The sequence below is a fragment of the Augochlora pura genome, chromosome 3, assembly GCF_028453695.1.
Source record: "Augochlora pura isolate Apur16 chromosome 3, APUR_v2.2.1, whole genome shotgun sequence".
NCBI classification, from domain to species: domain Eukaryota; kingdom Metazoa; phylum Arthropoda; class Insecta; order Hymenoptera; family Halictidae; genus Augochlora; species Augochlora pura.
Window position 1 is genome coordinate 31,228,262 of NC_135774.1, and position 288,358 is coordinate 31,516,619.

General features: G+C 47.4%; 9 protein-coding genes across 26 annotated transcripts in view; 4 read left to right on the top strand and 5 right to left on the bottom strand.

The window, feature by feature from the left end:
- Ercc1 (DNA excision repair protein Ercc1) overlaps positions 1–533 on the bottom strand; it is a 1,261-nt gene extending 728 nt beyond the window's left edge. The window contains exons 1-3 of the mRNA XM_078177152.1: positions 334–533; positions 147–262; positions 1–73 (exon numbers count right to left, since the gene is read on the bottom strand). The exon at positions 1–73 is cut by the window's left edge and continues 122 nt beyond it. Of these exons, the coding sequence (XP_078033278.1) occupies positions 1–73; positions 147–262; positions 334–415 (271 nt within the window). The 5' untranslated portion in view covers positions 416–533. The remainder of the gene's footprint in view (positions 74–146; positions 263–333) is intronic.
- Positions 534–1,056: 523 nt separating this feature from the next.
- On the top strand, positions 1,057–3,526 carry LOC144468031 (STAM-binding protein-like A). Of its 3 annotated transcripts, none has more exons than XM_078177146.1 (8): positions 1,057–1,200; positions 1,333–1,431; positions 1,492–1,713; positions 1,799–1,981; positions 2,048–2,363; positions 2,484–2,596; positions 2,671–2,773; positions 2,860–3,526. In XM_078177146.1, the coding sequence occupies exons 1-8, from the start codon at positions 1,058–1,060 to the stop codon at positions 2,923–2,925; spliced, it is 1,245 nt and encodes a 414-aa protein (XP_078033272.1). In that variant the 5' UTR covers position 1,057; the 3' UTR covers positions 2,926–3,526. The 3 variants fall into 3 exon arrangements, with proteins under 3 accessions (XP_078033272.1, XP_078033273.1, XP_078033275.1); XM_078177147.1 differs by having other exon boundaries at positions 2,057–2,363; XM_078177149.1 differs by having other exon boundaries at positions 2,060–2,363.
- A 4,362-nt stretch (positions 3,527–7,888) lies between these two features.
- LOC144468032 (uncharacterized) lies at positions 7,889–14,441 on the top strand. 2 transcript variants are annotated; one of them, XM_078177150.1, is made up of 8 exons: positions 7,889–8,217; positions 11,931–12,103; positions 12,312–12,467; positions 12,653–12,859; positions 12,939–13,196; positions 13,415–13,670; positions 13,748–13,820; positions 13,888–14,441. In XM_078177150.1, exons 2-8 carry the CDS (start codon positions 12,058–12,060, stop codon positions 13,891–13,893), a joined length of 1,002 nt encoding a protein of 333 aa, XP_078033276.1. In that variant the 5' UTR covers positions 7,889–8,217; positions 11,931–12,057; the 3' UTR covers positions 13,894–14,441. The 2 variants fall into 2 exon arrangements, with proteins under 2 accessions (XP_078033276.1, XP_078033277.1); XM_078177151.1 differs by lacking the exon at positions 7,889–8,217 and adding an exon at positions 8,243–9,211.
- A 161-nt stretch (positions 14,442–14,602) lies between these two features.
- On the bottom strand, positions 14,603–15,968 carry Cisd2 (CDGSH iron sulfur domain 2). Of its 2 annotated transcripts, none has more exons than XM_078177153.1 (4): positions 15,810–15,968; positions 15,543–15,637; positions 15,175–15,291; positions 14,603–14,953 (listed from the first exon to the last, which is right to left on the bottom strand). In XM_078177153.1, exons 1-4 carry the CDS (start codon positions 15,904–15,906, stop codon positions 14,864–14,866), a joined length of 399 nt encoding a protein of 132 aa, XP_078033279.1. In that variant the 5' UTR covers positions 15,907–15,968; the 3' UTR covers positions 14,603–14,863. The 2 variants fall into 2 exon arrangements, with proteins under 2 accessions (XP_078033279.1, XP_078033280.1); XM_078177154.1 differs by having other exon boundaries at positions 15,880–15,949.
- A 1,690-nt stretch (positions 15,969–17,658) lies between these two features.
- Efa6 (Exchange factor for Arf 6) lies at positions 17,659–78,792 on the top strand. Of its 5 annotated transcripts, XM_078197151.1 has the most exons (14): positions 17,659–18,336; positions 54,916–54,982; positions 58,766–58,819; positions 67,122–67,491; positions 68,031–69,216; positions 69,496–69,728; positions 69,825–70,018; positions 70,100–70,292; positions 70,378–70,547; positions 70,619–70,835; positions 70,987–71,131; positions 71,458–71,601; positions 72,154–72,329; positions 77,216–78,792. In XM_078197151.1, the coding sequence occupies exons 1-14, from the start codon at positions 18,202–18,204 to the stop codon at positions 77,235–77,237; spliced, it is 3,306 nt and encodes a 1,101-aa protein (XP_078053277.1). In that variant the 5' UTR covers positions 17,659–18,201; the 3' UTR covers positions 77,238–78,792. The 5 variants fall into 5 exon arrangements, with proteins under 5 accessions (XP_078053277.1, XP_078053275.1, XP_078053279.1 ...); XM_078197149.1 differs by lacking the exon at positions 77,216–78,792 and having other exon boundaries at positions 72,154–75,850; XM_078197152.1 differs by lacking the exons at positions 17,659–18,336; positions 77,216–78,792 and adding an exon at positions 47,956–47,988 and having other exon boundaries at positions 72,154–75,850.
- On the bottom strand, positions 36,507–40,147 carry LOC144467560 (putative tubulin polyglutamylase TTLL9). Its single transcript, XM_078176418.1, has 4 exons — positions 39,956–40,147; positions 38,468–38,930; positions 37,622–37,912; positions 36,507–36,955 (listed from the first exon to the last, which is right to left on the bottom strand). The coding sequence occupies exons 1-4, from the start codon at positions 40,145–40,147 to the stop codon at positions 36,507–36,509; spliced, it is 1,395 nt and encodes a 464-aa protein (XP_078032544.1).
- A 190-nt stretch (positions 78,793–78,982) lies between the features above and the next one.
- On the bottom strand, positions 78,983–104,867 carry LOC144468178 (uncharacterized). Of its 10 annotated transcripts, XM_078177456.1 has the most exons (35): positions 104,720–104,867; positions 103,240–103,427; positions 102,912–103,119; positions 102,649–102,822; positions 102,312–102,536; positions 101,987–102,230; positions 101,786–101,903; positions 100,772–101,697; positions 98,763–100,665; positions 98,547–98,673; positions 98,251–98,465; positions 98,027–98,151; positions 97,147–97,389; positions 95,041–95,176; positions 94,861–94,964; positions 94,096–94,777; positions 93,852–94,031; positions 93,547–93,759; positions 93,181–93,459; positions 92,557–93,102; positions 92,306–92,472; positions 91,596–91,748; positions 90,756–90,915; positions 90,531–90,692; positions 90,176–90,363; positions 83,600–90,080; positions 83,081–83,521; positions 82,730–83,003; positions 82,409–82,632; positions 82,118–82,335; positions 81,662–82,042; positions 81,231–81,581; positions 80,194–81,159; positions 79,862–80,044; positions 78,983–79,774 (listed from the first exon to the last, which is right to left on the bottom strand). In XM_078177456.1, the coding sequence occupies exons 2-35, from the start codon at positions 103,391–103,393 to the stop codon at positions 79,682–79,684; spliced, it is 17,244 nt and encodes a 5,747-aa protein (XP_078033582.1). In that variant the 5' UTR covers positions 103,394–103,427; positions 104,720–104,867; the 3' UTR covers positions 78,983–79,681. The 10 variants fall into 10 exon arrangements, with proteins under 10 accessions (XP_078033582.1, XP_078033580.1, XP_078033581.1 ...); XM_078177454.1 differs by having other exon boundaries at positions 90,531–90,903; XM_078177455.1 differs by having other exon boundaries at positions 90,203–90,363; positions 90,531–90,915.
- A 1,097-nt stretch (positions 104,868–105,964) lies between these two features.
- Positions 105,965–109,586, bottom strand: Spag1 (Spag1 axonemal dynein assembly factor). Its single transcript, XM_078176388.1, has 11 exons — positions 109,561–109,586; positions 108,781–108,951; positions 108,286–108,562; positions 107,945–108,158; positions 107,648–107,809; positions 107,439–107,566; positions 107,259–107,362; positions 106,570–107,194; positions 106,390–106,510; positions 106,137–106,307; positions 105,965–106,044 (listed from the first exon to the last, which is right to left on the bottom strand). Exons 1-11 carry the CDS (start codon positions 109,584–109,586, stop codon positions 105,965–105,967), a joined length of 2,079 nt encoding a protein of 692 aa, XP_078032514.1.
- Positions 109,587–109,630: 44 nt separating this feature from the next.
- Positions 109,631–181,366, top strand: LOC144467584 (ras-related and estrogen-regulated growth inhibitor). Its single transcript, XM_078176449.1, has 6 exons — positions 109,631–109,998; positions 111,246–112,424; positions 126,159–126,215; positions 137,227–137,303; positions 168,476–168,657; positions 180,807–181,366. Exons 2-6 carry the CDS (start codon positions 112,364–112,366, stop codon positions 181,063–181,065), a joined length of 636 nt encoding a protein of 211 aa, XP_078032575.1. The 5' UTR covers positions 109,631–109,998; positions 111,246–112,363; the 3' UTR covers positions 181,066–181,366.
- The last annotated feature ends 106,992 nt before the right edge of the window (positions 181,367–288,358 follow it).

The window sequence follows — 288,358 nt, forward strand, 5'->3', positions numbered from 1 at the left end:
TTACATAGTCTGGTACGATATCAGCATATTCCCATGGGACATTATCTATAGCTTTCAACAATGGATTTCCTTTCTGTAAATAATTCACTTGTATACTAAAATAAAACGGATTATATTGCACTGAAACACTAATTATGTTGTCATACCTGTTTCGTGCTGACTAAAAGTGTACTAAAGTTTAATGATTCCTTAGGAGCTTCTTTCGAAGTTCCTGGTACTGCTGCATCATAAAATTCTGACTTCTTTAGATTATTAAATGCAGCTGCAAGTGAAAAGTAAAATATGAATTAAAATATAAAATTGCCAAAAGTCTTTGCATAAAATGAAATATACCTCCAAAGGAAGATTCAACTTTTGTCCGTTTAGTGGGAGAAGCACCATCATCCTTTCCATTTTTCTCATTATTAGTTTCCATGTCTGAACAAACGTTCGTTTATAATCCGCCGAAACGTTGTTATGTTGTTAGTTATAACATACTAATGATACATTGATTGAAACAAATATTTTACAAGTTCAAGGCATCTAAGCGTGTAACGAGAACGTCGGCGGTCGCGACCTTCATTAAAAAGCAACAAGTAGAATCGATTCAGGACAAATGAATTTGTTGATAAATACATGCGTACGTAAAGAGGTTAAAATAGTTATCGTGAAGAATAATTCATTCATTCAGTTATATAACTTGGGCCGTAAACACATGAATTGCGTTCATTGTTTATGCATCCGTTTCTGAAATTTCGTTGTGCACAAATCGGCTACAATATATAATCATCGTTTATTATGAAATATTTCACCGTGTAACACATAGAACTTTTCATATTTCCATTGGTAACACTGGCAATTGATAATACTCGATGACACATAGACTTGACATATTTTTCTATTCAACAGAATCGTCGATATCAATATAAAGTTTCGCTGATGTTGCGTAGTTAAAATGAGAGAAACAAATGAGATGACAATTATAGAAATGTCAGAAATCAGAAACTGCAGATTTTTGTAACTGTAATAGAGAATATATATATATACGTATTCGCAAAACATAACCTACGACTTTTAAATGAATAAAGAAAGGGTGGAGACTAAAACTGTCAAACATCCTATTTTAAAGGATGTTGACATATCGGATCCACATGGACGATTAAAAGCTATAGCAGACTGTGCCTCGGCTGTAGAAATAGATCCTGATACTCCACCACAAAGGTAACAAATTCTACAATCATGATCTGTCATTGTAAATTTACATATTATTGTCACATATCTCATACACAATTTTTTGAATATAACACATTAAGAAATCATGCTCATTCTCTTGGTTCCTTTCATATGTTTCAGATATTATCGTTCGGGTGTGCAGATGATCAGATATGCAGACATGAGTATGAAGGATAATAATCTTCGACACGCATATCATTTATATGTGAAATTTATAACGTAAGATTTGTCTATAAGGTCTGATAAAAACTAATTACTTTAACAAATACATCTTTGTAGGATATTTGTGGAGAAAATAAGAAATCATCCGCAATTTCATGAGGTCCCAGTGAAAGTTAAACAGCTGAATCAACAAAAATTACGCGAAGTCATGACCAAGGCTGAGGAATTAAAAAAGCAATTATTAGAACAATTTAAGGCAGAATATGAGAGATATTTAGAAGAAGTAAGAGAGAGGGAAAAGATCGCGAGAGAGAGGTTGAAACAGGAGGAACAAGAAAAGTACTTTGAAAAGAATAATTCTACAAATAGATAAATGATATCAGTTTCAAACAGTTCGATTAATCGAGTTGTAATATTTACTTAGATTGCGGGGGGAGGAAGAGAGGAAGAACAAACTGGCTACGTTAGCAGTTGCTAGAGCAGAAAAAGCTTTGAGCACTAGTGTTGTGACTCCTGAGGAAAACAAGTTGAAAAAAGTTCCTAGTATTATACCTAAACCACTGATAAGCCCATCTTCTGATATAGTTGCACAGACATCTAAAGACAAGTAAGGAAAAAGTAATATTTTGCATTATTTACAGATAACTGTACGAAAATTATTTAATGGAACAAGATTTTTCAGAAGGACACCAACTATAGATCGTTCAACAAAACCGTCTGTGCTTATGAGCGACAATCATACTTTACGGGACATAGTGTTGCCGACGAAATTAATGCATAATTTTCTCAAGTTGGCTTATACTAATACAATGAACAATAAAGAAACCTGTGGTATTTTAGCAGGCAAATTAGAAAGAAATAAATTGTTAGTCACTCATCTACTAATTCCCGAACAAATTGGGTCTCCGGATTCTTGTTTAACACATAATGAGGAAGACATATTCGATTACCAGGATCAACATAACTTAATCACTCTTGGTTGGATACATGTACGTACATCTTTTTACATATTTCCATTTATTTGTTAGCAGCAGTTATTATTAATTTAAAATGTTATGTAAATTAATCTAATCACTTTATCATATTAAAATGCTAATTATAATTTGCAGACACATCCTACACAAACTGCGTTTCTATCTAGTGTCGATCTCCATACTCATTGTTCATACCAACTTATGATGGCAGAAGCAATTGCAATTGTCTGTGCTCCGAAATACGACGAGTATGTATAAATTATAAATTTGCGAAATCTTCTAATATACTGGTGCATAAAATATAGTGTCTTTTTTTTTATAGGACGGGATTTTTTATTTTAACTCCAGAGTATGGATTAGATTTTATTGCAAATTGTAGAGAAACAGGATTTCATCCGCATCCAGCCGAACCACCGCTGTACACGGTAATTACAAAAAAAAAATATACATAATGTCGATGCATACAATAAATTGCACTTCGAATGTTCGTATTAACAAACGTTCTTTTCAGAAAGCAAAACATTGCAAATTAGATGCAACAGCGATGATAGAAGTAGTAGACTTGAGAAGAAAATGACATCGTTCAACGGTAACGTTGCTTACTTGATATAACAGATTATTAATTGTCATAAAAAATTGAAAATACTTTTGCTTACCTAATTCAAAAATCTAGAGGGAATGTTGCAAATTAAAATTTTGCAAAGCTTTCAATATTTTTATGATAAAGTATTTAAGAAGTATTTGACGTATTTAATATAAATGATTGCATTTAAAGCTGTATTAAAGTTTTTAGTGAAAACAAATTTATCGATAATACAAAATAAATTATAGCAAGTGGCACGAGACAACAAATTTGTGTGTAACTTCGCAAGTTATATTTATTAAGTAATAATTAAATTAGCCGATAATAATGAAGCTTTATAATAGGTAAACAGCAATTTAGCAAACAGCAATCCGTAATATAATGTCTTTCGTGCGTATTTACTTTTTAACTCTGTCACATGATTTAATTTCTCTTAACGAAGTTAATGACCTGTCTGTATTCTATATACATATTATAAAGAGAAAGGAAGGAGTGGATACGTCTAAAGTTACAAAACACGAATGTGCTTCTATTATTTTTCCATGGTACTCGTATTTATCCGTACGGATGATAATGTTAGAAAGTAAATGTACAAGTTCAACCAAAATTGTTATGAATGTTAGTGATGTGCAAAATCTGTCTATAAGTTTATGTGCCTTTTTGAGAAAACTGGTGTTCAAGCATGCTGATTACGTGGAGGCTGTACAATATTTTCCAAGATCGCTGAGCTGCCTAAGACCGTTAAGATTGAAGAGTCAATAAAGGCGTTGACATTATATGTATGCTAGTCATAACTAATCTACAGAGAGCTTGCTGTAAGACACTCTATTATATCGAAAATTGGTATGTTGTCGATGTATCCGCTTATGCAATGCGTCGTTGTAATTCTCATTAGAAACATTGTATATACCAAATTGTAACAGGCAATGTGTTAATGAGCTCGGAAAAATTCGTATTAGTAAGGTAGCCGATGCAGGATTCGTGTACTTGTACATTCGATGGCGCGCTTACGTTTTCCTTTTACTAAGTTTCTTGTTCCTTCATAAATATGCAGCTCCTCGTATGTAAATACAACCATTCAATTTTCTTAAGCGACGTAAGGTACAAAGATTAATTTTCGTCGTAGGAAAACTCGATTTCAATGCCGAAACGCGTTTAACTCTACCGATACGCTGCTACAGAATGTAAATCTTATTTAATTTGAAAACATATCAACGTGAGAGATAATTTATTGTAACTTAGCTGGCCTAATTTCTGCGTGTATCACGTGAGACGATGTTAGCAAAGAATTTATATTTCTTGAGAGGAAAAATAAATTGTGGAGTAATTTAACGAAGACAAAATATCTTTTTGTTATTTATTACGGAATAAATGTGCGACTTGTTAAACAGAGAAAATGTATGTACGCGATATGCGGTGCGACCATTGTGATTTCTCCAACGGGCTCTACTGAATGAGCTTGTTCGGTGGCCGAGGGCGCTGAATAAAACAACGTGGTTCATAAGAAAGAAATTATTCAGACCCAGGATACGGAGTTCTAAAGGGAATCCATTGTAGGCAGACGCGCGTAGCCCGTGAGAGAATGCTTCCCGCCATTCACATCTCCTTGCGTATATCGAATTACCCGCGTTGAAGGGTTTCGCGCTTTGCAGGGTTTTATTGACGGCAGGGTCAATCTATTTTTACGTGGTAGCTTACCTTACCTACGTGTTCGCCCGTTTCAGTGCTTGCACACCGAGCGTAAATCACTCTACGCGAAAGTATTCTCCTTGTGCATGATCCCTTACCCTTGCCAACTTCACCTTTACCTCTCCCTCTCTCTCTCTCTCTCTCTCTCCATCTTCTCCTAATTGTCTTTACTTATTGACGCGTCTCTGCGCCTTTTCAATTGCACTGACAAAGGAAACGTACGAACCCCTCGCTAGCAGACAAGAATAATTTAAACTACTAACACCCAAAAAAAAAGATATAAATTAAAAAGTCTTCCATTGTCAATTTCTATTTTTACTACTGCCGAATATTTTCTTTTCTTTCTTCGACAAATTCGATTGAAAAGTAAAACTGAAACGCTGCGACAGTAAATGCAATCGTCGCGATAGGATGACAGGTAGTTTTCGAAAATGATTCGCCACCGGTGATGGAATGCCTGTCGCTTCTAACGGAAGAATATTATGTAAAGCGCTTGACGTAAAACGGAAAGTGATAGTATTCGATTTACCACCGACGCTGAAAAATGGCAACATGTGCGGCTGGCCTATCGAAACAAGCTTGACATAATTGGAAAATTGAATTTATCTATCGATTGTTAGCCGCGGTGACGCGCGTATCGCAACCGAGACCTGATGCAGATCTTCTTCTTCCTGCGAAAATGTTACGAGCCAAGATGCGATCTAGCGACGCATTAATTGTTGCACACGTGATTCGAATTACCATCATTTAAACATCGTTTACACATGATTATACACCTGCGTTCACTATCCTGTTTGCTTTATTCGCGATTACCTATGACATATCAATTTTTCTCGACAACGAAGAAAAGATTGTTTTCGCGAAACAGGTTTCGAACGTTCCGCGCGGCGCGTCGAGGTTTTCAACGAACCTTACCGAGCAATAAGGTCGACTGAATAAACGATTAACCGTTTAAAAAAATATACGATTAAACTGTTTCAGCCTTCGAGGTTACTTTGATTTCCGTATTTAATGCTAACACTTCGAAAATATTCTCGAATCGCTTCACCAGTCCAGCCTTGTACTATTCTACGCGAAAACCTTGCCGATCGATCTTGGAAGATCTTCGAGTCAACTTGGACGACGAGTAGAACCTGAACAGGTAGACGTAAATCGCGTAGAATCGAATGGCAATGCCGCGAACGTATCATTCTATTAGGCTGCCTTTAATCTTGTTTTTACTGGTTCTTGCTGTCTGATATCGACCAGGCACAGCCTATACAGTGAGAATTTCAGCATACGTGGATCTATTCTAAGAACCTGGACGAGGTTTACACTGTGGTATGGATAAAAGTCAACGTGATTATCCTTAATAGTCGTGCGATCCATTCGGTATTCAGTAATTACGTAATAACGATGATTAGCCTGTACAAAAGCCTCAATAATGGAATAATGCACGCGAAATCCATTTCAGAAGGAGTTGTTTATCGGAAGCTCGCATTTTTGCAATTTATACGTGTACGCGAGCATCTGATAATTTTGCGACAGTGTCGTCTATGGTTAACACAGGGAATTGAACGCGCGGTCTCCTTGCGTCGTAACGGGGTAGCCTTAACACTAGGTTTAAACATTATTTTAAACATTAAAAATTAGATTATCCATATTTTTAGATCCAGGATGAATTGGAGGATAATGATATCGCGGAATTAATTTAACAACTGTTGTACGAAAAATCAAAAAATTAATTGTAGAGAAATGATTAAACTTAGAGAATAATTTCAAGTTAAAATTTGAAAGGTGTTTTTTGACACCTCTTGGTAGAAATAGTGTTAAGTATACCTATTTCTGCCGAGACCAGTCAGAATGATTGGTCTTCAGAAGAGGAGCTTAGCGGTGTTTCCAATCTTTATTTACTTTTAAAAAAAGTTAAAAAGCTGAATAAAAATAATTGTAATACAAAATAGATTTATAGACATTATCGATTAATCAAACGCTTAATTGTTTGTAGAAACCCGGAGCGTCGAGTTCGCACTTGCAGATAATATAAAGTTCATAAAGCTGATTCTTTAATTATAGCTATAAAAGTCGTGATATCATTTCGGAAATAAAATGTCACGTGCAGTAGGAATTGTCAATTGAAATTGCAAAACCAGTCATTCTGGCTAGCTTGGTAAATCTAGTGTTAAAGTAGGACGAACAGATCCTCGCTACTGTATTAAACATTGCGTTAGCCGATTAATAATAATGAGAATTTCATAGAAAAGATCCGCGGGAAGATAGAGTATCGATCGGTGGCTCGTTTCCATTAATTGTTGAACATAATATTGAGTAAGGTCAGGTATTGCGCTGCAATCGGGCTGGCGATAGATCCTGAAATATAAAGCAGGCTCGTAAGGTAGTAGCCAAGTTCTATGCTCATCTGTGTACAAGGTATATTCTAGCGAAGCTGTGTTTATTAAACCACGCCCGATAAGGAAATAATCTTATCAAATCGTGCGAGCCTCTAACAAATTGACTTTAGCGAAAATGCAGTAGTCGATAAATGCAACACGGTTAAAATATGTTGCCTCGTTGCATTTAAAATCATTGTGTGCGTACAAAATTAAAAAATTTCCACAGAATTTCGATTTTTCTTGTTTAATAACACTGGGTAACAATTGCAAGATTCTTGTGCAAGATATTAAAAATCTTACCACATTAGAAATATTATAAAAGCTTAATTAAAATTATTTAATCTCCCAGTAACGCGCGAAACTTACAATCAGTTTGCATTGTTTTTTGTGGATATTAGAGTCGTCAATCTGTCGCAACTCCTGACGCTTAATCAGAGATATTAAACGATTTCTAATATGCTTAGGGTCATTTAGAATTTTCTTCAGCGATTCTTTTTCAATGTACTGCCTCTAGACTCGGCATATAAAGCGTAATGGAATGGTTGACCGTTCCAATGAACCGTCAGAAATATTGATGCTTTGCGCCCGAATGACCGACCGATTATTAAAAAGTATAATCTAAAGTAGAAAAGAAGCGACGACCCGGTCAAGCTTCAGATACAAACACCGGTGATTTGTAATTCGAATAATGCGCCGCGAAGTCGTTAAATCTCATATCATCTAATGCCCAGCACTTATCCAAATAATACTGAATTTGAAATGAATCGTACGTCTGCCGAGCGAGCGTGTCTCGTGACGCGTTTGCACATGCGACGCATTGCCTTAGCCCTCTCCTCGTTGCCTCTCCGTATGTGCCTCACGGAACGCGAGTGGAACGCACAGTATGCTGTTGCTCCCGAAGGAAGAAAGAACCGACGACGGTGCGGACGGTGTGATTCGGTTCGTCCACGTACTCGCCGATACTGTCAACGTGTGCACACGCTCGTCCTGCAACATGGAATAATATATCGACCCGGGCGACGATCGATAAAACTCATTTAACAACAGGGAACTTTATTCGTCTGCCGCGGCGCCTATCCCGGCAAAAGTTTACCGCAGTTCCATTGCACGTGAAAAAAGGGCGCAGCTGCCGTTCGATCATTGATAAAAGGCACGACAGCTCGCCAACAGCTACACGTCGCCGGTTTACGAAGCTATTCTTACGGAAGGCATCGCACAGCTCTGGGTAAAACAACAAATGGCAAATTGTTCGCTTCGCTTTCGTGTCTCGGTTTCAAATGTCCCCGTTCTGCTCTAGCGTGTCGCGTACAGTTTGATTCGCGGCGGTTCGACGCGTTCGAAGCTACGCGGACACCGCGAACCGAGAAACGCGGCGTTTCGCTCGGAATCGGAGCCGTAAAACGGAATTTGGTGAATGGCAACCAGTTTGTGCAACTATTTCTGGACGGTCGAGGATTTTGCGTGTGTCGCAAAGCCGCGGTTTCTCGGAATCTCGGTCGAGAGCGGAAGTATTGTTTGGACGGAGTGGCGCACGGTCAGGTGTTAAACGGCACGTGAGCGATTTTTCTCCAAAACATTGCTCAATCCTGGTACCGCGAACCGCGTCACGAGTTTATTTAAAAACGCGGTGACCATCGGCGAGCATCGGCTCGCGTCGCGCGGCTCGCATCCTGGTAACGATTGTGTAATTTACTGGTGCGCGGAACGCTCGCCGATCGGCGCGCGGCGTTTGTTTCCTGAAAACCTGGCGCGAGAGAGCTCGCCGTAGGAAATGTGTACCGAGATATCGGCTCTCTCGCGGCGAGTCCGTTTCCCGAAGTAGCACGTAAAACAGAGCTCCCGGCGAGGTGAAAAGTGAACGGCGAAGTGGCGACGAACAGTGTTCATGTATTTTCTCTCCGGCCGCGAAAGGAGTCGCAGGTCAAATTGTAATGCAATTGATCGTGGGATGCTGTAACTGGTCGTAATATCGGTGTAATAGCGGTCGAACTTTGCCTCGTCGCGTGTGAGACCATCCTACGCCGTCTCATCCGCTGTCAGCTTTAGCACCTGCCGGAGTTGCCAGCGCAGCGCAGCGCAGCGCAGCGTCGCGACGGGCCGCGCGGCGAGACGCGCGACGTCTCCCGCAGCTTTTGCAGACACACCGCATACCGATACCTCGGCCGAACGATTACGAATAGGGAAAAAGTGGAACGTTTTTACTTTCACGTTTCACGAAGGTATGCACTATCAGAGCGTGTATTATGCGCGGCGGACGACCCGCGGGGAATTGGGTTAATCCTCCTCAACTTCGCGCGAACTTTTTTCTTTTTCCCTCGCCATTGATATTATTGGAAACCGTTGCGGCGATCGCGGCACGGGTTTCGTTCAAACGTGACCTCGTCAAAAAATACGTTCACCGGTTACCGTTCTCTATCGGTACGGCCACTCGATACTAACGATAAGCCGTAGCAATGCGATAGTTCGATATCGCAAATATTAGCGATACCGTTGAAATCGTTCTAAGGTAATTATGATAATGCGTCAGTTGCTCTCTCTCTCTTTCTCTCTCTCTCTCTCCCGCTTGCGATAAGCCATGCGGCGCTTCTCGGAATGCCCTGTACGCAGACCGATAGTCCGCTAACGTTTCGACTCTGCAAACAGTTCTATGAACCTTCATCCTCGGGTGTCCATCTATCGCAAGCACGTCAGCATTTTCTGTAACGCAACCCGGTAACAGACGCTCCCAGGGTTTCTGATTTCCTCGACTGCTTTTACAAACTGCGTAGCCTCGATCCTTAACAGTGTTTTACGTCGACGTAACACTTTATAGTTCGAGAAACCGGGACACCTTTGAGTCACTCGAAATGCTTCTGCTTTTGTCGAAGGCTCCGAAGTCGGACTTCTTTCAAGGCGTTCAAGACTTCTTTCAAAAGCCGCGTTATGCAGATTTCTTTCCCGGAAATGCTACAATTGCATTCTATCTCCACGGCCGATCGTTTCCCGCAATTAACGTTCCTATTTCCCGTTCGACGTTCCTCATTAACACGTGCCACACGTAGCGCCGTAAAAAATGTCGGCTGGCCGCCCCGGGGAAGGAGAGACGCGCGCGCGCGCGCGCGCGTAACCTTGCCGTAGAAATCTGGCACGTGTTCATTTCTGAAAGAATTTCCCAAGATCGCCGCCGAAATTGCCGATGATCCCGGTTAACGTCATCGCGGGGGCCGCCATCTTGATCACCGGTAGCCGACGTACGGTTTTTATCTATTTCGCAACATAATCGAAGTCGATCGGCGCTGTGCGCGATAAGTGACAGCCGCTGCGATCGGACGAAACGGAGAACACTGTAAATTTTCTTTCTAAATAATGGAAACGATCTAAAAACGACGTGTCGGAGATCAATTTCCCGGTCGATTGTAGCACCTCTGCGGCGATGCTACTGTGTAGAGTTCAAAGAAATAATTCATGGTGCGGCTTTCGTACGCGAACTGGATTTCATTACTGAGAAAACGGTGTCGCGATAAAAATGCTCTAAAAATTTTCCCTACGAAAACTAGTTTTCTCGGAACGTAGCGCTTGAAAATCCTTCGCTTCGGATCGACGCAAAGAATATTGCATGCGACACTTTAACATTTGGCTTTGTAGCGGACCGTTACCGTCGCTGTGCACGTGTAGTGAGACATGGTAATACTTTGTGTTCGCTACAGTGAGACATTGTATATACTTTATATTTCGGGTCTGCGATGTTCTCGGACCGTTGGCATGCTGGCCCGCGATGCCCCTCGCACCTCCTGTCCAGCGGCACTGCGTTGCCGTTCCAACGGTCAATGCGTTGCCGTTTCCAACGGTCAATGCGTGTCATTTGTTTAACCATCGAAGCTGGATCGATTTGCTCCTAAGACGAGGAGTTTGGTACGAACGATCAAGGCGAGCGGTCGCATCCGCCAAAGCGCAAATTATTGTACTCCCGATCCATCTATAATACATTAACACATAACACCTTGTGTGTATTCAATAAAATACCTTTATTCTTCTCGACGTACACCCTACAGCTTCTTCCGAATTCTAAGTATGGATGAGTCTTTGCATCCACGTTCTTTCACGACATTATTATTAGATTTAGGAGGCAACGCTCGTTGCAAAGCGTCGGCGTGAAACTAGAATTCCATTCTGTTCGTGTTTACGTTGAACATAAACGTCAGGCTTCGGAACGTTTCACCCACTCTTCTTCGTTGCCTCATGTTGCGCTTTTGTGTTCTACGTTGCCCCGTGCCTCGACATCATGTTGCACACTTATTTGCATTTCACGATTGTTTCTACTTATGTAAATCGTCGTTACGACCGCGATATAATTTAACGGCCACGAGGAGAATAATCTATAAAGGTAAATCAAAGCCGCTGGAAGTAAACAGAAGATATTCGTGGAAGCAAAGAAGAAGAAGAGTCGTCCGCAGATAAAACGGAGATACCGATGCTGATACTGCGAGAAACAAATTGGAGTCGGAGAGGGGGAATTAATGGGGGGGTGGTACGAGGGATGATTATCTTAGTTCCAAATCTTTGGTCGGGTAATAGCAATGGGGGGAGACATAATAAAACCGTCTCGCAATTTAGGTAATGCGGAGGGATCTGTTTCACCGAAGACAGCTATTGGCCGACTGATATCTTTACCGCTCGGTTTAGTATCGGTGGTGAACTTTCGTCGGTAATCGCGCCGGACGTCTCGATATTTTACGACACGGATGCCATTTTCGCTATTACAAACGATAAAATAATACGAATTAACGAGCGAACGTTCTCCTCGCGTCGCCTTTTTAATATCAGCAGCTCCTAAAAATGCCGAGCTCGATGAGAAAATGTGTTTATTATGTCTGGTTTATCTAAGATAACAGATAGAATGCTACGAGTGGTTTTAGACAACGGTCACGTTGAAATTGATAATTGTCATCTTGATTACAGATTTGATTTCGCTACGCAATTATAGTGGCGAGCGATAAGGCTGGAAAGAGGAGCCAGCGTTGTGCGATAGTGCGGGAGTTGCGAAGGGCTTGATTCTCTGAAGGGACGAGACGAGAGCGCGAACACGATGCTTCGGCTACCTGTAATCTCCGTTGTGATAATTTCGATGCTCGGTAAGGCGGTGCTGCGAAAATATTTATTTATTAAAGATACCGTGAATTGGATGTCTGAACGATATAGCAGGTGACGATGACGTATCGCTGAATCATTAAACGATACTCGTCGCGCAACAAAAATACGAATACTCGAGTCTGTATCATTAAAAAATTAAATTATCTAGTCTGTATATATAATTCGTGAATTTCTGTGCTGTGTTGTTAGTAAGCAGTAACCCAGTGTTACCAAATGCGGTGGGCCAGATTAATGCTATTGAGAATTCGACGACCGTGCCGACGAAGATCGCGGCAACCACTTCATCGGTCAATAATAATAATTCGCTCGCAGTAACTCCGGCTAATCCGGTGGAAAGCCAAAAGGGTGAGTACAATGATACTTTTTTAACTGTTTGGTCCTTAGTGCTCGTGTGTCGGCTCAGCTGACATTTAGATTGCGAGAAGTTAATTACGCCTTTCCACTTTTACGGTTTCATTCGATTTAACTATCGATTATTATTAGAAATTTGCGAACGTGTGACCAGCATTGCATTGTTATTTCATATTTAGAGAGTGCAAATGTTACCAAACCTACTGCATCGCCGAAGGTGGATACCGTAGCCGATACGACGCCGCAGCGCGTAGCGAATTCGAATGAAACAGAGGAGCATAAAAAGTGTAGCTCGACGAAGGAGTCTGAAGACATGCGAAAGTGCTATGCAACACCATCTGACAGCGGGGAGAACGTGGATGACAATGGGAGGGAAAATGCGACAGGTAAATGCTAAGTCGGAAATTTAAGTAGACTAGGTGTAAACGTTGACTGTGTTTTAAGCTATGTTTGACCTTCAATTAGAAACAACAATAGTCGCGAGTGTCGCTACCAAGAAGGCCGAGGTGAATAAAATAGAATCTACAACGCCGAAACCTTCGCCAGAGAAGCCCAAAGAAAAGGAAAATAATAATAATAATAACAAAAAGGAGGTTACCGAAGATAATATCAAAAACACCACCGTCAGTATAGTCCCGCTGATTCCGACCAAATCCACGAATCAAGTGACTTACGATGTTGTGCCTACTGTAGCGAGTCATGAGCAAAACACGAATGTCACAGGTACATGCATACATTCATACATATATAAATACATAAATATACAGGGTTGCGTGTACTACATAAATAGACCGCACATTTTTATGCGCAATAGAAATGGTCTACATCGATTGCAAGATATAGGTGTTCTTTTAAACCATATAGCTTCGTATAAGCCCTCCGCATAAAGAATTAAATAGAATTGATCTTTGAACATCCTGTTAATGAATTGTTTTATCTAGGAAACAATACGAAATCTACTACCGTCGCGCAGCCCGTCGCAGTTGATAACGCGACGGTATCGACTAATACGGTAGAACCGCTGGTAACAGACAAAGGGACGAACGTAGAACCCGAAGATGTTGTAGCACAAGTGAAATCGGCGGATCGAAACAAACATATGCCATCCGGAGTGATAGCGTTGATCACTGCGATGAGTTTTGGGGTCGCAATCGCGATTGTATATATTGGAATGATTGTCTGGAGGCGGTATGTTGAGTAAGTTGATGACATGTTCTGTAAAATGTTGGAATAAATTAACGAAATATTTTATACGTAAAATGAATTGGTTCTAGGTACAGGTATGGTCATCGAGAGTTGCTTGTCAACGAATTAGAGTTCGATACTAATGATTTGCGTCATTTCGAGGTGAGTGGTGTGTTAACGAACGTCGAACGTTCATGTTAATTTGTAAATACATTGTACATTGTTTCAGTTGTAATTTGAGAAATGGAATCGAGAAGGAACTTGGAAAGGAGATACGATTGAGTGACTCACAGCTGAGGCTGGTACCATACACCTATTAAAGATTCATAAATCTGTGATACTAAGGACATGCATTGCGACTGACAGTCAACGAACCAAATATATTTGGATAATGTTATATACATTTCTTGTAAAGTAATTGTTTTATATGTATGTATACAACCCGATTTTTTCAACAAGTTAGTCGTTCATTCCTGCTCCTGTAGACGATTACAATAATGTTACTATTATTTATATTTTTCTCTTTTATTTCACGATGATAATAACAAGCGGATCATCGTATCAACGTGTCCGCATGTTTTCGAAACTGTATGGGTGCTAGAACGAAATGTATCGGTTCCCTAAATAATTCTTATTGTTTTGTAGTACTTCGATTGTTATTTAATACGTATTAAATTTTTGTAATCTAGCATTATCACATTTGCTTTTTATTTTATATTATACCGTATGTGATAAATGTGTATATATTGTTAGTAAAATAAATAAGTGGACTATTTTTTTAAAGATCGAGTATTTATTTTAGCGTTTATTCAATTTAATCGTTGCTAAACCGAATAATATAAACTTTGTAATTATACTAATCGTAAAAATTACCTGTATAAAAAGTGCTACATACGAATACTTCAATGTACTGTTAAAACTTATACAATTACTAAACAATAAAATTTGCGCAACAATATATTTATTTATAAACTTGTTTAAATCACATTCTAAAAAATAGGTACAGGTAACAAATACATATTTCGTATTTGGTAGATCGTGATGTTTCTTTAGTTTCGAAGCTGAGTTAATATGCGTATTCAACACATACCTCCTTCCTCTATGAGATGTCTACAATGTTGGTTGAAGGAATATTTGTGTAAATTATTCATGACATTGTAAATGGCAAGTAAATACAATGACATTTGTGTACCCGGCAATATTCATTAAGCTTTTTTCTTTGCAACTATAAGGGGACCCACATTGTCATTTTGCTGTTCATTATGAGGTCCATGAGAGCCATCACAATATGGCCACTGAAAGAATATGTTATTTATCTGTATATCAACTGTACGAATAATGTAAACAGTAACATATACACAAATATTATTTTCTTGGTCTGAGAAAATCATGATTACATAACACGTAATGTCATACTTATATTCTTGGATAAGGTTTATGTAGGTCAGTAAGCTAGTTCCCCTAAGATCCCATTGTCATATAACTCTGCTGTACAGTGAAATATTATAAAACTTACATTTTTAGATCTCCAACAGCGACAGAACACAGCCTTCTCAGATATATCTTCAATATCAACAGAATCTACTACTTTAGCCACATTTTTCTTAATTGCATGGTTAATACGTCCGCAAGGCTGAAAAATATAATTTTTGCACTTAAGTCGATCTAAATAAAAATACTGGTAGTTTGATGGTGGAATATATACTTTTCATTAATCATAAATATTAGGAAAAAATATAGAATATTATTGAACGGGAGCAAAATATTTGTAATTAAAAGTTATCGATGTGTCACGGTGTTACATAATCCGTGAATGGGAAAGTAAAATATACCGTAATACACTGCTAATGTCCTTGATATTTCGGTAACAGGTAGGTTACTTACCGGTGGTCTTGCTAATGGACAAAATGCTTTGTAGGACATATAACCGATGCCAGCTAGCATGGCAGTAGGTGGAATTAAGGATATCCAGTCTCGCACTAAATTAAAGGACAAAAACCACTTAAGTTCACACGATTGTCAATTTTACGAGGCAAAGTAATAGTTCGCTAATTTGTCGTACATGCTGAAATGAATTGACTTTCTACTGTTATTCCGTTTGATTTTGCGGAACAATTGAATATCTAGAAAATAGAATGTTCAATTACTTACGGCCTAGTCGGAACCATCCTCCTATAGAATCTGGAATCGGTAATCCAGACAAATAATTTGGAATAGATACCTTGACGAGATGTGCAATTGGCTCCATGTTTGCTGATATTTGCTATTCGTACCATCCGAGTCAAATCACGTTCAGGATATGAATACAGGCCAGTCTGGTGATTCGCGATACATAATCACTAGCTTCAAGTTACGGAAGTTTAAATTTTGAAATAAAAATAAAGAATTAAATGTATACCAAATATTTCCAAAATATATGATCTAAAATGAAAAATATACCTACATCATTATTCAACTGAAAAGAAACAAGATTCTATACAATATTGTGACGGACCTTTCTAAATAATATCTGCTAATTATTTCATAATTATATGCTGCATTGCACGCGGTTTTTTAAATTCAAATGTTTGTGGTGTAATTCAAAATAAGTATTCGAAAAACGAAGGAAATGTATTTCTTTGAAAATAAATACAATTAAATCGTTACATACGATATAACAATAAAAAATAAAATGTTTGTAGATGCATTCTTTAATTACTAATGTACGTCTAATTGCATTATTGCTACCAGATTTTGAGTAACGTAGTCCTTCGGGTGAAAGACCGGCAGGGTCCAGTAAACAACTAACGGTTACAACGCAGCTAATGCTTGGATCTAGGAACGCAGGGTGCTTCGACGTTATCTCTGTTCAAAGTTACAACTGTCAATAACGTTTCCTGTAGCTTGAACAAATATTTAAATGCCAAATAATTCTGCCGCTTTAGAACATCGAACATTGCAAAGATCTAGCAGACTGCTGCATTTTGCAGCCATCTAGAGACGATTATCAGAAACCTTGTCACCATGCAGAATTCTTGCGCAAGCGCGGATACGGTAATTTTTTTAGATGTAATTTCCAGAGCGCAAGCGTGTAAAAGTAATCTTCCATGAATCTAATATTAGCATATGATAACGCAAATGTTTGAACATTTGTACAAACACAAGGATAAAATTTCCGACAGTCCACGCGGCATTCAGTCATCTGTGCGATCTGCTGCATCGCGTTCCTATACTTGGGATTCAAATATTCCCGCGCGTCCATACGTACCTAACGAATCGAGTATCGTGGCAACACTGGGTTGCAGTAGCGTTTCAAGGTCGCCTTCAGTAGATGATACACAAAGATCAAAGGTGCCGACAGAAGCATAGAACACTTTTACAAAGACGAAACTCCTACGCTCTTGCAAAATCAATGTTCAATACGCATGCATCCACAAGTAGGAGCGTCTGACAACTAGCGAACAAAGACCACCGCGCATGCGTAGACATTGCTACAAACTCGTAATTATGTACAAGCGGCATCTCACGGCAATATTTGCGTCGTCTCGTTGGAACTCAAACGAGAGTTTTAAATATACAAAAACATTTAGTTAGCTACACGGTGGCATAGAAATCGTATTTCAAGCAACACCCAATCCCCGGAATCTTGAATTTATCGAAAATTGGCTTTCGGTATAGTTTCGCTTTAAATGTTGCCGCGTTTCCCAATGTTTCCAATGTTGCGCACGCACATTCCCTCTCCTCCTTCATTCCGAGGCCGAGAGAAAGGGATGAAAACGTCAAGACCGGAGAAACGACAACGCTGTCCGCATGTGGGGCGTCGAAGTCGCCGATTTCGGGGACACGAGGTATCGGATATTTCGACAGGAGTTTCGCTTCTGGCGCGCCGCGAAACCATGTGAAACGGAACAGTAGTTTCAGCTACGGCTCTGTTAGGCTTAGGCTAGTCCGGGTTAGTCCGTGGTCGCCGGGATGCCTTGTAGGTGGCGCCATCCAGTCAGAAGGTATATGCCGGGCAGGGTGGAGGTGTCTGCGTCGTCCGCAAGGATACGACGTCGGTTGCCGCGACTGGCCGCGACGCCGCCGCGGTTCGCGCAGGCACAGGTACGAAGTGCGCGCGTTTTCGAGGCGGTATCACGGAAAGCGCAGAAGTGGCGTTACCACGTATCGTGTCCGATGTTGCTGGTATCTGGCACCGTTGACGGGCAGTGGCAGTGGTAGTAGCAGGAGGTTCGGCGGCATCGTCGGGTAGAGGTGATCAGGAAAGAAGAGGGAAACCGGGGGAAGGACAGAGATAGAGGCAGTTGTACCGCGCGGTGCAGTGCGAAAAGTGTTCGCGAAGGGGACCCCTGGTTCATCCCGCGAGTGTGTGGGTGGTGCGTGCGTGTGTCAAGCGAGCACGTAGAAACGTTGACTAGTGACGCACCGACACATGCACACACCGTGTTGGGAAAGGGGATAGAGAAAGACGGAAAACACGGGCTGCCGGATAATCGTTGTGCACGGTGTGCGGGTTTCGTGAAGGTGCGTCAAATGACAGTGAGGTGATCAATGTGCTTGAAACATGGCTGAGGAGCTGGTGGTCACCCTGAACCGCGGCGACTCGTCCGGATTCGGGTTTTCGCTCCTCGGCATCGCTGGCCTGCCGCACGTCATTTACGACATTGTCGAGAACTCGCCGGCAGCGAAGAGCGGCAAGGTAAGCCCAAATCCGAATCCCTACCTGTATACGAATCCGTGTCCGAACAGAGAGAGCCCGGTTCGACGATCGCAGAGGCAACCGCGTGCCCCTTACCAGAGGCGGCATCGGTTGCTTTCGAATCCGCCTAAAACACTCGATCGTCGTCCCGGCTACTAATGCCCAGGGACTAAGCAGTCGCTACCGGTTTACGGAAAACATTGCGAGCGGGACTGTTGGACGGCGATCTAGGCGCGACGAGTGTATGCCTGTCGGTACCAGAACTGCTAGAACGGTCAAAGGTGGCATCGCGAACCTGGCAACCCCATGAGATATGCATGCACTTTCAGAATCCTGCAAATGCAAGAGCCTGAAAATAACGCCCGGTGTATATCGACCCGTGTTATTATCACGAGCACCCTCTGTCGCCCCGTCTGTTTCTTCCTCGACCTCCGATTACTTTTTATTCTCACGCTTTGTGAGCGGTGTTGGTGCTTCTTGTATATACACCCGTCTTAACGTCGATGGTACGGCCGGGATGCTGATTGGCTGGGTGGGATCGGTTTAACGGCCACATTCCAGCCTGTCGGTCCCTCTGTCCGTGTGCTTCTCTCCTCTCCCTTTCTCTCTCTCTCTCTCTCTCTCTCTCTCTCTCTCTCTCTCTCTCGTTCCCTTTTTCTCTCTGTCTATCTCTCTCTTCTCTTCTCCTCTCGTCTCTCTTTTTCTCTTTCCTGTTTCCTGGGGAACGTACCCCTTCCCGACGGTCATACAAATTGGAAAATTTGAATCGGGACAGGACAGCCGGACCTTTTGCGCGTACATGCCGCCGGCTGTCTCGTTTTTCAACGGTCCGTCCTCGCGCGTTCACGGCGAAATATTTTTCAATGCAGCCATGTTTACGTGCCGGAATAGCAAATTCTGCTTCTATGACAAGGTAGATATAGATACTATATCGTGCGATGTCCGACTTCCGAGTCGCTCGGAACTACCTTGGCTTCTCTCGCTGCAACACGCGACGATTTATAAATTGTTTACGCGATTATTTCTCGCACTCCTCGCGCCGACTGCTCCCGTCGGTGCTCAAAAATACGTTTAAAAAAATCGTTACCCGCGACAGCCGGCGAATTCATCGAAAAGTAAAGATCAAAGGATCTGATGTACGGCCGTCCGTGTCGGACGATTAACACGATTCCGTCCGATGAATCGACTTTAAGTCATCGAAACTTTTTTCCCCTCCCGGTGCACGCAAGCGCGTCGTTATCCGTTTGCCAATTTTTTTTTTTGCGGCACCGGGTAATCGTCAAATTGAATTTATACCATTTCCCCTCCTGTGTTGCACAGAATAGATCGATTGCTTTCTCGGAACTGGTTCCCAATACCTGCGTCGGGAAGATGCGTGTGTATTTCGAATGGCAGATGTGAAATAGATTAACCGACGTATGCGTACCCGTTTGGAAACAACCATAAGGTGCGACGGAGATGGAAAATGCGTAGATCTGTAGACAGTTGTAGACGGAATATTTGAATGACAATTAGCCGGGGTGTATCGAAAATGGCGAAGTCATTTTATCATCGATTTCTCCACTATTACAGAATGTTACACATCTCCAAATTTCGTCCTACATCCAAAAGATTTTGATTCGAAGTCGTAGCCAGTTCGATGAATGAGTAATATGCTTTGTTAATGACAACAAAATGCTTGGTTTGTTTTAGTTATTATTCTAAGAATCAATAACACGTTCAAGAAGATCGTATCGCGATCATGTTTGTTTGTTTACATTCGCTCTTGACTGATATAAGTATATTTTTGGGCGAGGTGTCTCTCTCTCTCTCTCTCTCTCTCTCTCTCTCTCTCTCTCTCTCTCTGTCTGTCTGTCTGTCTCTCTATTTACGAATCGTGCCACCGACAAGTAATCAAAGCGAGTGTGCCGAAAATTGCGGGCGCGCATGCGCTCAGTTTTTGCACTCTACATAACTGTCATTCGCAAAAAGAATGCGTGCAACAGAGGAGCGTCTAGGCATTACGCGTGATTGGAATCTGCCACTTTGTGTCCAACCGTCCCTCTATATTTTTACTCCCAGAATTCTTAAAGCCTCGCACAGGATACGCGGAAGGTTGTGCTACATTGTATATGTATTACAATGCTGCACCTACTGTTCTGCTTAATGCAACTGTACAAATGATAATCAACTTATTTAGAACATTTATATCGCATCCAACGCGTCACCTGCCCCGTTGGTCGCCAGTGACCGATATTTACACATAGAATGACCTAACAATTTTTACTCTTTATTCGCAACTACAGAATATTCTCGCACCATTACTGTTTTTATCGTTGCACGATGACTGTCCTAACGGTTTCCACGAATCAACGTGTATTCCCATGGAGCACGCCGTAATGCGTCAGCAACTCGCGCGGAATTCAATTGACACACTGATAGAAAATTTACCGGAAGTGTTCGCTTTTCGATCGTTTCTCTGAAATTATTTTCAACAATCTCTGCTCGTACCGTTCGTCGGAATATCACGGAAACGATGTTCTTTCCTTAATTGATGTAACAGCAACGCGCGAGCTTCGCAGGTCGAAAGCAGGTGAGCCGACCATATTGGTAGCAGCTACCCTGGCTGCGTTATTCAACCCATACAGAGTACGCGTAACACATTTCCCGCATTGTTCTGCTGTCCGAGTTTCTCTACGAATTTCAAAAATTGCTTCTCCCCGGTAGAAACTTTTGCACATTAGCTGCCGATATATTCTTTCTAAAGAATTCGATAGAAATTGTAACAGATTGTTCACTCTCAATCCATTACCTCGTGTTACACATTCAAAACTAATCAAAGACCTCTTCGATAAGAATCTCACGAGAAGGTATTAAATACACCGTGGTAAGCAGTGAATCACAGTCTTCGAAATGACTTTTCTGCTTGTAAGAATATTTATTATAGGAAGCGCGCAAGAATAAATAGTAATTACTTGGAAATGGTATCAGAGTGAAGTTGAGACATCAGTTGATTAACCCTTTGCACTCGAAGCTATTTTAATTAGCAATATAAAATAATTTCTCTGACTTCCAGCATTCCTATTTCTTATGACAAGGTTCAGTTTATGAAATTTAATCTTGTGATTCCTAGAAAGTTACAAGTTTAATCATTTTTTAAATTTAAACATCGATAAGGTGTATAGAAATTATTTTAAAACGTGGTATAAGAATTTCAAAGGTACTTCACAGTCACCATTCTAGTGCAGAGAGTTAATAAGCAGGAATAAAATCAATGTTTGACTGAGGTAAGCAGCTTTGTCGACCATCTTGAAAGTGGTTGAAACAACGAATCGGTAACAATTACTAAACAACATTGGCGACTAACGCGCGGATAATTTACCTCGTTATTTCCCCGAGCCATCGCAACGTAGTGCCATACGATTCCGCGAAATGAATGGCTCGCGATTGCCTCGTATCAATTAGGGGAGCACGTAAGGAGTCGATTCGATAAGGAACGCGCGCGCGGGGTAATAGAAGACGGCCGCAATTGCGAAAACACGCGACGAACGCGGCGCCGCCGGGGGGGTTCCCCTCGGTTTCGATTCGCGATCCAGCTTTCGTTGGCCCGGCCAGGTTATGAAATTGCTTTCTTTTCGCTTCTGAAATGATCCCGTTGATCGCCGACTCGCCGCCCGTGTGTTACGTTATGCAACGGCCGTTGCGTGATAACGTAGCCGGAGAGAAGAACTTGAAGTTTCTCGGATGGCAGCGGCGGCACGCGAGCCCGACAATTAGCTGAACGCGCGTAGGTACACGTCCTCGAATTTCTCGAATTTATCGATCGATCGCTTTCTTGATAACCGTAAGACGAATGCGCCTCCCTGGTTTCCATAATTAACGCCCATCGTGTGCGCGCAGGCTCTCTCTCTTTCTCTCTCTCTCTCCCTGTTCCTGTCTCGTCCTCGCTTTCTCCCTCTCCCGCGGTCACTGGGCTCTTTACTCCATTTGAAACGAAAAGGGAGCGAGAAAATTGGATGCGCTAATTAAAGGAGCGAAAATAAGGAAGCGTAGAATATGGTCTGGACGCTCTGCTATTTTTTGGTTATATAGCACTTTGTTACCGAGACAAGTGGATGTTAATTTGCAAACGGGAGATAGTCCATCAGTTGCAGAAGTTTATGAGCTTGCCAGATTGTGCGTTGCTTTTTCTTTACTCGAATTTAAGAGCTGAACGCGTGTAGTTTTCGCAAATAGCTACAGATATACAGCATTCGAAAGATCTACGATTACTTATCTAGCAAAAGAACTCTTCTATTTGTTAAATAACAATAGCGATAACATGTATTTGCAATCAGTATTATCAAATTTAAAACGAGTTTACATAAACTGTCCACCGAAAACATCGATTCGCAGATTCTGGTATTAATATTATTTCTGTTCTTTATCGCAAATATCTCTATATAAATGAACATTCAATATTCCTCATAAGAGAGCGTGTTTTTTTTCGGAAAATTAATGCAGCGTTCTTTCAAATTGCGAACGGCATTTTTCGCATCCGCGAAATGCTCTCCCATTCGATCCGCAATGAATTATTCCGTGAAAGCGAAGGGTTGAATCCGGTGGTGGTCCCTCGGAGCTTGGCGCGGCGATATTGCATCAGGTCACCTGTAAAACCGAACCCGAGACGACTTGCTATTTATCTGACCCTTCTGCAACAGAGGATCGTCGTTACACACCAGGCTGTGTCCGTTGCACCTTGCGTTCACATTTGACGTATTAATTTCCGTAGAACTTGCGCGCGCGGTAATTCGATCCGAATCGATCGCGATCGAAAGTGGGACACGGTACGTGTCCGGTATAGCGTATCAAGGTGCCGGAGTGATACCGTGTGCTGCACGGCACACGGATCAATCACTTCCCCCGGACGTCCACGATATTTCGAGATTAACGAATTCATCTTTAATCGGTGCGCGAAGTTCGGCCCCGGCGATCGCGAGCACGGGATAGTTTCGCGCGGGAAGGACTACCGTTAAAATGGTAATTCCCGCGGTTATCGCGGCTGTTCCCGGGCTGCTGGACCCTTCGCAGTCGGGGGAGCTAATTCGACGATAAAAATGCTAAAGACAGCGGTGGTGGGCGCCAAGTTTTTCTGTGCTTTCACGAGGCTCGTGAAACGAGTTCGAAACTGCCGGTTCCTGCGAAGGTCCCTGGTATCTCGCCCGCGCGAGCGCGTCCATAAGAAGATACGGTTACGCGAGGATGGCCCCGTATAAATCGGGCCGGCGTATTTCACGGGGTTTAAGCGGACATGCCGGACACACCGTCGGCCGTTTCCCTCGTTAAAGAAAATGTAATTTTAGCGATCGGCCAAGGGCGTTTCTTGCGGCCGGTCTCGATTCCGCGGCCGGCACGCGCGAGAATGCATCCGGCGGGAACGCGTCGTGTCTCTCGCCTGCGCTCGCGCCGCGTCGCCGCGTTTTAATGGGTTCTCGTAACTTGCATTTCACTGGCACAGATACCCCGCGTGCCGCACGCGTTCCTTTCTTCGCCCTCTCTCCTATCTCTCTCCCTCTCTTTCTCTCTCTCTCTCTCTCTCTCTCTCTCTCTCTCTCCTCCATTTTTGTTTGTTGTTGTTGGCTGAATTTTTCCGCGAGCAAGTTCCCGGCCGGTACGCTTCCTCTTGTCCGCCGCGACGGAAAGGGGTCAACGACCACCGAAGGGTAGGGGCAGTCTTATTTCGCGTTGTCGCAAGAACGCTCGCGATTCCTTTTTCGGGGCGGCTCGGTCTCAGGGATTCGGGCTTGTCGCGATGCTACGGGATGAGAAATCGCAGAATCGTTTTCTGCGGAGAGGCTCGCCGGGACACGGGAAATCCGGGTGTGTTCGAGGGCGAAAATTCGCAATCATGCCGGAGATGTGAGTGCCGCTCGACCTAAAAATAGCTGTTCTAAACGTGAAACGGGAGATGTATCAGCGGACGACGATGCATTACCGGTCGTTTTGTTTTCCTTTTCCGAGGCTCAACCGGCCGGGAGTAACACAACGGCCCCTTTCGGCGCTGATACCGACGCCCGGGATGCCTTGAGAAATGGTTATATAACACGTATTTCTGGTTGATGGTTAAAAAGCCTCCTCCGTGCTCTGGCCGCGCGAGAGATTGCAACCCCGGTGTTGCACACGTGCCAGGGATCGTGCGACCGAGGGTGCAGCATCATTGACCAGTCAGGGGAGACGCCTCTTTTGTTGTCGTAAACATTTCTAAATTGGTCGGAGTCTTCGAAAAACATAAAAACACCGAAGAGACATCGAAACTTTGGAAGCGCTCGATTATTGGACCGTGAATCGATTGGTTCTCGCGAAGCGATGGGGATTCGAGACTCGATTATTATTACGTCCTCGGGGAGGTGGTATTGGTTACAACAAAGGAACCGCTTCCAAAGTATCGCCGACGACGAGGGATACGCTTATTATATAAACTCTGCCGATACGAAGAGATGGCGGCTCGCAAATGTACACAAGGAAGTCAAATTGTGCCAAGGATGTTACCAGAGACGATGGGAAGAAAGTCATGTCTGCGTGACGTTAACTGTTGGCCTCTGAATCAGCGTAGTTACGCATACGTGACACCGGCCATCAAGGTGTTGAATCGTGTCGAACACGAATTGTCAATTAACCTTTTAATGAACCTAAAGGATTGCTCCGAGTATGCAATTACCTTGCACAGCTGTTTAACGTGCCCTTGTTAGACTCTACGAACATTTTCGACTCAATCTGTCAGCACGTATAATTATACTTATCATTGGAAGAATTAGCATGCTGCGCTTCATTTCTTCGAGAGGTTTTACAAAGAGGAACACGGTCCTCAAAGATATATAAATTGACAACAAAATCCTAACATTCAGAGACATTGTGTTTCAAGGATCAATAGAACAGGATACATTTGCCCCCATTGTAAACTAACCATGAGTTCTCTACGATCAGCGTACCGCGTTGTTCATTGAAGTGTGGCAGCGTAGGAAAGGCTCCGCGCGAAGTTTCTCGCCAGCCGCGTGCGTGCCAAGTTCTCCATTGTAATCGGCATCGAGTTGGGTGGTATTTCCTGCAAGAAGCCAGCCGATCATCGCGGATTAAACGGCGTGCAAGCCGTCCGTATGTTTGAAGCATCGGCGGCGTCTGTGAGCCGTTTCTTCGTATCCCCGCGGAACGGAGAAGAGAGTATGTAGTCGGACGTCGGGCGAGCGGAAGGAAAAGGGGAGTTTACGGCCGAGGAAGAGAGGAAACAAAACACGGCGCGGCGTTCCGTTTCTTGCTCGTCCCGAGCCCCGACTCTCTTCCCCTGTTTGGCACGAGACTCGGCGTGAATAGCGAGCGAACGACATCTGAAAAACGCAACGGGACGCTCGGCTCCGCTCCGCTCCGCGCTCCACGCCGCTCCGGCCCCGCATTCTGAGCGTGACGAGAGCGCTCTCGATCCGCACACCTCTCTCAGTCGCGTGGTGAAGAATCGCTGGCGTAAATATCGTCTTATCTGCGCCTTGAATAGCAACGACCGGCGGGAAAACGAAACCGATCCGCGGCGAACGGGCGGTCGATAGAGACGGCCGCGCCGCGCCGCGCCGCGCCGGAATAATTATCGCGCGGCAGTTTTCCGCGATAACGGGGCGCAGCTGCGATTTTCCTTTTTCACGACGGAACGTGAACCGTTAATCCCGGGGTTCTTAACCTCCCCCAGCCCGCGCGAGCAGCTCGGCTACCCTTTAAGGAAAAAAGCCGGGGTGAAATAAATCCGGTGGATATATCGCCCCGCTGCCCGAGGAGCATTAATCGCTTGTTGTATAGTTGCGCCGAAATGCTAGTTTTCCGCTTCGAGGGTCTGAGAAGAATTCATGCATTCGCGTGTGCGGATTCACGGAAGGAAATGAAAACGGTGCTCTCTCGCAGTGCTTGTCGGCGGCGCCCGGGAATTTTTATCGAACCCCGTACCGTTTTATTTTCCCCGTATTTTTCTTAACGCGCTCGCTCCCGGTTGAATTAAAAGCGTTTCAATTAGAGACGAACGTATCCGCGAATTTTTTGATTCGACAGTGATTCCCTCGGTTACGCGTTCGCGTTCCAATGCAGATTTTTCGTTGCCGGATCCACGGTTCTCGAATGTCCGAGGCTTTTCATTCGAGGTCGACGGCGCGATGGAAATTGAAGCGATGGGGAATTATTCGACAGCCTCGATGATGGTTGTTAACGATAAATTTATCTGACAGGAAAACTGTAAAAATTTACAGCGTTTCAGAGGAACGACGAATAATATGCAAACGAAAAATAATATATGCTCGAGTTGAGAAATTTATATCATTAAGTCAAGAACCAGATATTGGTCATTTTGAATCGCCCTGTGGGGGACGATCCTTAATTTTGCACAGGACTCGGCGTTTCTGGATTATGCACCGAAGACGAAGAAAATGACTGCAGCGAACTTTCCGCGGTGCATTATGCGGACGTTGCTCGGCAGGTGTATTTTTCAGTAAACACGCTCCCGCGGGGAAAATAGAAAAGTTCGGAAAATATTGTCCACTCTGAGCTCGGCGTACAATTTTGTGGCCGCCCGGCTTCAATAAACAACGAAGCCTTAGCACGAAAGGCGGATCGATTAACCATAAAATTCCGGCGCCAAGAAAATCGAAGGAGACGCGTTGGTAGAACCGAGCGACCACGAAACTCGCTTCTACTATAGAAACTGCATACCTTTAGAATCTACGGAGAATATTTGTATAGAGAATCGTTTAAAAGTCACTTTGTAGAATCCGCAAAGAACGTTCATCTTTCATTTATGGTGTACGTAAACGTCGAGCAATCATTGAATAGCATTTTGTCGTAGAATTTGTACAAGCTTGTAGAAACTACAAAGAGTATTCGTTTGTTGATACAAACCGATACGCTTTGAGATCGTATGTGGATTTATAAAATAAAAGTAAACAATTTCGTTCGTACCACAAGCAATCTTTTTCGGTGATCTCGCTCGTCGTAAAACGTAGCTCGGAAATGGAAGCTTGCAAAAAGATCTATTCATAAGGATTACTACGATGTTTGTTGAGTCTAGGATGTCAGAGATTTCTGCAACTAAAAAATACAAAGGAATTGGAGCATCCGATTAGAAAATTCAATAATATCTCAGCTTTGTATTTACCACAACGCTCGAACGAAAGAAAATTCTCTGTTATCTCGTTGTCATTCGAATTCGGTACGAAGCCGGGAACACGCGCGACGATCTAGTCTACACAGAGGCATGTCCGTCGCGTTCGCAGGCTGAAAGTAGGTTGCGGGGGATTAGAAATCATTTTTTAACGGGACTTTTCTGCATCGTTATCGTTTGATCCGGCGATTTAGATAAACCGCGTTGAAAGTAAAATTTACGATGTATCGCGTGCTATCGTTTTATCGACGAGCGGATCGAACGCGCGAGACGAGAGGGCAGGAGGAGAGGCGCGATAAGTTGGTTGTTACGTTACCGAACGCTGGCAAGCAACGCGGAAAAATCGGCCTTTATCCGGTCGCCGGTAGGAAAGCACACGAGCGAGCGAGCGGGGGCCGCGTTTTTCGTCGACTACCGACGAAGAAAAACGATTGACCCGGCGCGGCACATAAATTCGAATCTTCGACCCTTCTTTTCGCGTTAGCTCGATGGCTGCTTTACGAGGTTGAATCGATTCCAATTTGGGTCGGGATATAACGCCGTTTGCGGACTCCGCGACAACCACTCCACCCGGGGCTCCAGAAAAATCGCGTTGGCTTTCATGCGACTTATAGAGAATGAAGAGAAAAAGGGTACGAGATCGCTCGTAAATGGACGGCGATACTTCAAAAATAGACTGCGCCCGCGTCCGTGAATTGAAATTCCTTTTTTTCCAGATTTCACTGATCTGCTGCGGCCTCCGCTCGCGCCCGGTGCTCGAAAGACAATGCGACTTCCTCCTCTTTTTTTTTTTTTTTGTCGGGGACACTGTCTAATGATTCACGCACTAGAAAACTGCGTAAAGTTATGTAACGTCGTATTAGTGTAGACAGTGAAAAGAAAGAGTGCTTCACGATTTGTTACGTAGAAAATGATTTTGCTCGAGTTCTCTTCCAATGTATAATTCGTAGGGTATCCAGCATTAATGACTACCAGGAAATCCTAACTTCTAACAGACTCTGTAATAATTTACTAAAATGCAATGACAAATCCGCATGTGATTTTGCGATCTTCTCTAAAAATTCATTTGTTCTTTCTCTATGGTCCGGATAATTGTTGCGGACAAATTGTCTTTTAAAGGGAACAATTCGTCCGTATCGTTCTATCGTTACAGCCGAGCAGTTTGCCCTCTCTCTCTCTCTCTCGCTCTTGGGCGTGATCGAACGCCAAAATACAGGCAAATAGATGCCCGAATACCTCGGAAGTGTCCCCCATCCACCGTCTCCGATCCACACCGGCTCGAGATTCGCGTCTTATTTTCTTATCCGAAGTGGAGCATCGATTCCGCCCATCGAAAACGATTTATACTTCTAAACCGCGGCAGCCACTGAAAGATGAAGGGCACTTTGGCACCTGGGGGAACATCGCGCGGCGATAACTGTCTTCTTGGCGTCGTCACCCTTCTTAGCGACCCTCGAGCCTTCTCGATACTCGCCGATAAGAATCGACTGCTCCGTCAGGTGCAGCCAATCTCCGTTTCCGCGTCGGCTCGTCTGGACCCGAAACGAGCCCGAACGACGCTATTCTGGTTTAATTGATAATGCATCGACGGGCTAGATGCGAAGTTTTTAATCCAGTAATGGAAGGCTGGCTTCCCAGCGCTGTATGAAAAACGCGAGAAGCATTCCTCGGACGGCGAGAGCGAAGTCTTGGCACGGAGCTTCGGGAGTTCTACTTGAAGAGCACTATTCGAATTTAAAACCCTAACATTTTCCGCCGAGACTCTGAGATATCGCTCGTGCCGCGCCTTCTCGAAGATTCTATGTTACTTCGATGCACAGTTTGCAGACTGTTCGAGGATATATTGAACCTCGAGGGCGTTCGTCAAACTTTGCGTTCGAATGTCTGATGAATCAAATTTAACATTTCTGATAAACTAGCCAACAAACTGCAAAAATAATTTTGATCCTTTGCGAACTAGAATTCCTCCATAAGGTGCCAATAATATATTTCCCATTGTTTCAAAGAAGAAATAACGTGGAATATGGACTTTGCTTGCTTCCCGAGCCGATGGGGAATCTGTCTAGAAAATATTGCGAAACTTCACCGTACGTTCGTACATAGTTTAAGACAACAAGATCCAACCGATCGGAAGATGCTGATCGACACCCGTACATGTAGCAACTGCTGGGGATCGGTACAGGGAGAGATCACTGGATTCACAGACGTCCCCAAGGCCTCATCGGATTAAATCGACCCAATTCCCGGTAGAATATCGCGAGCACCCGGAACTTTAAACAGAGAATTTCGCCATAAATCCCGGCGCTAATCCGCGAAAAGTATTTTCAGGCTGACGATGGCGATATTGCCGCGCGAGCCCTGAAACGCGATAAAAAAGCGTGACGCGGCCGGTCAAATGGATTTCCCCGGGATCGTCGTCGGTTCCGGCGGATCGCTTTTATGTCTGCCGTGCGATCGAACGTGATAATGAGGCTGCGAGGAAAAGTATTAATTAAGGATCAGCGCGACGTAGGCACCACTTTATCAGGGAAAGAGGGCATCGTTAACGTTCCGTTGCGGTTTAACGAATGACGCGGGGCTGGAGAGCGCGGCGCGGGTGGCGAACGAGTCGGAAAGAGAAAGAGAGAGAGAGAGAGGGAGAAAGAGGGGGAGAGGAAGCTAAACCATTATGTTGCGTTAACGTAACGCTGCCGGGAAATGGGTTAAGGACGTTAAGGCCAACCCTCGTCGCTGCCGGGTGAAGAGTGGGAGCAGACGAAGCAGGGTATACCCTATGGCGATGCTCTAGCAAAGAGCGAGCGAGAGAGAGAGAGAGAGAGAGAGAGAGAGAGAGAGAGAGAGAGAGGACTCTGTGGACCGAGCTTTGCTCTCGAATTACCTGTGCTTAGGTCACCTTTGCGCGCGAAGAAATTCGCAATTCCGCTCTGCTCGGTTAAAAAGAGAGTCCGGTCGGCCAGCACCGGGGGAAATGCGAGGATAATCATTCGGGACCATGATCTACCCACTCTTTGATTCACGACATCATAAACCGGGGAATTTCAATCGAAATGCGTACTTTCATGCTTTATGGCTGTGATCCACGAAGCGACGGGATTACTGTATCCCTCGACAAAGTTAACCGATTTTCTCGTCGCTAACGATCACCATCGGAATTAGCTCCGTGCAGTTGTCGACGCTCCTGAATAGAGTACTTCGCGGAATGACCAGGATCTTTTTGTCCTGGAAAAATTTCGACGCTCGTTTCGAACGAATTTACGCGATTGATGCAGTCCTTTAAATTTCTGTTTCTTATAATCTTAATTTTATACAAGAATCCCAAACGAAGACGTTGCTTTGAAATTTGAAATTTTCATTGGAAGGAGGAGTATGTATTTCGACAGTCGATTCGTCATCGATTCCCTTATGGTAATTAAGAGGTCCCCAACTGCTCGAGCGATGGGAGTCTGAATAATGAACGAATTCGCGGAGTCGTGAACACCTGAGGCCCCCTCCGGGCCGAGGGAAGATTGATTAATTAACAAGTGAAAACACGGGGATGCGTATTTATAATGATTAACCCCCGCCAGGTTAGCTCACGGTTCATTGAATAGCTGTTGCATTGCGTAACCGTAAAAATAGCCGCGGTTACGTGTACGCACACGTTGCATCGAGCCGGTGTAAAATTATAAAGCGGACCCGGCCTTTTACTTAAAGTGAAAGTCGTTGCACTGGAACACGTACAAATTGTACCGATCAATTCCGTTCCCCCGTCCCTCGACGCCGAGGTTTTCTGCGTTTCTGAATATCAGAGTTCAGCCGGAGCGGTTTTCGTCGATACGCGGGAACACACACAACACAATTGCTTTCGGTTAGACGGACGCGGCCGAGAAACCGGACGATATCATAATCTATATGCAGATGCCGCGTGCCGCGATCGTCGATCGAACGGCATCCGATAGAAAAATTGAAAGCTATTACACGTTTTTCGAAGCGGTCCGTCGAGGATCGAGTTCTCTCGACGGCCGTTCGAGATTGGAAATTGGAAGGCAGAAATGAAAAACCGAAAGTTCTCGCGTTGATGGCCGGCAATTAATAAATCGCGAGCAGAAAATTGGAACGTCCGCGGAGCGCTTGAAAGTTCGGGACCGAGTGCCTCCGCGATGGAAGTTGCGGATCGTAAATTGATAATCATAAGCTCGGCCGGGTATCATCATCGCGAAGTTGGACATACAAGAATCTCCCTGTTCGCCAGGCCGGACGCGAAAAAAATTCGACGTTGCGAACTCGTTAAAAGTTTTTAAGCCTGAAACCGAAAGTCTGCCGTGGGCCGCGGGAGCGGCGAGGGACGGTCGAAATTTCGCATCGGGGCTGCGAAGAGAGCCGAGACAGCTCGCGGTGGTGGATGGCACGGGGCGAACGGGCGAACGGGCGAACGGGCGGCCTGTAATTTTAAGGAACGACGTTGAAAGATGCGGCGTGATCACCCCGAGGTAAGGCCAGTGGTCGGTCGATCAGCCCCGCGATCCCGATGGTTAAATATAAAACTGTCTGTGTATCTGGTGTGCACTTCGGGCACGGAATTAGCCGCACTTGAACGTAAATTACACGGATTCGGATTGAATCGCGGTTACTCCGACGCAGATTATTTATCGTGCCGTGAAAGCTAACAATATCCGATGCCGAACGCTAAATCGAAGCTCTTCGTAGACGTCTCGCGAGTGTTACGAGCTATTAGTACGCCGTCGCACTCTAATACGGTGTTTGTGCCCAGGTAAAATTACTGTAATTGGCAATCGTTCAATAATCCATACGTTTCATTATGTGATTAAGCGGCCGTTGCTACGCGCAAAGGGCAATAATTGAGCTTTAATTGGCAATCGAATTATCGATGTCGCCTATCGCGGGATATACGTGTGCACGTTGCCGTTCTTCTTTCGGCGCTCCAATTACCGTTCAATCATTCATTATTTTTGCGCAATGCGTCGATCGACTATACAGAATTATTCGCCTCTTCTCTCCTAACGTGCCCGCCATCTTCCCTTCCTCGATTCTCTGCATTTCGAGCGCGAAATTGCGATCTTAAATATGCAACGCATTTCCCTGCAACAAAGAAACGCTCTCTCTCTCTCTCCCTCTCTCGCTCTCGAATGCACTTGCATTATCGCGAACATGGAACTACTGCCAAGCGAAACGGGTTTCTACTTGATTCGCACTCTCTCAGATTATTCAGAAGATATTAAATATTCTAAATAAATCGATTCTACAGAAAGTACAAAATTGTGAGCGAATTTCGAAATATTTTTACACCGATTCTGATCATATCAGCCATCACCTTTGCCTATTGTATTTCTTCTCTTTCGATTTACATATGATCGGCGTTTCATTAGATGATTCTAGTCTCCGTATTATCCTCGTTTATTTTAATTTCCCGATTACGGTGACAGGTGATTCAAATTTCGTTTCGATTTAATAGAAACGATCGGCAAGCCATATTTATCGAACGAGTCCGACTCGTTCTTACAGTCCAAGGGGTTAATGGCTGCGCGGTGTATTTTTATTAAAGAGGCCGCGGACGGCCAATTTATCCTCGAAGCGTTGTCGGCCGGATGAAAGTTAAATATATCCATTTTTCAATCTCGGCGTTTGCTTCCGTTTCCGACGGACCGAATCTCCGGGTAACAAGATCACGGCGATCGAAATACCGGGATTCATAGGATTCCTGTGCTCGTGTCACAAGATTCCCGGCAGCCGTAGGTGCGGTCCCGCGGTGTACACGTGTATATATAGGTGGCATTATACGTTATCGGAAACGTAGATGAACACGTTTCGATGCGGCTCACGGTCCATCTGCCCGGCGGGCGGTGGCCATTTTTATACGCGCCGCGGCCGCCGGGAAAGGTATTTTCCCGTCGAATGGGAACAATTTTTCATCGGTAAGCAAAACTCTCGGGGCGCTGGTATTTTCGCTGGGAAATGAAAAACATCGGTGGAAACGGCATGGGACGCGAATAATCATGGAAAACGGAACCGCTGATGGAACGGTGGTGAAACGAGAAATGGATGGGCATAATCGAACCTTATAAGAGCAGAGAAATGCTCGAAACAAGCGAAGAGAACGATATCCTCGTTTGCGAAAAGGTTAATAGCGGCCGCGTTATAATCGCTTCGGAGACCGCTACATACATATTTTCTCGGCTCCTCAAAATATCGTCGTAAAGCGATCGTTCAGCTGGGAATCAGAGTCAAAGGGACATCAGAAACTCGTTGATGCAACGTCAGCCGCCCGTGAACGCATAAACATGCCGGTTACCGTGCATTCCATTATTTCGAGCAATTTATCGTCGGCGCCCGATGTTCCCGCTGCAATTTTTATGCGAGATCATAACGACTCGGCAAACGGTCGGCAAAGACCGTCGCGCGGCAAGCGGGCTCGCGTAAAAAAGAAGAGTTACGGGAACGGAGTGGCCGGGCGCGACGGGGGCCGGTCGGGGGTGGAGAGGAAATGACAATCGTGAAGTAACATTTTAACGAGTTTACTCGCTCTTGCCTGGAAGAATCAGGATAATACGAGGTCGCTTACCAAGTTATACGGCTCTTTCGCTAAATTTAGCCCCCTCCCTCCCTCCCTCCTTCTCTCTCTCTCTCTCTCTTCCTTTCTCTCTCGGGTACCACCCGCGCTTCCCCCCGCGGGGGCAAAAGAGACGAGAAAACGACGCCGAGGACGGCGATGAGAGGAGAGGAGAGGAGAGAGAAGCCCGCGTAAAAGCGAGAGTGCGCCGGCTCTCCTTCTCTATTCTTTCGCGCCTCGCGACACGGTTTCGCAGAATTTAAGTTCGCCTCGGCGAGAGAGCCCGAAACGACAAATTTTCCCCGGCCTGCCCGGAGGAACGCCTGTTACTTCGGGATTTCTTTATCCACGTAATAACGGAAAATAAAAGCGTGCGGTAAGTGGTCGGAACACATACCGGGGCGGAAGCGCGCGGAATTTACGAGCGTGGAGCACGTATTCATCGGGAGAGAGACTATACCGAGAGAAGAACGCCGTCGTACGGGGAGAATCGGATCGGCCGATCGACCGAGGGAATTCAGAATTCATACAGAAATTGGCGGATTTAATAAAATATTACGAGCCGGTCTCGTTGCGCCCCGCAACTTTGACGTCGCTCGGAAAAACCTGTGAAATATTCATGGTGAACGCCATCGGGCCTTGGCCCGCGACGACTTGCGTGCAGAAAGTTAGCCGGTGCCTGATCAAATTATATTTCTATGGTCGAAGGTGCATCGGTTATGCATTTGTTCGATTCAGTTTCCGAACTCTTTGGTCGTCTAGCTCGTGATCGCAAAAGTCCCGCGTCTATTACCGCAACAGCTTCGCCAGCAAATATTCCACCAACGTCTACCAATTAATCTATTAATTAATTGCTTGTTGCAACGGTACGTGTTAACTCCTCGTAGTATTATTAGAAATGATTAAGTTCGCGCTCCGGCGATTTTAATCAATAGCGCCGACGAAAACACGATCCACCGGAAGTGTGCCCGGTCCAATCTGTGGCCGAGGGAGGAGCACTCGCGTCAATCTAGCTCGATCAAACGGCGTGCATCGTGTCGGCGGCGAAGTATTCCAAGCATTAATAAATCAGACGGGCAATTGAGCGTTAGAGCATCGAGGTCTTAGATCGGCGAGGCCGGAGACGATCCTAGACAATGAACTTGAACGATCCACCGTTCGATGGAGGGAGCAAGGGAGAGATAGAGAGAAAGAGAGATAGAGAGAGACGCAGCCGAGCGCCTGCGATTTCCGCGAAATTCGTGCTACGGATCGGAAAAATTGGGTTCACGGAAGTGGAACGAATCGCAGCCGTAGGATTGCACCGTGCTCCGTGCACGCGACTGTGTGCTTACCGGTGGTGGACCCGCTATGAATATGCATACACGCTTATGCGCAGGCGGCGCACGGCGCGGTGCAACGCGGTGCAGCGCGGTGCAGCGACGAGCGAATTCGTGCTCGTTAGTTTCAGCCAGTTGGTGGCACGGCCGCTGCGTTGCCACGTTGCCGCAATCAAATTAAATCGGACAAGAAAAACGAGATTCCGATTGCTCGGCGTAGACACATTGCGCGCCGATAGATTTGCGAGGGCCGAGAGAGACACACGGGAGAAACTGCCGTGATATTCCAGGTCCGAAGCCGCCGTGACTTTCCATTTCCTCTGTAAGAGCGCGCCGCGGGATTGGAGACCGTACGGAGCACTCAACGCCATTTTGCAAATACCATATAATATCGACCTAATCTCGACGGTGTGCGAAAACAAGGCGTGCCCCATCGATCGCGGCCAATTCCATTCGAAACGATTGTTTCATTTAACTTTTTCACTGACGGGCTGATCGCGTATGCGGTCGAAACGACCCTTCTCCACTTTTAACACGATGCCCGCACGATATCCGAGGGGATCTACAGAATATCATAATTGCATATTACTAAACTTCATGCTAAAATTTGTTGCGTAGCGTCAATGTATCATATTTATCAAGCCTAACGCTCTTGTTCGAGATATCTAGCCAGCTAGACTTTTCCCTATGACTAATCACTCGAATTGCACGCAACATGTTCGCTATCAGCGGCATATACATGCGGCGTTTACAAGCCGGTACTTCATCTAAAAATAGTACGTAGCAAAATAATCGGGAGGCCCATTACTTTCGTTTGCTCGATCATTTTAATATTTTACACGGGGGGCACGCTGCGTTTAACGCCGAACCTACACGTTGTTTTACAATACACGCGATATCCATTTATAACTACCGCTCGAAAAACAGTTGATTTGCCAAATTCTGTATCACGTAACAAGACGATGCTATTTATAATCTATTTACCACTCGAAGAATCTATTCTTTGAGCGATGTTTGACCGTTTGCTGGTCGCGGCGCAGGCGAAGAGCGAATCGTTCCCGATTGAACACCGCAGGAAGGCGGCTCATCGGGGCTGCACGATCTATTATCACGACACGGCGCAAAGAACGGTTTAAACGCACCTCGTTCGTTTCAGTTACCAGCCTCCGCAGCCACTGTGCGCTTTATTGCGTCTTCCGTTCAAACAGTCGCGCAGCTGACGTAACTGTTCGACGCGCTTGTTCGCCGCGCCGAGGAAAATGTTGAGCTTTCGTACGTCGTTCGGCGGCTCGCCGCAGATCGTGGGATTAGGGCAAGTGGTGAAGACCGGGCCGTCGTTCCATAGGAGATCGAAGCCGCCTATCCTGGTCTCCAGGCCCGAGAAACGACCCTCGAGGTCGAGCACGTTCAAGGTGTCGTCGATGAGATCGAACTTCAGTCGATAATCCTCCGTGTCCGTGCCGGTCAACGCCGGGGACGCGTTTATTTCGAGCAGCCACGGCTTCAAGTCCTCGTCGAGCAAGACGTCGTAGCCGTACAGCTCGAACGAGTTCCTGCCCGGCATGATCACCGGCTGCACGGCCAGCAAACTGGCCATTATCACACCTGAAACGTCGCCTTTATCAACATCATTGCGGGTGCCCGCGCGATTCTCGACATTCTACGAGCGTGTAGCCGGCAAATCAACGATTTATCCTGCTGACGAATCTCATCGCCCGGCGACCGGTTATCGCGCAATTAAACGCGGTAGGTTGCCCGCAACTTTTAGAGAAATGATTTCAAGCTTTATCCCCTAGATGCGGGAGAAGAGATTGTGGAAATAAAATATGAGGTTGTCGTGCTGCCACCGAGTGGTTGACGGAGCTCCTACGCCGTCGTGTGCAAGGGTTAGAAGTGGTCTTCCGAGGATGGATTACGGTTAAGAAATTCCATTTCGAACGGATCTCTGGGAGCAGACTACGGGGAACGACGTGTAGGAGGAACGTGACTTCAAGGTTGAGCGCGACAGCGGACACGCGTAACATATTTAATGGTGCGATAAACACGGAATAGGAAGTGTGATTTATTGGCGGCGTGGACGAGAATTGGAGCAGCCGAGTTTATTACCCGTCCGCGATATTTTTCCACTTTCCTAGCTCGCGCGAACATAGGCGTCGCACGATTCAACCAAAGCGAGTTCGAGCAAGAAGAACGAGAAGGGAAAGCTTCTCTGTCGCGCAACTTCCTTCGAACTAGCTAACTTTCCGCGAGCATCTTAACCGGAAGACTGACCCGCGATCCTTTGGAAGAGAGTCTCGACGGCTTCGACCCCGTGCCTGGCGGTCAGATACTCCCTGACCTTAACCAACGCCCACTTGCACCCTTGCTTCGTCTCCTTCCTCGCCTCGGCCCCGTTGCTTTTCAGCTGTATCGCCATGTTGGTCAGATGCACCCTGTTGTCGTCGATGTTGTCCAGATCGAACAGCTCCGTGGACAGCCGGGCGAACCCCTCTCTGGCCAGCCAGGCCCTCAGAGGGTGGAACGAGGTCACCAGTCCGTAAATACGGAGGTCGAACTTCCTCCCTGCAAAGGTTCACACAGAAACTTTCGGCACGTTTGCGCACGGAGAAACGGCCGATAACGCGTCGCGGAGCACCGGCAAGCCTCGGGAAGACCTCCGAAGAAACTGCCTTTGAATCGTTCGACATTCAGCCGCCTTTCTCTTCTTTCGGCATCGCGCGCCCACAAAAGCCCGCGGATTTCAGCTTCAGCCCCCGCTTTCGAGGCCATTGAAGCATCCGTCGCCGCGTTACCGGCATTCTTCGAGGCGATAAGCGGTCCGCAGCCGCGCCGCCGGTCTTTTCCAAATCGCCGATACGTGGTCTAAACCTCGAGCGCGATCGGCGATCGTTCGACCAAGGATTTCCCTCGAAACGCGAATCGGCCGCTTCGATCGCGAGAAGGACTTCCAGATCGTCTCAATCAACTGAAAATTCCAGGGCTTACGGATCTCCCGGTACTTCCAGCTCTCTGCATTAGCGGTTCTCTGAAGATTTTAGCGTGTTTGCGATGAATTACTTGAACCAACCACCTCCGTTTCGAGGTTCCGGCCACGTTTAGGCGATCGGGGCCACGAACCTGCCAGGAGATAAGGATTCTCCACGTATTTCTGCACGATGAAGGTCTCCATCGGGGTCTCTAGCTGCTGGCAATTAAACTCCTTCGCCCTCCACTCGGCCAGGTCCTTCAGCTTTCTGAAGAGGAAGATTCCTTTACCCTGCGATCTCCCGGCCGGCTTCACGATCCACGTAGCCCCCGGTTGCTGATGATACTCCTCGGTGAACAGCAGATAATCGTTGGGCAGCTCGAAAGTCAACGGCATTGCGTCGCACAGTTCCGCTTCCGCGATCTTCTTCGACTTCAGCAACAGCTTCTTGTAGCGTCTCAGGTTCCGATAGAGATAGTTCTTGCGTGTCAGCTCGTAATGGTTCCGAAAGTGGGGGATCTTCTGATGGGGCATCAGCTTCGCGTCCAGTGCCTGGCGGGCGTCGTTGGTCTCGCACCACCACAGATGCCAGCCGAGATCGTTCGGATCGGTGATCTTGAGAACGCGGTTTGCAACGAATGCTATTATCGATTGTTGATTAGATTAGGAATAGTTGCTCTGCCGGGATATAGTTCGGCCGAATATCGGGCAATTTGTTAGGGGGGCGGGGCTGGCTGAATTGCTAGATACTGCTTCGGCATATTTATGAGGTATTAAAGAGGCACGGGAACGGGATCGATATCTCGGGCGCCGGCGATGCCATCGAACATTCGCGCGGGGAATAGCCAAAATTTGATGAAAATTTGCTCGTCGAGGCTACCGGCTCCCGTTTATCTTTCATCTCGAGCACAGAAGAGAATTCAGGAAGCTACATGCTCGAGTTAAGAGAGTAATCTCGTCATCTATTGTGTCCAGCATCGCGCCGGTAGGTTATCAACCCTTTCCACTCGAAGCTATTCCATCTCCGAAACCAGCACATTTTTAACGTTGTTTCAAGCATAACGGAACAATTATTCCGAAACGCGACACAGTTTATTCTCAAGGGGGGTAAAGCAATTTAGTCAAGCAGATACGTTTCGATGGCTCGATTGTATCAATCAGAGTGCTTCTCTATGTACTGAACAGTTTAATGGTAGCTACTCGCCACTCTGCTAAATTACTGGCCGAGGTCTGAGCCGGCCTTTAGATCGAGTGTTGACCCGAACGGGGCGCCACGAATAAATCTAATAAGTGTCCGAGAGAAGGGGGAGACACGTTCAGGTAAAGCCGAGGCGCCGAAAAAAGGCGGAATTACCATCAGCGAAATTAAACGTGTTTCCCCAGAGCCCCCGGGGGGCGGCACTCTATTCACGATCTAGGATCAAGGCTGGCGTTGTTCGCCGGCAGACAATGTGGATTTTCGCATAATCGTGGCCCACGTTCTTCCATACCGGGGAGGATAACCGGGCGGCGGCTTTTAACACGGTTCTGCTCGACCGTGGTAGCCTAAAGGGGGATCTCGGAGGTCCGATTTCCCACCCTCCGGCCACGGATCTCTCCTAGTTAAGGTCGCGGCTCATGAATAAGGGACATTCCATTACCTGGATCCAACCTCTCGCCAGCATCACCTTAACCTGCGTCGACGGAAAGTCGCAGCGAAACTTCACGATCTTCTCCTCCTCGGTCTGCTTCTTTTTCGCGGTCGAATTCCGCAGTTTTCGGTTAGCCGACGGGCTAGGCTTCCCCGTCGCGGTATCCGCGGTTTCCCGGACAGACGGTGCCTGCTTCGACATATTTTTACCCGTGCGGTTTCGTCGGCCCGCACGCGTCTCGCCGGTCCCTCGAAACAATCGAAGAAGAACGCGTTGTTTATCGCGACAAATAAATATCCGTTGCGCAACGCTGCTCGTGTCCGAGCAGCTTCAATTCCTGCGGATTTCGTTCTTCCGCCGCCGTAATTGGATTTACGCGTCCCGGATTACGTCTGACTGGCTGAAATTGCAGCTTTGGTTTGGCGTTCTTCAGTTGGCCGAACGAATTCACCCGGCATATTCCGCGGAAAGAAAAATGCTTTATGTAATGCCTCGATTGGAGGCACGCCTGGCCCCCCCGCACGCTCCCATGGAAATTATTAGAATATCCGGTTACGTAAAGAAACTCGGCTCGCGCGTCGCCTGCCAATTTCGTTCCTCTTCTTTATTGAAATTGTCACCCGGTGCGGGAACACACAATTCGGTGCGCCCCCTCCGGATTTTGACGAGGCGATTGCAGCATCAAATATTATTTATTGGTAGTTCCAGCTTCGGACACAAGGAATGGTCTCGCAATTTCCTATCGCAGTTATCTTCTTCCGGACCGTAACAATCTTCCAACAGGATCCATTACGTAAGCTCGAGTCATCAGACATTCATTTGTTTTTTATTCATCTTGTTCGCCTTATAAAATGTAAATTCCCGTGGTCACACTCGTACACGAGCATCCGGAATAGGCTAAGCAGCTTGAAAGATAGAATATTCCGACAAAATTCATTCAGCAGTTCGAATTTTCCCGTCGGTTTCTTGGTCGCCGACGGACAAACGAAATCTCGCCGAAGAGAGCGCTTTAATTGATAAATCTATCCTGGAAACGCCGCCAGCAGGAAAGCAGAGAAGGATGCTCGGTTTGCAGCGAGTATACATCCTCGATACACGTCCCCATTCCGAGCACGTGCACGATATTATTTGCCTGGAACCATGTATGTTACCGTTAGGCATACACGGGAACGGTCGGAAGTAGCAAAATTTCAGCCCAGTTTTCATCCGCCGCACCTCCCCCTAGAATATTACCGGCAATATCGAGCTGGTAGCAGAGGGTGAAGTGCGGATAAAACGGCGCGATACGGTGTAAGCTTCTTTTCTGTGTTGCGCCGAGCGAAAGGGGGAGCGTGCGAGCGGGTTCCCATGGGTGACCCGACCAATTCTCGTATTAATTTCGCGACTGTGATTACGCCCACGCCGCGACGCACTTGTCGGCGAACAATGCCGAACGGACTGTTTACTGCTTCGAACGTTCTTTTCATCGGGTAATTCGATTCTGTTGTGCGAACGGTTTTAAGGGATGAAAGGGGCGCGAAAGCGAGGGCGGCAACGTGCCATGAAATTTTCCGATCCCGTTCACGCCATTCTGTTTGCTCCCGCTCTGTAATTCTTCTGCGAGCGCCACGCTCGCCCTTGCTACACTTTTTCGCGCAGATTTCAAAGTTACAGTTTCCGTGCAGCTTTAATTCGACTTTTAGTTTCGACAGATTTGCAACAAAAGGAACTAGTTTTGTAAAAATCGAACTAATAAGACGCGTTATATGATCGTACCGTCACGTTTTTCCGTTTGAGTTTAGGCTAACACGAACGTTTACAATATTTTTCTTTCCTACAAATATCTGCGATCTAACGGTTAAACTTTCTGAAAGCAAAAATTACATGTTATTAAAAAAGCTTATCGATGACGATTAAACAGCCAACGTGTCGGAAAATTGCACAAGTGAACAAACTTGTGCCGTTCGTGTGGAAACGCAGACGGAATTTTCCGTCTACATTTTTGCAACCGAACGTAGAGTTCTTTCTCGCAACGAAACTGCCTTGCGGAGCAGCTGCGAATAAAAACAAGAATTCATTCAACGCATCGAGGTCCGCCGAGATAAATAAACCGGAAGAATACCAGTTCGCTCCCTAAATCCTGCGCAGACCCGATCCCCCAAGGGTGGGATACGCACTCGTAAGAATACGCTACGAAATTCCGACGCCGAGTGCAGCGAGACCGTCTTGGCGGAGACGACCCCATCAGTTTACTAATTCCGTCCGCGCCGTTGACAATTGCTGTTCGGAAAAGTAAAGCAGCGCGTGTTGGTGCATCGGCAGGCGACCCAGTGATTTCGTTTAGTTGCTCCAGATAAGAGCGGCGGCGAGAGCGCGATTCGCGGAACGTGTCGCGTTCCGATTCACGGATCGCGTAGGGCGTAGGTGGTGACGTTCAAAGCGGCTGGCGGTGGCACGGTCAAATGCACAGTTATCACGGCGTGACATTGACACAACGTATCAATGATCGTGGTCATGCATCCCCGACGGAATCGGACGTTCCCTTATCTCTGGTTAGGCGCACGGTACGGCACGAACGAGAAGGAAAGCGAAACAGAAGAGCCGCAGAGAAAGAGAGAGAGGGAGAGAGGGAGAACGAGAGGAGGAGGAGGAACGGCAAGAGTCTCGACCGGAAGCAAACGGTGGGCGATAACGCCGATATAAATAGCTATTATTTTCCACCCACGTGGTCTGTATTCTGTACACTCTGTATGCCGTGGCGTGACGATTGACTCTGTCACAGTCACGGTTTCTCAGTTCTCACCGAGAGTCAGTGGCGAGCACGCGACGCCCGGGGACGCGCCGCTTCTGCCCAGCCCCACGTGTTGTCCGACCGTGTCATCGCGATTTCGAAAAGAATTGAACGGGGGGTCCGTTATGCTGAATAGCTGTTTAATTGGTGACCTCGATGGCCGATTCGTGTCGCTCGTGTAACGCTAGGGTAACGATACGTCGCGCCGGCGGCCCGCTTCGCGGCAATAAAACCAACGAGGCCATAAAGAGAGCTTCCACAGCCCGGCCGCGGCGATTAACGTAGGGTATCATAATAGCAGCAAAGTGGCATCGGTGTTCTCCGTGGAAGCGCGCCCTCTCCCATTCTCCGTCTCTTTTAGACCACTTTTGCTCCGTTTCCTTCGAATACCGAACGCGCTCGCGCATCCAAGAAAGGCTCGAGCCTCTGTTTATGGGCTCGCTGAGTTTATTAGCGCGTTACGAGCTGCCGAGGGAATGCCCTGGAACAATTAGCGTTACGTTCGGTTTTTAGACCCGCGGTTTTTCCGAATCTTTCAACTCCCGTTTCATCCGCGTACTCGGCTAGACGCCATTTCTGTCTGCCGCGTTCGTTCTCGTTCCGATAGTCTTGGAACAAGCGCAGAGAGTCCCAGACCAACGATCCACGTTATTCCTTTTTAATGCAACAATTTACTCTGTCTCGCGCTCGACGCGTTCGATCGGCTCGTTCTAGAGACGTTTAGGCTGTCTATAGCTTTGCGCCGCGCACGTTCACGGCTCTATTAGTGACGCAAACTCTTCACCAAATGATAAATTTCGTTGCGGTAGGTCGTCCGGTGCTGATAAGGATTTTTTATGGACGCAGAGCTGTTGCGCATAATGCGATGTTTTATGTGTCTCTCGCGCGTTGCTCGCGATAGCAAATTAACAGCGCGGAACTAGTTACTTTACGATGTGATTTAGTATGACTGGCCCTTGGCAACGCAAATAATTCATTACACGTCCGAGAAAGATATCTCTGTTTTAATAATTGATTCGGGCGTCTGTTTCGTCCAACGTTTGAAAATCTGTTTCGGGATGAGCGTTGAAGCGCTTCATTGTAAAGAGTGCTTGTATTCAACCGTGTGTGTGCCGCTAGTTGGAAGGAAATCGAAGCGGTTTGTTCTGCCTCCTGGTAACGCAACAGCAATCGTCTCGCAAGTCAGCTGTTAAAATGCGCCGCTCTCGACGAGCGGTGAGCTCCGACGTTCCAAATAAATCTCGAGCATCGGTATCTTCTCGCGTTTAGACAAACCGGCGCGCGAGCTTCCGGCCCGGCTGAACGGCTTTCGGGGAGACGGCTGTTTAGCCGACGGGACACGCCCAAAATCCAATTTAGAGGTGAAACAAGCCGGGTGCCAGGGAAAAATCGATGGTAACACGCGTTTCGGGTCAACGAGTGCCGCAGCCGCACGCGATAATTGATGCCGATTGCAGTCACGTGTTGGCAAGGAACACAGTTGTTCATGCGAGAGGGTCCCGCGCACGGCGCACGCGAGTTGCTCGGTGCCTCGCCACTCGCCACTCGCCACTCGCCACTCGCCAGTCGCCACCAACCAGCGAACAGGTCGACGTGTCATTCTCGTCACGCGCTGGTCACCGACCGAACACCATGATACCCGTGTAACCACGCGTGCAGGCGCGCGTGTCGGTGCACCCTCGGATCCGGAGGATGCTTCATCCCCCCATTTAGCTCCGCTTCCGCGAGCCTTACACTGTTTCCCTTCGTGAAATAACTGTTGCGTTCGTTCGAGCTCGTTGTTACGCTGCGCCGCGTCACGCCGCACCGGCGGGAATCATTTCTACTCCCGTCCCCGCCTCCGACCGACGTCGGATTACACCGGAAAAAAACCGAAACGGATATTTGACACTTTTCATATCTCTCATCCGTTGATCAATATTTGATCGGTGATGGAAGCTTTTATATAATTAACAAATCTCTGTCTCGATTGGAACCATTGATTTTCCAGTATCAGGACAGCATCTCCAAAATTTGTTCTGCTTTTTAGTTGGATCGTACGGCAATTAAGTGCGTTGGTACCTGGTTAATTTCACTGCCAAGTTGCGTACACGCGCAGCTTAACAGCAAGAAAATCTAGCAGAGACTCGAACTTATTACAACTACCTGCAGCGGAGATTGCTGTCGCGTCGCTTCGCAAGCCAGCGCGAAATCGCGGACGAGCCGCGAGCGGCTTATGTTTAAATTGGACTAATTACTCGCGAGCATGACATTTTGAAACGAAGTTACCAATTCACGTCGCTCTACTAATGATAGAAAACAGCGGCGAGAAGCTTCAGCTCCTCCAGGCTTTGCCGAGCTCGTCGCAGCGAAGAATCCCCGGCAACGAGAACGCTCCGCCGCGTGAACGAAAGTTCTAATTAACGGCCTCCCCTAAATAAGCGGATTTATCTGACCGATTCGGAGAAATCCTTAACCGAAACCGAGCCTCCGCGCTCCATTAGCCTTCGAGAATCTGGAATCTAATGAGTCGGGGCTGCCGATTAACTTTAATCCATCGGAGCAGCACAGAGAGGAGATAAAAGTCCGTTCGGTAGCCGCTTCCGTGGGAGAGAGAGAGAGAAAGAGAGAGAGAGAGCAGCGTCGCGACGCTCAAAGGGGAGAAAACGAGATAAGAAAAAGAATCGAGATGGGAAGTTGCTTTCATCGGGAAGCCTCGTAGAATCCTTGGCTGCACGGAAAGTGACCAAATCGCGTTTAAAAGTTCCATTTAGTGGCCGTTCTCGGTCGCGCTCCCGTAAACGAAAACATCGGTCTTTATCTTCGGAGGGCAAAGAAGCGGGTGGCTCAAAGAAGACAACGACGGGGGAGAGAAGACCGGTGCTCGAAAGGAAGAAAGCAGCCGGGGAATAATAACGGAGTGTTTACCTTGGCCCTCCACCGCGCCCCTTATTACGATTCGCGACGGGATCCATTTTTGCGGAGCCAAGAAGCTTCTTCGCCCGTTCCGTTCCGTTCCGTTCCCCGACGTTCAAAGCGTCTCCGGTCGTCTCGGCGAGCAGAGCACTCCGCCTCGGCTCGGATACGGTTCCCGGGATGGGATCGATATCGGCGCGTCGCGTCGACAAGAAATATGGAAATCCGTCGGGGCTAGACGGTGGCAAGAAATAATGTAAATTCGATCTCCGCTCCGGTTCGCCCCGCGAGCATGAAAGCGGACCTCGGAGCCCTAACACCCTTAATTTCGCGTGCAAATGCAGCCCGTCGAATGCGAACGGCCCTGCCGGGATCGCGCACCGGGAGGAACCGGTGTCGTCGTCGTCGTCGTCGTCGTTTATGCCGTCTCGGCGACGCTGATTCATTCCGACGAATACCTGAGAGGACCTTATTCAAAATCCAGCCGAAATCAGCCGAGCCCCTCGGAACTTTGCAACGGATCCTCGTTCCACTTTGGTCTCGCCGCCGCGCAAGTAATTCGCGAAAAATGCTCGCGGACCGAACGTTCGCTTTGATCGCACTCCTTCGTCCGTGTCCCTTCCGTCGAACTTCTTTGTCGTTTCGAGTTTCCTCGCGAGAACAAGATTTCATACGTGCGCGGACCTTCTTGCCCACCTTTGGAACGATCGATCCCGCAGCCGCCTTTCGAACGCCGGTTGCGTCGTTCTTGTTGCGTCTCCTAAAATACCTGCTCGAAGCGTAATCTAACTTTGACTGCGATCGTTTCGAGTCGACGACGGATCGGTTCTGAGCGGTACAAAAAATCGCGAACCTACAAATCGTCGTGCTTCAATCCTCTCTGGAAGTTTGAAGCTGTAATTGAATCTGGGTCGTGCAACGCGGACTTTGAACAATGTTCTTTACGATCGAGTCGATTTCACTTCGACTTCGCGATTAAAGGAGCTCCTCGATTGCCCTGGCCGCGCGCGAAACTTCGTTAATTCAACGATCGAAATGACACGAGAACGTTGGTCGGATTGTTCTCGAGGCTGGTCGCGAATTGCGCGAGCGTCGGCGTTACGGCACACCGAGGGGGAGTCGAATGATCACTGACCTTGAACAGTCGGTGCCAGAGACTGAGTTATTCAATGGTCGGAAATGGTTCGTCAATGGTGGTTAACCTAACGGCTCTTATTACGCAAAACAGTCGACGGTTTACGATTACGTTGTTACGTACGAAAATGCTCTTCCTTTCAGTAACAATTCGCAACGGTCGCATGACAATGGCCCCCCCCCCCCCTCCCTCCCCCCGCCGAGAACGTGGTTACGAGAGCCAATTACAGTTCATTGTAACGAAATTATCGATACACTCGCGCTTAATGAAATTTCAACGCGTCCATTGTTTCTTGAATGGCGCCCGGGCCCGATCGGCACCGACGGATAAACGAATAATAATGTCACGCTTCCATTTCTTTCACTTCACCCTCCAATTTATGAATTATTAACGCAATTTAGCTCGCTTGTCCGCCATTGTGACCCGACTTCCTTTCTCGTTCACGTCGCTCAAACGGCATCCTCTAGAAAGGAAACTCCCCCGAAGATTAATAGTTTTCTAATTGTCTATACTTTTGCCGCGAACTTTCGTCGACGGGTCAGGAAACTAGTTCAAATTCGGGATATTCGCTGGCCTATTTCATAGTTTCCGAATCTCTGGCTCGCTATTCTCTCTCTCTCTCTCTCTCTTCTTAGCGTTTCTTCCTCGGTCGCCACCCGGTTCGCCTAAACCATCCCCATTGTGTGGAGGAAGCCAAACAGCAACTTCTTTCCGCAGTCCTGAAAATTCTTAACTTTGGAAACCTTCGGTCAACAAACGTATTTTTTTAATTGCGCGTTTAAAAAGACTCACCTCGGTTTTCACGCTCAGGGACCTACACTGATTGGAGGTTCTACGACTTCCGTGCAATTACAACGACGGGTACGCTTGGGAAATGAAACTCGAGTAGTCCGTATAGATTCTATAAAATGTTTCTCTAGTAGAAATGATAATATTCTATGGTTTCTCATGCAAAATCTATTCGAAATAATATAGAAGATTGACACCCTTAAATATATATATATGTATAATCTTCCTATTGGTTCAGGCTTCGCTAGTCCAATTTCTCCGCGAATGCATAAAATCTAGTTTACCGACAGGCCAGAGAGCTCTGATGGATGCGCGAAAGCTATCCATTGATCTAACGGCGCCCGATTGAGCAACAAACGAATTCGCAGACAGCATTTCACTTTTCTATATCGGCAGGGACGCGGATAATGGCAGAGTGCCACGGCGCGGAGTAGAATGGGCACCACCGAATGGGTACGTCACGATTACTTTTTCTGTTGTTTCTGTTTGGTCTCGGCGCCCAAGGTCCGGAAGCGCATCGGCTTTCTGGGACAGCGACGATGGTCAGCCGTGCGGCGGCAACCTTAGCGGCCGAAAATAAACGGGGGCACAAGGAAGAAGACCGTGTGCCACCGCGATAAATTCTGCGGCGCGGCGCGGCGCGTATCGTGGGGGAACGTCAACAACAGTTAACACGCGATTCCTCGAGTCGCCCATTTGTCCCAGGGTGCGTTACACGTGAGCGTACAGCCAGTTGGACATCGGCCCAGGGAAAGTCAATGTCACGACACGACACGACACGGACACGACAGACAAAAATACGGCGCTGGCTGCCAGCGAGACGTCGCCCGAATTCTAATCCGTGACCGAGATTCCCGATCAGTACGGTCTCGCGTATTTCGCTACGTGGTTGATGTTCCTGGTCCCGGCTGCGTCGCATACCGAGGGAGACGTGCCTTTCGCAAATGCCCAGTTTCGCCTACGGCCTCGGGTGTTGCTGCTGCCGGCCCCTTGATCGATACTTGTCCAGACACACCGACCGATTCGATCGCGTCCACTATACACCCCTCTACCAGGTGAAAACCCCGTGTGTCCGATACTAAAACTTTGCTCATTAGCCGGGACAATCGTCGCGCGTCGGATCACCGGTCCCTTTCACGAAACGGTCAAAGGTTCTTCGCGCTATCCCGTCACCCCCTAACGAGATAGGAGCTCTGTCTTACCAGGTGAGAAACCGTCGCCGACTCGTGGAGACTCGGTGCCGGTGCTGATCTTTGTTCGATTGCTCGAGGATTCCGAGTTTTACGCGTTTATTCGAGTGCGCGCGTTCACAGGACATTCAGGATACAAACTTCTAGGTAACTATTGCTTGAATTGCTTCGAGAAGTTCCGAATTTCCATAAAGATCTGCGATAAAGCCGTCTCTCTCTCTCTCTCTCTCTCTCTCTCTCTCTCTCTCCCTCGAGTTCCCATGCCAACCAAACTCCCGTTGCGAACGGTCCGAGAAGTCATCTTTCAGCTTTCTCATCCGGTGCACGTCTTGCTTTCCAATTAACACGCGTCTTCGCTTGATCGATTATTCGAAGATCTATGGAGCCGTCCGTTTTAATTGAATTGTTGAAGAGGGTAAACCGATTCGGGGGTTGCAAACAATTGTAGCAGTTATTTGCAACCGTATATCGCGACACTGATAAATGTTCCCCCGGGCTGGAGATTTGTTAATGGCCTGGCAGACAGTTTGTTGAACTTCCTCGGCGCTGGAGTTCTCTAGGACGTTCCCCTTTCCGTCTTCGCAAATTCCGCCACTCTGTCACTGTTGGTCCGCCCACGCTGACTTCATTAGAGGGTATCACTTACCACGGCCGAGTGCTTTCGCGTATAAAGCTCGCTAATTTTCCGGGCTACTTTCTTTGAGTCATTTTATCCGTCGAGAGGAAGGTTGTTCCATCGAGGCGTCTCCTGTAAACTTTTCAACTACATCCCTAAAGAGATTTGCTATCCGACAAGGTTTCGACACCTATCCGGTGACAATGGACCTCGCGGAATTCTTCCGGCGCAAACTCCGCAGGTGGAGGACAGCCAAACCGAACAATATCTTTAGATTTCTGGTAAAATTGGAACAATGCTCGCCAGCTAGAAACAAAGGACAATATTTTCGTCTATAGTTTTACGGATGAAAATAAATTCGTAACTTCGCCTGAGAAATCGTTTGCCAGGAACACGCCTTGTTAGTTCGCGCTGCTTCGACGGAACGCGATTACGAACGGCGCGTGTCTCGCTGTTAATCGCCGCGAACACGATCAAACCAGTGAATGAACGTATTCGGAAAAAGTTGGGAAATCCGGCGCGTATAATTGCGCCATTGAAACGCGCGGTAACCGCGTCGCGGCTGCGAACTGGATTTCGTCGTCGCTCTCTACATGACCGGCCAAACTTCTCTCACGAAATTATTTCGTAACTCGCGGCTTGATTCGAGCCCCGACTTTCACGACGTAAATACGTAGGCAAAACTTTCTACGGCGCCCCTCGTCCGACGATATTTTCGTTAAATTTCGCAGAACGAACGTTGAAGCGGCGCCAAACGAGGCCGTGATGAATTAAGCCGATAACGCGAGCTTTCTTCGAACAATAGTGCAATAATGCGATCTTCCCGGGACCGCTTTGGCAACTAAGACGATTAGAACGGCTGATGTCTTGTTCCTCAATTTTAAAAGAAAATCCGAACGCTCTTCGTTACATTAGGGTTTTCCTCGAATGATCTTCCAACATGCATTTTCAAAGTACACGAGTCCGTCGAAGTACTCGCCGTGTTTCCATGACAACTCTGATCCGATTATAGTCTGTGTCGCGGATGTTGCTGCGACGCTGTCCCCACCATGGCGCCATACCACGCCCCCTTGGACGTCGAGCCACGCCCATGAAGATATTCCAGTGTTGTTTACGCATTCCGAATCGTCAATTATTAATATTATTTAACTAAAGTTTTCCTCACTCGTTCGCAACCTTTTAGATGCATCGTTAGCCAGCCGTTATGGAGAAATTAATCAAGTAGGAGAACACCTTTTTCCTTCTGGCTTGATATTCGAATAGAGTCTGTATTTCAATGCAAATTCCGTCGGAATTTGCGATCAGAATCGCGACAGGAACAGTAGAGCTATGAAAAAAGCTGAATTATCCAGGCTGCATATCACGTCCAGGCGCGCAGTCGCCGGAGTTAGATTATGCCCCGGCACGGAACATTGTCATCTGCCAAGCGGAAAATGTAAATCTTTGAAATATACATCTCGGGAGGGCAGGACAGTTTGTCCATAGAACACGAGGGTCCGTTCACGAGTACATTATCCGCGGCACCGGCTAATTCCCTTGGTAATTTAATTGCAATTGCTCGGTGACGTTCGTCGTATCTCCGCGTTCATAGTACATTTAACGGTGCCAGGCGGTCATACGTTTGTGTGTGCCTGTGTGTGTGTGTTCTAAGCGGGTTTCTGGCTGGCGTAATGCAGAGCGTGCATGCATATTTTCCGAGCAATGTTAGGCGTTCGCCGGCATAACTGTTCGCGGGCAGAAATTGCAAATGTTATCGCAATTCTTGCGAATTAATTGGATTTCGTACTTAAGCACAATGGAAAACCAGTGTTGCAAAGATTTACTGCAGATGGACGAGTAACGACTGAATGACTTTATCGCGATGCTATTAAAAACGACCGGGAATAATTTTCCATGAGATCTTTGCGAAACAGATTTAGGTAGGATTTCGTAAAACTTTCCACAGAAATTGCTCGCTGAATATAAACTCGGTGGAAAATGCGATTTTTAAGGACAAAATGTAATCTGTCTTTCGAAGCTTTAGCTTTCGGAATAACTCGCTCGAGAATAAAGGAAGTCGAATTAGCGGAAAATGATATCGGACACCGAACTCTATCCAATAGACCGCGTTAAGCAAACTTTGTAACCGAATTACCTCGAGAACGGAGCCCGGCTGCGAAAAGATTTCGTTCCTCGTTACCAATCTTCTATTTTCCGTGGAATACTGCCCGGAATATATTAGACAATGCGAGATATAAATTCTCGAAGTCATTTTCCCACAATCGCGCGAAGATTGAGATCGCAGGGACAGCGTGTGCTGCGCGATTCTAGCTGCAAGATGTTGGAACAGCAAATAGAACAGACAGTCTCCAAAAATAAATCAAACGCATCCCGCAGACAGCGCAAGGGTTAAACAGCCTAATGGAAGCACTCGAGAGCGCCACACTATGTTGCATTTCGCGATGGCAGGAGAGAGAGCTGGCACGCGATGACCGTGCGCCGAGGCGTCGCGCTTAGCGTCGGGTAAACACGAGCTTGCTCGATATTTAAATTCCCGGCAGCGATTTAAATAGATTTTGTACAGGAATTTACGACGTACGAAGTTGATCGATAGCCGCCGAGCCTGGCCGGAGAACCCGAGGGCCGCGATCTCGCGCATCGATTCGCCGATGGTCTCGGCAAGAAGGTCGGCGTCGGCTGACAAGCCTTTGCTCGTAAATCAATTTCGAGGGTGCAGTTCCCAGTCTCTCTCTCTCTCTCTCTCTCTCTCTCTCTCTCTCTCTCTCTCTCTCTCGCCGCGCTCCGATGCGTTCTGCGATAGATCTCGCCCAAGCGGGTCACTCCTGGATATCCTGGGGACCGAAATTTCGGAGCGGGTCCGTCGAGAGAGAGAGAGAGAGAGAGCCGAGAATCGGAGACAGGGCCGAGCGTCTATGGCCTCGGGAGTAATTGGGCGACGCTCCTCCAACCAGAGAATACCCTTTCAACGAGCGTCGATATTTCTGCGGCGAACAGGGCCCGCTAACAATGACATCAAGATTTCAGGCCGGCTCCAATTGAACGGCTTATTGCGACAAGTTGACTTGCCGCGAGTCGATACTGATCCGGGAGCACCGGTTCTTGGGACGTTCCAAACAGGGATTCGAAACAGTTGCGACTTTAAGCTGTCACAGAGAACCGATCAAATCTCCCAACTGCCTTCAGAGCCGATCTCTAAGTACATAATCATTATTTCTCGGTTCTGACTTGTGGATGTCGACCTAAATCCTATCGATTTGAATCGGCTACCCTGTCTACCAACCGTCTTCCCTAAAAAACAATCGTATTCGACAACCGAGGCTCCACGGTGATCCGACCGGTTCTCCGGCTTTATTCATCCCCGCGACAGATAACTCGGCTCGTAAACAATTTCGTTTTCCTGCGGAGTCCCATTTCCTCGGAGGAGAGCGGAGGCTGGAAAATCGCCGGGAACAGGCGATCGAAAAGAAATACGGGGAAACGGTTTTCCGGTGGAAGTTGCCGCCGCGTGGCGCGTTCGAGCTGTGCCAAGCAACGGTCTGGAACTTACGCGGGGAGACGAGTCATATTTCACTGGCTCGGTTCGGCTCGGCTCGGCGCGGCGCGGCGATTGAAATACGTTCACAGGCTTCCTTATTTCCTCCTTCGATCGCGGGGAGGAGGCAGGGCGAGGAAAGGGGGAGGGGGGGGGCGACGGGGAACTGCCCCGCAAAACGTTGATGATATCGAGTAACCATTAAACCGGGAATAGAAAGTCGTACTTCGAGCGACGATCATTACCGTCGTATTTCTCCGTTGTTCCGTTCGTGAATTCCGAAACCATTGTTGTTATTGGTGAAAGGTGGAAGGAGCAGCCTTTTGTTTCTTCATGATAATTCGTCGCTCGGGGGATCGTCGGCTGTCGCTCCCCGTTTTTTCGCGCGAGACGGTCGCCGCCCGTCGAAAAGGGGAACGAATTTTCTTCTCCTTTTTAGACGGCTCCGAGACGTTTCTTTCGGTCAGGGGAGGCGTTTATGGCAGAGATCCGTGAAGGGGGCGCAAAACAGTGACAGCATCGGTGACGGAGCAGGCTGTGAAATTAGAAATGAGATACTCGTTTCTTGCGATTTATGCCGGAAACTTCTGCGCTGCATAAAGATCCGCAGTTTACGAGTCATTTATTGTGTCGCTGATGCACCGTCGTTGCGTCATTCGAGTGGTGAACGCGTCGGAGAAGCATGTTCCTCGATTTGAATATACAAGCGGAGAGCTATTAATGGATAATAATTGTTTAATAGTTTCGTAATAGCACGTCTTGAAATTCGTTCTATAAGCGGCTGCGTTTCATTCGAGTTCATCTTATTCTCGTTCTGTACCACTTTATTTTAGTCTCTTGTTGCGTTGCACTCGTTTTGTTTCATTTACAAAATGTGTCGAACGCTCGTGGTATACGAAGAGAACAAATTCCCTTATCGACATAGGTCAGGTGGCCACGCGGGGATCACGGGGTTGCATTGTTAATACGGTCGTCGCATCAATCGACTGTTGAATGAACCGGCGAAACAACGAATTCGTCGATTTGAATATGCAAATCGGGATAAAGTAACATGCAAAAAATAAGAGAACGCGCAACTATTTATTAGACGTTTCTCTCCTGGTCTCTCTGTGACGCTGCAACGGAAAAACAACGTGCTCGCGATGGTTTTATTAATAACACGGTTTCAGTTTACGCGAGACCTCTGCCATTGCAATATTTATGCATTCAAATGAAGACGAGGAGCGATTACCGCGCGCATGTTTACGACTCATTGACAGCGAGTTGCAACTGCACATCAACCGGTCGCAGATGACTCTTCGGCTTCCCGGCTCCTTTCGGTCCCGAACGCGACTCTTTTCGCGATCACCGAACGAACACGGCCGATGGCCGTTGAATAACAATTAGACGGCTATTATCGCGGACGGTTTCAACGTTTAATGAAATAGTAATATCCTGTGGACGATAAACTTAAACCGCGAACAGCTGCGATGCTTTATCTGCGTGAATTTTTAAAGCGGATCGATAGCATCGATCCTGAATAAAATTAGTATTGTTTCGAAAGCGAATCGGTAACGCGGTGTCACCAAAACAGTTACAATATTTGCAATATTGTGCTATATTTTTATTATTTCTCGCAACAGATTTCTTTAAATTGCAAAACGAAGTAATGGAATATATCTTTAAAATACAATTTGCCAACTTCGATAGTAAAAGGGGTGAATTGTCGCGCCAGCATCTTTCGCGCAAGCAATTCAGGCTCGCACGAGTGCTGAACAAACGACGAAACGGGCCCGGCGAATTCTTCCGCGTAAATCATCGAACTGCGAGTAGTGTTAACGATCCCGGGTCGAATCGGTTGGAAACGTTCGGCAAACAATCTGTAGAACAATTGCGATAGTTTAAAGGGCCGAATGATTTGCGTACGCGTGCAAGTGTTATTACGCGGCCGAGTCCCCCGGGCCGGAGAACAAACGGTCTCTCCGCGGCAATTCGCCATCTCCGACCAATTGATCCTTCTGCAGAATGCGTTTTCATAGAAACGGTGTCTGTTGGTTTTGCAGGTCGAGGCCGGTGACGTCATACTCAGGGTGAACGAAGTCGATGCCAACCGATTCAGTACTAAAGAAGGTAAGAAGACCGACCTGCTTTAGCGGCACTCGTCTCTCTCTCTCTCTCTCTCTCTATCTCTTTCTCTCTTTCTCTGTCACTCTGCCACTCTGTCACTCTCTGTCACTCGGCTCTTGCTCGGATCGCAAGAGGAGCGACGTCTTTTTATCCGTGGTATCGCGTATCGAACGATTTCGCGACTCTGTTTGATCATCCTGCTTCGAGATTCCTTGAATGGCACTCTTGTACGATAATATTGCCTTACACTGGGCGTGATTCGCCTAACTCGACGTCCAATCGATCGCTCGCTATCATCTTGGATAGACCCTTTCGTTACCTAACATATTTATTCGCGACTAAAAATGATTCTGCCATGTGGGTGCAGATGTTCCTCAGAGAACGAAAATGATCTCAGCTACATTTTATCGTTGCGTAATTGAAAAAATATGGAGTCTGTCGAAGACTTCTTTAACAAGCTCGATTTTCCTGTATCAGATTTATCTATCCATTAATTCGATCTGTTAACCTCACCGGTAGTCGCTTAACTTAGCAATGTAGAATCGTATTAAAAATAAGCGCAGCAAAAATCAGGGTCGAGTAATAATTTACAAGCGATAAATACGGTCTTACTAAAGGTCCATGAAATTTTTACGAGCACCGTTCCTTCTACATTTCAATCGATTATCGTGAAAGATTTATCGGTTTTAGCCTGCAACTTTAAACGCGTTCATCAACGTTTAATTAAAACAAAAAAGATCGCTATCGATTTCAAGCTAACCGGTGGAAGTCAATTGTCCGCCGCAAAGGAAAAAGTTTATCGCAGGTCGACGTAGAAATATTACGGCGGCCCAGATAATGCTGCACACAATATCAGAACTTCTACGTGCTAACAATAACTCCGAAGTGGAACAGAAAATAATTTCAATTGTTGCACCGCCTTGTATCATGATCTATGGTCTCCGCTGTCATCGCTTCTGCGAGCAATATTGTTTCGCGGCTGTAACAAAGAAACGGCAGGAAATGAAGTGACGGAAGGTTGTGCAGTATTTTCTGGGACACCCTAATAACTTCCTCCATAGACGGTAAATGATCAATGAATATTAATTAACGAGTGGCGGCGCAGGAAGAACGCGTCCAAAGCGAACACGTCGATAAATAGCGAATCTTTTTATATCCTGGCATTTCTTCCAGAAGATAAGCTCATTGGAAATATAATTGTTAATCGGGATAGAGCACCGGTTTCATCGGTATAGTGGAACATTTTCAACGCAACTGCGAAAACACTTCATTACCATTTGAAATGCATACTTCGAACTTTAGCGCAACAGTGCGCACGCACGTGTTTATGAGCGAGGGATCATGCAATTAACAGAATACGGTCCCGGGTTGTTTGTGCGGAAACTTTTGCGTCGAACCGGCGTATTTTATCGTTGTTGCCCATCGCTTGTACAAAACTGGATATAACTTATATCGGACGGTTAAATTAAATTATAAGACGTATCGCTTCGTTCAACGGCAGGATTTCTCAGCGTAATGCATCAAACTAGTTAGAGTAAATCCTCCCCAATTGTCCTTCAGTTTCTGAACAAAAATGAACAATTGGGGAAGAGAAGATACGGTTATTCGAGCTGCTCATTTTGGTAGTTTCCGATTGTTAACAATTATAAAATCGAGTGGAAGTTTTTCGAGTAAAGAGTCAAAGGTCGAATAATAGTGTCTCCTTTTCCAAAATTGTCGATTTTTGTTTCGAAGTCGAAGGACAATTGGTTAGAATTCATTGGACGCGCAGCGATTCGCTATCGCTCGCCGCAATTTTTTCGGCGCAAGAAATTACCATTACCTTTCACTTTTAGCCGCGCAGAAATATATTTCTCGTATGAAATCATTTCCCCGTCGGATAACAAGATTTCGACAGGTCGTTGCAATTAACCTTCTCATAATTACCGTTTTATCCCTGTAATCGCGATCGATTCACAGAATGGAATCGGCTCGCGGCCCGGCCGGGTGAAAGTCGATCCCGTTCATGCTTTAATCTCCAATCGAGAGGAGGCCGATTTTACCGAAGGCCAATCAAAAGTCCCGATCGGACGTGAAAAACGGCACGCGGAACCGCAAACGTGTACCGAGTTCCGTGGCGGCGATCGCCGGATCGCGGCGCGTGTCGCACAAAAGCGGCAATAATTCGCGGACAAGTGTCCAATTTATCGGGACCCATTGATATATTTGCCAGGCCGCGGTATCTCTCGCGAGTCGCACGCGCTAAACTGCCGCGAGGCCATTCCGCGAAAAGAGCTCGACACGATCGGAGGCAACAATTCATTTCGGTTCCACTGATATTCAAGGCGGGTCCATCTCGACCCGGAGTTGACAAATTCTTATTCCATTGTCAAGTTCCTATTTTCACACGTTTCATTGCCGTCCGGTCGAAAATCAGCCTCCTCATATTCTTCATTTCGATATTGCTGAAATTATAATTTGAAATTTCACGGGAGATTTGAATAGAATTTTGATAGAATATAAATTAATGAATTCCAGCGCGTCGCAGCACCGACGCGGAGCAACGTCGATTTTGCTGGATCCGAAGCAGGAAATTTTTAGCCGACGCGAGCGAAAGTTAATGGACGCGGCCAGAAATCTCTGCGCATTAAAGTCACGTAACACAATGTAGATGAAATTTTTCAAAATCATTTTCGCGATCGTGATATAATTTCCGCGATGCGATGCTCGTTTCGTCTCGATCGCCTTTTGCCGGCTAATGAAATTCCGCATTTTTCTCGATCGAATCAACGAGCTCATCGAGCAATATTAATTAACGGAGGATGGCCGTCGAAATCGAATTGGAGAACACAAAGGAGCATCGCATACGTGAGCAAAACAATACGCGAATCTTCGCGGAGATCCGTTCCCCGCCGGCCCGAGAACGGCTTACGTAACCTGCATGCTCAATTGATAACCTTTCGATCTATCAATCCTCCATTTGTCACGGGAATCACGATGTGCAAAGAAAAGGCGATTCATTTAAATTGCAAACAACCGGAATCGCATGAAATACAATCGCCGCGGGTTCTTCGGCGTTCCCAACGATCGTTTTTCGTATTCATCGATGGATAATTTGCAATTTACATTTCTATCGTTACATTACGCCATTCGAAATTTATCTGACGGCTCGATCTACAAGGTGGCGAATCGTGGATCGGACGTAGTTTATCCGTAGCAAAGCCCGCTTGTATAAAATGAAATAATCCAATTCCGTCTCGGTTAATTGACGAAAGCGCGAGAATTCGCGTCTTCGGCGTCGCGAATAACTTGTCGGGATAAAGTTCGCCGGAGAATAATCAGGCGCATTACTAACAGACGATGAAACCCGTGACGCGCGCCGTGAAATTTCCATAATAATTACTGTCTAAAACCGGGGAATTCGTAAACTTCCGGGCCGCATTATCGCTGGCCAGGGGAAAGTCAATTAAGCAGTCCCAGGCGAGTAATTCGTTCCGCGGAATTACATAATAGAATAACGCCTTAATCCAGGACAGTAACCGGCCTGACCTATCTCAACGCCGGCAGAAGAGTCACGAAATTCCTTGGTGAAGAGCACGCGACACCTCGATCCACATAATTCCCATTCCAGTCGGTTTTCCAGCCGCATCCGCGGTGGTTGGTCGGTCGGGGGCCGGTTCTTTCGCGGTCGCATCCCTTCGCTCTCTTCCTCCTCCTCCTCCTCCTCCTCCTTCTCTTCTTCTTCTGCTTCTGCTTTAGCTGCTTCTTCGTCTTCTCTCCATTCCCCTGGCTCGTTTTCTGTTTCAGTACTGAAATGTCTGCGGCTCTCGTCGGACCCCGTCACCCTGAAGCTACGAAGGGGTAAGTGAAGTGCGCCAGCAAATTCTTTTATTCGCGTAAAGACCGGCATTGAGCCGTCCACGCGACTCCGTCCGCCTCCCGTCAGCCCTACAGGCCGGCTAAAAATAATCCCGTCAACTCCATTACGAGATGCGTCCCTTGTCTACCGTCGAACCGAAGACGACACCTTTCGACCAGCCATTAACCCCCTGCCGACGCCGGCGAGCTGCTCCCTCTCACTCTCTCTCGGCCCCTCTTTATATTTCGTTGGACACGATTTCCCTCGCCGCATACATTTTCCATACGGGCTGCCCGAGACGAAATTTCTTTACGCGCCAGATCCTCCGTTGCATAATCTCGTGGCGCGATTTTTACGGAAAATAGAATCGCGAGCGAATAATTTCCAGAATCGTTTTATCGCGGAGGGCGCGGCGGCGGCTTTTCTTTTTGATCGTCCTATATACGCGGCAGGCTTCGCGTGGCGGAGGGGTGCTTTCATACGGTTTAATCCACCGGGGAGCTGATCTCTAAGTGCAGACGTTAATGTCTGCTGTTTAATGTTACCCGAGTTGGCAAAGCTAATTTTCCCGGGATTTCAACCGGAACGTTTCACCAAAATTTTTAAAGGCGCTCAATAAGCTGTATATTCTTCGGTCGATCGGTATTAATTGTTGCAAGCTTAACGACTGCTCGATAGCAGTCGCTAAATTCTAAAAAGCGTTCCTTAAAATCCCAGCTGAATCTCAGGATTTTAAAAACGCGTCGCTGTAGTCGAGAATTTCCAAAAATTTGTTCGCGAGCAGCTCGCGCCCATCGCCGGCACCACCGTGAACGGTGAAAGTACGAAGAGGGAAATCGAAAGAAATATTGGACACGACGAACTGGTGTACCTTGCATTCTTAACGGTGCTTGCATTCCATCGATAAACGTCGTGCAATCAACGCACGCGTAGGTGGAGGATTTCTCAGCCGGTTTTTCGATGGACAGCTTAACGAGCTTATCGCGTAACGGTCAGAGCATTCCGTCGCGTTTCTCGGTATCGGCACTTCTTTCCCTTGTAAACGAGAATATTTTTCGAACCTTATAACCTGTTGGTTAACGCCATAACGAAACCTAATTGATTGTACAATTACGTCGCTGATATGGAAACGAATTCATGACGCTTTCTAAGACGCCGTTAAGACTAGAATCGATAATGTGCAACTTTCGAAGCTACTGCGAGCTAGGCGACCGGACAGCTGCGCGTTACATTAACAAATGTACCTGTTCGATATTCGTTTAGATACCGTTAACGCAAGAAAATATCAAAATCGACTGACACACTGCAACGATACGCGTTCTCGTCGCAAAAATCTTTAATAGAGTTTTTATTGCTCAACGTCTCGTCGTTTTTTCACAGCTACGGTGACTATTCACGTTCGTTTTATCTTATCGCACTTAATCTATTTTCTATTTTCTTCGGAGCTATTATTATGTTCGCCTCGACGGCATTTTCCACATTTTTCTTAGACGTTTGCCATTATAAATCGAGAAGCGAGAATCGGTCGGCGTTCTCACGATCGAAACCACACGTCCGGCGTGTGTTTGGTCGGAGAGATAGGCGCGAAAAACCGTGGATCCGATCGGATCGCTTGGATCGGGATCGAGTGCGTTTGCGAAGTCGTTTAAACAATTCCGTCGGAGCGACAGAGTTTGCGCGGGCCGCGACGCCGTCCGTTGCAGGGTAAATAGGTGAACGGTGTGCGGTATCGGTGGACAGCTGACCGTGTTGCGTGAGTGGAATCATCGTGTAAACTCGGTACGAGGCCAGATACAGCGGCGGTTTACAGAACCGTCGTGTCCGCCCGATTTACACCGGATTATCGTTATCACTGCACGCGCACCTTGAATTCATTCGACGACGCCGGGGGGCTTCCCCCCGTGTACCCGGCTGCAGTCTGTCTCCCTCCCGCCTAATGAAGTGTTTCCCAGCGTTCAACAACGCGACGACCCCTTTAAATAATTACACACGATCTAGTTTAACGAACGGGCCAGTCCGGCTCGACGACGTAATCCGACGCCGTCAGTCAGGTCCGATCCGGGCCGGAGGCCGGGGGATCGCGATCATCTCGCTGCGATTCGAACGCGGCGCCGCGCGACCCGTGTGCAACCCTCGCGTATTTCCGCGAAAATCTCGCCAGGATTCCTCCTCGTTTCGATGACGTTCTCGATCCTCGGTCGACGATACAATCGCACTGCTTATCGATCCTGGAGCTTTCGAGCAATTATAATGACCGGGCTGCGGATCTTCGTGCAAGCGTTCTCTGCCTTCATTGTGGACAGCAATATAGAAGGTTCCGTCTTTGGCTACATTAACCCCTTTGCACTATTGCGTCTCTCGGAGCTACGGTGATTACGACTGTTTCGTCCTTAATTATTTCCTTGATTTGCGTTATCGCGAACATGGAACCTCTGTCAAGTGGAACACGTTTCTATTTGATTCGTGCTCTCTCGAATTATTCAGTAGATATTAAGCATTCTAAATAAATCGATTCTACGGAAAGTACAAAATTGTGACGAATTTAGGAATATTGTTAAACCGATTCCGATCATCGGTCACCACCTTTGCCTGTTGGATTTCTTCTTCCGATTTACATTTGATCGATGTTTCGCCTCGTTATTAATCTCGACTCATCTTTCTCATAAATCCCTGGAATTTATAAACAATCAGTGACTGAAACTGTTGAGGAAGTGCTATATAAAGTTGCCGCTGGTTTTCGATGGTTTCTAAAAATCGTTCGACGAATTTGACACAGTTTTCACGGACGTAGAATATACGGTGTATTCTCTGCACTGTTTTATTAGACAAGAGCTATTTTGAATATAGATTGCACAGCTGGTTGTTCGTGAAAGGCAACTTTCTTCCGGATAATGTTCCCTCCGTATTTCGTTACCGTTGACGCAGTATTTAGTATGCATTCCTTCGTTTTTCGACGAACACGAATTGGCACGCCTCTGATTAGCGTTTCGCAGGTTGTTTCCACGTTTCGTCGCGATAACCGACACGCGTCCGGCTTCAGAGAAGTCCGACTTTCCTGTTTACGATCGCTTTCTTAAGTTTTCTTTTAACAATGGCACACGCTGGGTCTCGATTCGATTCACACGCGGACGGTTTCCGGGTCGCGAACATCGTTTCTCAGAGTTACGAATGTTTGATGATCCGCGATGCGAGACGATATTTAAATCGTTCTCGAAGTTGATTCCTTCCGGAGCAAATCGTCGTCGAGCTTCGTCATTTTTCACAGAGGCGGATCCTGGACGGCGGACTCGTCGAGGCCGAAGTAATCGACCCACTTTCGAAATCAAATTCTTCCGCGATTTCCGGATCGCGTATCGCGCGCGACCATACTTCCTGTTATCATTGTAGAGCACGGGGAAGCGTCGCGCCGTGCGAAACGCCGCCGATTATCGCGAACCAAATCCGTTGCGGCGACCGCGACAAAAATCGTCCGTTCTGTCATGGAAATGGCGCGCGAGAGAGAGAGAGAGAGAGAAAGAGAGAAAGAGAGCTCGCTCGCCGCTTTAGATGCGATGGCGCGCGGCGTGGCGCGTCTAGTTAACATATTATTGATTGTCGGTTTGCTAATCGGCTTTCCTCCGGCAGCGTTCATTGACCGAACGCCGGCTAATTGGCTTTTCTCACTTGTCTACGGAGAACAGATCCGGGGAAAGCGACGTATCGATTCGAAAAACGTGCATCGAATGCGAACGGACCGTGCAAATAAAACGCCTGCGCGGATTTATTTTTCGATTCGGTTCGATCGCGATCGCGATCGCGACACGCCCGTCGCGAATCGAACTCCTCTGTCTGATCGATCGGGTAATTGATTCCATATCGCGGTGCCAGACCTTTCTAATCGCGTACCAAACTCTCACCAACAATAGTCCCATGTGTTGCAGAGTTATACTTGCTGCGTCGCTGGTCATAAACGAATTTGCGTTTATTAGGGGGCTCGGCTAGTTTGTGACAGTTTGCTGGAAATCCCCGGCCTTGCGATAATTGCTTCCAAATGTGGCCTTAAACCTTAATTATTTCGGGTCCGAGCGCTGACCATCTGGGATCGGTAGGCACGCAGTTTTACGTTCGCGACAGTCGAACCATCATTTTTACATTCATTGCTCTAAAGGACCAACAGAAAGTCGGTTGCACCTTTTGCTTCAATTGTGAAGGCATCCCCAAGGAATGGGGGTTGCTTACTTTTTACATTTTAACCTGACTCAAAAATCGTCTATTCTAGCAGTCAGATTGCAGGGTTCTGCTCTCATAGTAAAAACCCAACCTTTACATATATTATTCTAGAATCGTGTGTTTAGCAGTCAGGCTGTAGGGCTCTGTTCTTATAATAGAGATACACCCTCCATTCAACATTCTTTCTTCCATCTTCCAGACATCTCTGTAATTGTTCATAAACTGGCTCACCCCTAACCGCATCCTCGACGCATTAAGTCGCCGCGAGGGCGGCGTTATTTAATCGTCGCGCCGCAACGCAACTACATATTTGTTAGCAACGATTATCGGAGAGGGATCATTCGATATTGGCTTAACGAAATGTGCGCAACGCGGACGTTGCGGACGCGATTTCGACTAATTAGAGAACGCAATAGATCATCTCTGCGTAGCGACATAATATTCGTCGTAAATTCGGATCGCATGAAGTTCCAATGGTAATTGCGTCCCATTGTTAATCGGAGTCTTCAATCTTTGTTTCTGGCCGCGGATATTTCGTTACGGAGGAAATTGATGATCAACGAAGCGACCTGGCGCTCGCGTTTCCGGGTTGATTAATATCACTAGTCCGTGATTTCGGTAACAACTTCTCGTGATAATATCGCGGCATGAAACAGCTTGGAGTGATATCGATCATTTTATTTAACTCTACGTTCGTTCACCAAGTAATACATTTTTCAAGGCGTCTAATTATTTATCAATCCCGTTTTTAGGCAGCTTTGTAGTAGAGACTTCTTTATTTATTTTTACAATATTCTGGCATCCGAGCTGCATTATTTAGATGCATTGTCGTCTATTAGCGAACTCGAATGTAATTGTTAGATAATGGAATGTTTCGGGTTATTAGAAAAATAAAACCTCGACGAATTAACTTCCAAGGCGCGTGAACGCGGAAATTCGAACTTCCTCGTCCCGGGGCAATTTAATTCGCAGACGTGCGAACGCGGCGTTCTATTGGCACTCGAGCCGAGTACACAAGATCGGAGTTTGCAATTGAATCGCGACTAATCAAACGACAGAGGAAACGCGCGCGCGTGTATTATCGAAGCCGGAATAAAGATGCCCGCGTTCTCCTAGACCGCCCGGCAATCAATGAGTCACTCTAATAGAAAATTGTTTGTTATCTGAACGTTTGATCGTTGGCTCGTGCGGTTAATTACGTGGCCCCTCGACGTTCTCTCCCTTTTTTTTATCCAAGCGCGCGTGAACAGCGACGTGCGTCGGGCGTCTCTTTGGCCCCGACCAAGGCGACAGAGAAGAGAGAGAGAGGGAGGGAGAGGGAGAGAGAGAGAGCCGTTTAGATGCACAGAGCCAGACGCGATGGTGTTTTCTACGGGTTATTATCGCATAATTCTATTATTACTATCAGGTTCAAGAGCGCCTATACGCGTCCAGTGCGTTCTATCATTAGATCGGCCGGGAGTTCACTCACCACCGGCTGAACATCGATGCTTTACTAGAGAACCAAGATCAAGTTCAATATCTACTCGCGTGAATCATTGTACAGGCCGTGCAATAATACACCGAATGCCTCGCGACGAACTTATGTACTTCGCGAATCGAACCTGCGACCATTCTTCATTCATGACTTCGTTTCGCGTGTTTACACGCGCGCGTATAGTTGCTCGATCCGCGAGGATCGTGTGTCGTTGCTTCTTGTAAAAGCATCGCGACAGATTAGTTGAGTTCAGTTGAATGAACTTTGACTTAGCGTTGCGATTTATCGCGAGTATAGTTACGATTAGTCTGCAGATTTTGTGCATTCGCGGCGAAAATGACTATTGCGGTCTGGGAAGATAGATTTTTGAAATAGTAAATGGACTATTAATGCTTGTATCTTCTCGGGTAATACAATTAGAAATGGTTACTGAAATTTGTATATAGTTATCGTTTCTTGGGAACTTCCGTACGTTTTACCAACTTGATTAAAGAAACTGAAGCTGGAAAGATAAAATAGGTGGTACTTCCTGCATCCTGAACGGCCGACACACTGCAATGAATTTTGAAAGCTAATCAAAACTTTGCGTCACCCGCCCACGGTGTTAATTATTTTTCTTAGGACCACTCTGAGATGTCAAAGCTGTTTAAAAGTCAGAGATAGGTGTAGATATTTACCCTGCGATGTTCGCAGTCCTCAACCCCTAGGAACGTCCACTACCGAGTCTAACGAAGCGGGTGAACCTTGCGAGTGTACAACTCTGCGAAGGGCGTAATTCTTAGGAATGTCTAGGGAAAATAGGGGTCGGAAGAATCCGTAAAATTCACGCGTCCGTGAAAGCGGGGCCGTCGCGTCGAGACAACTGGACATTCCCAACGTCTTGAGATCATAAAGTCGTCATTGTCCGGTGCTCGGAGGGTAAAGTAACCGTGAACGGGTCGCCCGTTGTCCTCTATGGCCGTTGAACAACGGGATTCCGCGGTGTTCGCCGCGCCTGAATTATTTAAGGGTGACTTCTCCGCGACGGCGGTTGTCCGTCGCTCGTAAATCCCTCGTCCCCGTGGCCGGCCACCCCCCTGGGAATCGAACTTATTTTCCCGTGTCATCCAGGCCGGCCGTTTTTCCCTCGGTGCCCGGCGCGGACACACACACCCTGCCCAGCGTGGCCCCTCGCCGCGGAAACTTTCCTTTGGCGCCGCTGCGACCGGCTTTGAAGTCCTCCACGAGCCGGCAATAAATTTTCTCGCCGCGCCACGACGCGGAGAAACGAAGCAGCCGCGGCTTTTTAATCAGACTTCCCTCGGAACGGAAAGACCTGTCCCAGTTACTGCCTTCAGCCGGCTGGAAATACGCGAGCACGCTCGCGCCGAGCGGAACCGGGCGACGCCACGCGACGCGACGCGAGACCAGATTATGCTCCGCGAAAACGAGGATGCCAGAATCTCCTCCGATGCCCTCTGCGGCTCTCCGGAAGACTTTTGTCGCGCGGAAAATACGCTTCGACGCCTTGCCTCAGCATCGTCGCCACGCCGGAAGCAAATTCTCCAATGCCCGTTTATTGGCAATCGCAATCTTCTCTCGGGTCGTCCCATAAACTCTTGCCGCTTGCTATAACCTATTTAAAAAGCTACTTGCGTCCAGGTGATCTCAAACTTTCAAACATCTTTTCGTCAAATTTAATTGGACGCCCGGAACGTAGTTGATCTTCTTGACAATGTAAATCTTCTCTTTGATCCGTCAAAAAGCGTGCGAATTTTTTGGTGAACCCAATATTTACTCCTAGTAATATATTACCAGTAGCGAGACTTTCTTACGGAACAGGCTGTTGGCAGGAGAAACGTTTTACAGCAATAACACCGAATGAAAGGTAAATCAATTAGTATTCGTTCCACAGATTGCGAGGGTAAGCACCGGAAGTAGACAGCGACCTGCAAGAAAGCTTCTGTACTCCTTCATATCTTCGGTCATTGACTGGGTTTTCTAGCTCGGCAAATAAAACTCTGAAAGAAAGCTATCCCTCGGCTGCTTACGTTTTTATTAGCAATTCGACAGCCAGTAGAAACGAGCGAAATGAGATTCCTTTCTACACACTCGGACCGATTTTCTTCACCGTGTTTGTTAGGATAACGTGGCAGCGCAATATATTATATTTGTTGCGCAGAGCTTTGTTTAATAATCCTTTGAAACACTTCAGAGTTTCCTCGCAATAGTCTCCTCGAAGCTGCAGCGTCCAATGATTTTCCCGAGCTTTTCTTCTCAGTTGACTCAACGTTTCTAATCTTCCTCGTTGAAACTAGAATAGGTCGGTCGCAAGAAGCGAATACATTTCGCAAATCTGGAGACGGCTTTGCCAAGTATCTCTCTCTCTCGCGTAACATTCGCAATTAGTCAGAGTTTCAATGACTTTCGCTATTCGCAGCTCGGTATCTCCCTGACTCAACACCGGCGAGAGTAATTGTGACAGATCAACAGGTCAACTTTCCTCTCGAGATACTGCTTATCGCGATCAGATACCGCCGTATATAACAGCACCCAAAACGGTCGTTTCCTAGAGCCTGCAAACACAGAAGAACGACGTTGACCGAGCCGCAGATAAGATAGCTCTGTTGTTTCTGCAGATCCCGCAATAAAAGCGCACGTGCGTCGCCTGTTATCGCCTGGACAGCCGGCATGCGACGAGACGGACAACTCGAAGATCTCCCACGAGGCGGCGACCATCGCGAACAATCCCCTGACCATATCCTCGGGAAATGGTGAGGACTCGGACGCGCGGAAAACCGGGACGCCGGAGCTGCCCGGAGGGTCGCCCCAAGAGCCGACCGGCGCGACGCAGTACACGACGAGAAGCAACGGTTCCTACAGCGACGCTTCCGATTCCTCCGAGCTGGAAGCGCTGTTCCAGCCGATCGACAGCTTCAAAGAGGAGGAGCGGGCCCAATGGAAGCCTCTGTCTGGAGAGAAGTTCGCCAGACAGAATAATACGCCTAGGTACGTCGCCGTCTATCGGCAGGATCACATGAACTCGATGCCAAAGCGAAGCTTCGTTTTCGCTTCGCGTCGCCCTCCGGGCGTACTCGATTCGACGGCGAAATAGATTTTCTTAGCCGAGAAGTTTCTCCGAGTAGCGCTTCCAGCTTCTAGCGGAGATCAAATTTCAGGTCTCCGAGTGTACCTGCAACGTTAATCGAACTTAGAGTCTCTCCAATTACCTAGATGTTAGAAAATGAACGAACGAGTCGACCCTTTTGCGGACGATAGGCGCGTGCAAGCTGTTGGACCGGCCGTGTCGAATGTCGTGAGGTCTCATTCTCGGGTCGGGGTGCAATCGAGGCGCTCGTTTGGTCTTCGTTTGGCTAGCGTACGAGACGATTATTAGACTAGCGGTCGAACAGCTGGCACGCAACGATTTCGAACGACCGTTGCTGGGAATGAAACTCGGGTGCGGATTCTTCGCTGCGTCCGCAAAAATTAGCAGAGGGAATGAAAGAAAGAGGGAGAGGGTGTAAAAAAGGAGTGTTGTGACGCAGGTTCGAAGCCTACATGATGACCGGTGACCTGATGCTGAATCTGTCGCGAACGCAGCAGAGCAGCGGTCTCTTGCCGAAGCACCAGAAGAAGGTCGACTCGCTGAGGTACAACAATCATCACACCCACCATCACCATAATCACCACAATCACCACCATCATAACTCGGTACCTACCAGTCCTAACGAGATGCTGGGCCACCACCGTGCTTACAAGTGCACCGGCTCGAATTCGGCCAGCACCTCGCCGGTCGGGATCAGCAAACGCGAGAGCGGCCAGTGCCCGGGCCAGAGCGACGCTAGCAAGCCGAACGCCGCGAGTTTCGGCTACTCGAGCGGCTTCGTGCGCACCTCGCGCTCCGAGGACCACTTGCAATTCCAAAAGGACCCGGCGATGAGCGCGGTCGACATTGACATCGACGACGACGTCACGTCCAGCCTGAACACCCTGTTGGACACGCGGCCGGACAGCGGCCAGGGCCTGTCCAGCGAGCGGATCGTCTGGACGTACAACGCGCCGGTCAGCTCGCCGTCCGCCTCGGAGCGCACCTCGTGCTGCCAGAACGGCAGCTCGTCCCAATCCTCGTCGAGTAGCTCCTCGACGGAGGGCACTAGTCCTCAGAGATCCTTATCGCCAGCCTCCCCTACCTCGGTCTCGTCCTCCGTCATGTCCTCCAATTCTGGGTCCCGTAGGTTCCCACCGCCGGTTCCCACGGGCACCACCGCCACCGCCCTGGGCCCCTCCGGCGACGGGACCACCTCCTCGGCCTCCGGCCTTCATCCCACCAACGGTGACCTCAGCCAGTCCGAGGCCATCAGCAACATGTCCAGTCCCGACTACAACGACGAGGAGACTATGGACATTCTCAGTGCTCGCGATATGATGGTCAGTGATCCGAGTGACAGTGACTCGACGATTCTGGCCAGCGAACCGCCCCAGAGACGGCTCAAGACCGCCGCGACCACGCCCACCAGTTACTCGTCCGGCCAGGACAGTTCCGAGCACAGGATAGTGATACAGGTCAAGGGGCCCGACAAGGATGCTCCCACCGCCAGGAACACCAGTCCCAGGCAGAACAGGCGACGCGGAAACCCTACCAATTCCGACCTAGTGCCCACCTCGACCGCCCAAAACACGGTGCAACGATCCTCTGGCGGGAACGTTACGCCCGAGTTTGTTGGATATCAGGTATTCCTTTTTATTTTTAACTGTCCAAACTATCCTCGCCGCAAAATTTGATTCGCTCCTCGAGGACACAAGACATTTACTCCCTCGATATAGACTCGGAACGTGCCCACCGCGCACTGTTCGCCACGCCCGCTCCACGCTGCACCGCCCACAGGGTGCTCGCGACCACGCCTATTCCGTCGATTTGCTCGCGTCCAACAAATATCGTTTTTCAGCTGGACTTTGCTGACTTTGGCGAGTCGCGGGGAAACATGTTTGATTCTTTGACGTTCGTTTCAGGAGCTGAAGGAGAGCGAGGACGAGAAGGAGGCGCTGAATATCGGCATCTTCGACGACAAGCACGGCACGTCGCCGCCTCAATCAGCGGACGAGGAGAGCGACATCGAAAGTTTGCACAGCTTCCATTACAGTCCGAAAGCGGTGGACCTCCCGTCGGCGGTTCGACTGGCCAAGAGGCTATACTCGTTGGACGGTTTCAAAAAGTCTGACGTCTCTAGACACCTTAGCAAAAAGTATGGGACACACGCCGGAACCATAGTTCGAGGCGCACATGCTCCGCGAGGCTTTAAGCAATCCCCTAACTCGGATTCCTCCTTTCTCGGTTCCAGCAACGACTTTAGTAGAGCGGTAGCCGAAGAATACTTGAGATACTTCAACTTCGAACGGGACTCGCTGGACGTGGCTCTCAGAAAGTTCCTTGCCCAGTTCTCTTTAACGGGGGAGACCCAGGAAAGGGAAAGGGTTCTTGTACATTTCTCCAAGAGGTTTCTCGATTGTAACCCTGGCGCCTTCAACTCTCAGGGTAAGTCTTCCCCGGATCGTGTGACAGAGATCGGGAAAAGGGCCGCCTCGAATAATCGTTGGCCGTCTATCGCCTTTTCAGACGCTGTTCACACGCTAACTTGCGCCATAATGCTGCTCAACACGGACCTCCATGGTCAAAATATCGGCAGGAAGATGTCGTGTAACGAATTTATAGAGAACCTCTCGGAACTGAACGATGGCGATAATTTCCCTAGGGAGGTGCTAAAGCAGCTTTACAACGCCATCAAATCGATCCCCTTGGAATGGGCCTTGTAAGTCGATTCAGTAACTGCGCTGCTGCTTCGAACCCGTCTTGCATCCGCGAGTTTTATTGCTAATTATGTCGCTGTTATTCAGGGACGAAGAAGGGGATGAAGCTGCGAACCAGGTGATTCAACAGGGCGATGGTCCAGTGATGCCTGGGACCGGGAATCCGTTCCTCGACGTGCCAAATGTTACGGGTGCTACGGAGTTTAAGAAGGGTTACGTTATGCGGAAATGTTGCTTCGATTCCAATGGAAAGAAAAGTAATTGCAATTATACCCTGTAAGGATTTGACAACGAACAATCCGAACATAAATTCTACGACTTGTTTCAGCTCCGTTCGGTAAACGAGGCTGGAAAATGTATTATTGTACATTGCGAGAACTTGTATTATATTTGCACAAAGACGAGCATGGCTTCCGCAATGATAGTTTGCACAATGCGATACGTATCCATCACGCATTGGCCACAAAGGCGTCGGACTATACGAAAAAGCAACATGTCTTCAGGTTACAGACTGCCGATCAAGCAGAATATCTCTTCCAAACGAGGTAAATTAATAATACTGTATTATTACATAATTACATTTCTCTCGAAAGTGTTTGACCGAGTTTCTTCTTGCTGTCTATTGTTTTCATTGAAGGAGTAGAGACAGCCTATATACTTTTTGCGAATGTATTTCAAGAGCCACGTTGTTTCCAGTGATTCCAAAGAACTGCAGTCGTGGATCGACACTATCAATTTCGTGTGCGCCAGTTTCTCCTGTCAACCGTTAGCTGGGGCCGTGGGTTCCCAACGAAAATTCCAGCGTCCACTGCTACCCTGCAGCCACACGAAACTCTCTCCTGTGAGTAATGTCACGCGCTACAGAACGTTAAGAGACCGTCTTTCTCACCTCGTCCAAGCAACGAATATAATCTGTCTCCGTTGTTTCTTTATTTACAAGCCTTCCTCTACTATCCCTGAAGCCAACTTCGTTCTCTAAGTTCTCATATCTTCAAAACGGAATACAGCCATTGACAAAATGAGATTATCCCTTTCGGACACGAGATTAGAAGCATCAATACAGAATCAGTAGTATATGCGTGTAACTGCCACCATCTGTATTCGCGTGTTTGCTCTCCCAAGTGTTTAACAACTGACAGTTTCTTGGATTTTTGCTCGTGTTCTTAGAGAGAACAGTTACGGGACCACGAGGAAAGGGTTAATAAGTTAGAAGCCGAGCTGGAAGAGCACAGACGGCATCCACCTGAAAGAGGAGCGAAAGCTCTCACTGTACAAAACTATAAGGAAAAGGATTCCTACTTGCATCACGAGGTAACTATGAACGCTGGTAATGCTAGCAAACAATATCACGCCTCGTTTTAATCACAGCCCGAAGTAGTCATTGCTCATGGCATGAAACCATTAAACCGGATACAGTCTAGGGCGGAGTTATGAATTGAGAACAGTCCGAGCCAAGTCGGGGTGTCTGATAACTCCGTGGGCGAGGCATACTGCTTTAATTACAGTTTTTCTATACTTCTCCAGGTTGGAGTACTGCTACTCCACTTGACATTTTCTATCCTTATATTTCAACGATGCTTTCAAGGTTTGAGCAGCTATTAAACGTCATTTGTGTTGAGACCTAGGGGATAAGAGAAATGGAGCGAGCGGGATTCAAATAATTGTTTCAGTAATTATGTTCATAATACAGCTGGGATTCTTGCTAGTTAGATCTGCATTGCAACTGAATGTCCGTTGATCGTGGTCGTTACATTACCCCTTAACTCTCGACAGCCATTAAGCTGCGAACAGGGTGTCGTTACTAAAACAGATAGTACGTGAAAATTGAATCGTTAATTAATTTGTGTGTCTTCTGATTTACAGTTGAAGAGGTACAAGACATACGCGTACTTGCTACGGTCTAGGCTAGCATTTACAGAAGTCGAGCCGTCGTTGGTGGAGAGCAGTATCGGCGAAGTAGACGAAGGGAGCGGCGCTCTGCTGAATTCAGATGTGTCGTTAGTACCGCCGCCTGTTCCCGATCGACCCGCCATAAATAGGTACAGTTACAGGGCTGCCATTTACAACCGTAATCTGCTAAACGATCAGGACTACGGCGGGGACATTGGTTGACGTGTGATGGGTGTCTTTTCAGCATGTGTGGTCTAGTCTGACCTGCTTAAGCAGGCAGAAGCAACAGCTGAAATTTGGAAGACGTATTAACGAAAAAAACCTAACGATGTATTCGACACATCACTTGTTAAGTACTGTACCGTACCGTGTACTCACCCATTCTCTTTTAATATATTTAATCATGATTTATCGGCGGCCATTCAAACCGGTAGTGGTGTAGCATTCGTACGCGGCGCTATTAGCACAGCAGCAATTTTTTTTGTTTGAGAAAAATGTCTTCGCGGAACTGTTCTTCGGTGTCGAGATTACGTTCGATCGTTTCTTTGTAGTCAATTGACACGTCGTCGCTCAAGTATCATTATTTTTTATAAGAATTCATTGTATAAAAACATTTGAACAGGAAGAAAGCTGCTGTCCTAAGCGCATACTCGAGACCGGTTCAACTAACTGGTGGTTGGGTCAGGGTTCACGCCTAACTCAGTATAGTGTAAATGATTCACTAATTATATCTAGTAGATTGTTAAAGATTTACCAAAGACTTGACAAGGCCCGACTCAGACTCGTGCCTTGACTGAAGATAAGACCAGTTTAAGTATAGAACAATTCTAATACCCGGATCGGTGAACGCTGCAAAGAACGGACAACAGTGACTATATTGTTCAATTAATCTCCGTATAAGACTCCTCTACCTGTACAAAACGATGATACGAAACGCGTAAGAGCGTTCGTGAACACGACAAGTACTGTGTCACGCGCGATTGGACCGGTCTTTCTTAAATGTAACGTGAAATTTAATCTACTTTTTTGTGTAATAAGAGAATAGCTGTATAGTAAATATGATTGTGTCGGTGAAAAAGTTGTAAAATCATTAGATCGCATAATAATATATAACGGAGAAATCGTGCGGGACTTTGTTACTATACCAAACTGTGTCTGTCTTCACACGAAATGTCTTATTCAGGCATACCTTCATGCTTCTGGTTTCTGCTTTTGAATTCGCTGCTAACATTTTCTAACATTACTCATCGTCGGGACTAGTTCATGTTGCGATTGGTGGTTGTAACGTAACATCTGCTTCTCTTGCCTACTTTAAGAAATTCGATGGACTGTTATTTGGCGTTTCCGTGAACCAAGCTTTCCGACATGATTTGTCAGTGTCATCCGCGAACTTAGACCAACATTGTCGGCAAAAATGCAATTTCCATGCGGACGGTTTTAGGGTATAAATAGGCTGCCAACGCCGGGCGTCGAGGTGTTACGTCGCAAGCGACGAAAGTGATAGTTCTCAAAATTTATACGACCTATACGAAAAGTGAATTATGTTTATTGTTAAATGTTTATTTAACGGTTATCGAGATCATTGAACTGAGGATCGTTGAAAAAGCGTGTTTATAGTACCTGCAGTCGAATTATCTGAAAGTACATTCGGTCGAAGTCAGAAGAATTTGAAGAAGTCTTGTCGAAAGGGTTCAGCGTGTGTTCTGATGTTTCGGTTTTGATTGTTAGTTTACAACGAAGGTAATTGCGCTACGGGATAAGAGTACAGCTGTGTTGCTGAAGTTGAGCCTGGAGAAAATAAATATAATACGTGTACATTTAACACATTTAGGATGGCAGTCAATTTTTCGTTTCTGAACTGTTAGAAATCCCTCGATGTTAGCGGTTCTAATACATTCAGATCCATTTATTATATAATTTATACTTTGTAACATTAGACTTTACGTGTAGGATTAAGTGATGCGATTTTTGAGACTCTTGTACCTTTAGAAAGAACAATGCAAAGACACGGTGGACACGCGTAGTAGGTTGCACTGTCTGTTTGCTTTTTAATGATTATGTCAAAATGACTGAGTGCGAATCGTGTCACATATTTCCTTCTTGTTAATTATAACAGCTGGGTAACCTACTGCTGGGTGTCGATTTTTGTTAATTATGATATTCTAACAATGCATCATGTTGCTTGTTTAGATTTTGTATCGTTTACCGATGAACTCTGTCATCCTAAATATGTTATACGCTAATTATCACACGGTATAACTGTGTATCAGCCATTTTACAACTGTAAATGTACTATATATTTTTATATTTGGTGTATTTTCGCGAATAATTCTATTTGATCTGCGTCCTCGATTTCTATAATATGTGTTGCGACCCGACGAAAAGAAAAAAAAGTAACAACCACTATTTGGGACAACGGGAACCATTTTTTGGTCGTGTACGTTTCTCTGTGATCGCGGTGTCTTGTGTTCTGTAAATTGGTTGATACGTGAACGAGGGGAAGAAAAAGCGTTCACTCTCGGTAGTAGTTTAGTTGACGAAGAGTAAATTACAAGTGAAAGATCGAATCTTTCGTTTCACGTAAAGAGAATGAAAAATTAAATATCGCAGATAGACTCACGTAGGCCTCACCTTATTCTAATCACTGTTCTGACATTACGTTTAGATGCATAACAGTAGCAACTTATCGAAATTATTCTAGCCTTTCTGAAACGACTATACAGTACCGTATATATATATACATGTATGTATATACCGTGTACATATATACAAATATATGTATATGTATACGAATATTATATTCTTGCATAAAAGTATTACGTAATAAGTCAAATGCTTTATCGAACGTTGTAACTGTAAAAAAGAAGACAAATTTAGTGTTTTTACCGATATGAAGTATTACATCGTTTCATATTGTTCTTTATTAATTCAACGATACTTTTTTTGCCAACGATGCTTTTACGTTTTACATAGAAAAACGTACTGATAGAATTGGATCATCCAAAATATTTCTTAGTACTGCTGCATATATTTGTCAATTATATTTTTACGAATCATTTGACAATTTTGTTCATTGATGCAAAAGCATTTGTAAATATTACATAATTGTTTTATGCCAAAATATTCTGAATCTAATAAGAGAAAAAAAAAGCGACGCTGTATTCTTGGGAATCCAGTATATTAGGACCTTAAATTCTTTTCTCCTTTCAGTTTAAGAATGAATCAAAAGTTGCATTTATTGATGGTTACATTGAACAAGGTTCATCCTAGCGATTTTTTGTATTGATTCTGTATTATAAATTGCAGACATCCTCCTAGAGCAGATATTTAAGAGAATTTGTTAACTAGTCGAATATTAGCGTATCTAGATATGGTTCCTGTAAATTATATTGCTGCTCAGTATCTAAGAAACTATTAATTTAAACGTAGGCTAACAGATATATATTTCATTACTTTTGTATTTTAATTGTAGATAGCTGCTTCGAATTCTTCTTTACCATTTTTTTATTGATATATCATCCTTTTGTATTGTTCTCGAGAAGTCGTTCATTACATCTAATCATAGTGTATACTAGACCCCTTGTACATAAAATTGTATTATATGTGGATAATATAATGATTATTATAAACTATATAATGCTAATGGCAATAAAGATAAACAGTCTCCAGATTATATAGATCCACAAAGTTTCATATGCGATTCCCAGTGTTTCAGATACCATGTAGGTACTTACGTAAGATATACCGCATCTTCACTTCTCTTTTTTTCCTGCATTAAGATTGCATGTAACGCACCGTTATGTGGTATGCAATTTAGTGTCTAGTTAATAGCATGCACTTCTTAAGTTCCGTATACCCGTTTGCATGTAGAACTTATGTTCGATGACAGGTATTTTAGGTAACAATTAGTTGCACGATAAAATTTCATATTATTAACACGATCGGCCGCAGGTTTTAGTTAATTAACACGATTCCGTTGAAATGCATGCACTCCGGACACGGTTCTTGATTAATTTCAATACATCGAGTACCTACACTACGCTGACTTTTTATTGCCAAGTTTTCAGCTGCAGACGAAACTATACATATAAGCATGATTATTCCACTGTCACACGTTAATCACAATTATTCGTATGCAGAAGTTTATGAAATTCAAATATCTTGTATACTTAAAAGAAAAGTCTACTTATACATATAGGACTCGCGGTTAGTCGGCTATACGTCGTAAGAATTTTAAGGGGACATTCTATAGAATAAAATAAGAGATAAATTAAATTTTATTCTTAAACTATTAAGTTTCAATTGTCAAGTTACTTTTAAATTATTTTCCTAACTCACACGGCGTTTTTGCTGCTCTGTTTTTTCATTACCTATTGGTGGATTAGAGAAATTTTAATTATTAATGTCTTGTAAATATAACTAAAATTGTAACATTGTTATACTCAATTTTTGTTCTATTTTAACTTATAAAATTGCCCTTTAACATATTTATAACATATAGTCGAATATTTAACTCTTTTGATAAAACACAGACACAGACTATGATATGATGCTGTTCAAAAGTTTAGGATAACTTATATTTATTGACAATAAACGGTAACGATTTAATGTTGCAGCTTGTTATATAATATCTCTACGATTTTATTGTCGGCGTTAATTAAAAATTACTCTCGTTATCCGAGTGATCCCGAACTTCTGAACATGATTTTTTTAAAAAGTGACGCTAATTAATTTCATTTTTTATCGATGAAAGTATATAAACATCGCGTACCTCGGAAAAGTTAGAATGCAGATACCATTCAGTCGCCAATATAATTAACTCCATTGAACGCGTCGTCATAAAAATTAAATATACTATAAAATATTGTTTTTCGATGTTTTACAATTAAATTAAATGGAAATGGAGTTATTGATGTTGGATGCTGATAAAATGATTTGACGATTTGGAAGCCTAAAGAGAATAGTTTCTTTTCTAATTTATATTGTTTTATGAAATACTTGTATAATGATTGTGTTACTTTATTCCATGCAACAGGATTGAGCCAGTGTCATCGTGAACGAAGTAAGCAAGCGATCAACAAAACGATTTCAACGTGTCCCGAGATTATACCTGTAGTTTTGCAATGAAAGTTCATCAGAGATTTTCATTTCATAGGATATATATACATATATATTTAATTTCATTGCGTTGCATCGCTAAGCATCTATTTCCTGCATCGATTGAGCGAAAGGGCACTGTGCCGCCAACGGAAGTATCGCAAAATAAATCATATAAACGGATGTGAATTTATTTAAATTCGAAAAACTCGTTTGGAGCAGTATCACAAAAATCGTTAAGATACCCAGAATATTTTATATTTTTAGTATGTTCGAGGGCGGAGCTCTTAACATTTTTAATCTTCGTCGCTTTAAAAAAAGAAGAAAAATGAAAAAAATCGCCAGAGATCTTTGTCAGCGAAACAAGTTTGTCGCATTACCATTTTTCGAAGTCTGGCGGAGTTGAAAGAATTCAATCTCTAACTGGTTCTAGTTTCTCGCAAATAATGCCTACTCAACGAACGAAACGAAATTTTCTAGTTGATCTTTTTTGCAATAGAGCAGCTCTGAAAGTGTTTCAAGATATCCAATGATAAGCTACTCGGAGAAAAGAACCTCCTATATTCATCGAAGAAACTGAACGTTACGTTAAGGAGTTTACTTGTAAATATGATTTCGCACGAGCATGCTGTTGCCTACTAAATTCAATGAACGTGTGAAATTGTGATGTAAAAACTGAACTGCATTAAGTGTAGCAATTAAATAAACGAAAAAGGTTTCTCGACGCTGTTTTAGAGGGAGGTCGTGTTCCGGCTGCTTCCCCCTAGAGTATAATAATTGTGTTTAGGAGGAATTATACACTATACACGTATACGTTAGCGACAGTATACCGAATCAATGATAAATTCGTGGATGCTGTTTTTTATAGTGACATTTACAAAAACACGACACCGTTGTCCGTAACACCATCATAGTACACGAAAATCGTTCTCGTTTTTAAGTGTTGTACCTTGTCCTTCGTACTTATTTTACGCTTAAGGTGAAAATTTCTTTATTGTACATATGTTTACTTTGTAACGTGTTAGATCGCCCTTTACAATTACGTCGTGCATAAATGCCAAAGAATCGCATTTAAAATACATTTTTTTTCATTGCAATGTATTTTGTACTCGCATTTACGTTCATATATTCGTCGATCACATTTGCTCGCTTTTGATATTTTTTTTTTCAAGTATTGCTCTCTTTCTCGCGCGGGTTTACACAGTTTATAACAAGTACGCGAAGCTTTTTTAACATATTTTTCCTGTTTCACACTTTCTCTTTTTTGTCCCCCCCCCCTTTCTCGTTTCGATTGCACAATTGTTCTTCGCAAAGACTCGGCTGTATTTGTTCTGTATAAATTAAAACGATCGCGAGGCGTCCTTATAGCAAAATACTCACTGTACATATTGTTTCAATTTCTTGTATTCGTTTTATGCTAACCGAAACTCGATGACTGTGTACTGTCTGTACATGCGAAATATTCCTTTGTAAATATCATTTTACGATTACGAAAATAAAAATTGTGAACATGAATCGCTTCTCTTTTTTGTTTCAATATCCCCCATACACACGAACGCGTTGATATAAAATCAGAGAGAATATAAATTGCAGGGATCTTCGACGGGTTGGTTACATGTTACATATAGGATAAAAAAAAATATCGAAGATTAAAATTTAATTTTAGTCTATTTAAAAAATAATTCTACATCAACATGATTTTGTTTTTTAAGTGTTCGAAAAGTTAAAAAGTGTGTCGGACATTTTCGTTTCGTCTCTGTTTACAATAAGTAGTCATCGGTATAGAATATTACAATTACATTACTGTGTTTGCCGCATACATCGGTACATAATGAGAAGGTATTATATAAAAACAAAATGTATCAGTAGATTTTGTACGGATTTATTATCATATAATGAAATAGTTATAATTGTATATAATTCTAAATTAGATACTGTTACTTTACATAATTCATCTGGTGATTCAAAATAACATGGATCTCTACTTATGTACAGATACAGTGCAATGTATATGCAATAATAATTAATAAACGATTTATATTACAATATCGGTCAACTAAACGTTGACGCTACTCAACATACAAAGATACAAACTTCCTGTATACATACACACGACCCATAAAATTTGTTTCGCAATTATTTCGCGTCGTGTCCTCAATTGTATCCGTAATATACAAGCGATCAATGTTTCTATGTTTTGTAAAGTAAAACTAATATTGTACAACTTTGGAGGAATGTTGTGATGGCATAGCACCAACTTCACTATGAATCAATTAGTCAAACTGCAATGGCACTTTACAAATTAAATAATGTGTCTATCATATATATATATATTTATATATTTTTTTTCTTCATGTAAAACCTACCCAATAACGTAGTAACAATAACAACGGTGGATCGAGCTTTAGTTCATCCACTTGCGGCAGTTAGGCGCGCCACATGCGCATGCTATCTTGTGCTGGTCATCTTCAATGTCAAATTTATAATCATATGCCAGCTGTGAACAAAAAAATTATGTGAATTTTTTGCAACTGCTTTATAGAAAACAAAGAAAAAAGAAATATCACGCGAATGTTTTGCTTACCTCCTCGCCACGTGAGATTCTTCGCTTTGCAAAGATTATGATTCTAAGATCACGCTCAACCTCTACGATTTCAGCGACACAATTTGGGTTACAAGAATGATTGATGTACCTCGCGAGACCTCCACACAATGTCGCATCTACTACTCTCTCCTCGTCCAGGCGAAACATATAAATACCTCGATTCTGTAACAAATAATGTAAAGGTTACAATAAGGTCATCTTTGATACAGTTCCGAACGCAGATTTTTTGTACTGTAGAAATTACAGGTCAAAGAACTGCTGCCGCCCACGTCTATTCTAACAGTGGCTAGTCTACAGATTGAAGAACTTACCCTTGCTTCATACTGCTTCTCCCTTGTTTCAGCCAGTTCAGTACGAATGATTTCTCCGATATACTCGATGACCATAGTGTGTTTCTCTAAGTCGCGTGCAGCATACAGTCCCAAGCCCTGGATTTTCGAGCGCGCCAGGTAGACGTTGTTGCGCCATTCTTGTTTCATCTTCTTGTACTGTGAGCTTTTGGAATGAACGAATTGTTTTGAATAGGGGCAGGCCACCTCGCCCGCAACGGTTGCGGTAGGGACGAAGGTGGCCCGGGCCGAAGATCCTGTGCGCTGTGTGTGCGGCCTCTTCCAGGGAAGCTGATTTCGCAGACGAGCCTCGGTCCTGGCGCTGCCGGTGGGATTAATCGCTAACGGCAATTCTAAGAGGGGGTTCCGACCGTATTTAAATCTGTAATCGGTCAAGGTTTCAATGCCTGGAAGACTTTCGAGAACACGGACGACCGCTGGCTCGGTCAAACCGAACAAATCCTCGCCGGAAACGTAACGCGGGAATAGCTGGACACTGTGCGTCGATCTTCGTAGCTCGGCGAGCGGCTCGAGAATCCGGTTCCAGACAGCGCGAGGCGTGGCATCCCGTAGCTCGACGTCCTCTTGAAGCGGTTCTTGTACCAGCACCCGAAATTCGGGCCGACCGGAGACATCGTGGATGGAACAGACGTATCGACACCTCTTGTTCGGCCTCCTCATACTCCAATAAAATCGGACGATCTTGTAGCCGACTGGGTATATGTAATTCGGCGTGTGAAAGTTGGCGAGCTGATGCGGAAGCAGTTGACCAACGCTTAAGAATATCAGGCTCCCAACTCTCAGAAGGTGGTTGTGTTCCGAATGATGCATCACTGCTGCGACTTGTCTGTTTTCGTCACGATTAACATACACCCTTCTATACACGGACAGTGTTGTCAGTTCATTGTCTTTCTCGTTCTTTTGCACGTGTTGAGAACAATAGGTACTCTAAAGAAGGAAATTGTTTAGTGGTGGTCTTTGATAGAAAGAAAATTGATCGGTCATTTCCAGTTCCTTACCTTATTCTTATAAAAAACACAGCCATCTTTGACAGCGCAGCCAAGGTGGTAAACATTGGTACAGCGCATTTTAAAGCATTTTACTGTCGCTCCGGGTTTCTCGCAAAGAATACAATTTAATACAAGACTATGTTGCAAAGCGGTATCGAGATTCATCAAGGCACCATTTACAGTTTCGTACACATCTTCCGACCACAGGGCACAGTTCAGGTGCACCCATTTGTCGACGTCAAAATTAAGTAGTCTGGCGGGGCCGTCGGCTGTACCATCACCTTGACTGTGACAAAACATACATCGTCGACTGTCTTCCGCTTTAGCAGGCACCACAGTTACCCCCATGCGGAAAAGCATCTAAAAAGAACACAAGTTAATATCGTATTCGAATTGTACCATAAATTTTCGTTATTAAGACTGATAGATCATTTTTATACCTCCGTGATTTCTTTGTCGGTGGGTTTCTTATATTTTGTAGATGGTTGCATCGAGCCGACCGACCAAGTCTTATATCGTAAGCCTCTCCATACTTTCGCAGGCGGTTGTGTCGCCTCCATCGACTCGCTAGAATGTTCCTCCGCAGCCGCATGTTTCTTCGGCCGTTTCTCTTCCATTACGTCTTCCTTCATCTCGGGAACATCTTGATCTTCTTTCTCGGTCTTCACCTTCACTTCCGACTCCTTCTCCGGTTGATCGATATCCATATTTTCGATGGGATCAACAGACGGTTTGACCAAGAACTTCTTTCCTTTTTTGAAATCGTCGTCCAACATCTTATTTTCTACTTTGTGACACAGGTGATCTACTATGGTTGCAGCCTAAAGGTAACGATTAGATATTATACTATAATTCAATTCAATTAAATGTAAACCGATCGAAAATAACAGGATTACCTTATATTGTGTATTGGATGGCGTCCTATGCATAAGGGCAAATTGCATGTAACAAGCCGCCGAGCAGAAACATAACTCGTCACCAGGCTCCGCTTCTTCCTTACTTAAGAATGGTAAGTCTGATACTTTCTTTCTTATTAAACTATTCAATATCACAACCTCGCAATGACGACAGAATTTCGCAGCGCCATTCAAAATACTTTGTATATCAATCGGAGCTGTAAAGTCAACTAATAAAGAAAAGCCTACGTCTACAAAACTAAAATTAGTGCTCGTAAAATAGATACACACCTCCCTCTTTACCATCTTTTCCCTTGGTTCTATAAAGACCTAATTTCTGACTAGGGGGAGTAGTGGTACGTTCTACTATCTGGTAACCAGTGGGAGGAGCTATGTTTAAAATATTAGCCAAGTCTTTAAGTACTCCCATTATGTCGTCTGCGGCCTGACTGTTCAAGGTCAATGTAACTGTTACGTTGCCATCCCTCAGAGGTATTGGAGGTGATTTCCCGAGCCTGCATGAAAAAAAAATCACCACGTAATTCATTACAATTACAAAACGTATCAACTATTCTAATTTTATTTTGTACGACGACCAAATACTCCACACACCTTGGTATTCCTAGATTCTCTTTATCCTGCTTAGCCATATCTCTGGCATAAGCTGGTTTAAGTCTGATCGGTATCGGAGAGATTAAAGGTATTACAGGTGACACTCGCTTCAACCAATCGGACTCTTCATCGGACTCTTCTTCGATCAGTCTTAAACCTGGAAACCGGTGTATGAACTCTGGAATTACACATTCGGGTGAAGACGAACTAACAATTGTATCGGGAGAATCGACATCACGATTTGCTGACAATGAATTTTCTTTCTTTTCATCGGCTGAAAATAAAACATATTTATAGCATTAATGATTCTTTTAAACTGCGACAGATTTATAATATAAAACCGATGCTTACAGTCGTCCAATTTAAGGGGTGGGAACTCTTGATCATAGAATCCTCGCTGAGTCGAAGCAGGTTGTTGAGGTGGTAATGGTTCTAATTCGCCAAACGGCTGAGTGTTATAATGGTCGGATACACCTGGCAACGTAGCAGATCCGTAGGAACCCGCTAAGTCCCCTGTCCTGGTACTGTAGTCCTTCTGACTTCCAATTTTGGTCAAGTCTCCCGAGCCAAAGATAGGACACACGCCGTAGTTCTTGCCTAGACGGGGTTCTAATACTGCCATTGGCTGAAGTTGTCGCAATTGTGTCATCACATTCTCAATGAACGTGTCGAAATCCTCGTCTAAGCGGGACACTTTCCTAGCACGCTTCTTCTGGGGTGCTGCCGCCGCATCTTTTCCCTGGCTTTGTTTCCGTTTTTGTTGATACTGTCGCCTTTTCAACTTCTTGAGATCTGGAATAATAAAACGATCCTTTACATCACCCTCCAAGCACAAAAGGTAAACGTTTTAACCGGGCATGTCAAACGTACCAGTTTTGTCGTCAATCGATCCATCGATAAGCTCCTCTTTGGCAGTAAGAAACTCTTTGGTATCGGTTAATTGGGTAGGTGTACCGCTAGATAGAACTTCATCAAGAACTTCCTTTTTGACTTCCACTAAAGGCACTGCGTGTTGTGCATTTGCACCCTGTGACGCCTGGGCTTGGTGACCCACAGTATGAGACACCGTATGAGGCACTGATGGCGGTATTGTATTTACGTGTGGGGATGGTTGTTGTGACGAAACGATGGGTTTCGGGATGGCTGGTATCTGGGGTTGAGGTTGAGGTTGCGGTTGCGGCTGGGTAGTGGTCGTGACGGTAGTCAATGTCTGTGTCACTTGGATAGCACTCGATGCTTGTTGCGTCGTCGTGGGCTGTATATTTTTACAAGCTACTGTCGTGATTACGGGCTTCGGCTGGGGAACAACTCGCGAGACAGCCATAGAAGCCGTTACACATTGTTGTGAAACTGGAACGGTGTTGTTGATTACAGAGTCATTGGGAGGTTTCGCTTGTGGTTGAGTACCGACTGTCTCCTGCTTCGCAGGAGGCGTGGCGTCGGGGGGTTTCGCCGCTAGCGGTGGTGCTTGTTTGGTGACAGTGGTGGTCGGCTGTTGGTTCCCTTGAGTCGAGATAGGGGTGACCTTCACGGGCTGCTGCGGCGTCAGTTGTTGTTTTGGGAAACTATCGGCCACGCGTTGCTGCGATAAAACCGGCGCGGAGGTCGACAAAGGCTGAGACGGTTTCGATGGTTCTTCTTTGGTCGGAGGACTCTGTACCTTCAATGGTGTCACTGTCTGCGCTAGAAACGACGTCTCCCTAGTGAGAACTTGTTTGTTGGTGGTGACTTTGGGCGCCGGCACTTCGTTCAGCAAGGGTGGTAACACGGAAAACGGTGTAGGCGGCACAGGTCTCGCTAGTTGTGCCTCCAGCGATGGTACCAGTGGCAAGCTAGGACCCTGAGATGAGCCAGAAGATAACGTCGTGGTCGCGCATGCTGTGTTCTGTAGCAACTGCTTCAGCAACACGTTCTGCGACTCTTCCATCCTGTGCGAACCACTGGTAGTTTTGTTGATCTCCAACTCCGATCTGGTAGTCGGAGGCTTCTCGAGGACTGGCTGCGGTTTGCAGTTCGGTTCTTCCTGGTCTTTCTTCGAGGGCGTGCTCTGAGCCAATCTCTCGAGATCGGTGGTCTTGCTGTCCACCGATAAATGTCCAGTCGATTTGTATTGGTTCTGTCCAGAAGTGAGTTGGGAGTGCAGAAGTGTCGGAGTCTGCGACAACGTGGATTGCAGTATGCTGGTGGTGACGTTGATGTTACCGGTGCTTGTAGTAACTATCGGCGGAACGATGGTTCTCACGCACTGCATGGACGTGGTGACTGTCGTCGAAGTGGCGTTAACAACGACGCGCGACGGTGCTGCGCATACCCCCGAGCTCACTTGCAATATCGCTTGCAAGCTCTGGGTGCGCTGCACCGAAGTCGCCATCACCGAGCTCAGCAGATTGCTGGCCTGCGTTGGTGCAGTGTTCGTTCGGTGGCCAGCGATGCTGGGCTTCGCGGAATTGGTGCCGGCAAGCATGGCGTTCAGCATTGCATTCGAAGTAATCGAGATCCCGGAATTGGTCGGCGGTCTAGGGGTGATCACAGACGACGTTTGTAGAGAAAGATTACTGCTAGGTTGCGACTGTATCCCGCTGGAAGTAACTCGTAAAAATGGATCCGAAGGCATGACTTTACACAAAGTAGAAACAACGCTTACTGTAGAATTTGTACTTTCTTTTGTATGTGGAGTATAACTAGATGTGGTAGTCTCTAAGTCGGCTTTGCTCGGCGTCGTCGAATGAGAGGTGGTCATGCACGTCTGCAGACGAACGTTCGCGTTACTATGCAGATTATTTACAGAATTTGGTGGGGTGGACGTGCTCGTCGTCGACAGTATACTTCCTATTTTTGGGCCCGAGAGCGATGACGACACCATCGTTACGATCGCCGCTTGATTCACGGTTGTACAGTTTTGCGAATGATTTGTTTGCAGAGAGGAAAGCAACGTTCGCAGCTGATGCGAGACGTTCGCGACGTTCGAGGTCAGCTCGGTTGGCTTCGAGAGCGGGGAGAGATGCGGCACCGTTGTGGTGCACTTCTGTAATTGCGCTATGGTGCTTACTACCAGAGGAGCGCTTTGATGCGGGACCGGAGAGCTCTTCTTCGGCGCGGGCTCCACAGGTGGAGAATTCGCCTTCCGGGGCTTTGGTCCTTTGCTCTCGTTGGACAACAGGTGTTCGTTGTCCGAAGGCTCCTGCTCTAGATCCATCAAAGAATCCTGAAGGATATTCAAAGGCAAGGTGTCCAACGGTGTTGGCAGCTCATACATCATCGACTTCCTGGAACTGTCCTCCTGAAGGATTTCACTGTTGGCCATTTCCGGCTTCGACGATATTATGTTGTGCAGCATGTCCAATATATCGTCGGACGACTCGTCCATTATGCCCTTCTCCTCGTTCAAGCAGTGCTGTACGTACGGTTTGCTCGGCTCAATGTCTCTACACAATTCATCGTGCTGTTGGTGCTTCTTCTCTTTCTGTGGCATACTCAGGGCGCCCGTGTCCGCTATGCTCGTCTCGATCTCCTTTGGTTTGTTGCTAATCCTTTGCGCTTCGGTGGTTGTCACAGTCTCATCTTTGTTTTCGTTCTCAACAGACTCCGCATCGTTTTCTAAAATATTTACCAACGATAAATCATCCGTCACAGGCGATATCCTCTTTAACGAGACTGCGTCTGTTTTACTGTCCGCGTGGGTCGTCTCCCTGCTGATAGTGTTCTCGGCAGGGTTATGAATCGCTTCCAGCATGCTTTCCAACTCGTCCGTCGTGTTCAAAGGGTCGTTTTTCTTGTCGTCCGACGACGCCGATTCTGGGCCCACCGTCGAGCTCGTGGTAACATTTACGCTCAACGAATCCACGTTGTTCTCGTCTAGACTCTTGCCCGAATGATCGGTCTCGTCCTTCTCGTTCTTCGCCTTTGATATTTTCTCGAAATTCTCCAGCTGATTTTCTTTCGTCGCCACTGTCGAGTTGTTTCCGGTTTCCCTTTTCGGTAGGTCGGGTATAGACATTTTCGGCGTGGACAGCGTAACAGAGGTCGGCTGCACGCTCAGAACTAATTTCGTAGGGTTGCTCAGCGTCCCTAGCGTGGTCGTGATGGTGTTCTGAAGGAAACTCGTGTACTCGTTGTGCAAGCTGGGCGCCGATATCATGAGCTTGTCCGAAGAAGTGATGGGCTTCAAAACCTCGGAACTCGGTGAGCTAACTTTCAGCAGCGATTCCGCCTTGACCGTATTCTGGGCGCTGACAGTGATGTTTTCTAAAGCAGTTTGACTAAGTTTGGCCGCGATTTTTGCGTCAGCGACGATGCTCGCCATGGTCGATGGCAGTTGTTTTTTATTGTTGAACGAAGTAGACACATTGTCTTTTGTGATGCTCAAAGTTGTAAATACCGGGGTAGATTTAACTGCCGTGTCTGTGGCTACCAATACGTTGGCAGACGTGGTAGTTGTATTAACATTGCTGGTACTAATATTTACGTTTCCGAGTGTAGATAAGGAGACTGTCGGCTTGCTCACAGACGAGACGCCGATGTTCGCGTGATGCACACTGGATGGGGGCATTTGATTATACGATACTTTCTCGGCAAACAGAAAGGACGGCGGACTTCTATTTAGCTTTGATTCTTTCTGAGATTTTGATTGAACCTCCGCAACCAATTCGGTAACGGTGCTCTCCTTGGTTGATTCCGGAACACCGATGCTGTCTGCCTTCTCGATTTCCTCCGTGCACGACTCTTTGGACAAATTGTCTTCCGGCGACTTTGTACTAGGATCAATAATTACTACTTCGGATTCACTAACGAAAGAAACCATAAGATCTTGTTCGGGTGATTGGTCCATGTACGATCCAGGCGAGGGATCCACCCGAAGCTCCTCTTGATCAGGTGACTCGGGGGTGTCTGTAACCGCCACCAACCTTTTTCCGGATTGCAACGTCCTCACGATGTCGAGTCTAAGACCCTTCTTGTTCCTCGCGTGAGACGGTACCAAGTCCTCGTCGCTGAGTATCGGTTCATCCGTCTGAGATTCCGAGTTCTCGATTTCCAATATTTGCACTAAATCGTGGCCTTGGCTACCCTCGTTGACCAACGCGTGACAAAGAGAATCGTTGCTATCCGCGGACAGGTCTACAACCATTCCAGGCTCGAATAACACATATTCCTCTGGCATGTCGCCTTCGAGGGGTCCCGATATAACATCGACGAGCTCCGAGTCACCAAACTGGTCTATTACCGTGATGTCGTCGCTGTCCCGTTGCGCGGCAGAACTCAAAGTTACTTCGGTGTTTACTATGGTTTTATCGTCGTCGTAATCCGTTGTGTCAGGAATCGGCTCCATTTTGTTGCTCGGGCTACCCAGGGTCAAAGGCCCGTTATCGGACAACGACGTTGTTTGTTTGTTCTCCAATGTAGTAGGCGGCGTTTGCGGCGGTGTATGCGAGTCATCGTCGAAATCATTGTAATCGGCGCACACTAACGAATTTATCTTCGACTGAGGAATACCCGTCTTTCTGTGCATTACCACAGAAGTGTTAGGTTTCTCGTCGATGTTCAACAAGTGCGACTCGGAGGTCTTTCCTTTGCTGGTTTCAGCCTTTGTTGACCACATAGGGGAACCGCCTCTCAAGCCGAGCTTGAAGTACCCAAATCGTCCGAAGGTGCTGAACAACGGAATCGGATTCATTGGGTTATGTGGATTCCCACCGCCTCTGTTCGAGTGGTCAGTCGATTGAGTTTGTTCTTGCTGAGACTGTTGTTGATGTTGGTGCGATTGCTGTATCTGTTGCTGCTGGTCGCTCGACACCGAGATGTTGCCTGAATTCTGAGTTGTGTAAGTACCATGTGACGTATGCGGTGTGTGCGGTGTATGGGGTGTCCTCGGGGTTCCCGGATTCTCTACGCTTTGTGGTCGATCTGGCATTGCTGGACTATTGCCGGTAGATTGTCTTCTCTGCATTTGCATGGGAGACCCGCCGACCATTGGACTCCTAGGCATCGGCGAGCTAGGTGGCTGAGAGGTTGGTGGATGATGCGCGTTACTTAATTGGTGTTGCAACATCGGTGACGTTGATGGATGATTGCGTGACATGGGACTCGGTGGTTGATACTGCGATATCATTGGTGAACTAGGCGGATGGGTGTGAATCCTGGTGTTCATAGGACTAGGAGGTTGTGAAGTTTGACTCAATTGTTGCTGGAGCATCGGCGAACCCATCGTCTGCTGAACCATTGGACTCCGGGGCATGGGTGAACTCGGTGGTTGTCCATAATTTTGTTGAATCTGTTGGTGGAGCTGCGGACTCGGAGAATTTGCTGGCTGTGAAACCATTGGCGAACTCGGCGGTTTCTGCATGGTGTGTTGTTGCTGTTGTTGCTGCTGCTGTTGCATCTGCAAGAACTGTCTTTGCTGTTGTTGTTGCTGTTGCTGCTGCTGTATCAGTTGTTGCCTCTGCTGTGCCATTTGTAAGGTACGCTGGGTTATAGCGTTCTGACCATCTTGGAGGATCCCAGCATTGTCGTGCTGCTGTTGAATAATTTGTTGTCGCTGCAACATGTGTTGATGCTGCTGGCTCATTAAAGTTTGTTGCGTCGGCTGTGGACTTCCAAGCGGTGAACGTTGCCCGTAGACGATTCCTCCTTGCAATTGCATTCTGGGCCTCTGTCCAGGTTCTCCCACGGCAGGCGGACGGACAAAACGTTGAGTGAGGCCGTGAACTCTGACCCCTTGATCTCCAATAATTTGCTGAGTGTTCCGTGCATCTGGAGTAAACGCGCCCGGGCTTGTTGCAAGTCTTCCGGTAATAATGGCGCGGTGTTGAGGCGACGTCATTCTAGTGGCTGTGGGGCCACACATCCCTGGAGACGGCATAGCACCAGGACTGAAAGGACTTTCTTCGCTCTGTGAGTGTGGAGTTCCAATTCTGGGCGACTGCTGCATGTTGTGAGGAGACATTGTTCCAGGATTTCCGGATTGCGGATTGCCAGGACTGTGTTGAAGCAACGGCGGGTTTGGACTGTGCTGAATGATGGGAGTGGCTGGTGAATGCTGTATCATACTGGTAGCGACATTTCCAGGGCCTGGACTCTGCGAAACGACCGCCGCGGGACTGTGCATCGGTGATTGCTGGGATGGTGACATCAAAGGTGAACATGGCTCGCTGCTCTGTTGTTGCGGCTGTCTCTGTTGCTGCTTGCTCTGGTACTCCTGTATCAGCATCCCGTGTTGCCGGGTTTGCTTGCGACTCGCGTCCAGGTGCTTCTGCAGTATAGCTTGCTCGCTGGAGATCCGTTGAAGTTCGGCTGCATCGTTCTCGGTTAGTTCGTTCCCGGATTTCCGGAGCTGCCGCTGTTTACTATTGAGGGACTGTAAAATTACGGAAGAGTGTAACTGTAATGAATCCGCATCGTGCGAGACTAGAAAACAGAAAACACCGCAACAGAAAAATATTCTATCCTTACTTTTCGTATTTTACGCAGCTTTTGTACCTCAGTTTCGTAATACTTCAGTTGCTGGGTCAACACTTGATGCTGATGGTTCAGCCACTGTTCATACTGCACTTGTGCTTGGCGATCCTGTTCGTTCACGATGGTCTCTGGCGGCGTGGGTGGTGCGGGTATTTGGGAAATGTTGAAGGTTGCAACCCTCGCTGTAACAGGAAGAGAACGAAGACTTTATACCGATATCCAGATACGCTGTTCTCATTTCACTTGTGCCATACGGACGAAATTATTGGTTAGTGTATTGAAAGACCAGATTCCAATTGCGTATGGAACAAGTTAAACGAGGCGAGTATAAAGCCAGTGATATACTGACGTTCAGGCGGTGTTTGCGTAGCTATTGGTTGCCTTGGCACTTGGGTTGTTAGTTTCGAAGCGTCTGGTACCGGTTGCTGCCAACTGGTACCTGGAGCGGATGGTGGTCTTGGGGTGCAAGGTGGCCTAATTACAGGAACTCCTCCAGGTACTGATGTAATTCCTTGTGGAGGAGAAGCAAGAGGTGCAGAACCCAAAACGTCTGCTTTAAATCTTTCAAACTCACTGTCGCTAATTAGAGGTCCTCCAGAACTTGCGTTATCACTCGGATGCTGCTGCTGTTGTTGTTGCTGCTGCTGCTGTTGTTGCTGCTGTTGCTTCTCTTGTTCGCGTTTCTCTTGTTCCAACAGTTCCTCCAGCAACAATGGTTGTTCCTGTGAAAACGACTACTGACAGCTTATCTAACTTTCAACCGTTTTACAAAATATCATAAATTTGAATAGGGTATCGAATCAATAATTTATATATCACAATCTCAGTTTATTATAGATTAAAACAAAGCACACTGATCATTCCGGCTAATTAAAAAATACAAACATGCAAGTGTATTAGCCCTACAATCGCTCCTATTAAAATTCTAGAATTTCATATGTGAACATGAATAGAACTTTAAATTGCATTTAAGCAAGTATAATATAATCTTTCTTTGTTTATAGCATACATGCACACATATAAATGCAACATATTTAATTATTTATCTCATAGAAATAGCAACTATTGACCTATATCCATCGTAATTACAGTCTCTTAGTAATACTCGTACACTTTTCGAATACTGTCTTTATTGAAATTATAAATAACGAATCGATAATATGTTGAAATAAAAATGTACACTGAGAAGATTAAAGTGATATTGATAGAATTATGAAAATCCTTTACTAAGTGGTGAATAGTGTAATCAAATATAATTGACGATTTATTATTTTAACTGCATTTCTTGCAACTATTGATTACTTTAAAGATAGAAGGAGAAAAAGTGGTGCTAAAATATTGATATTCTTGAAATCTTGGTATTGCAGGTGATTACTTTGTGCTGAATGCTGAAAATTCCCCAAGTCTTGCTCACCTGCAGAAGCAAGGGTCTTCGGTGAGGGTGAGGTGTCATTGCGGGTGTACCAGTATGTACCACAGGGGCCATTGGTGGACCCGCCACCGGTACTGGGTGCCCTATATGGACTGGGGGCCGCGTCATACCCCGCCCACCTGGGCACAGTCCCATCTAGACATGCACCAACACCAATGCATTGCAAACACCCAGGCCAAAACACCATTTTACCAGCCAAAATACTCTTATATTAAATAAATTACTTGCCTACACCTACGTTCATAGCAAACTCGAAATCTCCCGTTTTTCATTGCTTGTACTTTCAACAAACAAAACTCGACGCTTTTCATGGAAACAATTATAGAAATTCAGAGCACTATGAAGTTACAAATCTCAAGTATTATCTGACGTTGAATATTACAGAAATATTTCATTACACTGTATTAACGATATAGCAATAAATGTGATACAATCGATATGCGTGTGTGTGCACTAATTCTTGAACCGCACAGAATTTCGTCTATAATTAATAAGGTACTTGGATATCCAAGGTTCACATCTGTCTCTAAGTGAATCATGTTATGTACTTCGTGAAGCGTATTATTACTTGTCAGACTGTGAGAAATATAGTTTCTCATGGTTAGAGGAGAGTGTTAGATATAATTGCATAAAAATACTCAAGATTAAAGCGATGCAAAAATTTCAAAACATCGAAAGTAGCAAGTACGTACCTGTATGGGTCCAGGGTATGGTGGCGGTGGCCCCGGATATGGGGGTGGAGGTGGTGGTGGCGGTGGCGCAAGCGGCATGCGTGGACCAATGTGGTTAACTGCAACTACTCTGCCAGCCACGGTTGGTACACCTGCTACTCTCATACTTAAACGTTGCTGCGGAGATACTATAATAACGAAATACAATTTAAGGTATACTACTTGAACCCGATTCGAATTCATTATTTTCATAGCATTTTTAACATGTTCACCTTGAATATGTGTCTGTGGTATTCTCTGAGGATGTCCGGGGAATGTGGACGGATAGCTGACAGTAACAGTGTTGGTCGACGTAACAACACCGACCGCTCCATCAGGTGATAGTAACCGTGTTCCCGGAGGCATGGGTCTACCCATTGCCGCGGCTTGCTGAACATGTTGGTGCATCTGTTGTTGTACAACAACAGCTTGCGCATGCGACTGAGGCATGATGGTGGATGGTTGTTGTGGTGCTTGTGATGTTGCAGTAATTGGTGGTACAGTCTGTGCTTGTGTCGGCACGTTCGACGTTTCTGTCGGTGCCTGTACCGTAGTTGTTGTACAGGTATCGCTCATATCGGTATGAACTGCACTCGCGGAGCTTAATTCCGTTGACTTCCGTACTTCGTCCTTAACTTCTTTCTTCTGTTTCTCGTCTTTTGTTTCTACTTCGACTTGCTCCAAATCGAGATCAAGTATATTCGTTTTCTCGCCACCGGTTATGTTATCTAGTTCTGGATCAGCATACTCCAAGATATTAAAGTCTGCTCCCATTTCAGCTGTAGATAAAATCAAATATTAAATACTGTTCACAATAGTAGGCATTTTGTAATTAAAAAGAAGAAGAGGTTACTTACCGAGTAGTTCATCATCATCGTCTAGGTCTCCTAATATTGCACTCACTCCCTCGACCTCGACCATCGGTGCTCCTTCTTGTTCCAATTTCTCCAGCTCTGCGGTCACATTATCCGGAATCTCAGACGGCTCTGATGGACTGACAGTAGCTTCGCTGACTGTTGTTGGAATAAGGGGTGCTCGCACCATCCCTTGGGCACTCAACATTCTGATTCCTTGATTCAAATTGTCCTGCGGTGCTCGCACTATACGCGGTCCCATAACTTGTCCTTGATTAGGATCTGGTAAAGCAATTTCCAATAATTAGATATCCATTCTCTTCAACTATACGTTGACAGTTGAAATTATTTCCGAGGAACACGACATACCTGGAAACCTTTGTTGTTGTAAAACATCGAACGGTTCCGTGATAGGATTTCTTACAGCCGGCATACGTGTCTGCAAGTTCTGATTCCCTGGAAAATGTTGTTGAGGTATAGCCGCAGCGACTGGTGGTCTTTGCAACAACATTCTAGTTCGCGGATCTATATTTTGTACCCTGGCATCAACATTTCCCGCCACAGGATGTCTCGCACTTATACCTGTAAAACCGTTGCAATATAAACGTTAATATAATTCTAGCAGAAATAGAAATAGTATAATAATCCATTTAAGTGAAACTACGCAAACGCACCAATTTGATTCCTTATTAAAACATTCGTCTGAATGGGCATCCTGGGTCTCACGATTCCAGGGGGTAGAGGATGTCTGAAAGTACCTTCACCTGTGCTACTAGCCGCCTGAGAGTGTTGCGGAAGTTGTACATGCGTAGCATCGAACTGCTGTTGATTATTTTCTGAATTATTTTGCCCATCTGAAAATACATGCAAAACAATGAAATCTATAATTCACTGAGAAGAATCTTTCGAAAGCTATACCTTGATTCCACGTTGGATTCACAGGCTCCATTTTCTTGTTAAACTGTTGCCGTTGTAGAAGATCCCGCAACTGTCTATTGACTTCCGGCTGTTGATTAAATACTTCTGGCGGTTGCGGTTCCTGCCGAGGCTCTGGCCTCGGTGAGGGATAGTTCGGAGCAGGGGAGGGTGTGGGCGGTTGACTGCTGTACGGATCAGGTGTACGAGATGGAGCGTATACATGTGCGGAAGGGCGAGTAGTAGTAGGAGTATTAAACATAGGCCGCGGTGTACCTGGTGGCTGAGAGAACACGTCGCTTCTGGGGGATGTGGAATAGGAGGGCGTATTAGATATTTGCGACCTTGGTGTTTGAGAGCCTTGGGAATACGCGTCGGCGTTGTCGAAACGTTGAAAATGATCTTGAGATTGCGAGGAGGCTGGAGATTGTGGAAAATCGTGTGGGGATTGTGGAGCTTGCGGAGAAAACGGCGATGGTGGTTGTGTAAAATTATTGGGCATCCCGGGCCTAACCACAGCTCCAACTGGGCGTGTCATTGTTGCACAGGGTTGATTAGGTAAACGCGGTATACTCTGATGGGGACTCTGAGGCGCTAGTCCCCGTGTCACCTTCACAGGAGGAGCGGCGAATGTGTTGCGTGATCCAGGCGATGGTGACGCAAGTGGTCCCATATGATTTCCATCCTGTAATTCCCATAAAATGTACTAAATAAAAGAAATACTTTACACGGCGTATAAAAATCTTCCAAATCATATCAAGCAAATACCTGTGCAGTGGACACTTGTAGTTGTGTTGTTAATCCTGTAGTATTGTCAGTACTCATTTGAGTTGTATTGTCTTCGCTTATTTGTCTATGAACTCTTGCAATAGCTATTACAAAAGAAATTATTAATCAGTAAAAAGTAATTACTTATTACAGCTGTAAAAATAATCGGGTGATGTGTACCGTGTACACGTTGCTCGTGAATAACTTGTTGCTGCATCTGTGCTTGTTGCTGTCGTAATGCTTGCAACTGTTTCCATTGACGTTCCTGTTCTGCTTCTCTGCTGGAACGATCTCTATTGGAAAGTCGCTCTTGTTCCTGTCAAAAACAATTTTGTTAGAACAATGAAGTCGATTACAATATCAGATCATTATATCCTTGTAGCCATTATTATTATTATTAGAGCACATGATATGAATCTTGAAATAGCAATAACATATTAGTTTCTTTAAATATTCAGTTACTTGATTAATCAATTGAAGAATATAATGATCTGTTTCTTTTTTTTTTTAAAGCGATGTAATATACAATAAGGCAAGTTGACAATCAGCCAAAAGTGTACTGTAAGTTCAACATTCAGGTAAAATAATGGCATATTACTAAATTAATACAATTAGCGAAATCTCATTGTTTTGGTATGTGCAACACATTTATAATAATATCCAGCCACCATCTAAAGTAAATATTATATAATCAAAGGTCCATGTAAAAAAACCTGCTTTACCACACAGAACACCCATAGACATCCATCTTAAATTAATTTAGAATAGTCTTCATGCACTGTATCACTGAATATAGAAACGTATATCACTTGTATAATTTTTAGTACACGAACAAGTACTCTTCCTGTTATATATGAGTCGAGTAAAAATAAATAAAATTACATTGTAAAATGCATAAACATGTGTATGCAATATTTTATACAATTTAAGAAACAATACTAGTTATTCATGTTAGCAACTAAAAATTTCGAGAACATTGTCAGACATTAATCAACAGCAGTACTTATTTTGCTACAATGCTATAAATATAATGAGTAACAGTTCATAGTATAAGAAGACGTAAAGCATCTGGAAAAGCAACAAAAGTTAGTCGAACAAATTATAATTTTGTCGTAGATCGGAAGTAAAGTGCTACGTTATAACAAAAATCTACAAAGGAACTCAACACAATTAACAGAAAAGCAATATACTTATTCAAGTATATGGGAAAGAGGGAGGAAATTTTAAACTCGTATAAAACAGTTCTGGAACATTACGGATAAGGAAGAACGAAAAGTGTGTGTATGTGTGTGTGTGCTACCAGTTGTCTTTAACATGCCACATACAGTGTAAGAAAGTACGCAAATAAATAATTCATAATGCTACAGTATAACAAAATATATGCTACCTAATCAAAATAAATGTGTATATCAATATATCAAAAAGTGTCTGATCAATCAAATATCATACATTTCAATATGGTACATATGCAACATTAAATCAGTCACCTATAAAAAGAACCAATGTTCTGAAACACTGTTTAGTAATACAATACTAACTCTGGTTTCTCACAAAACTACGAAAATCACTTTTAATTCCAAGTATTTCAGACCTTTGGTAATCATAACTAGTCTATGACCGAAATTTTGCAAGACACTGATTTATGATAATTCTAATGTTTCGTATTCTAGGTACCAAAAAAAAAAAAAATAGATGAAGGACACTAAAAAAAATGTCGATCAGACACGTGGCACAAGGCAAGACTCTAGAGGCACAGAATAGGTGGCTCACCATAGCCGGGGACTGTACAGGTACAGTGTGAATAATTGCAGTGGGTGGCGGATCGTAGTGCTCCTGGCTGAGGGAAGGGAGGGTGCGCATGATTTCAGATGGGGTGAGCACTCTAATCTGGTGGTCTACCGAGGATAATTGGCGAACAGGACCTACCCCCACCATAACGTTGGCAGTGGGGGATGCCTGAGAGATGGTCAGACTGTTAGCAATTGTACTGGTACTGATCGTAATGTGAGCAGGTGTGGGACGTTGCTGGGATGGTGACGTTTGATGCTGCCCTTCACCGGCGCCCGTGTTGCAGTAAGAAGAAGCAGTTGCTGATGTGCAAGGCGTGGCTGGCGACTGAGCTACTTTAGCCTGGCTACCGGTAATCTCTTGGTGGGCCAGGCTGTTAATGGAATTAATAGAGTTCACAGAACTGGGTCTGGGTGAAGAAGAAGGGGTCGTGGATGTTGGAGAAGGACTTGGGGAAGAAGATGTTAGCTGCTTCTGCGGTCCCTGCACCGCACACACCTCCGCATGATGATTACTGCTAGCTGTTGATACTGTCACTCCAGTCGCAGACACAGTCATTCCGTTCTTATCCTGTGATTTTTCACTGGCCACTGAGGTCAGAAGTCCGATCTGCCTTTGGTTGGAGGCCATAGCTACTACTGGAGAAACTTGAGCTGATGTCATAGTTGTGACGGGTTTGGTGATGATGGTAGGTGCACTTGTTGCAGTGACTGGGGTCGTGCTTGGTATATCCTTGGATATCTGTCGGTTCAAGGGGTGCCTCGTTCACACACTTACGTTATAGTATTTCAAGGCTTACATATTTCCAGAATACATCATACAAAGGTAATTATTCACCAAAGGATTCTAAGGAACTTAGAGGGACGCTATCGGGAGCAACTAGATTCAGATCGATATTCCTATGTATAGTAGCAAGTTAGCATCTACGCTTCTAATGAATCCATGATCCGACGGTATGAATACAGTTAGAAAAATGTGACTTATACTTTTATGTAATTAGAAAATATGTATCTATATATGTACGTCTATAATTAGATAATGGAATTACATTCATAATGATTAAGAACGTTCAATATCGAACAACGAGTAAGTGTATTACTGAGCTATGAGTGGAAGTTAACACGACTTTCTATCGACTTTTTAAAAATTGTGTTCTATACCGTATTCCTGCCATACTCTGTCCGATTTTATAAACGGTACAGGATAATTAAAACCTTAACAGCTTCATGGGTATTGGACACAAAGGACAAGCTGTTAGTTTGACCTGTGTGTTAGCACAAGACATCATTGAAGATGAAAATGGATACATGTCACATAAAAGATTCACGCTTCCTCTAACACCTGTATCTCTAATTAGACCACTAGAAACTAGTCCTACCTGTTGAGTCTTTTTCATACGAATTGCAGCTCTATTGTCCCGTGCAAGTGTTAGATACGGAGCTTTCTTGTCATTGGGTAGTGCACGCCATTTCTTCAATATTTGCTTGCATCTTTCTGACCAAGCTTAAATGATATGGTTAAATATATTAATAACGATTAACTAAATCAAGTATACGTCCTGCAAAATCAATTGAAATATATTAATTAATTTTTTATACACACCTGGGTAATCTGTTTTCCATTCTGGATGATTAATGTTCGCGTAGAGTACGGAAGATATAGTAGCTCCTCCACCTAGAGCTTCATCGGCTTCCATTTTAAGATTACTTCTTTGGTTGTATGATATCGTAGTATTGCCTGCTGGTGCCGAACCTTCGTCATCCGGATTAACCCACGGACTTGGTGGTTCAGAGAAAGCAGGACTGAATTGTGGGCTACTACACAATGCAAAATAAAAATATGTTAATTAAGGAAGTTGTCCACTTTCAGTACAATGATGTGTATAGACGTGAACCTACTTGCTATACTCCGAATGATATGGAGACGGCGGTGGAAAGCTCATCGGAGAATTTAAATTAGATTGACCAACAGAGGGTAGCGTACCAGGTACTTGTGGTCTTGGTATAGGTATTGTCGTTTGTATGCCTGTAATTATACGAATTGATGTAGTAATGCAGATGTTTTATGTACAAAACACTGATATGTAATAATGATATAATTAGACAGACACTTACCAGGATGAGGTGAGGGGGACACAAGAGGTGTGGTGGCGGATGCAGGGTGAGGAGGTTGAGCTTGAACGGAAAACACCGACGATTCTTGAGATTCTTGGGACTCATCAGTTAAAACCCCTTTAAATATCTCTTCGATATCTTTGCTATCCATGTTAGGTAATCCTGTATCTCTGACCATTGATTCTAAATTGAAATGTGGACTTAGAATATCTGTCAGTTCGTCTTTAGTCGTGCCTGGCGTGTCATCCAATTCATCCAACGCTTCACCAGCTTTGGCCAAGTCTTCATCAGGTTCGTTCATAATAGTATTGACAAGGTCGCTATCGAGCAAATCACTTGAAATAGGTAAAATGTCACCAAGAGCTTCCGTATCGCTGCCATCGTCTTCCATAATTTCTTCACGTTTGATGGGAGGTTCCGTAGGTACCTTCTCCTCTTCTTTCTCTTGCTTGGCTTTAACTTGCTCCATCGCTTTCAGTTCATCTTGCGATAGCTGAATGGTGTCCGCGTTTCCAGACACATTCTTTTCACTATCCGACTCACTGCTACTCTCCAGTTCCTTGTCTTTGGTCGTGTCCATAAGATCTTTACCGAAGAATGCTTCTTGCATGTAGAGAGGAAAACATTCAGATAGTTTCGTCTTTGGTTTTCTTCTCTGCGGTTTCCTCCTCGGCTTATCGTCACTCACCCCAACTGTAGAGTCTGATTGCTTTTCGGGATCGCCATCTTCCTCTTTGTCTTTGCGAGTGCCTCTTAATCTGACAATAAAACCTCCAATACCTAACTTCTGCAAGTTACGTTGGCGTTTACGTCGCAATATTGGTATACCATTCTCAGTTGTGTAAATACTAAAGCCTTCGGGTGGTGGTTGGTCGCCACGCGGTGTCCACACCATGCCTTCTTTCAGTACTTCCGTAGGTTCATCCTTCACATCAGTTAGATCTAATTTTGTTCCATTTTCTTCTAAGGAATTATCTAAACTGCCACCAGCAACCACAGACTCTATCGTAGCCATTATGTCGGCTTCTTTGTCTACCAAGGGATGCATTTTTCTTCTTTTCTTCCGTGTCTGTTGATGTTCGGATGTTAATGATTTTATATGATTCATTCCAGCTTCGGATAGGTAAACTCCGTCGACCAAGTACTGTTGAGGTGATGGTTTATATAATTCCGGACTGCGTGATGTGGGCGGTGGAGAACGGGGATATTTGTTTGGTTGTGGTTTTGGTTGATTGCATAAAAGATGTGGCGGTGGAACATCTCTTGGACGACAAAGTATACATATATAACCCTCTTCCGCGCATTTATATGCCTCCGTCTCGCTCTTGATAGAATCGCATGCACAATGCAGCCACCTTTCACATTGGATGCATTGTATAATTAGATCTCCATCGTTGTATGCCTCCTGACAAGATATGCAGACAGTATGAGATGCACAAGGGCCACACTGTGTATAATTCTTCTGCCAACTGCTATTGAATCCTGGATCATTCGAACCACACGTTTGACAGTGTGCACACCATTTGCACTTCCAAGTACCGTGCGGTACGTAATCCAGTGGCGGATCCATGCAGTAAATATGATAACTGATATCACAATCGTCGCATAAAATCAAACGACCCTCGTCATTTCTTTCACCGCAACCTTCGCATACTGTACAATCAAGGCACCGCCAACCCTTTTGCAATATTACCTTAGTAACTTTTACATTAGCGCAATAAGGGTGATAACATTGACCACATTGTGCACAAGCAATTAAGCACCCCTCCTGATCAGTGCCAATTGCACCGCACATGACACAAATATCTTGGGTCAATACGAACTTATCTTTTGCTGAACATAATACAAGTCTATTTTCAATGCCTGGTTCATCTTCCTTCGAAAATGAGTCCGACATTGGTCTCTGAAATATCAAACATTAGTTTCAGGAGATTATTTATTACTAGTATATTTTAAAAATAAGAAAATACGATTAAAAATAATATAAATTTAACAACTCTATGATTTACCTGTAATCCTACACCAGGTACTCCAAAGATGCCTCTCATCTTCGCTTTGGGACCTCTTTTCCTACCAAACTCTGTCATTTTCTGTCGTTTTTGGTATCCAAGCTTACCAATTCCTTTCGGTCGACCAATTAATCCACTTCCGAGTCCTAATCTCTTCTTTGCAATCTTGGATGCGCAGAATGGTTTTCCTTTTCCAAGACCTATAGAATATAGAGCTTCCTCTGATCCACCTTGATAATCAAATTCAGATGAATCTCCGTCACCATATAGACTCTCTTGCGACGCACTTAAACTTAAATCTCCACCATAATCATCAATATTATCCTTCCTTTTTACAAGTGCCATGTTTTTGCAGTGTAGACAAACATATTCATAGTCAGGTTTAGAATCCTTACGATGCTGGTAAGTTAATGGATCAGCCTCAGGGTCACAGGTACCATGAACAAACTTTTTACATGCACTACATTGAACCATTTCTCTATACGCGGCAGCCCGATATGCCTTTCTACAAAGAGGACACGAAAAACCTTTGTTCCTTTGTTGGTAACACGAATCACATACGGTGTAATGAGAATGCCACCGTGATGATAAACCAGCGCCTGGTGTGCGCGAACCACAGTCTGTACATACACGGCAACACTTACACTTCCAACCATATTTAGGTATAGATGTAACAATTGGTCGTAAACAACTAGGATGATACGCTTTTTCACATCGTTCACACAACATTACTTTTGAAACATCTTCTGGTTGACGACACACTTGACATACTCTGCAAGATACACATTGCCAGCCAGCCCTTACACCAGGCAGTAGTGCCAAACCGACACAACTGCCATGGTAATGTTGGCCGCAGATAGAACACATTACTAGGTTGGAAACATCCCCCATTCCACAGCACTGCATACAAGTAACATCACCGTTCACTAAAACGAAACCGACCATGTTAGTATACCCGCTAATTTATTTAACTATAAGGGTTATGAACATACAATTTAAAAAAAAAAAACTTACACAAAAGTGGAACTTGCCCTAGATGTTGACTGCAAAAGAGGGACAAAGTTTTTGTATCCTGGAAACAACTCGAAGCTGCAGCGCATGGTAAATGAAAATAACGATTGCACGATGCCACCTGGTAAAAATAACGTTATAACATATTTTGTTCGACCTTTTTTATTTCAAGAAAACATGAAAGTAGTAAAGAAATTAAATTACTTTGCAAGGAATTCCAGCGCCATAATGAGAACAATAAGCACAACGTCTTGATGAAGCCTGTACTATTGCTGGGCTTAAAATTTCTGTTGTTAAATCTTGGGTATTGCTTGACCATACTGCACATGATTGATGAACATAATAGTGTCCGTTTGATTCAAATAAAGTTCCTATTTCCGGCTCTTCTAAATACCCAACTATAGTTAATTCCTCCACTGGTTCCGTAAAATTTGTTAGACTAGTATTCCTATAAAACATCGTTTTAATTGAGGGATATTGATTGTATAGTCATATACATATATGTAAGAATTTCATGAAATTCAAATACCTGCACTTAGCTAGACTCTTTTGCCTGCGGCAAGTCACAGCCCCAGGACCTGCTGCACGCGGACTTTTGTCTCCAGTAGATATATCAACAAGATGATCAGTTGTTTCGTCACGATTGGTGGACTTCTCGGGAGTAAAACCTTCGGGGCAGGTAAATCTTAACAATTCACCTTGACCTAGTTGACTTCTTTCACCCAAATTACACAGAGCACAGACTTTCCCGGGCCTAATGATATATACACATGTGCGTAAATATAAATATATTGTATATATTTCCTACATATCGTTGTGCATTATTTATTTAAAGAAAATCAAACTAAAAGAGTAAGGTTTCTTGCCATTGTTCTGGAAAATACGGAGGCTCTTCTGGTGCCGGCATACATCTCTCAGTATTAGATGACTCGCCATCAGCATTAGCATCTTCACCAAGACGAAGAGGGCTTTGGGACTCTGAATGCGTGTCATCATCTTTACTTTTAGTACGGCGTGGTATGCCTCTTGCATATCCGAGACTAAATAAAAACATATTCATGTAATGTGCATAAATCATTTACAAATGTATTATGCTTTTGTTTCTTTATAATGCATATGTAACACATACCCTTTGCCCCTTGTAGTTCCTCTTCCAAAAGGTCTACGTGTACCACTTCCACGTGTGATTCCAGGTGGACGTTCTTTTCTAGGTCTACCTGGACCCCTTCTAATATTTAAAGGTTTACCTCCAGGAAGTGGAAATTTCTGGTACCGTAGAGGATCATGAAAAGCTTCATCCGGGGTTACTGCAAGAGAAACAAACTTTTGTGCTTCCTCTGAAATAATTATATAATTTTTAGATAATTAGTGTTTGTGCACAAATTGTTAACAATTGTTATATGACACGACATACGCTATAAATTAATTATAACAGCTAAGAGAACCCGTATACTCACTGTTACCAGAAATTGGTGGTGCAGAGCCAAGCAGTTGATCAGAATTTGCTGGAGACACAGGTATCCCTGTTGTTTCTTCATCTTCATCTTCACCATCAGAAGCTTCATCTAGTTCCATTTCTTCCTCACCCTCAAGACGCTCTTCATCATCCATGGCACCTCTACTAGACCTGTGTTGCTATGTGTTCCTGTAAATATAAAAGAATATTATTTTAATAAATTATCTTTATTAATGTGAATCAAATATCAAGCTTACAATAGAATTTTTAATTTTGTTCATTTTATGTTTGAATATCATAGTATTCTTTTAGGTTTCTATACTATATTATAATCCCATAGAAGATAAATAAAAATCATACTTTCTTAACATAAAATTAATTATCCATTGCAGATTACATTATTTATGTAACAGAAAATTTAACAGCATAATAAGAGCTCATAAACATATGTTATATAAAATCATAAAGTATAGTTTGCTTTCGACCTTGACGACATCCTCAACTTTTAAACCCCATTTCCTTCTGCTTTCAAAATTGGAGCTCAAATATTCCTAATTAGGTGATACTCTAGATACTGGAAAATCACGAGACAATTGGATAGTGTAAGAATTTGCAATAAAATATTCTCTTGTGTTTTATAATTAAATATAACTCACTAAACATAACAGGTATATCTAATTGATTAATACAAAGTGATACTAGCCTAAACTCTTCTGCTACAAATGAATGAAACCTATACTTTCATATATTTTTACGGATATCAACGAAACACGTACATCTTCGTTAACAAAATGATATGATTTTTTATACCGATAAATTTCGATTAGAGTTTTGAAAAAAATTGTAATTATTACGTAAACCATCGTCCAATAGTGGTCCAAGAAAAATCGTACAAAAATATTTGCGAAGGGAAGATCTATTATTTTATTAATTTCACGACAAATAAAACCGCGTACAAACGGTGTACAAAACACATCAATCATTTCTTACGTGTCAATGCTGATTTCTACAGCGGTACTATATATCCCTATAGTAATAATATTTTTCACGGAAAAAGATCTGTTTCGCTTAAAATCTGCGTATCGCCGCTAAATAAAAACATTAACTCGTGTCTCGGTCCGAACTCACATAGCATTTAATCTCTTTACAGTACAGAGCTCAGTCAGCTACAGCAGGATGGCGTGCCGCTCAGCAATCGGCGGTCACTCCACAGTGGGGAAAACCGAGGCACTATAATCACCGAAAAACGCCACTTTTCATCACCGAGAAACACAAATAGTTTTTGTCACCATGAGCCGTAGCACCACATACGAAGCACCGTTTATCCAGTGGATTACCGCGTGCACAATTGACTTACGCTAAATAAGGCAGGGGAGAATTTTGTTGGCACGGCCTTTACGGCGACAGTACGCCATTGCTATGTCAGAGTTTGCAGGCTATAAACATACCCGGGCCGCTCGTAACCACGCCGGATCACGTACCTTCCAGTTACTGTTGTCTCCTTAGCAGTTTCATGGTGGCTTTGCACGCGGAATTATCGGGATCCTCGTTGAAATTCGCACGGCTCATCCAAGTAAACATCTTGTAGTAACAGAAAAAAATGTCACAAGCTGCTTGAACGGAAGAGTACGCAACTGACGAAGAGCTAAAGTCACGGAGTCCGGATGTCGGAAGAAAGCCAGAGCGCGCACTCGCTTCGATAGGTACATGTGCTGCCACCATCGGGTGCTGCACCGGAATCACGGTCGATCATCAACGCGGGGGATCGAAGGAAAAGTCAGCCAATGATATTTCGACGACTGCGCCATCGATATCCAAAGTTGTCTTCATCTTCAACGGTTATCAAAAACGGCGTTCTGGTTTCCACTCCCCACAACGATTCTCCATTGCACGCAGCGAGTGCAACAGATGCCCGCACGTGATTCGAGCCATAACATTTCGGATAAATACAATCCTTCTGTTTTCTACAAATCCATGCACTATTTCTAATAGCCTACTACTTTTGTTTCTACTATTTAGAACAATTACATGCTGTGCTGCAACAGACATACTTAGTTTTTAGTTATTGTTTCAAATAGTACAGAAGCGTTCAACACTAAATGCAAACTGAACAAAAGCCCGATGGTTTTTATTGTTTGACAAGTATTATAATTTAAATTTATTATTTGAATTTAGACTATACCTAGTTCAGTCACTTCCGCGGAGAAAAAAATAAGAAATATACTCCACAAATATGAATTGGGAGTCATGTTGGTAGTGCACGTTTCATAAGCTTTTGTAATTTCGCGCGCTATTTTCACTGCTGACGCGCTAAGGTTACGGAGAAACTTGCTAACTTCGCCCGCTTCGACAAAAGGGCGCGTGAGAGGCTCCTACCGTGGATATTGTACCACCGTTCGTCGTGATATTTTCGGTTTTAATGGGTTTTAATTCCCAAAAGGCCTACCGTCCTGGAGTAGAAGCTAAATTTAGCAGCTCAGGAAAGGTTGGCAGTAATTGGTGACTTGCTCCAAAATACTTTGGTCGCGTATGGAATAATGGGATTATTCTTTGAAATGGTGTCATTATTCGTTCAGAGTAATTATTTTATTGATGTATATGTGTACTGTTACAGATGAAAATGTAAAAGAAACGCAGCCTCACAGTTTGCGAATTAATTCTATGTTATATGAAATTGGTACTTCACGATTAAGTGCCACTACTAAATTCGAAAACGCGTGGTATTGTTAGACGCAATAAATTTTCCGCAGCGAAGACACTCCAGAGGTCCCATGTTCTTCTAAAAAGTTCAACATGTTGCACACAGCTGGGGAACAAATGCAATTATTGTAAGTATAAGAAAAAGAGAATTTTTAAAAATCACTCCTGCCGTTACGCTAGTCTTAATGCAAGCATTACCTTGCTTGTCGTCGGTGTTCATGAACATAATAATGATCGAGAACCGTTTCATTTGACTGAACGATCTTAAAAATTTATTCACCAGTTCCGTGTCGTTGGGCTTGCAAAAATGCTGCTCCATGCAATGCAAAATGGAACTGAACATATTTCCGTCGAGTTCATTACCTAGAACTAATATAATTTGTTAGCAAAAGGGGTTTTAGAATTTGATTTACATATACAGTACCAACTTAGCTCCGTCGCGAATACCAACCTAAAACTAACTTATCGACATTCAATGATCGCAACAACCGGGCGCGCACCTCTAAATCATCGTGTTTCAATGACCGCCATATACGCATGAATTCGTACGCATTTTCAACATTATCGAAGGTCTGTAATATTATTAATATTTATGTATCATATTTTCTCATTTTAGTCACTAGTAACATACCTGTGGAACATGTTTTTCCGGATTACTAGTTTTACTTTCGTATTTATTCGCTACTTCAATATTTTTCGGGGTTGTAATATTCGGTTCGCAATTTTTATTAGGCTTTTTAATAGCTGACTTCTTATCGTCACACATTTTACGGTTATTTGTTAGTTTTGCATCGTAATTATTATTATTTGAGGTTGTTCCGTTAGATATAATTTTGTTTGTCGAAATATTATTGTTGTAAGGTTCGTTGGGCAATTCTTCGATAATGACTGAACTGCTTTGTTTAGAAGGCATTGGACAAGAGAAAATCGACTTTGGATTCTTAAATAAATAAGGACTATTATTTTCTTGCGTAGAATTAGATACATTGGCTACTAAATTTTTCCGCGACTCAGATATTTTTGCAGAGTTATTTGTCACTATTATTTTTGGCTTGTCATTTTGAAGGCAGTAATCGGCTTTGAAATGCGGTCTGGGCCTCAAATTCTGCGATGGCCCCGGGGCCCTATCGCAGAAACATATATTGTTTTCAATATTTAATTTCGATTCAAATTGATTGCTGTAATTGTTATTTGTTTCTGTTTTAGCGACTTGCGGTTCCTCACGTTCGGTTTCACTTTGTTCGACAATAGCCATTCTACGGGTACCAAATCAGGGTTAATTCGAATTAGTCTGACATATATTTCGATATAATTTCGTACCTAACTTTCCTGGATTCACAAGGTTTCCTCAACTTTTTCACCCCAGTTATAGCAGTAGGATTAGTCGGTTCCAGTTTTAGAACAGCTTCGTAGTCAGCTAATGCCTGTATATTAATTAAGTTTCAATGGTAACTGCTATGATATTTGCGTACATGAACAAACCGCACGGTAATTCGATACCTCGGATGACTTTTTAAGATGCTCTAAAGTTACGGCTCGTCGGAGCAGGGCTTTTATGTTTCTGCAATCCGCGTCTAGCACAAAGTTGCAATCTTTAAGAGCGCGTTCGTAGCGTCCGAGTTTGATAACTGAAAACACAAGGATAAATGAGTTTGTTATCGATAGGATGGACACCGTTACCAATTCTAATGGTCAGATAAACGTTTTACATGTTATCGCACGATTATTGTAAGTGGTCGGAGTTGGATCTATTTTTATGCTAGTATTATAATGTTGAAGAGCCTCTTCGTAATCTCCAGCCTTAAAAGCCTCGTTTCCCTTTCCCCTTTCTTGCTCCGCCATGACGCTTAATTCGGTCCCGGTTAATGATGCTAATAAAATCATGCACGTATTTTCTTATACTGTCTAATCCATGAAACCTTATTCAATATCATATACATATATTCTCGTTCCAACGAAGATGAAGTTAAAAGGTTGTCAAAAAATAGCCACTTATCGCAACTCACATTTATTTATAATTGTTTCCTTATTGAGTTTCCGCTTCTCCAAATTCTCCTTTTGCTTTTTCTGTAGCCTTTTAGTTTCAATCTGCTGTTGCTCTTCCCGTATATCGATTTTATTTAATTCAGTATCTACGTCGTATTTATCCCATGCCGCGTAATCGCACGAGGAAATGCGTTTTGCTTTATTAGGATCTTTCGAGCGCCTTACCGTGTTTCTCTGATTAAATTAAATTAGATTTCTAAGTACATGCACGTTCAGAATAATCAAGGTGATACAGTAGAGTAAGGTAGTCGTAGAAGCTAGCATGTAATAATTAACGAAAGGTATACATATATGAAGATACTTTTACGGGCTCTTCCTTAAATTGCCTAATATCAGGTTGAGGAACAGGTTCCGCCATTAAAGTATTTTTGCCTTCTTCAAGATCTTTCTCTCGAGATTGCATTTCGGACGTCCACTGATTAATGTCTGTATCAAGTTCATCGCATTCGGTTGGGTCTAACATGTTTCGCGTTAGAACGGGTTCAGATTTTCTTAGAATTATGCTCGTCGGCTTAACAACGGCTAGACGTTCTTCCGCGTGTCTCGTTAAATCAGGGTAATACCCTTCTTCGCCGGACCTATTTATAAAACACCGCACCTGCACTTACTCGGCGCACTCGTTTAGCGGTCGCTATACATACATCAAACTTTACAATAAAAATCGTACAAACACAGCAACTATTTAAACATTTCGATGGAAATAGGAAGGACGATGATTGCAAGGTGCTGATAGGAATATGAAAAGATTTTGTTTTCGAAAAATCGAAAACCGCGCGGAATTTTAATCTCCACTTACCGCAGTATCGTTACAATGCGCTCCAATGTTTTCCCATTTCTGCATTCGGAGATGTGTTCGTACGAAAGATGCTCGACCGGTATACCGTACCTTTCGAGCAAAGACTTTTTCTCGGGCTTCGCTAGGCGAACAAGCTCCGTATCGTTCTCATCCATGTTGCCAAACAAAATATCGCGTTGGTGGGAAAAGGAATTCCTTCTATTAGAATTTGGTTAATACCGTTGCCATGGTCACCGCGCGGAATTATCAATCTTCTATAGCTTACCACGAGGATACCGACTCGACTGGTAATGCAGGGAGGTTTCCTCATGATGCGTTTCCAACGAAACTTGACCAGACAATACACAGTGGCGTGTGCATACGGCTCGTCCGATTATTCGCAGTGCGCCATTCGAAACGATACCTAATCTTCAGATAGTTCAAGACCATTGTACAAATGCTCGAACAGATGGGTACTAATTAGGTATTCTTATAGATTGCTTGGTATCACGTACGGACATTGCAGCTTAGGAACAACGAGGAACGCGAAAAGTTTCGATAAAAATCAGCAAGGATGCTGTGAACAGGGGCATCGCGGTGTAGCGTATCATTTAGCAGGACAGCCTGTAGACTGTAGATCATCTCTGGCGGGGATGACGGGTTCGACGATTGTTATCTGAAATTATCATCGGTGAAAAGCTTGTTCGATCCGATAACGATAACGCGATAATTCGAGGCACGGTACCTCGGACGGGGCAGAAGTTATTGTGCCCATAAAGAGAAAAGTGTTCCCGTAGTTACCTGTAGCTGCGGACACGCGCTTGCATACTAGCGCTCGCGCATCGGTCTCCGCTTACCTGTTAACACGCCAGTCACCTTGTAGCGTGGAGCGTGGAGCGGTACGCCATGCCGTGGTCGGAGCCTGCAGTGGGCAGACTGGAGAGTGCGAGTGCATATTAGACAGCGCGAGGCGCTCAAGCTCGAGCATTCGCCGGCGAGCGCTCGGTGAGATCGGTGCCAACAGTTGTTTCCGTGTATCGTGCTCGGTCCGCCTCGTTTTCAACCGCGTACACAAGATTTCACCGTGTATTTCCCATTTCGTATTCCGTATTATTCTGTATTCCGTATTTCGTCTCGCTTCGCATTGTTTCCTATACGGTAGAGCGAAAACAATACGTGGGAGTTGTACCGCTGTGGAATTCTTCGTCGAGTGAATTTCTTATCGCTAGTAGATATCAGGTATTTATTTATGCGTGCTTTCGTACGCTCGCTACCTCAAGTCGAATCACATGCTATTATTACGGGCGGGTCGACTTGTGCAAACAGGGGCCATGTACTTCTATGCTGCTCGGTATGTTTGCGCATCACGGTCGACCTTCTGGAGGCCGTATCGATACCAAATCTTCGATGGCCCCCTACCGTACGCTCTCGAATCGATCTCGATAAATGTATCTTCGATCGATTCTTCTCTTACACTCTTCTCGCCTGGCCTGCCTCCGCAGTAATGCGACGTCTATAATTGTCATACGGAGCTACGATAAACCGTGCTGAAGTGTACAACGTGCATAAAAAAAACCCGTCTGCCGCATTGTTCGCGAAGAAAATGTTTAATTGTACGCGTCACGATATTATCATTGATACGTAAACACCGACGTTCCGTGACTACACACGGAAACATTACAACTCCGTGCAGATAACGAAACATCTGTATGAATACGTAGGTTGCGCTTTCAATACAATCCGTGTGATCGAGCGGCAAAATCAATTAACCTTGTCTAATCTCTCGATTCGAATCAGAATAAATGAATCATAGATTATCGACATTGTTGTAAGAATGTCGCACGAATAATGTACTATTGCTTCGCTAATTCAGTTCGAGGAAATCGTGGATAGAATAATGAATAGATATGTTACTTGTCATTTTGTTGCTCCTTCCGATATGTGGTTAAGTACGTGCGCGCGCGCGCGCACGCGAGTAGTTCGGACGGTTCCCGTAAAAAAGTGACATTTCAAGCGAGCGCCGACTCGCGGTGTCTTAATTAACCGCGTTCGCGCGCGAACCAGTGATTTGTCGTCTGTTACGTTCGACAGGAAAAACCCGCGGGTCGGAAAGATCTCCGACAGGGGAAAAAAAATTGGCGCGGCGCGACGCGATGCAGGAATTGCAAGAGAGCACGTGGGCGGTGCTCTCGGAGTCTAGTTCTCCTGCGCCGTTCGCTTCCAGTATTCGTCTGCCCGTCCGAGGGAGCGAGTGGTTCTTCGGCTCGCGAGTCGCGGTCGGCGAGAGAGCGCGCGCGCGCGGGTCTTCTCGCGTACACCAGCACGTCCTAGCCTCCTTTTTTCCCTTTTCGTAATCCGAACGGGGCGACCGACGTCGGCGGCGCCAAGCGAGAAGAGAAGATGAGGAGAGGGAGGCCGTCGACCCGTTATAAATGGAACTAGCAAGACAGCATTTCTTGAATCGTTTCTTGTGTTATTATTCGCAGCGTGTCGGCGCGCGGGCCCGCATGTTTTCCCGCGACGCGACCGGAACGCCGCCGCACGACGACATTTAACTGGCTGTGGCCTGTGTTCAGTTCGGAGAGGTTGCAGATCGCAGTCGACGAGAGCAGTTGCCGGCGGTACGTGGAAAGTGAAGTTTTCGAGGGGAACAAAAAAGAGAAATCGGACGAGCGAGAAATCGAGGGACAGAAAGTGGCGTTTTCAACGACGGGACGCGACGAGGCGCCGCGCGACCAACGGCTCCGTTGTGTGTGACATCGTCGACCGAGAAACTTTCGGACGCGTTCTGCTGTCCAAGTGTTACGGATCCGTTCGCCGAACGGAAATCGGAAGCGCGGCAAGTGTCTCGGGAAGTATTAATGTATCGCGTGTGTCGAACGGCTTCGAACTGCACGGTTGGGAGTCGTTTTAATTTGCTGTGACGATACTAGCGGGGATACTGGATCCCGAGTCGTATCGCGACGGGACTCTGCGACCGTCGAGAAGTGAATCACGATCGAGCGACGTTTCGAAAGATCGACGCGTTGTCGCCTTTAAAAAAGGTGGCTCTTGCTCAACAGAGTTTATCGCGCCATTGAAGAGCGTGCATGGAAGGAGCATCGCGGATTCGTGTGCGCCGCGAAGCTGTCCCTACGGTTCGAGGTGATTAGTGGAAGCGGAACAAGCAACCAACGTTACCGGTGCTACTGGTTGCCTCGCAGTCCGAGCAAATAGAAGCTTGACGGAGGAGCAAATAACACAGTCATCGATCGTAATCGACCTTTTTATCGTCGTTACAAAACCGTTGACTCGCGGCGCGGCATGCATAGGAAGAGGAAGGTACGAAAGTTCCGTCGAGTCTGTTATCTGCCTGGGTAAATATTCGCCTCTGTAGAGAACTGTGCCTCTCCTCGACGTTCGTATTGTGGCGCGCTTGTGTTCGTTTTACCCATAAACCGTCGCGCGTTTTCTGTTCCCGTGTGCGCGTGCGCGATGTAAATGCACATTAACGTCTTTAAAACGAAATGAACGCCGCGTAGAGTGAAAAGCAACCCGAACAGTGTCAATTGGAGAATATATAATGTGCAAGCGAGGCTCGGATGACACCTAACATCCACGTCTGATGACAAACGTCAACAGAATCAGGGTGGTCGTCCTCGGCGGCCCCAGAGTCGGGAAGTCAGGTAATTTCAAACTCGATTCATATTCCTGTTTTTTTAGCGTTCGAAAGAAGGTTAGAAACGTCGCGCGCCCAATGTTGTCACCATTTTTCGAATGTTTTCAATTCTATTCTATATTTTATTATTGCTTTCTCGTACAGCGAACTTTTTTCTTTTTACCGATCTATAAGTATATATAGATATATATGTATATGTATGGAAATAATTCTCTAAGAAACATTTAATACATTCGATCGAGAATGTAATTTTCTCTCGAAGTTTATTCGAACGTATAAACACGCGGTGTACCGTCGCAAATTATGAAAAAGTATGTCCCACGGTACTCGGACAAACGTACATCGTCGAGGTATTAATTATTATGGACGGTACTAATATTGTGTCATGTAAAGCATGTAATTTCTGCACGTTCATCTAATACACCAACGACGGATTGAATGAAAGTGCCGTTAAGATGAATACGTATAGTCTTTGGTATAATACAGTGCATTAGTTAGCTCCGACAGTCGTACGACGCGTACAAAGCGAGTAAATGAAGGCAATAAGATAGTTCACTGACCCCGAATTAATCCTATTAATAAGCCGCGGAACTGATACCATGAATAAACGTGTAATTTCTCCGTTGCTCGGGCCGAGTCACCGTTTTTTTCTCATTTAGATCGCGATTAATTTTCTGTGTATTTTTGCAATTAATGACATGGTATTAAAGCTGCGAACAATTTCTGCAAAGAAATTTCGTAAACGAAAAACACAAGGACGTTGTGTACAGCTCGGAACTTTCATTGGTCAATTATCCAGAATTCTTGAATGCAACAGAAACGATGTAAATATGTTCGTGCACTTTTAGCGCTATATCAATTTACACCATTGCGGAGCACGATAACTATTCGATAGAAGCTCGTTCAAAACTGCAAATTCAGCGGCACACAATTTTACGTATGTTATCTCCGCTTTTATTGCAGCCGTATCAGTGAAACGCTATTATCAGTAACCTGATCTCCGGATTATCTCGAGTCTCAGTCTCGATGATATTTTGATACTTAATGACACGGAAGTGTACTGCTACAAGTGCTTCTAGGTTTCTCCGAGTCCATAGTAATGTTATTAGCGTGTTAACTGCTCGGAAATTAGAAAATTTTACTTTTCTTATAAAATACGAGCATCTATTAAATAGATGATACTAATCTCAACAAGTAGAACGGAACAATCCTTAATGTAGCTTTCGGTACAATGTTTGCCCATTTGATCTACACTTGAACAACATTTACACGCCACGAAAGCTATGTATCTGCATTTTATTTTGATCTTTGACTGATTCGTAATTATAGGCATGCGTCTTAGAAATATCTCGTTCATCCGAATTAAACTCTGTTATAGGAACCCTTATCTGAGCCTCTGTTATACAAATTCATATCTGACTATATCGTACGCACTCTTATCTGAGTCTCTATTGTACGAATTCTTATCTGAGCCTCTGTTAGACGAGCCCTCGATTGAATCTCTATTATGTGAACCCTCGGTTGAATTTCTATTATGTGAACCCTTAGCCGGCTCTCTACTAATACGAGCCCTTACACGAGCCTTTAGTATACGAACACTTATCCGAGTATTTACTATATGAAGCTCTATTCGGGCCTCCATTATACGAACTCGTATCCAAGCCTCTGTTATACAAATCCTTAACTCACCTTGTATTGCAGGAATCACGACCAACAGCCTCTCTGATTGGAACAAATCAAAGCTAGACGTGGGAATAGCTAGCGCTCCTCCATTATTCGAACTGTCTAGTTACCGCGCGCAGTACGGCGCGGTATTAAGAACAACGAATGGAAATAACGAGGCGAGTCTCCACGATCCGGTTGCCAATATCTTGGCAGTATAACTAGAATCAGAAAAGAAAGTCTGTCGAGTCGGTCATAATAATTTGACGATCCGCGTTTCGTTCTCGCACGGCCGCCGCGACGCGACGGTTCTCCGCCGTACCCGGCGCGGCACGGCGCGGAGAGTACGAGGAGCGTTTGATCAGAAAGCGGATATTCCCGGCGCGCGGGGGAATCCGTAAAAGTCGTGAGAGAGCCAGTGTCCTGCTGGGTATAATAAGGACCTCCGTGGACGTTATCGGATATCACATGAGAGTGGTCAGCAGGTCGTTGAGCTACGAAAAATCCCGGCACGGCAGCGGCAGGTTGCGAGATCTGGACATCCGATACATCCGTTCTGTTACCGAGCGCGCTCGCTCGCTCTCCTCTCCCGGCCCTGCATGCCGAATGCCGGGCTCACGCACCGCGCCGATGCTTTCCTACCTTATCGGCTTCCGGGGAATCTGTGTTTCCACAGCTCCCAGCACCGGGAACAACGAATCAACGGCTGCGATCGAATTAGCGGAATCCCTCGCGGTCAGATGGCGACGGATTTTTCGCCGGGATCATCCCGAGACCGGGGCCGAGACCGCCCCGGGCCGCCCCAGCTACCGTCTTCTTTCTAATTGGAATCGCTCGGCACTCTTTGTTCCTCGAATCCTCCCGTCGATCGGACGAGGAATCCTCCGACTACCGTCCGGCAAATTAAACGCCTCGCGCACCGCAGATTTTATTTTTCTTCGCGCCGCGCCGGCTGCGGAGACTTTGGGATCCGGACCTTGGCGAGCCGTTTGATTCGCGCTTGTGGAATTATGCCAGGCTACGTGGTAGTAATCCAAGGTGCTGAGGCGTTAAGGAATGGGTTTAACGATTCCCCAGATGCCGATTTGTTCGGACAATGGTACAATTACGAACAGTAGTTCGACCTCGAGTAGTATAATTGAAAAATTCCTTTGGGATTTTGATTTAGTCGATTATTACTTAATCAGAATACTTAGAGGGGGTTCCGTACATTCCATTTCTGATATGCTTGCAATACTATGATTTATTTAAATCGATGTATCAAAGAAATGAGATACTGCTGCCGATAATGTCTTCCGATCGATGGGTTTGTAATTTCTGCAGAACGATAGTCTTGGCTTGGGTCAGCTGTTGGATGAAATAAATCAATCGATACGTTAAAATGGAGCATCGCGAGCTTTATTAATAGGCTGCTTTCAACGAAGCGTTAAGGGCGAATCGGAGTTTTCTTAGAAATAATTCTCGACTAGATTGAGAAGAGTTATGAAAACGCATCGTAAACGCGTGTATTCCGCAGACTAGTCGCAGCGAGGAACCGCCGCGGAACGGCAATAAAATATAACTGTTCGCGGTTTTAATCCTTTCGGATATGTAAATCGCGTTGTACAGGTAGTTTCCGCTGGAATTAATAAATTTTGAGCAAACCCGTTTAATCGGCGGAATAAATCGTTTAATCCCGCCGCCGTTGCGCGGCTCCGTCCGAACGAAAACGGCGATTGGAATTTTGCATAAAATTTCTTAATCCAGTTTTTTACGTAAAGACGGTAAAGTTCGGGTTGTAAATTCGCGTGGTTGTGGTATCGCGACGACTCGCGATATACACCGTGCCGGTTTTCGGCCGCGAGAGAATACGCTAATAGAAAAGCTCCTGGAAGCGACGAGAATGCCGATGATTATGGTTCGGGTCATTTATCTGCGTTAGCGCCTATTGAAGTGGCAATTGGAAGCCGGTGGCGCATTTCCATGTCGCGCGAAGTATTCATAAATTCATTTCGGCTAAACGGCTCGCTTTATTACCAGCACGGCGAAGAAAAAAGGCACGGCCAGACGGGGAGAAAAAAAAAGAAATAATGCAGCCGACATTTCGTTCTGCGGCCACGTGATTGTTATTTTATGCCGCTCGAACTTTCCGTCCCGTTTAATCTGATTTTTATGGCCGATTCGGAGTCCCCCTTCGCGGCACCGACGAAAAAAGATAGACACCATTAACAAACTTATTTATAGGATCTTAACGGATCCCTTCGTACGCGGATTGGTCAAATTGAAACACTTTTTACGAACATAAATTAGCATGCTGAGAGTCGGCATTGATTTTTTTTTTGTTCGCGACGCATCTCGTAAAGAGTTTCTGCACTTTTCAAGCATTTATAAGTACATTCCTCCATGAAATTGTTAAAGTGATAATAGAAAATTTGCAGATATTTTTTCGAGATACTGGACGCGTTATTAATGCGTTGTAATGTGACAGGTTATTAAGAAACACCTCAATTACATATGCGGGACGGAAATATCGGCACAAAAGCTTCTCAAATTTCGTTTTAGCATCGCGAGTCTCGGAGGACAATCGAAACGCAGCTCGCTCGTAAATACTCCGCCAGTTGTTTCAATATTTTACAAGGGGCGCGCGCGCGAGTCGGCGTGAATTTTTGTTCCGAATGAGAAAGAAATTCGGTGCCGCGTACCAACACGCTCTTACACACGGACGTCCAGCGATTTGAAGAAACGATTGCGCTCGCGCGCATAAATGAGCATATAAGTAAAGAGTGAATCAGCGATTCGCGACGATTTATTATCGTAGCTGAATTCACGGCCCGGAGCCTTGTTCGTGCATCTTGATTCATGCGACCGCGTCGAAGCCCGAAGTTACAAATATGAATAATCAAACAGGATGATGGAGCGACCGAATAAAACGAGCGGCCATATTGTGCGTGTCGGTCTCTTCGAAAAACTTTATATCATTTCGCGGTGTCCCCTTTTATTCGGTCCGGACGTGATTTCGATTGACCTAAGATACGATTGTTCTGCAGATATAAGGACCACGATCGATTCATTTGTTCGTACAATTCGTTCATACACAAAGCTAACGAGGATGACGATTTTCTTGCTAGTTGTTTCACTTTAAGCCGTGTATCAGAAATAGAATGATACTTGCTACATGGAATTAGTCAACTTCGAAGTATAATTAGACTGGTCTTTTAAGATCGAGTTTGTCTGTCGATTTAGTTTTACGTTCTCACAAATTGTAGAGAATCTTGTTCGCCGAGTTTTACCAGAAAGCGCGCAGTATCCGATGAGGCGTGGTACACACACAGAAATTTCTCGATAATGAATTTCGCTGATAATGAACTGCCGATCGATTGCAAAGGCGGGCTCGTGTATCATCGGGGCACGGGCGAAAGGAGAACACGAGAGGAGGCAGAAAAGCGATTAAGTCGCTTGCCGGGGAATCGTGCTTGCCCCTCGGAAGATGCGCGGGTGCACGGGAACGAAATACAGTTGCGGTTGCAAGTTGCATTGCAACTAGAACGGTGTCTCTCGGGGCTGCGCTCAGGAGTGCAGCGGCAATGCCATTCGCTGATGCCGGCGCGATGCTTGTCTGCGAGGCGTACAGTGGTCTATAGATAGATTCACGGAGGATAAAGCTCGGCGCACGTAAGAAAATAGTAATTACGGGCACGATCACCGTGGATAACAGGAGCCAGGCTAAAAAACGGCGATTCACGGCACGGTAAATGCGCCGGGCCGCATACTAGGCGAGGTGCTCTTGTCCTGATCGCGACCGTGGCATCGAAGGTTTCTTGGTCAGGTGTGTAGATCGGGTTTGGTTGTCTTCGACTTTTCGTGATTCTTTTCTGCGGCAGGAGACGCGCGATTTTCATCGTTCGATGTGTAAGCTATTTAGGTAATACCGGTTCACAATGTTGCGAAGATGAGGTTGATTATTTAAATTAATGTTTAAGAGGAAGGCAGCAAGGGCATAACTTCTAAAAGATTCTAAACTTGTACACTTTTGTAAAGGGTTCTTCATCTCTGAAGTGATCTCGCGTCTGGAGGATGTCGTTACTCGCGCATCAAAAAATTCATTTATATTCTCGAAGGATCTACAAAGAGCTCCCTGCAGAGCTTGAACGAGGTGAACGTATTAGCACCGTTAAAAAAACTGTCGAAAGCATATATTTCTCGTCAAAGCAGCGGAGACGGCTAGTCTGGGTTGGGAGTCGAAATGAAAATTCTATAAAATACACAGCTGTCAGTGGGAAATATATTGGACACCGTGGACATAATGTATTCTGATTGCGCGAACATATCCTCGAATCGTAAACATAGAAAACACGTCTGCGTATTGTGACTCCAATCCACGTCTCCAGATCTATCAGTCGACGCGTATCTGCAGCGCTTCCGGTCTGGAGACATCGACGTGTCCACAAGACCGACCATAAATTTCAATCCGCGTCGAGAAAATCAACCTCCCATTGTAAGAAACATTACGGCGAGGAGAAAAAAGTCGACGGGGCCCGGCAGACACACGAGTCTGGATCACGATCCACGGGGCCCAGACGCGCATTACCATGGTGGCGCGCGCGCGCGCGCGCTCGACCGACAACCGCGACGCGATTAAGCCCCCCATAACTCTGATTATCTGGCGTTTTATGAATTTGTTTAATGATATGCATTATCGTGTATCGTCGGCTAATACAACCGTCGTATTTACGAGCGCGCGTACGAGGGCGCGCGTACGTCTCGAGATTCGAGATTCGAGATTCGAGACTCGAGATCAGGCCTCGATAAGCCCGTTGACGCGTTCAATCCAGGACTTATGAACTAGACGAAGGCATTCACGGAGTTTCTTCTCCAAGACACCGGGCCCCGCAACAATGCCCCGGTCGCTTATGGGCCCCATGCCACGGGGTCTCTCTCTCCCTCTCTCTCTCTCTCTCTCTCTCTCTCTCTCTCTCTCTCTCTCTAGCTCGCCGCGATCATGCTCGCACTCGCGCACGGGGATCCGACCGCGGCCAGCCATAAATTTCACGCCGCCGCGCCGCTCCGCTCCGCGGTGAACTTCTACCTATCTTGATACGCGTGTGTCTCGAATTTCCCTCGGCTCTGAACTTTCGTCCGCTAGAGAGTTTACACGTATTTTCGTTCGACACCGCGTACAAATTGCGAACGCTTCAAATGTCAGCCTCCTCCTCCCCCGCCTCCCCCGCCTCCCCCGGTCGCCACGGGAGCGAACGAATATCCGTCCCACTTCGGGCGAGTTTTATTCGACGCCGGCGACAGAGCTTTCTATCCTTCGAAAACAAAAGATATGGAGGACGCTACGAGTGCGTCCTCGATTGCGATCCCGAGCCACTTAGCGCCGTAGATCTCCGCTGAATCGACATCGCGCGACGACGACTCGCGCGGATTCACGCTTCTCTAACAAACAATCTTTATTTATCGCTGGCTTGCTCCCCTTCCGGCGATCTAGCCAATTGGCAACCCGACGTGTTCTTGGAAATAGTGGGACGTTGTTCTCTCATAGGCGTGTTCTTTATAGATCCTCGATCGTTTTGAATCTTCGATGAATGAATTCTTTCAAGCGCGTTTGGCATGGAAATAGACCGATCTGAAACGATTCTAGCGAGAAACACGAGCTAATGATTTTTAGCGCTCGGTAGACTTAATATTTTTCAGCAGGATAAAATCTAACAGCGAACGTTTATGCAAAATAAAGAACTTCTTTTATCAGTTATAGGAGATTGGAGACAGAATTTTAATTGGCTGAAACTAAATGCATCGACCTTTGAAATGCATAAAATCCGTGGTCTACTTATCACTTGTTCGAAAAGCTAAGTGGAGTGTCAGCGACCCGTCCGGACGATGTCGAAACGGACAGCCTCATTAAAACGTAACTCGCAATAAAAGTAGCGAAATCGCCATTAGTTCGCGACGCCCCGCAGCGTCCAAGATCATCCACCTCGGCAATTTAGGGTTAAGAGTGGCTCCGGCTCGCGTGGTCGCGGCCATAAGCCGGCCGACCGGCCGACCGCTTCCCGTCTGACTTCTTCCGACGAGTCTCATCAATTTCCGGCAACCAGTTCACTTCGCCCGGCGAAGTGAGCGAACCAGTTGCAGCACTTCGCGGATCAAGTTCTGCCAACCATCCGGCGAGCGGTCCGGAGAGGTTCCGGGGGCCCGGAGTCGCCTAACCGCCTAACCGCCGCGACGCGACGCGACGCGCCGACAGATTTATAAACAGTGCCCGCGCGCGCGCGCGTGTGTGTGTACGAGAGGACGAGTACGGCTCTCTATGTACTCAATAAGTCTTGAAGGGTCGAACCGGAGGAGAGGATACTATACGTCCGCGACATGTTAAAGTCCTCCGCGTACGATCCGCGGACTAACGAAGAAATTTATGAAGCGACCGTCCTCCGAGCGCGCAAGTGCAGCTCCGCTGCGTCGGACATTCCTCCCGACGACATTTCCTGTATATCGTGGTCATTAATTATTGTTATTACTTATTTCATGCGAAACTGCGCTTCGCTGTTTCGTTCTCCTCTGCGCCGATACCCGATACCCGGCTCGCCTCTATTTTTCCGGCCAGCAATAGCCTAAGCGAGCTCGTTCATTGTTCACAGCTGTGCTAGTACTTTTATTTAATCGTCAGAGTAATTTATCGGATAATCGGAATGCTTTCGTTTCATTTATGCAGGTTTCGTGGGAATCGTTTAACAGGACGTTCTCCTAACAGCATCGGTTTAATCGAAAGAAGAATGCTGCTCGAAGGAGCATTACCGCGATGGAGCTTGGCATTTGCCTTCGACTTGGGTAGATCTTGTTGTTCTTTGGACAGCAATCTCGGAACTCCACAAAGCAAACACTCGAACACAGGCCACGGTAGCTGAATAATTTCGGAGCAAACATTCCCGAAAGTTTTGGCCGCGTTTCGAAGCAAAACGTTCTAAGAACAGGGTGGTGTAATGCCGCGGCAGTCTAGCGTATCGTTGAAAAGAAGATGGAATTATCGAGTCTCGGCCCTCGGGGCAGCAGGGGAATCGGCTTGTAGGCAATTTTTCGAGGCGCTAGGTCGTTATAGCGTGTAATTACGGATCGATAGGATGTCGGGGATCCCGGTGCAGACGAAATTGCAGGGTTAGGTGCAAACGGAACGGTGCGAGCGGTGCGAGCGGCGCGGCGGCGGTTCGCGGATCGCCTAGCGTGTTCCCCTCGCAGCCTCGTCTTTGGCGAGCTGTCGACAGGAGGTGTGGTGTCTGCAACAGAATACTTTTATCGCGGCTAATGACGTACGCCACGTTATTCCACGATTGCTTCCCCCTGCGGTACGGCGTTAACTCGCACGCCCACTTCGGCTGCGGATCGACGAAAATTCAATCAAGTCCCGGACCGAGGATATCGATCCCGTATTTTCAATTAAACCCCGCCCTTTGCGCGCCGAGGAAATTTATCGCGCAGCGGAGACCTGAATTTCCGAGCCGTCGAAATACGTTGCGATCGAGGCGACGCGGATCCTTTTTTTGTTTTTTAATCGCCCTGCTGTCGCCGCGGCGCTCGATTATATTGTAAGCAGTGGTTTGAATCGAAAGGAAACCGTGCGTGGCAGAAAGTTGCAATAAAAACGGCATCGGCCAGATAAGAAGTTACCGCGGTAAGGTGGTAATTACCAGATGAAAAATCGCGGTTGTAATTGCGAAATAAATAGTTACAATATGGCGGTGGCTGCCAATTAAGAAGTTAGAATAAAGTGGTAATTGCCAAATAAGAAGTTACGCCGAGGTGGTAATTGCCAAATAAGAAGTTACAATGAAGTATGTAGCAATTAGGCGTGGAGAAAAACCGTATCGATAAAAAAAGGCCCGACGCGAATGGAAAGTAGTCCGGTTGTCTCGCGAAGCCGAATGTTAATTTCCGAGGTTGTTGCACATCGACCAACTACCGCGTTTCTTCTTCGTCGTACCCGTTAGTTATTTTTTTTCTGCCAACTCGATAGCGAATGTATATGTAAACTCTGTTGTGAGTAACTGCTCGCGCGACCTCAGTCGTACGATAACAAGGTGAAGCAGGTAAAAACTTTTTAAGACGTTGCTGAATTTCTATCGGCCGTTACGAGGACAAAGAACGTGTTTTACAGTTGAGATAAGTTTATATTACGTATTTAACATGGAAAATGATTATACCTTCTTCATCGACTCGGGAAAAATTGAACTGGATGCCTTTCCTGGAACATGGAAACGTTGTTGCCTCTTCGATTAATATTGGTAATATTTTCTGGACTATCTACTGGTCATTGAAACCGAAAATTTGTCCGTTAAAATTAATAACATATATATTATAATGGTGTCTTACCTTTCCACACTCGCGCCCATTGACTTTCCATCGTATCTCTGCCGCATTTCTATCGTACGCAACTATTCCTTAATCACGACAGTGACGCTATTAATCGATAATATATATATATCTATTAATAACGTCACTTATGGGATTACGGAAAACGAAAGAAACGCGATCGCTGTCCATAGCCTCTCGCCTTGTACACCCGGGACGACCATTCCAAAGTAGAAAATTCTGGTTGGAATATAAATTGTTAAACTTTTAAGCGCTTACTTGATCCAGCTAGATGATTGAAACACAATTCCAGACTGCGATCGATCATACGCAGTGTGTAATTGTATTTTCAACATTCCGCCGGTTCACGCGTGCTCCACCATTGTTCACTTGTTCGCAACTCAGTGTTCCGCAGCTAACTGGCACGCAGCCGACCGTTTCAGATTCAACCTATCGACAGCCATACCACAAAAACATTGCTTTACTGCTCGTGGACAAATCGCGGCACCCGAAAGAAAGTTGTTTTTATGATACCGCCAATAACATAGCGCGGAAACAGGCACGTAAAGTCCTCGGCACTAGACACCTGTAGAACGCGATAACATGCTAGGCGTCGGGCAAATTCACGGTTACTTTACGTATCCTTTTTGCACGCATATCATTTTGCTGGGACAATATTTTCGGTTTTTTTTCCAGCACTCGATAATTTAAATAAAATTTTATTAAGGCATCCATGAGATGAAAGTATGGTTTTAAATAATTAGAGTAGCAAATAGATTCAAAGTATTATAAAACGCTGACCTATTATTTTTTATCTGTTTATTCTATTAATTTTTATTTCTCACGATCGACGCGGACAATTTGTTATACTGTCGAAAATTCCGCATTCCCAGAGGCCTTGATCATTGGACGGAAAAGTCAATAAGATTCCGATGTCTGCACGGATCCCGGAGCGTTCGACGCAAACGTTGCGCCGCCGTCGCGCCCGTTGATCGTCGATAAATTCGATAAAAAAGGGGAGCGAAACACCGGAATGCGTGAGTAACGCGAATGGGAACGGGTTATTTTCCAGCAGCTGAGAGACACCTGTCAAACTTATCAATGTCAATTAGCCGGCTGAAATAGGAAAAGCGTGTAAATTATCCGCGATATGTCACCGGCTACACGAATAACCGTGCTACCGTGCATAAATTCACGCTCGCGCGAAACTTAGTCGCTAATTTATTTCTAGGAGCGGGATGTCATCTGAATTAATTACACGAATTTCTAATTTCAGTCGATAAATTATGCTGCTCCCTTTTCGGCAGCCTTTGCAACATTTAACCGCCGTTGAAAATTGAACGGCGCGGTTCGCGCGCGCAGCGTCGAGGGCGATCGACGCCGTCGCGTCGATCTACGCTCACCAATTAGTCTGCGCGGGTTAATTAACCCTCCGATGACCGACAATTTTTTCAACGGTCAAAGCCCGACAAGGTCCCCAGGGACCTTCTCTATTAATATGGCGTGAGATACATATAATAGTTTTTATTGTTAACCGTAATAGTGCTATTTCAATCTTTTGTGTTCCTATGTTTGTTCCTATGTTGCAAAATGTGTATGGATATATATTTGGGCAGATAAGAATAAAATAATAGCAATATTATATTTAATTTATTGGTGTTGCTTCGGTGGCTACTGCGTCTGTAGCGCTAGAAGTATTGCATTTTTTTAAAACAGTGGAATGCTCAACACATACAGGAATTCGGCAAAGAAAGCAGATATAAGCATTCTTGCGTTGCTTATTCGACTCGACGACACAAACGACAAGATGGTCGATTACGACGTAGTGCCAATGGTGGTGCGGTATCTGTATTCGGTGGTGGTACCTGTTCCGATAATAAAGAAAAAGATACAGTCGTTTGTCTGACTGCGAAGTGGTGATCAATTCATCATGGATAATGAATGATGCGAGTGCAGCAATGTCAACGATGTTGTAAAACATGGCTAGTGGCCATCGTTTTGTTGCACGTTTACACGAATATGTACCCAACATTTGGTCCATTGTGTCAACACCGCATTTACTGGCATTGTAGTCGAGAATAGCTTCTGGTTTTTTTTTCGGGTTGATATCCTGAACTCTGGTTGTATAATGCTGAGTTGACAACAACAAAACAGCCTTGTTCTTTTTTGGAACGTAGGAGCACAGTGAAACATCTCCTTGATAGAATCCGAACAGTGTGCTGTATATTTCTCGTGATCTGTGTTTTACAAAAGCAGGTGGCACGCATTTTTTGTTGCTGCCTACGGTGCCAACATAAGCCAACTCTTTTGACTTCAAATACAATGCCAATTCCAAGGTTGAAAAAAAATTATCAGCATAAATGGTACGTCCGCTTTTCTCATACCGCTGCACCAAATTCAAGACAACTCGTTGTCCTTGATTCACTTCACGCTCTTCACCAGGCTGCTTTCCGCCATAAATCATACCCTTCAATGGGTAATATGATTGGGAATCGCAGAGCCACCACACTTTTATACCATATTTTGCAGGAACAATTGTTCGTCAACAGTCATCGATTCATGTGGTATATACGCTTTTTCCAAATTAGCCATCATCATTGTCCATATGTCATCTATAGCAGCCGTCTTACTTTCACGTAGCCATGCTGCGCGGGTATTACTATTATCAAATCGAATAGTTCTGTTGATGGCGTGAAAACGATTTTTACTCATTGCTGCTTTATACAGAGGCAAATGAGCGCATCACCGCCGCGCTGTGCCGATCGTGCACGTGTGTATTCGTTTACAATCACTTATTTTTTCGAAGTGCACCACTTCCTCGACAATCGTCCAAACCATAAAACACGAACAAATTACACGAAAATACCTCCACGACTAAAAGACAAGAACAAATTACATGGAATTACCCACAAGGTCCCTGCGGACCTTGTCGGGCATCGACGCCATAAATGACTTCAACCCGACGGTAATGATGAAAAATTTCACGGAATCGTATCGATGACGATTGTAATCGCTTCCAGACATCCCATTTATAAAAGTCATGAAAGCTGCGGCTGTTCGGACGAACCGTATTAAAATGCCGCATCGTTGAAAACGTCATAGGTCCCCAGGGACCTTGTCGGTCATCGGAGGGTTAATGGTGCACGCGGCGAACAATATTTTTTTCCCTCCGATCGACAGAGACGGATTTTTCTGCTGGCAGGAGATTAACGGATAGTTTACGCAACCCGCCTGATAGATGGATTCGAGGGCCCTCGCGTCCGGCATTATCTGAAAATCAGAAACCGGATTTCTCTACCTGCGGAATTGAAAAGCTCGCGTGGGAGAGAGAGAGAACGAGGGGTGAGGGAGGGTGGGGCGGGGGACGAGGGCGAGGGAGGAGGTTACGTGTGAACAGAGAAATTATATCGATGATTAATTGCTTTTCACTCGCGTGAACCTGTTCCTGCTTAAAATTAAGAAACAAACGAGCGCCACTTTCGTTCTTTCGATCTGATATCGCCGAAGATATTGCCGCAGATACGTTCTGCTTCCCAACGAAATTATCGCATGTATTTATTATAAGTCGGTACTTAACGCGCGTCGGAAGCGAAAAACGCCCACGTCGACGGAAATTTTCACCTTGCGATTTTGCAGGAACGATAAAATCTTTCGGTTCGAGGGCCCCTACCGGTTTTCGTCGCACGTAGAATATATTTCGAATAGAAAACAGCCTCGGCGACAGCTTTTTCATTGTTTCTCGTTTTGCTTTCAGCCGTGGTCGTGCGGTATCTAACCAGACGGTATATCGGCGAGTACAGCTCAACCAGCGGTAAGTTGTTTCACGAATGTTTAACAATTATCTATCCGATAGACGTTCTCTAATTATTCGGGTTAGGCGGTCTAGAAATCTGAAGCGAAAGGAGGCTTGGAATCGACGGGAATTAAACGATCGGCTCGAAAACGCAAAATTCATTGTTCGCGTAACAAGTTATCGAATCGTGGATCTTTTTGCAATGTCAGATATTTTAGGTTTTCGCGGTTTCGTTTTAAAATTTCAGCACGGGACCGGAAACGTTGCTTAATCAAATGCAAGTCAACAGTTTCGAACGACGTTCAACTTTCCATCCGTTGCGCTTAAGCTTTCGACCGGAATTTCTAATCGCTGTTTCAGCTCGATCAGAATTTCAGAAAAGCGATAAAAGCGGCAATTATACGCGGCCGGTGTTCGTGTAAAAGAAACGATTGTAATAGAGACAATTACCGGCGATAAATCAGTAACAAACTGTTGGCTGAACAGCCGGTAACAGGGAACAAAAGAAAAAGTTAATATCGGTGTAAAATCGACGGTGAATTATCCTTTCGATCGTTCTTGGTTCGCGGTAGATCGCGCGACTCATAATATTCCCTCGATCGTCGGACAGTGCGCGGGCACTTGCCGCGCCGGTACAGCTTTTTGCGTTGCTCTAGATCGGCTGATTGCTTTATTACCGGCGTTACTTTGTGCTCTCTAGCCTAAGCCGAACGAAGCGCCACTTTTTCCCCGCATTAATGCCGGATCACGTTTTAACGATATAGAGCGTGTAGCATCCCTCCCGACAAAACACCGATCGGCGACGTTCCTTTCGGTCGAGCCATTTAATGGACGTAATTTTCTGTGGCTAATTGGAAAAAATTGCTCGAAGCGATCGATTATTTCCTCGTTAAACCCGCAGCTTCTATCCGTTTTCTATCTTTATGCAGAAATAGAAATTGTAGCCTCCAATGGACGACAATATGATTGAATTTTAATTGAACGAAGTATCAAGCCTCTTGTAATCATCTCCTATCACAGAAATACTTTCTCCTTGTTTAACAAAATTGTCGAGATTCTATAAAATACAATTTACAGTTTAATTGCTAGCTGCAAGTAAATTCAAGTTGAAAGAAAATTTTGCGTTTTTATATCTAAAAATAGATTACTTACTTGTAGCTGTTTGCAGCTCATTAAAATTATTAGTGCGTCAAGTCACGCAAAGAAAGTGTCATAATCTATCGAACTTCCGGTTCCCCGTCTTTCTTTATCGACTAAATTTAATACAGGTTCGAACGCATGTTTGCGAGGAGAGGACGCGCACTGGTTTTCCGTTCCGTCGCCGTTAATACCGAGTTAATTTACTCTCGGCGATCGGTATCGTATCGGTAACGACCGAGCTTGGACGCGTCCGGCTGCGTTCGAGGAATCACGGGATCACGTGGCCGGCGTTTCCTAGCCTCGAAACAACAGGTCCGGTTCGAAAAGTAATCGTTGCGGTCCGCGGGTACAAATTGAACGATCGCGAGAATGGGCTCGAGAAACCGGCGAACAACTTCTTCCCCGCGGAGTATCGAATTCTCGGAATGCGGACTGCTCGCTGCGATTATCTTGGACTCCTTACTGCGAGTCTCGGTTCCACCCCTCAAGCTATACGCGATGATAATATCCTGGTTGGCGACCAGATTTTCAACATTTCTGCCCTTGCGATCATAAAATAATTCTAGCTTTTTCTAGCCTTTGGCAGATACACGCGGACAAATATATAGGACCGCTGTCGAGTGATTGTCACCGTATTACTCATTTCTGTGTAATTTTACGAAGTCGCTTTCCTAGAGCGACTCATTTGTTTAATTAACAGTTGTCTGGGCTAGAGATTCGTTTCTTCGTTTCGAACCTGTAGAGCGACATTGGATTAGATCGTGGTCCAGCATTCGCAGGGTGGTGGTCGGGTCGGCAAATCAGAAATTTCGAGCAATCATCGAGCTCTCCCACGTGACGGTCGGCGTCCATAAAGCGGCGTCGGACAATCGTCTTATCTATTGCCCGCATTATTTCAATCTACGCGACGCGAATCTCGCGCGCTCGCGCGCGGAGAATTCAATTTTCTCGTCGGAGCGTGCACCGGCCGGTGTCATTCACATCGCGAGACAGTACAATGGTCCATTTCATAGATCGCTTTTGTTAATCGCGCTACCAGCCCGCGCCGGGCTATTATCGTTGCGCCGGGCTGAGCCGAGCCGAGCCGAGCCGCGGAACGCGTCACGGGGGTTACGTGACGGTTTTCATTAGGGCACCGGCCCGTTTCATTGTTTCTGTTCGCCGCAATTTATTTCGCGGACCGTGAGAGTCGAGGCGGAGGGAAAAGCCGCCCGAGATATCATCGAGATCATCGCTGCGCCGGTCCGCGATTCATGGACGCCGATAACTGATAACCTGACAATGGATTTTTACGCGGTATAAAACTGTCTGCAGCACTTGCAACGAATAGAAATTGTACAGAGTCCTTTCTTTCCGTCTTTAATAATTTCACCGGATTACACGTAATATACTGGCATATTTCAAATTATACAATTTTTATAGTATGTGAAATTGTAACTCAATTTTGCCAGAAATGCATCAAACCCGCGGTCTACCGATGACCGATGCGCCAGCTCTGCCGCGTATAATAGACCGCGATTTACAACCGGCCTAGACCCCGTCTCGGTTTTCACTCCGGTAAATAATAGAGATCGCTCGATTTCACCTACTACTGCTCTGACGAATGCGTTAACTTAGGGCTTGCCTACCTGTCGACATTTCCGAAAAAATTCCCTCGTGGGATCGAGGTTTTCTTTCATTTGTTCGAGGACTGGAAAAAAAGGAAAAAAAAGAAATTATCTGCAACCGATCGAAACGACGAAGAAATGAAATAATTATTCACGCGTCTCTCGTATCGTGTATCAGTTCGGGCAATTTTTAATTCGCAAAAAGATCCACGGTCCAGTTATTAGACTCGATGAACAGGCTGCTCTATCTCGGTGTCGAAGAGAATTTATTTAGTAGAAAGCGGGCGCCGTGGTTTCCGGGGCCGGTCCTTTTCGCAGTTTATTATCACCTATCCGTCGTCGCTATATTTTCGCGGTCGCTCTTATTTACTTGTCCCCTTTAACTATTTTACAAGTGACCCCCTTGTCCGTTATTTCTTCCTGTCACACTCTGTTTCTCCCGTATCAATATGCAACGGGAGAATTGGCCACGGGGTAGAAAACCATTGTCTGTTGCGACGCACGAAGGTGCTGCCTTCCAAGACCGACCGATTTGCATAACACTGTAGATAGGATAGTTGCTCGAAACGTTGCTGGTGGAAGCAGCCGCGAAACTTTTTTTAATCGGCGACACGGCTGAATTATAGACTTCAACGGGTTGCTATAAAGCAACACCTCTATTTAGTGGCCGTATGTCCATCGGGTCCCGTGATGAATAGGTAACAAGTAAAAATCGTCGGGATTTAATACGATAGAACTTGCAATAATCTGTCGTAGATCTAGCCCGGGAGAAACAAAAATTCCATTATATCACGGGGAAACCTGTCACGAACTTTTACTCACCGAGCACTATAAATTCTGATATACTTATGACACGGTTTCGCTCCGCTCGGATTTAAGAAATGTCGCGTGTTCCTCGGTTTATGAAACGCCAGACTAAGGTGCATAAACAATTTCTCCTAACGCCACTTAATAGAGACAGTGCTACAGTCTGAATCTTTCCATTCTCTTCTAGAGAACACAAGCATTTTTACAATAATAGGAAATCGACTATTTCACGAATGGAATTATTTAATGTTCTCTATCGTGACCGTATTCTATATAAATAGATTAAATTATCCAATTAAATCAGATAAATTTGAGATTGCGACGCGGCGTTTTAGCGAACATTAAGAAACCCGTTACTTTATTCTCGCGATATTTCAACGATCAAAGTGGAAAAGAATCGCGCAGAATCCTCGTTTCCGCGAATTCTCCCGTGAAAGCGGAGTTCACCGCGAACGGCCGTTATCTGGACGCTTATCGTTGAGTCAATTTACGCCGCGATAAGATCCGGTCAATTCGCAGCTGGGTAAGACAATAGATGCACAATTATCTCATTGTTTGGCGAGCCTATCTGCAACCGAGTTTCACGTGGTTGCAACAGATGGTAGGAGAAGAGAAATCTGGCAGCCGGTTAAACTCGTACGGCCGACCGCTACGTCTCAATCATCGGCGCGTTCTGCTTCGCGCCGTGATTTTTTTCCAGAGCGGCCGCGAAGGCGCGATAAAACTGGACGCGAGTAATCGCCGTGGCGCCGCCGCGCGGGGAAAATCACGGCGGGAAGGAGCACGCGAGTACGCGGAAAGGATTTCCACCGACGGACGATCGAGAGACGCATTTTTATCGGCGCGCTTCGTATAACATAAGCCGGCCCGTCGGTTTCGTATGACCGCTGGAGGGTGTGTTCCACTTCGCGAAGTTGAAACGAGGAGATACTTTCGACGAATTCTTCGGAGACGACCGGATCTCTTACAGGCTCCGTTATTTTTTCTCCGCGATGCGCGCGTTTTTTTTCTGCGTTTTGCTCGATTCCTTTGATTTTTATCTCGTTAGCGAAAAATTCTCGGAAACGTGGAGAAAAGTTAGACGATGGATTGAAAGCGGGTTCGCGGTTCGCGCGATGCGTGCCGGAGGGTTCGGTTCGGCAGAGTGCAGCGCCGAGTGCACGGGCTGCAGAAAGCCGGATAGGAAGGACGAGAAATACGGGGAAAATGGTCGTGGTACCGATAGTCAGGCTCTAATTCAAGGGTTCCCGGAAAAAATGTTAATCATGGCGCCTCGCCGCGATACGATGAGATCTCGAGGGCATTCTAGCGGTTACAGAAATACGCCAAGCGAAAGAAAGAGAGAGCGAGAGGGAGAGAGAGAAAGAGAGAGAGAGAGAGAGACGGGTCGAGACAGGCCGAGAGAAAAAGAATAGCGCGCAGCGCCGGTCTACGAAGAGGGCGGAGATTTAAACACTCGATATGAAATAGAGCCTATGGGGAGGGCCTACAGAATGCAGATCTCTCCCATAACTCATGTAGGCTACCTTGCCATAATAATTGCCGTGCTGGCTCGCGGATGCATAAGCTATGACGCCGCGGCTCGCGGATATCCGCGAGCGGAAAAATCGCAACGCTCGGGCAGGTGTGTCCCAGAGTCTCGCAGCTCGGCGCTCGCCGGTAGCTTTTTCCTGCGCAGATGAAAACAAAGATACTTTAATTAATGTTGCTAGATTATCTGCACGCCTCCTCGCTCGCGGGCTGCAACCGTGCCTCGAACAAATACACTGCAAAGTAGCGGACAATGGACGAAGTTGAAAATATTTGGCAACCATGATTTTTGTTTTTCCTGAAAACCCATAGCTTAGAGATTATTAGACTGTATGGAAATTGCTATTTTTATAGATTATTTTAAAAAGTCGTAATTGGAGGATTTTTGGGATAAGAGATCTTTTGGAAAAAAATTCGCCAGTTCGGATTTTATCGACAATTTTCAGCGCTGCAATCTTAATCTCTCAATAGAATATTATTTTCAGTATTACGAAATGAATACGAACTCGTCGAGACGGTGATTCAAACTTGCCCCCAATTTTACCGAGAGCTATGTTACATTGAATTCTGAAGAAAATCCTCTTAGCACGAATTCGGTGCAGATCGGTCGCGCAATCTATTTACGGTGCACACGATCTCGACCGACTGTAGCGTACCGTTAGACCGGCGCCTCCATATGCGAGGCATCGCGGGAAAGAAAAAGTGCCGTCGACGAAAGGTGTAACCGGAGCTTTATTCGCCGTTTAGGCTTTTCCGGAAATATTATACGTTCAGGTTGTCGGCGATACTGTCGCGTCTAACGAAGAGTAATTCGTCGGCGGACACCGATACGCGTAATGAAGTTAAGTTATCGCGATAGTAACCGGGCCCGGCGATGTTGGCTTTGTGTCAATCCTGTCGAAACGGTGGGTGTTGGGTACAGTTAGATTGGGTGGGTACGGTTTCTAGGATCGAACGGATGGGATAAATAATCGTAAGAATAACAGCACGACTTTATTCGACAGCTAATCATACCCGTACTACGACTGTTCGGCTTATGCAGCAAGTCGTAGGAGACAAAGTTTTCTTGTTGCACATGCAGCTCGTTCTCTGCTCGCTCGGAATCAGTTGAGACGTTTTACGAAGCAACGATGTCGAGCACGGAACGACTAAATAAAATTGTCCAGAGGGAATCATGCTTCGAAGAGACCATTGATATTTTTCCCTTTCTCCTATTCCGGTTAATCTTTAGTATTCTGAAGATTTTTTTTGTTTCAAGTATCTACCATCATATAGTTAGCTTGTAATAAAAATAGGTATAGCTTGAAAGTATCGATTGCAGAACGAAAACGTCGATTAAATAATCATTAACAATGTAATCGAAAGGGCGAAAGTTCGCTAGGATTGCAGACTCTGGAACGCGACACGAGAAGATCGATCGATGAAGGGGCGCGCCGAGGGTAGTCCACGGCAATAAGTATCCCAATCTCGACATTCGAAATCCGTCCGGCGTATAACGGTGGTACGTGATCCATCGATCCGCGGAGTGATCTATCGAGCGATCGGGATGCACGATCTAATCTCTTCCCTGTGTTTCTCGTGGACCGCGGACAAAACGTTCCCATCCACGAAACGACCGACAGTGTACCGGGGGACACGGCGGAGGGCAGGAAGCCCCGCTTTCTAAATCATTGTCTGGAATTATTCCACGCAACGAGCGCCGGTGAAAGAGATTTGCATTGTTAATCGAAAATCGAAAGAATGGCAAAGTGCTCGGGCCGGTACCGGCGCGGCGCGGCGCGGTGGCCGCGTTGGGGAACAGATGAGAAGGAAATATCGATTATTCGGTGCCGCGGCCGCATAAGGGATAGCCGCGCAATCATCCTCGATCCTCGACCGGTCGTCATTACCTATTCACTGCCATAGATCATCGACCTCATTCCTCCCGGCTTCGAGAAATCAAATTTAATTCGCGGGCCTTGGTACCCCTGATTGACCATTACTTTCTACCTCGCGAAGATTGTTGTTCTTCGGGAACGGCAATCAATTGTAGGAAAGCCAGGCCCCGGCTCGGGCTCGGGCTCGGGCTCGGGCTCGGGCCCCGGCCCCGGTCGCGGCCGCGGCGCGCTGCGTTCAACCGCGATTTAAGATAAACCTTTCCTGTGATTGATTGGAAAACGATGGGAATAAGCTTGTATGAAAGGGAATCAGATACGGAATGCTGCTATCTGCTCCATTAGGTGTCGCCGACGATCGATCTCACGATTCTCTAACGTGTCTCCTACTCTTCGACGTTCTCTCCTCCGAGCATCGATCTTCTAGATTATAGATCCTTCGATACGTTATCCGCGTCCGAACGGTGTACCAGTGAAAGAGATGATTAGCGTGTATGTCTTAGAAATGAAATCTTAGTTGCGCTCTTTGTTCCGGGGAACCGGTAATTCGACGCTGACTGATTCGAAATACCGCTGACACGCGTCGAATATCGTCTTATCTTCAATATCAGAACATTATCCTTACTTTTTCTTTTAATTCTTCCGAGACGTTCGAAATAATTGTTGCTCAACCTAGCGACCTACCAATTGTCGATATTTTAAAGAAACGACGAATACGAACGTCCCCTTTATTTATGCCTTACCCGTATCAAGCAAATTCGATTAAAATCAACTAATATTCCAATGCAACGTATTCATCGTCGTTCGCATGACTTCACCCGATTTCCGGAGCCTCGATAGACCAAGCATTAGCAGCGATTGATCGTATCCGATTATCCGACGAAAATTGAATAAGAATTTTTTTCCGAGAAGGAAAATCTCTTCTGTAATAACGTTCTTCCTCGATACGCGTAGATCGTCGGTTTCCCCCCTGTCTTTGATCAGGCATTTTCGATCCCGCCGTAAATGCTTCCTGGCCGGGCTCGCAGCGGCACGACGAGCCAACGCGACGACCGCGGCCTATGTGGAGCAGAAAATAATTGTCGCAATGGACGCGCCTAAGTGAACATTCACGGCGTATCGGTCGCGGTTTGTTCTAGTTTTTCATCGATGGTCACGGAGCATTGGCTCTCTCGCGTTGCGCCGGCGGCGTTGACACCGTCGTCCTCCTCCTCGCGCGTCGTAGTTGACGGGCGGCGGCGGCATCGTCAACCTCCAAGGGCCGATTAAGCAATCATGCCGGCCGCGATTGCCGCGACGCGGCCGATTATCCGCTTCCTGGTTACATTTGCCGGCGATTATCCGCAATTTCCGCTGGAAATTAATTAATGCCCGGCGCCGAGGCGCGGCGTGTACGCGCGCGCGCGACGCGACGCGACGTCTTTGCGTTGGTTCGGCTCGATCGGCCGGATAAGATCGGTGACCGGCGCGACCGTGCAGAGGGGTGTGAAGAATTGAACCAGCAATGCGGCCGGGTGGGGCCCGGCCGCCCTCGCGGCTTTGACACGTCGATCATGCTCGTTACCGGTGTCGCTGCTCGAATAATTCCCGATTAATCGCGTATGCGGCGTTCTAGATGCGTCGCGGGAAAAAGTCGGCGCCACGGCAGAGTCCCAGTCCGACTAACGAGTTCGTTACGGCAAAATGCTGTAGAATGTTTGCCACGCGTTAAGGAAAACTGGTTTGGCGTTTGGTAAAAATAGAAAAAGGGGCGGAGAGGGCCGCTGAAAAATGTGCAGCCCGGCCAATCGGTTAATCCCGGCGGATCGAAGCGTCCAAAGAATTCCGCGGCCCTTGTACGCGTGTCGTTTAAAACGCTTCTCGCCCGCTGAAATTCTTTCCTCACCTGCCGTCTCCCCTCCGCACCCCCTCTCGCCCAGCGAGCACACGATTTTTCAGCGGGAACGCAATAAATTTGCCCGGCGCAACGGTTGCTCAAATCGCTTCCCCATCGGTATTGTCCGGCAATAAAACTTTCTCGAGCGTAACGGCTCGCTAATATAACGAGCATCCTTATTTGCTTGTTTCTGCGGCGCTCGACGAGGTGTTTATGTGTTTATTTATCGTTCCTTTATTGCTTATACTCTCTCTCCCCCGCATTTTTCCATGGCAGCTACCGTGCCGTGGCTCCAATCGCTCGAATCGTTCCCTTTACGGAGCGTGCGTATCTATTTCTTCGGTTTCGGGTTTCCAGGCGTTCAACTATCGTTCAGTCACTCTCTTATCAAATATTTTGCTCCTATTATCTAGCACGTGTTTCACGAGATTTTAAAGGCCAGCTTCTAAAAAAGCTATTTTTAAACAGCGTCGGAAGTTTTATCTCGCATCGGTCGATACGCTTTTACGCAATTTCCCGTAATACGGTATGACATCACGGAGCCCGATTTCAGCCGATTGATAATCGAAGAATTATTATTAGACGGCGGATTTTATGCGGTGACGACAAAATTTAAAAAAAGGATACTATCGCATAGCCCTTAACCTGCTGCAATTATTAAATGAGGTACGAAATTTTTATCTAATTTATATTTGAGGACCAAAGTTTAGTTTTTTATTAAACGAAAATATTTCTTGATTTCTGCATCGAATTTCCAGTCGCGATCATCGTTTTTCTCATTAATTTTCCAACGACGAAGTAGATAGTTTTGGAAACACTGTTTCACTGGAGACGATCTAGGTAAGATTTTGTAAGGTCGCTGGTCTTCGCAGAACGTGCTATCATCATTTAAGAGAAATCCCCGGGACACTTGGCGTATTAATAAATTGATGACCAGGTTCGAACTTAATACATATTAGAACAGGTTGTCTTTCTCGGTTCCCTAAGGGCTGCAGAGTCGCGTAGCGATTCCATTGGCGAAAGTTCTACGTCATTGTCAGTGACCGCGGCGTAATGACAGAGCGGCGCGACGCCCGGCGTCACCGCGTCAAATCGGAATTGTCGTTACTAACTGGTCCAGGACTTTCGCGCATTAGCCGCGTTTTCTAGTCGCGGGAAACTCCGCGGTCGTCATCTCCCGCCGCAATATTCCTTTCCAAAATACTTTCCGCGATAAACGCGATTCGATAATTGCACAGTTTTACTGCTAATACTTCAGTAAATACTGTAATAATATTCTGAAGTCCAAGCAACGTCTTTACATTTTGACGAGTTCGAATCGTCATGGAGAAATGAATACAATGGGAAAGGTTCTAATCACTGTAAACGGCCGCGTTGTTTTATGGTATAAATTGCATCGATTTTGTGGAACATTCGATCGGGAGTGGAAGCGTTGTACAGATCGTTGAGACGGCGATTAGAGAACGAGCTTCGTCGGAAGAACCGGTGTATAGTACACGGTTTGGCGATACGGTCTGCGAAAGACGAAAGGGAAGAGTCTATTTTTCGGAGCCAATCGAAACAACTTTCGCCTGTATCGCGAATTTCAATTTCCATGGTCGGGGAACGCGCGGTCCGGGTCCGGGTCCGGGTCCGGGATCGTTTCGCGCGCAAACCCGGGCCCGAAGACAGCGGACAAATGGCGGGCGTAAATCACGTCGGGGCGCCCGTCTCGGCCCGAAGAGGAAGTCTGGCGTCGCCGGTGCCGGGAAGCGAGCCGAAACGAGAAATCGCGAAAAAGCTTGGACGGAAGAAAGAACGATTTCAAGAATTAACAGGGATTTTCGTGGCGGGCTGGCCGCGCGGCAGCCCGTTCCACCGTCGCGTCGACATTAATATCGGCCGGGTTTGCTCTTAGATCGATCTCGGGCCCGGTATTCAGTTTCAGTTATCGCCGGTTGGATCGGCTGCCGGACCAAGGACGCTAGGCTAGATCCAACCGATTACTCGTCCACCGGCCGGCGAGATCTCTCCCGATCCTCGAAGAGGACTGACGGATCGATTTCATTATCCTTGCCGAGCGAGCTCGTACGTCTTCTCTCGCGGGCCTCCTTTCGCTAGCCCTGTAGACCGTCCGCGGCGATAGCGATTCAGGAATGCTCTCTCGGCTATCGTTCATCAACGCGTCAGTATAATCTCATTCTACTCTGTTACAGATTTCCTGTACCGGCACAGTGTTACCATCGATAACGTTAATACCGAGGTCGAGATACTGGACACTTCCAGGTGCGAGGTAAGTTCTTCCCCGATCTTCGGTCTAGCCACTTGGTTCGTTCGCTCGTTAGTCTGAATTTCGCGTCCCGTACGGTACCGTCTCTCTCTCTATCTCTCTCTCTCTCCTCCTCTTTCTCTTTCTCTTGTCAGGCTAATTTCACTCGGCCGAAACGAGATTATGGTAATGGGAAACGGCCAGGGAGATCCTAACACCAGGCTCTGCTCTTATTGACTTTCTTTCCTGCGAAAGCTACTCGCGGGGTGGCGAGTCCGCTTGAGCGCGACCGACCGACAAGGAATCTCGTCTTCCACGGTCCTGGCGACTGTCTCGGATTCGGTAGACCGTGGCTCTTCTTTCACGCTCGGAAATTAGCACGTCTGTTGAACGAGAGACGGCTGTTTCGCGATCGGCGTCCCCCATTTCGCCGCGCGGCGACCGATTCTCTCAGCGGTGCGCTGCCACGGCTCCAACATTCCGAGAACCACTTTTCGATTCGCGGTTCTTCCTATCAGAGATATTAACAATTTTTGTTGAAATTGATTACTTGAATACGGCACTCCTTTTATTAAGGTTTTTTGTACGTGATCTAATTTTTGCGAGGAATATATAAATCCTCGTTTGCGAAGGATTCGAGTAGCTACACGGAGCGGAAGTGGAATTTTTCCGCAAAAAGGAACGCACGCTCGGCCACAGAGTCAACAGCGCGTTTTTCGCGGTCGGACAGCCGCGAGTGTGAAAACTGAACTGTTAGGTGTATCAATGAATTATCCCGCGGTGTCGAAGAGATTGAAGGCTTTCATTCGGTCGTGACAGCGGCACGGAAAACGAGGAGAGAACTCCGGCGGCTTGTTGCCCGCTGATTATCGCGCGGGCCTTTTTTTCCCGCGGGAACCTCGCCACCTAATGATCCCGGATTATTGATGGATACATGACACAGATTGCCGTTAAAATCTCACTCGGACACGGCCGGCTCGCGCGGCTCGGCGCGGCGCGGCGCGGCGCCGCTCGGTGAAAATGTACATTTACGGCCGCGCGTTTATTTGACAGACTGATTTGCCCGCGTGAGTTATATCTAGTCGCGAGCGTTCCGTACCGGCTGTAAATTATCCACGCTTGCAACGGGATCGTCGGCTTCGATTTCTGTTTCACGCTGCCACGCCGGGCATCGCGCGCTGGCTCCTCCGTCCCGCTCGCAAACTCCTCTCCTCTCCGCTCCCTCTCCCACTTTCCGCCTTTCCAACGAATTTCCAGAGCGCGCCTTCCGTGCGTGTCCGGGTGTACCTGGCGAGGCGCGAGAGACCCCCTCCGTCTAAATATATCTTCTTCGCGTTCGGGCCCCGAGGCGGCCAGTCGATGGGGGCCCTTAAGGGCCACGTCTGTCACACGTCAGCCGTACAGGGAAAATAACAAGCGTGCACACCCCTTCCCTTGCCTCTCCGTCCGGTGCTCTCCTGCCCACCTGGTCCTCGGCTGGTGATTTTTTGGTTATTGATCCCTCGCCAGGGAGACTGTTTTCGTGGAACTTTCGTTTTCGTCTTTCAGCTCCGGAATGCTATTCGACCCGCTCGTAAACAACTTCCGCCGCGTATTGCAAACATTCGCCGTCGAATAATGAGAATCGTTGCACAGCCACAGCGACTGCAGTCGTCCGCTGTCGGATGAAGCGGGGCCGAAACGTAAAGATCGGCTGTACGTTATGCGAAAGAGAAACGTATGCTGCAACTCGGAACTCTGGTATACTTTTTGCAAATCCGGGAAAAGCTTTTCTGCATATTTATTCTTGCGCAGTTCTTGACAAAGATGACAGAATTTGTAACAAATTTTCTAATCGAATTTGAAGAATGCATATATAACAATGGCTTATATTAATCACTGTTAATACAACAATATGATTCTTAAATAAATGACATGAAATATCGGAGAATCGGAGATGATAAAAAGCATGGGGTTTCCGAGTAGTGTGGGACACCGCGCGTCCTGTGCGCGCGTCGAAGTCTCCCCGATCGGCGAGCTGCGGCTCGGCGAGCCGCGGATGGACATCTTCAGCGATCAGTGTCAGGGACAACGCGACCAACAAAATCCGCATTCTAGCCGGTTGCCTTATGTACTCTTGTCCGGCATAATTCTTGCCGTTAGAAACGTATCGAGGCTCCCGGAGGGCGTGCGTCGAACGCGCGCGCGCTCGCGCTCGCGCCTATCCTTCTCTCCGGCATCTCTTTCTTCTGCGTTTCTTCTCGACCGTTTCCTTTTGCATTTTTTCATCGCGCGTAGAAGCGCGCTCGCCGCTGTGTACCGCCTTTTATATTTATCTGCCTCGGACGGCTGTAAACACGACTATTTCAGTTTATGGGCTCGGGGACGCGGACACTAACCGCCGCGAACACCGGGAGACGCTCCTTTTTTCTTCTTCGTCCTTCGTATTCTTCGTCTCCTCTTCGTCCTTCTCTTCTTCTTCTGCTGCTGCTGCTCCTTGTCCCTCTTCCTCTGTTGCCGCTGCTTCTGCTTCTGCTTCTGCCTCGGCTTCTGCTCGAGGCAGGCGTTAGACCGATGTTCATTGTGAAAGTCACGATGAATCATTTGCTCGCCGGGCATGCGACGACGAGACGCGTTTCGCAATCGGTTGCCGTCTCGAAGCCGGCTTTTCGAGGGACCAGACTTTGCTAGCGAACGTTTCAAGGCTCCTCTTGTGGAACCCGCTGCGAAATAACGCATTCTTTTCTCTGTCGTAAGAGAGCTCCACGCGAAAACAGAAGTTTTTGGTGTGATTTCCAGCCCTAGACAAGACACGTCCACGGGTCTCGTATGCAGCGGTTTCATCGAGTCACTCCTGCCCGAGGAAATTCTGCTTTGCCAGAAATTTAGTTCGAACGGTCTTGAAGTCAAATATTTATTGGCGCACCGTAAGATCAATGTTGCCGAATGTTTCGCTCGGATCAATATTTGAAGTTTCCCCGATGCAGAAAGCACGATTCGCACGTTGTTGTTCCCGTGTATTTTGCAAAACCGTGCGTTGGATATTCCCGCGGTGATTCAGGCTTCGAACGCTTCGACAGAGTATAAACAAACTCTGCGTGGTCGAGGGATATTAAAGATTATTTCACTTACCGATGTTGCAACGCTTGTGCACGCCCAGCGAAAATATTATGCTCGTTGCAGGCTTTACGAGTCGCAATCCGATACGCCTTTGACATTGTTGTAAGCGCGTTTGTTTGTAAAACAATTACGTTTTCGTCCCGTCGGAACCCGAGAAGAAGTTCGGCGCGCGGCTGAAACATTAAGTTTTCTAATTTAAATTTATATTAGAACCGCGGCCGGTGTCGGCGTTTGATTTCTATGCGATGCCGGTCCTCATGAATTTTAAACGTCGCTTAACCGATTTTATTAGCTAATCTATACGGTGGGACACGGGCGGCCGGATGTGTCCTTTAATTTAACGTACAAAGAAGCGACCGCCGTTGATCATTTTCATTCATGAAAACGCTCGCAACATGCGAACAATGTCCGACGATTCCCTATGTAAATGTACTTTTTGTTGGATACTGTAAAGCCCCAGAGTTCGTTCGTTCCTCATTGCTGAAACATGCTGCAGCGTTAACGTTTATTCGAATTTATAAAAATCAAAAGTTCGATGCATCGCGTACAATTTTCAGTTTCCTGGTTCGTGACTGGTGCAACCTATCGATTCTCTGATTTTTCAGATAGAGAATATACAGATTTTGAAATTGATGCAATTAAAATTCTGATTATTAAACGCAGCTGAAATTAACCGATTTGCTGCGAGACACGGACGCGGTTCTCCGAGCAACGAAATTAGAAAACAACGATAGTCCGTACGGAGTTCTGCGTTGCACAAATTGCACATATCCCGTCTTATCAAGCAACAAATGCATCGGAGGGAACACCGGTCGAACAATCGTTCCGACGACCTTCTAATACCCGGTGATTTACACAGAGTTTTTGAGCAATTCGACCAGCAACCGTTGCCAATAATTTACGACGGGTAGAACAATGGCCGCCGAGACGGTAATAGAAAAAGACCACGGCAGAATCTCAATGAGGATTCCGCTCTACCTGCGACAGGTGAACACAGCGATCCGTGAACGCGGCCTCAGCCACGATCCTCCGTGTCTCTCTCTCTCCCCTTCTCTTTCTCTGATTCGCTCTCTCGCTCTCTCGCTATCCTCCTCTCGTTCTCTCCGGGTGTCTGTGCACCGGTGTGCGCAAGCGTTCGCGCGTGCAGTCACAGTCGCCTAGATACGAATTTAAAGGCGATCGTTATTCAATTCAAATACGCGCGGCTAACGGGCCGTGTCGTAGGATTTCCGCTTCGACGTTCGCGTGCGGTTCGTAACCGTATTCTAGAAGAATCGGGTTAAGGAAGGTCAGGTCGGGACGATCGGCCTGAAACTGGCCGATTCCGTGGAGATTTGGGTTAAGTAAGGTCAGGCTGGTTCAAATGAGCGACGCCGCGCCGCGTTGCGCCGCGTCTTCGGCTCCGTTCCCGAGGCAGTAGACGCGTCCGACATATTTCCCGGTGCTCCTTTTTCGGGGCTTCTCTCGCACACTTTCGGGTGTCGACGACCTTTAACGCTACCGAGAACAGTCCCGCGGAATGCCTTTGACGCTTTCTTAAGCGAGGATTGATCGGCTTTCGCTCCACCACCGACCCATTCTCCTCTTCTTATCGCTCGCCTCGTTCTTATTCGCATCCTTCGAATTACATCTGCGTTCACACTTTGACCGTTGTGTCGGTCATGCAGGCATAAAGCTGACTCGATTTTCTTATCGAATGTTGAACTCAGTTTCTATCGCTAGAATCTTTATGTAAATTATTTTTCTACTCTGTTCGAGGAAAATTTGAATTAGACGAAGCAAAGGACTCTTCGCTGCGAAAATTTCAAAGCACGCGTTGTTACGGTGATCGTACGAGAATTTGCGGAAATGCATCGCTAAATTGCTGATTTTTGTAGAAAATATACGTCGATAGCGATAAACCGCAGAAATAGGTATATAAATATCACACTCGATGAGAATAGGGTCGAAGTCCTATCAGATTACACCGTGGTACGAGCAAGAGGTGGCGGAAAGTAGAGTAGGAATTGGCTGACGTGTCCGCGTATGACTTACCGTTTCCACTCGGTGCGAATACTAATGGAGTCCTGCTCGACGAACTTTGTAACTCGATTTCCACGTAAACGTTGAATAAGAAAATATTTGCACGCGGCTACCACAACGTACTCAATTAAACAAAAATAAACCGTTCTGATCTATACAATTGTACTTGGCTTTTTACTTTAGCGAGAGAACTAATCGAACAGCCATATTATAGGCTCTCTCTATAGGATAAGTTGTCCAACGAATCCGAGAGTCGGGCGGATCCGCCCGGCGCGTCCCCTTTTAGCCCGATTTTTCGGGAATCGGTTAAGTACCGAGATTCGTTCCAGCTGATTAAACGGGAAGGAAAAAAAGGAACTGAAACGAAAAAAGACGAAAGAAAAACAGGCAGACCAGAAGAAAGAGACAAGAGGAAGAAAAAGTAACAGCATCGGTCGTCCGCCGCGGCTACACCGCGCGCGCGCACCTGTATGCACGGGCCTACATACATTCTCTCGTCTCGAAAAGGAATCCAACCGTATTCCTTATACGCGGCTCGTACTCACGGTACACTGACTCGTCCCGTCTTATTCGGTAGCCCCGCAACAAGACACGATCGAGCCCAGGTTGTTTTTAGCAAACTGGTTTTTCTACCCGGGGCTTACAATTACTGGCTTCCTTTTTTGAGCCGCCCCACCACCCCTACCGAATGTTTGCACCTGTCGCTTAAAAGGCTGCGAACCGCGGACCGGGACGGTTATACCGGGCGTTTCGGATCGGCACGAGGACACAACGTAGGATCGGAAGGATTTTTTTCCACCGCGACTCGGTCGATCCACGATCGTTCATTCACCAACGTTTCCCGGCGCGGCTCCGCGGAATACTCTCGATCGTTATCGTTCCCCTCTGTACCTTCGATCCCCTCCCCCCAAGCATAGTTCGTTCAACTCTTACGCTGACTGTTGACCGTCCGCTTTCAAATTATTTTAAGAAACTGTCCCCTCCGAAGATTTATATTACACGCACACCGCGTCCTCCGTAGCTCGGTTCATTTCCCTTTTGTGCCAATTAGCCAGCGCCTACTTTCAATTTGTCTTTCGAAATTGTTGCCTCCGATGCTCGACGCCCGTGTTCATTCATGAACACGTCCGTTTTGGTAGCTCGTTACAGGCTCTCTCGCTCGGTTATGTTCGATTAATCGGCTGTACACCGTTTAAATCTTGTATCGATAGTCGAACACGTCTACGCGAAATAAATAGCATCGACGGCCGAGAGCGTACGCGTACGACCGCAAAGGGTTAATTTACTCTTCGGGTGCATTAGCGAACGTTGCAGTAAATTTTGAGCATCGATACGAGAATTAACAAGGATTTATGGCACAGCCGGGGAACGAAAGAGAGAGAGAGAGAGAGAATATCGAGTGCCATAATTCTGTCGATGTTATCGGCAGCGGCTGCGGGTGTCTCTGGAAAATAAAAATTCGCGTCCTCTAATTACGAGATACAGTAGCCGCGTGTGACAGCGATTGTGAAAGCACAGACGGAGAAAGGAACGGGAAAGGACAGGCGGGAAAGAATCCGAGGCAGCGGGAGCGCGGCAACGAGCCGGCGCGAAACAATTTGCAGCGGCGCGTCTCGCGCGTCGATTTAGTTGCAACAATCCTCGAATAAAACGGCGTCGCGCCGCTTAACGCGATTCTATTTGTATCGTAGTCGATCCGGTCCCATGCCGCGCGTTTCACAGATTCGTGGAACGCCGTTTCAATGGCTGCGACATGCCCCATACGGCGCGGCACAAGACGCGCGGCTCGGTATAAACAATGGCCGCGCGTCGGGAGACCGTCTCCTCCGGCGCGCAGACACGCCGGGACGCGGGACCCGTGCACCGTTAACCGCATAGATTCAATAAATAACGCGATACAGGAAGCCGGTCGTGCCACCGATTTGTATGTACGCGATCCGCGACCGGTCTCCCCGTGATCCTCGATCGATTGATCGGTCCTCTCCGGCCCCCTCGACTATCCGATCATCGGATCGGCTGATTCTTATCTATTACGCAACTGGCATCGTCCGGCATTCGAGCAAATTTGGCTGGGTTCAGTCGCTAATTTATATAGTCTCTTCTGCGTGTCTCGGAAATGTTGACATGATTGTAAAAATTGTGGCAAAATTTTTGTAAAGCGACTTTTGACACCGTTTCGTAGAAACAGCGCTAAATCCTGGTCCGCGTCAGGACAGGCGACTCAGTATAGTAACGTTTCCGATCTTCTCGTTCGAGCAAACGGCAAAATACGACGGAGGCTGTTAACGCGGAAACGGCACCTGACGAAATCCTGCAGCACGTGCAGGCGATCGGTTAATGAGCCCGCATAGAAAAGGGAAATACGAGTCGCAGCCGAGATTAGGCCACGGTTGTACCGTTTACAATGGGGATTTTGTAGCGGGCGCGCGATATATCGGCGTGGCGCGGCGCGCAAAGGAGTTAAAGTATCGGCTGTCGGATAGCGGGTTTAACGATCTCTGGCCCGTGTATGGCCGTGGCTGGCCGCCTAGCGCACCAATGCCACACTGATCCACATCGATATCGATATCCGTAGATCCTGTTCTTACGCGGACGCCGGTTGGGCGCATTCCCGTGGAACCAGAAATCGCGCTCTGGGATTCGGCACGAGAGAGCCTCTATCCAACTCCTAATGCCTCGCTTCTCTCCGGGACGCGACGGCCAAGATCGATTGCACGGGACAGCGTGGAAATCAATGTAGAACATGGTTTCTCCGCTGCTCTTGATTACTCGGCTCATTCAGTTTGCCGTTCTCACCGCGTTTCTTCGATCCACCTCTTCCCCTTTCTCTCTCCCTCTCTCTCTTTCTTTTTTCTCTTTCTATCGAATATCGGGCGACGACGAATTTTGTACTTTCTCGAAGTGAAAAGTTACTCGCCGCCGATCGAGGATAACGCGAGGACTAACGTTGAACTTCTCGCTGGTCCCGGTTTTATTTCAATCCTTTCCGGTCTAAGACGTCTCATTCCGCGACTTGTCAAACGCAAGGAACTCCTCGTTTTAATTAAATTGTATTTCTTCCAGTGATTTACGAGCGATCGTTCGCGTCGCGGATTCGATAAACCGAGAAACTGTTGCACGCACAGGATGCTATAAAGCGATGGAAGAGTGAGTCGGCTGGAAATGTAAATTATTTCGTCGTCGCGAGTACGGTTCTTGCTACTTTTCTGCAATTGAGAATTGATAAATTTTAAATCGTGAAATATTCTGTTCTATCGTTTTATATTTTATTTAAAGCGTCTCTTGCTGGCAAATAAATACGTCCGTGATTTTAATAGGTGATCAGAGAAAAATCTCAAAGTGCCCAGGGTTAATACGTCCGATCATTGTTTGCCGTTTCTACTTATCATTCTACTTATCAGGCTCCACTTTGCGTCGCATTATCTGCGCGCGTTCTACAGTCCAGCTTATACCGCATTAGCCCTGTTGTGCGCTAGGCAATGCGATTTGAAAGAATCGTTTCATTGAAAGGTTAAACTCAATGGAGAATCGATGTACTGAATTTTAATTCGCCATTCATTATACTCCAAATTAGCCTACAAAGGGAACTCGCAGCGCGCCGAGCGTAATTTCAAGAATTTAAAGGCGCCATTATCCCTGTCAACTGGAAATGTCAGTGAACAACAAGAGCCAATTACCTTTTTATTAATCGGCGACGATCCCCGGTGAATCGACCATAACCTGCTCGTGAAAAACTCGCGGTTACGCCACCGAGCACGCCGCAGCATTGTTTCGACAGTGCTGTTTCATAGATTACAGTGCCTTAGAGGCGGTGGTGTACACTACCAAGCATTAGCGATACACGCGCGCAAAGTTCCTGTTGGAAGAAAAAACCATTGAAATGTTGATTCCTAACCCAAATTCTTTTCGTCGAACTTAAACATTAATCTCTCTTAGAATTCATTAGGAAGACTGAACTTTGCTAGGATCGACGTCAGAAATTCGGTAAAAAATTCAGGAGATCGAGTAGTATTAAATTCGGCAGATGATGGGATCGCGAAGACAGTGGACCGTAGACAGTCCCGGCAGCAGACATAAGCGAAGGCTGCGGGGACTGGCCGAGACAAAGGCATGGGGGGCATAGGAACGGCACAGGCAGCGGGAGCGCTCGAGACGGCCGGTAAAGTGCATAACCCATGCGTCGCGTCGGTTACAATCTTCCCAATTATCCGGCCGCGGCGGGGAACGCATCCATTCATTGGTCGGCGCAGATACGGCCCGCAGATATACGGATTCCCTAGGCGTATCTAGCGGCGCGTAAAGTCCATTCGAAGCGGGCCCCGGCATTTCGACGCGATGTTTATGGGGGAAGTTAGCGGGACGTAACCGCTTAAAGCGCGCATAACCCGTCCGGCCGAACGCGGTCTAATCTACCGAATTATCCATTTCCTAGCGTTTCCACGTAGCGTTTATTTTCGCGAATATCGATTCCGCTGCCAGATGGAAGTCTCACGGTCCGGCATGGCACGGGAGAAGGAAGGAGAGATAGAGAGAGAGATAGAGAGAGAGAGAGAGAGGGAGAGGCGTCGAGCGTGCCGGAGCGTGTCCGTGGGTCGAGGTGAACGCGGAGAGTGCGTTAAATGCGAAGTCAGTGTCGAGATACCGGTGTTCTGCTAAAGTGCCGGAGTCCATTCAGTATTGCTCAATGAGCGTGATGTTGTTAGCGACTTTCCAGCCGGCTGCAGGGTGAGCGGGGTGCGTCTGGTGGGAGTCTTCTCGCTCGAAGGTGTTAAGATAGCCCCTGCGATCGTAGCTTTCCGGTCGGCGCGGTCACCGATCCGGGAAACAAATGTCCAGATAACCAGACTGCCCATTTTTACGCGACTCTGCTCTTCCTGGCCTAATCGAAGCGATAGCACTGTAATTATTATACGTCCCTTGTATAACTTGTTTCAGCAGAATTGTTTTCTGCGGCCAATAGCTTGCCTTTCTTACACCGTCCGAAATGTACTCGTGGAATGTGTATAGCTTTTATTTCGAATCTTTTTGGAACTCGACAAATTTGAAATAGCATTTTGTAATGAACTTTAACTGTTCGCGACGGTGGATCGACTTTAGTTTGCGGGAACTTTTCAGGCAAATTTTAGGCAATTGGAATCGGATATCTATCGATTCGATCGACGCGTAAACGCGCAAAGACGGCGGTGGTTATTCGCGTCGACGACGAATGTCGATCTAACGCGGCAGGCAGTTTCGAGTCACCTCATTACATGTGCTCCTGCGCGGTCCATCGACGGCCATTTTGAAACCACGACCCTCTTCTCTTTCTCCGCGAGCTGATCGAAACCTAACCGCGACGACCTCCTCGGTCCCCGCGGTTTTCTCCGTCGTGATTTCTGCGCGGAAACAAAATAACGCGGTAATAACAAAACGCGGATTGTTTGAGCCGGACGCAGCGCGTACTTTCATCGCGGGACAACGTCCACCTGAACGGCCGCTTTGAACACCGAACGCGAGACTTTCCTCGCCAAAAGCGCGACGCCGCGGTCTTATAGACACTCCTTTCGAACGATCAAACGGCCTTTTTATATTACTCCTTAGCGGTAATTCGATTAATCTTATTAAGTTCGTTAGCTTGATTGATATCTCCTGAATAGAAAGTCAAGCGAAATGGAAATTTGCTCTCTTTAACGATTTCGACAAGCGTTCGCGTGCCTCTGTTTTGTTTGATCCGCCAGCGGAACGTATATTGTTGCAACACGTTGCGCGAACTGCTCGAGAAATTAATTCTTGTTTTTTAGCTGACGTATATTGATAGTTCTTTGCGTGACGGTGTGATAGCCTAAAAAAGTAAGCATTTGCTGGTATGAAAAAATAATGCCTGCTCCATTGACGCAGCGAATCGAGATAACTCGAAGTCTTTGTTCATCGAGACAACAGTCAGTGAGGAACATCTTTATCTGTCACGTGAGTCACCAGTCCTCCCATTTTTACCCGACGGTGAAAACTTTAGCACGAGAAGATTCTTGTCGATTTTTACTGCTGTCTGTCTTTCAGCTTCTAAGTATATCCGGCTCCTTTGTCTTTAGGTCTCGAGTACTCGTCATTAATTCCTGCTATCTAATTGTAGTTTTATCGAGCTATTGATCAACTGTTTTATCAACTGTTTCATGGTTCAACTATCTTAATTTATCACAGGAATCGAAGGAGATTACATGTAACTATTCTGCAGATTTTTATGCACAATAGATAGTTTATTCATCGGATTAGCGTGCGGTAGGAGTCTCAGCTCGGCCACGCTAATCCGTGGAAGTGCGTCAATTCGACGTACCCTTCCTGGTAAGGTATCATCGCGAGACAACCGAACATTTCCTCCGCATAGAATCGCATTCTTCTGTAAATACTCCCCGGATTACACTGTCCACAGGAAGTCTCGCCTCACCCACGCTATAATCCGCGGAGCTATTTCAATTCGCCGTACCTTCGTTCCCACCGAGATTCCTCCGGCCGCGGAGTCTGTTACCAGGTAATGCAAATGTCTCGGGTGGCGAAATAAAAGGCAAAACGGGGCGGGCTTGTTCCTTTTTCCACTGTCTCTCACAATACCGCGCCGCAAAAGGCGAAGAAAAGCGTCGCGTCTGCTCGACCGGCACGTGGTGGATGCTGAAACGAAAGGAGACCGACGCGACGCGACTCTCCCGGCTCGACTCGACGCGACGGAGCACAGCTCTTTTTGTGTCGTTCTGGCGAGCCGTCGCGCGTACCCGCGTACCCGCGTACCCGCGTGCCCGCGTGCCCGCGGAACACCGTGCGGCCGTGCGGCCGCCGCGGCCGCGCGCGATCGTGATGTCAATCACCAATGAAGACAGTCACCGTGCCGGCTGTCACTGCGGCGATCCCCGTGACAGCAGCACGCGCCTTAAGCCGCATTCACAAGCACGCGAGAGGACCCCTCAGCAATAAATTCTCCGCGGATGTTACTCGCATGTTTCTCGCAACGCGTCTCGCTGCCAACCGATGTAAATTCCCGCGCTGTCCCGGCCTCTAGGACTTAATTAATTCTCTTCCGTCGAGCCGCCGGATCATTAATCATCGATTGTGTTCCGCAAACAGTCCAGCGACACAGCCGCCTCGCCGCGCCGCGCCTCGCCTCGCCTCGCCTCGTCGGTCGATCTCGAACCATTCACCCTTCTTTTTTGCACTCGATTAGAAGCCTCCAGGCGAGCCGGAGGTCGCGTTTCTCTCTTTCCTTCGTTGTTTGCTCGCCGCACCGCGCCGTCGCGACCGACCGTAATTTGTAGACCGAGATCGTTGTAGATCTTTCGACGGCTGCGAAAGGATCAAAGGGCGGTTGTAAATTGAACAATGTAGAACGCGGCGGTTCGACCGCTAGACGAGTGATAAGATTTCATTCAACTTTCGTGATCCTCGCGCCTTCTGCCAATTGGCCGCGGCTGCTTTTTGACCCCTTGCTTCTCCGACACGCTATGAAGACCTCTACCAACATCCACCGAATATGAATGCGTTAGACTTTCTTCTCTTATTACAGTTTACTGACGGCGGTAGTGAAAATAGTACACGATTCTCTGAACAAGATAATCTCAGTTTATGGCTCTTCTTCGCTCCTTGATGGAAGAAGAGATAACTTTTGTTTCTTGCATGTCCATAGGCGGATTTAGATTTTGGATTATTTTTAGTAGATCGATTATGTAGAACCAAGGCTTCGTTACAATCTCTGTTCTTCGTACATCGGGCAATGTCCTCCTCGGTCTCACAGTTTCATCCTAGACTCTTAACATTTTAACTCAGCCCCCTCGAAATCGACCATGCTCTTTCAGAGACTGCATCGTTTCCTCGCAAGCCCCGAAGTATCTCTGCAGGTAGGAGAGCTGCTCGAACACGGTTGCGCAATAGTCGCCGGTGGCAGGGATTATTTCATCAGGGTCCGGCAAAAAGTTCGGTTTCCCTCTTCCTCGAGAAGATAAGCGACGTCGGAGCGGTAGGTGGCGGAGTCGCGCCAGTCGCGCTCGCCGGTTCTATTTCCCGGGTCCGCGGCGCAACGATACAAATCGACCTTATAAACGGTTTCCAAAGCCAGGGTCTTATCTCGCCGGGGAGATTTACGTGACGAGGAACAATGCACGATGGAAATATTAATCGTGGCAGGACGAGGTCGGGACCCGAGCCCGGCAGCCACCTACCCATTTGTTGCTCGATTTCCTACGTGCTCGATTCCTCTCGAGTGCGCCTACCTGAACTCTGGGCTGCCCTTGTTAGTCGGTTATTATTATACCGTGGCGCGCGGAACACCTACCGCGATCCTCGTGATCGATCGTGCCAGGCCAGGGGACCCGCGAACGATAGGTCTCCTCCGGGAGGAGGGCCGGCCGGGCGCGCACACATCCGGGCGAGATCCGTGAAACTAGGCAGCACCTAACATCGCGACTAACAACGACACCACCAACGGCAAACGGCAACGGCAAACAGCAACAACGCCGGTGCAACAGCATCTCGATATCGATGGAGCCGGCCTCTCCGGCTTTCGCTGTGTAGGAGCATTGTGCGCGCTACCCAGCCGAGAGGTAGCTTCAACATTTTTCTCGGGCTCCGGCAAAATGTTAGCGACTTTCGCTTCCGCGTTACATCAGCGGCCGTTTGAAAATTGAGTTGACTTTCATAAATATCGCTACCCGCCGGGGAACCCGGCTGTCAACGTGTCGCGGTGGAGAGCATCGGCATCGAGATCTCAACGTCGCCGAGGATTAAAGTCGGAATAAATCATTGCCGAGTCGTCCGCGATCCTCGTCCTATACCTCGTTGTTCGCGATGTTCTCGTTGTCGTTGGGAGCCGGCGATCCCGATCCCCGATCCCCGATTCCCGATTCCCGATGGGAACGGTTCCGCGCGGCGAACGCCGGAGCCGAGCCGAGGCGAGCCGAGCCGATCGGATCCGTCGCCGGCCGAGCAGAGTCGCCCGCGGCCTCCGCTGGTATCCTTCTCGGATGCAAATGAGCGGTAAGAGTGCGTTCACATCATTTATCTCGTCCCGGCACTCACGGGCAAAGACCTAACCCGCCAGGTACCGTATACAAGGGGAGAACCCGGTAAATAAAATTATCGTGTGCCTAATGGTGGCACGTACGGCTTATCAAGTGGACGCGGCGGCGTGTCGGTGCGCTACGTGATCGCATTATGATACCGGGACACTGGGAATGCACTTACGAAATCGGCGACGATTAAAATACAATTGATTAAGGGAATGGGACCTCGTGAGCCGGAGCTCTTTATGCCGCGGATCACCGGCTCGATCCAACCGATCCTTCCCTCTGTGGCGACGTCGATCCGATCCGACACGACTCTGTATCGATAACTGCAGCATGCTAAACGATTCGTCGAAATTCGCTCGCCTCCCGGTCGTCCCATTAAATATCACTGTGTTTGCGTCTCTGCACTGGATGCGCTCGCCTGTGGAACGCGAACTTTGGGAAAGAAATTTTAGATTACTAGATCACCGAGCATCGTTTAGATATTTTCTCAGATCCATCAAACTCTTTTTTGGACAAGGATCGCGTATTCTGCTCTCGTTGCAATTAAAACGAAGCGCTTACTTTTCTACAGGATGTCGTATCGCTGAACATTTTATTGAACGTTAGCCACTGGTTATAAAATTGCGAATAAGATGGTGCCTTGAATTATTATGAGAAATCGTAGTATTATTTATCAGGCATTTCATATTATTAGCATTTCGAAAGGCGTAGCACGCCGAAATGCTGCAGTCGCTCGCTGCGGTCGCCGTGTAGAAATCATTGGCTGTCACGGCGCGGCGCGGCGCAGCGAGGTCCTCTCGGTGCAACTCTCGCGGATGCACCACGCTGCGAGATCCAGGTGCGTTCCGGCGGGCCTTACCAGCCTCTCGTGGCACACTTCCCCAATTCTCGCATTGTTCTTCATCCGCATACATACGCTCGAAATAAATCTTTTTCGGGTAGGGGGCTGTGCGGAGGGGAAGGAGGTGGAGGAGGAGGAGGCGGCGGCTCCAGGCGTGCGCGCACCTCTGGCCTCGTGACCGGACGGTAATTGCAATCGCCTCTTTCGTGGGAGGGCCGTGGGTAATTGATAATTAAGCGGGCGTCGTCTACCGGCCGGAGAACCGAATTTAACGACGTTGTTCCCCCGCCGTGTTAATAATACGATAACTCATCGTAACGGATTAACTTGGCCTGCATCCCCGCGCCGAGTGTCCGTCACCGACCAAACGGTTACCGGAATCGTGACCGAGAATCCTCCGGCGACATTAAACACCTCGGACCCACGCTTCGTCCCAATTGAATCCCCATCCGCCTTATTTATCTCGACTTTTACCTTCGCGATTCCTCGACACCGAATTTCTATTTCACAATTTATCTACGTGAAATTGATGTTTGTTATTCAGAAAATGTTTCTCTTTTTCTCTTCTTTCTTCAAACGCTAATTTTTACTTAATCTGTATTTTCGTAAAAATTTTTTTGAGAAGGTAGAGACGTATAGTTAGAGTCTAGTTACATTGTTAAAGATAATCGCTGATGGAGGTGTAAAGTAGGGACACAAATACTCTATGCTTTGGCTATATCGGTGACTTCGATGACGTGGCTTCGGATTAAATATACTCGAAGAGTCACGCGCACTTTTAAGGCGCCAATTACGAGGAGTTACTCGTCACAAAGAACAACCATTTGCTTAATTGAGAAAACTGTTGTTGATTTCTAATTTCTGAATCAAACTTAAGAGTTGAGCATTTTCTTCAAGGATCCGCAAGTCGAGTCATTAGCATGCGACGCTTTGTCTCGAGTCCGGGCGAAAGAGGTCGCGGCTATTTTTATTCGACTGTATAAAAGTGAAAATGATGTGCCCCTAAAGATCTCGAAGTGCTCGTCGGGCGAAAAAAAAAAAAAACTGTCGAGGGCGTAAAAACGTGGCAATAATTGACAAAAGTTGCCGGGCCGATCGTATCTCGCGCATGTAACGATTACCATGCGACGTTCGAGAGGCGTGGAACGAGCCTCTCGACGCGCTGTTTCGCGTCCCGACTTCCGCGCTGTCGCGTCCACGAGCGACGGAACAACGCGCGGCTGACTTTCCGCGACGCGTTTCGCAACGGCGTAACCCGGGCTTTTGACGAGAAACCGCGCGACGCTCTTCGAAAGTGATCGTCGAAAGCTGGGTAAAAATACGCCGTACCGGCAGAACGAAACGGATGTAAGAATACCGTGGCGCGGCGTCTCCGAAATAGCCTAAGCCGAGTCATTTTCGGAGTCGATGCTTTTTTAAACTTCGCTCGAATCGCGGCTAACGGCTTCAACGTTTCCGAGATTGCTCGTTATCCGGGAAGGAGCGAACGAGATTTAGATTTATGAAGGATCTTGATCGATTTGGTTGAGAATTTGTCGGGTCTTCGGGTATTCGGAGTCTGGAAGGATTAGCTCTTTAGGAAGATCGATGTCTACACGAACGTTCGCTTTCGGAGCGATTCGGGCGAACGTATGAAAAATATTTTATCGTTGCTTGTTTCGTGGACGCTGGCGACGGTAATCATTCTTTAAAGTATTTCTCACAAAACGATGTTTACGTCTTCATGGTACAGCATGCGGATAAATCGTCTTTAAAAATATTCACGGCCGGAGAAGTATCCATCAGAATCGCAAACGACCAACGATTATTACCATTTTGCCTGACCACTTGTTTTCAATGTTTTCGCAAAAATATTATCTTTGTTCTATATTATCGTAGGCGGACAGTCTCGAAGACAAGTTACGGTATGTCTTGAAAATATTCCAGAAAATAGTATTCATCGAGCTCGTGCACGAATAGCTGGCATACTCGAGACTTTTAACTCGTATTTCTCAAATTCAGTTATCGATGTCCGGTTTACTGATTTATTTTCGCCGAAGCAACGCGGGCATCTACAATAAACAGTAGTTGTACTTCATGCATTACCATACCAAGTTCATTGAAATAGGCACTGCACCTGCCTGCAGTTGATGCGCAGATATACCGTGAATATGATAAAATAGTCGGAGTCCATTCAGGATTACACATCTCTAAACGCACAAAGCAGATACTTGATATGCATACAAGATTGAATCGTTGCGAAATATCCTTTGTTAAACCTTTATAATACGCTGGTAGAACACTAGGATGCGATTCGCGCAACGATGATACAACTATATACAAAATAACATAGATTAAATAATTCCATTTTCTAAATTAGCAGTTGCATAGCATAATTCGTCTTACATGAATGTCTCATAATGCAATAATGTTAGAAACGAATATGTAAGCCTTCCGCAAAGGCCTGTTAAATTTTCGTTTCATAAAATCTGCAGCAATAGTATCAGATTACTCGGTTTAAAGCGTCGCTTCGCGAACAAGTATGTCAGAATTTTTTGATGGCCCGAGCGCGATGGGTTCAACGAAATAACGCTTTCCATAACGGTGAGGCGCGCTTCGAGTTTCCGGTGTTCGGTAACAGCATAATAAGGAGATCGTCTCTCTCGGGGACACGATTTGCGGGCGTGGATCTAGCCGGTATCACCCGGACGGAGTACCTGGAGGATAGAGCTCGGCCGCGCACCGTGTGTGGGTGTTCCGCGCGCGAGTTGAAAACTGTTTCGGTCCGGTCACTACCTGACGAAGCCAGACGAATGAAAGTGGTGTGTAACGCGATACACGGGGGAAAGGTGGAATATCTCGGTTACGTTGAACCCGGCCAGGAATCAACGAAACTGGTCAATGGGTCCCCCTCGTCTTGCCCACGGTGTATCGACGGCGGCGACGGCAGGCATATTCTCAGCCGGGTTCGCGACTTCCGCTTCGCGAAAGTCGCCTAACGACGATTTCGATCATCTTTTCTGCGCGGAGACGTTGACTCTAATACTCGCGCGCGCCGCTCCCGAGAAGCCGGCCGTACGTCCACGAGCTAAATCTAGTTTAAGTAACGCAATAAAAGATAGAGGAAAATTCGCTCGGGATCGAGGATTAACCGTTTCTGATACGAGGTTTCTCTCATATCTTCATTCGACGGCGTATACACGGTGGTCCGCAAATCCGCGCGACACTCCTCCGCGCGGCCGGCTTTAAAAGAAACACGGTCGGCGCGCTGGCGCGGCGCGGCGCGGCGTATGCAAATTTTCAGCCGCTATCGAACGCTGGAATTTATTCCCGCGAACCGTCTTCCATCTAAGAGAATCGCCGTGTTAGTTCCAGCATTTTAACCCTTTCAGTGGTTTATCTCGGCCGCGAAACGCGCGCTCGTATGGTTATGTTTATCTTAGAAAGCGGGCGCGTTTGCCGCGAAATTCAAATAAATCATGATAAGGCCAGCCATCATAAAAGCCGTCTCTTTTCGTTACAAGTACGCTCGATGGTAACATCGAAAGGGTTCGATGGCATTGTCTATTCTTTTTTCTTTTTCGGTATTTTCCAATTACCCGGGATTCCTTGACAAAATCAGAACTGTTTCCGAACAAACACGCTTTTTAATCGGGGACAATCGATTTTTAATAGCGCGCCTCGCTGCGCTCAGAACTAATGCAGATTTACGAGCCAACTTGTATATAAATAAATACGGCGACCCTTCCTTTTTTAGACTTTCTAAGCACGTACATCACACTGGTGAAATGGACGGACATTCGTTTTTGCCGATCGCGAAAAAGTGATCGTTCTGCACTGGCGAATGATGCAGAGATATATATATTCTCCGGGGTCGTAAAGTAGAAATAACGTGACACGGTGTATACTAATTGGTTCCAGCTCGAGTGGATCGTTCGTTCGTGAAAATCCGACTTGAAAAAGTTTATGCCAGTTCAAGGGAAAGCCTAGCGGACATTAACAAATTAAGGAATCGCGAGCTTCTATATTTAACCTTGCTTTATATGCCTTCGAATAATGCACCTGGCCAGTTTACTTTTAATCATTGCCTTGGATCTAACAGCCACGAAAATTCCATCTGTTCGAGCAATAGACTTTCGCGCATCTTAATTACAGGCATATTATTATTTTACATAATAAAATACTTACCGAGACAGTTTCGATAATTGTTGCAGGGAACGCTCAAAATATTCGTAGACTCAATGATTCGAACGGATCAATTTTTCTAACATAACAACGCGTTCGCTGTATTAACCCTTTCGCCGATCATCGCAATAACGAAGTCTGTTACGAGAAATATTTTATAGCGTTAAAACAGCGGGTATCTCGTGTCGTTAATATCGCGGATCTCGTCTTTGCCTCTTACGGATCAGCCACTCGGAAGATTAATTAACCCGCGTACGCAGTCTGTCGCGTAAAAGAACTATGAAGGTCCGTGGCAGGTCATACGAAAATTTATCGTCGTTTCGTGAAAGTCGTCGCGGTGTCATCGATGGCAGTTACCGTTGTCCGATCGGGAACGAGAAAATGGAAAAGAAGAGGACGGAGAAGAATAAGAAGTAGAAGAGGACAAAGTAGAAGGAAGAAGAGGAACAAGAAGACGAAGACTGAGACGAGGAAGACGTGTCGAGCGCGTAGAATATACGAGCGGTGGACAGATGATTGCGCTTGCGGATCGGCCGGGTAATTAACAATAAGAGGGAGGCGACCGCACGCGGAAGGAACGGCCGTCGCCGGGCCGCGGCTGGTCCACGGCTGGTCCACGGATGGTCCACGGATGGTCGACGGCTGGTGGGCGGGGATGACTTTCAGAAATTTCGATTTTAGTGTCGGGCAGAGAGGCCTCGGATCGAGTTGTAAACGTCCGGGCGCTGCGATTTTATGAAGAGTCATTCAGCTTTTCCCTCCCGCGGCAATAAAACATTTCCTGAGCGTGAGTATTAACTGCTGGTAATCGGCCCGCCGTAAATCTTCCGACGCCGCGCGCGTCCGCGTCCGCGTCCGCGTCCACGTCCACGTCCGTACGGGCTGCGCCTGTTTAGGAGATCCACCGCGGATCTCCGTCTTTCTTTTGTTGCGCAATCCGCGGTCCGAATAGGCGAACGCAGGTGGATGAAACTGGGACGAGACTGGACGCGACGCTCGTTTCGCGGTTCGCGCCGACTCGCGACGGAGAAATCGGTCTTATTCTGGAATCGAACGATCGGCAGGGACGATGGACGTGTTAATAGTAAACCTAACGACCGGTTTCGCATTTGCGATTTCATAATTGTTGGAGTCGTATAGCTGCTTCCATTAAAAATCGTTGAAGCGTCTTTCTATTTTCGATCAATCAATCCAGTCGATCTTAAACCTCTCGATCGTTAAAGACAGAAAATCGTCGATGAAAACGGATGATCGGTGGTAATCTTTTCGCTCGATTCATCGAAGAGGAATGAGGAAGTGTTCCTTATCGGTCCGAGTTCAACGTTGATACCACGGAATATAACACTTTCGTACGGATCTCTCGTGTAGATATTCGCTTCTGATATTCCAAATTATTTCTGTCGATGACGATTGTGTTCGCTCCGGTGCCTACTCCGCGTCTTGCGAAACAATGTCCGAGCGCCGGAATGAATAACAGAAGATATCCGACCGGGCTTATCGTCAATCCCGTATAGTATTACAATTTAATACAATCCGTGCGTATAGTTTATTGCTGCCACGTTTTCCTCTTCGACGTTGCGCTCGGTCGCCGCAACTTCCACTTAACCAGTTCGCAAAATTACCGGGCCGCGCTCGGTTTAAACTCGGAATGATAATATCGAGTTTCTCTGAAATTTCAAATGGTTTACGCTCGTTAGATCGCGGCGACGCGGTATAATGATAACAATTCGGTCTGTCACCCCGTTTCTCCTCGCGCGCGTCGCATCCATCGCTCGTTACACCGGCGGTGAGTTACTGTTACTGCTTTCGCGAGAGGGAAAGGTAAGGGGAGGAAAGGTGAGCCCCGGTGGAAACGGTATCGCTCTAAAACTAGGAGTAATAACACTGTAACTCATTGTCAGCGGCCGAGTAATAACAGTGGCTTCCCGCGGAGGCGGTGGCGCGCCATTTTCATGGAAACGTGTCTCGGCCAAGCGAAACGAGCGAAAACGAGAGAAACCGCTAATACATCTTATCGATCCTCCGTATATAAACCTATGCGCGTGCTGCGCAAAATCGACCCGTCGATTCGAAAAATATCCATAAACTATGCCAGTGCCTGTTACCAGCTGCTGCGAAGTTCAGAATCAATTTTCTGCACTTCATAGAAACCTTTCGTATTACTTCATTGTTGGAAGAGATTAATGCTATCTTTAAATTCTTTTAACTGTTGATTTAATTCTAATTTTAAATGTAACACAATATTTAACTTCGTATAAATCATATAAATCATATATGGAACATGAATGATCAGTATACTTCGAGTACAGAGTTGACACAGTTTTAGGTCACGTTTTTTTCATTTTCGTGAAAAACGCAGCAAGCAGTCGCCGAGTAGAATGTTTCGTTCGATCACTCGCCACATATTAATACGATGCCCCTTGTCAACTTCATTTCGCGTACGTCTGAAATAGTGCTCGAAACCGACTAACTGTGAACGCGCGCGGTACAGTTATCGCGTCAAACGTTGCGCAAAAATCCCTCGGCGCTCCAAATTGAATGACGTCGAAGCACCGAAGATGGTACGCCAAGGAATCGTTCTCCTAGAGGAACGGGGAATCAATTTTCGTTTTAGACAGCTACCACCAATTACGGTCCCCATTGAAACTTGAGTATCCACTTGGTTCCTGTCGCCGCAGCCGGTCGTTACCGACGGTAGCGTTTTTTTCGTACAGCGCGGCCTGTACTGTGCCCGCTGCACAACCGAGCTACGTGCACTTGGCAGCTACATTGTACGGGTTAGTCAGTTGCATAAGACGACCGAAGAGGAGGCCGTCCGCTGGTATACCATGACGTGGCTCGCCGGCGGATTTTTCTGCTTCCACCGTTGTCCCTGAAAGCTTCTTCCGTAACGAAACAATGCCCCTTTTCAAGGGCGGCCGTCTCACGCTTAGAAATACCAGTCACGTGCTCTATTACACGGCAAGATTCTAATTAGAGGGAGAATGGAGAGAGAGAGAGAGAGTAGCTGGATGTCGGAGAGGAAGAATTTTTCTTGATGACGGTGGGGGGACACGACCGTAGCCCGTCGCCGCTCCTGAGTGGTCTCGGAGCCGTAAGATTCATTCTTCGCTGTAACGTTTCGTCGTTTCATGCGGTCGGAAATTATCGAGAAAATTAACGGTGAATTAGACCGCGAGGATACCACGCTCTAAAATTGTCGAACTTCTGATTGGTCTACTTTGGTTGGACGCGGAACCGGTTAATTGAGTTTCGCTTTTGTCGCGTGTACTTCACGGGATCGCACACTAAGGAACTGCGGTTCTTCATGCAAAATGAAAACGACTGAAATGAATAAAAATTATTGTAGCTGCTGCCCCGATAAAAATTGTCCACTAAATTGCAAGCTAGAAATAATATGTATAGCTGTTATAACATTCTCTCAATAATTTCAATGTTTTAAATCATAGCTACCCATTTTGATTAGAAAACTCGAACCGGTCGAAATCGGATAGAAAAGTCTGCATCGCTCATCGCGGTCGACGATCGTCGCGGGCAACCCTCGTCGACTCGATTTAGACAATGATCTTGCGGCCGAATGGTAAGCAAGCGTTGTTATCCGCGCGACCGAGAGCGGTTATTACGGTTGCCGGTGATGTTGACAGATTTCTATATTCAAGGAGGTTTAGGAGCGGCGCGCACGCCGGCTCGCAAGTCGCAGTAAGAGATAATCACCGCTTCTGTCGTCCCGGCGTATCATTATTTCCCCGCGAGGGTACGCGCGTCCTCTCCTCGAGAGCAATGACAAACAGAAGTAATTTGAATGTAAGCTGGGCGCGATCGTTACACGGGCTTACACAGACCTCAATTTTCCACGGGGCATAGCACGATGTTTAGGGGTAATAAAGGGCGCTATGGGCCGTTTTAATACTGTAACGGGGTGTTGCCAGGCTGTTCCGCTGTCGCGAGCAATTTTATCGCGCCGCTATTCCTCTCTAAAACTCCCATAAATGCTCGCGGACACGCACACGCCGGTCAAATTAATTTCCGCGGCGTGCCTCGCTCGCCCGGATGCGAATTTCTAAGCGCGCTCAGTGTTCCTCGAAACGCTGCGATCGTTCATTAAACACTGTCGTTGTAAATCCAAGCTGAATGTTTCTTGAACTGTCAAGATTTATTCAGCATGTACAGATTTCTCGAATGCCATAAACATGGAAACATAAAAACATGGAAATTACTAGGAATAACAGCATTTTTCTTGTCTTTTTATTAGCAATCTTTCAATCGACGAGACAATTTTTCTATTGGTTCTGAGTTTTGTAAAATTATGAATTCGAAGAACTCGCGGAAAGATCGTTGCCATAATTATTGTAAATTCGCCATGTAATACGTCTCTCGCAATATTTAATTTCCATTTACCGGTCGATTCGCGTAATACTCTCTCATGCTCACGTTTCAACCGAAACGTAAACGAAACTCGAAGTAAATCTAGAAAAGACTAGTTATTGATCCCGATCCAGAGAAGAATGGCCAAAGGGATCGAGTTTCCTGCACAGAATGGGAAACGCGGCCTGGCGTGAATTGAAATAGGACCGGTTACAGGTTGCAATTGGTGTGCACGGCGAACGCGTAAAGATCGGCGGACCAATGGTAGCAAATTAATGAAACGGTCGGTTTAATGGTGGGTCGCACAGGTTGTGTGCAGCGGGAACAATTGGATCGCGGGCGAGCGCGTGTGCGCGCGTGCAACCGCGGAACGGGAAACGCGGAGCGACAAAGCGGGAATCGAGCAATCGTGGGGTCACATTATTAGCAGAGAATATCGGTATCCCGCGAAAGCGAATAGCAGCGGATCGTTATCTGGCGCACGGACACGGTCGAAACATAACTTGACCGAGACGATCGTCGCTTATCCCGTGGGATCGCGTGGGCGTTAAAGCGCGTGGTTCTCGCCCACCTGAATCGATTTCGAATGGACACCACGACCGTCCCGAGGCTCGTTTCGTCCTATCCGAGTGTCCTGTTAACGGTCCCGCCGCTGAAAAAGTACACCCGATCCCTTTTTAACCCCGTCCCCCCTTTTACGGCTTTCCGCGTGTTCGATTCCGAGGCCGCGTCGCGCGTCGCGCTCCGCGCCTGCGTTCACGACGATCATTACCTCGGATATTTGAATCGTTAATTAAAACCGCCGTGCGAATGCTCGCCGAACAGTGGCACGGCTCACGGTAGACCCCAACTTTTTATTTTCAATTATACGGCCCCCGGGGTCGTCGCACCTCGCCGTTCCGGTTGCGGACGGTCCGCCGCGGAACAAGCCTTTTTCGACATTTATTTTTCTTGCCGGACGTTTATCGAGCTGCTCGATAATTATAGTAATCGGAGCGCGACCGAAAAAGGGAACGCCGGATCGGGAATATATTTGCGAACCGTTTGGTGGACCCGCGGTAATTAGTAGACCCGCGGATTTCGTGCCTTCCGCGATGTAATCGAATCTGCGAAATGCCAATCTGTGAAGTAATTGCGAGGACTTCAGAATTTACTTCGCGCTCGTGTTTCCGGGAATTGGGTAACGTGGAACACGGCCACTTGTTTTCTCGATCGAACGAAAATATTAACAAAGCCGACGTCGAGCTGCGCGCGCAAGAATCAATTCGTTATTTACTATTGCTTTCGGGAACCGGTGACGAAACGCGATCACGTTGTTCTAAGTTTCCGAGAATTAACCGTAAACCGAGGCATAGTGTTGCGTGGTTACCGATTAAAGTTGGTCAGCGGAATGCGCGACAATGTTTGTTCTTTCTCGAGCGCGAAACTCCTTGGGGAACAATTGCAAATTTGTCCTATCCTTGGGCTTGTGATAAATTCACATTTGAATTTACGCGGACGGTTCTCTATTTCCTAACGCAACAGCCAACTTTAAACATCAATATTGTTCAACCACTTAGCTGCGTCGATATATTTAGAAGATAAATTTCGTTATGCGTTTTATCAATCATATCGAGTGTAGTTTTCTTGGTAATTGTTCTAAAATTATTCTAAAGTGTGCGAAATTAATGATTATGTTACCGTAAGCATTTTGACATAAATCGTAGAAGACATATTTTTGTTATAAAATTTCAAATTACTATTACCTTATAACGTATATATACATACGTCGTACGCAGCTAACAGGTTAAGAGAAACACGTCTCTATTATCCACAATCGACCTCTAAGTAATTTAGTTGAACAAGACTAGTCGATCCGTCCGGACATTGTCGAGCCGACAGGACAATCGTTGTCGCTTATTGTCAAAACAGTCGTCCAGATGAAGTCATCGTGTAATCAGTTTGTCGGTAATGAGTTGCGCGGCTCTTCCAAGAATTGTTGTGGTATTCGCCGCGCGGAACACGCGTTGCCCCACACACGAGAGCGTTACCTTCGCGCCATTTCATAACACACACGTCTCGGCTCGTCTCGGCTCGGCTCGGCTCGGCTTGGCTTGGCGACGCGGGTTGCCATTACGTCGCGCGCCGGTGCGTGTGGGCCCCGCGTTGCACAATCCGATGCACTCGCGTCTCGTCGCCTCGCGCACGCAATTCCGGCATCGCGAATACAATCGTTCGATAAATATTTATGAACGATCGGAACCGCGTTATCACGCACGCCCCTCGACGACGCCGACCCGCGTCATTGTCATCGCGGATGTCCCGTCACCGAAATCGTCACAATGGCACCGGGTGCCGCCTGCCTCCGCTCGAGAGGAATCGTTAGGCGAACCGACGTCGCGACGGGCCAACGAGGGTCAAACGCGGGGCAGAATTTATGATTCGTTTATGCTGATTTCGTGTCTCGTTGCTCCTTTTCCATCCGCGTCTAGCTCGTTCTATTTCGCTCGTTTGGCCGCCAATTCTGCGGGATCCTTTTACCTGAACTTTGAGAAATGATCTGTCAAGATGGGCGCGTAGAAACGACCCTATCTATGCAGATTATTTTGCCTAGCGAATAATTCATTTATGAAATCGATTAGTTGCTAATAGTACCGTGAGAAGACCATTTTATTTAGCTCGTCTATGGTACCATTTTTGTTTGAAACTCGTAGATCGAATTTTGTTTTACTAAACTGCCTTTTATGAATTTATAACGTTACTTGCAACCAATTTGATGGCGTGATTCAAGTGTCATTAAAACGTCGTCAGGTAGACGCTACCGCGAGCAAGTATATTTCTCTATTAGCATTTTAAAGTTTTGGTTTCGTTCGAGTATTTCGAATGTTTAATGGAGGTTCGAGTAGCCACTCGGGCGATGGTCTCCTCCGTGGCATGGGAGAGAAGACGGTTGGCTCGTGTGCCGCTAGTTTCGGATAGTTGCGCGCGGGTTACCAAGGGATTAATGACGCGGAGATGCCTAAGAAATTGAAACATCGACGCGTATGAAAATGAAGAAGGCGGCTTTCACGCACGGTTTCGCGGTGCCTCGTCGTGTTTCTTTGGCCTTTATTTACGAGCACGTTACACGCAATGTTAATTCGACAGATTTGACCGTAAATAACGACCGTAAATACCTGGCCGACGGAGTATATATTTATCTCCGGCTATAAAATTCAGTCCCGCCGGATGTGCCGTGTGCTTCGCGAAGATGCCTGGAATTTGCCAGCGCGCCTAGCCTAGGGAACAAGATTAACGCGGTGAATTTCGTCTGGACGTTTCTCCTCCGACGCGTGTATCCTGTACTCTGTACTCCGTATTCTGTACTCTGTATTCTGTACTCTGTACTATGTACCACGTGTACCGTGTACCGTTTGCGAACTCGCGAAAATCAGAGCCGTCGATTCTCCATTATCCGTGCCGAAACAAACTGTCTCAAAATGTTCCTAGTTTTCCTATTCGCGTACAGGGACGGTCGCTAGACACTCAATGAAAATCTGACTGTAACCTCGACGCCGTTACGTAACCGGGCCCCGTAGTAGTTGGAACAGTGAACGCGCATGCATCAGCTTTATGCGAACTTTAATTTGTGACTCGTAAATGTACCGTTGTTTCCCGGCTCGCGTAAAAATGACCGTCCGTTGCTTTTTCATCGTCGAATCAACGCTGGATGTTCCATTTTCGAAGTAGAACCATCGTAAATCTAGTCGACCATTAGCTTTTATTACACGCATCATTTTCGTTTTCCTTCTCGAATTTATGCTTCCGCAGACTTCATCTATAGGCAGATTTTTCTATTCGCGAACAGTGGATTCGAGGAATCTTTTCACGGAGCTGCAGCTCCGAGTTTGTAAAATCTGCGAGCTATATTTTCTTCTCATTTCTGGGGTAATTGTTTCATGGACGAAATCAAAAATTTCGTGATACCAAAATGGCGAGAAATCTCTGCTTTCGCGCGTGCTCGTATACGGTCGACTGAAAAATGATTGCTCGAAACTCGACAGTTTTCGCGGCCGCGTTGTCTCTGGTGGGGATTCGCATAATTCTTCCCGACAGTCGACCGTCTCATTTCCCGTATCAATCACACGTGGCTTAGTCACCATGTGGTCCTACGTTCCGTCGTCTCTCCGTCATCGCCCCCCTCCTCTCGCCTCCTCGTCGACGACGACGAAGAAGAAGAGGAGGAAGAAGAAGAAGAGGAAGACGAAGACGGAGAATAAAAATAGATAAATAAGAATCCGTGTCCCGTCGGATGACAGACGTCCGCGACGGGTTTCCATGGACCGATCGCGCCAATTATAGTCACCGTGGATGCCACCCGGCGTTTAGCAGATCGGGAAGGGTTCACGGCCGCGTTCACCTTCGTCGAACCCGCGAGACTAATGCGCTTAGACCTTCCTATATAGCGATCCCGATGATCACGATCCCGTCGATCCTGTTCCCCGGTAATAATTACCGGCTGGCTGTCAGTGCCGGGTCAATGGGAAACCATTGGAACCGCCACGAGAATCGACAGCTTCCGCGGGTCGTTAAACCTGAAACGTTCTCGCCGCGCGCCGCGCGCCGTCGCGGCCGCGGCCGCTCTTTTCGTCGTGATCGATGCATTAGCAATTAGAACTGCCCTTTCAGCCACGGAATCCTTCCTTCGACGATACACCGGCTCTCAAATCTGATCTTTATGGTACGACCGATTATTCCGAAAGCAACCCCGTTAATTATGCTGTTCGATCGTTGGCCAACAGCTCGCGATTATTCCAACGATTTTCATGGAAAAGTATATGCCGCGCTTGAAACGTAGAATTCGAAATTTTATGCAAAATCGAGAATTATAAGGAACAGAAGATAAAGAAAAATGTCAATTTTGATCCATGCAGATTTGCAATTTGCAAATGATTTATTTCCTGTGCCCTTTAAGATCGATTATGCAGACTTGTAAAACGAACAAATTTGAACACCTAATGTCTATAATAATCATCGAATTAATCTTCTCTTTAATTCGAGATAAAATACAAGACTTCTACTGTTTATATAATTACCTGTTCAATCGTAATCCCACGCGTTCCTGAATTCTCACACCGCCATCAGGATTTGCAAAACGCGTGGAAATGGCACGCGAGAACGTTCTCCAGCGATCCTAGCCGCAATTGCGGCTCTCGTTTTCTAAACACATGCAACTTCTCCTGTTTCTAAAACCGACTGAAATGGTCCCAGTGACCTTAATTGAACTCCGATTTGCAAACGGAGATTATGAGAGCTGTAGTTAGCGACCGAACAAGGTACAGGCCAGGCGGCGCGGCGCGGCGCGGCGCTTTGCTCTAAACTCGTAAGAGAGAAATTTCACGATGCCGCGGTATTTTTCGGTGCCCGTGATTTCACCATTAAGGGAAAAACGGCGTATGCGGCAGCCTCCGCGTAAAAGTGCCGATGCCTAACAAGCTCGTTTCCGTTCCGCGTTGTTCACCGCGGCTAATTATCGCGCACATCTTTTTGCACGCTCCGATAGCCGTGAGAACCTGGATACAAAAGTGTCCGGCGGCTGCTCGGCGTTTCAGTATTTCTGAAGTCTTTCAGTGCGATTGAAAATCAGCAGTGTTACGAATATTTTTGATGTTGTATAGAATTTATTATGGAGCATTTAATTGGAAGAATTTAGTATAAAGACTTTTAAATGAAGCATTTTTTTATAAATTTAATGTAGAGTCTTTTAACGAGAGCTATTTGGTATGAAGCATTTAGTACCGTTATGCTGCGTCACCCCTAAGATAAAGATACCCCTATTATATATAAGAGAATAATTTTCTCGATTACCAAAAATTTTATCAAGTCCGAAACAGTACAATGATATCCTCGAATAGCGTTTAACCTCCGTTTGATTGATTTTTCTAATAGATTTCGCGCCGTAAACTTTTGCACGACGAGTTCCGTCTAGCGGGCACGAATAGAAAACTGTTCGAAATTGTCGAAAGTCGGCATCGCTGGGAATCGTCTGAAAAGTGCTGGTTATCCCGGCGCTCGTAGAACGATTAATTACCGAGGTGGCCCAGCATGGAGCCACCGCGCGAGCAGGAAGAAGCGAAACGGTTTTTCCACTTGTACGACCACGGGAAACAATCGAAACCCCTTCTCGGAAGTCTTTTAGCATCGGCGATCGGTCGGAAGGTCAGAGGTGAGGCCGCGAGCGTGCCTCGAAAATAGAACGTATCCACGGCGGTTAGATAGCAGTTTAACCGTTTCTATTTCAATTATCGCGACGGCGGCGGCGGCAGCGGCGGCGGTGGTTCTCGCTCGGCAATTTGCTGGGTTTAATCGTCGCCGGATCGCCGGATCGCCGGCACGAATTTATAATTCGTAATGTCTCGAGCGGAGAGCAAAGTGAAACGTCCGTCAGATCTAGATCGGAACTTTCCAGCCGACCGCTCGTTACTGGAATGTTGATTAACGTGTTAATTAACCGGCGGCGGCGGCGGCGGCGGCGCGGTGCGAGCCGAGTCGAGCCGACCCGAGCCGAGCCGGAAAAGAATCTATACACCACCCCGACGCGGACGCGACGGGACGCGCGTTCTCTTCCGTCGCCGGTGGACAAAATTCCGAATAAAAGGAAATCCCGCGTGGCGCGGCACTCGGCGCGGCGCGGCGTCCACCGGAAACAGGTGGATCGAATTTTGACCCCGAAAGTGAAATCGAACTTCTTCCTCCTTCGGCGCGGGGGAAAACTGGCTCGCGCTGCTCGGCCGACATGCCACTTACGTAAGCCGTAAACCCGGGGAAAAATTCGCTGTAATTATCGGCCATTTTTTTCGGACTTTCTAAAGCGGCTAGGCGTCGCCTCACGGCGCGGCAAGGCGAGGCGAGGCGAGGCGAGGCGAACCGCAACGATGAGCATGGTAATTGAGCAATTTGGTACGGGACCCGGCCGGAACTAAGAAACCCGACTTTTGCTCGCTGAACTACTTCTTTTTCTAGGGCACTCGGAGATCGCCTTCTTTTACTTTCTTTGCCACATAGCATAGAACAGCTTGCTGCTTTCGCGTAGGTCAGCAATCTTTTTAAATAGCTTTTTCGGTCGCCTCTTTCGTAAGATTCTCCGATCCGTCGCGCCGGAGTTTTTGTTCACGTTCGCGGCATTTTTACGGGCGATGCTGTAATCGAAACTCTAACGCGCGCCACGGCAAAACACTTTCCAAAGTGTTGCGTTCTTCTGCGAGAGCGTATCGAAATCTATTTATAATCAGACTATCCGACGAGATTATATAGAAATGCTGCAGCGGTTGCAACAAGTTGACCGTACCTTAGCCACTTTTCACCTTATATAATTTCTCTATTCTCGAAGCCATTGGTACACTTCGTACGATCGCAGATTCTATTAATACGGGAAGTACAATATATCAAGGAACTGATAATAATCTGTTCAACGCTCAAATGGCTAGTACCGGGGTCTTTTTCTGGACTCTGGCGTTACAAACGTTCCATCTAAATTCTAATTTTGTGGCAGTCGCCTCTAATTATTAACTATTATTTGAATTAATAACAGAATTAACTTTGATCGCGATAAATAGGTTTTAATTGCAACGACTCGATTACGTCGCCTTTGTTTTTAAATAATTGGAGCGCGTCAATGTTGCTCGGTTTAATAAAATGGTGTTCGTTGGTTGTTCTTTCAGGAAAATGGTTGTCTTTACTCTCACATCCGGTGGGGCGAGGCATTCGTAGTCGTTTACAGCGTGACGTGTAAGCGAAGCTTTCAGGAAGCCCGTGGACTGCTCAAGCAGCTCGCTGATTTACGTCTACCATCCTATTTCACCGCCCTGTTGCTTGGCAACAAGAGAGATCTGGATCATGCTCGGTGAGTGTTAAATCAAGTTCCTAGGAGATTAGCGAACCGGCCGAATTAAAGGTCACATTCTCCGTGGAAATCGGCGGGATTTGCACGACGGGACCGCAAACGCCGGGTTGATTGGATTATTCGAACGTTTCGCGGAATTCCGCGTCTGCCGTCAAGGTCAAGCGAAGGTCGTCTCGCGCAATTCCGTGGTCTCATTTCACGAGGGGGGGAATTAACGGGAACTCTCGGGTTTCTAATTGAAAACGGCCCCATAGCCGATCGCGAATTCCATTCCGTGCCACTTTCCACGAGAATTTCAGTCGACGGTGTCGCTTTCGTCAAGGTCGCGCGGAATTATCGCTGGTCTAATCTATCTTAACGTCACGTCCGATAAAGCTGCGTCGCCTCGACTAAAACGCTGGCGGCTCCTCGAGGTTTTACGGCAACCCGATATACACCTTTAATAATTAGTCGACGTACATTGCGATGAAATAAAATTAACCTCGACGCTCGCAAATTTGTCCGAACTTCGGCTGTCTCGTCGGACCTGACAAGTAGGTCATCTTGCGAGACTCGACGACCACGAGTCCCTGTCACAGCGGTCGATCAAAGGGTGGAATGTCAACATTGACCATGGCGTCACTCGTTTGGCAAACGCTGGACGCTTCGACTCGGTGCTGCAGCCTTCTTTCACAGAAACCCGTAGCAGTCGTCGATCGAGACAGCGCGATGCGGTACATTGAAATCCGAAGCCCGACAGTCGCCATAAATCATCGATCGCCTCCTTGGATTAAAAAGGAAAGAAGCCTTAAACGCGCCTCGTAAATGTTAATGACGAACTTCCACGGGAAAGCGAGCACGTCGGAAAAGACGACGACGAGCTTCGGCGGGGCAAGCTCTAGGGAGGAGATACTAACGACAAACTTCCACCGGGCAACGACCTCGCCGTAAACGATAACAATGGAGCTCGCGAGGGCAACGACCTCGCCGCGAATCTCGACCTGTCCACTGAGATTCAGCGCGATGGGCCATTTTTCATCTATACTTTAATTCGCTTAAATAAAACTGCGGGTAAACGACCCCAGACTAAATAAAGGACGAACTTCCGCCAGAATTGCCATCGTCCGGGCAACCGATGAAGGATCTCAGGAAAAAGTTCAGATTACCGCGGCTGACGGGCGAAGAAGCGTAATAACCGGAGGGCCTCGTCCATTTCGTCCAAGGACATTTTTCGCCAGAAAAGCATTAGCGGCGCAGCGGGACGGTTCCGGTGCGGTCGAGCCTGCAGCGGGTCTAAAATCGGTCGACGGCCGACGGCCGACGGCCGACGCTCGGCGCTCGGCGACAGCGACGCAAGGATGGCCGGCTCGGAACGTCGCCGTCCGGAGCCAAGTCGGCCAAACGAGGCGCGTAAACAGATCTGTCGGTGCGGCGATCGCGTGAACGGTTTCTAGGTGAGCGACCACTCGACCACTACCGGGTGTCGTGCTCGAAACGGTCTCTGGTGTCGGGGAGTGCGGTCGGTGTGGCGCCTCGTTTCGCGTTTCACGCCGCACTCCGCGCCTCGTCGATCCGATCCGATCGCGATCGCGATCGCGATCGAGCCCGCGTCACGGATCGATCGTTCGTCCCGATCGGCTCGAGCGGATGCGCGGCCGACGGGGGGCAGGTGAGAAGAAAAAACCGGCAGGGACAAGCGGTCGATCGATCGAACGAACGAACGAACGATCGGTGAATCGATCGGTGTCGGCGAGCGGCTGCGAATCGCGTGGCGCACGCGAAATCACGCCTCGCCTGGTCTCGCCGAGAGTCTAGGAAACGTTTCGCGAAGATCCTGTTACCCGGCTGCGACCGATCCGCGTCCGCGCCGCGACCGGGAAAGTGAACCGTCCCGATTAATAGGCCGAACACGCACATGGAAGAAAGTAGATAGATGCACCGCGTGGATCGCGATCCGCGGACCGCGATCGATCGATCGGTCGATCGCTCGCTCGCGCCGCGACACCGTCGATAGTCGAACGGTTGCGCCGGGAGGATGCCGGGAGATGAGTATGCTAAGTGCCATTGATAAGCGGCCCGGAGGAGCCGGCCTAGGAATGCCAATTGACTGGGAGGCTTTCGAAACTGCCGGCGTTTCGAAACGAGACTGATAAACTTGTCCCGTTGCTCGCGTCCCGCCAGCCTCTCCGATCGCTCGCGTTCCGCCCGAAACGAATTGGCCGCGGAAAGAGCCGCTCCCCTTAGGGACGCGTAGTTTCGTTCGAGACTGGCGCGCGCGCGGCTATCTTCGGCCGGGCAACCTCTTCGCCAGGCTTATATTTAACTTCCACCAGGTCGAATACCATGAAATCTAAACTTTTCCATCTAGAAAGAGAAAATCGCAGTAACCGTGGAATCGCGTGGAGAACGTTTCGGACATCCCCCCCTCCCGCCCGTAAGAAGCTACACACGCCGATGAAAGTGGACAGGGTCTAGCAGCGATAAATATCGTCTCATATAGATCGCGATTTCACTGAAAAAGGATTCGTCGTCGCGGATGTTTATTTGCCGCGCGCGAAAGTAGAGTAGAATTTTGTCGGGAATCCGAACGATCCGAACGCGATGTTACATAGTATATATTTAGGACAGTCACGATTGCAGATGCGCAACAAAGTCGGGGCACGAGGCGGAGGAGGAGGATGAGGAGGATGAGGAGGATGAGTAGGGTATCAAGGGATATTGCCAGAGGGGTCCAGGTGAACTCAGCGGTTCGGGACCACCGACGGTATTATGATTCTTCTTTCGTGGTCGCCCGGAACAAGGACCTGCAATTAGATGACAATCAACCTGCGCCGGGGAAAAAGTGGGTCGATGGTGTGGGGAAAAGGGGTCAGCCACGGGACAGCTACAGGCTCGCTCGCCGTTTCGTGTGTTTATTCGTTTGCACGGGGCTTCGTAATTGAGAGATCAACGCGCGCGCTGTGGCTCTTGAATCGGAGCTCGCTGGCTGGATTCGAGTTTGATCGGTAATTCCACGTCTGGATTCTTGCGATTTGCTCGTGGCTACTTTTCAATCGAAGTCCAAAATATAAGAAAATCCTCGATTACTTCGTGGAATAGCGGCGGTCTCGTCACATTTTCGAAATTGATTCGCGCGGCATAACGTTCCCAGTTTTTCCCCTTTCACCGGTCGCGTTCCGACCGATAGATTTAATTTAGATAACCTCCCTTAATTTCTCCGGGTCCGGATGACGGGGAATCGGGACGCGGCACGGCGGACGATGATGATACTTTTTGCAAGCTGTCCGGACGCGGCCCGGCCCGGCCCGGCCCGGCTCGTCGATCGCCGTTGGACTTCGTGCCAATTCGCTCGGCACGAAGTGCATCACCGACGCGTCGTCGTCGCGTTGCGTGATTCGGACAGGAGAAAGCTAGGAAATCGTACGAACCAGTCGCCGGCATTTTCTTCTCCTCCCTCTTCCTGATATTTTTGCCGCGGCGTCGGTTTTTCTCCCGGCCGACCGATAAAGATTGGCCTGCGCGCGGCAGCTTATTAACCTTGTCAAAAGGCGCGCGGTTACGCCGCCTCTGCGCGAGATAGTTAATGGGAGTAAACCCGGGCCCGATAAGAGGCACGACACTGCCCGAGATGCGAGCTACGCTCCGTGTAGCCTGAGTGGACTATAAATAGGTGTAGCAGCGCGATAGAAGCTGCCGAGGAAAGTTCGGTTTCTGGGTGAAATGCTGCTCCTCCTTCTCCTCTCCTTCTCTTCTCCTTCTCTCTTCCTTCGAGGCTGTAGCTTCGGAACATTCGAACGGATTCATCGCCAAATGCAATCTCATTTTGTTATGCTATCTTTGACCCATCACCTCTGGGAGTCTCGTGCGAAAATTCGTGAGATCGAGCAAGTTACGCTCCGCAGTAGGTAACCTACTATTTCATCTCGAGACTGTTTCTCCGACACCGAATCCAGCTGGCAGATTTAATACTCAATTTTTCATACCACATATTCTCAAACATAAAATTCGCTAAATCCTCTAAGCGTATATAAAAATGTAAATATTATATATAAATTGATCCATCCGTACCTCTTTAATCCGGGGCATGGAAATTAGGACAGCCACTGATACTGGGACATCCACTCCAGCTCATCGATACGAACGACGCTTTACGATTCGATATTATCGAACACGGTCGAACAGAACGTTGTCTCGAGATCTTCGATAAAGATCGCAAAAGTAACAGTCGATTTCAGGGAAATTTCTTGGCGCGATTCGAGGAGAGTTTAGCATATCGTCGAAGGTTACGAGGTGCCTCGGCCTAGCGAAATTCCACGGCGAGCAACCACTGATCCGTATTCAGTAGCTGGAACACGTCGACGACAGAGCGAAGATATTGGAATACCGAGCCGATATTGTCGGCGACGGGAAAAAAAGATACGAAGGGGTCCGAGATGACGACGGAGACCGTATAATATCGAAATAACGAGAAACAAGGGAGGAAAATATTATTGGAGTATATAAAACGTCGTAACGACGACATCCGTGCGGCTACTTGATCATTCATCGGATGTTACCCGGGCACGCGGACCTTCGTAAATGAATATAGGAATATAGGAACGTGGAGGAAAAATGGGAAACGTGTCTTCGCTAACGACGATCTGCATTCCTACGGGGATCGCCCAGGAAATTCTTGTTCCAGAGCTGCTGCTTGTAAGGGATATCGATATCCGGTTCACCTACGTGTCACTGGCTCCCCTCTCGTCCGCTGGATTAGCTGGACGATTCGCGTCTAAATCAATTTCGATCCTCCGAGTGGAATATTTACCATTTTCTTTATTTTCTGGGATCGCTAGTTTCGCTTAAACATCTGCCACGTTCTGTAGTGGTGCCGTTGACAAATTATTATTTTTGGAAAATTCTCTGATGTAACAATCTCTATGTAATTAGTATTTTATTTTGCAAAGAGTCTGGCGACGATTTAAGGGAAACAAATCTCTGAGATATCTTGAAGATAAAATACGATTTCGTAGTATTTATTATTCAAAGTGAATTAAAAATAGCAAAAGTATTTTTAGTAGAACTTATTGAATATTGTAGAATCTTAAAACAGGAATAAAATACAAAATTGCCTCTCGGAATGATTTTAATGATTTCGAATTTTTTCGTCGTATTTCCAGCCTGCTGTTTTCGTCTGAAACGCGTGAAATCCGCGATTCGTTTCGAACGAAGCGATCCGCACAGGGAGACGTAGAAACACAGCGCGGGAACGCGTCGGCCATTAGAATCCGGTCATTTACATTTACAGGTTTGGCTGAGTCGAAACGCACGGTGAGAAACAGTTTCAGGAAGTTTGCAACCGCGGCCAACCTTCCACCTTTCATAGACCCCGTCCGGGGCTCTCGTCATCAATCATCGCGGATTATCTTTCGTCACTGTACAACCTTTTGTCCGCAGTTAATCTCGCCGGTAGATTAACGTCCGGTTCGCGCGAAATGCCGTTTCATATTCGTCGGCCGGGCATTTTTATCGCATCAAATATCACTTAGGTCGTGGCGGATTCGTTCGAGAGGCTAGCCGGCTCCGGACGATTTAGCCTCCTGGCTCATTTATCCTGGCCAACGCTTCCGTGCATTATCGATTAGTCTCGCCGAGGCCATCTTCGGGTGCCCGTTCTGTCGATCTCCCAAATAATTGGATCTCGCTCGCGATCATTTTACACACCGAAAACGGAGTCAACGATCGTCGAACCGCGGACGTTTATGCGCGACTAACTATACAGAATCTAGAAAATACTGAATAAAAATAAAGATTTAACAACTATTGTAACAATCAATATTACAATAGTAAACTTCATAATATTCACATCTATTTTATTTTATCGTTATTGTAGCGCAAAGGGTTAAGTATTAAATCAACTATTAAGAGCATATTAGAAGCCGTTCTTCTTTCTATAAATCCAAAGTATGCGTAAGACGTGGGACACGCGAGCTATGCAAAATAAAAGGTATATTTTCGGAGTCAGCCGATCGCGACATAAATTTCCGCGCATGTCTCATTGGTCTACCTATTTTCTAAAAAGGCACGCATTTGCATAAACATCCGCAGTATAGTAACGACCATCGTCGGACGGTCGACGACAAGTTAGAAAGCAGGATTGCAGAAGCCGCAACAAACCCGCAGAAGCCGCGACAAACCCGGCGGAATCGATGCAGTGTTGCAATTCCACGCGACACGGAGTATAGTTATGCACGAGAAATGGAACAGAACCTGGAAAACCATGGAAGTATATACGAGCAAGATAAAATTGCAAACCACGTAGACCGCCGATAATAACGAACTACGGTTACGAGACTGCAAATGGAACTGGCGGCAGTGCTCCGTAATTATTTATAGTATGGTGCTCCGTAATTATTTATAGTATAGTGGTCCGTCAACATTTACAGTATAGTGGTCCATCGTTATTTATATTACAGTGGACCGTAATTATTTATTATAGCGCAGCGGTCCGGATATAATCGAACGCGAAACTTTGACAGGATAAACGATTCTAAAAGTCAAGTTTTGCAATGATTGTCCGACGATAAATGTTGAAGGAACAACGACTGGGTCAAGCCGAGTCTCGAATCCTCGGGAAAGGTGTTTTCATAATTTCGATGAAATCGCAGACCAGTTGCATTAGCGCGTCGATAGTGGCAGCGTTAAGAACGTAGTTACATAAATTCCGTCGAACAAAACAACCGTACTAATGACTAGATTACGGATACTTATGCAGCCGCAGATTTTATGGATCAATTTAGAGATGTAGAAACCAAATGGAAACATATTTCCTGGAGCACGTTTTTTCCCCGTCGCTTCCGTGGAACTGTTACAACTCTTTAGATCGAATCGACGTTTTCTTGCTCGAACAAAAATTCTACAAACACTGGAGACACTTCCGAACAAATCTGCAAGCTACAACCCTTTGCCGTCGGAGCCATCTTAACTGGAAATCAAAAATATTTCTTCAGACTTACAGTGTATCTATTTTATATAATCTAAAGCATTTTATATATTACAAAATTAAATTTTGCGACTCGTGCAACAGTTAACAGCACTTTTCTAAATATAAGTAAATTTGATAAAGATTAGTAGCGTTATCATTTTTAGCGGCGCCTTAGGAGCGCCACTCGACCGCAAAGGGTTAAATATATCGTATCTGGGATAGAATTTTGAGGAAAAGAATGGAATACGGAAGCTGAGGACATCGTTGGGAGAAGAGGAAAATGAAGTAAGCGAGACGAGGAGAAGATCCGTGGACGATCGCGGGACAATGGACTGGCGGATCTTTGATCGACGAGTTTATCCTCCGCCTAGGAACCTAGGAAGAGGGAAAACCGCATGGTAGCCAGCTGGATCTCTCGGGTCCGCTCTAAATGCGGCTTTCCAGCGGTGGGTTTTCAAGCCGCGGCCGAACCAGTTTGTCAGCCGTGGTGGCTCCGAGGGATTCGCCAGCTGATATTTCGCGATAAGTTTATCGATGTACGATATTCGCGGCCGGACGCCGCTTCGGATGTATCTAAAGCGGCGATAACTCGTTCCCGGGAGAGTGGTTTCACCAGCCCCACAGCGGCAGGCCTCGGTCTAATCTTTATGAACTCCATTAAGACGGCCGGAACGGCTACTGGGTAGGAAGGAGGCGAGCTGGAAAGAAGCCGGGGGACCCACGTACTACGGGCGCGAGCGCGCGCGCGCGCGGTCGTGGCCGGGGCCGGGGCACCCGCTCCTGAAAAATGCCCGCGCCACGGCGTAAATTTAATTAGTTGCCGGCAGATTATTGGCAACAGAATGCCGGCGAGCGGCCGACGCCGTGGAAAAACCGGCGGCCGATTTATGCGCGATCCTCCGCGATCTTTTCGATTAGGTCGCCGTCGTCGGCCTACCCCTGCGCTGCTATTCTTTGCTTTCTACGCTTCGTCGTCCCGTGCCGAGCTAGCCGGCTCAATTTCTCCGCGGACTCTTTCGCCAACGAACGCCTGCTTCCGGAACTTGGAATAAAACGCTGGACAATTTCTAAAAAAAAATGTCTATTTCAGCGGACTAGGAATTCTCGCGCGTAGAATTCGCTGTCTCAACGAGCTGCGAGATCAAAAATATTTGCTCCACCGATCTTGATCCGACAACATTCGTTCGTCCTTAATAAATGGCGTAGATACACCGAAGAACATTGATTAATGGGAACAGGAACCTGTTGGGAATCCTTTGCTTTTGTTTTATTAATGTTTAAATCCCCGCAACGCGCGTAGTGCAGATATCGAGAAGATTAATCAACGAAAGCGGCGGTCCACAATTACGCTGATTTCGCCGGTTTCGTTTAACGGGGACTTCTTTCTGGGCGTGTTGCGTATAGGTGACGGCTTGTTTCTAGTTTCCGTGCGAGCGTTTGTTGAAATTGCGGCGCGTGTTAAGCTGGCGCCAAGTAGAAAGCACGTGTCTCGGGCAAATCGAGGAACAAGTCTCGCTGGCATGATATGTAGGTGAACAATGTTTTGATATCGAGGAAAGAGGCCTTTGATCGAGCTGGATTTTCCCCGCGGGAGATTTGTTCGAAGCTGTTCGAGATGGATCCGCGGTAGACGCGGGCCAGAGTTCGAGCAACAGCTTGTTAATGGACCGCCGATTTATTAAACCGGTTTCACAGAAACGAGAATTAGGTGGAAACATTCTTCCGCGCTCCTCCGGAAATTGTTCGACGCCTCGTAGCGTCTTGTAATTGTCTGCACTCGGCTGCGACTGTTCTTAGGGCGCGTTTACATAAATTAATGGGGCAAATGCTGGAACCGTGGAAACAGTTCATTTTTACCGTGGAAAAAATTAATTTGGATTGGACGTGGAAAAATTCATTCTCGGCTACGACTGTTCAAATTAGGGCGCGTTTACATAAATTAATGGGGCAAATACTGGCACCGTGGAAAAATTTATTTTCACCGTGGAAAATTTATTTTCACCGTGGAAAATTTATTTTCACCTGGCCCTCCTTTTCGATCCCTCAGAGCTAATTAATTCCATCGTATAGCCAATTCGTATTTCCTCCTACAAAAGAACACATCTAGCGCCTCCGTAATAAGCGCGTGTCTAACATTATGGTAACGGACATTCGTTTCTTTTCATAAAAACGTGAAACCAGGAAATCCTTCAGTCGGATACACATCATTAGCCTTTAGTATCGAGATTATCGCGAAGGTTTCCTACATAATTTCAGCGGTGAGAGAGACACCGGCAATCTTCTCGATCTTATTTTATTGTTATTTTATTCCGTGGACTTCGCGGCTCCTTAAATAGAAAAGGGAAAGTGGAAAATACTCGTATATTATGCCGTGACCTTAAGATTGTAAGATAAGTTTTGATTAAGTAAACGTTACTTCAGAATTTCCAGCCTCGTTGGTATTCCAGAAACCGACAGGCCAACCAATTTTATCGACCAATAAACAAGCTTCTGTACACGCGCCCGAGACCATCGAGGAAATCATCGAACAATAAATCTATACGATACGCGTGGACCTAGTATTCATAAATAACCCCTCCTATCGATGTCTCAAAGAATTATGTAAATCGTTCGGCTGTGCTAGAAATTTTTATTTTTTTATCGCATAGTACAAACATTGGAATATCTAAGTTATTTTATTGAAAATGTATGAGTTTTTGATATCACGAGCTAGAAGTATTAAAAATACGTCAGCAATATGTTCTTCCTAGTCAGGGCAGATTAATGTCGAGTACTAGATCCTCCGCGGTCCCTGCGCGTATCCGAGTAGACCCCGTGGAGGTCCCCGCGGAGCCGCTCGAAGCCGGCGTGTAATCCGGTGATCCTCGTAGTGGTTTTAAAGGTCGTGGCAGGTATCTCGATCCGGCGTGGAGGCACTGAAATGTCGAGCCTCTCCCTTCGTCCAGCCATCTTTCTTCCAGGAGATATTGAATTTTGTCGGCGGCGGCGGCGGCGTTCGTTGGTTCGTTCGCTCGGGCCGCGTCGTCCTCGGCGGTCGGATCGCGGGAAACGAGGGGCTCGAATCTAACACCGTTCCTCGTAAAGCAACGGATCGCCTCGTATAAAATAAAAGGGGACAGATTAACGGCCGTGGACGCGGTGTCCGCTGACGTGTGCATGCATACGGGACGGGACGGGACGGGACCCGTGCGCGCGCGATTAGAACTCTGCGCCGGGCCCTCCCACGCGCTCTTCTCCACCCCGTCTCTCTTCCCTCCCCCCCTTGCATCACCCCCATCCCCCCGTTCGGTTCGACGCGCTTCGTTCGAGTATCATGTGTTCCCGCTTCCCGCGAATTTAATTGCCACCATAAATATTGCCGGCGTTCTCCGTGCCCGGAGTTGATCGCGGCTAAAATATACACGGAGGGGATCCCGGCCGTCGCCCCTCCCGCCCCCCCCCGTACCTCCGGGGATCGATGATCGATCGCCGAACACGAAAAACTGTAACCCTTGCGGCCGATGCTTTTCGTTTGGCGACGGTCGTCGCCGTTTCGTCGCGCCACGCCATGCGGCGACGATAAATCGGCTGGCAATCTTCCGCGAATACTTTGCTATTCTTCGCACCCTCGTAAACGCCGCAGTTCTAATTCGACTTCGATGTCCACGTTTTTATTGCGGCCCGTCTACTATTTCATTGGATGCGCTTTAAACGGTGTTTCCGCTGGAGTACAAGAATAGTTGTTCGTCTAACTTGTAACAGAGTTAATTGTACGTTTAAACGATCGCGTATGTCTGGAAGGAACTACAGACTTTAGCGGTCCTACGTCGAATCATACACGGCATTGATACCCGACGCTAATAGTTGCTCGTTTTACCGATCTACGTTGCAAAAGTATTTGACGAACGCGGCGCGAGTTGCACGCGAGACAAAGTCGCGTACGAGATAATGAGCGAATAATATAACGTTGCTGCACATTGCTGAAATAAAAGGAAGAAAACGCTTCGAGCGAAGATTCTAATGGAATGATTATTGCTCGGGGTATTTGCGCCCGGACCGTTTAAAAATCGATCTGCCGGTTTAATTCAGCGCGCGCGCCATTTCGGCAACATACAATCTCGCCGATCGACGGCGGGTATCAAAAATGATCCGTCGCCGCCGTGACTTAACGAGCCGTTTTGTAACGTTAATGGCGCAGCTCCTCCGGATCTTATAATCGAGCGTCGACCGGCCGGCCGGCCGGCCGAAGCCGCCGCCAATGGCAATTATAAATATCCAGTGGCGTCCAGGCTGGCGAAATTCCAGTGACTCTTCCATGCGGCGTTCTTCCCGCCTTTATGTCCGCGTTCACTCACCTTCCGCCGTGCCGCCGTGCCGCCGCCGCTCTGCTCCGCGTCGCTTCCGTTCATCCGGAACGGTGTTTGCCAAGAAGTCGTGACCCGTTCCGTTCCTCCGCCCGTGGTGGACCTTCGCAGCTTCCGTTGATCCCCCGTGACGCGTTTTTTCCCCGACGCGAAAATTTACGGTCTCCGCGTGTTGCGAAAGAAGCGGCGCGCGCGCTCGCGCTCGCGCGATTGTCTATTTCTTTCTGCCGGCGCGATCCGCGAGAATCTTGGCGTCGGCTTCTGGCAACGATCGAGAATTCGAGATAGTTCTTTGTACCCTCGTTACCTTTCGCTGTTACGATCATTTATCCGTTTATTACACCGCCGGGACGACGATTCGCCCGCGCGCCTTCAGAATTTCAGACGCGAAATTTATTCGGTCGCGCTCGCCGCGATCATTCCCGGAATGATCGCGATTCGAAGCCCGGCACTGTAAATTCGCCGGTCGCCGGGCCGAGTTTTACAGTCTCGTTTGCGAGCGCGCCGTTCCGGAAAATTGGCTCCTTTGAGCCGGCGCGACTTTTGCAGGCTGCGAAAGGTCGGATAAAATTAATAAGCGTCGTTATCGTTGCACGGCTATTTCTAGAATTGGGGTGCTTTCGCCGAGCTATACATAGGCTCGCAGAGATTTGTAACCCTATAAAGATCACCGCAAATAGATTGTTGTCGTCGAAATGCAACACGCGCGGGTTATTTTTAGGTTCGGCGTTAAATTCGCACTTCAAACTTCGCCAAACGATTCTCAACAGCAACTCGAATTTATTATGTCTCTTTCAACCTCGCCAATTTTCGTTCCAATTAGCCGGGACGAATCTAACCATACTTTTGTTGCTCTGTTTCAGAGAGGTGTGCGTGGACGAGGGCCAGCAGCTGTCCCTGGCCCACGGCTGCCAATTCTACGAAGTCAGCGCGGCGGAGAGTCCCGCGGGGGCCGCGCTGGCGTTCCAGGCGCTGCTCAGGGAGGCCCGGTCGGTGCAGCTGCTGCGGGCGCTGCCGATCCGCCGGAAGCTGGGCGTCCACTCCGTCTCGAGGGTGCTGGGCACGATCTTCGGCAAGAACACCACCAAGGACCGGAAGAAGAGGCCGTCGCTGAGCATATGACGCCTCCTGTGCGCCCTCCTCCTCGGAGGACGTGACGAGCCAGACTTGAGGGCCGACGTGGTGGTTCTGAGCAGCAACGTCTACGCGAACCGCTGACGAGAGGACGCCGATCGGAAGCAGCGATCGGAAGGCGGGGAGGTCGTTTCCACGATCTCCTCATTATTCCTCCTCGTCCTCGCGCGGAGGGAAGAGGACGCGGCCGAGTCTCCATCATCGGAGGACCGTCCTGCACCGGGACCGAGGTCCTCGATGTCTGATCCGGGGACATTGGATCCGAGGATCCACTGATTGGAGGAGGAGGGCGCGCGCAGGATCTCTGGGAAGGCGGCGGAAGGATCGACGACGCGTTGGACGGCAAGGAGACAGACGGCGGCGGCCGTCGTGTCGGGACGGATCGCCTGGCATTTGCGTGAGATCCTAGAGACGTTTCATTTAGTATCCGGCTAAGAAACATTCGTGAGAACAGTGGATTGATCGGGCCGTGTGAAAGACTGCCGCCGCGGCCGTATCGTGGAAACGACGCCGGAATGCCTCGAGTGAAATTCGAAGTGGAAACCGAGAGCGCGCAGGACATGGTTCTCGTTTCGTTATCCTTCGGCTCACGGCTCGCGGCTCGCGGCTCGCGGCGCCCGTGCGTCGGCGTGTAAGTACGGTGCCCCTTTTCTTTTCTCGTTTCAGCGTCCGATCCTGACGACCGGGCCGCGGACCGGGCCGGTGGTTCCTGAACGTTCTAGCTTTAAACGCGTCCGGAATGGCACGATCGCGATGGTAGAAGCCTCTCCTCGCGTGGAATCCCGTTGGCAGCGCAGCGACGAGCTGTCCTTGTTTCTGGTCGGTGGACAGAGCTAGTAAACCTTGCGAAAGCTCCTCCGCTTCGTTTCTTCGGGGAGAACTCGGCACTCTTTGGTCCGTTACCTTGTCTTCGAAAGAATAGAGCGACTGTTTTCTGTATCGTCGTTGATAGACTGCGGATTTTCATACATTTGTCATAATAATGAGTCAAATGAAAATTAAAGCAATAGCAAAATTAAAAGAAATTACAGAGATCGAAATGTGTCGCTTGCAATGAAATTAAATTGATCGACGAAGGGAAGCGATTCGAGTCCGGTGGCTCCTTCGTTTTGCAATCGATGCAGAAAACATTTGTTTTGCGCAGCGATCCGCGGTCTAGTCATCGTTTTAGGAGGTCGGCGCTGAATCTTTGAAGATGACGCGTTTGTTTGCGACTGGACAGGGAGAGCTGATATTTCGCGGAGTCTGTTGTTTTTCGCGACGAGCAAGATAGAGGTAATCGGGACCACCGAATGTCATCACTGCGTCTCGAGACACGTTCGAGATATACGATTACTTCGATCGTAGCAGTGGAATTCGACCGGGGCCTCGGAGTTAGGGGAGTCCGGCACGCGCGATCGTCTGTGCGGGCGTCGAAGTCGCCGCGTTCCCGGCGATCCAGAGGATTCGTTTCCGAAAATAAGCTTTCAGCGGTTCGGATCTTGTTCGTCGCCTAGCTCCCGCTGCGAGCGAGTCGACGGCAGCGGATTTACGCGGACGGATCGCTCGTTCGTGGCCAGGGGACGGGTTACGGTTTTTGGAGATGTCAGAAAGAGACGCGGAAGGAAGTTCGTGCCATCGGAGGTTCTCTCGTCGACTCGTGGAATCCCGGCTCGCCCTGATGCGAGAGGATCGTCCCACCTACGTTTCGCGTGTGATATTATAAGATTTGCTAGTTCCGAGCTCGTTTCGCTGCCCACGAAACTGGAAACGAGTACTCGCGTCGCCTTCGAAACTAAACCCGACAGTCTTTCAAATTTCGCAGCCTCCGGCGAGCGAAGACCGTTCGTTCTGCGAGGAATGCGCTCCGACCGCGATCTTTCCTTTCTGATCGGTGTCGCCTCGAATGTCCGCGATCTACGGTTGACGGAAGCGCGGCGTTCTTCTTTCAATTTTAACAACACGAAGATCTGCGAAGTCCGAGTCCGCAAGTATTAACACGTTCGCTACGGTATTTATCCGACATCGTTGCACGACCTTCTGCAACTCTAATACTTATTTAAAGTTGCAAGGCGCGGTGAAAGAATTAGATAAGAATCGCCCGAACGATAAATGCCAGAACAAAATTTTTATACTATTTTCGATACCGTGAATAGTCAGACAGCAGTTCCGCAGCTAAAGCGAGAAGTTTATCGGACCGGAAATTGTTGCTGGTCGGCCGCTATGGCGTTGCAGCGGGTCAAAAGAAATTACGAGGAGGCGAAGCCATCGATTTGCCAAGCGTTACGCGGCGCGCCGTTAAATAACAATATGTATCTAATTAATTCGACTTTCTTCGCACCAGAGTGCCGAGGATACACACGCGTGTATATGTATATGTATATGGAGGGCCGCAAATACGGCGAGCGTGTTAATTAACTTGCGATCGCGTCCGGCGTCAACTGTGTCATCGTATTCGGGGCGACTCGCGACGATCGTTGTTTTAACGCGCGGGGAGAGGGGCCCGCGCCGAAAGAGATCGCTCGATCGTGAAACGGGAGGAGGAAGCGCGGCTGAAATCGTAACGAACTGGTTGTAACGTCAGGCACGCGGCCGAGTTTTGCTTTCGAGAGTTTATTCTGCGCTCGGGAACGATCGCGGGACGTCGCGTCGCGGACGGACACGCTCCGCGGACCCAGCGTCGTCGCGACGCCGCGTCTCGAAATATTAGCGCTCGGAATTCTGTTCCACGGACACGCCGCCCGCGTTTCTCGTCCGCCGATCGTTCAATTATTTACGAACGGTCGGCCGGCCGGCCGGCTGCAGAAGTTCTTCTTTGCGAATCACGCGCTCGAGGAGATCGAGCTCCACCCGGTCGTATTTTTATGGCGAGCGAATCTCACGCACCGCGCGAAACTACTCGTCCATCGAAACCATTTCTTCGGATTCTTCTTGCTTTATCCTTCGCGTTGCGCCAGCCTTTTACGAGCCATTTGGGAAAGTTCTGACTGATTTTCCATCCGTTGCCGTTAACTTTGCTCGGAACCGTTCGATTCTCAAATTAATTAAATTCTCCCAGGCAGAATCTGATCTCGATTATTTATTACAAAGAATCTCTGTCGCGAGTCAGACTCGTCCAAGCACGGCAAAGCGAGACTTATTTATTAGAACGCGATTTTATATGAAAATTGATGACACGATTATTTCTCGAGCATTTTTAAAATCACGCTCGATAATGTCTTGAAATGTTCTCAGCTGTTGGAAATTGCTCGAAATCGTTTACGGATAAAGAACGAAGGATCCATTTGCGATCTCAATTTGTCATTGTCCGCGTCGACGAGCCAATTATCGTAGAATTTTTGTGGCGGTCGGCACTGCAGCAAACGAGAACGACGCGTCTCGCGAGCGGATCACCGAGCGCGGAGTAATCGATTCGATGACCTTAATGTTCCTACCGAAACTAGCCTAAGTGTACATAGCGCACATTCACTTGCTGAGTAAAACACTACAGAGATTCGAGGAATCGACGAAGCATAGATGGTAAGATTTCAAATGAGAGAGAAAGACAGCGGGAGAGAGAGAGAGAGAGAGAGAGAGAGAGAGAGAGAATTCGGCCATCAAATTTTGTAGATGAGCCGACACGGCCGTGATTTGTCGAGGAGATATTTATCGCGGTTTCGCGTGCACGTTTTCGTTCGTATCGTGTGAATTCGGAATCCTTCGTTTTGTTTCTCGTTTTTCTGTGCTCTTCTTCGTCCACTTCTTCTTCGTCTTCTTCTACTTCTTCTACTTTTTCTTCGTCTTCTTTCCTTGCGTTTTCTCTTGCGCCGATGAGATCACTCTGTGTGACCAGATTCGAGCATTTTCTTCTCTTTCTTTCGTTGTAAAGGATGATCGTTCGTTTTTCTACGGTAACATGCTAACGACCATGGTCGAGTTTAAGGTTCTTGCGTAATGCATATTACGTGTATGTATATTTTCAGTGCCTTCCGTATTGACAGTGACGGGTGTTAGAGATATAGAAAGAGTGAGAAAGTGAGAGAGAGAGAGGGATACATGTAGTTCATCTTTTTCTGAACTCGCGGGGATACCTTTTCTGGGATCGACCATCGATTTTCGTTCGGCTCGAGACGTCGCGGTCGAGAGTCGAGACGAATCGCGGCGTGTTCTCTTCTTCTGCTCTGGCCTGCCATTCTCTTCTTCTCATTGTTTAGAAGAAAATGCCAGCAAAGCTTGTATTTATAAGCGGACGATTTAAATTGAATGAAATGTGATAGAGAGCTTCGGCACTTTTTCGTGGGAAAATTATTCTGAAAATGGCATCCCAGAGCATCTGGATAATAGAAAAATCTTTAAAAATATTAATAATGGTAACCGTAACCGTGTCTAAATTAAAATCAATTTAATCGACTTCTATTTGCCCTGAGAGAATTACCGCACCATCGCAGTGGCAGCAAATCAGTAAAATCGGTAGCCATATATGGAAGGGTTCGAAGAAAGTGCCGGAAGCTGATAGATCAATATCGAAGAGAACGCGTCAATAACATTCGGCCATAAGTCGCATCCTCGACTGTAGATCGACGCGCGTCGAATTTACAGTTTGCGAACGTGTCGCGCGAAGAAAACACTAAATGGAGCAACAGGGTAGTGTCCGCACGGCGGTTGCGGGTGCGGGGGCGGGTGCGGGGGGAGCGGATGCAACGCGTCGACCTCGGGCCGGAAAATCAATTTTCGTCTCGTCTGTAATCCCGTATGTGCTGTGGATATATTTTTCTTTCTCCGCCGCGCGGTCTCTCCGAATTCGTTCGTCTTTCTTTTTATATTTTTGTACCTTCCACCATGGGAAAAGTGGAACGATAAATATTTGTGCAGCATCGATAGTAGCCCGTTGGTACGCGAAAAAAAACTTCTCGCGGGGATCGACGTGCGCGCGGTCGAGAAAAGGTAAACCGACGTGCGAGAGGATATGGTCGAGGGATGAAAGATTGTGCTTCCAGAGCGTGCCTAATCGATACATTCCAACAAACAAACAAACAAAAACAAACAAACAAAAAATGCGTGTGAAAATCGGAGAATCTTGGGGGCGCGTGTGTGTTATGCGGTTTTCGAATTCTGGCCGATATCGATCGCTGTATTTTAAGTGCTAGTCACTTGTTATCGTAAATTGAGAAAGAATAAAATTCTTTTGTTAAAAAAAAAATTGATCAAGGGTGTTCGATTCTTCCGAGACCATCTCTCCTTGGTCCAAATCCATGTTCCTATGTGCAATAATCATTCGTCTAGTTTCATCTTCTTCTTTATTATCCTTCTTTGTCCACTATCGTCTCGTCCTTGTCATAATCAACCAGGGTCGCATCATAACTCCACTCCGATGAAATCTAGATCATCTCTAATCCTGGTCTGTCGATCCTTGTTCAAACTTTGCTTGAGAGTATATTTCCAATGTAACACCTAATGTTCCCATATAAAGCTTAAAATTGCTATTTCGTAGAACGATCCGCAGTCCAACCCTAACAGGATATCCTGTGCGTGGGAGGGGTTAAAATGAAAGTGGCAGCGAGCGTGGCCGAGCGAGTGGTAAATCTGTGTATCGAAGATGAGCGAGGCGAAGCAATTGGCAGCGGTGTCGGATGGCGGAGGACGACGGCCAGCAGCCGGCCAGAGAGATCGAGGGTGCCGTTCGTTATTTTCTCGAAGCTGGTGGTCCCGAATGGAGGGAGCGGCGCGGTCCGAGTCGGAGCCGAGGAGTCACCGGGACCAGCTCTCTCAGGGTTCCCTCGCCGTGGCAAAATTAGACGAGTCGGCGGCGCGGCGGGATGCACATGACACGGCATCGCACGGTAGGGCAGGGCAGAGCAGAGCAGAGCAGGGAGCAGAGCAGGGCGGCGAGTGAATCAACGATGGACTGACCGAATAACTAGCGATTCGGGCCAAGGTTTCGGGTGCAACACGTGTTTGTCAGCCGCGATACAGAAATAAAGCACGGTTCCCTCCTTTCACGGCGTCCGGCTCGCGACGATAACTCGTCGCGGGCAATATCGTTTGTCAATGGGGAGCCAGCCCCGTGGCAGAAGAAGAAACGGCAGCCGGAGCCGAGGGGGGCGCGGCCGGAGCCCGAGGCGAGCTACCATGCGCGTCGCGGGAGATGCGGTAGACGCGGGAGGAGGGCGGTGGCCGCCACGGACAAAAAGAAGGAGCAGAAAGCGCACGCAAAAATAAGCGGGCATTTCGGCATCCCTGCTGCGTGAATCACTGATCGTTAATAAATTTCAGTGGAAAAGGAACACCCGAGAATCCGGCGAGCGGCGGCGGCGGCGGCGGATACGAAATCGACCGGAGAGCGGTGTTCACCTGTGCTCCGGGCCTTAATGGCTCGGTGTTGCTTGATCACCGGCGCGTTATTGTTCGCGTGCTCGCCAGGTGATTTACAGGCTCCGCAGCTAGTCGGAGAACGAGATCGAACGGCGAGGCGTGCTCGAACCGTCCGACTCCCTGCGATCTCGTGCGGGGGTGAGTCGTTTCTTCGAGTCGTTCGTTCGTTCGTTCGTTCGTTCGTTCGTTCGGATGGAATTGGCGACTCCGCTGCGACTTTATGCTTTCGTTTGTAGATATTTTTGGAACGCGATCGATCGTTTATTTGGACCCCCGAGTGTTAATTAACCTTTGGACGACGGATGCTGTTTTATTTCGGCGGCGGGGTAGGAGATCCGGAGGTCGCAGAGGGGAGGTATTACCCTAAATTCCCGAGCCGATGTATGGCGGCATTCATTTCTATGTTTACCTACACGTAGCCACTGTTCGAGGCGTCCTTCTCCGCTTCCATGGCACTTGCGCTCAGCATGGATACGCAAATACATTCGTCCTTCCATCGCGTAAGTACCATAACTTGTTCTACTCGAATGCATTAGTGTCTGTAACCACTACGATTGGATCCTGTCGACTTTTCATTCGAATGCCTTCGCGAAATTAATTTTCTACACGCTGGTTCCCATAGAATATAATAATCATAATCTGCGCGACGCGCAGACAAGAAACGATTGAATTCCAGGCACTACATTATACGACGCTCGACCGCGGAATAGGTGCGTGAAATATAAAACAATCGACAACCGACTGCGCTCGCACATTCCGCAGTCTCTAAAAACGCTGAACAGTGTTGTTCGCATAGATCGCGCTACGATAGCGATTCGTTCCACTGCGAACGCATCGATCGCGCTATACTATCTCTACTCCTCGTGATTTCATCCGACATCGTCGCGATCGCGTCGGAAATACCAGAAGTCCGTTTCACTTTTGCTGGCTCCCCGCGATTCGCCATTTTCCCAGCGAACGTATCGCGAAAAAGCGAACGAAAGCAAAAGAAGATACAATTTCCAAAGAAACAGTCGCGACGACCACAGAGGCGCATTACCCGAAACTTTATCGGCTCGTTCTATCGGCTGGCGAGCTCTCTCGTTCGTCTCCTTTGTCCCCGTCGAACAAAACGAAAGTCACCGGGCGCCGCACGAGGAACAAAACGAGAAGCAACAACCGAGAAAGAGGGAACAACAAATACGAAATAAAAAAAGGGAAACAAAGGAGGACACTTTCTTTCGGTGGGACCCGACATCCACGAACTTTCATCCGCCTCAGAAAGCAACAGGATTTTCCAGGCGGCGCGCGCGCGCGCGAGTGGCGGGCTCCGTTCCGGGCGACGACGTAACGAGGTGACAGGTACAAGGCCTGAAAACGTGACCGGGTTTAGAATTTCCAAAGGGGGTGGCGGCGGCGGACCCCGTAGAAAACTGGCCGTGAGCCCCGGAGGGCCCCCCGGTCGTGTTACCGCGGGCCCTCGCGCCCCGGCCGCCATCTTGTCGGCCGCGGGGAGAAGACAAACGAGCGGTGGCCGCCGATAAAACGATGCTCGGGCCCCGCTCTCGATTTATCGCCGCGAAATGGTGCACCGGCTCCGCGCGTCGCGCGTCGAGCCCTGCGCTCGACGCGCGGTGTCGCGGCTCGCGGCTCGCGGCTCGCGACTCGCGCCGGGCAAACTCCAATTTGCGTATTTCAGCTCGCGAAATTGGAACTTCGCCGGTGCGTGTCGCGTAACCCGATAACGGGGCTAACGTTTCCGACCGTTCCCGACCTCCCCGCCCCGCCCCGCCCCGCCCGTCGCGATATTATCTGCGCGATTTGCATTAATTGCCTTATCGTTCCGGGGCACGCTCGCCAGACGGTATCCTCTTTCTGCCGAGGACAATATAGAGCTCGCCCTTTCGCCGCGACGCGCACCGATCGCCCGAGAATCCGGGAATTCGGCGCTGGAATGCCGAGCGTAGACATTTTTAACCCCGCGCAGGGTTAAGGGGCATTTGCGCCCATCGACGAGGCATCGAAGCGGCGCGCGAGAATTTCGATACGCTGATAGGGGTTTTGCGCTTTCGGAAAGAATGATAAAACCCCATCGATCCGTTAGGCTCGCGCTTCTTGGCTCGTCGAGGTGTACAAACGGACCTTGGAGCGTTGAAGAAAATGAAATGAGAAACAGGAGGAGCCAGCTTTTGGCATAATTCAAGGTAACCCGAGTCGCGGGCCACGGACGGGGTCCCCGGCGAGGTGCTCGGCGCATCGACAATGGCCCGCCCGGCGTGTAACTCTGCGTTTAGACGACACGGGACGATGCGAGGCGCGAAGGAAACGGTATATTCCGTGTCTGCTGCCCGCCTGCAGAAGGGGGCGAACCAGCGAACGCGGAGGCGGGCTAGACGCAACGCGAGGACCGGGGCAAGCAGCCTCGTCGCCGGATGATCCTGGTCGTGGTCGTGGTCGTGGTCGTGACTCGAGACGTGACTGGCAAGGTCGTAGGTCGGCTCGCTGCACCTTGCACCTCCACCTTCCGAGCCAGGAACCAGCCGCACCGTGTCTGGCCTCGGGCGAGAGTTGAAATTTAATACATGCGCATAACTCTCGATACTCTCCGAGTTGTTCCCCCCTTAGGAAAGGGGTACGTCGCAGCGTCGCCTCGCCTCGCCTCGCCTCGCATCGCGTCGCGTCGCCTCGGAGCTCCCCCCCGCCTCGGAGGGAAGACACTGAAATCCAGCTAGGGGAACGCTTTATAGGTTATCGGTCGACGCGACGCGACGCGACGCGACGGGGGGAACAGGGAGGCTCGAAAGGGTCAGCGTGACTACGTGAACCTTGATGGAGAACGATCTACCTGTTGCATCTTGCAACGACGCGACGCTGCGCCGACGTTTTTCTGTGGAATTCAGAGGGTGTCTTCGGCCGTGGCTCCGCGCACGCTGGGATCCGTTCGTCCGTGGGGAATTTCGTACCTCGGGCAGGAATTCTTTCGGGCTCGAAGTCGTTCCTTAACCCTTTCACGCATAAATATCTTCGACGATGGGTTGCCAGAATGATTCCTATTGTTAAACTCGTTTCCAATTGGCGACATTCGATCCGCTCGTCGCAGTTCTCGCGCATGGTCAGAGCATTAAACGTACAGGTACAAAGTTAACTAAACTTTGCAGTATTTATGTTTGGTTGTCGAGCCCGAACTAGAGGCTCGCAGTAGAGTCGAAAGATCGGAGACGCGGCAACCGGACCAGCGGTCGAATCCGGGCCTGAGAGAGGTATCATTAAGATAAATGCTCCCTCGTTTACTTCCACACCACGAGGACCCCTTTTTTCGCGGCAGAAACCCGACGGAACGACGGCCGAGCAGACGGGGATGAGAAACGGCCGGATCGGAGCGTGATAAATCAAGCTCCCGGGTTAACCGTAAACGTCAGAACCAGTGGCCTTCGAATGTGGTCATTTTCAGCAGGTAATCGCCGCTGATGGGCCTACTCAGGATTCACTGAAACGGTAACGGATCCGCGAACGCCCGGCCATCGGCGAGGTAATATATCGAAGGGAGGGGGGGAGGAGTGTGCCGCGATTTGTCGCGGTATTAATGAGCTTGCGGTCTCGACAGAATTTATTGCTCGCCGGGGCCGTCTCTGGAATGTCCGCCAACTTGCTTTTTAACGAAAACCTCCCGCGGACGTGTTTTATTGCAAAGTCTGGCCCCGCTGTAAAATCACGCGCGACGATATCGATCATTAGAACGGACGCGGCAGTTCGGTCGATTTGTTCTCGAATCGGCCGATGATACGGTGTTTCGCGGGGGAATTTATCGCCAAGCGGTTTCCATAAATCGTTCATTTTAATTGTCGATTTTATCGTCGCGAAGTCGCAAAAGCGGTTCCGAGAGTTGACATTTTATTTTCACCGTGGCCGCAACATTATTCATCGCGAGACAAATTAATCCTGGAACAGACGTTGTCACGAGTCGCGGAGTCGTCATTTTCGTGCGACGTCTCGCGGCAACTTTCGAGAGAATGGAAACGTCGAACACGTTTTTCCGTCCCCGCGTTTTCTAAACTCCTTTCGAGGCGAACCGTTCACCTCGGCAATATCGCGGCAATTAATTAACAGTTGTGCAAACAGAGCTCGGACTTTGAAGTTGAAGAGCAGAGAAACGACGGTCGTCGTGCGATAGCTATCTCGGGACAGAGCAAGAGACTCGCCGGCTTCCTATCCCGTCTCTCTGCCAACCTGTCACCGATGAAACATCGCGATACGAGGTCACGTTTAATCGTCGATTGTCTTCGGCGGCCGCATTCCGCGGTGATAAGCACTGTTTACGAAGCTCCGCGCGATGCTCGGGCGCCGCGCGCGGACCGAGTCGGATCGAAAGAATGTCGCGTTAATCCAACGAAAGGTCGTTGCTAAACGGCAGTTGCGTCGATGCGTGCCAGGTGGCTAGCGAGCGTCCTTGTTCGCAAATACATACCAACAATAGGACAATTTTTGATTTTGAAAATAAATGGCCTCCGAACGCGTCGAAGGGAGGGCATTTAGTTTTTAGTCGTAACCTAACTCTGTCTTGTTAGGCCCTGCTACCTACACTATACTTTATCCTGCGGACTCTCAAATTATACCATGCGCTATAATAAATAAAACTCCGTGACCACGAATCGAGAGTGGTAGAAGTGTGTCATATATTAAATTGGAAACTATGAAACGGGCGTCGCAGCTGTCTAAAGCCTAAACAAAAACACCCGTTTCATAGTTTCCAACCAAATATTCCCCCTATTCGCCTCATCTCTAATTTACTAGTTTCGCGAACTGCACGGACACCTCGCGCATCGAACGGCGAACGATGCTCGCCTACGTTTCGCATGATTCCACGCGAGAAACGATCCGCGGGGAAACGGTTCTTCCGAGAAGAATGGATCAGCGGCGAGTATTGCTTAAATATTTATCGCATTCCGGAGGAATCCACGAGGCTGTACATCCTCGGCCGTTAATGATGACTTACATTACGCGTAAATTCGCTTCGTAAATATTTTCGGAAGCTGGAGGAAGCGGCGAGCCGGTTCCAACTATTATTCAACGGGACCATAAATTCCGTCCAATTACCGGCACTCTGTAAATCAATTTGCGAGAATGCTGCCAGATTCTCCAAGTACATACCTACCGCTGTAATCGGAAACGTTGCGAATTTATGCGCGTTTTCGGTAAGCGGCGCGAAACTGCCTCTAATTCGAATCGCAATGAAAATCGAAGACGTTTCTTCTCTTTTATTAGCCAAAATTACGGTAATACTATTTTACGAATATTAGAAAGCGTCAAATATTCTTTAACGATAACGTTATGGAAATATGGAAATGTTGGTAGATTTAATCAGCCTATAATGACGTAGATGTCGTAAAATGTTAATCAGAGTTGTTGAGGTGTGCTGTAAAACTTGTGTAAACAACTATATTTAGAGGAAGATAGAAAGGTGCGCTGGAAAAAATATAATACAATACATATATAGAAATATAATATGGTAAGCAAGGCGACTGTACACATTTTTGTGCCTCGCATATTCCCAGGTATGCCTAAACCCTAATCAAAGTTCCAAACTCCGAACGTAGAGGTTTTCACAAACTACAGAAATTCGTCATTCTGCTTAACAATAGTAAATCCATAAAAAGCTCGGATTCACCGAGAGGCGAACGGCGCGAAAATACTGATTCGCCGAAAGAAATCCGCCTTGCTGCGATTAATTCGGGACGTGACAGTTTCCTCGATCCTTGCCAGATCGAGGGAGAGAGCGCGCGCGTGCCGGAACGATCTCGACCCGATCGCCCGTGAATCATCGAGCAATGACCAAGTTCATCGAATTCCTCGCGAAACCCCTTCCGAAAGAATAACGCCGGAATAACGCGAGGGGCCAACGAACCCGGCCGGCAGGCATTTTACCGTAAAGAAATCGTTAAATTTAGCCGCTCGTGGAAGTATCTGTGCCAAATATACATTTTTTCTCGGGTGTTCGAACGGCCGCGTAGAGACTGAACAGAAAATCGCGCGGCGAACGACACCAAAGGGGGATAGGGAGGAAATTCTTCTCCCCGTGAGTTCGTTAGCGGAAGGATGTTTCCGCGAGAGAGTTCAAAGAGAGATGCACGCGCGGTTCGCTGGCCGACGCTAATAAACACCGCGGGGACAGCGCGACGCTAAATCACCGGCGCGCCGCGCCGCGCCGCGATGCGATGCGCCTGGGACGCGTCGGGCAACGAATATTTCTAATTAACGTAGCATTACCGCATCGGGCCGGGCCCGAGCATAATAAATACGTCGGGGATATTCCCGACCGTGTGTCGCGATAAACGCGCTTTTAATCGTCGGCTTGGAATTACGCGTCGCGCGGATCGCGGACGACATAATTAACGCGGCCGCCGTCGAGCGCGATCCTCCTCCTCCTTCCTCCGTCCCGCCATTCTCCAGAATCTTTCGTCGAAGCATTCGTCGCGTTCGATCTCGCCGCGATAGCGTCGACGAATTCCGACCGCGTCGTTTTTATCGCGCGTCACGCGACTTGCAAATAAAATAGTAGCGCGCGCGCGATGCTTAGACCGCGAAAATAAATGGGAAACAGAGGCCGCGACGCGCGGACGTTGAAAACATTCGCAGCTAGTATCGGGCGTTAAGGCGTTCATATTTTTCTGTCATAAATTCGTGCGAGGTTTGTTGTTCGCACATTTCTCGAGATAGAAAACTCCGCGGCCGGTATTTATTGTCAGTTTTTTTGAAAATATTCCCACCGCTAATAAATTCGGCTGGCGCCAGCGCGCAGCCTCCGCAGCCATCCGATTACGTCAAACGGAAGTAATTCTTTACACCGATACGAAAAGATCTCCAAAATACCGGGCGCGGCGTTTTTGTCATTTCGAGAATATAATCGGCGCGATGCGTTCGGTCGTGGTGCGAGCCTCGCCTCGGCTTCTGTCCGCGGGTACGCGACGCGGTTAAAAATATTATGGGGTCCAGAGGCGAGCGCGGCCGTAGCTAATTTAAAGTCGCCGACACCAGAAGCATCCCCTAAGCTTGGCAGCGACCCTCGCGCGCACAATAGCCGATCGGAGAGAGAGAGAATCCAGCGGTTCATTCCCCTCGCGGCGGACCGCGCCGAAAATACACGCCTCGCGTATCGCGCGGGCCGATTAAAATCGTCAAAAAGCTGTCGCATAAATTCGGCGGCTCGTGTACCGGATCTCGAGAGCACGCTGTAGGGGAGTAAATAATTCAGGCGCGTTCCTGTGCCGGGGCAGGGAGAGATTTAAGCGGCCTCGTTGACGCGAACGCGGAACGGACGTTTCCGGGAGGAGACGGAGGAAAACAAGAGGAGAGAAAAGAAAAGGAAAGAGGGAGAGAGTGTAAGGGATGGGCCGATTTGTTCGGCGTAACCAAGGATCAATCTATTAATCGTTCGTTGATCGCGCTCGGTTTTCATTTCGAGTACGGATCGCGACGCGCCTCTTCTCGAAATACGTATCCGGCCCCCGGAGGCGACGTCCGGCGTCGTTTTACGATCGTAAACGGCTCGCGGCAGAGACAGACAGACAGACAGACAGCCGCACGATCGGCAGAGAGGGGGCGGAAAATACTAGGGCGACGACGAGGAACGTCGAATGCTCGCTGGCTGCCTTCTCCGGCCGGCCAGCGCGCTCGTATTCCTCGATGTAAAATTAGAAACGCCGCGCCGCGCCGCTCCGCGCCGCTCGGCGCCCGGCGAGGCGCCAGTTTCCCGGTGCGCTCCAATTCGCTCTTTGACATTTTCGATGATAACCGCAGGGGTCCCGCGTCTCGCGCGACATTCTTTCACCCTGTTTATGATCGACGCCGCCGTCGTCTTAGGAAATCACGGCGGGCATTTCTGCGGGCCGCGCGAGGCCCGACGCGATTCTAAACACGCTTTACGGCCTCGCTGCGACGCAGCAGTCCGACGGACAAAGGTGAACTATAATAAAAGGCGCGCGCGGTGTCCATCTCGGAGCAAAACACCCGATGCTGTCTAGCCTTCTCTCTCGAGGCTTCGAGTTCATCTGGAAGCGCGGTGTCTGCTTCATAGAGTCGCCTTGTGTCGTAGCTACGAGCTATTGCGTTCTATACCACTAGTTTATTGTTAGATAATTTCATATGAGATAATTTTATTGTTCAAAAAATTTCTTTGTCCGAGGATTAATCAAAGTCCCATGGTACATAAATTTCTGAAAATAGATAACGATTATATCAAAAGGAGTCTTTCAATCGATGCGAGAAAAATAAATCAATTCTAACTATCCTTATTCTCTTATAGAATTAAATATAAAAATCTGGACAGACTCAAAAAAAGACAAACGGTACTAAAAGTGTCCCACAACTGAGTTTTGAATTTTTCTATTGCATGTACCTAATAATCAAGTTCGGTGGTTCAATTTGACACGGGACAGCAAATCATGCAAACAGTGCACAAAGTCGCGGGTCCATCCGGCATTGACAGTTTCTCGCGCGAGCCGTTTTCGCGAGCTCTCGCAAATTGTGCATCCATTCGAGATCAGCCCCGAGTCGTGTTTCCTTCTTCCCGCGACACACCGCACGGCAATGCTCCGCTTTTTGCCGGAGCCCGTGTAGATCCCCGTGTTCGCGTCGAATTAAATAATTGTACGGTGGTAGCGCGTAATTGCGCGACACTTTTGCAATCTCGCGCATTAATTAGACTTGTCCTTCTAATTAAAGTATACGCTGCGGCGTGTCTTGCTCTGGTATACGGCTACGCGACGACGTGTACAACGTTGCGTCTTAATTAACTCGCCTATAGGGCATCGTGATTATAATTCAGAAATCTCTACAACATACTGGAAAGATCTTGCGTCGGCTATTACATAATTATTATGGCGCACCTGTGCGAGCCGAAGTCACTTTTCGCGTAACGAGTAACACGTTACAGAGATTTATTCCAATTTTGCAAAGGTGTTGCAATACGTATTCGCGTAGCATATTTTTGGTAACTGCGACAGAACAAAAATGAGAGATGGATCGAGTTTTATTGTGGAACTATAATAGAAGAATTTACCATAAAAAATAATACATTGTTTGTAGTCCAAGTATAAGAAAACGGCGTGGTTTTTCGCGACGACGAATAAAAAAGCAATGGAGAATTCGCGGCGCGAAAACTAGTTCGACCGGACGAAAAAGAGACCGGCGACCGTGTACCACATCGGGTTTCACCTGGTATTAATTTAGCCAGCGGAACATTCGGCGGAGCCCATAGAAATTTCCGCGATAAATCTCTTATCGCGAGAGACAGGCGAGCCTACCGGGGCGACGACGATCGTCGCCGGTCGCCGGTCGCCGGTCGCCGGTCGCCGGTCGCCGGTTAACCGTGCGCGCGATATCTTAAGAACAGTAATTTTAGCCTCTGCTTTACGATAGTCTTTTGCCTTCTGCATCGTGGCGGCCCACTATTTATCGGGCACCATTGTTCGGCGTAGAAAGTCCCGGCTGCTGGATAATCACCTCTAATTATCACCGGTCCAGAAGCACGATCGCGATAATCGTATTTCCTGAAAATAAACTTGTACGCGCGCTGCCCGCACGTTCGTGGGGCCCGGCGACGGATTTCACCAGGATGCGTTTTTCTCGACGCGATATCGCCGGGTATCATCGGTTTTCTTGGCCACCGTAGGAAAAGGTTAGGCCGCCGGATAGGTTTCGGAATCGGTCTAAATATAATCGGCCTCCTCCTCCTCCGCTTCGCGCCGCTTTATTTCGTCCCCGCCTTCTTTATTCTCGCGTGTCTCTCTGCGACTCTTCCTTTTTTTCCCCTCTGCCGCGATAATTATAATCATCTAATTGTCCTATCCGGTTGGAGCGACTCGATGTTCATCGTCATAAATTATTCATGAACATTCGCGCATTTCTATTTCAGGTAATTACAGAAAAATCCGCGATCGCGTTTACGACTTTTATGCTTCACTTAACCCTTTATAGTTCGCAGATTTCGTTGCTGTAATTGCCAGCCGGTCAGAATAAGAATATTTTCGCTACGGGGACAGCGACCGCAAAGGGTTAATTCTCATTACCGGTAACGTCGCTTAACTTTCTACAATTTCGTTTATTACCGTGCACAGCTAGTTAAGCCGGGAAATCTACTGGGAATATCAGATTTTAGAGACACTGCAGAGAAGCAGATAACGAACCGCTACAGATAGCATTAAATTTTCAATCTAACAGAACGCCGGATAGTACCGTAACGCGTGCGATTCAAAACACGCTCGCCTGTTTGTTAAACGGAGTTCTCCGCGATATTTACCACGCCGGATAATCTCGACTGGTTTTTCCGCATAATTCGATATAGTTTTCTTCTCGTTGCTAATAATTCTTTTTGTACGCGATATGGGTGGAACACTTTGCGCCAGGGTTAGCATAACTGTTATGCCGTGAGGAGGAAAAGGATATCACGAGACTCTATTATAGTCTTCTCTGCTGGACAGTTAGAGTTAAACGGAATAAGTCAGGAATGGAGTTTTACAAAGAGTTTTATTATAAAGTGAAAATCACTCCGAACTGCATGCTACCAAAATGAGCTTCGAGTCATCGGTCACCTAGACCCGATACAGTTTCCAGGCCTGGAGGGCGCAAAGCATGACCATATTTTTGGTGATCAGTGTTTAACAGAAGTTACCACAGGTCAGCCTAATCGGTGACTCACGGAAAATGTTCGCGGCACGATACAACACAACGACGGGCCATCGAAACTCGTTGAAATCGCGAGGCGAGGCACCCGGAGTCTTTTCAACGGTTAATAATTCGAGGCATTGTTTATACACCCCATGTCGCGCATCCGCCTGGTCGCTTCATAAAAATCTCGCTCGCCTCGTAAATTTCCTTTGTTAGTGTTTCTGCGGCGGTTCGTTTCTTTTCTTTTTTTCTCTCTCTCTCTCTCTCTCTCCCTCTCTCTCTCCGTAGACCGGGCGTGATGGCCGGGGCGATCATCGACGCGCGTCGCGCCACAGGGTGGAATCATAATTACGGTGAAATGCAAATCGGTCGCGTGTTACCGGGGGAATGCGAGCGCGGCAATTAGACTCGTGTTTATTGCTACGTCCAGCGGCCGTATTTATCGAGCGCGCGCGCGCGGAGAGCGAGGCGTATAGCTTCGTTAGAGAGGCGAGAGGCGTTTACATAGTTGTTTCTTTAAACCACCCGGGCTAGCAGCCGGCCGCGGCGTTAAGTTCGCCGTTTTAATGCCGCCCCATTTTCGCGGGGCCGCGCGCGCGACCCTGGCTCCCCGTGACAACGATAAAATTAATTGTTAACAAGCGTAACGAGAGAAACTTGATCCGATCGGCGCACGTAACCGTCGTCCCCCCCTTTGCGCGACGCGTGACGCGCGACGCCGAGCTTTCCTGATCGGCCGCCGATTTAGGCGTTCGTTCGACCAACGGTCTGCACGATCCCATTCCACCGACGCGGTCTTCAAACTGTAATTAACAGTAACCCCGGTGTGCTCGTGCCTCCGCACGCCGAATTCAATCGTTTATTTTTCATCTCGCCGGCAATTTGCTGTTGCCGATAGCCGCCTAGAATTTTCGTACCGAATCGATCGCGATCCGTTTCGCAAACAAAGGCAACCGCAATCTCGGCCAATTTCTCGCGCAACAACAGAACCGCGGATCTTTTCGGGAAACGAAAACTTATTCCATCGATTGCGAGAGAAAGGTAGCACGTTCAATTTGTCCTTTAATCGTTTTAACGCAGTCCGGTAGTTGGACGTTATTAGGAATTTAGCGGAGGAAATTGCGACTATCGGGAAATCGTTGACTCGATGGTTTTTCAAATAAATTTCTAGTGTTCCTATGTCCGTCTTAAACGAGCATTACCATCGCGTTTAACGCGTCGTTCGCAATTAAACCCGGCCGTATATTACCGTGGAATCGTAACAGTGGAGTCGAGGACTGTCCGGGAGTCCGCTGGAACAGCCGTGAAACAGATTCCGAGCGGTGCTCGACGCAGCCAAACGAGATTCGATGAAAAATAGAAATTGTAAATTAAACGGTTGCCGTCTGAATGGTAGAACGAGAACGGTTAAGTAATAGTAGGAGATAAAGTAGTATCGGCGGGTGCCCGGTCCCCAGAGGTTTCCGTCTATCAATGGCGGCGCGGCGCGCTCGCGGAACAAGTGTACACGCTGTTTCAGAAATCTTGTTCCCGCGACCTCGTAAATTCGCCGTGTTCCGCGTACGAACTTAATTAGACGGTTTTTCCTCCCCGCTGTTTTACGGCCGGCTTAGATATTAGCCTGGCGCCTGTAGTCGCGTACCTCGGGATCGCGCGCGCGCGCATGCTTAATAGGATCGTTACAGAGAAGTGAATGTTGTTGCCGGTTCGCCGCGAAACGGATTTCGCGTGGCCGGATCCCGCGACGCGTTAGCCGCCGCGGTGATAAGCCGTGTTTTAGATTTTCGCCAGCAACGGGAACACCGCATTGTGACTTTACGTCCAAGGCAGCGCGAGAGAGCCGGCTACTTAGCCGCGTTGCAACTCGCCTCGCCGATAACGCCGGCATTTTTCGCCGCGCCGCGCCGCGCCGCGCCGCGCGGCAGGTTACGGCATACAGGTTCGGCAGCAATTCGCGACGGCGAAAGAAGATTATTCCGCCACCGTCCGCAAAAACGAACGGGATGCTGTGGAATATATTTTATCGGGCTCGCTTCGTTTTCCGAACAAAGTCGAGATAGCGAATTTAACGACGATTATCTATCTATCCGGCGCGATGCTCTATCGCGCGTGTTCCGATCGAACGGGTTGAATCGAGCCCGCGAGAAGCTGTATATTCCCGATAGTTTGTTGAAATTACGACGGGAAAGAAACAAACGCTAAATTCGATTGTTCGTTTTTACGAAGCCGCGAGCCGGATCTCTCGATCGAGTCGGTTTAGTTTTTTGACCACGTTTCTGCCGCATACTCCAGCGAATGAAAATAACCAGCGTCCAACAGAGTGTATTTATACCGACGCGATTCTGCGTCGGAAAAATGGGAGTGCTCGCGTGTTCGCGTTTCGTCCGTTCTAGAGAATCGCCGCGATTTCCTCGGAATCTCTTAAGACGCAGTATATGATCGTCTTTCCGTTTGGGTTTAGGCTACGGTCAATTCGATTCATGCCATTTTTGACAGACGGTTTCTTAGCGTTTATTTAGCTACTTCATTAGTTTACGACACTGGTATTCGCAAATGCTATACTAAATACTGCTACAAAAATCCAAGCCAGTCGAGATCGGTACGCAATTTATGGTCCTATCGCAGACGTTCCAATCAGCGGCAAAATCTGACGGCGTTCGTTGCGTTTATCAGCGAACTATAAAATCGCGGAAAGCCAGCGCTCGCCTTTACCAATTACTTCGAATTGCTGCTTCGATGCTTTCACCCTAATCTCATCTAACAACCCGCGGCCCGCCGTAACTCTGACAGTTCCGCGAACAATAACATAAATAATAAACCGACGGCCGATGCAAAAGATGCGAATAGGAAGACAGCCGGGTAAAGAAATGAATCTCGGAGAGTGACTTAAAGGATCACCGGCAATAGGTAGATCGTCCGGATAATTGGCTTGTATTGTTTCTTCATGGCTGACGGAGTACGTTAACATACCTGGTCGCGGATGATTGGTATGCTTTCACCTACACTTCGGCAACTGCTCATTGTCCGAAGCGTTCGGACCCAGTTTTCCTCATCGATCTTCGAACGACAGCGTTCTCTGTTATTATAGACGGGGGCTTATCGGTCTTGTGGGGAAACTCGACCCGCTCGATTTCTCGTAATTAGGTGAAACGCAAAAAACCCGGCACTTTTCGCCGTTTACATTGTCTTCCCTCCCCACCCTGGCAAAGAAGAACGTTACAGTTGTTTAATGCTCAATTTATGCGAGCAAAGTACCCTTCGAATCGGCACGGTAATGATAGGATAGCTTAAACGACTTGTCACTCGTTGTTACCGTGAAATAAACCTTCCATGGGAGAGACCCGCAACTATTTTCGCAAACCTTGTCAAAGCCTTGCATCTTCGCGATCTATTTCAGTGATAGTTTCAAATAGCAGAATTATATCGCACAATATCATTTTCGCTATAAAACGCACCCTGCCATACTTTCTCGTCACCCAATCGCCGAAATTTAAATGGGACAAGTAGCAAAGTTTTTTTTTAATACTTTCCCGACCTATAAATCGACTTTTACTCCGGATTGATAGACTGCGCGTCGGTTGTCATTTTTCTAAATTTCTTTCGCAATTAATGAAAAAAATAAAATCAAAATAGAGACGAAAATTGAACATTGAGCTAGATTTTCACGACCGGTCGGCAAAGTGTTAATAAAGGAATGTTCTCGGAGCTCGTGATAAATGTGGCGAAGGGTGACGGTTCCGGCGCTTTCCGTTTCCGAAAATCAATCCCGGTTGCGCAACGCCCGCCGCGTGTCAACTGGGCCAAGCAGAGAGTACTTTGACCGTTCGCATTCTTCGTGGTCGGACCGGCTGGCACGACCCAAGTAGCATCTTCCTCCGAGTGTCTCCGAGCGCCCCGATGCGTCATGATAGACTGCCGATGTCTCTGCCGTGAGTAGCCGATAGTAGGAATGATTCTTCAAAACTATGAATAATGCGGCGCGCGCGTCCGACAGGCGACGAAATGTTTCTTCGGGAAGCCGTTACGTCTTCGTCCGTCGCGGTTTTGTTACTCCTTTGAACGGCCGGCCGGCCGGCCGGCGGTTGCGTTATAGTTAGAGGGGACCGCGGATAGCGCCGCAGAGATCGTTTCGCAGATTTTCGCGTGGACGCGCGTGACGTAAACCCTTTTGATTCGACGCAATCGCTCGCAGTTACGTAAGGGCGCTCTTATCTCGACGGGAACGCTCGGATTTTTGGAATTCCATTGTTCCGCGAAAGCGCCGACTTCCTGCATCGTTCGCGCTCGCCGATTTACTGGGAACAATTTTATCGAGATTGGAAGATCAACAATTTATCGAGATTGGAAGATCAACAATTTATCGAGATTAGAAGATCAACGATTTATCGAGATTGGAAGATCGGAAGGTAAGCTTTCGACGTTTAAAATCGAATCTAACATAAGCATCTTTTAAAGTGAAACGCGGGCCGCACTCGGTCAGCGACGCGGATTCTTCGATTGCTACCCGATGCAAAATCGGACAAGATTATTAACCGAATACCACAAATATGCAAACCTGTATTACGGAAAAATCGGCAGATAGTTCAATGCATCGAGAAGCTTTATCTATAACGGTTTCTTCACCGGTAGATACAATTAACCATAACCGGTCCGCCATTGCCGCGCGAACCGACCGGCGGCAATTTTGAAAGACGCGCCCCCGGCGCATTTATCAACTAGAATTTCACCGTTTATTAATTAGAAATTCCTCGGTTCTACAGTTTCGGTTCGTTGGTATTTCTTCCTTGGCGCCTCGCGTAATCTCGACGGGCGAAAGAAAAAGTCTCCGCTCTTTCGGATCGCGATGACGCACGGTGGTCCGGATTGACGTAAGGTGCGCCATTGCCCCATAACTCTTTATTCCTAAAAGATATAAACGCGAAACTTGGATTGGTCAATGAAATAACGTCAGCTTAAGGATTAATTAAGGAATTAATTATCGTTATTAGTATTGTAATTATAATTATAAATATTAGTATTATATTTCTTATCACTTAATTATTGGAAAAGCTTATGGTATATATTCGATACAGATCGATAGGTGAAAGTTGATTTTTTGGTAAAACGTCACACCTTGCTGTGCGACGGCGAGGGAAAAGCGACGGGGCAACAGAACGGCGACAAAAGCAAAAGAGAAGGAGAAGAGACAGATAAAAAAAAAGGCTCGTCAGGCACGGTATCGAGTGGCCCTTTCGCCTACGTTGATCTCATTGTCCCGGCTACGAGTCCCCGGACGTCCCGGTCCCGCGTGTCCCGGTGGGGAACGGCGGCGGGGTTTCTACCCCGCGGCCTCTACGGATAATGCGATTTCCGCATATTGTCTCGCGTCGAGCGGCCATTCTTGCAAAAGCGGCTTTATAAGAGCGGCCCGCTCTCGTGGGATCACGATTATATTGTTACCGCGGCGTTCTGCATACACACGAACTCCGCTATCCATTATGCCCCGACGAATAAAATAGAGATGTATTGTCCTTATATACGCGTGCAAGTTGTACGGCTGCGAGCTACACCGGCCATTTATTATTTGTTAAATAAATATGTACGCCGGGGCACACACCGTACGCCGAGCGTGTCCACTCCGCGTTCGAGGGGCCCCTCTCTCTCTCTCTCTCTCTCTCTCTCTCTCTCTCTCGGGCCTCCCGCGATCGGTAAACCGAGTATCACCGTTATCTCGATCGGCTCGGCGACGATCGCCACGCGTCCGTATCGGTTTCACGGAAGAAAGTGCCCGGGAAAACGGCCAAATTCGCCGCCTTACGGCGAATATCACCGCGTTCGACCAAGTCTAGATTATTTCAGTCTTCTTTAACGTATTCGCATCGGAAAACGAGAATTCTCGTTTTACAGAGAAAAACGTTGTCCCCGGGAAACGAGAATTCTCGTTTTACTAGAAGCGTTACATTGCTAAAATATCCCGATTTGTATGAAAATTTAAGGAAAACTAGCCCGATGCGATTGTGTTAAGAAGCGTGAAATTGTGAAAATAATTCGTCCGTTCCTCGGACATTTCAGCCGCAAACACGGTCGGCGGTTGGTAGGTAAAAACGCGTCCCGGCGCGCAAGTGTTGGCATAATCGAATCGCGTGGGCGCAGCCCGATCGAATTCACCGGGGTCCAATCGCGGGTGAGTGCAAGCAGCCGGAAGGACAATAGCGTTCTAGGGAAGCAGGTACACCTCGCGCTCGATTTAATTACTTTCACCGGCTCGACCCAGCCCCGGGAGAGGAGGTTAATTAATTTTTTCGTTGCCCGGCGGTCGAGCGGCGATCGGGCGAGCCGATCCGTTCGGCGAGCGCACCGTAGACGGCCGAGCCCATCGCGTCGAGGGGATCTAATTCGTTTAGGTTCGGATCCCGACGGAGGACCGTTGCTTCGATCGCGACCGGTCGGCGCAGTCGTCGGTCGTGGACCGGTCGCGGTCGCGGTCGCCGACTTCGATGCACGTGCCCCTTGTTTCTCGCGGTCTAATGGAAAGGCAATTAACGCGGCCTTTTATCGATCGAATCGTTGTCTCGCCGAGCGCGCTCGGTAAATACGGGCAACCGGGAAAAACCGGCGATCGGGGTACGGATCGTTACGGTACACAAGGGGGCATTGCAGCGCGCGCGCGCGGTCTCGATCGCTATTCGGCCCGATAATGCTATCTAGAGGGGGCGGAGAAATTCAATTGGGGGACCGAGTGCTTCCTGATGGATTGACCGACGACCTTTCACTCCTGCCACCAGAAAATCGAGGTTTTCCTTCGAAAAATTGCTGACTCTATGAAAATAGTCCGCATGTTGCAATTTTAACAAAATTTTTATTTTACCGATCGAGATGTTGAATATGGAACTCGGTCGCGAACGACGCTGGAAAGTATTCGTACGATAATGGTAAACGTAATGATAAATTTAGTCACCTATAGAGAGTAGCTTTTTTTAGAAATAATAGGAGAGAGCAATTTTATATAGATTTGAAAAAGAGTTTAACTTTCTCGACGATGTTCGTTTGATTCCGTGGACCAATTATTGGCAGTATTTATCGTAATCTTTATCTCTCAGAGTATTCGAAACTGTGTTAATTTGTATTTGTAGCATTTCCTTGCAATCTCCGCATAAAGATACATAGTTAAATATTCGCTAAAAATTCAGAAGCAGTCGTTGTTCCATTAATATTTTTATAAAGTATCGATTCCCGCGTATCAGGCTCGATAACAGCATTTTTCCCAGCGAGTCTACAGCGAATCGATTAGCGTTGCGAAAAATCGCGGCAGCACAGTGTGCACGCAATTAGAGAAATCAATGGAAATCTTCCCGCGTGGCCGGCGATAATGCGAGAGAGCCTGTTCAGTTCGCGGTGCGAAAGAAATCGGAAGTGAACATAAATAACGTTAATTAGCGTTTCGAAAGCGGCGGACACGCGGCGGGAAAAGAATCGGTTATCACGCCGAAAGCGTTTTATCCGGCGGACGAAATCCGCGATACAGCCCGAGAGACAATTTCCCCCGCGGGATCGCGATAACCGTGTGATAACGCGAGCGTATCGAGTCCCCCGCGAGATTGTCGCCAATTAAGCTCTTTTCCGCGAGCGTGCCCTCGAAAAGCGACGATTAAAAACGCGATCGCGCGATCGCAAGGCGGCTCGAGGCCGGCACGGTGTATCCGAGCTGGATAACGATGAATTTCGAGTAGCAATATCGCTTAACGAGTTCGTTAATGCTGAAACGCGCGACGGGGCTGTGTTCCCGCTCGTTGCAAGATGAAAAATCGATCGGGGATTCACGATTGGTTTTAGAGAAAGGAATGCGCGCGCGCTAGCGAGCGAGCGAACTTACACGGACGGTGAGTGACCTAGAAACACATTATCGCGATATGTTCTGCTCGTCGACCCACTGACGTGACACGCCCAACAATCCGGACCGATGCGATGCATAGCCGATCGAGGAGGTGCCCCGACGATCTATACCTGCTTGGTGCACTCCGGCTGATTGCTGTTTTAACCCTACGCGCGCGGAACGACGACGACGACGAATTTACTGGAGCGCCGCGATCGGCTCCAACGAGGTTTTATTTGAAAGGCGCAACGCGACGAAGCGGCATTTGTCTCGTTATCGCGCGCGTCGTCGACGGATTTCGCAACCGGGTGATCTTGCAAACTGGATCGTGCGGAGAACGATAGAAATATTGCACGTGTTTGCAGACTAAATCGGGCATGAAAGAGTGCTTGGTGTTAACCCTAGATTTGATAGCGATTTAAGTACACTTATTTCTACCAAGACCAGTCATTTTAACCGGTTCTGGTAAATAAAACTAGTGTTAATATTTTGAAAGGCTTTTCTCTAAAGGAAACGCGATCCTTTCGGCGATGCGTCCAACGTGGAAAAATAGGACAATGATGCAGATGCGTCGATTCGACGTGAAAGAGCGACGCGCAGTTGCAGAAGGCCTCCGTGTTCACGGTTTTCGCGGCGCGGCGTCACGTGCGCGCTTCGTGGCCCGCTATTGACACAGAAAATGTTTCTCGTCCTGATCTCGCATCGCAGTGCCGAATATTATTCTGCATCCTCCTAGAGATCCGTTCTATTTCGAAGCGATTTCCGCGCGAAAATAGCCATACCGCGTATTATCGTGGCAGGATGACGGCCCCGCGAGCCAAAAGTCGCGCCGTCCAAACAAACAAACGGATAATTTCGGTGGCCTGGCAACGATTATATCCGATATCGTTCGCTATATCGGGGTCCTCTGCTCCGGCACCGATTCTCTGGAAATAATTTTCATGACTCCCCAACTACGTCGCCGCGAATCTCCTTGAATCGATTCCCAGAAAACCCGGTTTCGCTGCGCCGAAGAATGCCGAGTTTGGTTCGTCTTCGATGCTGGGAGAAATTCTTCCGACGTCCTTCGACACGCTAATGCCGATGCGTCTCGTCATCTCTATTGCTTCAGCTTCTTATCCTTTCGGGCTAGCACCCACTATTTTCGAGGCGTGACCAATCGTTCTGTGTACCGATTCGATTCTCCATTATTTACGGATCACGACGTATTCGATCTTCATTTAATAATTTTCTAAACATAGCTTTCAAGGTATTCTCCGCAGAGTTGGCCTCACCCTTGTTCCTAACGCAACGACAGTTTGTTCTATTTAATTGCCGAAAATTGAGCAATTAAGCGAGCGATTTAAATAGGCCACCGCCTAGCGAGAGAGTTAATGACAGTCCTATGAGACATAAAAGAGGCGATTAACAGGAGAGAATGCTACAATACAGTGTCCGAAGAAGCAGTGAAAGGTGCGGAATAAGTGAATAACGATAAGAAATAAATGCAATGGATGAATGAAAAGAGATGCAGCGTGGTACTAATTAGAAGTCGTAAGAAACTACTTAAACTCCCCTTTTTCGAAGAACACAGGATGTCGGCATCAAATCTGTGTTATCCTGACTCATATGAATATATATAAAAAAATAAAGAAAAGGATCGCGGTTAAAAGCTATTTAGAAAATCGAACGAATATCCAGACGACAATTCGAAGCAAAACAGTTTCAGGAAAATAGAGAAATTAGTGCAGGCGTGTGTATTATTCCCCGGCGCGAGGTGTTGATCCGGCTGACCGGCCGGCGAAGATGAATTATGCCAGCCAGGTAATACGGAATTCAGGCGATTAGTAGATAACGGTCTTGATAATTATCACCGCATAAATCTGTCGACGCGCGGCGCCGTTTCATCGTGGTAGCTAATCTATCGCGGGATGGGAACCCGCGGGAATCATCATCGGGCAAATGACTCAATTCCGCGGCTCCCGAGCTATTCCGCAGCCGCGCGCGTCTCTCTTCTCGCTTCTCGCTTCCAGCTTCGCCGCTCGTCGCGCGCTCCTCGAGTTAATAATAAGTGTACCGATATTTACGTTGGACACCTACCCCGCGGCTCGGCTGGCCCCGACACCGCTGTATTTAGTTGCGCGCTTAGATTTATGAGCGTTGTTTCAACGGGAACGCCGCGCGCCGTGGAAATGGGCGCGCGCGCGCGGTTTACTCGCGGCTTTTCCTCGGCGCTGATATTGGAATTGTCAGCGAAATCGGAGCGGATTTCCATTCCATGTAACAAGGTGCACTTTTATGCACGCGAAATTGATTCTTGTGACTGAAACCAATACTTCCCATTAAATCGCTAACTAAATCTAATTATTCAACAATTTTTGAAATCTGAATTTTGTCTGCATAAAAATTATCTTGAGATTTAATGGAACAGTTTCAGTGGCACCTCGGTGTCTCCATTCGAGTGCAAAGGGTTAATTTCGCAAGTGAACCGTGTAAAGGTTTAGGAATTTTTGTGGGCGCGGCTGAAAAAGCTCGCCGATTCGACGCGAAAGGCTACTTCGGTTCGCGGCCGTTCGGTTGTACAGCCGAAGAAGGGACGGGCCCCGCAAAACATCCTTAACGATTTTAATTAACTCCGTTAGTCCGCGGAGGAGGTCTTGCGTACGCAAATGCGCCGGCAGATTTTACCGTTACACGGCTGATAGAGAATAGACGCGACATTCCTTTTCGTGTACCGTGCGCCAGGACGAAACTCGACGGAAAAAATGTAGAACATTGGTCACGAGAGCCGCGTTTCGTTCTCAACCACCGCGCGACGTGTTTCTCTCTTCTCCTCTAGAAGAATTCTTCCGCGGCGTGCTCGGTCTACGGGGAACCGTCGTCGCGCCATCGAATTTAATGCGGATTTTCATAAAAATTCGGTTTCTGGGAAGCGGTGGCATACCAAGCGCCGACACTACGCCGCGCTGCAAAGATTTACCGCGGTCATTCTCGAAACCTAAAACACACACACACGCCGGTCCTTTAATACACGTACACTCTGTTTCACCTTTCCGTTTTATCTATTTCGAACATCGGATGATTTGTGGATGGTCTTTGTCTTCTTTAAAGAACCATATATTCTCGAGCAGCCGCGATCGTGTCGGACTTGATGGTAATTAAACGATCGTGGTCAATCAAATGATCGCGAGAGATGAAAAAATACAAACGCGTCGAATCGTTTCCCGAAAATTGTGCGCGTCGCTTTCGAAACATAGTTTCCGCGAAGGATATTTTCATAGGCGCCGGACTATTCTTTCGAACGTTTCGCCGGGCCTATAGGGAATGCAGAAACTATCGAAACGTGGGCGAGCGCGTGTAAAAATACTCGCGGCTGCCGATACACCGACTCCACCACTAGCCCGAGTTCGTAAATCCTATTAATAGGACGGTTTGTCTTCTGCCGATTAATTTTTCTCGCGCGCGTACCGGCGTGTCGGGTGCCCCGTAAATCACCTGCCGCGACAGGGCCGATGGAATTTCCGGCAGAAATTTATCGGCCGGATCGAACTTCGATATCGCGGAACACGTCGGACGGAGGGGAGGGGGCGAGGGGGATCGCGTAAATTCGTCGGATGACTGGCGGAGTCCGCTCGAACGTACATATTTTGACTGTTTTTAAACCTTAATCATTTAATAGGGGGAGCGAGACGTCGTGTAAAGCATTGTTCAACGGGGACGGGACCCGTTCCAATTATAACGAACGATGCCGGAAGTTTATTTATATTTTCGATACACCGAATCCACACGGTCCTCTATTGTTCGAGTGAAATATTTATTGCGCGCTCGGTGTCATTAAAACCGGAGAATCATCGCGACAGGTTTCTGTCGCTACCGGAAGTCCGATATCTTGTATTACAAATACTTTAACACGTTCGCCATTGGATCGCCATCCTACACGAGCGAGACACTAAAGAGTCATCGGGATAAAACAAAGGCTAGAATTATGGCAGAAGTAATGCCGTAATGATCGTGATAAATCTCGCCGCTCCGGTTTCGTCTCATTGCACGAATTCCTTAGATTTTTCGGTATTTTTATCGCTGCTTAGTCCGGGTAGTCCAAGTGACAGAGATCGAAACAGTCGATTCATCTTTTTCGTACCTTAATAAACATTGATCGAGAGAGAGAAGGCTGTCCCTCGTGTCTCGAGGAGAGCTTCACCGCGGACAAGCTTACTGAAAGTTATTTAAAACAACGCGCTTGAATTATGATCTCACGCTTCCCTCATTTGTTTTTGCTTTATCACAAACGTATCGAGAATTCGAAATGACAGTATGAATGCTACGACATTCTCTCCCGTTCCAACAGATATAAAAAGGTATTCGTTTCCCTGTAGAAATGGAATGCAATGACTGCACCGATAATTAATGTCCTATCATTACACTAACAATTGAACAAGACCTAAAAAAAAATAAATTTCAAAAATAACTACAAAATTAAAACAGTGCAACCATTTTTTTTCTCTTCTTTTTACTCAGAAATGGTAAGTCACTTTTAGTCGGAAATTGAATAGAAGAGGCTGTTCTAAGGCAACGTAGGTGCGACAGGATCGCATCGGACAGGTGCGCTCGCTGGCATTCCGACTTCGGCCTAGCCGACTCTTCTCTCGTTTGGGTTTCGCCTGGAAAGTAAGCCGATGGTATCGAGGGACCCCCTCGCGATTTCTGCACACCGCGCGGCATGGCACGGATGCGTTCGCAAGTGCGAGCGCTATAAATAATCGGCGTCCTCGCTACCTGGCCTGGCGTCGCTCGCCCGCTCCGATCCGCTGTTAGGCCGCGCGTACACGGTGAACGACCGCTCGTAAATTCGCCTCCTTCCTCGTGAGTTACGTCTTCCGAACCGCCGGAAATTAGGAGGCCTCTCTCTCTCTCTCTCTCTCTCTCTCTCTCTCTCTCTCTCTCTCTCTGCTCCGTAAAAAGCTCTGTTGTTCAATCTTCTGATTACATTTGCCTGAATCGTTAAGATTTAAGATTAACTAAATACTATTATTATAACTATAATATTGCTAGTCTGGGCCCGAGAGCTAAAATGTCCGAAAGGGCGTGGAGGAAGGGGGGGACGCGTGGTACACGAGGGCACGTACCCGGTCCACACCTACCCGACCGCGGCCGTGGTGACCGCGGTGTAAGAGATACGAGAAAATTCGTTATTCGGCCCCGTGTCCGATGTTCCCATCGTCCAGGTCATTACTCATTCCCGCGGCGTGTCCTCGTATCCTCTCGTCGTCCCGTTCTGTCCACCTGAACGTGCCCCGGGCCCCCGACGGGCCCTGCCCCCTTTTATGAGGGCTCTATATTGATTTCACTTGCACTGCCCACGTTCGAATCTCCAGGTGGCGGACTCCTCTCCACGCGCAACCGAAATGGAGAAAAACTCTCGTTCCGGCCCGTCTCGTCTCGTCTCGTTGCGACACACGCCGTGTCCGTCCGCGTTCTTTCGCTTCGTTCTCTTCCTCTTTCTTTTTTTTTCCTTTCGTTGGTCTCACACGAAAACGTTTATTCCCGCCATTACGGCTATAAAGCGGGAGAAAGGGTTCTGCGGCGCGGCGCGGCGCGGCGCGCGGCGCCCGTGTAACATCGGCGATCGTAAAACTTAGAAACTCTCTCGGGATTCTTGTTGCCCATTGAGTGGCTTTCCGTGAAGGGGAGACGCTCCCGGACGATTTTATCTGTCGCGGCCCCACCTCCTCCTTCCCGCCTTCCCTCCTTTCCTCCCCCAACCCCCAAAGTTGTACCGAAGAAATTGTTCGAACGGGCCGAGTGCTTTTAGCAGCGATTCGCCGTTGTTCGTAATTAATTTATTGGGGGGATCGCGGTGGCGCCCGGTTGCAGCAAGCACTGTTTTACATCGCCTACGGTCCTCGATGTAAGTCTCGGATACGAGATAAAAAGTATTTTTAGGTCGCGGCAGATCTCGCTCGGTCTCGGTCTCGTCGAGCTTTACGAGGGCCGTGAAGAATTCGCTGTTGCGTTAGATCTTTGGCATTCGGATGGCTTAGGAGTGCTTCTCCTTGCCAGTAGAATCGGCGAACAGTGGTCAGACGATTAAACTTCGCGATTTGTGCACGAGGTATAGTATTAGATTTAATTTAACGAAATTATTTCCATAGAAATAAACGTTTATTTCCAGGCCTGCCTATTCGATGTTTAATAAAAACTAAATAAATTACTAAAAAAGAAATAACAATTCTACATGATGGAATTAGGCTACGTAGGAAAGAAATAAATAGATATAATGACAATAATAATTTCACGTACAAAATGAAATCCTTGAGACAGCAGCGTGTTCGTGACGCTACTTGATCGTTCGTCGGGTGACCACAGTTGTTAAGAACGCGTAGTAATCGTAACTGTAGTTCGTAACAGTTTCCCGAGGACATCTTCACGGAATTATCTACGAATCGCTATAACTTTGTCGCGCTAAGTGACTCACCCTCCGCGTCGTAGACTAAGAGCACCCGGCCATTAGGGTTATCATTGCTTTCTAAAATTAAACCCGCGATAATCGGTTAATGAAACCACGTTAGAAGAAAAGCTTCGATTACTCCCGGTCGGAGGAAGGTTAAGGTCCCGTTCCCAAACAGTCACCTATCTCGTTCACCGAGATAGAGCTAACTTTCTCACTAAACTATTTAGGAGTCCATTTAACTTGTCGCTCACCCCTTTGGTAGACTTCGAAGACCATTAGAATTTTATCGTTGCTCCGGAAATTAAACCGAGGCACCTGCTTAATAAACGATTCTGGTCTAAATCTAGGTGTTCACCCTCTTTGATATCCATTTTGTTTCCGAAATTATAGTGGAACAATATTAAATAAAATTGTTAGAAAGTTAGAAACTTCGCTCAAAATATTGGAAACTATGAAACGGGCGTTTCTGTTTAGTCTTTAGACAGCTGCGACGCCCGTTTCATAGTTTCCAACCCAATATAAATCGTCTGAATCAATTACAAAACTTAGATAGAAGGCAAGCATAATTACAATAATTTAAAACATTTCAACAGTCACCTAACCACTCGTCTTTCGATGAAAAAAAGTAAAAACAGCAAAGCGTCGTGTAAATTTCTTCCTTCCCCCGTGTTTCCTCCGACAGGAAAATATGGACGCCGTGGAGCGGCGTATTTCATTCGCGTCGCAGATAATTTTTGCTTAATTGGTCCCCGCCGCATTGTTCGTCGCGGGGCAATTGTTTTGCGGCCGGAGAAAAACGCGATCGGCAAGGGTCGAGAGAGGCCGTGTTATCTCGAGGATCCCTTGGCCGGCCGTGTCGCTGCGAGCGGCATAAATAAGTTGAGCGCGGGGACCCTTCATAGATTCCGCGATAAGATCCGGGGCGAACACTTTTTCCCGCGAACGGTAATTCCAGGCGACAACGTTCGAACAATTTCGACAGCTCGGCGTCCATGTTCCCGAGACGACCGGTCGCCGACGCATTAAATTCGCGCGTGTAAGTATCCCAAATTCCGGCGAAATTGCTGCGACCGACACGGTGAAAATTCCACTGAAAACGCTGTCGAGGTGTCACGGCCCAGTCAGTTTTAGTGACTATAGGTGTGGACTATATTGAGCAATAAAGCATTCGTTCTCTCGGCAGGAAAATTAATTTAAATTTAAATTGCATGGCAGATGTTAGCCAAAAGTCCTAAGCCCAAATATAGTCAGCTACTTAGCCGATTCTTGTGATGTAGAATATTAGTGCTGGATACTAACAAACGCTGCACAGAATCCCCCCTGAAGGACATCCTCCGTTGGTGATATCTTCATCCAACACGACGCGTTTACTTCTACCTACGATCCACGATTTTCGAATCCTTCTCGACGTCGCTGCTGCGACGAAAACCGCCTTTCCCGGCAATCTTATTTAATTGTCGAGGCTGTTGAACCTCCGCCACGCCACAAAGCTGCATATTGTAACTATAAATACCCGCCTTAATTAGCTTTCTTCCTGCAGTTAACAAGTTCGAACGATTTCCTCGATCCTGCTATCTGAACTATTTTCAATCCGTCCCGATTTTTCTGAATCCCCACTTTGTTCGCAGTCTGAATGCCAGTCGCAATTACTGGCCTCCTTTTTTTCCCCTCCCCAATTAATGGGACGATAGAGAGAGACGCTTCTTCGTTACGTATCGATTCCGCGTGTCCTCTCGAGGCGTATTGCTTATCTAGCCGGAGCTAAATTATTAAATTGCAGGATGCGGTGTTTTAAAGTGGGATAACGAGAGTCGTTATGTCTATCTGTTAGGACGGGCTCGATGCTAATTGGCAAGAAACCGCGAACGTTAAAATGTTGAATATTAAAGCGGGGCAATCAATATTTCCAGCAATGTATTTATCGGTGCTAAAACCGTTCCAACTCTTTCCCGGGCGAACGATAAAAGTAGTTCAATCGTGCATCGAGGTCGCCGCGTTCCGCGACTTCTATTTTATTAAACGGCTGTAAATTGGACTACGGCCGACGTTTGATTTTGGCAAAAATCGAGTGCTGTTCAATATCGTCCGCGTGATACGCCGATGGACGATTAATTGCTGCACTTTGGCGATAAAATACGGCTGAAAATAATTAAAGTTAAGAGGTATTCCGTGGAATTGTTTCCTGGATCTATTGCACGCGAGAGATCAGATCTAAAACGTGATCCAAGCTTGTCGAGAAGATACCAAAAGCAGCAGGAATTCTAGAAAGACAATTGACAGTTAAATAAATGAAGAGGTCGGTGGTGGGCACGCTTTCTCGATCGTGAAATATTCCTTTCGTTGGATCCGGATGTTCTCCGCGGGATCGCGTTGCGTCACGGAGCATTTCGAGCGGACGAGGCCGAGGACGCAAGCAGGACGCCCACTTTGGGGCGCAGCTCGTCGAACCCGAAGAAACGGAAGATTGATCGCGCTGTTTGGATAATGGCCACCGTCGCAGCCGGCTCCGCGGTTTCTGAATCAAACGGGGAATCGTCCTCCGGCTCGGAAGGCGTGAAAATGGACGCCGGTTGAATAGCCGCCGCGCAAATCGCCGACGAAGCCGCGCGACGCGTCGTTTCAGTCAATGGGAAGAATGACCCCTTTCCGGGTTGCTACCATACACGACGACCGCTCTTGGCACATCTCGCAGGAGATGTCCCTCCCTCCCTCCCTCCTTCCCTCCTACGGTCATTGAAAACGAAACCGGTTACTTTTGTCTCTCCGGCTTCTATGCCTACTCTTAGCACCGACGCGTATCGGCGTCGCCGTCGCCGCCACGAGGCGAAAGTGAGCTTGATTTGGTAATCGAGCGGCGTTAGTGATCGATGCTCTAACACGCCGTTTTCTCGAGTCGCCCGAGAACTCTGGACGTTTGATGTGTGTCACGGAACGGTCCGTTTCTGCGTCCGGTAATGGTACCTGTGGATTCTCGCGGCAACATGCTTCTCGAGGCTTTTCTGACTCAGCCTCGACGAGAACGTAGATCGGTTCCGTTTCAAAATTGTTTGCTATAGATCAAGGTGGTGGTTAAACTTACCTAGGAGAATTTCGCTCGTCCCGATGCGAATTTAATTCCAATTCAAGAGCTTTGAATAAAATATATACTTAATGGATCATGTTCCAAATATCAGTTACAAGTCTGACACGATATCATAGGACAAAGGGTTACTCTCGGAGAGTCTCGTTGTTCAATGGTTGAAGATTTCAAGGGGATTGTCAACGAGCACGAGCCGGCAAGTGTCGATGAAAGACGAAGTAGTAGTCGCAGGTACACGACCGAAAGGAGGTTAAAGGGACCAGAAAAAGTGGCTGTCGAAGGATCGGCGGTCCGGGACAAGACCAAGAGAAAGAGAAAAAGAGAGAGTGAGAGAGAGAGAGGGAGAGAGGGAGGGGGGTCGGCATCACGCCGGAAGAATTTAGTCGTGGTCTCTCGGCGTGGTTATTATGCCTGCCTTAACGTTCCTCACATTCGCGTTCGCCTGCCCACGCAAGGCGACCGCCCCTTTAACATCGTCGGTATTCGCCTGATTTATGAATGCCCCGGCTATATTTAACAGCGTGTTCGCCATTGAAGACATGCCTTAGGCAGCGAGGCGAGCCCGGCGCACCGGCGAGAGGAGATGTCGCTTACGAGGGGACGTTAGGGTAGGTACATCGGCGAGAGGACGTAATCCCACGTAATGCGGTATCCTACGCCGCTCCGCTCCTCTCCTCTCCTCTCCTCTCCTCTCCTCTCCTCTCCTCTCCTCTCCTCTCCTCTCCTCGCCGCGCACCGCCGGCAGGCTATCAGAATGCGCTTCGAAGTTTCGAAGACCGGATACGGGAATCCTCGGCACGTAGGCAGTGCAACGTTTTATCGGCGGATCATCCCGCCGGATCGCTTTATCTGCGCGGAAATTCGATGATTGTGTTGTCACCCGGCTACGGCTCCGGCTCGCGGTCCCATGTCCCGAGGCTTTAGGGGACACTTGCCGGTGGATTCGAACACTGCTCGGATGCTCGCCGAGTTCATTTGCGTCTCGATTATTCGAACCGTGTGTGCCCACTACTCGGGATTCACGGCGGCCGTAAGGTCCGCGGATCTCCGCGACCATTCTCCCGCGGTAAGTCCCCTTCGGATTCGCATTTTTCCGGCGGCCGTCGTCCATCAGGCTCCTCGCTCGAGCTCCACGGTTGGTTGGCTGCGATTTTTACGCCGTCCTCCGCAGCCTTGCTTATATTTAGAACTTTGTGTTAACAATTTATTGCTATGGCTTCGAGTTGTTGGTTATCGAGTCGAAAATAGCCTAGAAATTCTCTCGACCAAATTGATTTATACGATAAGTCGTATTGCGCGCGGATTGCTTTAGATCAAATTGTTTGCGTATGGAAGCATCTTGACATCGAGGATATTTTGTAATAATATATGGTCATAATACTTTTATCGTTTCCACAAGAAATCCGTCTTCCTTGTCGCTTCTTAAAGAGCAGAATTGAAAACAATCTCAATCTACACACGAGTATAATTATTATTATTATTATAATATAATTTTGCTATTTCGTTTGAGATGACGCTTGCAAGAGGGTCTCGCGTTGCTGCAGAATATCCGATCTCCCAATTTCTCCACCTCCAGGAAAAGCGGTAAATCGAAGCTTTTATGTCTGGCCTGCATAGTTGTCTACGATAACCTAACATTACTCGCAATGCCCGCGAATCGGAGACTAATTTGTCCGCGACCGCTCTCGCTCGAGCCGTGCAACTTCATTTCGTCATTACGAACCTATTCTTACCTATCCCGTGGCGTCCCTCTATTCTTAGCACGAATGTTTACCAATTGTCTCAGGCACGGGGTGTAAAACACGAGCGGCTATCTCTCGATTCTAATTTCGCATCACTCGATCCACCCTGAACTACTTCTAGCTCATAGCGATCCTTGCAACTAGACCATAAAGCCGGTCTCAGTTGAAGCCAGACGTCCTCATAGAACAAGGAAAATCGGACGGTCGCGTTCCACGGATGCCCCCGGCCCCTCTCTTCTCGTCCAAGGCTCGCCCTTGATTCCAATTACTTAACACCGATTTCCACCGAAATCGTCGGCGGCGCACTCGCGCTTGTGTCTCTGTTTATACGAATGCGATTGCAGGAGGCCCGAACGCCGACTGATTTATGTTGCTGCGTCGAACGATTCGCATGTCGCGGCCACGCACCGTGCGTCTCTTGTTTCATTCTAACGCGTGTCAATGAAAACAGTTGTCGATTTTCTTTAGAAATGATTTATAAAATTAGACTGCATAATACGAGTCTGTTAGCAGATGTTTGACACCTAGAAAAATACAGGGAAAATTGAAGGTTTTCGAAGCTATAGTTTAAATAAATTTCGAGATACGTTCTCGCGGGGCAATTTCTACGAAACTTAGCTTAAACGAAAGCTGGAAGTGTCCACTTTAACACAAGGTGGATTAGACTGGAATTGTATAACGACGAGCGAACGGTACCATAATTTCTCACAAGATAACGCAAACGGTCTCGTTACGTCTAATAGTTGTACAGCATATTCTATCGTACAACTTGCAGTTCCCAAGTGTTCTAAGTATAGAAGAGATTGTCTAAACTAGTTTATTAGACAGAGAGATCGATGGTCCGAAAAAGGAGCCGGCAGCTAAACCGGCAAAAAAGATCGCGTATCGCGACGCGACGGATGGAAACGGAAGGTGACGTTGGCTCGACCGAAAGACGTTCACGAAAATATTCTCGCGACTCGGCCACGGCAGAAATAAGCTCCGGGGGATTAGGGAACTTTCACCGTGTCTTAATTCACCGGCTCTCCGGCGACGATTTTTCAGCCGGCGTGGAATTCCCGTCCCCTTTTCCAGCTCGGAGCGGAGCGGCGACCAAGGTGAGAGAACACCTTCACGGTCGAACGATTCTAGCAATGCGACGAAAGGAAACGCGCGCGCGCGAAGGCAAAGGACGCGACGATGCGACGATGCGACGAGGCAACGAAGCGACGCGACGCGACGCGACGGGGGTTTATGATTGGATGAGGAACAGCGACAGTAAGGCTGGTGTGCCACGCGTAATAGGATATCTGATACTACTCTTCGATGATCCAGGATAACGCCATCCAGACCGAGTTCGATCCTTATCTCCGCCGATTTAATGTATGCAAATTACCGGGGCTCCGGGTATTACCGGGATTAGAGGAGCGAAATGCAGATTGCGGTAATGTCAGCGAGTGCTGTACAAATCGGTGTCGCGGAATCTGATTATTTCGTCTCCCCGTGGTGCGAGCTCGCTTCTTTTAGCGCTGTCTCCGGGGATACTCCGAGCATCGATCTGCTTCGTGGAAAAACTCGCGGGTTCGAGCCAGGCTTCGAGAACCGCGCTGCTTCGCAGGGATTCGGGTAGCTTCGGCTAGAAAGGGTTAAAGAAGAATCGGTGATGATTAGAATTTTTTCGATCGCCCTAATTTCTTCGAAGAAAAAGGAATTTTATTTGCATCTACTCGAACGTTGAAATATCGGCGACGAGAGAATAAAATTTGGTTCCTACTTGAAGGAACGGAACAGCTTATTATTATAAATCTCCGTCGCGAGTCTGACTCCTTAAAGCACGGCAAAGGGTTAAAAGCGCGTCACAAGGCCCTCGACAGAATTTCATTATGCATCATCACACGGAAGAGTCCCGGCTAATCCCCGAGCCGATATCGCGGCGAGGAAATTCAACTCGGATCTCGCAAAAGCATCGAACGTGGAAGAGAGTTCCCGAGCGGAGTTCTATCTCGGACGCGGCAGTCCCGCCGGTAATTACAATTTCAAGGGACCCCGTTATCAGTGGCAGCGGCGTGTGATTAACACCGGGCCGCTCGGGGACGAACGCGGCGCGAATTATCCGCTCGTTATCGTGCCTCATAGCCGGGAACGAGGCGAGGCGAGGCGAGGCGAGGCGAGCAGCGATCTCGGAGTGCTCGGCGAGGGCCGCTCGCGCTGTGTCATCCGCTGAAAGGGGCTCGCTCGCCTCGGCTCGGCTTCTATCGAGATCTACATAGTTGCATAACTTGAAACGAGCATCGATTCTCGGAGGCCGAGCGAGCCGAAGCTCTCCTCCGGGCCAGGCCGCGCGGCGCGGGGCACAGACCGATCGCAATACGCTCGGCTCGGCTCGGCTCGGCGCGGCGCGAGCGAGGCGTGATGAGGCCGGTGCACCCGACTCGATGTCCGATAACGTACCACCGGCGCGCGGCGCTTACCTGAGAGAACGATGTCGCTCTCCTCTCCTCCGGGGCTCATATAGGTCCTCCTGGCGCTGGAAACTGGTCGCTCTTCGGCCTCCCAGGCCTATGGTTTATTGCTAAATCGGACAGCGAGCAACATCGATTTCTCGCGTGCTAGCTTGCAACTATGTTCTGCACGAGTTGCAGCATTGCGCCAGCTATCCTATAATTTTGTATAATAATATGCAGTCCAGTTGTTAACAAAATCAAATTTTACCTATTTATTGTTTTTTTGATTTCCTGTATATTTAACATTTTTTATTAGAATATTGATTGAATTACATCGAACTCCTTTTGACTTAGTTGAGGGTGAATCTGAGTTAGTATCAGGATTTAATACTGAATATTATAGAAGGTTACTTGCTCTAATTTTTATATCTGAATATTTAAGAATTGTATTTGTAAGATTTTTTAATAACTTTGGCGTTTGGTTTAATAAGAAGGTGTTAATATGTCAGCAAGATCGGCAACTTATCACCAAGCGCTTCGACTTCGCGAAATCGTGAAAATCGCGAAGCACAGAAAGCTCGTACCTGTTCTCTAAGATCGCAGCATCGCCCACGCTCTTCCATCTGAACTCGTTAAACCTCCGTGAACAAGAGCGTAAGGTTGGCACGACTTTCCTCAAAGTCGACCGATCAGATTCCTAGATAAATCGTCTAAATCATTCGGCGATGTTTATTCATAGAAAGGAGCGCGCGCGGGCAAAATACGGAAACTCGTGACGGAGGAGGTGGTGGAGGAGGAGGAGGATGAGGAGGAGGCGTCGGAGTTCTCCCACGATTTCTTCCGGCGAGAGACCGGGAGACAAAAAGAAGAAGTTCGTCTCCCCGGTGGAAGAAGGCATCGCCGCGAAAGCGAGAGTGGTCAGTAGGCAGCGCGCGTGAAAAGGAGTCACGTCCGGGTCCAATTAAAACACTCGGCAGCAAATCATCTGGCGCGTACGTCGCGCGATAAACGAGCCCGCGACAGGAGAGAGACGGAGACGGGCCGCGTCGTAATAAGTCATCCTTCAGAGAACTTTCCACGGCACCAACTTGTCGGGATCTAATTAATAGAAATTAATTGCGCCGCGCTCGGGCAGCGCCGCTTTTCTCTATCCGTCCCTCTCTCACTCTCTCTCTCTCTCTCTCTCTCTCTCTCCTGTTTTTCCGGAACTGGTTGCGATCGAGCGACACCTGGAGCATGTCTCATTAAAATACCCCGATGAAGCCTATCTCTCCTCTGTGAGACTCTTTACGATTTCCATTAATTGTGAGAAAACGTTCCTACACGCGTTGCTCTACCTTCGAGCGGTTCGTCACAATGCGATAGCTCGATTTCGTTTCACTTTTACACCATTCTTTTCCACGTCTGCGTCTTCGGCGCCATTGTTCTCCGGCGAACTCTTTCGCACTTGGTTTCCATTATTAGAATATGTAGATGGAATATATAATTATAAATTAGGTTTTAGACGACTAAACTTTTAGAAATAAATACCTTCTAAATTCGTAAAAAAATATAGAAAATCGCGTGCCAAGGTGTCAGTTAGGTAGCAACGCCGGAGAGGCGCGGTGTGCAACACCCTTAAGCGCGTATCGCGTGCGACCGCGCTTGATTCCGCGCCGCGCGCGTGGGCGCTCCGGTTTTTTCCTTTCGGCGTCGATTTTAATAAGGAACAACGGCGACGAGACGCCGTTATGACGGCTCGGAGGTGGTGCAGTAAAACCGGGTGATATAGATACGTGTTGGCCGGGGCTCGCGCGCGCGCGTATTCGCGAGGCCTCCACGCGGCCAGATACTGTTACTAAACTAAGTGTCGTAAAGTTTATTGCTGCCTGGTGTGAGTCGCGGATGAATTCATTGTTGGTGGCTCGTTTCCAGGACCGTGTTCATCCCTGACCGCGCTTTAACCCCTTTGGCGCTGAAAGAGTGGCTCAATTCTCTGCTGAAAGTATCGTCTCGTTCCCGTGAAAGGATTTTATCAAACTATTATTACTTAATCTATTAAGATACGATTAAAAGAAAAAGGAAGTTATTGCCATCTTCTAATCGTCTTTCAATCGTCGCTAACAATTTTTATTTTACAACAAAACTCCACAGTCTAACAATCGCCTACCGTATTGCCACACCGAACCGCAGCCCCCAGACAATATTTATCGCACTACTCGCCCGCGAATATACCACTAATTAACGCGTATCTTGCACATCGGTCGAACGACCATATTTATGATCTGTAAATCGACGGCGAAGCAGCTCGGTATTCCCGCGGAATTAATTTTCTTTACGGGGGTGATTAACGCCGTGGCTACCGCGAATAAAATGTTCATTACGAAAAAAGGAAAGCTGTTGTTTAACAACAATGCCGAATCTTTCGGCGATTCCCGGCAAGCAGCCTTGGACGACGAAATTTCGCGCGTATCTCAACGCGGCGCTCGCCACGCATCGTAAATGCAAATGAGAGGAGGCGGCGAGGGAGGAGGCCCCCACGATAAATATTTGCACGGGGAGCCGTTCAATTTTTTCGCCAACAATTTCGCAAGCTATTTAATTGTCGTGACCCCAGCTTGTGTTTGATCGCCGAAATTAAACACACCTTGACACAGATGGGGCCCTTCCCCCCTCGACCGTCCTTACATAATATCTCTATAGGAGCGGCGCAGAAAAATCTGGAGTTTGCGGTGTCGATTTAATCTGTCGGCGATATCTTAGCGCCGAAATCTTGTTCACCGGAACGATCGCGAACGCGGCTCGCGCGAAACACTGTGCAAACTTGTAATTACCAACGCAACGCTACCCGCGGTTCAATATTCACTATTTGCTCGTTCGCCTTCGCTACAAATTAATAGCAATTAGATAGTTAACGACGAAGACGCGGTTAGTTTAAATGAAAAGAAAAAGCAACGCGGGAAATTAGTCGAAAGTAAGTTAAATGGAAAATAAATGTAAGCCCGGGTGAACGTGTTTCGATAAAATAATCGAATTCGTATGAAAATTTTTGATCGAAGCGACCGATGATCCCTGATCTCGAAGCCTCAAAGTTCACAGTCGCACGGCTGTGCATCATCGTTAGAATATCCCCGGCGTCGATGATAATTGCAGGAGACGGCCGTGATGGCTGATTGGCACCTTCTTGAATGGTAATGATGCAGCCGGTTCCATCAATCGGCATTCATCCTAATTACGAGCGCGGATATTCCCACATTTTCATCCGCGAAAAACATGATCCCTGTTGGATCTAATGCTTCGGCTAATCGGTCAGGCAGATGTTGTTTGATCCAGTCATCGCGTCGCGTTCCGTACAGCGAGGCGATAGTCATCGTCTCGGGAGTTTCGCGACCGTACAGAGTGATTTTTCAAGCTTTCGTTTCAACGACCGTCGAATCCTCGACAAACTCCATCGAACGATCTCGCTTTGAAATATTATCTCCGTCGAGGGTATCGTCTAACGAACATTTAACGGGGAACATGTGTAACAATCATTGACTCGTTCGAGCGTTATCCGACTCGATCGGTGAACCATTATATCGACGTTTCTAAAATTAACAGTCGCTGGATGGATTGCGAACGCGAGGTAATAAATCCGCTCTGCGCATCATTTATTTGCAGCGATTAGAGCGGCCGCGAGCTTTCTTGGTAACCCGATACAAAATAAAACACGCGGCATCTCCTGTCGGAAGTTCCGCAACAATTTATCGAGGAACGATAGAGAAGAAGGAAAAGGGGGAAACGTTTGGGCCGCGCTGCGATTTTCAAGTGGGCAGGCGAATTTTGCATAACGGTTCGCATCGATGAAATTACGAATTACGCAAGGCGGAGAGATATCCCGAGCGGGTCGGTTCGTCGAAAAATGAAAGCTTAGGAAATACCGTAGGAATGCAAATCGAAATGCAACTTTCGTTTCCTCTCCTTGTTACATCGCGTATAGTAATTCGCGAGATTAGGATCTACCAATGAGTAGAAATGTATAATAAATTGCGGATCGAATGTAGCACGATACCGCTTCCAGCTACGGAACCGGCGAAACGTTCTGGAACGGAGAGCTGAAAAGAAAGAAAAAAAAATGGCGAAGAAAAGCTACAAGATAGAGGCTGAAGATGTTAACACGTATTTCTACACGGTGCTAACCGATCGCGGGATCAACGAAGCGTCGATCGATCGTGTTTGAACAAAGGATTCGGGACCCTCGTAGGCGGTCGAGAGCTGTTCTACACGAAATTAATTTACTGCCACTTAACGGGATACGAGGGGGATCGGAAAGGTCATCGGTGTCGAATCAAAAACGGCCCCGATGATGTGTCCGGGGCATGTTCCGTCGATCAGAGATATATCGATTAGCTTCGCCGGCGATTTCCAGTCGATTTTTCGCCCCGCTCCCCTCCCATGCACTCCCACAGGCACGCTAAACGATACCCGCGATTTTTTACCCGCCTTTCTATTATTATATAACCTTTCTCCATTAACATAACGATCAAACAAGCGATCGCGAGCGATCGAGCCGACGTTTTTTTAGAAAGCGAGAGTTCACGACTTTTCACGCCCTTCTTAGGAATCGCTTAGATCCATGATCGACGCTTGCATAGACGCGCGGATTTCTTCTTGATCATTGTTAGACGATTGTCAATAAATTTGCAAAGACAGTGCAAAGATTTCAAGAAACTCTGAAATTTTTATTCTTTCCAAATGCATTTCTTAAATGCATCAAATTCGCATATCAGATCGCTAATATTTCTCATCGTAATTAATTAGCACCGATACCATAAATAATACTAGTATTACCATAACTATTGAACGAAAATTAATTTTGACACTACGAGGGGTGGTTTAGGAGGGAAACGCGTAAGTGCTAAACGTTCGAGGCAGCTTTTAATCGGCATTTATTTCGTGCCGCTGTTCTAATTACCGTGAATACGATCGACGTTTACGTAACACTTTCTATTCACAATAACTTTCTAAATAATTACTCAAAGTCTTTTGCACTGTTCCAATAGGAAAAAGTTTAACGAACGGCATTAGCGCTATACAATATAATGATTACGTCCCCCGGAGGAAAAAACGCGTTGCGCATTCGAAACCGTGATTTAGAAACGAGCCGGCGCGGGTAAGAAAGCGTTTTAATCGTCAGAATGTGTTCCATCTTAATTTATGGTCGGCTGTCATGGTGCCGCGGACGATTTTGTTTCGCCGATTCGTAAAAAATAATAATGGAGGAGAAAGTGATTGAAGATACGCCATATTTTCTGGGACATCGTTATGTTACGCTGTTAATGACTGTGTTAGAAAATCGAAGTTCTTCGCGGCTTCCGGTATCGTTGCCGGCAACAGTCGAACAGTTTTTCGTTGGCGCTGGCATAAATCAAGACTTATCGAATCACAAATTATCCGACTGTAATCACAAATCCCTGGTTCTTTTGATATCGCTTTTGGGAGATGGTTTTCAGTTGAAAAATATTTATGGGATTTCGATGATTAGACTCTTCGCTTTGCTAGGATGGACCATAGCTAACATTTTTATCATATTCGAAAGCTTTGCGTTGATTAGTACTAATTTATTTTTAATATTTTCTATAATAGGAGCAGCATCATTTTTGTTTGTTCCATTGTCTTTATTTACTTTCGTTTCTAGACTACGATAACCAAGGAATTCAATTTTATTATAGTACAGGGGATTAAGCTTTCCAGTTTCAGTCTCAATAATCGCAAAGCTGAATTTTCGCCGGAATTTATACACTTTCGTCTCAACTTCCTGCCGAGGCGAAAGAAAAGTCCTGCCATAGAGTCGAAAGCGACTCGGCGTCGGCGTCTGTTAAGCGTTTCGGCTCCATTCGAGGGTTAATATAATTTCGAAAGAGCGCTCGGCGTTCGCTGTGAACGTCCTCGGCTGCCCTAAATAGCTGAGGGAAAGGGCGAAGTTCCACGCCGACAAAGAGGCCTGGCGTGACTCGACGCCACGAAAGAAACCTAATTGCTGTTCGTATAATGATTTCCCCGACAATTAAGCGCGCTTAAGAAAGGAGGACGATTACGTAGGGAACGGCGCAGTTTGAACATAATGCACGCGCCTCGCAATCTCCGTGCGGCGTTGTTGTCCTCGCCGAGCCGAGCGGAGCCGAGCGGCGAGCGCCGGCCCCGGCCCGGTAGAAGACGACAACTGTCGTAAATCGGGAAGATCGGCCCGCGCGAGAGAGAGAGAGAGAGAGAGAGAGAGAGAGAGACCCTTTCATGCGGAGCTTATGGCAATCCCGTAGGCGTCTCTCGTGCGGACACGAACGGCTTACTTTATCCAACGCGCTGGAATTTCCTTCCTAGCGATTTACAAGCGGCCACGGCCGCGACCGCGACCTCCGCGATCCTTTTTCGAGAAAACGGAAGCTGTGTCTCCGGCGATCGACGAACCTCGCTGCTTCGTTCGCGTCGCCGGATATTGAACATCGTGGAATTTAATTAAACGTTGACGAATACGTTTCTCGAGCTTCGCAGAATTGCATAAGATGTGTTGTCTGCATTCAGTTTTAATTCAGAATTTAATTTGGCTAATTATGTTTTAGATATACCGTTGCATTATGGCTGAACTATGGATTTTTATTACGAAAGGGGTTAACAAGGTCTAGTAAATCTTGTATATTAATTTTACAACGAGCAGTGTTTCAGTCGACGAAGGAACCCTCTCTTTGATTCTGATTTCTGCGAAATAGCTTGTGAAAATATGCGTGGCTCTAAAATGAATCAACCTGAGGAAGGGTTGACAGCGTAACTGTAAAAGAAGAAGGCGCAATCGAATGAAACAAAAGCCACGAGGAAGCGCGTCTAACGAGCCTGTCTGGAAGGGAGTCCCCGTCTAGCAGCGAGTACGTACCGTCCCGGCGGTCGTCGACCCGACGCAACGCGACTCGGCGGTCGTAAACCGAATAAAATAAAATGTCCATTCCTTTCTATTAAGTTGGAAAAGTTTTAGTGGCGTGTTCCGTGCACTCCGCCGGCCGTAAATCCATGAAATCCTTAGTCTAATAATTGCTTGTCAACAAACGTCCTTTCTATTTTCTGCACCCTCGGCGCGGCGCAACCCAATTGACCCTTCCGCCTACCTCGGCGCCGCGACCTCTTCCTACGGTTAATTTATCGTTCGGACGCTAATTCAGCGCTCACGTGCCGCGTCGGGTCGCCCCGCGTCGCCTCGCGTCGCCTCGCGTCGTCGTCGTCTTTCGTCGTCGAGAAAGTCTGATTACGGAGCATTCGGTCGACGATCGGGAACATCAACGCGACTCGGAGCGCCGCGCCGGGGCATCGCGTCGCATCTAACGACGACGCATTATTCTGGCCGCGGGGAAACGCCATGGATTATTCACGGCGGCTGCATTCGATCTGGCGACCTCCCACCAAGCACAATGCCACATTATTGCTTTCAGGATTTACGACCGCCGCGACCTTAATATTAAAATCGTACGATCGCCGGGTATCTGGCCGGGCCGGGACGAGCCGATCCAGCGACAATAGGCTCGACATTGTTGCCACGAGATTGCGACGTCACGCAACTGTAACCAGAACTTTTATTTCCGCCGTCGCCGACGATTGAACCTCCCTGATGCTTTTAGACCGCCGCGTACATGAGACATGCTGGAGCGAACCGCGTTAGGTCAGGTTCTGATCGAGATCTTCTTCGGGGGCTGCTATTTATCAATCAGCTTGCACTCGCAGTTGCGTTACAATTTTTATTCGCACCATGGATAAATCAATTTTTTAAAATATACTGTAGGCAATATAATGTAGGCAACAAAATCTCGGTCGAAGCGATAAAGAAACAATCCGCGACACGCGCGAAATCTCGCGTCGCTAATTATCCAGTTCGTCCGAGGAGGATCGTTAAATAGCCGTGATCGAAGCGCGAGAACCCGAAACACACTTTTGCAACAATAAACTTTCGAGCGTGCAGCAATTAAAACCAATAAATCCGGTGGTTTTCACCTGCGTCGGAGATGCAAATGGCCGGCCGAAAAATTCGCGCGCGCTTCTCGCACGGTTTCGTAATGCGCCGAGCACATTTTTCTGCACCTTTCACCGGCGCGACGCTGCTCGCCGGCGCGACGCTGCCCGACGCCGTCCAAAGTAAGTCATCATTCGGAGAACCTGTGCTGTCGCGGCAAGCGCTGACATTTCAAGCGCGGGACAAATTGTGCAGCCGATTCTATCGTAGCGTGAGAAACCGCGGATCCCTGCATTGGACGGACTACCGAGAAAAAACGGGGAGAGGGAGAGAGAAAGGGAGAGATCTATTGGGAGATGGGTGGAGAGAAATAGAAAGAGAAAGGGAGAGATATTATTGGGAGATGGATGGGGAGAAATAGAGAGAGAAAGAGAGAGAGATATTGTGAGATAGATGGAGAGAAATAGAGAAAGATATATAGAGATAGAGAGAGAGAGAGAGATATGGAGAGAAATAAAGAGAGAGAGAGATATTGGGAGATAAATGGAGAGAAATAGAGAAAGAAAGAAAGAGCGAGAGACGGAGCTTCACGGGGAGAAACTCGGATCGACGAGGGAAGAGCGAGGCTGCGTTTGGCAGAGCCGGACTGGCGAAACGAGAGAGGCCGACAATTGCCATTCACGTGGTACCGTTACCTGTTTCCACAATTGAATACACCTAGGCCGCGACAGCCGCGTTACGCAACCGGCGAACCAGATTTATAAGCCGAGCTACAGTTTTGGTATGGGCTCCCGTCCGTTGTCCTTTGCTGGAACAGGTTTCCACGACGACTTTTCCGTCGATGAGCAACCGCGACTGGTTCGGATTTACTTTGTCATTTATTAATCGCGCGCGATCGAGACTTTCAACGATCCTTCGACTCGCCTCTGATCGCTTTAACCGGGCTGCGTTAGGCGGAACATGCTAGGCCCTAAACGATTATAGAACATTAGTAGCGAACGCAGAGATAACATGTTGGAGTAGCCAAGTATTACCCAAATATGGATGACAGTAATTTCTGACCAATCTTGAAAAGTCATTTTTATTATAATGTACTCGAAGAAATTAAATTTGACTAGAATGTTTCAAGTGCGAAAGAGTTCTAATGCCATCCTCTATGATAAATATTGACTTCTCAGTTTCGCTTTGATCAATTAAATTGCTTCAACTATGTAAGGATTTTAGTGGTTGATTTGAAGTATGCCGAGCGTGTTAAATCAGCCAAAAGGTAGCAGAGTCGGTTCGCTCGCACGCAGAGACGATTACGGGGGTTCGGTCGGCAAACGTGCATTAGCGAGTAACGGAGAGAACACGTGGAGCATCGGGTCCGTAACATTACGGCATAACGGTACGTAAGGTCGCGGAGGGCTGGTTATGAAGGGAACGAATGTATTGACACGAAGGAAAGCGAGGAAGGGAGACTCGTTAGCGAGGAGCGTCGTCGTTAGATCGTAATGCCGTAACAGCCGACCAATTAAACATTGGCTGTTCGCGGGGACAGGCGGGTTTCAATCGTAACCCACGAAAACAATCAGTTCGTGAGTTACGAGCGCGCAATTAAGCACGTGGACAGAGCGGAACGTGACAGAGCTAGTAACCCGGCGCGGCGCTCAGGTAATTGCCGCGGAGTGAATGAAAGTTGCAACGGCAACCCGCGGTTGCGTAACCGGCGAATTTGAGAAATGTCTTCGCGCCATAAATTACGCGCAGCGCGCAGCGCGCCGCGGCTATTGATACGGCGCGGGCCGATGAAACGATACGGCGATTCATAGTGATCTAGCGATTAGGCGTTCCGCGGCCTGCAATTTCTCAAGAACGCTGCCTCGCTCTGCCTCGCTCCGCCTCGCTCCGCCTCGCCTCGACTCGAACCGACTCGACTCGACTCGAATCGCACGCGAGCGCTGAATTAGTGTCTGCGCGATAAATTAGCGTCCGCGTATAAAGACGTTTCGTTGTCATCGTGATAAACGGAGCGCATCGGTTAGCGCTGCAATTCTCCGGGGCGATGCCACTAAATGATGGCTATGGTCGAGTTACGGTCGAAATGTTGCCGGGGACGTGTTGCAACTCGCAGCTCGCAGCTCGCAGCTCGCAGATCGCGGCTCGGTGTCAGTAGTCGCTGCCAATAAGTCAGCCAGTTCGCACGGCCGTTTCTTTCGGTCGGCGCGTTGCATCGCGCACACCCTCGAGTGTCTCTCGTCTCGAAACCTGGCCAGAGTAGTTTTATTCATTCTCTTAAGAAACGATTTCCTTCAGATTCGATCCAATCGAAATTATTTTCCAATTCTTGTAGAAATGAATTGCCACGCGATCCTCTTTTCAATCGCAAGCAGAAAATCGAAACAACCATTGCGCATCGCTTTGAAACGTAATAAAATTCCGGAGCCGAATATAAATGTATTTTTAACAAGTTGGAACTAACGCGACGATGCTGTTAAGTTCTTCAGCCGTTTCTATCGTTTCGCAACGCGTCGTTTCTATCGTTTTGCATGAAACCCGCGCGGCCTAACGATTACAAATCGGTTCGCCGTGCGCGTCGATGGTGAAACGGAAATCCCGTGTACGGCTACACCGGCCCAGCGCCCGTACAGAAAACTTGGACGGCGCGTTTCGCGCGCGCGTATCGCTCGGGGAATTAAAGTTCCATCAATTTCGTTTCCGGTTAACCGCCGCGATATTACAAGGGAGATACGTCCGTTTCGCGGAATGGCATAATCAAACACTGTTTGTCATCGTGACGGTGGTCGATGTTTCTTGAAGTTTTCCACGGGGTCAATGTTAAACGGTCTTTGTCCTGCGTGGCATTCCCGTGGCCGAGCGCGGGACATTGATTGATGTTGCGTCGGTACACGGTGTGGGTCACTTTGCCGCCATTAGTCTTGACTCTCGTCTTCATTATAATGTCACGGGGCTAATTCCGTCGGCCATTTAAACCTTTTTATACGGTTTCGTCGTGGGTATCGTTCCTTACAATGCTGTTTCTCTTTCGGCGACCCCGTATTCGATTCAATGGGCGGTTCCCTTTTTTCATCGGGCCACAATTATTTTAATTAAAACCCCGCGCGACAGGGTTGGCGACAGGGCCGTCCCGGTCCTATTATCGCGTTGCTCATCGTAGTCGATCATTTTATTTTCTCTTCGAGAGCTCTTCTTTCTTCGTTCGATCACGGAATCGAACGTTCGCGTGCAGAAGGGCCGGACGAGTCCCATTGGAAAATAAAACCAGTCCACGGTGACAGTTCAAGAACCCCTCGGTTCGTTCGTTTATTTCACAATTTTATATTATACATTGTAGATAAATTCAGAAGCGTACTTTTCCAAGGGTATACGAATTTTAAAATTACGTGATATTGAATAACGGGGTTGGCAGAAACATGACATTCGTCGAAACGACGATGTTACGACGGCACGTGCTCGGGGGCTCTCCTTCCTCGTTCCTTTTATTTCCCCCCTCGCGTAGCAAACCGACGCGATCGATTCTCACCGACAAATATTTCCTGCCCGGTCCCGCGCTGCGCGCAGCGCCTTTTGATCATCGAAAATAATGTTTAAGCGCGGCTCGCATCGAACGGGAAGAGGCCCGCGCGTCGTTTCTCCGTAACCTCCGATGAGGATTCTCCTTTAATGTTCATGATTATCCTCGGTACCACTCGGGCATTATACCCCGTGGAATTATAAGGTCGACGCAACGAATCTACGGGCCACGCGAAATTGAACTGCGAGGTTCGAGCATTTCTCTGGATTTTTCTCGATTAATAGGGACCCCTCGACGGAGAAATCCCGTGGCGAGAGATACATATCCGGAGCTCACGAATCTCGCGGAAATGTTGCGCGCGCTTCGCTGCGATGTCCGATTATATTTTTATCTGCGAAGATCGCAGGTTTCCTCTGTGATAAAATTAGAGATTTAAATTAGAATATTTCTTCGTCTGCGATTTTAGTATAATTATAACGTCGCCGTAAAGAAGGGAATTAATCCTTCCATGCGAAATTATTATATTTTATTATTATTATATTCGACGAAAGTTATTTATACAGAAAATTAATTACAGAGCACAGCAGCTGGCGATTCGAGCAGAAATGAACCGACATCGACGTCGTCGTCGGGCAACCTCGGCTCTGCCCGTGTCAAAATCGAGGAGGTTAGCACCGAGGACATAATGATCCCGGAAAAAAGGAGCAGGAGGAAGCCGAATGATAAATGCGCGCGGCTCAGTTCAATCTCTATCTCGATCACGTTCGTTCCCCGGCGATGTAATGTCGCGATAAGTCAGCACAAATGTCCTAATTAGTGTGTACACATGCGAGATATCTCTCTCTCTCTCTCTCTCTCTCTTTCTCTCGCGCTCTCGCAGGCGCCGGGCCCTCTCCTCTCCTCCCGCCTCTCCCTCTGTAACGCGTAATTTGTAACAGCAACGGGCGAGAACGTTTTACACGTTATGCTGTAACGCGTGCAACGTGTCGACGAGGGCGTAAGGCAACACGACGAGGGCCTTTGAAAGCGGCTTTACACGACCGAGTACCGGTGCTCGATTAATGTAAAGCGATCTATGCGGCGAAGCCGGCGCGGTCCGCCCGCGATCCTCTTCCGGACGTTGCGGTGCCGAGCGGAAATCCGCTCGAAGACTGCTTCCGATCCGTTTCGGCGGCGACGATGCTGTTTGCAGGTACCTCGCTCTTGACTAGAGCTTGTTGGCATTGGGAACACTGTTTCGTTCTAAATAATTATCCGAATGGATTCTGTTTAAGTCGAAAAGTTTATTCGAATAAGAATTATTCGTAAGAAATCGTATTTATTTGAATAAGAATTATTTTTAAGAAATCATATTTATCCGAATAAGAATTATTTATAAGAAATTATATTTATCCGAATAATTCTTTGTTTCATATTTATTCTTCACACATTTTCAAATATATTTGCACGAATGTATTCAGGATCATTTTAATCTCAGCTACTTATACTACAATTATAATATTCGAACAAGTGTTTTTCCCAGATAGCATCGATTGAAATTTAATTCGATATCCTTTATCAGTTATCCGTCGACCGAATAAAAATTTGCCCAACACTGTCAACTATATCGATACCGGTGCTTGTCGTTTCTATCAGGGTTCGGCTATTAAGTGCCAGTTTTTTCCCCCGGTGGCGTTGTTATTAAAATACATAATTAAGACGCAGGGCTCTCCGGGCGAGAAACAGTATTGGCGCAGGTGATAAAACCTCGCTTTGTATTGCACCTTAAATGCTCGTTACCAGTATGTCGTAATTCAATTTCACGCTTTCGTGCTCCCGGTTCGGAATGTTATCTCATTTCCCATCTGGAACCGATAGCGTTCGCGTAGACCGAGCTCGCCACCACTCGATCATACCTATTGTAATTTTCTCCGAGGGTTTGCCGTAACGGTTTCTACGCGGATTTCATTGACGATTGTTCGGACAGGATGCGCCATTAAATCGGAGGATCGACTAATTTCGTGACTCGTCGACCGATGGATTAGGCTGCGGCGAATACTTCAATGACGTCCGGCATTCTGTTTCAGATTAATCGAGTTTCATCGCTCGACGAACGATTCCGCGAGCTCCGGGCAAAATGCGAACACTCTTGTGCTCTGAATCGAATCCAAAGCTGGTTATGTGACTTTCGAATAGTCGAAGCATTCGAAAATTCTAAAATGATAAGAACAATATATAGTCCAATTTTTTATTGATATTTTTCGAGGAAAATATTCTATTCAGAAAACTGCTCCTCAGTGAACGGTAATAATTTATACATAGTAATTAATTTACACCCAATAATGAATTTATATATAATACTTTAATTAATTTCCATACAATAATTATAACACAATTACGATTTATTTATGACTTCCACCTCTTATTTGCGATAACTAATGTTCTAGAATTTCTATTTCAAGCATCGAAAGCGTCGACCACGACGAGCAATTTTTCAAGGACAGTGTCCACAGCCGCGACCGCCATAAAACAGTTTAGCGAACGCCTGCACAAAGTTTCGAGTCGCGGGGCTTTGTGCCGCGAACGTTTCCGAGGATCATCCGCACCTCCGCTTCGCGTCCATTTGCCCGGTTCTTAGGTTTTTTGCCCAGACAGTGCGAACGAGACGGCGCGGGCGCGCGGCGCCAGGGAATTTCTCATGTCGGGGAGCGTGTTTACCGGCAATTAACAGCGATTCCAACGAAATGAGCCGCGTCCAGTGTACCGACTGTAAATTTATTTTCAGCCGGTATCGTTGCCCGCGCGCTCGGCGCACTCTTCGGTGAAACGCAATCTCGGGGGGTTACGTGACGGAAACTTGGATCGCCGTGAATTATGTAACCGAATACTCAATCATGCCTATGCTCTGCATATGCATCATCGCTTTTTCACCGTCGGTTGTATATACTCAGATCGTTTGAATTCGTATGGGTCTTTTTGTATATTTCTTGGTATATTTTTATGTAGGTTACGAGGTAATTATGCGATTATATTGTGAGGGAGTTTAAAGTATTTAGAACTTATAGATTTCTTTTAGAATTTTTCCTTGGTACACTTTTGGTGCGCGATAATTACTCGACGTATTTGTACAAGTGTTCTAGGTAATAATTGTGAGCTTTATCTAGCTAAGAATCGTCGATGCAAGAAAGGGAGCCATAGCGAACACCGCCTTTGTTCTGACTGCCATTTGGGTCTCTATAGCAGCAACCTCCTCGTGGTGAGACCCGGGCAATCGGCATCATCCTCGGTTCATAAAAATGTTAGGAAATGTTAACGTGTTTTGAGTCGAGGATGATGGCGAGCTAATAGCTGCAATATATAAATTTTAACATTATAAAATTGAGTTTAAGGCTGTGATAAAAATCTAAAAAAAACTATTGATATAAAATCGCGAGGAATTAGTTTTTAGGGTGCGCGCCGAGTGGAAGGGTAGCGGCGCGAGTTGAAAGGCGTAGCCCTCGTGGCGTGGAGGTTGCGTGCAGGCTTGTTCCGAGCCCCTGCTGTAGAGAATCTAGAGACGGCGAGCCGAGCCGCCGGGTATTGTGTAAGCGGTGTAATGTTGTCCGTCGCTTCCTTCTTGTTCTTCGACCGAGCGCGGTCGTCGATGACCGCTTGAATAGTTGGCAGAGCAAATAGAGGAGAGATCGGCGGAGGAACGATGAGCTTTCTTGCGGAGCTAATGGGGAACGTGGTCCCTGCCGGTCGTGATATTCGATAGCGAGCGCTTGTACGCTGCGTGAAACGGACGTCTGTTTGGAACGAGAGTGCCTGGCTCCGAACAGGTGGACGATTCTGCTGACTCGACCGCAACCTACGGAGAGACGAGGGCGCGAGTTTTACACACTTGATCGCCGGACCGCGGGTCCCCATGGAAATCCTCTGCTTTCCAGCCCGGCACGCTGACATTGGATCCCCCGTTTTCACTCTTTGGCACGTTCGCTGCTCGGCTCGGCTCGGCTCGGCTCGGCGCCGAACCAATTTTATACGATCCTTTATGCTATCCTTTTTCTGTTCGAAGATTTACGCGAAGTTTTGTTTCGCAATGCAAGAATTGTTACGACTATCGACTTTCTAATCTCGTAGACCCTATCAAACTTTATTATACGAAATATCAGCCCATCGTTTCTGAGCACACAGAATGTTGCGCCGTCTCCCCGCGTCGTCCTTTCGTTAAAAGAGCTCCGTGCCTCGAAAATACAAACACTCTGAAACGATCGCGGGTAAAGACGATTTCGGAGCGAGAATGGAAACACAGCCGTCGCGACGGTGCAGAGGTGAAGCGTCACTCGAGCCAGACGACGGGTGTTTGCCGACGTCCAGCTTTCGAGGAGCCGCGTTACCTGGAAACCTAGACGCGGCTTAATGACGCTCCCTTCTCACGTACTTCACGGAGGATACAAACTTCTCTGCTAACTGTTTAATACCGGGTCCAGGACACGTTCGCCGCGGGTTTATTTGCGCTGCAGAAGTGCGTGTACAGGTGCGCGGCGTATACAGGTGAATTACTCGCGAGAGGCGACCTCCCGAGGCGGCCACGCCGTCTCTCGTGTGTTTGTTTTCCCGCCATTATTTGCCCGAATGATTTCTCTCTTCTTTCTCTATTTCCGTTTGCCTCTTTCTCGCCGTCGGTCTCCCCTTTCTCCCTCTCTTTCTCTTTTTATCCGACTCTCCCTCTGCGGTCAACTCTGCTCGAGATTTTTCTGGATTTCGCGCGGCCGTTTCCACGAAGCCCCCGCGCTAATGGACGAAACCGTCGCGGGCAACGTTTTAACGCTTATTAAAGACGCGATAAAATCGTGGCCCGGCGCTCGTAAAATCTCGCTCGGCTCGTTAACCCTTCCGAAGACCGGTAGTTCTAAGCGCGTGGACGAGCGCGCGCGAAGTGCGTCGGCTCGGCACCGCTTATTTACTCGACGGCGCGTCCGCCGCGACTCGACAGTGAAAGTTTCTGCGCGCCGCTCTAAACTCGGCCGATCTGTTATTCATTGGCTCGGGCCCGATGCTCCTATACTTATTTATGACCGTTCAGGTGCCCGCGGCTCGGTTCATTTCTCATGAATCCGTCCCCGCGGCCTGGACCGATCAGTCATCCGCCGGATTAGAGTCGGACGAGGCGGATCGCCGGCATCGCCGGTCACTCGAATTACGTGGGTCGCTTGATTTCTGTGCCACCCTTTCATCCATTTCGCTCGAACGCTCCTTCTTCCGCCAGCATCCCGGATTCGCCCCGAAGCGGACGCTTCTCGACCGCGCGGATCTAGAATGCCGCAGAATCTAGAATCCAATCCCGCGGGACTCCGCGGAACATCGTCCGCTTCCCTTTGTTGTTTCTCGGGCGGATCGTCGCTGCGGTTTTGCTGGCCCGGCGACAGGTAATTAGCGAAGGAAAAGCGAGGATGCCTGGTCAGAAGCGGACCCCGACTAGGAAGCGGTTGCACACGTTTTGATTAATAGTTTTCAGTACAACGTAACGGTCCCTGACGAATGGATACACCTTGACGAACTTTCATTTAATCGAATTACATATGCACTCTTTCGGCGGACCGTCCAGCACGTGTTATGCAAACACAGTTACTTCGACAACTTTTTCTCAAACGTTTATCTCTACCACCGACAATTGAAACGCGGCGGTAGATAATAGAATGTGGAACGAGGCGAGATTGAATTTTCGAAAGCGGACCAGGATCGAGGCTCGTTCTTATGAATCCTGGGCGCGAATCGCGCTCACCCGGGGTTTTGTAACTGTAATATCTCGTCCGATTTACGTAAACATCCCCCGCGGTGGTTCGTCTATTTACGGACACGATCGACGATTAACGGAGCTCAAATTGAATTTGCGGCCGCGAAAGAACTGCGGAGCCGCCGCGCCGCGATTCCGATTACCGGCCAAGGATTAGCTCGACTCGAAATTGACATTTCCGGCCGCGCCTATTTCCACGGACTCCTATATTCCATCCGTGGTTCGCGCGCGCGCGCGGTGTACACTGACACTGATATCGTGAAAGTAATTCCGTTTACCTGCCGGTGTCGACCGGCGCCGCCGCCGCCGCTTTTCCGTCCGCGTGGAATTCGCTCCTCAATCCTCCTCGAGTTCAGGAAATCGCCAAGCACGATGGCGCCGCGCCGCGCCGCCATTCACGCGTCGCTCGGTTAACTCGGTATTAAGCACACCGAGATCCTCTCGAACGTACCGTTCGAATTTCCGTGGAAGCGTCGATCGTTGCAGTCCTTGTCAAATTACTTTCTACCCTATTTATTCGCGATTATTCAGGAAACGGGCCGCGCTGGAATTTCACCTCGCTGAATTAACTCGCGTACGGTACATTATTCACCGATGATATAATGCATGGAAATTGGCGCAGTCGTAACAGTTACGTGTTAACACTTTGCTAACCGGTAACGAGTTAACTCGTCTTTTCATACCCAAACACGCGTTCTTGACGAGTCGACTTGTCATTGCACTTGCATTATCTAGTTCAATTTATGACACCCAGGGCGTTATTGCAAAAATTTGGCGTATCGTGTTTAGTCGTGTCCGCTATATAACAAAAATTTACTTTTCTTGGTATCTAGGTTTTTATCACAATTTTAGTAAAATTCCAAAAACTTCAACCATGACATTATATCGCGCTGTTTTCTACAAATAATTTCTCTACGAAGTAATTTGTTCAAATGTTCGACTTTAATTATAATTCGTTCTTTTATCAACTGTTTCATTTTTTTACTCGAACCTAAAATGGAATAGTAATCGTAGAGTCGCGCATCGACGGAAACCGAGCGTGTGTTGGTTATCAGCTGGCAGCCTAAAGCGCTGGCACCGTTCGAGGGAAACAGAAGAAGCAGAAAATCAGTGAAACGGTTAAAATTTCGCGCGGAGCGGCAACAGAGACCGGGAACGGAAAAAGGCCGTCGGCGGTCTAAGATCGTGTGCACTCCCCCTCCATTAAGATTATTCGAGGTCGCGTGTTCCCGCGGAGTTATCCGCCGGGTGAATGAAAAAGTCGGAACAGGAATCGGAATATAGAGCCGTGAACACGGCATTTCACTTAGCGAAACAAATATGTAAATAGTGGTTGAAGCATCGGGTTCAGCGTCCTCTTTCCGGCTCGAAAGCGTTCTCTCCCCGGGTCGGTTCGCGGTGAAAACCAAGGTCGCCTAGCCAGCCCGATGGACGCGGGGGCCGACCGCGACCAAGGCGAATCCGAAGTGCGCAAATATTGAATCTTTGCGATCGGTCGATGGCACTCGCGCGAGAGCTCACAAATTGTCGACTTCGCGAGAAGTCTTTTTGGGCCGTGCTCGGGGCCCGCTTTCGGACCAGATCCTGCGGAGGGGCTGGCAAAGGATACCGGGTCGAGTCGCCTTCGTTTGGCAGCACGAGGAACCGATAAGAATAGGAGAACGAGGCGAGCAACCCAATGAAAACACGGAAATGGGACGCTGAGGACGGTCCGGTCCACTTACGGCGGGCAAACTTAATAGTTTCTGGCGAAATAACGCCGTACGTGACCGCGCAGCACAATGCGACGTCGTTTAACCATCAAGTACGGGGAACGCTATGCAATTCAACACGTTCGTTTTATTTCGCGGCATTAGAATGGACGCGCGCTGACGTTCTACGAACGGAGAAAGATATTAAAAGCCGTTTCTTCTCGGAAGATCTTGTCTGAAGTCATCTTGCATATAAAACGTTGTTCCGACCGTGGCAGAAAAATTCACGGAACACGTAACTGGATTTAGACGGTCGCTCGACCTGGAATTTTACCGAACACCTACGTCCTCCATTCCCATTTAATTAAAAGTCGATGTCGCGAATACAGAATTTAATTCCATTCCAAATATGTTCAGTTTACTTCTCGAAACGTTAAAAATTAATTTTCAAAAGGTTTCACCCCTTTGGCGCGCTAGATTTTCAGAGTTTACACGCTCGGCGAAAACGGAATGGAATTTTTTCGCACGGGTTACTCGGGTCAACATCTCCGGAATTAATTATCCGCCGCTTGCTTTCCGCCGATCGTGAGCTAATGTTAGCTGAAGCAACGTTCAAGTTTGATGAGGAACCATTTTGGAGGAAGTCCGCACGGTTTCCTGTTTCTAAAAGTCGTGTCAGAAGCATGCCGTCACATTCGTCGCGGTCCGCCGTGTTAAACGTAGCCGCGGCGAAATCCAATATTTGCTGTCCTGGCGCCAACGGATTCCTAGCCCATGAACGACGAATAAGATCGTGATTCCTGGAACGAACCCATGGATCGATCGATCGTCTCTCGGAACGCGGTCGATAACTACTATCGCGGTCGTTCCGATCTGTTTTGGCTGCCGCGGGAGATAGTCGAATTTCTTAGAAACGAAATTATTATATTTTATGTCGTGTAAAGTCCGTCGTTTGAAAATACTTTTTTATTTCCACCGAGAATTGCTATTACAAATTGCAATGATGTTCAAGCTCCGTTTGGATAAATACGAAAAAACCGCGTCACCGAGGTTAAGTGAAAAATTGACATTATAACACAGATGTCGCATTAACATACAAAAATTCATCGGGGGAAATTTACATAAATCAATATTGGATATTAAAGTTTAATATTTAATGTCTGTCGCTAAGTACTTCCTTGTTGGAAACGTAAAACCATTTTCTAAAAGCAAGCGCACTTTAAACTGGTACATCAGAAGAGTCTCTCATTGTTTTCCAATGGCTGGGAGAATTTGAGAAAAATACGTCTTTTACAGATAGTTAAAAATGCTCAGTCTCTATTCCTACAACATTGCGGTCTTTTATATTATTATTACAGTATACGAAAAATATTTATGTGTTATAATGTATACGATACTCTAGCAGAATACTGTACTTTTTAAGCAGGATGTCCCCATCCGTCGCTTCGGACTATCCCCTTAAAAGGATCGCCGAAAACTCCTTCCTATTTGCTCTGGCCTATTCGAAGGTCCCCGGCCGGCTTCCAATTAACAGATAAAGATCCAGCGAGCCGAACAGAAGCGATTCCCGGTCGACGCCGGCTCGATCGTCGACGACAAAGGACCAGGACGAGCCGGCCGAGGAGTGGTCGACCTAATTTCCATCGGTCCGCGATCACGGCTCGATCGCGAACCGAGCACACGGCGGCGACGGCGACGGCGGCGGCGGCGGACCGAGCATGGTAGTCCGTTCGAATAGGAAGGTCGATTTTCTCGTGTCGGATCCTCGGGGACCCCGAGCGCCGGTTTAGGACCGTTTCCCGCCATAAACATCTCTGTCGCCGATCTATTGTTCGCGACGCGGACGACCGGGGCCGGCCCATAAGTCATTACACGTCGAGAGCTTGATTATGATCTCCATTGTAGCGACTGCGCTCGAGCATTGTTCGCCGAGCCACCTGTATCCAGCCGTGGACCCCTTCCTTGTCCCGGGGACCGACCGGCTCTCCTAGAGAGACGGCATTAGAAAGCCACACGCCTGGTTACCCAGCAGGCCAGGCCAGGCCAGGCCGGGCTAACCAGGCGTTTCCATTATTCAACGAAACCAGAAGGAATCGGGGCTTCTCCCTCTCCCCCCCTCTGGAGGAACCGGGAACAGTATCGCGGGAAACGTGAGAACCTCGGTTTCGGATTAAACCTATCGCCGGATACCATCGAAATGACCTGGAACCGGCGATCCTTTATGCTGCGTGTCGATCCTGCGACGCTCGCGGGAGCCGCGCTCCCGCCTTTCCTTCGGTTCGCACGTTCCTCAACCTGGCCAGGACCCTCCCGACTCGAACGAAATCGGGGCGACGCGTTTCCAGAGGCTAGAGACGGGATTTATTAGGGCAGGATCATTTTCCGAGGCTTTTGTATGCTTAAGGATGTTACGAGATTTAGGCTATTTGATGGATTGCAATACCTAGTTCAGATATTACACTAATATTAATATTAATAATTATTTCGTTTTCTCTCCCTTATTTAGACATGTTCAAAAAATAAGAAAATACAAAATGGGAGAATCTTCACAAGGATCAAGACAATAAGCATTCAGAGACGTCTATAACTCTGGCTTCGAATGTTAGAACGTTTCCTACGGACGCGCAACGGCGAATTGAATAATGGAGAGAAGTCGGCGATACGAGTCGCCGCCGACTCCTGTCGCCATCTTAACGCCCCGCAGATTGAGGAACAGGTCGGTGGTCGTGGTCAATTATAACGGCCCGCACGGAATATGCGGTTTAAATTGCAGGTTCGCGTCACTTCGGCCGCGAAAGACGACGATTTTGGCCACGCGAGTGTTGGTTTCCGCTTCGACGATCAAATCTACAGGGTGTTCGACTGTGCGCTGTGATCTTAAGGGATGATTCCACCGGACGGAATCGAAAGGACATGCGATTTTCGCTTCTGTATCGAAACGTGAGACGAATTTGAGGAGGTAGGATCGCGGAAAACAGCAGACACGCGTTGCACTCAAACGGTTAAAAAAAAAACAAGCACTTATCGGTGCATTGCAGGTATCTGTTACCGTTCCGTAGTATTTCCTAACGATTAGACGTTTTGCCGATTTGCATTTAATTTGCTAATAACGCGGCAATTACCGCGGTATGTAGGCACGCCTTTAGTATCTCTGAACTGTTCTGAATAGGTTGTAAAATCGCGCATGCGAATGGAATTACGCTATGGAAATTCTATGAAGTTTGCGATAGGTTGCAGAGGGTTAAGGTATCGCGAATCAATGTACGATCGAGGGAAGGGGACACCCTGTATACGCTGTAGTACGATTACGAGTACGAGTATCCGTTCGTTTACGCGGCGTGGCGCCCGGGGTCAAACGATGCGAGCGAGCGAGTATGGTTAGCCCGTTATATGCGTCCCGGGCTTGACCCCCAGACGTGTACGGATCGCGAAAAAGGAGAACGGCTGTGGAACGGACACGTGACAGCCGGCCCCGGGGGTGTTGCCGAATTCGCCGGTGAAAAGGAGGAACCGCCCGTGGCACGTCGATTGATCAACGAGGATGCGTGTCCTGTTGCGGGTCCCGTCGGCTACCGGTTTCGACGCCGCTCGGCTCGGCTCGGCTCGGCGCGACGCGACGCGACGAGCCTCGCCGCGCGGATCAACCTTGTCCCGATTAATATTTATGAATCGGCCGGGCTCCGACTCGGAAAGTGGAGTATCGATTAACTCTTTAACAGTATATTAAAAGTAACGCGCGTGTATTATAGCCACCTTCGCGGACGGGATAAGTAGTAATTGTCGGAATTGGTTGTAAAATATTTTATACGCGCTCAGCTTTATTGCTCTTTTACGCGTTGCCCGCCGCTTCGTTTTATTCTGCAGTTTAGGCGTATTATTCGGGGCCAGCTCCCCGGCATAACTCTATTATTTTTATAAATATCGCCGAAGTCGGACAAATTATTTCAGATTTGCAGTTGAGATGGCTTTGAGTGAAAAGGGTTATTATTAAACGCGATCCAACTCGACTATCGACGTCGAGAGAACGGAATTCTTTGCCAATATAACAAACAGCAATAGCGATTAATAAATTCGATTATAATAAATGCTTCATCGTAATTTAAGTCGAGATCTATTCAATCTTCAACGAATAGTTATAGAATATAATATATCAGATAATACTCGAGGGAAAAATCGGGCGAATTGCGAATTGTTTCTCTCGAGCCGAGATTTTGCCGCAGTCGATTTCGAAAGGGATTTCACCGTCGACGGAACCCTTTGTTCGCGAATCCGATCGAATCTCGGCCCCGAAAAGTCTCACGGGAGAGACGGAGTCGTTAATCTCGGATTTGAGAGGTTGCGCGGATCCACGGCGCAATGTCGCGCTCGATCGAGAGCTCGCTCGGCCGTGAACGCTTGGAAAGCTCTCGTCTTCGTTTCCTGGATATCCAGCACGCAACCGAACATTCTATTGAAATCCGCACCGTCGTAACTTTCCTTCGTGTCTCTGTTCCATTTCTGTTCGAGCGTGTCTCTATGATATTCCCGTTTCAGATTCTTCCCCCGCCGCATCTTTCGCGTACTTCATACAATTATTAACCCCTTGTCCTATTACTTCAGAGTTAGTCTTCCAGAGCTACGTTGATTACGACTGTTTCGTCCGTAATTATATCCTTGATGTAATGAGATGATTTTAACGTCGCGATTGTCCTCGTTTACTTTTATTTTCAGATTTCGATGACAGGGAATTCAAATTATGTTTTAATTTGATAGAAACGATTGGCAGTTATATTTATTAAATTATGTACGCAACGTTCGTCACGAGTCTGACTGGTTGTTACAGTGCAAGGGGTTACGCACGCGCGAATATCCGGGCAAGGTCCCAGTCCAGTCGAATCTCCGCGAACGTTATTGCCGGAGCAACAAACGCGGATCAGAAGTGGCCAATTTACGGGAAACTATCGATTTCCGGTCGACTCTATTCGATCCGCGGAACAACGGGCGTAGTTCGCAGTTCGCGCGTCCCGCGGCGCGGCTATTTACGAATTTCGGCCGCGGTCTTTCGTGATTTACGCCACTTAACCGGTGGTTTACGTTCTACCGAACAAATATTAGTCCAGCGATCGGCCGCGTCTGTTGTTCGATCGTTCGATTCGCAACATTGTGGGTGGAAGGAAAATAAACGGGACGGAGCGGCGCGAAAAAAAAGGGAGGGGAGGGGAGGGGAGGGAAGAAGAATGATTTCACGAGTGGCAGCGAATCGTTAGGGGTCCCGTCCATTCTATTCATGGTCCCGTGCTTCTCCATTATTTCTGATCGGGCAACAATAGCGGCGGCCGACCTGGCTTCTGTTTGCAAAACGGCGCGCCGTCCTCGTTCCGCGCCCGGGTTTTCGCCTCTGAACGTTTCTCTCCGGGGAAAGGGTTCATCAATATTAATTGGGATTGGGTTGACCCAAGTTTCCCGATGCGAGACCGACACGGTTTCGCATTATTTTTATCGAAGCTCTTCGAGAAAAGAAAATCGAAACATTCGCGCGCACGTGGTCGAGCAAGTTCGTGAATTGTTATTTAACCGTCGGCGGTAATCGTATCAAAATACGTCGGGCATTCGTTAAGAGGACAAAGGCTACGCTCGAGAACAAAGAGACCGAGAGAGAGATCCGAGCACTGCGCAGCGCAATTTCTAGCACAAAGCGAGAATGAACGAGACGAGATTGCTCCAAACATTTTGATAGCTCGCGCGCCCCCTATCCTTCGCGATCTTCTTCTGTGAAAGTCGCGGACAAAGCGAAGAGCAGCCTAGAAGCTTTCTGCGAACGATATTCGCGTTCCATTCGCGGTATGCAGATTCACTGGAATGGATCGCGTTCGCGGAACGAAATTAGGAGCATACCTGGTGGAGCTGATAGAGAGAGAGACCATTTCCTAGGAGCGAGGCTCGCCGGGAACCCCGGGATTGCCCTGGAAGGCGAGATTTAATTACGGCGGGCCGCGATGGGCTCCCGTATCTGTCCACGGGAAATTATAAATTACGGGAGGCATATTGCTTCTCGGCTCTCGGTCGAGGGCACCGAGAACAAAAAGGTTCGCTCTGTATGCATTAGAATAGGCGACGCATCCTGCCCGCTGATCGCGCATCTTCTAATTCGAGGAGCTATGGGAGGCTGCTGCGCCTATCGTTCTCATCGATGCTTCTCTCTCTCCCTCTCTCTCTCTCTCTCGCTCCTCTCTCTGCTTTTTTGCACAACGGAACCCAATCGTGATCCATTTCACAATGAAGTGGAAGGTCTCGATATCATAGTCAGGTATAACGTCTCACAAAAGTTTATACTCGAGGACAGAAAATCGTCGCCTCTGTCGACGAATAATTCAATTTTATTGCATTATAGCTTTGTGTATTGTATACTAGCTTTGTAATATTGTACTACAAGATATCCTCGCGCGTTTAATCGATTAACGCGATAATCCGTAAAAGCCGGCACATCTCGACCGGATCCTCCCGCGATCTCGTATCCAGCCGATGGCTAATTCCGCGTGAAAGTCGATCTTCGTAAGCTCGTGCAGCGTCGCGAGTTAAGCCGCGCCACGTGTATCGCATTATTATTGCAGAAAGCCGGATTCCAGGTACACATGCGCGGCGGCGGCGGCTTAATAAACGAGCGGCAGAGTGAAATCTCCGTGGCCGGCGTTGGCCCCCAACGAACGGCAGGGAGTGTCTCACGATGTTGAACAAGGGGGGTTCCCCGTCTAACGAACGAACGAACGAACGAACAACCGGTGCTCGGAGCGTCTTAATGTCCCTCTTAACGATCGTTAGAGACCTCGGAAATTAAAGCGGCCCCGCGAAAGGGGGTCCGGATGCGCGCGCGCGCGCGCGGCCCCTTCGCAGTTCTCGCGGGACGCGTGCCCGGTCCCTGAAATATCGTCGCCGGCGCGCGGGCCCGAGAAAAAGTGGCTTCATAAGTGTCAAACCTCTGCTTTCCCTGTCCGGCTCGCGGGACATTAATGGTGATAAATAATTCGCCGAGGTGGGGCACGAATGGGAGGCTTAGGCGTGAGTTACGACGACGACGACGACGGTCGGGTCCTCTTAATGTTCCTCGGGATCGCGCCTCTGCCCGACGAGCGACGCGACCCGACGCTATCCGACGCGACTCGGCGCGACGTCTCACCAAGGACAAAAGGAACGCGATCCTAGCGAGCTGCCTCGTATTTTTTCCAGCGTTTTCGGGGTTCCTTGAATTTTGTTCCTCGGAACGACAACCCCCGGCGCAACGCCGAAAAAAAGATGTCGCGCGTCGTTCGCGGCCCTTTCGTAGGAGCTTGCTAATGGAAAGGGACGATTTATGCCGGCTGTTCTACAAATAGTAGGACCGCCGCGTTCGTTTGTTCCGCTTCGTGCCGGGCCCTGGACTCGCTGCGGTTTTTGATTGCTTTTTCCCCTGGCTGGTGTTTTAAACGGGCTACCGAGGGACCCTTCTACGAAAGGTGGTAGCTCCGCGATGTATATTAGCGGTTAGTAAAATTGCGGTTCTTCGTTCCTGCGAATCTTTATGCTTATATTCTCGGACGCCGTGGCTGGACTGAATTATTTTAATGGGGGTTTTTAGCAGCTGCGAGCAGCAGGCGCGCTGTGAAATTGGATACTGTTTGTTGTTCGTCCGGTGGTCTATGTCGAGGCAATGATCTTAGGAAAGTTGTTTCGTTCTCTTCTATTTCATACGTTTGTTAATGGAATGCAATTTTTATTCGCAAAGGTCCGTCGTAGAATTTTGAAAATTCTAGGATCATAAATTATAGGATAATTCGCACGCGACGAAGTCTACGCGTTAACAGCGAGAAATATCCGCGGTCGATTTCCAATCTCTCGATAATCGTTGCAAAAACCATTTATTAAACAAGGAGCGAAAACGGCGAATCGGATGACGCATTGCCGAAAAAATTGACGACGCGTCGCTAGCAATTCCAAAGCACTTTCTTCCCGAATTTATAACCCTGCTTCACCTGGTCCAGAAATAACAACGATACTCTCGGCGCGGCCTTAACATTGTAAAGCGGCCGCGGCGGTATAAAACGTGTATAAACCGCATAAAGAATCTCGCATCAAGAAAAACTGTCGTTTAAACTCCGGTTCGTTTTTTGTCGACGGATGACATTAATTCACCGACGTCCAATGGAAGCGAATAAATCACGCGGCGGCGGCGGCCTGCCGCCCCCCCCCCCCCGAAGGGCCACGAAAAAATGATGCGACTGTCAAATCTCTGCTTTCACTGCATTTGTACATGACCCATAAACAGTTCCGGATGGTGTGCGTCGGTGTGCGGCTCGGGCCAAGCACGGGTCTCTCCCGGGCTGTGTGTGATTTACCGTCGAAAGAATAAATTGGCCGCGCGGAAATTTCGATCGGTCTTTAGTGGTAATCTCGCGGATCGAACGACGATCTCGCGGAACGTCGCGTCGCAGAGACGGAAAGAGAGATCGCGAGAACGAGAGAGAGATGGAGGAGCGTTACGACTGACAAATTGCGCAATCGAACGCAACCCGAGGATCGATTGACGATAAAAGCGATTATGTGAAAGTCGAATACACGAAGAGCCTGGTTATTTCAGATGGCGGACCGTATACCCGATAGAAACTAGGCACTCTGCTCCCTATATCGAGCTGCAGGTGCTCCGCATCTATCAGGTGCATTTGTGCTCGGCTCTCTCTATTCTTCGCTTTCTTCGAGGTGCTACCAAACGATTGAAGCAGATGAAAATATTTTGCAAAACAGTTTCCAATATTTTAGTTTTCAGTTAGATTTACTCGTCTCTCTTTAATTGACATTTTAGCCACTTGTACAGCAATTTCTTTCACAGTTGCGTGATTAACGCTTTCTAAAGTGCGCGAATAATGTCCACATTTAATAATTAATCGTGTCCAAAATCATAGTATCCAAAACTATTTTTCAATCTTGTCAGACGTAATTTTTCTCGATATTTTTTTAAGAAATTACAGCGACATTGAGAACAATGAAATACCAAGAATATTCTCGTCTAAAGGCGCCCTTAAGGTTCGCAATGGTCTGTCTTCAGAAAAAGGCGCGGTAGTTTCCATCACGCTCGATAAGGAGACAGGTTTCCGGGAGGCGTGAAATATATTTGATTATCGGTGCCGGATGAAAAAGAATGATAGGAGTGTCAAATCTCCGGTTTCGCTGCGTTTGTATATGACCCAGAAAAAGATTTGCATACGGCCGTAGCCGGCCGGCGCGGTGTGGGCCGTGCAGCAGCGCACAAAGGTTCGGCCGTGAATTATCGGCGCTGATGGGGACCAGTGGGACCAGTGGGACACCGGGATCGAGCACGCGCTCGTGCGCTACCGAATGCTCATTACCGGGCGAGGGTCGTCGAGCGTCGGGCGTCGGGCGTCGGGCGACGGGCGACGGGCGACGGGCGACGCTCGTCGAGCGGGCAATATCGCTCGTGATTCGTGACTCGTGACTCATGCCACGCGAGTAAAAGCCCCGGCCCCGAGTAATGAAGCCCCGCGAGTCCGCTCGGCGAAAAAGAAGGATTCAGGCTTCCAGAATCGGACCACCGGGTTCGAGGGTGGCTCGAAATCCGCCGCCACTTCCGTCGCGAGTCGCCCGTGTTTCCTGAAAACTCTCCAGACGGACGCTCTATTATTCTTTCTTTTATTCTGCAAATTTCTACTCGCGTCTTTTAACAGGTTGAGCGCCGCGTCACACAAATATAGGTGACACCAATTTCTGACCAATCTTGAAAATTCATTTCTATTGTAATACATTTCGAACACGAAAGAGTTCTAATGCCAGCCCCTGCAATAAATATCAACTTTCTAGTTTCTCTTTAATTAATTAAATTGCTTCAACTGCGCGGGGATTTTAGTGGTCGATTGTCGGCGCTCGATGTGTTAATTAGACTTCCTGGAATATAAAGGAGCATTTATTTACCATGGAAACGTTTATTGCTGCGTAGCCAGTGATAAGGAGCACGCGTCGACGAATCGAGTCCGAGGTCTCGAAAGAGAGCAACTAAAAGCACCGGAGCGGCTCTAATGTCTCAATTCCGAGTTTCCCTCGGCGAGCGGAAGGCCGCGCGCGAGGCGCGAGGCGCGCAAAAGCGAACTATGTAAATCAATTTGAATTTCATTCTTTCTCCCCGGCCGAATGAAACGCTCGTCGGACGCGGCCTCGGCTGGCGACCCCTTAATTAAAACGATCAAGTCGAGCCCGTGAAGCGACGTCACCGGCGCGGCGCCGTGCCGCGGCGGGTCGCGCCGTAACGCGGAACACGAGGCGCATCAATTTCAACTGAAAGCTAAAGTGATTTCATTCGTTGATACATCATACGCGGAGTCGTTCGTGGGAGTGAGAAAGAGAGAGAGAGAGAGAGAGGAGAGGAGAGAAAGGCCGGCGCGCGGCAGCGGGACGTCGGGACGGGACACGAAATACGGAAGTAATCGAACGAGAACGACCAAGCGGATTCCTGAAGGTAACCGGCCACGAATCCATCTCCGCCTTTCGCTCGCGCTATTCCCTTAACCGCGCGCTGGCATCTTAATTAATTATTTTCGGCCGCGTACGGCGCCCAGAAAAATTACTCGGACACTTTGTGCAACAGTTTGCTCGATACCCGGCTCGCTTCGAGCGATCGTTTCGCCGCTCGGGATATCGTTCCTTTTTCAATTACCGTCCTCTCAATTTCGCCCGCGCATTAATTACCCGAAAGAAATTTCAATTTCGCGTTTCCGCGGACTATAAGAGCGAAACGCTCGGCATCGATGGTCGGTGCGCTCGCGGTCTCGAGAACGTCCGCGAACAGGTCCGGATAAAACGATTAATAAGATCGGCGCAACGGTACTTTAACAACGGCTAAACCGACGAACGAGACCTGTAACTTTCGAACGCGCGTGTTTGTCATCCGTAGCGACACGGAAAACGCGCGGCCCGGCCGCCGATAGAAACGCGAATGGGGGCATCTCCCTCGGCATCCTGAATTCCAGCAGGACGCATAAATTCGATCGTTTAAGGACAACCGTAAAGCGGGGCGCAGCAACGTAGGATTACTATAAATAAACCAGACCGGCGAGAGAATAGGCCGAGTCTCGAAAGGACGCTCGACGCGAAACAGCGACGAGGAGCAAACGAACAGAGCGCGGCTCTCCCGTTGCTGAAAATCCCCCGACCAGGGGGGGGGGGGGGGGGATATCTCTTTGTTCGCCGGATTGTCAGCGAGGATCTTTGTCCGGCCGTGTGCCGTACAATCGCGTTTAATTGTCGCGGAGTCGAAGCCGAGGCGGCGCGGCGCGGCGCGGCGCGAGCATAAAATCGCGGCGATCTCCTTGGCGTCTCGTTCGCGCCGGTCCTTGAGGCGGAAAAGAAAGAAAGGATCCACCGCTTCGTGGCGCTACGCATTTTTCCTGGCGCCTTAGTGCCCGGTCAGCCTTGCACCGGGACTCTTACGGTGGCGCCGAGAAATTTATCGAGGCGACCGGTACCCTTTTCGGACGTCCTCCAAGCCGGACTTTTTCGCGAACCTGGAAGTGCCAGTCCACGTTTTATGGCACCGCTATAATTCCATCTTCCCGGTGTCTCGTGGCTTTTCGGTCCACCAAATCTGTGCCTCGAAGTTCACTGCCACTTATGCGCTTATCGCCCGTTCAGCATTTATTCAATAATACCGGCAACGAGACTTAATGGTGCTGTTCAACCGGAATGATAATTCTTTGATCTTTCCGCGAAATCTGGGAGCTGGAGATCGTTGCTCCTATCGCATCAGGGGACTTAACTCGTTCGTCGTTTACTTAGCAAATACCTACGACAGAATTGCGCAGGTTTGTTTCATTGAATCGAGATAAATAATGATAGACAATTATAAATAATTCGACAAGATCCGAGCTGGAAGATCACGATGCGTCGTAGCTTTTCAATTTATGGCATTGAAAGAGTTAATAAGACGGATGACGTCGACGCCTCTTTATTTGCTCCCCGGTGCTAAAACGTCCTCGAAAAGGCGAAAACTTGCGCCTTTTCAAGAGTGAAAGTAGAGTCTTCGCGCTTTGGGAAGAGATCGAATTCATGGCTGTCCGATTCGTTTGACGAAGTTTTATTAATACGAATTCCTTGCGATTATCGCAATTGAATTTTCATTTTGGATAAGTGCATTATTAACGATAGACCAAACTTTATGCACTCGGTTGAATATTTTACATTCTGAAAAGTCTCGAAGCTGTACGGCCAACAGCCTGCAGTGCAGAAGTATAAATCCTCGTGGCCATTTTCCCAGCGAGATTCTTCGACAAACGTATCGCCGGAGTAATTGCGAATGATTGGTCTTCGGTCGCGCGGAAAAAGTCGGGTTTCCCATGCGGATCAGGGTTTATCGCGATCTGCTATCAAGCAACTCCTCCGCGCTCGCCGTTGAACCTGTCGGACCCCCACTAACCTATCGCTAATTAATAATTATCCGTGGGCAATTGCAGCGCCTGCACACCGAGCCAGCCGCGTAGGTGGAAGACTCCGGAAAATTCCTCCGGTGGACGTTAATCATTCTATTCATCGATCCAGACGAGATCGATGGCAACCAGGTTCCGGCGACCTTTCGACTCTCCCTCGAGAGGCACGGCCGCCATAGCCGTGGCCGTAGCCAAAGCCATAGCCGTCGCCGTCGTCGTCGCCGTCGCCGTCGCCCGTCGTCGGAACGATTTCGCCGCGAAAATCGATGCAAAAGCGCCAACTTATTATCGATTCCGTCTTCCGTTATTAATGGCGAACGCGGCAATGGGCGCGGGAGCGCACCCACCCGACGCGCTTAGCCGGGGGAAAAATAAAAAAAAGTAGCATCCAATTAATGCGGTAATGAAACATGCGCCGCGCGCAACCGCAGAGAAAGGCGGACTTTCGATGCCGATTTTTTCAGCAACGAGGAGTACGATTGAACAAATCGAGTGCCAGGTGGTTTGATGGTGATTTATTTGATCGCTTGATCCTCGAGCGGGATCCACGCACCGGTGGTTTCTTTGGGATCGGGGGTTACCGGCCTCCGGTGGTTGTTTTCTGCCAGGGAGAAATGGCCTTTTTCAGACGTCGCTTGATTCAACCTTTTAATGAGCCGATCCGTTTGCCTTTCTTTTCCAGCCGACTGGTCCTAGCAATCCCGAGATCTTTCAACTCGTATCCTAGAAAATTGTTAAAGCACTTTTGACCAGATAAAATTTTATTACCGGGTCTTGTAAGTTCGATATTTCTCTCGACAACAACTTTCTACTAAATTATAGCATCTGTAATTTATTTTTCCTAGGACGATTCCACGAGCCCGGAAAACGATATTGTCAGCCCAATCAAAAGAACTCGCGTCAATTTCGTTCGAGGAAAGCAGAGAGTCGCATACTGCCGGGACTGTTAGAGGACGTGGAAATCGTCCGGAATGAGTTGAAATTGATTGGCCGAGTGCAGATTTTATGGACTCGATTATTCGACGCTGGACAGAGTCGGTCGATCGGTAAGCCTTTTAAACGAGATTTTTCCTCGGACACGGGGCACCGATAAAACTCGGACCGAAGAAAAACGGACTGCCGTCTGGTTTTAATTTCCGCGAGTCGGTCGACAGAAATTTGTATTAGCATAAATATCTCGGCTCTATTAATTTCTTGCAGCTACGAGTATATTACCGTGTGCCAGGCCATTTTCTATCGGTTGACAGAGATGGTTATCTAATGGCGCCTTCGTTCGCGGCGCATGCCGAGCGTTAATAAACGTTAAATAATGTAGTATAAATAGTACGGCGAACGGCTGAGTAATGAAAAGTCGCGGGATTCGGTCGACTCTTCATTCCGGTCAATTGAAGCTTTAAAAATCAATATATTATGTTTATTTATGAATTATTGTCAAAATTACTACGAAGCAGACTTATCATGGATCTATTCTTTCACTGTAAAAGTCGGTCAACTGTTAGCCCGGAGATCGATGGCTGACGGCCCCGCGGATTCTCGTCCGCGACTTCCGGCTTCTGGGGAACCGTGAAACGCGTCCTCTCGTTTTACGAGCCGCAATTACGAGATCGAGAAATTTCGCGGGAGTACGAATTCGGAGTGTCCCGCTCGTTTTTACGAGATTCCAGGCATTTCTCGGCGGTCGTTTCGCGAAGGACAAACGAAACTTGAGATATTAAATTTTATCGGCCCCCTCCCCCGGCACCGATGTTTGCACAACTCGCGCGGCGTTTTGCAAGTCTCGGGAACGCGGCGAGGCATGCGGCGTGCGTGCACTCGCGCCGCAAAGAACGCGTTGGAATCGCGCGGATCCTCGGAAAAAGGATTTTTTTTTTCGCGTCGCGCCGCGGCGAACACGGAATTCAGTTACCGCGATCGATCATAAAATTTGTAATGGCGAAACGCTGGATACGCCGACGGTCGTACGGACGTCATTGTTATGCCCCGTAAAATTCATTTCGACGCGAATGCTCGCGCGAAATCCCGCGGACGCGCCGTAATTCACGCAATCGCGCGGCAGTTTCCAGGAGGGAAAAAGTTGGAACGTATTATATTTCACCGGTTTTTACGGACGGTTCTTTTAACGTTCCTGATCTCAACGTTGAATTTATTTATCGTCGATATCCGATCGGTGGCAACGTTGAAGGTAACTGTTGGGAATAGGTCGGAACGGATACGATAAGCGGAGACAATAAAACACGTGCGCACACCTTTACAGCCGGATCGGAACGAAGAACGACGAAAACGCCACCCTCATTTATTTGGCAAAAATACTAATCACAGATCATCGCGTGCGGGGCGCCCTCTGACGTAGCGATCTCCAACAGTAACGAACGCATTGCTGCCAACACCTTCGAGCGAGTGAGAAATGTGTGTTTCATATTTAATTCCGTGTTGCACGTGGCATTTTTATAACGTTCGGTCGGTGGAATTTATTCATCGGTTGATCAATCACGAAAGCGGACAGGAAAACTCGGATTCGCCATTTTCCGGTAAGAAGGTATCATTTGTTGTCGTGCGGCGGGGCTTAATTGCCGTTTTTCTAATTGCAATCTGTAGGAGGTGCAGCCAATTTCGGCCCCACAAATCTTCCGCTATATCCGACTGTTTCCCCGGCGCGGCGCGGCGCGTAATCCGCCGCGGACGCCGACGAATAAAGAGCTAAACATTGGACACGAGCTCGGCGGTCCGGTTATCGTTGCTGGGCGGTCGAGGAGCAGTTAAACAACCGCAGAAATTACCCGGCCGGCCGTTTCCGTCGTTATTTCACCACCGTGCTGGTAAGTGGTGCATTATGGTCCCAATTTCTAAATTGTGATATTAGGTTCTCGCCGTTCGTTCGAACGGCCGATGATCGTTCCGATGGAAATCGTTTGACTTTCCAAGTGAAACCTTCTGGCGCGCGAGTGTCATAGCCGGTGAAAACGCGAATAAAATGGATTTACATAATTCAGCCCGGGACGTTACCCGGCCCCGCCATTGTACGATTGCCGAGCTCCGGCTAAATTTCCTGCTGCTCGAACGTCAGACAGAACCTTTTACACCGTGCACAGCACTTGCAATTCTCCGGCTGTCCCTGTCCCTGTCGCGTCGCGCCTGGACGCGCCGCCATCTTGCTGTACCAACTAATAATCCTCTTCCCTCCTCGCGTGACCATCGATCGTTCCGTGCTTTGTTTTGCTTGGCGCCAATAAACGATAAAATAGAATTATTGTTGGCTCCGACGCCGCGATCATGCTTGAAATATTGCTATTGATGTTGCTATTTATTACCGTTGATTACCATTGCTATCTGCCTGACGAAAATATTACCGCGGAAACTGACTTCTACGGTGTAATAACTTCCCTCGAGCCTTTATTTTCCGACGCGCACATAATGCGCCGGTACCAGCCACGTTTCTTCACGACTTTGACAAGCTTTGCGAAACTGGTGGAAATTATATTGGGCAATTTGCAATAACGTCCTAGTTCTCTTCGTTTATCTATGAATCGAATACGATTTCATCAGGGTACAGCCAGCAGAAATTCATAAAACTGTGTACAATTCGAAAGCAATTTCTCACAGAAATCTATAAATGCAATGCAAATCAGAAAATTTTCAAGAGGTTATCTCAACGAGCTTTCTTTCAATCAGCAGAAATTCGTAAATGAAATAATTTAAAGGGGACATTTTTTAATAAAACCGTTCAAGAAGCGACAAACGAAACCACGTTCAAAACTAACAGGACAAACTATCGGACACTCGTTCTCCCCCAAGGAATCGATAAACAACGACGATAAATAATATCTATCCCGACGAACAGTCGCGAGAGCCGTGGAGGAAATATTCGCCGGTGAGACACGTCTGGAAAAATCACGTTTATCGGGGCAATAAATAATTGTTGTCTTATCGCGAAGGAGGCTAACACGCACCGATAAACTTTTTCGATTATGGTCGAGATTTTTCGCGACGCCCGGGTTCCCCGGGTTCCCCGGGCGACGATAAAATCCGATTTCGTCGATAGCGTCGATTAATCTTGGCAGCGATTGACAAAGCGAGCCTGGCAGGAGCCGATCGGGCACACGTCGATTTTTCAAACAAAGACCGACCACGCAGCCGCGGCGCGCCGCGCGGCGCCGGCGAACGCGTCCAAGTATTCCTGGTTTAACGGTGCTTCCGCGTAACTGGCTCCCGGATAACACATATTAAAATATGGAGCAGATATCCGTGATTAATCGTGCCCGGCCAACTAACAAATTAACACCGGCGGATAACTTATTTCTAACAAATAATGAATTCGACGGGCCCTATTAATCAGCCGTCGCGAGCGTATTAGCTCGGCGAAGTTCAACGGCGCGCATTGTAATTATCTGCGATCGCCGGTCAAGCGTGCGTCTCTTCTCTCCTCTTGTCTTCTCTTCTCTTCCCTTCTCTTCTCTTCTTTTCCCTTCTCTTCTCTTCTGTTCGCGGCGCGGCTCGCCGCAGAGGCGCTTCGACTTCCCTCTTTGATAAGTCTTCCTCGATCGGATAAATTCGGAAGTGCTCAGCAAATACAGTTAGGTAGAGTACTTTCGAAAGCAGTCCCGCGACCGATCGGAATCTTATAAAACGCGGCCGTATCTCGTGTAGCGATCGGACCGAGGAGCAGCGGACTCTCGAAAGCGAGCGTCTGCCGAAAATATAAAAACCAAAACGGCCGGGGATCTGCCACGACTCGAGCTGCAATTGCAAACGGAGTTACAATCGATTCGTAACTTTAAGGACCGCGAGTAAAGAGGAGGAACGTTCCAGCGCGTTTAAGCTTCGATAAGACGAAACGTAAAATTCTGGCAAGTGAAAGTTTCCTGAAAACGTGAAATCCAAAATTGTTCGAGAGCCGTGCAAGATTCCGTGCGCAGAGTTAATCACGGATTTATTTACGCGCGTCGCGCGTAATTTTGCCAGCACTGTTTCCCACGAATTAAATTGAATTCTACGCCTAATAATTACATCGAAGTCCACAGGGCTCGGCAATCGTGGCGTCGCCCGGGCGTATTTCAAATTAGAGCTACTTATGCTCACCCGGTGATATATATTTAGCAAAGTGTCAGCGTTTCGCTGGGAATGCCGCTTAATGTCCGCGAGACCGCGCGTCTGCGATTACGGGTTAACGATCGTTAATAAGATCCTTAACCGCCATAGAAAAGCGCGCGCGGATTGTAAGTTAGCCGCTCGAGGCACGCGAGATATACGAAAGGGCCCGGCCGTTGGCGCAGCCGGCCCTTCTCCTTTTTTTCTTTTTCTTGATAAATCCGCAGGGCCCGATGAAATTCTGCCGGGCTAGCCGCGCGGGGATGGAGATAAGCGTATAATTAGCCAATAAATTCAGGCGAGAGCTTATTTTATTATTACCATAACGCACGGGATACCGCGGAGGTTATACGGGGCCCCGTACGAACTATCGCGCAAATAACAGCTGATATACTCGCGTGATTATCTACACGGCTGATTCATCGCGTCGATTCGAGGATCTCGTTATAATTCATCGGTCCCGGGAAATTAAGAGTGACTCCTCCGACCGCTCCGCGGCGTTTACTTAGAACGAAAGATGTGGGGAATTGTTCAAACCGATGGAGCAATATGCATCGATTGAACTAAATAATAATAGAAATCAGGTACAAATGACAGCGCCACGGGGTATAAACGTTAATTAATTAATCGAAAACAGTGTCCAGAAATTAATATAAACGATGCCATATTTTCTCAGACATGAACGAGATATGTACGATGAATTTTTAAAAATTGTTTCGCTACGTCTATACTAAATTATATCGATAAGAGATGGATACATTTGAAATCGTAATATCCGCAAATAGGAAAGTAGTAGATAATAGAATAGTGTCCACCGGAGGCTCCGCTAGGGACCGACTATTTCGATGATTACGATAAAACACGTTTCCATTTACGTTCCTCGGCATAAATAAATCACGGCCTGCTCCTCGGAGAATCGAGGAGCGTTTCTCACCAGAGAGGAGACGACGACGACGACGACGACGGAGCGTATCGATCGGCCGAAGCCGGCCGGGAGTGCTTTATATACTTTGAATAAATTCAGTCGCGAGGGGGGACGGGTAATTATCTCTTGGCCTGATTTATCGCGCTAACTCGAGGAGATCCCTTAATGTTTAAAGTACTTTGCTTCTTAAAACGAGCGAGGCAAGTGTCCTGCCGCTGCGAACGCGACGGCGACGACGACGACGACGACGACGACGCTGCGAACGCGGCCACGAAAGAGGTACGAAAGAGGTACGACGATGGGGAGGGCGGAAAGGGGGGAGCAGCAGAATGGAAGAAGGGGGCAACGGAGAGGAGCAAGGAGCAGGAACAAAAAGTATCCTTGATGTCTTTGCTTCGCGGTAGCATTGGTGCATTAACCGGGACCGGCGCGGTAACATTTGCTCGCGAGGCAAATTGACGCAAAAAGCGCGCGATTATTCCTCCGAACGGAGCTTAACACGGCGGCGACCACCGCGAGCCTCCGCTGAAAATCCTTAATCGGCCTCGGAATTTCGTGATCCATTACCGGCGGAATCGTCCAACTGTTCTCCCGGCGCGCCGCGCCGCGCCGTGGTGCTCCCTCGAATCGAGCTAACGGATCACCGGATTGCGGATGTTCATGCAAATTCATGACGTTTAATGGCCATTTTCGATAGAGCGCGAATACTTTTTCGCCTCTCGTTCGGCTGTATATAGAAATCAATTCCGTCGGGCGAACTTTTAGCAGCCGCCACGCGGCACGGATAGTGGTTACTCGCTTGTTACATTGTGTACGAATTTACCGTATCGGCTTTGTACCCGCTATTAAAGGGCTACTTAATCCTTTTACGGTGTCCACGAGAAAACTTACGCCGATACTTGCGGTCCCCGAGAAATACCAATGGCAATACCCATGGAGGCGGCAATATTTGCAAGTTTACTACAGGGTACGGTAATTAATATAAAAATGCAGGGGATATAAAAATTGCTATTCGAACGAGGTGGCGATTAAACGAATCATGCAAGCTTAAACGACACGCCTTGGGACTATGTCTTTTGACTGTGTCGGCGCGACGATTTGTCGAACGCTGGCTTTAAGTGTCTGTACATGACGTTCGCTGAAGTTTGCGATTTCATGGGCGTAATGCGGTCTTTTTAAACATATCCTTTAGTGTTACAGCGCGCGCTATAGAATAACGCGTGGAACGCAACTATGGCGCCACGCGTTGAAATCTCCGAATCTAGCTGTTCCCTAGCGCGACGCTACGTTCTTCGTATAAACGAAAATTAGCTGCACGCTCGCGCAATTAACGTGCAAATTATAGCGACGTTTACTTGATCGGCTCTATACAGCTATTACGATTATTGTGGTCAATATGCAATAATATACATACGATTGAATCGGCAGGCCTCTTGTTCGCAGGTAAGAGTCGACAGAGCATTCTGTCCCACGGTGTTCACGTGTCCGCGCAGTGCACAGACATAGATTATCCAGGCCTCGAAATTTGCATTCCCGTCCGTGGTCAGCCAGGAATTTGGTTTTCCAATCATCGGCTGGTGGTGCAATTGTGCAACGCCTAATTGCGCCCAGGTCTTCCTACATGCCGTTCGAGAAACTCGTAATTATGTTTCTGTCGGAGCGTGCATCGTTCCCGGGATGAAAAGATCACGTGCATCATTACGACAAGGAATTTATACTCGTACGCGTGCCACGTGGTACCTGGCAGAGAGAAACAGTCGGAGAGAGAAAGAGAGAGAGAGAGAGAGAGAGAGAGAGAAAAGAGTCACCGATTTCGGTTAATTAGAAATGTAATGAGGAAGTCGAATTATTTGATCGATGCAATTTGTGACCGACCTAGCCAGAACGCTTTATCCATTTTCGTGCCGCGTCCCGTTCACCCGACCCACTGGACCCAGAAAATATTGAAGCAATTGATTAGGCTACCTTACCGCGTTTATTTAAACAGCTTCTCTCCGGATCGTTAGCGTGTTTCGTTATGCAACTCAATTCGTCGAGTTCCATGCTGCAAGACGTTTAGGGTTCTAGGATAATTGAACCATTAAATTAGAAATATGAATGTAGTTTATTAATCGTTTAAACAAACCGCTTATGGTAACTATAAAGAAATCTGCGACGAATATTTAATTGATTTCTCAAGTATAATATTGAAATATAGATACTTCTAAATTAATTTCACGCACAGTGTTTTACACTGCGCGGAAAATCAGCTCTCAATTTTTTTGCATTATTCGATTATTTAATTATACCAACTTGATGTAGCAAATCGCGCGTATGCAATGGAAGCATGCAATTCCAGTGTATCAACTTATGCTAGAAACATGTATGCATAAGAAAGGATACGAGCGGAGCTCGTATCAATTGTTGCAAACTTGTATTGCTACACGCCAGAGGCGAGCATCGCGTGCACGATCTGCAACAAAGAGCTAAAAAAAAAGTGCAACGCAACTGTCCCGATAATTTCTCGAAGGTGTGTAGGTAGCTGTCCGATAAAATATTTCTGGAACGGGGCCATTTTATTCCGGCGTTTCATTCGGAACGGCACCGTTTCCATCGAAATTACAACGGCGACTCCGTAAATTACACCGCCTGCCGCGCGTCCGATAATAATTTCCCCCTCCTCCCTCCCTCGCATTTATTATTCCATACATTTTTCAGTAGGCTCGAATAATATCCCTTTCATCGAGCCGGCAAAAAGAGTCGGAGACGTTGCTCCCATTAGCTCTCGCGTTATAATTAAAAGTCAGAAGCTTCTGGAGTTCCACAGCCGACTGAAATTAGAGAGGCGTTCGTTTTACTTCTTCGCTATTAGCAGAGGGAAGAACAGTTTCACTGTTTTTATTGATCCGTTTCGCTTTAAATACCTTAACTTGATTGCGAATTATTTTACAATTTACTGTAGCAATTGGCGATTTTTCTATCGCGTGATCACAGTTTCACGACGGGTATCAATGACCCGATGGATCACCGAATGCATCGTGGATCGTGTGGAGATATTTTTCTGGGAAGTCTGGACACGGGTCGCGAGACGAGGCGACGCGACGCGTCTCGGCCCGTGGCGCCGCGTTATCGCAATCAAACTTCCTGGTACGCGAATCGAGAGCCGTCCGCGGGAAACAACGAATCCGAAGTGTTCTCGGAACGTCTCCGGCCGTCTTTTTCGCAGAGGGCGAGAAAGAGAGAGAGAGAGAGAGGGAGAGACAGCAGGCGCGATTTCGAAAGCGGAGGCGCCGTTTCCCTCGTGAGCTCCCGGATATGCGGCGCGAGGTCCTGCAGCGCACGGTAAAACCACAGACGAGCTATCAGAGCAGACTGGACACCTTATGGGGCCCCGTGTCACATCTCTCAAGTATTTTAAAACATTTCAACTCGAATTTCAATCGATTGTCCTCTTCGCCCGCGTCAATTCCGATTAATGATTAAATCGTGTGCATCGACGACTCAGCTGATTTACTTTTTCTTGTCGCGGAGAGCGCGATTTCTTCAGTCGAGAATGAGTCATTCCCTCATTAAGCCCGGATCGATGGAATATCTTAATCGCAGGCGTCGCTGGTGTGCCGGGACCAGGGTACCCGGGACCGGGAGTCCACGTCGCTCGTCGGCGCGGTAGCGTAAATCATTTATTTCTCCGTCAGCCGTTCAATGTCGAGGCGCACCGGAACCTGTTCAAAAGACCGACGGTCGATTTCACGTCGGCTGAAAGGCTCATCTTTGAACCCTTTCAGAACGACGCGGATCTCCGAACGAGGAAGCGGCGCTCGCTCGCTCGCTCGCACGCTCGCGCGAGCTGGATGTTAACCTTGTCACACTTAACGCACCTCCGACCTCGTCTTATTAGTTTCGTACGGGTTCTCGGAGGGGATCATAACGCGCCATATAAGACCGTCGATGATCGACGACTTGTACGACCGAGAGTACGAGGATCGATGATATCGCGTTCCCCCGTGGACACCGAAAATATGCGTGGAAGCTCTCCGTGGCCGTGCCGAGTACGAGTACGAGTAAGAGTACGAGATCTCGCGGCCGGATGATAATGAGCTCGGGTATTTATATTGTAGTCAGTCGCCGGGGATATTTTTAGACGTTTCCGGCAGATTTTTCTTGCCGGTTTAATAGCCTCGGCTAAGGACTCGGTATTTATTAATCGCGCGCGGACTCCTTCCGCGATGTCCCGTCCAAACTGTAATGCGAGATCGAGTGGTACATTTCCATTATACATTCTTCTTCTTCTTCGTCTTCGTCTTCTTCTTATCTTCTTTTATACTCGAACGAACTAAGTGGCGCCGGGATTTTTAGAATGCCAACGGGTTACACTGATAGTTCCTACGGTAAATATCAATTATATAGTTAGGATTTCGTTCCTTAAATTAACTCAATATTGCGAGAATTTTTTCGAGTCGATACCTGCCGCTTCACAAGTTAATCTTTCTAATTGATTATATAATTAATTATAGTTACATTATTGGTCCGCTACAATAGCCTGCCGATTTAAAAGCTTCATCGTAACATATTTAGCTGGAGATTTTTGTAAAATTAAATGTTCTGATTCATTAAGTTCCTTTTCGTATACTTTATTCCAGAGAGTAAAGAATTCGCGAACCTCTCGGATATTAATTCATACAAAATTGTTACAAAATTAGCACAATGTTTCTGTCCGCAATAAAAGCTTCCTGCTCGGTTAAATTACGACTTCGAATACCTGGTTTAATCGCGGTCGCTTCGAATCTCACGGAACGCGTGCGTTTCGCGCGCACTTCTTCCGCGAGCGTTTCCTCGTCGAATTAAACGTTGTAAATAAGATCCTCGGTTATCTTCCTATTAATTTTCGCGGCGCGAAGCGGCGACCGTAAAGTACCGGGCCCGAGAAGAAGAAAAAAAAACGAATTGTTAATCCGACGATACAGTTCGCTGTCTAACGTGTCGTGGCAGCCAGTTTTTAATAACTTTCTCCGGCGATATCTTTACGGAGGCAGTACGGTGCGAAATGTAACGGGGACGTCCGAAGTGAAATTGAAATCGCGCTAAGAATGCACTAATATTTACGCGCCCGCCGACGCTTTATCGGCGAGGGTCCACGCTCGTAAAAAAATCGGACGGGACTTGCGGGGATTTCTCGAACCCGGTGATCCGAGAAATCTGCTTTGGAAATAATCCTTGGAAGATCGCGGATTTTTCAGAAATTTAACTAAGAACTTGATTATGATTTAATTAATATAGTAATAGATGCCATATTACTATATGAATTCCTCTGAAATTATATCGCGATAGAAACTGTCCCATATTCGATTTTCTTTAACAACCAGTATAATTGAAACGAAATGATTTTTAACATTTAAAACGCATTTTCGTTAAGGTCCGTCTCGCCGTTGCGTCAGCGGACAGATTATGTATTGCGTGGCCGACAATGCGCCGCGGCGTTGCGTTGTTTTATTATCGTTAATTTCATGCAATTTTCCATTGACGATTTTACGCGGAAAGTTCTATGGTTAGGTTCACTTTCCATTCTCGCTGCGCCTTTAGCCGGCATTCAGCCGCGCTGGTAATAGAAGGCGCCATTATTGTTAACGTCATTACCGCGCGTGGTAATGCGTGTCCGAGCCTGTACGACCCTCCGACTTTTCTTCGCGGTGGCTACGAACCTGGGAAAACGTGCTCGGTCCGCGACACGAGCAATTTCCCTCGTTTCTTCGACCGTTTAATTATTTCTCTCGCGTAATTTTCGAGTTATCATTAATCACGCCGCTAAAGAGGGAACATTACGGTGGGAATTATGTTCGGGATTGTTGGACGTAATATGGGTAGAACGTAACTTTTGAGCGACTGTCTTCCTCGAGCACGTATCGCTACTTTACTGTGATGTAGGTTGGAATATATGTATATTACATGTTACCGCTTGCGTAAACTGTGGCTCTCGCGGTGGGAAATTGGACTGTCCAACACATTGTATGAAATACAGACGACTCTCCTATAATATGGTAAAAAGAGACCATAGCATAGAGTCATAACGCAAGGGGTTAAATCGTATTATAGGATCTTAGGAAGGCTACCTGTATTTCTAAACATTTCTACAGCCGTGATGTCCTCCCACCTGTGCTGAAAATTCGCATCCAGATCTGGAAAGCGTCGCCGAGAAAACGGGGTTGTCTGCTAAGAAAGAAGAAAGGTCGAGCAGGGGAGCGAAGTGCATCGGTGGCGAAGGAGACGTAGCCTCGTCGTGGCGAGAGCGAAATTAATAGCCGACTTGTCATAACAGGTAACGATAGAAGCCGCGGCAGACCCGAGAACCGGACTTCTCTCCGTGCTCTTAACGGCGGCGGATATGCGTCGAGCCGTGCCGGGCCGAGTCCGTGCCTCGAGCAATTCCCCGTGGCGAATTTCCTACGTCAACTCACCTCGCCGGAGAGACGGGGTCTCCTTTGGCCGAATGACGTATGCAAATCAGCCCGTTGCACCGTCGTCAGTCCAGGAAGCTAGCTAGCGCCTTCGAACCCCCAGCGATCAGCGATCAGCGATCAGCGATCAGCGATCAGCGACGCGTTCGCGTCTCCATACTTCTTTCCTCGAACGACCGATTCCCACCTCTTCTCTAATCCAGGCCTAACTCAGGCTTACCGGATTGTCAGCATCCATTTTTCATTTTCTGTCCTGCGAATCAATTTTTGCAACCCTTTTTACATCGCTCTGCCAAGCGTTTTTGAGATTATGGATCGGACGATTATTCTGTAAAAATCGGTTATTATTGGAACGATATTTTTAACCCAAAGCGTTAAGTAAAAACTATGCTCGATGAAACGACGTTTTTCAACAAAAAATGTTGCTTCTAGTTTTAATATTAAGATATGTATGATATGTATTGTCCATGCCGAAAGGGTTATAACCAATGGATCAAATATAAAATCGAAGAATAATTAAAGAATTTCCGAACAATCGATTCTAGAATTGTTAACTCCGACACCGTGGTGTTCGCGATCGTCGAATCGCCGGCATTTATTCCACGGTATCGATACCGGTCCCGAGATATCGCTAAATCCTTTAACAATTCGACACGCGGACAATGCACGCATTTGCCGGATCTGATTTAAACGTTCGCAGCGCGCGACTGCTAGGCTGAACTAATGCGCGATACGTTACACTTAAAGTTAAAAGTGAAAATAGGAGGGGGGAGAACACGGCAGGGGCGATTTCCCGTGTAAATCGTTGCCGGAACGGTTATCGATGTAATTGATTCTGACAAATGGCCGGGGCTGTGACAAGGATTACGTACAAAGTTCTCGATCGCGATCGTCGAACCGTTCGATCGCGTGAAACGGTAGAAGCTACTTTACGGCGAGCCTGGCGCCTCGAACTTTTCCCTGAAACTGTCTATGAAATCAGATTCACTGACTCGAGTCGCATATATTTATTACTATTATTATTCTTATTATTATTATTAAATTTATTTGCTGTTCTTAATGCTCTGGTTATACAATTCTGAGATCCCAAATTGGTTTCAAAATAATTTATTGTAATAATTTGATCGGAAATTGAACAAATTATATAATTAATCACTTAAATATCTTAATTTCAGATTCTATTACTATTATTCTATATTATTGTTATTTTATATTACTGTGACGTCCATTACTCTTCGTTTACTGTTCCATTCGTCAGGACATTCGTCGACCATTCGCGCGTTTCAATTTGTTCGCCGTTGAAAATTCGAGCCTTCCCGATCGATGCGTGATCGCCTTACGGATCACCCTGTACATGCAGCCACGGATTTTCCATTTCCTAGTGCTCGATCGCCGGCTGGGAAATGAATAGCGCACCGGTCGTGACGAATAGAGTCGCAGTCGGTTCGGTTCCTAAGCGCGTTACCGCTGCTTTTTTCCATCGGTAGATAGGTATCGACGGTTTCCTGGACGGAGCTAAACCGGTGGTGCTTGTTCGCTTCACGTGTATACACATACAGTACCACTCATAATTATTCCAACGACTCCGAACGTTCAGCGAATACTGTATCGAGCAATTAACAAATAAACGCATCAAGTCGATCGACCAATCCGCGACATGCAGTTCAATTATACTTGCGGATGGAACATTGCCAATCTGTGAAACATTTTCTTTTTTTTAATAATTCCTCAATAGTTTACAATTTGTCACAAAGGGGCATTCGGTAAATTGTAATAACAGATCTATGAGACGTAGCTCAGAAATGTGATATCTTTGAAGTTGAACCATCAGTGTAATTCTATTTAACACGAAAAACGATTCTCTTAATCGTATTTCCAAGAAAAATTATTATCAAGCAATTTAAAAATTATTTAACGATGCATATATGTCGTAGGAATCCTAAGAATTCATTTATATGCATTTTCAGTGATTTTGATCGGTAGAATTAATTTTAATAAGTCGTAATCAACGTGATAGTATTTTTAGTCTATTTTAATTTCTCCACTGTTCTATATTTGACCTAAATATATTTTTAATAAATACATTAAATTGACAGTGCATTGATTAAAATCCGGAAAAGGGAAACGAATAGTTCTGGATCCAGATCAGATGGTCGAAGAGGCAGAGAAATCCCCGTGGCCCGAATAATTATGAGCGTTACTGTACATATTGATATTTCTGTCTGTTCACCGGCGTAATCGCGTGTATGACTTATGGTCGGCCGTTAATTTGTGTATAATCTACGGCGGCGCGGCGCGATAGCTCGTGCGAGCCGTTGAAACACGAACGGGCCCCGCGTAATTGCGTCAGGTAGCGTATCGACGGCGCGGCGTGGCGCGGCGTGGCGCGGCGCGCGGAGGGAGGGCTGATTAATATCAGCGGTGTTTCGATGGTTTCCGCGGAAACCGGGAAAAGCGTCGTCGGACCGTTTAATTGCAACAAATCGCCGATTAATCATCGCAGCGTTCGCTCGCTCGGTCCCGGTTCACTGATTACCGGAGCGCCCGGTCTTTTCCTTTTCTCTCCCCGACACCGAGTGTTAACTGGCATCGCCACGGCCATTTAACCGGCCATTTATCGCCCTTCCTCGCCGCTTTCCCCGTTCGGACTCGCCGTCAAAATATTATTCGGCTACCGAGCTTACGCCGTAGATCCTTATTTATACGTTCCATTAAAGCGCCTTGTCTACCGCCGGCCACGAGCGGTCTACATTTTACAGACTCGACGACGTCGGGCTCGACAACGCATTTTTCCTCTTCCTTCTACGTCGGGAACCTGCCTCGATATTCCCATATAACGCGTCTAAGAACAATTTTTTCCCAGACGTTATCGAGTGGTTATTTAATGGAAAGGTTTCTATGTGCAGGGCCGCGGAGATATAGATTTTTCAAGTGGTAAATGGACTATAAATATTCGTAACTTTTCATGTAATACACAGTGGCAAATCTACTTTTCTTGAAATTTCTCTATACAGTTTTATATATATATTTTTAAATATATAATAATTCTGTATTGCATGAAAAAACGAAGACTATTTCAAAAATCTATTTTACCCCATCTCTCTCTTTCTATATATATATGATCATTTGACAGCAGAGTTGATGGTTACGTGAGAAAAATCGAAAGATTATACATTAAAAATAAAAAGAATACTTGAACAGCTTCGAAAAGCCAATGCACGAAGCCAGACATTGGAATCGGGAATGCAGGTTATTCCATGCGAGCGTAGAACAAACCGCGTCGTTCCGTGGGATCCTTGAATTCCGTGTCGATCGACGGCTCGTAATGGACCGGAAGATCGATCGTATTTAGAACAACGTAATTTGTAAGCGGCGTATCCGGCGTGTCCTTTCCAGCCGTGTAATAAAGTACCGAAAGTCGGTCTCGGCGCGCGCTTATCGCGCTGATTCCTTCGGTCGACGCGGCGCGCGGCTCGCTGCACTTTCGCCGCCCCCGAAAAAATCCAATAAGTTATAGATCTACGAATGACAGACGAGTGGTAGTCGCGTGTACTGGCTGGCAATGGCCGCGCAGTGTTCGCCGGCTACTTCGTTAGCGCTCGAGGATGTTAACTGCGAATCGACGACAACGACGATGGCGGCGAAGACGACAACGACGACCACGCGCTCGGTTCCATGGAAAGTTCGCGCGTCCTTTGCTAGAATGCCATAAACATCCTGCCGATCTTTGTACGCACGAGGCTCGGAAAAAATCTCGAAACATCAATCGAAGAAACTCCGCGCCGTTCGATCGAACGTTCCGCGTTGCTTTTGCCGACGATTCACGGTTTTGATACGCTGACGTAACCGGCGTTGGCAGTTTCGATCGCGCAGAATTCAACTTCGCTTTGCACCTAAGAATTTCCTTAATATTATTAATTATAATTTTTTTTAATACTATCCATAAATATTTGAGCAGAATTTTAAAATCTCTCTGGACAAAAAGATTGGAAAAAGTCTGGTCTGATTTTGATTTTGGTTTCGCGACGGCGGTCGAAAGCGGCCGGCGTGCCGCGACGCGACGGTGCGAAAACCGGACGGAATCATAGCGACGCGGAAACGTCGTAAATCAAAGGATTGCAAACCGCGCCGTTCCCGTTACGCTCGCCTAAAAGCACCCCGTGTAACACCATCAATCGTGTTTTATTAACGCGGACGCGCCTCTCTTATTGTCGTCCGCGATGTCCTGGTGAAAGTGCGCGCAGGATATTTTCGAGCGCGTATTAAGGCACACGGTCGGACCGAATGGAATAAAATCGAATGGGATGAAATGAAAACGAGAGAGAAAAGGAGAGGGGAAAAAAGGAAAAAAGAAGAGAAGATGGAAAAGGGAATAGAGGAAAGAGAGGAGAAGATGAAAAAGGAAAAAAGGAAAAGAAAAGAGGAAAAAGGGAAGAAGAAAAGAGAGGAGAAGAAATTCAATGCGTGCGAACACGCAGAAACACTACCTTGAAAAAACATTTTAAGTATAAAGTAAAAAAGTAAATTATAAAATTGCAGGTCCAAAGAGACCGTGCATGCTGGTTTAAGCAATTCGAGAGAACCGCGGAACCTCGTAAATAAAATGTCGAGAATAAAACAGCGAGGAAAAAGCGTGGCTGCAATAAATTGCTAAATTTGGATACGCGCGCGGAGCCCACGTTCGCCGCAACAGGGTCACGCGACGCGAATCTCGAAACGCGAGGCGGAGAAAAAAACAATGGATGATTTACAAAGAAGTCGAGTTCGACGCGTTCAAGGCGACCGAACGACGGAGGAAGGAAAGAAGGAGGAGGAGGAAGGAGGAGGAGGAGGAAGGTAAAGAAGGTGGAGGAAGGGGGTGATCGAGGTGTTAAATTCTACCGACTCACCCGGTATTTCGCGAGGCGTGTACCACCTACGTAAGCGAGACGGAAGGTCAAACGCGGCAGCCGGAAAAATGCCGCGAGTCATCGATCCACGCATGACATACGCGACTCCCGGGCCGCCTTTATATTTCTCTCTGCGGGTGATATTCCTGCGCCTTCCATTTCGCAGGATCGGCAGCGCGGCGGCGGCAGCGGACGATTGCTTCCTGATGAACGACGCCGTGAGCCCCGGACAGGCGTCGCGTTGCGGCTGCGAGGCGTCCGCGGAATCGCGTGTCCCGCGAGACGGCTCGTTAATGCGTTTCCCGATTTTTACGCGGCCGCCCGTGAATAAATTCCGAGTTACGTGCGGATATCGCCGACACCGACTGCCAGGAGGATGGCGTCGGATCAGCGCGCCTCCGTTTCCTGCAATCGCAGAAAGAACCGTGGCCTTTCTTCCGTCTGGTCGCGGCGAAACTGACGTCGCGAAAAATCTCCGTCGCGACTCAACGAAACCGAAAGCGTGGAATCACGATTCTCAGAGACAAGAATAGTGGACGAGGAAATGGACAATGCGCTTCGATTGTCTCGCGCGCGCGCGCGAGCAATTTGTGCGACGTCTTCGGTGTCGTCGCATGCTGGCAATCGTCCTCGAAGGGTTAATACGAACAGCGGCGCGTACAAGCTGTTCGTATGAAACATAATTGAGCTCGTAAGAAAGCAGAATAATTGAAGACGAAGGCCCCGGGTCCGCGTTAAATGGACCGTAACGGTGCAGGGTTGGAGTCCTATTAACTCGATCGAGAGACTGTTTCGCAGTTCAGCTTGCGCGTACTGGAAACCGTGCGGAAAAGAGCCGGCCGCGGTGGACGCGGCGCGTCGAATGTATTAATGGGCTAAACTGTTGTCGCGGATCGTGTAAATCCACGGGGCCGGGGTTATAAATAATAACCGCGGAAAAATATATTAGCTAATAATAACGGGGGCGCCAATTATGTTCAACAGGTTCACCCACACGATTGTGCGGCCGGCGATGGCGATACATTCTCGTCTGCATTCTCCGCTCGCGAGCATGCGACGCCGCGCCGCGCCGCGCCGAGCTCGAGCCGAGCCGTGGCCGGACGAATTTATGTAACCGTGCATTGGCGACTCCCATTTCCGGTGTGCGCCTTGCCTCCGTTCTTTTTCGTTTTGCCTTCCACGGAATGCGCGTCCCCTTCCCGGGCATTGTCCGACGACACATTGTCATTTAAATAAGCACGGAACATCGAACGACAAAGTGTCGAATAATCTCCCAGCGCATGGCTCGTACTTGTGATTAATCGCGAGACACCTGGTGTGGCGTGGCGCGCGAGCTGCGCGAGGCGATGCCCCAAAAATTTGCATTCCATTCGAATAAAACTCATGAATTTCAGATGGGGGCCGCGTTCGTCGTGCTCTCTTTCCTCCGGATCGTTACAGTTTATTCCGGCCTGTCACGGTTTCGATCGCCTTACGAGAATCCGCTCCTCCTGTTTACGGAGTTGTCAAATTTGAGAAACGGAACGTCGACTGGAGGAGCCTCGGTGAAATTGGGTCGACGGTTGTTCAAAGCGTTTCGAAGTGCATAGTCTTAGAAATTCGCGAGGAAAGCGGCGCCCACGCTCAGCCAGCGGCGCGCACGTTGGGATTAAAAAAGAATTAACCGAAAATTATGCAACGTCTCGGCGAGGAGGGAAAAAACGCGAGAACACGAGCGCGCGCGGTTCCCTTGTTAAAAGAGGAAAGCTGGAAACCGCGAAAGTGTCGGCGAGCGGCGAGCGGCGCGCGGCAGTTGGATTTATATTTTGAAGAAGTTCGTGTAACTGTCCGCGAACAGGGATCGTATAGAAATCGACGGGCACGGCGAAAATGCACGAGTGAGAAATAACGGGAAAAACACGTGCGTGCAACACGGCCGCGGTATCGATCCGGGCGATCGCGGAGACCGCTACCTTTGCCAATTACTTAATCGTGATTCGTACAAAAGCGGCGTCGAAGGATGGGACCGATAACGAACGGGCTTAGAATCGCTCGAACGGTAACGCTCGCGACCCTCTACCCTATTTCGCGAGTCCAACCACGGCTTCCGATTCCATCCCGAGATCCGTGTGCCGCTTCGATTCGCTTCGCGCCTCGAAATATATCTTCGCTTCTCCGCGAGGAGATTACGCAAGCACGCGACCTGGAGCAAAAGCTTGTCCGCCGACAGAAATTACATTGGACGAGTTCAGAAATTTTAATTGGACCCCGGAGAACTCGGAGAAAACAGACATCTTTGAATAAATTATTTTATTCGCACTTGGGACATACTATTGCAGGTGCTGTGATATTATAATTAGGCTGTGAATATTTATGCAGTTTTATTGTTTCAGATATATCTGGAATACGGAAAGATGAGTTTGTTAATAGACATATTTCTCAGTAAATGAACTGACCTTGTTCTCTGCTTTAGATTGATAGAATGCTGCTTTGATAGAATCTGCTTTAGCTGTCGTAGATTGCGAGGGACACCAGAACGTCTCGGTGAATTCGAATACCGCCGGGACTCTCGCGATTGCTCCTAAGTCCTAATATTCGTTTACGTCTCCTATATATTCTTTGCAAGCCTTAATACAATTTTATGGCCGGTATAATTTGCTCGTAAGTCCGCATATACGTCCCGCTAACGCCGCGGCGTTTCCACGAGACAATATTTTTTAACGAGGTCTATAATTTTTTGAAGACGCTAAGCACTGCGGCCGAGAGATGTCTGCCGGATAACGCGGGCCAGTTACGATCGCATAAAGTCCACAGATTAAAGATTAGCCGGCGATACGCGGAATCGGCGAGGTGCGAAATCCAAGCCGGCAATTCTGGGCCAGCCGTGTAGAGGGCCGGCCTTTCTTTCCTCTCCCCAAAACTGTTTGGCTTATTATATTTATCCCGACACCGGCCACGCGCGACTCTCGCAACCGGCACTTCGCTCGAAAACGGTCTCGCGCGGCCTCGCGATACTTAATGGCTGCCTCATTTTCCTAATCATACACCTTCGACCGCTTCCGGCGCGGTCGTTTCAACCCCCTTTGTTCGCGACGTGTCGCCTCGCTGCGCCACCGCCTCGCCTCGCTCTGCTCTCCGCGTTGCGAAATATGATTTACGCCCGGTGCCGCGCCGGCCCGCCATTAGTCCGCGATTTAACCGTGAACCATTAATCTCGTTTCCCGCTCGGTGTGGCCGCTTTAATCTCGCTGCTCGAGCTAATATTTGATTATCGGGCTGCACCCGACCGCTGCGCCGCGTCTCGGCCTCGGCCTGGCCGTTTTCGACGGCGCGCGAGACTCCGTCGCGTCGTCGGGCTTTCCCGCCACCGGAAGCAGTCGCTTCGTTGTCAAATTAAGCTCGGACGATGGCGACGGATCTTGTCAAACGAATTAACTCGTTTAAAGCTTCGACCGAGTCGCTCGATCTTCGCGAAGCGACGCGCGGGCTGGTTTACTAAACGACGAGTAAATAAATTTTACGAGCATCCTAGTTTTCTATTGCATCTGTTTTATACGAGACTGTAACAAAATTGAAGCAACGCGTTTCGTAGGTCTCGGTAAGTTTCACGCGTGCTGAAAATTTCATCGAGATGTACCAATGCGCGAGTAGATTGTCACCGCATCAAATTAATAGAGCATCAATTGCACAATAGCAGACAGACCCTGGTTCTGTAACAGCAATGTTTATGGTTCCGCAGATGATATGCAGGGCAATCTGGACCTCGTTGACGATTCTTCGAAAAAGAGAATGCTCCAAATACTTCGCGAGCACGGATTAGAAAATTATAGTTAGATCCGCGGGGGAATCTTAATAAATCGCTCTGACGTATCACTGTGCTAGCCTTTAGACCCCTTGACTAAATTCTACGATTCGATGTAGCCACGATTATTGTTACTTTAGTGCCACAGTAATTTCCATTCCAATAATTTAATCATTAAATCGCATATGTGCAACCATAATAGTTGAAAATGACTTGCTGCTTCTTAATAGAAATAAAAAAGCTTGGGAAAATACATGATTCTTTGCTGGATAAATATATGCTTTAAGACTCTTAAATAATCTAAAGAATCGGTCTCGACAGCTTATAAGTCGTTTGATATAATCGACGATCGGGGCAAAGCCATTTCGCTTTGAAAAATCGAGCAGAGCGTCGTCTCGCGCGCGCGCGCGTGCTGCGTTCCGAAGCAGCCTATTCAGCGTCCAGTCATCGCATTTTAGCTCGGCCGGTTGACAAACGAATATCCGAGGATCTCCGAGGGCCTGTCAAAACTCTCGGACGGCCAGAACGTATTTCATCCGTCGTCGGCGTATGATTCACGGGTCTCTGATGTACGGTTGAACGATGATCGCATCCGTGGAACGGTCGTCGAGGCTCGGGACTCGAGACACGCGACACCGTTTCGCGAATAGTTTTACGGTGGTTCCCTTGTTACCCTCTCGCGACGCTGACCCAGAAAACGGACGTCTTCTTGGCGTTAGCTTTTTTCGGATTTATGTCGCTCCAATTCCAACGATCCGCGCGCGCGACCGCGTCGTTTCTCAATGACCACTTTGCTGCACCGCGATGCGACGCGATCGCACAATCTCCGTGTCCTACTGCCATCTGCCATGCCAACCACGTGCCGCTCTTGGACGCGACACGGGACGCGACCTTTGTCTCATCGACAGGTGGCAACAATCATCGCGGAGGTTGCTGCGGAATTTTTCGGTGCTCGAGTTCTTGACATTGCGCGCATATCAGCGAAAATGCGATAATAACTTGGCGTGGACGCGATCGATTGAGAAAAATGGAGGTCAGGTTCAGAGATTTGGAATTATCGCTGAAACGAGTGATTATCATCGGCGGTGTCGTTGCACCCCGTTGCATATCAATATCAATTCGAAGCACGGAACGAGCGTCGTCGCGTGCTAATGAACCGCGCGGAGCTCGCAGTCGCGAAACCGTCACGGGTATGCGAGACTCGGTCCCCTACTTTCTGCAGGTGTTCCCCCCCGTCCGCTTAGTTAATCTTGGTAATTAATATTTTTATCCGGTCGGAACCCGGTCGTGCGCGAATTAAAGCCGACATTCGGGACGCGTCCGTGATCGATACTTTCTTCCTCGATCGAATTTTTAACCCCTTTCGCGATCACGCGTCGAGCCCCGGCTATACGGTATTGTGTCGGCGGACGATGTTTATGCAGATTCGAATTTTTCCAGACACGCTTACAAGCGTCGGTATCGAATGCAATTTTAACCTTTCGCGTGTGCTCGGCTAGGAGAAATTTAATATTGCGTGCCTGGCGATCTCGCCATTGATGTACCCGTGATTTTAATCAATTTCTCCTCGGGAATGATCACGAAAAATCGGGGAAAGCAGCGCGCAAAAACGGTGTCCGCGATGTAGCGTCCTTTTAAATGTGCTCGACGAGTTGACGGCTGTTCCTATTCAATCTTCTCGATTGTCGTTTCGTGCAATCGTTTTCATATCTTCGCACAATAATTTTGAATAAAATAAATTACAGCAATTCGTTTACTTCATAGCAAAAATACATTACTGACATACGAGAGTAAATCGGTCAAAAGAACTTCTAATTTATTAAAACAAGAAGACATTTTTACGCAGAGAGATTTCAAATAGCTCACAAGATCCACCGATACATCCAAAGTCGATGCAGTTTTGCCCTGCAACGTTTAGCCGGGGAAAAAGTGTGCAAACACGCGCGACACTAAATCACAGAATCTTTCTCGCCCGCGTCAGAACTTCGTTCCGATCGAGGAGAAGAAGTGGGGGAAAAAAAGATCGGATAATTTATCGAAAGATCGACGTGGCCACGTGACGGGGTCCTGGAGCACCGGGACAGCTACCGATATTTATTAGGTGAATACGGCTTTGATATCCTCGTTTGTCATCCGGCCCCCGTCGGCCGGATCCTCGCAGGTGCAACCGCGGCCGTTGAAAAAGGTGCAGAGCGCCGTTGCAGCGCCGTTGCAGCGCCGCTGCAGCCTAGGCGTTGCACAAGCCTCGGTCGGTACTCTCTTACGGTGTCGCGCTCTCGCCATAGATTCAAGGTCAACGCTGATGTACGAGGATCAGGAGTAGCTCGGGGAGAGGTCGTCGCCTCGATCCTGATTAATGGCTTTCAAGATCGAGCCTGCGTCGCGTCGCGTCGCGTCGCGTCGCGGACCGCTTCGACTCCGGCTTCGGCTTCGGGGCTTGGTTACGTATCGTCGCCAAAGTGCATTGACTTTCAGCGAATAAACTGCTCCGGGAGCATCCCGTGCCGCGACACCTTGTCTACGTGCCATCCACAGCGCTCGGAGGCCGCCTCCTGGCCCGGAATCAAATTCTCGTTTCGTCTATATTTCCGTGCTAACCGGCTCTCATCTGTAACTCTCTTTGGAAGATAAAGTCCGTTTCGAGAGTAGAAATGTATCGCTAAAGTGGATCGCTAAAAGTTGATTAATTGCAAAAATAACGAGCACCGTAAATGCATAAACACTGTCTTAGTCTTATATTACCGTGGATGTCTAATTAAAAATTGTCTGCATAAATCGTGAAAAAAGAGACAATTGCAACGCACGTTCCTCGATTGTTTTAATCCTATCATCGTCCCCAGATTACCCTGCCCGTGCTCGTTAGAACCGCATTAAATCTGCAGTCCGGTAATCAATTACACAGAGAGCCAATTAGAAAACATTCAATTACCGCAAAGACTCCCTTTGCTTCTAGCGCGAAGACGACGGGGTTTCACGAACGAAGGATGCAGAATTAATAGGCGCTGGAAACGAGGTGAACAACTGCGTCGCCTGTGGGTGTACCCAAAGTTTCTTCTCCGCCGATGAATGAACTCGCGAAAGAAACGGCTGGGCGAGGAGCAATGGGGCCGAGACGGGAGGGGGGCTCGATTCAGGTTGCGGAGATAGGGTGGCGCAGCTTCCTTATCGCGCGCGGGCCCCAGGTGTTGGACATTCGGAAGTCGGCGATCGTAAATCAATATACCGTGCCGGACGACCGTCGTCGGACACGAACCTAAATGAATATTTCGTGCCGGCCGGCCGCTCGGGATCCTGATTAATGCGATTCGTGGCACGACCGCGCGGCGTAAACTCGATCCTGATTAATACTGTTTACAGCCTCGCGAGATCCCGAAACCCATTAATCAGGATCGAGTGACGACCTCTCCGGGCCTGGGCTACTCCTCTCGCGGACTCTCTTGCGGACTCTCGCGCGGAACCGGCGCGGAACCGGCGAGCCCGAGAAAGCGTCCATTAATGCTGCCTCTGCGTAAGTGTCCGGCGAACCGCGAGCTTTAAGAGCGACTGCTCCTTCACGCTCGATCCGCGATCCCTCTCGAGAGGTTCTGGCCCCCCTCAGGGCCGTCTCCTAACGCAGGACACCGCCGTCCACCGGTGCCACGGACTCGCGGATGCCTCCGATTGCCCCGTGGGCCACTGCTGTCTCGGTGTCTCGGTGTCTCGGCTCTGTCGGAATCGGGAGCACCCGAGCCACGCCCACTTTGGACGTTCCCCGCGGAGATGCCGAGCTAAATCTTTCTCTGATGTCATTCGGCTCGAGGCGGAGCACCTGCAGCCGATTTTTAGAGCTGTCACGGCAGGCGAGCAGAGCCACCCTTCTTCGCGTCTTCTGCACTTTCACTGGTCTCGCTGTCACCTGGATCCTCGTTAGAGGCTAGACACGAGGATTAGGATTCGAGGAGTTAGGTGGACGGGGACTGATTAATTCAGAGTAGAAAGTCATTCTGCGCTTTAGACGTTGAGTTTCGTAGGATGTAGAGTCTAAGTACACCCGAGACAACTTTGAAAGACAATGTCAAAATTTACGGGAGAAATATTATTGCTACGAAATTATTTCGGCATTGCAGAAAAAAAATATTAAAAGCTTGCAAAGACAAGATTGGTTATTGAGAAAAAAAAATGGTTACGATAGATTTGAAGGAAAGAGGGTGGTAAATCAGATTGCTCAGGGCCTAGAAATATCGCGAAACAGCACTGGCAGGTCGCTACGGAATTCTCGTAACATCGGATTTCCAAGTTCGCGGCTCGAACCGCGGTTAATGGTTGAATCATGTCGGACGGCTGGGAACTTTTGAAGAGCGCAGATTTATTTATCGGAATGCGCGAGTACGATCGGCAAGTGTCTCTGCCGTCGGTGTTGATTTAACTGTGCACGGGACGACGGAGACGAGGAGAGTGCTGCCACGGCAAACTGGCTTATCCCGATAACATTTCTCATCGTCCTCCGTCCAATCGAATATTCCAAAAAAATGATATTCCCCGCCGCGTCGCCGGGAACAGGAAAAATGCCGAAAGAAACGTGGACTTTGATCCCTCGACCAATGGGAGAAAATCAACTGGCAGCCATTTAGCCGATCTCTCGGTGAGCCCGATCAAATGTTTGAGTCGGCGGCGAGATCACAGAGGTTGATCTAATAGGAAAGTAATTAGCTATGGCTTGTCGTTACAATTCTCTGCTCGCATTAACTATTTCGTCAGGCGATCACGACCGCCGTTCGAACGGTCGTTGAGACCGATGTTCGACATTAAAAAGATAACATCGACCGTATAATCGTATTAAAATGTATACGTTCGAGTGACGCGACGATGGAAATATTACAGGATTTTTCGTATCGGCTTCATAAATATGCATCGGACATTCGTATGTTAAATAGAGAGTGCGGCGGCGGAGTCCCGCGGTCGTTAAAAATTGTTTCTTGTTATCCTTGATAATGATCCTTTCATGATAATGAGCGCGATAGTAATGAGCGTATTACTGTTGCCGTTCGTGTCACCGAGCGGAATTCACGCCAATTTATTATTCGGTTTCTGCGAACTGGAATCTATCGCGCGCCGATTTCGCCCGTCAACCGGCCACGGTTTAACACCGTCTTAATCCGATTTCGTACTTCGGATAGAACTGTGTTGCAATCGTGCCGTGTCCATTACACTTAATGTTATTGAAAGTCTTGTACCATTATGTTCGCCGCGGATAAACGCCTCGGCCGTCATTCGCTGAGCTTTGCCGCCGTCGCGCGAATCTTTTATAAACCTTTTAGATACTTCGCTCAAACTTCGCCGCGCCGCGCCGCGACGTGTTTCCATTCCGCGAAATCTGCGCGAGGCGTGTTAGTGTCTCTCGGCGCACGGTTGCCCGCAGTTTTACGCCGCGGCGCCATTACCAAAGCGCAGCTCATTATGCAAATTCCCATTTTTATATAGTCTTTCGTGACAGCCGAGCTAAACAGAATTACGTTTCCTGTAATAGTTGTCCGCGTCGATGCAAATAGTTTGCGGTTTTATTCGATCTTATCGCGACGTCGCTGGTCCGAATACATACTGTGGCCGCGTTGTGCGCGAGATGACACGCTGACTATTATTTATCGTTGCCGAGACTTCGTTTCTTGCCGTTTTTACGTGTTACAACGTAGTCTACGGAAATGTTTCTTAAAAGGAAAAATTAGTTTAAAACGTTCTATGGAATTTATAATGTACGAGCGTGCCTTGATCTCGTTCCGCGTTTTTCTATAAAAATATGCACGCGATTCGATGGGATTGATTTTTAATAATCACAGCTAATTACAATAGATTTCTCGGTAAACAATTTCAGATGAGTAGAATATCGACATTAATTACGCACATTTATTTCTTACCTAATTAAAACCTGATAGAATTGCATCGAACGATCACTATTCTCGAGCCGCCTTCGATTTTTCTGTGACAAGTGAAATAACCCAGTTTTTGGCCAGACCCGACAAGACGCTGCCGATCGACTCGACAACCGCGTTCGCAATACTAAAAGCAAAGTATCATATCGCGTGTAATCGCGTACCATCGCGTCCTCTAAAGGCACCTGACACGGTTGATAGGAGTTGCATTTCCATCACGGCGTACGCACACATTGCTGCTAATACTTGACACTAATTACCGGACCTCGAATCTTTAAGCAAAATGAAAACCTGCCAAGTCGATTGTAGAAGGCTTGGATAAAAATATTTATTCCTTCAGTGATTTTTACAACTTGAAACCAAAGTAACAATATCCTAAAATTCTGAAGTTATTACAGTGTTTTCAAAGCTTGCTGTTTCATGTTAATTTTTCTGTGGAACGTACATAATTTCGAATATGCTCTTTACGTTAGTCGTACCGTAAATATCTAGTCCGTGTAACAAATCGCACAAGTTCAGGCACGAACGGAACCGTTCACGGACCCGTCCCGAACCGTCTAAGCCTAGTCTGTCCGGTCTCGCATCGGCGAGGAGCGATCGGTATCGCGGCGCGTCTGGATGTCTGCCATTCCGGCACAATTTTACAGCTGTCCTTCGCGAACGACGCCGCGTGTCTGCGCCGCGCTGCGCTGCGCCGCGTTGCAAAGCGGCGTCCCGTCGCGGTCGTTTTCTCGGCCGTTCGCCGCGCTGCCGTTGCGAATCGATTTCACGAGGTGCGTGCCCGCGAGTCGAACAATGTTGTCCGCCGCGAGCCGCGAGCCGCGACACGCAAACCGGCCCGGGGGTATTCGCGCGTTTGTCAGTTTTAAAAGGGACAGGGGATTCGGGCGGAGACGATCGCCGCACCGCGTCCGGCCCTCGCCCCGATCCGGCTTCCTTCGGGCCTCTCTCGCGACCGGCTATTTTTGGCCGATCGACTTATTTGTGGACAAAGGTCGATGCAACTTTAGGCGCGGCCGGCGAAAAAAAAAAGAGCGGTTGATCGCCGTAGTGAGATATTAAACGCAGCCTGTTCGCGGAATCTGATGAGGTTAATCGGACGGGTTAACCGAAACGACACGTCGAATCGTTGGGCTGGTTAAAGGGTGTTCCGTTGCCTCTTTAGGGATGATGCTCTCTTGATCGTTGCGCCGATCAAAGTGCGTTTATTCCGGCGAATGAATCGGTCGTTCAACGGTGGTGTCGTCATCCCCCCTCTAACGGCTGGTTTCAGTCTTTCTTTGGTCTTTATGCGGGAACAAAATCTTTCTCGAGTTCAAATTTAAGCGACGTATCGCGTCGTTCAAGAATTTTCATACTCTTCGTAGTTTACGTAAATTTATAGAGAGTTCATTTGAGAGGTGAAAGGGTAATTAGAAATTCTATTTGTATTCTTTTATATTCTGTAGCGTAAATTATAAGCGACAACTCGAAAAATCCTCTCTCTCTCTCTCGACTCGGCTCGAAGTTCGACTGCTCGAATAAATCGAGAAAAGTCGCGCGCGCGCGCGCTCGCCTCCGCTGGACATGTATCCCCTTTCGATAATCCGTTAACGATCGACGAGACGCGACGGGAGTTTCCCAATGCGGAGTCGGTCGAGCGTGCCGACCGCGCGCGAAAAGATCGCCGGGGATTTTTCGCCTCCGCGATTACACGTTGCGAAAACAATGACTGCTCGGACACATCGGTGCCGGGAGAACAATAATCGGTCGCCGGGCACGGATCCGGCGGCCCGATCGGCTTTCACTGATATCTCTATTCGGCCGTGCCTTATTCTTCGCCCGTTATTACCATACGCTCCGAGCGGAATCACTTTTTCGCCGATGCGAGACGGGTAGCTCGTTACGTTTCGCGCTGTTCCGCCTGTGTTCCCAAGCTCGCCTGGCTCCGCACCGTAACTCACACATTGTCCGATTCTTTATTGTACAGAGGCCGGTTCATAATTTCCGCCGCCAATTTTTCGGCCGCCGATAAAAATCCATTTTTATGGCAGCGCGCTCGGCAAAACAGATTTCGTTATTAATGTGCGCCGTCTCGCCTCGCCTCGCCTCGCCTCGCCTCGCCTCGCCTCGCCTCGCCTCGCCTCACTTCGCCTCCCCTCGCCTCGCCGTAAGACTAGGCTCGGTCAAGCTTTGTTGTATAGAGTTTCGTAATTTGCTGACGATCTTTATGGGGAAGCAATTTTCGCTCGCAAATAAACACCGATTTTTATGCTGCTGTACGAATCTCGTTGTTTGCGTAGCAACGCTTTCTTGCGCGGAGACCGATACATTTTTCGTAGAAACTTATTTTTGGTTTAGTACATATTTAACTTATAGTGCACTATATTTAATCTACTACCGAATATTCAATGAAATTAAATTGAATTAAATTTTGTTGTGCCGTTTCGTTGCGCATTTGTTGGTAGCTGCGAGCGATTTCGAACTTTCGAAGTTACATTAGTCAATGTTCGCGTTCTAGGCGGATGAAGGATTATGATTGAGCGGCTGCTCCCTATTAACGCATTGTTGACCGATCGCGAGAAAGTTGGCGGACCTAATAGGCCCGTTCGCGCACAAGATGTAACCATTTCCTATCCGCGTATCGCAGGCAACCTGCAAACCTCGCGTCTTCAACTCTAGATCTGCGCACCAGTCGGAGCCGCTCGCGGCGAAACCAGCACTAATTAATGAACGATATATTATTTGTTAAGTCGTCGACATGGAAACACAATTTATATCCTGTTCGATGCCCTGCGAAATCCAGTTCATTCGTGCGCCGATGTTCTTCCTCGGATCCGATAAAAATACGCGAGAATAAATAATTGTAGAAAAAGAAAATGAGAAAGGAGGCGTCAAATCCAAGCTGACGAAAATGAAGAGCCCCCGGTAACCCGACGAGTTCGTCGCCAATTTATTTTTCGCGAACGGCCGAACGGCTCGCAACTTTCGCTTTCCTTTCGCCGGTTGGACGAAATCCTTGCGAAAGCTTCGGAGAAAGGTTCCGAGAAGCCCGGCGGATTTCGTCGGCCGACAAAAGATTCTTCCCCGTTAACGCCGTCCGGCAGATACGTATTATAGTTCGGCGACTTTGAGGGTGGCAGTTTAATTTCGCGCGGCGGCTGTAAAACGGTGCGCCGGCTTGTATCGCGGCCGAGCCCCTCGAACGAGAAAAGGTCATCGCGGGGATACATCTTGGCAACGAGAATGTCGGCTGTGGTAGTGGTAATGGTAACCGGCCGCCTCGCTAACCTGGCAGTCTCATTCTGCTCGGTGCTCGCCGCTGAAGTCGCGCCACTCGGACGAGGGTTGATCCGCGACACGGTGGCTTCCCGCCATCACGCGATGATTGCACCGAAAGGGAACTCGTTTCAACCACTTTGCGACCTTTACCCTCGCCGACGCTTTCGGGACAACCGATCCAATCCTTTCGCAATACCGCAGAGAAGATTCGTTTGTTCGGTTATTTTCATTTTTTTTTTTTTTGGTAACTAATTGCTCTGCCGTGTAAAATTCGCAGAGCTATTCCTTCACAATTCTTACAATAAATAAAAAGAATTATGCAACAATTAACCTGCAAAATTGCTCCGTCGTATCTACGACGAACGCGCGCGCACTGTCCGGTGATAAATCGTCCGCCAACATTATCAAGAACGCGCGTCCGGTGCCGGCCACGTAATCTCTCGAATTAGGGGCACACACGATCGTGCGTGAGGATCGGTTCGATGACGAGGGAAAGAGAGCCCCGATCTCTCGGAAGGCGTTCACGGTAGGCAATCGCTTAGAAATCCGCCGGAACATGGCCACGCCAACAATGGGACATTGTACGCTAATGTCGCGCGCGCGGACATAATTACGCCCGAGATATCGAGATATCCCAGGACCGTGCGTGGGTGAAAATCGTGTCATTAGTCAGTCGGTACAGCAACGCCATTAGACACGGTCCGTTAATTGCAGAAACCGACACGGGGCTTTGACAGTGTCCGCGGATGATCCAGTTGGATTACTCGGATCCTCGCGGATATACCTGGATCGCGAAGATTAAGCCGCCTATCCCGGTTCATTTCCGCGTCTTATAGATCATGCGGTGTTCTCGCTGGTCTTGTGCCCCGACCAGCGGGATTAGGGCTCTAATTTACCGTCGCTTGCATTACTCCACGCGTTAACGCGCCGCTATCAGCGCTCTGTCGTCACGCTCGTTATTCTTCCTCTGTATTGCCTTCGAATTCTTTGGTTTCGCAAATAGTTTCGCTAATAGATGGTTCTCCCGCGTTACCCGCTACTCCAACGTGTATGCATTTTTCGCTCGCGGCTCCAGCCGTTCTCCCTACGATCGTTAAAATTTAGATTGAGTCGTGGCACGTCAAAATTGCCATTCCGGATCTGCCATTAGCTTCTGTAACGATCTAATAAAACATTAGCGCAGTGATTTAATATACATTATTAACACGATTATTGCGTTATCAGAACATGGATTGCTTCTGTTGCAATTTTCTTGCCTCGCGTCGGGAGAAGAGAAAGCCGGTGACTTTGCCAAGAAATTAATTTCGTATGGATCGTTATCGATGCTAGAGGGGCTTGCAATTTTTTTAATGGAATTTTCATTCTATGTAAATTAAATACAAATCGCAAAATAATTTTTAATTTCTGTGCGAAAAATTAACCAAGGAAGATACAAACTAACGAGGCACCGCATTCACGATTTCTTTCAAAAGTCCCAGATGCACCATCGAATGGAATAAACTGCAGGACGTTGAGCGAATCCCCGTTCATCACGCGATCGAAGAAAATTCATCTCCCGTGGTGTGCCGGTCGTCTTTCCCGGCCGCCATCTTAATTTCCCGCGGGGCCTGGCGTTATTTATTTACCGGTCGGCTTTGCTGCTCGGGGCTCGGCTCGAACGATCTAATCCAGCGGCCGGATGATTCACGGCGAGCCGAGATTTCGGCCGAGTTTATGGGGGCTCTCCGGTGTGTCCGGGAATCCGCGGATCTCCGGAGGAAATTAAGTTGGAGACGCGAATCGAGGGCCGACGGCGCGTTGGCTCGGCGAATTCTTGGCAGACGCCGGGCCGAGTCGGGCCGAGTCGGGCCGGGCCGTGGGGCAGGGGACGCCCGGTGCCGATGATTCATGGAAATGGGTTAAAAGTTAATGGTTCAGCACGGGCGGGACACGACTCCGCGGAATCCAAGTGATATAACACACGTGCTCGACAATCAGAGCCGAGTTTAAATTTAATCCCCCGTTTGCCAGCTTTCGAAGCTCCATCCGTCTGCGAGCGCGCGATCGGTTCCCGTCGCCCAATGAATTTATCGCTTATAACCTCTGTTTAGCGTCGGATCCATGTCAAGAAAAATACATTTGATATTCCGCCGCTGAGTTTTGTATTGTTTCCCCGGTGATATATTAACCGGTGCTCACCTGCGACGGACAATTTATCGACGCGGCGAACGTTCGTCTTATTGGACTCGATGAAACCGAAGCCTCGAGATTAGCCGGCATTTTCATCTCGGGCCAATAAATCGTTTAATTGACGCAACCGTGGTTTGTTTTATTCTTATAAATAGCAGGCTGCGTGGGCATCTCGGTTCTACTACGAGCAATTAATATGCTGCATTACGTATAGGCGATGCTATGCGGAGAAGAAATCAGAATGACTTGAGTAATGATGTTTCTTGGGTTAATTTAAGTAGTCTCGGCTCGTTTATTTATTAACCCTCCGACGGCAGGGTGTATTTTTACTGACGCGGCCGATAACCCGAGTCTTTTAAACCCTGGCCTGATTTTTATCGTTGCTCCAGGCTTTTAAAAAAAATCTAACAACATTCTGGAGTACTTGTTGAAGCTGCTACTAGGTTTTTCTTCCTCTTCAACGATATTCAAAGATACAAATTTCGTCCGAATGTTTAAAGATCGCTGGCGAATGGTTGGCATTCAATGTTATTTCAACGTTCGCTCTTTCAACATTAAATTTCGAAATTATTGCTCCGAACGGAGCGATAACGGCGCGCTCGTAATTCGCGAATCGGGAAGATGTTTTTCAATAAAGTTTCAGCTCCTCCGAGAGAGAAATCCGTAACAGCATTCGGTTTTATAACTCGAGTCAACTATTTCGAGCGAATCGGCCGATAAAGAAGATTTATAAACATTCTATTATTAAATCAATTACACCGGTTAACCGTAGCATCGCGGTATTTCATTGCGCGGAACATTGATAGCATAACGGAACCCGCCCATTAGTCGTATTCTTCCGCGAGAAATATGCCGGCGCGGAGAAGTCGGAGCGCTTCATTTGAATGAAAATGCCCGGGAATAATTTGAATCCGGGCCTTGATTTCCATTATTAATATTGAAAAGAGCCAGGATAATCCGTACAGTTATGTTTGATTAAGCGCCCGTTCGCACGCGACGGGAATCGTCGAGTAAAATCGACGAGAAAAGATGACCGGAGCGAGCGGGGATAAAAAGAAAAAAGGGGGCGAGGAGGGAGGTGGACGCCATTGAATTTCCTCTGATTTACGTTCGAGATATGAAAAACAGCCGGCAGTAAGTCGTCGCGGCAATTTGCAGGCGAATGTAGGCCAGGCACATCGTACCAAGATTAGGATAATAAATATGGCCGAGGTGAAATCATCCACCGTCCCGTGGCTGACCTTACAGCTCGGCGCCGTTCGGCGCCGCTCTGCGCCGCGCCATTTCCAGACCGCGAAGAAAAGTGGTTCTACATGTTCTCACGATGGCACCCTCCGCGCGTTTTATAGACGTAACCTACATTTTACTCGCGGATGCTCCTCTTTCATTGAGAAAGTCGGCGAACGGCGTGAATAAGTTTTTCCTTTAATCGTCAGGTTATTTCGTCCGCGGCCTCCATAACCGACCATTCATAATTATGCGCAGAGGGTCAGATCACCCGTCCCCTGTCCATCACCTAGGGATGTCGATAATTTCCAAAAACTGACTTTCCATGAATTTTCCAGAGTTCAACAAACAATTTGGTGCCATTTTAAGGCGACGACTGGCATTAATAAAAATTAAATACCTATTAAAATTATTCAAAGAATTGGCACAGACGAATTCCGGGACGGAATTATCGCTGGGTTCTTGTTCGTCGTAACGTCGGATGCCTCGGATAGAGTCGTAACTCTGAACTGGCACGAATTGATGTAACACGGCGGATCGAAGCGATCCTCGCCGGGACGATAGGAAAAATTCGAAACGCGAGAACGTTAACGTCACCACCGTCGTCCCCTCGAGAGAAAGAGAGAAACGACGCGACGCACCGGATCCGCGGATCGGGTTTCGCAGTTAGCGGTCTAGATTTGTGTAAAGATCTGTCAGGGCCCGCGAAACGAATGCTCGCCGGTGAAAATTATGGCAATCTAGATTCCGGGCCTGGTAAACGCTGTTTCAAAACCGCTAATTAATTTTCAACACGCTCGCGCCTCCGCTTCGACCAGGCCGTCGCTAAACCGAGCGAGTAATCGACGTAACAACGATCATCTTATCGGCGAATCGCGGCACGCGAGAAAAATATTAACCCGTTCAGACGCGAAAGCATTTCTTTGGGGACGACGGTGATTCCAATTCTGACTTCTCACTCGGGGTGGCACCTCGTTGGCTCTCTGTAAATATGGCGGACAGGTCGTCGAGGACTTGCAACTTAATTTCGCGATCCCATCGACGCGAGAACAATTAATAAAAATGCAACGAATTCTATGCATCAGCTGTAAAATACAGGAGATTGACGGACTTTCATTCTAGAATAATTGAATGCAAATAAAACCATAGAAATGTCCAAAGTTCCATTTTCAAAACCATGTTCGCTTTCTCATTTGATTATCGTAACGAACGCGTCCAACGTTTATCGGATAAAACGTGGGTATTCCATATCGAACGAACGTGGACGGTAAATTGTCGACACACGTAGCTGCTCGCACGACTGTCATATATCTTTGGAAACCGTAATAGCAACGGTAGCAATGGTACTGCCGATTGATTCAATTGATAACGGTGTTAATGAGCCGGTGTTACCAGAGCCGATTATATAATGGACTATTAAATCCGTAATAACAACTATACATCAAGTAGAGTGACTCCGCGTACAATAATGGTACGCCATTAAAGCCATACACGCGCTCCCGCGAAAAATATTACAATCTACTATCTCTATCGACTATTTTTTGATTTCGTCACGAAATACATTATACTACGCCACTGTCGATTGTCTTACCAAGCATTACAGTTCTCCCACGATCGAACGAGACACCTCGAGTTACGGTGAATTCTCCTCTGTCATTTTCATAATTATTGACAATTGCTAAAGTCAAATAATCTCTTTTCCAAAATCGTCCATTTTTTTATAAATGTAGGAATAATTGGAGAGAATTTACCGTACATTGTACGCGTGTAACACTTTTTCGCAGGTAACGTGGGCAGTGACAACGAAAGCTTTCGTTATCCATTGCACAGAATTGCAGCTATTAAATCGCTTTACTCTTTTTATATTTATTTGACAATAAAACGTCAATTCTCAACGCGTTGACTGAGTGTGACAGCCGCGGGTAGATACGAACTACCGTGCGTTTAAATTCAGCCGTGAATTTATTCGTCGACGGCACGCGGGGCTCGGGTTCCACTAAAAACGTTAAGCAATCGAAGCACCCCGCGTCAGAATGCCGACTGCACCTCCGGGGACATATCGCGGTGGTGCAACGGACACCGAAACGGTGTTTAATAAGCGTCGATCCGACGCACGATGACATTTAGCCCCGGTGCCCAGATGACTGCTCGTTGGACTCTCGTGGCAACCCGGCAACGCGTGAGTGACGATGACACGATAGCGCGCGCTCGCGCGCGCGGGGGATACACTTTCCGAGCTGAACTTTTCGAGCGAGATCTAATCTCGGCGCTCCGAGATAGGGCGTAGGTGGCGAGACAGAGAGCCCGGTGGTTGTATTAATACCGACCGGCCGATCGTATCGCGGTTTCGACTATGCGTAGGTACGTGCCTATAAATTATATAGGGGCGAGAACGAGCGAGCCGCTTTTAATGACAAAGTTCGTGGAACGGGCAGAACCGAGGGGGAGTCGGGTACACAAGGTAGATGCCCGATAATCGCGACGGATAAATGATCGGTAATGCGGCCGCGGACCGATCTATCGATATCTCTCGAATTATGTCTGTCGCGAGGCATTTGCGGCTCGGGGTGGTTTCAACTAAATCTCCTTCCTACGCCGAGCAATCCTCCACCGAAATTGTCAGCTTTTTATTGGAATCTTGCTTTCGGCCGGACGAATTATATTAGTCTATTTTATAGAAAAAATGTCAATGAATTATTTCCAACCCTTCAAGTTATGAAAGAAAGAGCTCGCCATTTGACATTTGACTCGGACAATTTTTTATTCGGCCCAACAAAAGCGGCAAAACACGTCGGAATCCAGGAACGGTCGAACTTTCCCCGACAGGATTCCCCCGAGTTAATCCTCGCTCGGAGGAGATTATCATCGCTCCTCCGGCCGAAGGAGAAAAGTTGAAGGGCCCCCTTGGTATTCGAGGAAGGGGTCGAGAATCGGGGCAGGGAATAACGCGCGCGGCCATGCATCATTCTAATTAGATGTCCGCGTAATCCTAGCCCGCGCGCTCGCGCGGTCTCCGCCGAATTAGGAAAACAATTAGCGTGGCGTCTCGGCGCTGGTGCCCGGAGGCACGGATTCCGTCGGGGAATTACTCGTTGACGACGCTGCGGCTACACGGCCACGCGGCTTAGGCTGCGGCGCGGTGCCCGCTGGGACTGCATTAATCTCTTTCCAGAAGCGGTACATTCAATTGATACTATCTCACGGATCGTGGCAATAAACAACGACATGTTCGCGCAACGGACGCCCGGAAAGAACCTTCGTCCCTCTCGTCCTACATCTTCTTTGTGTTCCACTACCCCCAGGCAGAAACTGCCCGATCGAATCTGACGCGTCGATCTGTCGCGGTAATTATTCATCTCGAAAGTATTCTCGATTTGTACATGTACAACGTATATCGTGCATCTATACGCACGAATATGTATTCTTACGAATATTCTTTTGGAAATCTGCTTCAATAATTCTTTTTTAAATTCGTCAATTTAAAACTATTGCAACTATTAGAATGTGGGACCATTTATAATTTTTTTGATTCGACCATTTCATGTACACAGGCAGAGACCTGTATAAATTAATTTACTAACCATAGATGTATAATAAATTTATTAACCATAACATTGCACACTTCCTGCATAGATGGTTGAGCCACGCTCGAACGAAAACGTAGAATTCGAGCATTATCGTAAACGTCGACGGAGCATCGCGGAACGAAAGAAAACTGCTCGAAGATGAAGGATGGCGATGGCAAGAACGTATCGG

What these genes read in the sequence shown, in the direction of transcription:
- LOC144468031 (XM_078177146.1), top strand. Translation starts at nt 1,058, where the DNA reads ATGAATAAAGAAAGGGTGGAGACTAAAACTGTCAAACATCCTATTTTA. An exon ending in AAACAGGAGGAACAAGAAAA is followed by an intron (nt 1,714 to 1,798) that starts GTACTTTGAAAA and finishes ATATTTACTTAG; the next exon opens with ATTGCGGGGGGAGGAAGAGA. An exon ending in TGTGCTCCGAAATACGACGA is followed by an intron (nt 2,597 to 2,670) that starts GTATGTATAAAT and finishes TTTTTTTTATAG; the next exon opens with GACGGGATTTTTTATTTTAA.
- LOC144468032 (XM_078177150.1), top strand. Translation starts at nt 12,058, where the DNA reads ATGCTTCGGCTACCTGTAATCTCCGTTGTGATAATTTCGATGCTCG. An exon ending in TCCGGTGGAAAGCCAAAAGG is followed by an intron (nt 12,468 to 12,652) that starts GTGAGTACAATG and finishes TTTCATATTTAG; the next exon opens with AGAGTGCAAATGTTACCAAA. An exon ending in TGGGAGGGAAAATGCGACAG is followed by an intron (nt 12,860 to 12,938) that starts GTAAATGCTAAG and finishes ACCTTCAATTAG; the next exon opens with AAACAACAATAGTCGCGAGT.
- Cisd2 (XM_078177153.1), bottom strand. Translation starts at nt 15,906, where the DNA reads ATGGAGCCAATTGCACATCTCGTCAAGGTATCTATTCCAAATTATTTG. An exon ending in AGGATGGTTCCGACTAGGCC is followed by an intron (nt 15,638 to 15,809) that starts GTAAGTAATTGA and finishes CCTTTAATTTAG; the next exon opens with TGCGAGACTGGATATCCTTA. An exon ending in GTCCATTAGCAAGACCACCG is followed by an intron (nt 15,292 to 15,542) that starts GTAAGTAACCTA and finishes TATATTTTTCAG; the next exon opens with CCTTGCGGACGTATTAACCA.
- Efa6 (XM_078197149.1), top strand. Translation starts at nt 18,202, where the DNA reads ATGGCTGAGGAGCTGGTGGTCACCCTGAACCGCGGCGACTCGTCCGGA. An exon ending in CGGCAGCGAAGAGCGGCAAG is followed by an intron (nt 18,337 to 54,915) that starts GTAAGCCCAAAT and finishes TTGGTTTTGCAG; the next exon opens with GTCGAGGCCGGTGACGTCAT. An exon ending in ATTCCTACTTGCATCACGAG is followed by an intron (nt 71,602 to 72,153) that starts GTAACTATGAAC and finishes TCTGATTTACAG; the next exon opens with TTGAAGAGGTACAAGACATA.
- LOC144467560 (XM_078176418.1), bottom strand. Translation starts at nt 40,147, where the DNA reads ATGTCGAAGCAGGCACCGTCTGTCCGGGAAACCGCGGATACCGCGACG. An exon ending in TGGCGAGAGGTTGGATCCAG is followed by an intron (nt 38,931 to 39,955) that starts GTAATGGAATGT and finishes CGCGTTCTCAAG; the next exon opens with ATCACCGATCCGAACGATCT. An exon ending in TCTCTTCCAAAGGATCGCGG is followed by an intron (nt 36,956 to 37,621) that starts GTCAGTCTTCCG and finishes GCGACGTTTCAG; the next exon opens with GTGTGATAATGGCCAGTTTG.
- LOC144468178 (XM_078177450.1), bottom strand. Translation starts at nt 103,393, where the DNA reads ATGGATGATGAAGAGCGTCTTGAGGGTGAGGAAGAAATGGAACTAGAT. An exon ending in CCGTATTTTCCAGAACAATG is followed by an intron (nt 102,537 to 102,648) that starts GCAAGAAACCTT and finishes ATATATCATTAG; the next exon opens with GCCCGGGAAAGTCTGTGCTC. An exon ending in ATGGAAAACAGATTACCCAG is followed by an intron (nt 98,152 to 98,250) that starts GTGTGTATAAAA and finishes ATATCATTTAAG; the next exon opens with CTTGGTCAGAAAGATGCAAG.
- Spag1 (XM_078176388.1), bottom strand. Translation starts at nt 109,586, where the DNA reads ATGCAAGCGCGTGTCCGCAGCTACAG. An exon ending in ATCTTAAAAAGTCATCCGAG is followed by an intron (nt 107,363 to 107,438) that starts GTATCGAATTAC and finishes ATTAATATACAG; the next exon opens with GCATTAGCTGACTACGAAGC. An exon ending in TGTGAATCCAGGAAAGTTAG is followed by an intron (nt 107,195 to 107,258) that starts GTACGAAATTAT and finishes TGGTACCCGTAG; the next exon opens with AATGGCTATTGTCGAACAAA.
- LOC144467584 (XM_078176449.1), top strand. Translation starts at nt 112,364, where the DNA reads ATGACAAACGTCAACAGAATCAGGGTGGTCGTCCTCGGCGGCCCCAGA. An exon ending in TGGACACTTCCAGGTGCGAG is followed by an intron (nt 137,304 to 168,475) that starts GTAAGTTCTTCC and finishes TTGTTCTTTCAG; the next exon opens with GAAAATGGTTGTCTTTACTC. An exon ending in AGAGATCTGGATCATGCTCG is followed by an intron (nt 168,658 to 180,806) that starts GTGAGTGTTAAA and finishes GCTCTGTTTCAG; the next exon opens with AGAGGTGTGCGTGGACGAGG.